The sequence below is a fragment of the Biomphalaria glabrata genome, chromosome 5 (genome assembly GCF_947242115.1).
Source record: "Biomphalaria glabrata chromosome 5, xgBioGlab47.1, whole genome shotgun sequence".
Taxonomy (NCBI): Eukaryota; Metazoa; Mollusca; class Gastropoda; family Planorbidae; genus Biomphalaria; species Biomphalaria glabrata.
Window position 1 is genome coordinate 36,131,929 of NC_074715.1, and position 288,358 is coordinate 36,420,286.

General features: G+C 35.8%; 3 protein-coding genes and 1 long non-coding RNA gene across 42 annotated transcripts in view; 2 read left to right on the plus strand and 2 right to left on the minus strand.

Annotated features, from left to right (window-relative positions):
- The first annotated feature begins 1,599 nt into the window (after nt 1-1,599).
- Nucleotides 1,600-186,430, plus strand: LOC106064970 (microtubule-actin cross-linking factor 1, isoforms 1/2/3/4-like). Of its 20 annotated transcripts, XM_056030218.1 has the most exons (99): nt 1,600-1,826; nt 4,416-4,512; nt 22,532-22,779; nt 40,042-40,103; nt 51,823-51,870; nt 54,775-54,864; nt 56,562-56,639; nt 61,893-61,985; nt 62,870-62,893; nt 97,800-97,963; nt 98,679-98,794; nt 99,460-99,566; nt 100,254-100,373; nt 100,485-100,580; nt 100,676-100,806; nt 101,051-101,308; nt 101,456-101,657; nt 101,899-102,027; nt 102,140-102,217; nt 103,155-103,316; nt 103,889-103,993; nt 104,453-104,671; nt 105,179-105,388; nt 105,639-105,730; nt 105,834-105,948; nt 106,084-106,258; nt 106,547-106,704; nt 106,864-107,024; nt 107,122-107,260; nt 107,698-107,888; nt 108,683-108,842; nt 109,080-109,163; nt 112,738-112,953; nt 113,228-123,730; nt 124,353-135,392; nt 136,724-136,870; nt 136,960-137,115; nt 137,317-137,462; nt 139,537-139,657; nt 140,291-140,436; nt 141,223-141,508; nt 142,284-142,540; nt 150,999-151,620; nt 151,752-151,875; nt 152,434-152,586; nt 153,672-153,913; nt 154,068-154,197; nt 154,285-154,484; nt 154,874-155,030; nt 155,117-155,292; nt 155,744-155,906; nt 156,190-156,356; nt 156,641-156,970; nt 157,097-157,247; nt 157,561-157,730; nt 157,882-158,091; nt 158,234-158,347; nt 158,463-158,576; nt 158,687-158,899; nt 159,933-160,094; nt 160,221-160,391; nt 160,498-160,824; nt 161,277-161,361; nt 161,711-161,931; nt 162,065-162,271; nt 163,248-163,367; nt 163,518-163,844; nt 164,062-164,268; nt 164,378-164,497; nt 164,662-164,770; nt 164,985-165,211; nt 165,378-165,533; nt 167,172-167,342; nt 167,567-167,737; nt 167,924-168,079; nt 168,259-168,456; nt 168,547-168,675; nt 168,836-169,006; nt 169,356-169,511; nt 169,705-169,911; nt 170,071-170,190; nt 170,315-170,481; nt 170,577-170,736; nt 170,992-171,186; nt 171,337-171,465; nt 171,886-172,029; nt 172,146-172,334; nt 172,439-172,593; nt 172,704-173,016; nt 173,313-173,333; nt 174,685-174,847; nt 175,305-175,417; nt 175,533-175,646; nt 175,826-175,943; nt 177,473-177,508; nt 180,510-180,575; nt 182,774-182,940; nt 183,538-183,703; nt 183,943-186,430. In XM_056030218.1, the coding sequence occupies exons 3-99, from the start codon at nt 22,662-22,664 to the stop codon at nt 184,188-184,190; spliced, it is 36,921 nt and encodes a 12,306-aa protein (XP_055886193.1). In that variant the 5' UTR covers nt 1,600-1,826; nt 4,416-4,512; nt 22,532-22,661; the 3' UTR covers nt 184,191-186,430. The 20 variants fall into 20 exon arrangements, with proteins under 20 accessions (XP_055886193.1, XP_055886194.1, XP_055886195.1 ...); XM_056030219.1 differs by lacking the exon at nt 62,870-62,893; XM_056030220.1 differs by lacking the exon at nt 62,870-62,893 and having other exon boundaries at nt 51,853-51,870.
- On the minus strand, nt 22,730-25,393 carry LOC106065061 (uncharacterized). Its single transcript, XR_008778076.1, has 4 exons — nt 25,048-25,393; nt 24,328-24,538; nt 23,193-23,257; nt 22,730-22,862 (listed from the first exon to the last, which is right to left on the minus strand). It is a non-coding gene; the product is annotated as an uncharacterized LOC106065061 (long non-coding RNA).
- Nucleotides 186,431-198,583: 12,153 nt separating the features above from the next.
- LOC106062794 (DNA-binding protein RFX2-like) lies at nt 198,584-227,369 on the plus strand. 16 transcript variants are annotated; one of them, XM_013221115.2, is made up of 20 exons: nt 198,592-198,704; nt 199,058-199,182; nt 203,154-203,241; nt 204,053-204,082; nt 205,255-205,372; nt 208,001-208,142; nt 210,053-210,079; nt 210,997-211,078; nt 211,874-212,026; nt 213,538-213,582; nt 215,005-215,186; nt 216,511-216,627; nt 216,751-216,988; nt 219,415-219,503; nt 222,610-222,773; nt 222,868-222,965; nt 223,046-223,195; nt 223,293-223,501; nt 223,740-223,902; nt 224,002-227,369. In XM_013221115.2, exons 3-20 carry the CDS (start codon nt 203,185-203,187, stop codon nt 224,497-224,499), a joined length of 2,562 nt encoding a protein of 853 aa, XP_013076569.1. In that variant the 5' UTR covers nt 198,592-198,704; nt 199,058-199,182; nt 203,154-203,184; the 3' UTR covers nt 224,500-227,369. The 16 variants fall into 16 exon arrangements, with proteins under 16 accessions (XP_013076574.1, XP_055884991.1, XP_055884992.1 ...); XM_013221126.2 differs by having other exon boundaries at nt 198,602-198,704; nt 199,002-199,182; nt 222,613-222,773; XM_013221109.2 differs by having other exon boundaries at nt 198,603-198,704; nt 199,002-199,182.
- Nucleotides 227,370-227,604: 235 nt separating this feature from the next.
- The window catches only part of LOC106059450 (uncharacterized), a 63,566-nt gene continuing 2,812 nt past the window's right edge, over nt 227,605-288,358 (minus strand). The window contains exons 1-6 of one of the 5 annotated variants that reach the window (XM_056029024.1): nt 267,412-267,725; nt 251,771-252,315; nt 245,407-245,635; nt 242,205-242,562; nt 235,225-235,420; nt 227,605-228,803 (exon numbers count right to left, since the gene is read on the minus strand). In XM_056029024.1, the coding sequence (XP_055884999.1) occupies nt 228,563-228,803; nt 235,225-235,420; nt 242,205-242,562; nt 245,407-245,635; nt 251,771-251,787 (1,041 nt within the window). In that variant the 5' untranslated portion in view covers nt 251,788-252,315; nt 267,412-267,725 and the 3' untranslated portion in view covers nt 227,605-228,562. Of the gene's footprint in view, nt 228,804-235,224; nt 235,421-242,204; nt 242,563-245,406; nt 245,636-251,770; nt 252,431-267,088; nt 267,726-276,039; nt 276,343-288,358 lie in introns of those variants that run through there. The other 4 variants (XM_056029022.1, XM_056029023.1, XM_056029021.1 and 1 more) reach the window with 4 other exon arrangements.

The following is a 288,358-nucleotide window of genomic DNA, read 5'->3' on the forward strand; positions in this document are numbered from 1 at the left end:
AATTCACCATGACTCTGAAAGGCCAGGTGTGAGACACACAAAAATCGGCTTGAATCATTTTAAATAATAGACCAGGTATGTGTCAGACAGTGCTGCCAAATGAGAATCGTCAAACGATAAGGCACAGATTAAAAAAAAAAGATATAACAGCTGTAATCAAAGTAGCAGCTCCAATCTGGCAACAAAAAATTTCAATGTTATAGGCAGGTTCTTAAGAATCTAAGTGACACTGTAATATTCTTCATAAGTGAAACATTTACACAAAATCTAAAACATTAAACTTTTGATTTTTACAAAGCTTATATCAACTCACGCTGTCTGGTAAAAAGCTTGTACACGTTATTTCTCCTACATCAAACCTCGAATCAAGCTGAAATTGTTCACAATTATTTCTTTTACCTGACAACAAAATAATCACTTTAAAAAAATAAAAATTTAGTTACTCAACCATGACTCAACTAATGGTAATTTACTATTTTGTTTGGTATCTCGAACAAGGGAAAGAAATTGTACTTGATTGATAGAGTTGCATAAGTTGAATTAGTCCCCTGTATACATTGTAGAGATAAATAGTTTGAGACTAAAATAGATAATTATAAAACCTATTTTCATAAGCGATTCGCGGGCAGAGTGATTAGAGCATTGGCTTATTGGCTTGAGGGGGCCTTAGCCCTCGAATCGAATTCCATTTGTTTACCTTATTTTTTTTTATAAATACATTTTAAAAGCCATCACCCAAATATTCCATTCTTTCTCCCACCACCCTTTCCAACTGGTCCAGATAAGTGATAGGATAACAGCGTATGAGAAGGACAAAGGCATGAAATTGCGCTAAACAAAAACAATTGGTAAAATTATTTGTAATCGCTTATATTTATTATTTAATATAATTAATTGAAAGTGTTAAATGTTTGAGACAGTATGATTTGTCGTTTCCTTTTAAACTCAGTTAAACTCAAGTTTAGTACTAAGCGGAAGAAAGAGAACTTTAAACAAGCAAATAAATAAAAGATCGAATCACATGAGATGACCCAATAACATGTTACGTTTGACCTTCACTTTTTGTTCATCAATTCTTTCTTCTTCAAGTGGTGGCGTTTTTTCTGCATTGATTGGTGGGTTCTGTGCCTCGGGTTGAATTCGAACCCTGTCCGCGTCCATTCCCTGCTGTCCGTAAAGAGGTTTGGTCTAGGACGTAACAATCTTCAGTTCAGAAGTAATGTCCTAGACTTGTACAACAAAAAACAACAAATACAAGAATATTTTAACATTTCAATTTGCGAGTAAACATTTTATCTTATCAAATCTTCTCTGTTTCATCCTATGTGTTAACTGATAACTCATTTAAATACATGTTCCTGTTAAGTCTTGGACTGTCCATATTGGTACATTTAAAAACTTAGGGGTGTGCAGTCTTCACGCATGAGTAACACATGAAATACTTTGTAAAAATTGTATATATTTAAGTGTGTGTGACCCAGACAGAATGTCAATGCTCCTAATCTGTGCACCATGTATTGATCGTCTTGAGTAAATCTTGAGTGTGTAATATATATTTGGAGTATGTCGCAGATTGACTGGCTACTTACTAGTGACTCATTCCTAACACATCGGTCATGGGAAACAGATTTCTTAAAGGTGAAGATATAGAAGGGAAAAAAAACGTTATCTGAACTACGTAAGCAAACGTTAAGATATGTTGTTCTTCATTTTATCTTGAGTTTCACACGATTGAAGGTGTTCAACTCGGAGAGGAGGAAAAGAAGAAAAAGTTATCAAACATTTAGTAGGTGATACTGAAAGTGGAGAGATTTGGATTGCGACAGGTAAAGTACAACTTCATCTTTCCTTCCTTCACTCAGAACATTCTTCTCTGATGAACTCCGATGTGATAGTTTGAGCAGTAAACGTTTTCCCTGGTGAACTGAAATATTAACGTTACAAATGTGGAAAACTAGTGGAGCGAAGTTGTAAAAAACACGACAAAATGAAATATTTAAATTAAAAAATAGACTCCATGGGTATTACAGGAAATAACTATAATACTGTTCCTGTGGATCTATAAGTTAGTATAAGCATCTGTTACTGTTTTTTTTTTAAAAAGGTCTTGAATGAAGTTAGGTTCTCATACTACGAAATAACATCTGTTCATTAATTATTTAGGGACATAGTGAAGCAAGGAAACATCCTTTTGGTATTAGAAATCTCATAAACTATGTCAAGGTCAAATTTTGTGTGCCTGCAATATTAACAAGAAATGAATAAAGTCTAGTTTTTGCAGGCATAGAGTTAAATTTATTTTATAATCAACAAATTATAGATTATGTGTTTTTAGTCACCTGGTTCTTGTATAACCTATATATCATCATAGCTGATGTGGCATGGACCGCACATGCTACGTTTTACACAGTAATTTTAATATGTTGCATGTCAATAGAAGACTCCACAAAATAGCGGCGTGTATTGTAGTAAAGTTCCCCTTTCAGACCTTGCAATCTCTAGGGCAGATGGTGTAAGGTCACCTGTGGCCCACGGTTAACGAGCAGGGTGTCATGAGGCCAGCACACGACCAACTACCTTTACTTTTCCACCACTAATGTCATGTACACATAAGAGTTAGGTGGACTCATAGGCGCCTTAATGATCCCAAAATTAAACATCCCAGTCTTCACCAGGACTAGAACCTTGGACCCCCTGTTTGGAAGCTAAAGACTTAACCGTTCAATTGAGCAAAGTAGAATGGAGTTCTTTACCAATTTTTTTTTTTTGTCGTTATATTTAAAGTAAAAAAAAAACTAATTGATATTTGTCTAAGAGCAAACAATTACAAATAGCAGTTATTCGTTGATTTTCTTACGCATTATGTCATTTGTTGGAGAGTGGTGGATTTGTTAAACTGCCACTCCTCCGTGACCTTTACCTTCTGCCTACAACACGTGCCAAAGCTTGAGTACCAAACGAATGTACTGAATACTACAAACACTATCCAACCAATCCAAGCAGTCCTATGTACCCACCCAGCACTCTCGTCATAGCTTTTTTACTTACTAATACAACTCTAGATAATTTCCAAATGTGACCCAATTCCTGCCCTTTACAGACAAATTGGGTTTAAGGTGCATCCAAATGGTTAGATTACTTCCCTTAGATTTTCATTTCCACGTTAGCGTATTCTTTGTTTGTCTCCCGTGAAACAATAACAACTGCACCCAGTACATGCAGCCATTGATAAAACAATGAAGTGTGGCGGTCACAGATATATGCAGACCTCCCTTTTGTTTATATGGATCTATGACAAGCAGAGTTGCCCCAAGGATGTCTGCAATTGAAATATGGCACGTGCTTGGGCTGTGATGCACATTTGAGTTCATGTCTTCAGTTAGAGACTAAAAAGATATTCGCATTAAAATAGGTTTGTTAAACTATGCTGGCTCTGAGACTATAGAAATCTTATCACTTATCTATTGACTAGAACTAGTTAAATGGCCTAAACAAAGGCTAAATCGTTGCAATATGAATGTGTGTTTGAGAGAAATAACCATATTTAAGCTGAGATGTATTTGCTGAGCGCCTAAAGGCAGGACGGAAACCTTCTCTCTGATACCTCCTTACCCCATAGGTCGACAAAAGAGATTATACCATAGCTCCCTATGCATGCTATAAGCATGAAAGTTGCACTGTAAAAAACAATAACATTTTTACAAAAACTGGAAATGTGTTTAACTCAGAGCTATACCAGCCCGAAATTTCAAACCTTCATTTATTAACATTGACTTCAGCTAAGCAAATAATCAACCGCGGTGATTACACACCCAGTTTGAAACTTCAGCGTTTCTAAATCAGTCCCAGGTACACTGTCTCTACATTCTTCTTACAAGAAAAACATAAAAATACTTTTTAAAAAAATGGATCAGTCATGTAATTAAATTTGTAATAGATCTAGACTAACAATAATAAATCTGTGCGATTAGAAATATTTTTACCAATTGTTTTTGTTTAGCGCAATTTTATTCTTTTAGCTTTCTCATTACGCTATTATCCTATCACTTGTCTGGACCATTTGGAAAGGGGTGGGGGTGAAAAAGAATGGGGTATCTGGGTGATCGCTTTTAAAATGCATTTATTTAAAAAAATAGATGAACGACCTGGATTCGAACTCATGGACTAAAGCCTCCTCAGCCTTTTCAAAACAATACAAAACCACAATGCCAGCGAAGCGCTGATGAAAATAGAAGTTTTATAGTTCTCTATTGTTAACTTATTACTTTAAAATGACAACCTACAAAGTATAAAGGGAGCTAATTCAATTTTTACCAGCTTACCAGTCAAGTTCGAGCTACCAAACACAATAATTAATTACGAATAGTTAATTAACAAATTGTTGTTGTTTTTTTTAATTGATTAATGTTTTTCAGGTAAAAGAATTAATTCTGCAAAACGTCAACATGATCCGAGAATGGTTGTGGTAGAAATAGCGTGTTCAAACGTTTACTAGATACACAGACAGAACAAGTGAGTTGATAGAAGCTTTGCAAAAATAAAAAAATAACTGTTAATGAAATTGGATCGCTTCGTGCTTTTGTAAAGTTCACACTCAAACTACTTATCTATAATTGTGCTAATGAACCAGCCCGTCTTTTGTAGACCTAAATGTATCTACATCTTCTGGCACTAGACTGTGGTGCATGTCCTGAGCAATCAAGTTTATTTTATGGAAACTTGGCACAAAGTCTGTGGCTTAAAACAAACCTGACTAACACATCTTCTTAGGGTGCCAAAGTTTTTAGACGAGTGCCATGGTGTACCAGTGGTTGAAAAGACACTAAAGTGGAAAGCCAAAAAGCATGGATAAGCGTAACACCATATCCACACCAATTGAGGGAATATAAACAATAGATCGATTGATAAGCAACAATAGATCGATTGATAAGCAACAATAGATCGATTGATAAGCAACAATAGATCGATTGATAAGCAACAATAGATATCAATTTTTGAAACCTTAAAAAAAAACATTTAATCTTAAAACATGTCGAGCTTTATTCATTTGCATTAGAAAATTTGAGATTTTGTTTCTTGTGCTTCTATTGGTAAGATTTTGTTTAATTTATGGTTCATAGTCAAGCAAATACAAATATTGTTTTTCAAACTTAGCTAATAAATGAATCAAAACTTCACACTCTGCGTGTAATGTTCTTTCAGGAAACAGCATTTGCAAAATAAATAAAGTTTAAGGACCTTCAGAATATTTACAATATGAAAATAATTTTTTAAAAACATGGTTACAAAGACAGTTTGTGTGGAAACACAAACTCAAAATCGGCTCCCGAAGTGGTCCATCGAGAGTCTTCACCAAGACTCAAACACGGGACTTCCGGTTCCAAGTGCTTTACCCCTCAGCCACAGCATCTCCATATATTCATTTAGCGTACACTTATATTTTTTAAATAATTATTATTTACCTTATTCATACATTCAAAATTAATAACATGTAACTGTAATATCGTGCGGTTTGCGCGCTGGACTGTCGTTTGGATTTATCGATGGTCCCGGGTTCAAACCCTGCCCGCTTACATCCCCCGTCATCCTGCGGGAGGTTTGGACTAGGAAGTAAACTATCTTTAACTCTGAAGGAACATCAGAAACATGTCAAACATTTTACAAATAAACATACAAAACAACTAAAAAAGATTTATTCTTCTAACAAAATTAGATAAATTGGCAAAACGAAAAAAAAAATTTAAGCTACAATTGTGTACAAATGACAAGAAGACTTTCCCCTCGAAAATAAAAATTAATATATCCATTGTCATTTGTCATACAAACTAGACATAGATCTAGCTAGATCTAGTTTTAGATCTTAATCTAGATTCAAGATCTAAGTCTAGGTCTAGAACTAGATCTAAGCCTAGATTTAGAACTAGATATAGAATCTTGATATAGAATCTACTATATCTAGACTAGAAATCATATTATAATCTACTATATCTAGACTAGAAATCCTATTATAATTATGTAGATCTGGGCTCTATTTAGTCTTTTTTAGACTGTCACTGTCAAGTGTAGGTCCCTTTAATGAGGATATGTCAAAACTGCGCGCTATAAATAAAAGTAGTTCGTTATATTGTAAACTTAAAACTAAAACGAAGTTCGCATCAAAATCCTTTTTTAAAAACAACATTTGAATCAGTATTCTATTCCATGAGTTAGCTTTTGATACTTTTTTCCATTGTGACCTAGCTTAGATTCAAATTTTTTTTGTACCATTGCGCGAATCTATGAATGAAGTTTGATTTATTAATGAGTTTGAGTTTGAGTTTTGAGTTGTTGTTTTTTTTTGGCACATCGGCACACTTTAGGCACGACTCTTTTTAAAAGAAGTTTTTCATTGAAAAATGGTGTATTTAAAAAAAAAATCTGCTTGCATAGATAATTTAAAAAATGAGATGGTTTACTTTTGGAAAAGAAAAAAAGTAGCCGTTGCATCAGAACTTTGAATAATCTAAAATACCATGATGTCCGATTTTCATTTTCTCTTCTAGTTTCTGAGATCTAAACGGGACGGACAGATGGACAGACAGGCCTCACAAAACTAATAGCGTCTTTTCCCCTTTCGCGGGGCCGCTAAAAAGCTGTAGCGAAGATATTTTAGCAAAGTTTGGAAGGAGGAAAAATGTTTAACTTTTATAAAGAAAGAAATAGCTGGACTCGACCGTGAGTCATAGATTTGTCTAAAGCTTTTACCTAGAAATATGGCAAATAAGAAATACTCGTGTAAGGAAAAAAGAAGGTAAGAGAGATAGACCTAATACAAAAAACTGGTAAGCAGGGGAAGGGAAGGTGTCGGTATGTTGGCCTACAGGTAAATCTTCTCTGTCCGCAATATTTTCTCGATCTACTCCCACAAAGATTGTGTAGGTAGCCTAGAGTGAAAAACACATAGAGCTATTCATCTATACTTTAGGCTTTCTGTTCTTTCGGACGTCCGTCTGTCCAAGTCTTTGATTCCACTAGTCTATAAGGTGCACTGACAGTGTCAGGTTTCGATGACCCGTGAGGATACATTCTTGGGCCACTTCGTACATTCTGGGACTTAGGCTGTAGTGAGTTTTAATTCTATTCAGGTGAGGCCTTTAGATAGCTGACATTACTAAGTAAATAGTGTCTTTAATTCATTAGACTTCGTAACGGAAGAGACTCCAAGAGGTGGGAGAGAAAATGATACACAATCTGACGCTTTTAAGGACAGCTTTTAACAAATATACAGATCCTATGAGATGTGCTCACCGTAGAGAGTGACACGCCAAAAACAAAAGAATGACTGGATGTGCACAGACTTGTGGATGAGGTGTTAGGGGGTATTCTATTGGATTGTCTTAACGTAAACATGGCTTTCAAATGGGATTTTTTAGAGTAAATAGACAGAAAAGACAAAGGAACTTTGTTGCGCAGCTATGCAAATAAAAACACCGCGTTTGTATGTTGAGGCGTTTCCAGGGGGTGCAGGGCGTTGGCCCAGATAACAAGATCTGAGGGAAGGTTTAGCGTCAATAGTAGGAAGATTGGAAGGATGTGTAAACGTTCATCGGTTTTGTTTAGGGTTGGCTCAATCTTTAATGTTCACCATTTCTACTTTATGCATCTATATGTTCACCATATCTACTTTATACATCTATATGTTCACCATATCTACTTTATGCGTCTATATGTTCACCATTTCTACTTTATACATCTATATGTTCACCATATCTACTTTATACATCTATATGTTCACCATATCTACTTTATACATCTATATGTTCTCTATATCTACTTTATGCGTCTATATGTTCACCATATCTACTTTATGCGTCTATATGTTCACCATATCTACTTTATGCGTCTATATGTTCACTATATCTACTTTATGCATCTATATGTTCACCATATCTACTTTATACATCTATATGTTCTCTATATATACTTTATGCGTCTATATGTTCACCATATCTACTTTATACATCTATATGTTCACCATGTGTACTTTATACATCTATATGTTTACCATATGTACTTTATACATCTATATGTTCACCATATCTATTCCATATGTCTATATGTTCACCATTTCTACTTTATACATCTATATGTTCACCATATGTACTTTATACATCTATATGTTCACCATTTGTACTTTATACATCTATATGTTCACCATTTGTACTTTATACATCTATATGTTCACCATCTCTATTCCATATGTCTATATGTTCACCATATGTACTTTATACATCTATATGTTCACCATATGTACTTTATACATCTATATGTTCACCATTTGTACTTTATACATCTATATGTTCACCATCTCTACTTTATACGTCTACATGCTCACCATTTCTACGTTTTCAACGCTCGATTCATTTAACGGAAAATGTTTGAATCAAACAATTCGAGGTCCATGTGGAATATATGAAACAAAAATACGTATACAACCTTTTCACGTGCTTGCCTTGATGTCTATGTCAGAATAGGGACAATGTTGATTGAAGGTTCACTTCATTAGTGTTGTTATATTGCAGCGCGCCATATTGCGGGGATAATTTGAATCTACTGTTAGTATCGGCCTTTTTGGTGACAAAACACTATACACCTAAGTGTGAGTTTAACTGTTCAGCCATTTGTAGGTAAGCGTTTTAAATGTTCACATTTCTAAGTTGTGTGCATAAGTACTGCCCTGAGTGAAAAGTTGACCAAGGCTACGTTTCTACCCTGAAATCTAATCTAACTACTGGTGTCACTTCAAAGTCGGACTATCTCACTTACATGTCTGCTAGTTTCCTGTGCGCGAGTTCTCAAGTCGCCGCTGTTTTTCTGTTCAACTACTAGAGCTAGACTTCGTGACAACTCATCCAGTGTTTCCCAAACATTCACTGGAACGGAACACTTCCCCCTTTTTCGAAGAATTGAGCGGAACATCGCTTGTTGTTTGTTTTTTTCGGTCCGATTATTTTCCATTTAAAAATAATGTAAATAATAATCTAAATAGAAGTTATATAAGTTTTACAAATTTCAAGTAGAAATAAAATATACGGACTTAAGCATCAGAAAAAAATGAAGTTTTTTAATGACTTTGATGATATTGTGTTCTTGATATCGGGCACATTTTTTGATAAGCTCAATTCTACTATCTGGTGGGGCATCAAGCCGCCTGTTTCTAGTGTATACTTTGACTTTGTGGCAACAAAATAAACACAAATTCAACTTGTCACAAATAGGTTGTAGGAGACAGAAGTAAAATAACACAAGCTTGTTTTGAAATTGTTAAGTTCTTTTCAAGTTCTTTTCAAACTTAACCAGAAATAATTGATTGGTTGATCTTTGTATGCTTGTTTCAATATCGAGTCAGAAACTAGGCTAGTATAAAGTTTATACTGATGTTGTTATGATCTAGTGCTGTACTTGTTTTTTTCGTTACTAATAAGAGCTGATAAAATCATTTTTTCTTTTCTATATACTTGGGAAAAATTCATGTGTAGGCCTACTAGTTAATGGTTTCATCAGTTCTTAGAACACCCATTCAATCCTCGTGGAACCCTTGTGTTCCACGGAATACAGTTTGGAATCTAATAAATGTACTTTCTGATGTAGACCTGCCAACGTTGGATATTTAGATGGCGTGCTTCTTAGACTAAATTATTACAACGTATAAACAGTATTACACGTAGGTCTACATGTATGAAATGATAATGTATATTTCTAACAAATTCATCATTTAGAATACTAGATACTTAAAAATTGTCGGTATATTTATGTGTCTTTGGCTGGCCTCTGAAAAAATGAAGCCTAATACGCCTAGGAGATGTATTAAACAACAAATTCTAATTCGTAACAGTGAACTAGTGGTAAATATGTCTATTAGTATATCAGTAAGCTAATAATATATCAGATGACTTGCATGCCCGATTTACTGTGAGAGAAATTGGAAAAAAAAAGTTTCATAGCAGATTTCGAAAAGGTGCTTAAACTATGAATCAAAGGGTTTTGAAGAGCAAACCAGATACTATGAAAATCTTCAAATCGTGAGACAAACCTTAGTTTAAACTTGGTCAATGGTCAGAAATAGACAAACCTTAGTTTAAACGTGGTCAATGATCAGAAATAGAAAGCGAAAAAATAAAATGTCCACTTCTGTTAAGTTATGTGAGAAAACTGAGCCAACACATCATATGCTAATAGCGTTGGTCAGAATAAATATTGATATTGTCATCCAACTTATTGAGGTAACAAAGTAGGATTTAATTTTCTATCCAGAGCTACAAAGTAGCTTTGGTAGTCTATCCAGTGCTAGGAAGTTAGCTTTGATAGTCTATCCAGTGCTAGGAAGTTAGCTTAGATAGTCTATCCAGTGCTAGGAAGTTAGCTTAGATAGTCTATCCAGTGCTAGGAAGTTAGCTTTGATAGTCTATCCAGTGCTAGGAAGTTAGCTTTGATAGTCTATCCAGTGCTAGGAAGTTAGCTTAGATAGTCTATCCAGTGCTAGGAAGTTAGCTTAGATAGTCTATCCAGTGCTAGGAAGTTAGCTTAGACAGTCTACCCAGTGCTAGGAAGTTAGCTTAGATAGTCTATCCAGTGCTAGAAAGTGAAGATTAATAGTTTATCCAGTGCTAGAAAGTTAGTTTTGATAGTCTATCCAGTGCTAGAAAGTGGAGATTAATAGTTTATCCAGTGCTAGAAAGTTAGTTTTGATAGTCAATCCAGTGCTAGAAAGTTAGCTTTTATAGTATATCCAGTGCTAGAAAGTTAGCTTTGATATTTTATCCAGTGTTAGAAATTTAGCTTTGATAGTCTATCCAGTGCTAGAAAGTGAAGATTAATAGTCTATCCAATGCTAGAAAGGATTAATAGTCTATTCAGTGCTAGAAGGTTAGCTTTGATAGTTTATCCATAGCTAGAAAATTAGGTTTGATTATAGTTTGATAGAACATCGGACTCATATCTAGTGCTACAAAGTAAGCTTCGATAGTCTATCCAAGTAAGTTTTGAGATTAGTTAAATGTTAATAGTTTCACAGCTATTATAAAAACAAACACAAATTTCACAGCTATTATCAAAAACAAACAAATGAACAGCTGTGACCTTTAACCCCCAACTTTCCAGGCCTCATGACAACACTATGACTTAAGTCTGTTGGAGAACGTGTGGCGGCCCTACTGTGTACAACATTTAGACCTGGTTGCTGTTGATCAAGTAGGTCAGTGTGACAAACATGTGCGCGAGGAGGCGCGTGAGAATGTGGGTTGTGCGTGTGTGTGTTTTCTGAGAACTTTTGATGGTATGAAGTTATGTAGCAGTCGGCTCCCTTGTCTGTCGACCTGGTTAAAGCACGTGCTGCTACTTTATCACGTGACCTTTCATAGTTACTATTCGTTTCAATGTAGACCTATTAAATTTTTATAGTTTCAAATATTTAAATTGTGTTAGAAAAGTAAAGGAATATGCACGCTATGTGGCTCAGGTCATTGAGGAAAGTGTATTGTTCTGAAACAATAAAAACATGAACTAAAATTGTACTTTTAGCGACCCCCGAAAGATGGAAAACCGCCATTAGCTATTCGTTGTTTTTGTAACAGCAGCACAGAAACGTTCTCCCAGATAGCCCCTCCCTCCACTGGTTCACAAATGATATAAGCATGAAAGTTGCGCTATGCAAAAGCAATTTTTTTTTAAATCCAAACACATCAAATACGACTATTGTACTAGATCTAATAAATGTGGAGACATTCCTTTTTTTAAGGTCCAAAATTTATTGCACAGCAACTGATGCAGTGGCGTTCCTTCCGTGTACATATTTTAAGAGGATATGTTAGTCCCCAAAAAGTCTCAAATAATCTGTATTTTTCTATTTAGTTTTGTGTCGTATGCATTTTGATCTGTCACGTTTAGATGGTAAAAAATACAAAAAGCTATTGAAAACCTAATCTCTCCTTAAGGCTAAAAAAAATTAAATGTTATACAAGTCAAATAGGTGGTTTAGTTTGATTTCAAGTTTTAAAAAAATGCCAAAGGATTCTTTGAAATCGCTCTTTTGACTTTTATTATATATATATATATATATATATATATATATATATATATATATATATATATATATATATATTATATTATTTATTTTTATTTTTTTTGCCTGAAGGACCAGATGTCTCAAATCGTTTGTTCAGTTTGTTTTCAGGTGACAAATGATTATCTGAAGTAGCACTTTTGACTTATTATTACTTCTAGTGTTTTGTCGTTGTTGTTGTTTATGCCAAAAGGTTGTTCATTTTGTTTTCAAGCAAAAAACATCGCTAAATGATTCTTTAAAATTGTATTACTCTAGTCTAGACAATAAAAACAAGTCCATTGCTTGAATATGCCTTGTCCATCAAAGAATCTGAGGGGGGGGGGGGGGCGCATCTGAATTTGCGTAATAACACAAACTCTCTTTGTAATCTTGTTTTTCATAAAACGAAGACAATTTATATGTGTGTAGTTGTTCCTTATACCGACATCAACTCGTAGTAGGAATTTAAATTTACGAAGTAAACAAAAATGTATTCGTGATATTGATGGTAGAAAATAAAGACTGGCATATCCAACCAGAAGTTCCGAAATAGAACATTTTGAAAGGTACAACTTTGATAAGAGAGGAGCAAAGGTTAAAAAAAAAAACGGTTAAAAAAAAAGTTTTTTTTTTTTTAAATGAAGACGTATTCCTGAAAGCACCCAATTGAATGTAGAAGTTTGCTTGCTATCAATGGATTGGATGTTTTTATTATCATCTTTTAGGCTTGTGAAAGTGAAAGTGAAATCGCCAGATTGTCATATCTAACTTAGGTACAAATAATGTATGGATATATTTATGTGTGAACTAGGAACGGTATGAGCATGTATTACTATTTACGTATCTATGAATGTATGTACCTATGTTTGGTGTACGCGTTTTTGAAATTTCAATTAGATCCACAAAGATAACATTCTTCCCACTGTGGCTAAACATTTCCAAACAGGTTAGAGGCAAGTCTTGAAAAGTAAATGGGGCAATGGGAAAGGGGGAAGCTATTTGATTTCTTTAAGAAATACAAAGATAAACCAGAACGAAGGCGGCTTCCTGGTCGTTGAGTTAGCAGTGTAGTGGTGTCTCATTATGGTCCGCTGTTCAAGCCCCGTTCTGGTCGTTGAGTTAGCGGTGTAGTGGTGTCTCATTATGGTCCGCTGTTCAAGCCCCGTCCTGGTCGTGGAGGTAGCGGTGTCTCATTATGGTCCGCTGTTCAAGCCCCGTCCTGGTCGTGGAGGTAGCGGTGTCTCATTATGGTCCGCTGTTCAAGCCCCGTCCTGGTCGTGGAGGTAGCGGTGTCTCATTATGGTCCGCTGTTCAAGCCCCGTCCTTGTCGTGGAGGTAGCGGTGTCTCATTATGGTCCGCTGTTCAAGCCCCGTTCTGGTCGTGGAGGTAGCGGTGTCTCATTATGGTCCGCTGTTCAAGCCCCGTCCTGGTCGTGGAGGTAGCGGTGTCTCATTATGGTCCGCTGTTCAAGCCCCGTTCTGGTCGTGGAGGTAGCGGTGTCTCATTATGGTCCGCTGTTCAAGCCCCGTCCTGGTCGTGGAGGTAGCGGTGTCTCATTATGGTCCGCTGTTCAAGCCCCGTTCTGGTCGTGGAGGTAGCGGTGTCTCATTATGGTCCGCTGTTCAAGCCCCGTTCTGGTCGTTGAGTTAGCGGTGTCTCATTATGGTCCGCTGTTCAAGTCCCGTTCTGGTCGTGGAGTTAGCGGTGTCTCATTATGGTCCGCTGTTCAAGCCCCGTTCTGGTCGTGGAGTTAGCGGTGTAGTGGTGTCTCATTATGGTCCGCTGTTCAAGCCCCGTTCTGGTCGTTGAGTTAGCGGTGTCTCATTATGGTCCGCTGTTCAAGCCCCGTTCTGGTCGTGGAGTTAGCGGTGTCTCATTATGGTCCGCTGTTCAAGCCCCGTTCTGGTCGTGGAGTTAGCGGTGTAGTGGTGTCTCATTATGGTCCGCTGTTCAAGCCCCGTCCTGGTCGTGGAGGTAGCGGTGTCTCATTATGGTCCGCTGTTCAAGCCCCGTCCTGGTCGTGGAGGTAGCGGTGTCTCATTATGGTCCGCTGTTCAAGCCCCGTCCTGGTCGTGGAGGTAGCGGTGTCTCATTATGGTCCGCTGTTCAAGCCCCGTCCTTGTCGTGGAGGTAGCGGTGTCTCATTATGGTCCGCTGTTCAAGCCCCGTTCTGGTCGTGGAGGTAGCGGTGTCTCATTATGGTCCGCTGTTCAAGCCCCGTCCTGGTCGTGGAGGTAGCGGTGTCTCATTATGGTCCGCTGTTCAAGCCCCGTTCTGGTCGTGGAGGTAGCGGTGTCTCATTATGGTCCGCTGTTCAAGCCCCGTCCTGGTCGTGGAGGTAGCGGTGTCTCATTATGGTCCGCTGTTCAAGCCCCGTTCTGGTCGTGGAGGTAGCGGTGTCTCATTATGGTCCGCTGTTCAAGCCCCGTTCTGGTCGTTGAGTTAGCGGTGTCTCATTATGGTCCGCTGTTCAAGCCCCGTTCTGGTCGTGGAGTTAGCGGTGTCTCATTATGGTCCGCTGTTCAAGCCCCGTTCTGGTCGTGGAGTTAGCGGTGTAGTGGTGTCTCATTATGGTCCGCTGTTCAAGCCCCGTTCTGGTCGTTGAGTTAGCGGTGTCTCATTATGGTCCGCTGTTCAAGCCCCGTTCTGGTCGTGGAGTTAGCGGTGTCTCATTATGGTCCGCTGTTCAAGCCCCGTTCTGGTCGTGGAGTTAGCGGTGTAGTGGTGTCTCATTATGGTCCGCTGTTCAAGCCCCGTCCTGGTCGTGGAGGTAGCGGTGTCTCATTATGGTCCGCTGTTCAAGCCCCGTCCTGGTCGTGGAGTTAGCAGTGTAGTGGTGTCTCATTATTGTCCGCTGTTCAAGCCCCGTCCTAGTCGTGGAGTTAGCAGTGTAGCGGTGTCTCATTATGGTCCGCTGTTCAAGCCCCGTTCTGGTCGTTGAGTTAGCGGTGTAGCGGTGTCTCATTATGATCCGCTGTTCAAGCCCCGTCCTGGTCGTGGAGTTAGCGGTGTAGTGGTGTCTCATTATTGTCCGCTGTTCAAGCCCCGTCCTGGTCGTGGAGTTAGCAGTGTAGCGGTGTCTCATTATGGTCCGCTGTTCAAGCCCCGTCCTGGTCGTGGAGGTAGCGGTGTCTCATTATGGTCCGCTGTTCAAGCCCCGTCCTGGTCGTGGAGGTAGCGGTGTCTCATTATGGTCCGCTGTTCAAGTCCCGGCAGCCGTCATCCCCTGTCGTTCTGCAGGGTGTTTGGGGCTAGGCCTAGGGGGTAATAAAATCAACACTGCTGTTACTAATAAATTCAAAGATTTCATAGTATCTCTTGAGCTAGGATACAAACTAAACACTTTCATAACTTTGTCTACTTTCTTTTGTTCCCATTCGCCTCTCCCCATGAGCATCGCACCATATGCAGGAGGCGTTCTAGTAGCTCCATACATTGTGGGGGTACAAATGACTCCCTCTTGGGCCTCGAAACGGCTATGGTGTACAGGGCAATGGTTAAATGATCTCTTAAAACGATATGATTGAATTTATATATTCCTGTCCTTGGAAGAACTCCTATTCTGTGGTCAAGGGTTTCAATGGCAGTAACGCCGATTATATATATATATATATATATATATAAATGGTATAAATGCTAAGTAAGTATCATTTTCCCTTCTTAATATAATCTCATAACTTTTATGGATTAAAAAATATTTTAATGAAAAAAAAAGGACACGCATATTTATTTATCTTCTCTTATCTTATATAATACAGCCGTTACTTCAAAAAAGAAGATGATTACGTCCTACGCGTCATGCATTCAATCATGCATATTAACCAATGACTTAAATTCTGCCAAGTCACTGTTTTTTTTTTTTTTTGGCTAGCTCAGGCAACCAATTCCATGCTCTAATAGCACTAGGGAAGAAGGAGAATTAGTACAAATTTGTCCTAGCATGGACAGATCCGTATTTCTATAATTGTCTATAAATAACCATGTTCTAAATGTTTAATAACAGTATGATATTAGATGTGTTTTTTTTTCTTTTCGTTTTTTTTTTTTAATAAATGATCTATTTATTCAGAAAATTTTAATAAAGTGATTTTAGACAAATCCTTTTCTTTACTGCAATACAAAAAGTCCCAAGATTGTTGTAACAAAATCTTATCAATGAATACACAGGCGCCAACTTTCTAAATAATCGTCTTCTCGAGCAGGATAGAATTTGTTCTGGTGATTTAATCTGCTAACTTTGATATTTCTGTCTTATTCATTTCGATTTACGACATAATTCAATGGAATTAAAACATTTTTTGTCTTTTTACTGATTAGTCGCATGCGTAATGTTTTGTTTTAATTCACGTTAACATCAAATAGATTTTATTTCCATCTGCGCTGTAAGGCTGAAATCTACACATCGAAATTCACTCAAAATTCGCAGGGCTTTTATTGTTGCATTTCCTCACCTAGGTGCACCGAGGACTGCAGATATTTAGATCTATATCGTGTTTCCCAAAAGGCTGTCTTGTTGAAATAAATCGTGGCAGTAATGAGCTGAAAGGGTAGACTCGGAGATAACTAAACGAACTGTGTTTTGTTCTAAGATGAAAGAAGAGATACAGAGTAGATCCAAAGCCACGATGTAGGAATAAATAAAATGTAAACTTTATTTTTAACTTATGCAAATGAGGACATTTATTAACATTGACACCAAATGTGAAATTCTTTCTGTCTGTCACTACATCCCCCGTTTCTCCTGAACCATAGTTTACAAATACAAAAAAACAAAATAAAAAAAAATATTCAGAAAGACACAAAGATAAAGTCACATTTCTTACTACATGTTCTAGGACAAATTTGTACAAATGTTCCTGGTGCTATTAGAGTATGGAATGGGTTGCTTGAATCAGCTAGGAAAACCAACGTCTTCGCAGAATTTAAGTCACTAATTAACAAAGGGACACGCGTAGGACGTAATCATCTTGTTTTTAGAAGTAACGTCTGTAGCCTAATTTATAAGATAAGATAAGATCTGTAAAAAAAATGTGGGTAGTGAGCAAAAAATGAAAATTTTAAACATTTTTTAAAACCCTTACATTATATTACTCTTATCTTTAAAAATTTGGATTACTTCATTATAACAAAAATACAACTTTCGAAACTTCCCTAGGGTTTTCTACGCTCCTGTCTGCAGCAAGACACTCGACAAGCAACTCTTCATATTGTTTTTTTTTTTTTTTTTTGGCTGTTTATCATTTATTTTCCCCAACTGTCATCAAAATCAAATCTTTAATCCATTATAACTCTTTTAATCATAACTCTTTAATCCAAAAGTAACTGACTTACATGTTTCATTGAAGCCACACTTTGAAAAGATATTTGTTAAAGCTGTGAGAACGCCAGGCTTAGGCTACATATAACCACCCACAAGGTACGCAAGTTTGTCTGCGGGTGATCAGTCAAGACACTTCCCGCCCCAGTGTGCCGTATTGACTAAGTTAAGTGCTAGCTTTAACGATAAGTTCAATCTGTTCAGTTGAACGAGTGTCATTACTATTGCCAATTTCAAAGATTGAATCCGTTAGTTTACCTAAAGCGTCTTGACGTGGCTGCCATGTGTGACATTGTTTTAATTTCTTAACAAATTGAGGATTCGGGTAGGCCTTTTTTCAGTTAGATCTAGAGAGTTTGAACATTACATAAGTTGTGTCTACTTCATACGGGTAGCATATTTTGCTTTAAATCCTTTTTTAAATTTTTGTATTTTGTATGCCAGCAAGTTTACCTTAGGCCCTATAATGTAAAAGAATGCTGTTTGATATAATGTATAATATATAGGTAATGTGATGACACCTTTATGCTACATATAATTTTCTATATGTTTATTGAGTATGTATGTGTATTGTGTAGCCTACATTTTTATTAAATTATATTTCTGACATTTTAATAGAGAAGGTTACCTTTTACTTCTTGTACATCTATTATTTTGATTAGGTCTAAAGCATATAGAATAATTAATGATATTTTTTTTGGTCTTTATAAATTTAAAGTTATAAATTTTTCATTGCATTTTCTTTATTTTCTTATCTACTCACTATTTCTTTGTCCGTCTCTCTCTCTATCTCTCTCAATCTCTTACTCTCTCTCCCTCCAATTCTTTCCACTCTCTCTTTGCCCCCATCTCCATCCCTCATATTTGTACATGAACAAAACAATGTAGGTCTATTGTAGTGATATTTACACAACTCTTTGATTGTTAAATCATATAAAACAACAAGTTAACATACTAGTATTGTGCAACTTCAAGTATATATAGGCCTATATATATATATATATATATATATATATATATATATATATATATATATATATATATATATATATATATATATATATATATATATATATATATGATTAAAGTTAAATATATATTTGTTGTGAAAGCGACCCACACTATACTACTTTGCACTCACTTATCAATAGACATCATTGAAGTCCACTCATCTCTTTCAAACTGTTCTAGAAACATTAAGTTACAAGTTAATATCAACAATTGGAAATGATCCTGATTCTTATGTTATTTGTTTCAGTTACCGTCCTTGTTATCTAATCTTCACGTTTTAGAGACAAGAACAACATTTGTAATTTTTAGTTTAGTTAGTAAAAAAACAAACAAACAACATCTTGCTAGAGACTAGATTCAGCTCAAACTTAACGTGGTCCATCACGTCCTCACTGTGGTCCATCACGTCCTCACTGTGGTCCATCACGTCCTCAATGATTGCGAAATGAAGAAAAGCTGAGGTTATGATTCATTCATAATCAGCGCCATAATGTTTCGTTAGTCTTCAATGCAGTTGACATGAAAAGTCTTCAAGAAAAATGAAATCATAGGGAAAAAAAGGGAATCGCCGATTCGTAGCCTGGCCTCACCCATCATAAATGTCGCTACCATTAATTTCCCTTAAGACATATAGGGCCTAGGCCTATTTTGCGCCTATAGGCCTATAACTCTAAGTATTACTCCATGTAACGGGATTGGTTGCGTGTAGGTGTATAGAACCTTGCTTAAATATGCATATTCCATTATATTGCCACTACCGGTATCACTCCAGTTGTGACCTTGGTTCGTTTTGTCACTGTAACCTAGGAAGACCAGGTTGTGGTGAAAGGCTTATCTGTGAAATCTCTTAAAGATTGAGTGTAGCATGAACTGTATAGCATAGCATCGGGTTCACTGTACACCGTGCAATACATTTAGCACTAGGCCTAGACAGACGCGTTGGGGACAACTAATGGTTCCAAGTTAAATGTTGACACGAATGCAGTAAATGAAATTTTAATTGAGTCTTTGAAATCATATTCTAAACATGTCGTACGTCGTAGTCTTGGTGCATATGTATGTGTCACACGTAGACTTTAAATAGTTGTATCAGTCAAACGTAGACATAAATTGCGACTCAATGTGTGTGTGTGTACATGTTAAGACTGTTGCAAATGGATAGATACATTTACGATTGATTGGTGACTTTCACATAGGCCTACTTGTAGCTTAGTGGAAAAGATAGAGGGCTCGTCATTTTGTGAACAGGGGCGTTTTCTTTCCTTTAAGAGATAGGCTATAATACCGATAAATCTGACCCAATGAACTGCTTTTGATTGTTGATTTCAACGCGAAAGATACGGATAGAGAAGACTAGAGTGGTTAACTAAATTAGGAGTGTTATTTACGTTAACTAAGTTCAAGAAATTATAACTTTAGACGACCTAGTGACTCAAGCCTTCGGGAGCGGCCGCCCCATTAATTCACCGAACACAGACGACTCTTATGAAAACAATGTGCTCGTATGAATTCGGTATTTGACACAATTAATATTAGTGGGTAATAACAGTAGGCCTATAATCAAGTAGGCTTATTATCTTTTAAAATGTGAGGGTTAGGGGCACATTGAGAAGTAAGGCCAAATTTAACTCTACTGGCTGAAGTCCTGGTTATATTATTTACAAAGATCTATTTCAGAAGTTGTTAATAAACTTCAATAATGAAAGAAAGTTAGCTTTCGCTTTTGTTTCGTGTAGATATCTAAAGACTAAATGACATTAAAAAGCCTTAAGGCCTTATTTATAGTTATTATATGCCCCTATTAACCATTAACCACGTGTTGCATTTATAATATATAGCTATGACTAGCATGAGTAAAATGCCACCAGTGTCATCCAATAGAATTTCTATCAGTTAACATATTCAGTAACGCAGACCAATCAGACAGGATTTTACAAGCTCACGCTTTTCCTTTTATTGATTTCGTATTGATTACTTTTTGTTTTTTGCTGCGAGTGACTCATTAGTCATTTAAAAGAAATACGTCGTAATATAAAATAATTGAGTTAAAATAAAACCATTAAAAATATACTCCTTTTTTTTAAATAGTAAATGTTAATTAATATACAATTAGAGCTGTATAGATCAAACTCAAGATTCGTGTTCAAATCATGATCTATTCATAGTAGGCTATTTATTTCATGCTGACTGAATCTGTTTACTTGTAGAAATCCAGAAAATAAAGGGAAGCTACTCTAAAAACGAATCGGCAGCCATTTCTAGCATAAATTGTAAATAAAATACGTTGATGAAAATATTATTATGTACCGATATTTATTTCTATTTCACTGGATTTCTGGGAGTTTAGCTCTTTAACGTGATCTATTTCTAATTGTCTTAAACTGATTTTTTAGACTAGATCTATCTAGATCATCACTTTTGTTTTACAAAATCATCAAACTATTTAAGAACTAGTCTATTTCTATCGATTTTTTAGACAATTTTTTATTATGATTAATGATTATCAAATCAGCCGGTCATGATCATGATGATTGGGATATCTCATTTTTTATCTGACATATCATAAAAAATCATAATTATTATCAATTATGATTATTATTTATTATTATTAGTAATAATAGATCTATCATTTTCATTTAATTTATTATTATTCATACTTTTGGTCATCTGTTGCGTCATATGATTATTATGACTACGGTTTACTTTGTCTTTATACTTTATTTTTTTTTTTTCTGGATCTAGAATAATCTAGTAATCTAGTCTAGAATCTAGGTCTAGATCTAGATAGATCTAGTAGATTCTAGATTTATTATAATTCCATATTGGACCATATTGACAATATTAAAAAAAATTATCTAGATTCTAGAATTCTAGAATCCTATTATATAATATATTATATAATCATTAATCTATATTACTGAACTGAGCTATCCAGGCTATAATAATAATATAGATCTAGATTCTAATTCTAAAGAATTAGAGCTAGTATGAAAACTAGAAAATCTATATCGACCACCTGCGGACAATGGTTATGCTTGCCCTGGATGTGGCAAAATATGTAGCCTAGGTCACAGCTGGGGCTGTGCAGCCACAGGAAATTTATATAATGTATTCCTCACTAATCTTCGGACTCAAAGACAAGTTCTTATATATATATATAAATATATATTATATGAATCTATCTTGATCTGTATACTAAAGTTGTCTAAAGCTACTTAAATATATAATATTATAATATAATATAGATCTAGACTAATCTAGAGTCATCTAGAGAGATTATTCTAGAACTAGAGACTAGACTCGAGTTCTAGTAACTAGTATTTAATAACTAGATCTAGAATAGATCTTATTAAATAGATTTTTATAAAATTATTATAAAATGACTATCTTATTTATTATATATAGATCTAGTCACAATCTAGTCTAGAGATATAATATAGAAAATGATATTTAAATCTAGACTCTATAATTCTATTTAATAATATATTTTTTTATATACTTAAGAGATGATTATGATACTAATGATAATAGATCTATCTACTCTAGATAGATAGTAGATCTAGTTATTCTAGACCTACAGTTAGTCTTTTAGTGTAGATTCAAAATTAAATCTTGACAATATTGTGGCAGTCATTCGAACATTTTTAGATACATAGATCTTTTAATAATATTCTATTCTATAGATGTACTATAGATCTAGATTCTAAATCTAAATATTCATGGTATCTTAAAATATTATCTAAATATTAGATCTAAATTTAGAATCTCTAGAGACAATCTAGAATCTAGATCATGGTATCTTAAAATATTACTTAAATATTATATATCTAGATTTAGATTATATAAAAATCTGTTTATCTAGAATCTAAGTAGGATTTGATCTAGCTAGATATTTTAGAAGTAGTCTAGTAGATCTGTACTCATTAAAATTATTTGAAGTTATGAAGTTATAAATTATTTTGAAGTAACGTCTGTATTATATAAGATAAGAAGATAAGAAGAAAATTGGAAATAGAACAGCTATAGTCATATTTTTTTTTTTAGACTTTAGACTCTTATGTATGATCTTATCATCCAGACTTGTTTCTAAAAGATTTTTACTTCACTTTCTACTTTGCAGGTGCTAAGACTCATTATCAATGGATTCATAACTTAAAATTCATACACAGAGAAGACAATGAAGTTAGGGCAATTTAAAAATAAAAAAAAAGGAACTAAGATAATTTCAGGAGTGTTTTAAAGTCAGAAAAATGTCTATAGAAAGTCCCTGGAGTGATAAAGACTGGCAATATCTTACGGATTATAGTGAATTACCTCTGTGCATTCTTCAGCTTGACCCAGCTGATAGGGCAGTAATTAGGATAGCAGGTAAGTTGTTTTTTTTCTACCTGTTGCTTCCCTTGAGCTAACTGTGACACATTTGTGTAGTCACCCAATCAATGGTTAAGATACTGAACAAACAGAAAAGCTTAGTCATTTCTAGTGAACACAATATTATTTAAATGACTCACTAAATAGACATCAACTGTTCTAAGCCTGTGTGCTTACTAGATATACAGTTTAGTTGTGCTTAAAAACAATTTTTTAAAATTCTAGTTTTATTTACATTTTAGTTAATTTACATATTTATAAAAAAAACAAAAAAAAACAACATATATATATGTTGTTTAGATAATTTGGATATTAATTATAAATAGAATTATAATAAATATGAACAAAAAATATATATTTTTAAATTAATTTTTTTTTCATTCAACAAAAACCAATGTAAGCTACATTACCTTTAGAAAGTTGGTCAATGACCCAATGTTGTTGCTACTAGAGCTAGTGATGAACTGCTATACTTCTAAACAGTTAAAGAAACAAATGAAAATAAATGTTCTATTAGACACCAACAGACTTTTCTACTTTCTGCTTCTAATGACAGTTTTTGTTGGGAGATAATATTGAGATAGTTTGAGGCCTGAGTGTGAATACTTCTCTCTTTAGAATTACTTCAAGCTCTCCAGCATTTTCACTTTGTATACATCTGGTGGTGTAGACATTGTCTTGGATAGTAGCATTTTTATTTGGTGGCAAACCTTTTTTTTTTTGTTGGAACATACATTTTTTTATCTATCCTAATTGATGTGATTATTTCTTATTTGATCTGTTCAACATTAGTATGATATTCTTGTTAATCCTCCTAATTGTATTACACATGTAATCTTTCCTTTTCTGGGCACATTTTACACACAAACATTTGTTTCTCTGTCTACCATTAATTTAGTCTTACTTCACTTTCTAAAAATAAATCCTTTATTTTCCTATTGGAATTTGTATATACTTGATAGAATGCCATCTAATCATATTACTAAAGGTTTTTGATGATACAGCTCATTTCTGTTAGAATTACTTCAAGTTTCATTGATTATTAATGTATTAAAGTAAAAATCTCCTTTTAGAACTTTTGGTCTATGGGACAGAAGATGTTAAGGTCATCAATTTCTATGGCCAATGGTTAACGACGGTGTCATGTGGCCAGCACAATGACCAACTGCCTAAACTTTACTTTTCACCAACTAATGTCAGGTATGCATTAGAGATGGGTGGACTCAGAGGCACACTAAAGATCCTGAAAATAAAAATCAAAGTCTTCACAAGTATTCGAACCCAGGACCCCTGGTTCAGAAGCCAAGCGCTTTACCACTCAGCCACTGTGCCACCATATATTAATGCACAAATGTATATATTTTAAAGGGAAAAAACTTAAGGCCTTTACATTTTATTATTAACAATTGAAAAGAAATGAAAGCTGGAATGTAATTAAATTAAATCATATTAAATAAAAGTTGGATTTTAATATAACACAATTCATAAATAGTGTCACAACGTTCATTTCATGCTTCATATTTTGTTTATTATTACATGACTTACCTAATTCCATGATATAGCCCTATGAAGGTCTTAATGACCAGAGTTTCAACCACACTGGTCCAAAGGTTTCCAACCACACTGGTCCAAAAGTCTCTATCCACACTGGTCCAAAGGTCTCCATTCTTTTTTATATAATGGCCTTGTGATACCTACAACCTACAATCAGAGGGTGATCATTTGAAGCTCTGTGTTTGCCTACCAGCCCAGTACACTGCAGATAAAGAAATAACATGTCCATCAAATAAACAGACACCTCTATGTCATACAAAATTTTAAAAAATTATTTAGCCACAAGGTGGAGTGTTAAAGTTTGAACACAATATATGCCATTCAGTGTGAATACAGTGCTTCAATTTGAGGAATGCGCACACTATGTACATAATAATAGACCAAGAACTGGCTGTACTGGTTGGAACAATCTTCTAAGAGAGCAGTTGTGTCTGTGTGAAGATCTAAACTAGCTTTATAGGGTAGACGTAGACTCAACGTGAAAAAATGCTGTATAATTGTCACTCTCAAAATGCATTATTTACTCGTGTATATAAATATAACTTTGGTAAAACATACACAAATATGACTGTGGTTCTGTTTGTCTGCTTGTATGTTACTAACTGACTTGAAATGTTATTACATTATTTACAACGGCAGGCTGCTTAGGTACGATAGTAAATTATCTTTCAAACAAAATATTTAAAATGAATCTACCAATAAAACACTTACAAAGTTATTGTGACAGATGACTTGACACAATATTTGTTTTTTTCCTTCTTTTAATCACCAACTTATGGAAATTTTATTTATTTTCGATTTCTGTGATCTGTTACAGCATACAAGAAGCTCCTTTGAAAGGCAAACACATTTTCGACAAAAAACTGACTCTAATACATTTAAGCACTATTAAATGTTAATTATTCAGACTTAAAATATTATTCACATAACCTGATGGGCTTCTTACACCCTGCATTGTTCGCCCCTACCCACATCTTTCATTTCTATCAATTTATCTCTTGGCAGCCGGGACAGCATCGTGTTTTTCCGCCAGTCTTCGTGTAAGCCCGTTGTTGTTGACCTCTGCGCTCGTCTGAGTTCAAGATTTGGCTTAGAGCCTATAAGCCTTCCCCCCCCCCTTCCCCCCCCCTTTTTTTTTTTTTTAGTCTCCAAACCGCCCCCTTATAAATACGTTTTCATTCAAGCGCGTTTTTTTTTAAAATCCGCCCCCTCTTTCTTCTCTTTCCCTGCAATCTCACAACTCACGTGTTATGAAATGTATTCCCCCTCCTCTACCCCCCACCCCCTTTCATTTACTGTTCCTGTGACGGCAGTAGCGCAGAATGCTCGGCAGGATATTCGGGGTGGTAGTTGGCAGTGGTTAAATAAATGGGAGAGAGAGGGAGAAATCTGTTACCTGTGGATGGTTTGAAAGGAGGAGGCCTCTAGTGTGTGACTTGTGTGAATAACTCGATGTATCGGTTGTCCCCTTTCCCACTGAAGGTGAATTGAATCCCTCAAATTTCATTACGATAAATGTAAGGACGATTCATTTGTGAGCTGCTTCTCTTCATTCTGATTCAGTGTGGGACATGCTCTAATGGTGTCACGGGCCTTGTTCGAGACATAGAGTCGAGTTTGTTTGTTTTCTCTTCCAATGTTACACGTAGAGGACGTTCGGTAACAATGTCTTTTAGTGGCCTCATTTTCACGTAAGCCGAGAAGCCTGTGTATGTGTTTCTGTGTGAGGAGGGTGACAGACTGCGTTTGTTTACGTTGTGGCGGTAGAGTACCGGCGTTGGTCTACTTCCAGCCAATGCGGATTACTGGATTGTCTCAGAGAGTAACAGTTTAGCTGTGCTTTAGATTTACCTTATTCCTGCTGGGATTTCTAGATATTGGCTGAAAGGATCGGAATTTAAGTCGTTTTGGGATTTCAAGTGTTTAAAGATCGTGTGTAATTGTTAAGATCTTGTAGATTGCTTTTTTTGTTTTTTGACAACCACGATATTGTCACATGAAAAGAACTGATGTTTTCACTGCTTTTGACTTGGTTTTTACGCTTATTCACTCATTGTTCACCCCATAAATCTTTTTATCTTTTCATTCTTTTGAATATAGAGGAGTCTACTTAGCTATTTGTTTTGTTTAGATGTGTGATTGTTGTGTGTTAAGAGTAGCTATGGCGTCACACACTCATCAGATATAGATTCTACATCAATGAACGAGTCTCTTGTTAGAAACAGTCTTTATCGTTTCGGTGCGCAGTTGGAAGCTTGTTTTCTGTTTATTGTAAAATAATGATTTATATACGAGATCCATAATGGTGCCTTTGTTAAGTACTTAGTATCTAGACTCCCTGTGGAATGAAGACTCACTGTGGTATCTAGACTCATTGTGGTATCCAAATGTCTTTGTTTTCTATTAAGAATGATATTTTGTTCATAAGTTGTAAGTCTGTAAAAAAAAAGTGTAAGAAATCCAATGCCATGCTACGTGTGTATATTTCACTCTGTTGACATAAAACTGCTTGTAATCTTCTAAATTAGAAGTGACATAGATTGTCAACAGCTTAAGCATTTCCTTTCCTATCAACTGTTGAGTTACGCTGAAATAATAATAAGATCAATTGTTTGCCTTTCTTGACCGTAAACAATGTCTCTAAAATTTGGATATGTATTGGAGTCTTTTTTTTTTTTTGACACATTTGTCGTAAAATGTTCGGAAATTTCTCTCTCTCTCTCTCTGTCTTTCTCTCTCTCTCTCTCTCTCTGTCTTTCTCTCTCACGCACTCTCATTGATATTATTTGAGATTTTGGTGATTTTGTATTGGTAAGACTGAAAGATCATTTCATCAGGTCACACACTTCCATCATTCTTGCTTATAACTCTAGTGATACTTTGTTAGAGAAGAAAATAGTATGGCCTAAAGGACGTAGTACAATAACCATATTGATGTTTTATTTGTCCTTTTCTAAACCTTTGGACATGAGTCTGCTTAATCTGACCTCTAGGACACGACAAGCATAAATTAGGGACATCATTTTCGTTCTGGTTTCAACATTGGTTTATTACTTGGAACTTTCTGGAGCGTAGCCCAGCTGTGCGTGCGCATATTTGAGTAAAGACCTATTGATTGAAGTACTTATTGGCGTAAATCCACTAGGTCAGGCTGTTAGGTTTGAGTTGTCAGAGTCTGGCTTTGTACTGTGAAAGCAAGATTTGTGCACAGAATTGTGTGCATTCCCTGACACACACACCTCGGTCTATGTTTACATCTGGTTTGTTCACACATTCATTGTTTTCACTATTTATGTTCTAATGATTCTACAGCGCTAGGTCGTCAACATGTTTTCTTAACCTCCAGGAAGTCTTCGTGTAGAGATAGATCTCTACTAGAGCAATCTCGACCACACGTTTCACTGTATCACTGAAGGTGTTCACTTCTGTAGAGCCATATATCGATCGGGGTACAGTTTGACGCGTTGATATAGAACTAATAAAAATTGTATTTTATACAGATCTATTTAGTAGCTGTAAACTTGTGTACGCTTGGCATGTAATGATTTCCATGATTGCTGTTACAAAGTGTGTTTCCAATAGTTTATGAAATGCATTTTATACTTCAGTTCTTTTCTTACATTTTGTTGGCATCAAGAATAAGAAGAACAGGAAGATGGCAGTACATTGGTCATAAAAAACAAAACAGATCTTACCTATGAAAACATGAACATTGTGTCCATTTCGTAGTCTGTTATCATTGAACCTATTGATAGGGTGCTAGTGTTTTATATGCAGTGCACAGTGTGTTTTATTATTGGCCCTTATTAATGTGTTTCTTTCATTCTTCAAAGTGAGTGCCATGACGACTAATTGGTATATCAATAACCCAACAGGGATCTGGAATATTGGTCTGGAAACGAAAGCGTTTACTTAGCCTCTGCTTAACGTTCATGTGTTTGCATGTGATTTGTGTATGTGTGTTTGTACGTCTCGGTATAAGGGTAGGTCTCGAGTGGTTTCCCAGGTTAAGCTTGCATTTGTTTTGTTATTTCTCAGGTATGTGGTTTTGTGTTTGGTAAAAGAAGCAGTGCGAATATTTTGGCCACACAATCCCTTGGTGAACTTCTAAGTATGAGCATATTAAAATAAACAACCCTTAGATCTACCATGCAGTTAATTAGAATAGAAAGCTTTGATCAGTTCAACGTGGTGTAAAACAGCACAAACTGGCCGAGGACCTTTATCTTCAATCTTGTCATCACTCAACAATCTATTTCTAACCATTTAGTCTTTGGATGTCTGTGTTTAGGGCGGGGAAGGCTTTAAAGACAAGATAAATGTTGGCCAGGGTGATGTTAACACTTTTAATGGCTGTCATGTTAGCCAGGCTGATGTCAACACATTTCATGGCTGTTCTGTTTGACACACAATAAATTAGCTACGAAGTCAACTCGCTAGGCCAGTTTCTACTGTGTGCAGGGGATACAATTAGTTTGGAAAGTGACTATTAGATTTTATATTTAAAAAATGTTGATTTTTGGGTCCCCTGCCCCTCTCTTTGTATGCCATAAAGCATGACGCTGTCAACTAAGACCTAGATCGTGTTAGCTCTTGATCCGATGGAACTTTCTGTCTCAATAAACCCTTCGGCTACCGAAAGGAGTAGGTCTAGAATATAAATCGGTCGAAAAGAAAAAAAAATCTCCCAATGCTAGTACAACTAAACCATGTCGTGATTACATCATCTTGTATTGACCTATCATAGTTGTACTGAAAGTTATATAGTAGAACTAAACCATGTCGTGATTACATCATCTTGTATTGACCTATCATAGTTGTAGTGAAAGTTATATAGTACAACTAAGCCATGTCGTGATTACATCATCTTGTATTAACCTATCATAGTTGTACTGAAAGTTATATAGTACAACTAAACCATGTCGTGATTACATCATCTTGTATTGACTTATCATAGTTGTACTGAAAGTTATATAGTAGAACTAAACCATGTCGTGATTACATCATCTTGTATTGACCTATCATAGTTGTACTGAAAGTTATATAGTAGAACTAAACCATGTCGTGATTACATCATCTTGTATTGACCTATCATAGTTGTAGTGAAAGTTATATAGTACAACTAAGCCATGTCGTGATTACATCATCTTGTATTAACCTATCATAGTTGTACTGAAAGTTATATAGTACAACTAAACCATGTCGTGATTACATCATCTTGTATTGACTTATCATAGTTGTAGTGAAAGTTATATAGTAGAACTAAACCATGTCGTGATTACATCATCTTGTATTGACCTATCATAGTTGTAGTGAAAGTTATATAGTAGAACTAAACCATGTCGTGATTACATCATCTTGTATTGACCTATCATAGTTGTAGTGAAAGTTATATAGTACAACTAAGCCATGTCGTGATTACATCATCTTGTATTGACCTATCATAGTTGTAGTGAAAGTTATATAGTACAACTAAGCCATGTCGTGATTACATCATCTTGTATTGACCTATCATAGTTGTTGTGAAAGTTATATAGTAGAACTAAACCATGTCGTGATTACATCATCTTGTATTAACCTATCATAGTTGTAGTGAAAGTTATATAGTAGAACTAAACCATGTCGTGATTACATCATCTTGTATTGACCTATCATAGTTGTAGTGAAAGTTATATAGTAGAACTAAACCATGTCGTGATTACATCATCTTGTACTGACCTATCATAGTTGTAGTGAAAGTTATATAGTACATTAAGCCATGTCGTGATTACATCATCTTGTATTGATCTATCATAGTTGTAGTGAAAGTTATTGTAACTCTTCCTGATTACTTTTTTTTTTCTTTCTGCACTTAAACTTCTGTATTTTTTATTTATTATTTTCTTCAAGTGCCAAAAGTCATTGGTATTGAACTGATCCCAGTGATGTGTTTGTTATGAGATTCAACAGATGCATCAAACTACATCTGTATAAACAAATCGTACTTTTTAATTCATTTCTTTTCAAGATGTTGGCTAAAAATCTATAGTCTTCTCTCGTACACACCTGTCTACACAGTCAGCGCATTTTTTGTTGTGTGTTGCTTCGTGGTAGGTTCTGTGTGTGCTTAGATCTAAAGTGTGATTAAATACCGGCCGCTTAGTGAAAATATGTCTACCTGTTGGACAAGTGTGTCAGAGAGCTTACTAGAATCTATGTTCGATATGTCACGCAGGGCGACGAACAACAAACAAGACATTCTAATTAAGCGGTTGAGATGCTATCGTATGTGAGTTGTTCAGTTCAGAGTCGTTTTTGAGTTGTTTAGTCCAGTCTTTGCTTATAGAACTGTGTGACAACTAGATTTTGTGAAAATTGTGTAGAAATTTGAAGGTGTTGGAGCATCAAATAATGTTCACATTAGCTATGCTATTATGGAATTAGTTATACCATTTTCAAAGTATAAAAAGGTGTTTATGCTATCCTAAAATAAAAAGAAATGTAGCCTTTAAATATGGAGTCTTTGTGATAATAGCATGTTCTGATATTTTCACAGTGTTGTTGAATTCGTCCCATTTAGTCTGGTTATATTGATTAGTAGGCTAAGTTGTTTCTTTATACTAAATAGACTCTATCAAATCCATCGCGTAACGCATTCTCCGATTAATTAATGGAGTTATTTTTTAGGAGTTCTCTCAACATGATTTTCTGTTTTGAAGCGCCATTGGGATCTTGTATATGTTGTGTAATCTGTGATTCTGCTGCAGTTTATTTCTAGCTTTGTCCTGAAACGTAACAATGTGAAGTCTTCTTCTCCCATCACGGACTATCAACATAATGAACATTTCGAAATATGTAGAGGTGAAACATTTCTGTTCTTAGGATTTTATTCTCCACATTCCTAAAGCTTAAACTCCAGTATGGATCCAAGAGCCATCAATGGATTTGAATATCTCGAAGAGGAGTATCCAAAGAGTCCCATGGTGCAGTATGAGCAGAACAGACGAAGGGACACAGGTAATGTGTGTGTTTGTAACACGAGAGTCTTTAGTGAGTGCCTGATTGCACTGTTTAGGTTTCATAGTTTAGAGCTTCATATCAAATCCTAGTTATAAATAATATTGTAATAATGAAATACTTTTAAGGACAGACATATCACCGAGTACAAGAATATGTTTATAGTATTGACGACATGACGGTGTCTAGCTCTAGGCCATTCTGAGACAGTCACAACGAGACAGTGTTTATCTCCACGTGGTTTCGTGCACATCCGTCTGTAAATCCTTAATGATACCTTCATTTTTCTTTGTTATCGTAAAAAATCAATAAGGCCTGTACCAAATTATCTGGAATCGTGCATTCTGTCAACTGAATAATTGATGTTCCTTTTTGGCCACTAGAGCTCATTGTACAAGCGGAACTGTGCCCGAGTGCCTTGATTGTATGTCAGTAGTAGTTCAGTAATGAGAGTCTCATTAGACATTTCTTTTTTTTTTTTTTATCTTGATCACACAGTTGCCTCTAATTTATCATCCAAACCTGTGAGAGACAAGGGCAATCACTCAAGTCATTCATACCTGCACCCTATCGAAACCAACGTAAAGTGCATATTTAAACAAATAATTTCATGAACTTTCCGGTGAATGAAGTCTAAAATGAGCCCATTAAATACACTTTTCCCGTTTGTTCTTTTGAGCTGACATTTCCGTTGAATGTTATAATATGGTAAAATAACAACAAGGCATGAGGGTAGTTTGAAATACGTAATATTTGGACCATAGTTCACGAATCTAATCTTTTAGCAACATATAGACATACATTTTGAATTCGGAGAGTAGCCTATACGTTTTAATTTGTTTTAACGCTAATAAAAAGTCTGTTGAAATGTTATTGCAAGGAATTTCTAAAGGTTTGTTGTTAATAAAATCTACTAGAGATCGATTATTCATTTAATTATTCTTTTTCAATTGCGAATATCGCATCAACTGAAGTTTAGTGAGACTTTGACAGTACAATTAGCCTTCTTATTGTCAGAATTGTGTTTCCATGATTATCTTACGCGAAATTTTGGGTTGTATATGGATTGGATGTATCTTACAGAAATGTTAATTCTGATAGTCAAAGTGGTACTCTATGTTGCTTTGATAACAAGCTTTACTGGCAAGTTTGCAATGCTGAGTCTAAAGAATTCACAGACATGCGCGCATCGTTCTTTTTGAAGCACAAGCTACATTAGTGTACATGTATTTCAAAAAATAGAACACTTCATCTATTTTCGGCTTTTGCTCGACTGCCAATTTTATTACCTGGCAAACTGCCCCCTTTTTTTCTTTTGTTATAGGATTTGTGATTAACACTGTGTCATTTGGACTGGCCAGGGCAGACAAATCTTGTTGAGCTCTAGAAACAGTCAGACATTGCCGCTGTTATTGCTAATGGACTTTCAAATCTATTCATCATCGCTGAGAAAGTTGCAATGCATTTCATTGGACATTTTTAGATACATTTTATTTCCCCTTTGTTACTTCTTGACTTACTACCACTGTCACTAAATAAGCCTTTGTTGTAATCACCAGACGCTGTAGTGCATTTTTCTGCTTCTATAAACTTCTTTGAATTGTATCTATTACTAAATTAATTGACTAACTTTTTTTTTTGGTCCTTAATAGATCCATAATAGCAGAGACTTTTTTTTATCCTCTTGTAGTCAGAGACTAATGGGAAAGATGTCAAATCAACCCAACTTAATGAGTCCCTGCACAGTTTCAGTTCCAGGCGTTGAACCTGCTTTTTTTAAAAAATTTATTTTAACTGAATTTGTATAGCGTACCTTCCATGATAAGGCATGCACAATGCAGTCTGTAGTCAATTTCTGTAGTGGATACTTGGAGCGAGGGGTGTTAGTGGAGTTGGGCATCGGGTTGTAGCTCCAGACTACTAGTCTGACTTACCTTTGTAGGCATCGGGTTGTAGCTCCAGACAACTTACCTTTGTAGGCATCGGGTTGTAGCTCCAGACAACTTACCTTTGTAGGCATCGGGTTAAAGCTCCAGACAACTTACCTTTGTAGGCATCGGGTTATAGCTCCAGACAACTTACCTTTGTAGGCATCGGGTTATAGCTCCAGACAACTTACCTTTGTAGGCATCGGGTTATAGCTCCAGACAACTTACCTTTGTAGGCATCGGGTTGTAGCTCCAGACAACTTACCTTTGTAGGCATCGGGTTATAGCTCCAGACAACTTACCTTTGTAGGCATCGGGTTATAGCTCCAGACAACTTACCTTTGTAGGCATCGGGTTATAGCTCCAGACAACTTACCTTTGTAGGCATCGGGTTGTAGCTCCAGACAACTTCCCTTTGTAGGCATCGGGTTATAGCTCCAGACAACTTACCTTTGTAGGCATCGGGTTGTAGCTCCAGACAACTTACCTTTGTAGGCATCGGGTTGTAGCTCCAGAAAACTTACCTTTGTAGGCATCGGGTTATAGCTCCAGACAACTTACCTTTGTAGGCATCGGGTTATAGCTCCAGAGAACTTACCTTTGTAGGCATCGGGTTGTAGCTCCAGACAACTTACCTTTGTAGGCATCGGGTTATAGCTCCAGACAACTTACCTTTGTAGGCATCGGGTTAGAGCTCCAGACAACTTACCTTTGTAGGCATCGGGTTATAGCTCCAGACAACTTACCTTTGTAGGCATCGGGTTGTAGCTCCAGACAACTTACCTTTGTAGGCATCGGGTTGTAGCTCCAGAGAACTTACCTTTGTAGGCATCGGGTTGTAGCTCCAGACAACTAGTCTGACTTACCTTTGTAGGCATCGGGTTGTAGCTCCAGACAACTTACCTTTGTAGGCATCGGGTTGTAGCTCCAGACAACTTACCTTTGTAGGCATCGGGTTATAGCTCCAGACAACTTACCTTTGTAGGCATCGGGTTGTAGCTCCAGACAACTTACCTTTGTAGGCATCGGGTTGTAGCTCCAGACAACTTACCTTTGTAGGCATCGGGTTATAGATCCAGACAACTTACCTTTGTAGGCATCGGGTTATAGCTCCAGACAACTTACCTTTGTAGGCATCGGGTTGTAGCTCCAGACAACTTACCTTTGTAGGCATCAGGTTGTAGCTCCAGACAACTTACCTTTGTAGGCATCGGGTTATAGCTCCAGACAACTTACCTTTGTAGGCATCGGGTTATAGCTCCAGACAACTTACCTTTGTAGGCATCGGGTTATAGCTCCAGACAACTTACCTTTGTAGGCATCGGGTTATAGCTCCAGACAACTTACCTTTGTAGGCATCGGGTTATAGCTCCAGAGAACTTACCTTTGTAGGCATCGGGTTGTAGCTCCAGACAACTTACCTTTGTAGGCATCGGGTTATAGCTCCAGACAACTTACCTTTGTAGGCATCGGGTTATAGCTCCAGAGAACTTACCTTTGTAGGCATCGGGTTATAGCTCCAGAGAACTTACCTTTGTAGGCATCGGGTTGTAGCTCCAGACAACTTACCTTTGTAGGCATCGGGTTGTAGCTCCAGACAACTTACCTTTGTAGGCATCGGGTTATAGCTCCAGACAACTTACCTTTGTAGGCATCGGGTTGTAGCTCCAGACAACTTACCTTTGTAGGCATCGGGTTGTAGCTCCAGACAACTTACCTTTGTAGGCATCTGGTTGTAGCTTCAGACAACTAGTCTTACTTACCTTTGTAGGCATCGGGTTGTAGCTCCAGACAACTTACATTTGTAGGCATCGGGTTATAGCTCCAGACAACTTACCTTTGTAGGCATCGGGTTGTAGCTCCAGACAACTAGTCTGACTTACCTTTGTAGGCATCGGTTGTAGCTCCAGACAACTTACCTTTGTAGGCATCGGGTTGTAGCTCCAGACAACTTACCTTTGTAGGCATCGGGTTGTAGCTCCAGACAACTTACCTTTGTAGGCATCGGGTTATAGCTCCAGACAACTTACCTTTGTAGGCATCGGGTTGTAGCTCCAGACAACTTACCTTTGTAGGCATCGGGTTGTAGCTCCAGACAACTTACCTTTGTAGGCATCGGGTTATAGCTCCAGACAACTTACCTTTGTAGGCATCGGGTTATGGCTCCAGACAACTTACCTTTGTAGGCATCGGGTTATAGCTCCAGACAACTTACCTTTGTAGGCATCGGGTTGTAGCTCCAGACAACTTACCTTTGTAGGCATCGGGTTGTAGCTCCAGACAACTTACCTTTGTAGGCATCGGGTTATAGCTCCAGACAACTTACCTTTGTAGGCATCGGGTTGTAGCTCCAGACAACTTACCTTTGTAGGCATCGGGTTGTAGCTCCAGACAACTTACCTTTGTAGGCATCGGGTTATAGCTCCAGACAACTTACCTTTGTAGGCATCGGGTTATAGCTCCAGACAACTTACCTTTGTAGGCATCGGGTTGTAGCTCCAGACAACTTACCTTTGTAGGCATCGGGTTGTAGCTCCAGACAACTTACCTTTGTAGGCATCGGGTTGTAGCTCCAGACAACTTACCTTTGTAGGCATCGGGTTATAGCTCCAGACAACTTACCTTTGTAGGCATCGGGTTATAGCTCCAGACAACTTACCTTTGTAGGCATCAGGTTGTAGCTCCAGACAACTTACCTTTGTAGGCATCGGGTTGTAGCTTTAGACAACTTACCTTTGTAGGCATCGGGTTGTAGCTCCAGACAACTTACCTTTGTAGGCATCGGGTTATAGCTCCAGACAACTTACCTTTGTAGGCATCGGGTTGTAGCTCCAGACAACTTACCTTTGTAGGCATCGGGTTGTAGCTCCAGACAACTTACCTTTGTAGGCATCGGGTTATAGCTCCAGACAACTTACCTTTGTAGGCATCAGGTTGTAGCTCCAGACAACTTACCTTTGTAGGCATCGGGTTGTAGCTCCAGACAACTTACCTTTGTAGGCATCGGGTTATAGCTCCAGACAACTTACCTTTGTAGGCATCGGGTTGTAGCTCCAGACAACTAGTCTGACTTACCTTTGTAGACATCGGGTTGTAGCTCCAGACAACTTACCTTTGTAGGTATCGGGTTATAGCTCCAGACAACTTACCTTTGTAGGCATCGGGTTATAGCTCCAGACAACTAGTCTGAATTACCTTTGTAGGCATCGGGTTATAGCTCCAGACAACTTACCTTTGTAGGCATCGGGTTGTAGCTCCAGACAACTTACCTTTGTAGGCATCAGGTTGTAGCTCCAGACAACTTACCTTTGTAGGCATCGGGTTATAGCTCCAGACAACTTACCTTTGTAGGCATCGGGTTATAGCTCCAGACAACTTACCTTTGTAGGCATCGGGTTGTAGCTCCAGACAACTTACCTTTGTAGGCATCGGGTTATAGCTCCAGACAACTTACCTTTGTAGGCATCGGGTTGTAGCTCCAGACAACTTACCTTTGTAGGCATCGGGTTGTAGCTCCAGACAACTTACCTTTGTAGGCATCGGGTTATAGCTCCAGACAACTTACCTTTGTAGGCATCGGGTTGTAGCTCCAGACAACTTACCTTTGTAGGCATCGGGTTGTAGTTCCAGACAACTTACCTTTGTAGGCATCGGGTTATAGCTCCAGACAACTTACCTTTGTAGGCATCGGGTTATAGCTCCAGACAACTTACCTTTGTAGGCATCGGGTTATAGCTCCAGACAACTTACCTTTGTAGGCATCGGGCTTGTTATTGAAACGAACTAAAGATGATTTTATTTGATAGATATTCACAGCATTCTATCTCAATTAAAACACACGTGAAATGACAAGGTGTGGAATGCTTTAAAGAACTTCGATCAAAACGACTCATTTCAGCCGGCATTAATCACATTAATCTTCTATCTCCTTCTCTCGGCTTTTCGCTATTTTTAATCCATTCATCTACGTTAATCCACATCAGATACTAAACACTCACACATACTTCATTTTAAGGGAGAAGGTTTCCGTGTTGCCGCTTAGCAAACTCGCGTGGTTTATGTCACTCAGTCACGTGTTTGATATTGAATGTCATCGTTATAATACATTGTTTTTAAGCAATCATACAAACACTTTCTGGTGCAGATCTTTCTGCTCTTTGATTTTCTGGTAGTTTATTGAGGCGATTTGAGCTTGGACTAGCATCTGGTTCCTGATTTTGGCTTTGCCAGAATGACAAAAGCATGCTATCAGCTGGTTACCAAGATATTTTTACATTCAACTTGTCTTATGCACCTCTTATTATCTTTTTTTTTTTGTTGACATTTACTCATTTGTTTATTCATTTCATATTTCTATTAAAATTCATGCATCTAAACTTGAAATCCCTCTAACAAAGACAAAAGCTTTCAACTCATGTAAAATAAAATCTCAATACCGATAACCGGGCCGTAGTGAAGGTCTGATTGTAAGGCTAGATCTGCATGTAAAAAATAATATTTCAAAAGAAGTTTTTTTGGTAGACCTAATTTTAAGTCAAATGATTAGTTGGCCAATTAAAATGTGAGCACACTTTTGAATGTATTCATTCTCAAGGACAGTGACGTATGGAAGAACGACTGTTCTATCGATTTGTTGTATGTCATGTTTTCTTTTGAACCATGTTTAAGTGTATTTGATGCAGCCATGAAAGCTGATCACTGGGTAAACACAATTCTGTTTTGATATCTTCCCGAGACGTTTATCTAGCACAGGCTCGTGACAACTTGCCTCACAGTCACTCCAATGTTCAGCCGTAGCACCTTCATCGATTTGTACTCCTGAACCCAGTGTATTTAGTAGACGCCTGAGACAGATCGAAACTTTCTGTGGTCCCAATCCCTCTTACTTAGCCAAACTGTTTTCAATTCTTTGTGGTTATCATGTGTATAATTTTGTTCTCAATATCAAAGCAAACTTAGAAACTTACATACAAATAGCCTTTAATCTAATTAGTTGCTTTTTGTTAGAAGTGCAACCACTTTGTAGCACTAAGGTCTGGGCTACATGAACGTATTTCTAAGTACTATTTGCATTGTTATACAAGGGCATTGAACGTCTTCTAATAGTCCTTTCGCTCATGAAGGTATCACTCGAGTTAGTTGAATAAGAGTTGAAGTAGAGTTTATCTTGACTAATCTTATCAAACGTCGCTTGCGCTGTGGCTGAAAAGAAAAGCCTTGATCAATCAAACTAATGAGATGCAATGAGTCATGAGCTAACGAGATGCAATTGACGCCACACCTTTCATCTCCTCTGATAAGCTTATCTATGGCTCGCTCCTTCGATATAAACAATAGCCAGGTAGAGGTCACTTGGATATCGGAAAGAAATGTTTGTGGCAGCATTGGACGAACTGGTGCGGCTATTGAACGACTAATAGCGAGGACTATCTGGTCGCAACAAATGACATGAGACACATTGCTCTGATCAGGGCTGTTGACTTGTACTTGCGATAATATAAAGGTGTAAAATATCAGCTGTAATCCAGATTGCTTGCTTGTACTAGCGGTACTATTGAAATGTGAACCTTTTTTTTGTTATCTTTTTTTTTTTTCTCTGTATAAATTTAAAAACAAACAAAAAACCTTGCTTTAATGTATCTGACATTCTTGTTTCTAAATCAATTTCAATTTTATTTGCAATCTAAAAAAAAGGATCAATTCATATGTATTTATTTAATTTTTGTAGCTCTTATTATATGTCAATATGATATCTAGATTTCGATTTCGAACTGAACTCATATATGAGCGTTGTAAAAAGTCATTGGTCTCCAAAGTAAAGTGACAAGAGCTACTGTTGAAGTATTGAACTTTTGTTGATGGCTGTCTAGTTCTCTGAATGAAATGGTAAGATCAATGACAGGACAAGAATGACAGTCAAAGTCTCTAAACAAACCGGTTTGTCGCGAAAATCTTTCCTATGTCAGTGGTTTGAAGGCTGTAATTATTTGAACGGCAGTGAACAATGAACTGTGTAGCTGGGGCTTAGGTGTGTTGTAAATCTTTCGTCTTGTGTTTTGCATTGCATATTACGTTCAGTGTGTATATATACTAGGTAACACAAACAGTACAGTCGATGTTGTTTTTTCCCCTATGATCGGACAGCACTTTTAATTAAAATAGTAAAGATAAAAATTCTGTTCGATACCTGAGGTATACAAAACTACTTATGACTTCATACTAAACAGCTGATTCTTATCCATTTCAAACTTAAATATTGTATGTTATTTACATTAACAGCCCGTAACACAAAACAAAGGTAGACACGATACGTATCATAGTTTTCATTACCACTCTATTTTATGACTAGCGAGTCACTGGATTTAGTACATACATCATAATACAAGTACATACATCATAATACAAGTACATACATCATAATACACATACTCGATTCTTTTGATGTAAATTTCTGCTAGTTATAAAACCATTGATTGGGTTGGTCATTTCAATATCCACTTGCCCATTACCCATTAAAATATAACTTTCCCGTGTTGATTTGTATGCATCAGTTTTACCCGACACTGTCTTGCTAAGAGTTAAATGTATATGAATTTACTGAGACAGGTCTAGCAAGTCTAATCATTTGTGTTCAGTCTAGACTCTAGTCTTTTTAAACGACATTAATATATTCCTAACATAAGGAACTATTTATCAGAAGACTGCTAGATAACTCTAAAATCTTGTTTTTCATCCTATACAAATGTTATGCATTCATGTCAGCGTTTTTTTTTTGTTTCAGATGAAAGAGACGCCGTTCAGAAAAAGACATTCACTAAATGGGTCAACAAACATCTTTTGAAGGTAGGTGACCTGGATAGGCCCTGAATACAGACAGATACTTAGATTATCTACATAGAGCTAGACATTAGTACTCTTGATGTGGCAAGGATACAACTTTGTGTCTATGATGCCTCTTAAATCTGTTACATACTATTACATTAAGTACATTCACGTAGACAGTACTTTATGGTACCGTACTGGTACCGAGATTAAAAAAATAAATAAATAAGTGACTGAAATAATGAACATGGAAATTAAGTCCTGACATGTTATTTCAACCAGCCAATGAAGTACATATCAGTTTTGACTGCTTTATAGAAGTGTTTAGATTGAAACCAGTGTTACAATAGTTCATATTATAACAGGGAATAGGTAGGTATGTAAGCAGTTTGAATGACATTGTGGCGTTGTTTTTATATGAGAGTGATGTCTTGAAATATTTCTACTTATCTCTCTTAATACACCAACACAAGTGGATGCATTAAGTGACACAAAGTTTACTTGATTCATTGTAACTCCTTTTCAATGTAGGGTACAGACTACAAAATATCAATAGAAATCTAAATGTTGAATGAAATTAGAAACCACAGTAATAAATTCAGTATATTCTATATGAATATTAGTACAATTAGCTGACAATAATGGAGCTGCTTGACTACCAATTGATTTGAACTGACCACGATATGCACCTTGGTCTTCTTTTTATTTTCATATAGCACTTTAAAAAACAAAGAACCATCTGAAACTAAACCAACTTTCTTTCATGCCTGCCCCTTGTTGTTAGGATATCGAACGTCCAAGGTCTCAAGTTAAAGATTTGATTAGCATCAATAACTTATTTTCTTCTCTGAGCTACTTTGTTTAAATCTGTCTTTATCAAATGTGTTTTCGAGTGTGACAGACTTGCTTTCTATTTGTTTTTTAGAAGTCGAAAGAAATGTATACCCCGTACCATGACAGTTATATATTGATCTGTCCATTAAACGCTAAGCTGGTGTACTTTCAGCAAAAGGTTGCGTGTCTTTTTTTTTTTATTGATTTAGAAGTGAATTGACTATTTGTTAACATGTCAGTCTTTTAATCATTTTAAAACTATTAATAGTTGATTCAGTCCGTTTTATTTGTATAGTTTTCATGTCCTGTAGCCTGTCATTGTCCTCTGTGTGCACTATTTGCGTCAGTCTAGATTGTAAAGCATTACTTTTCTGAGTAAACAGCACTAGTCAGAGTGCAGATGTTTGAAGGACACTATCTGCAGTGACAATGTGCAAGTAACGCAGCACGTAACTGAAGAGAAACGGGTCAAAGAATGTTCACTTCCCTGTGTCAGATTGATTCTAGGATTCACTGTGTAACAAGACACCCAGGCAAACTTTGAAGAAGATGGCTTGGAAGATGAGCGAAGCATGAATTGGTGGCTAGACTAGAAATGTATATTGGTGGAAAGGGGGTGTCGAGGGAATGGCGCTGTGGGGTGGAAGCGCCATGTGCTATATCCAAAACCTACAAGCCGCTTGTATGATGTCGCTTTAAGTTGAAAACCATTTTATCAATTTGTTTACTCAGGGAGTATCCTTGCCTCCCCCCCTCCCCCCAACTCGATACACGATCCAATAGTATTGAGTCAATATAGAGAGAGTTCTTTTAATATATACTGTGCTGAATAGCACTATACAGCCACTAGCATTGTTATACAAATCCTTTAGTCTTGGATGGTAAAGGTCTGTCTTACCAAGCGTATTCGTCTGGGTACCAGAGGCTGCCAAACATTTTCCAGACGTTTAAAGATTTAAAATGCCACACCAGGGCCCAGGCTTAGGGATAAGAAAAATCCCAAATCCCCACCAGAGTTATGATTACACTTTCATTTCTTATTGATTTTGAACTTGTGCAAAATTTATAAATACACTAAGTTAGCTAGCCAAAAATATTTGATTACACTCTCACTCTGTTGCATTTTTTTAAAATTAGCATTATTCAAATTTCCTCACTAGCCAGATTTGATTTTCAGTTTTAGTTAAACTAAAGCATTGTACAAATTAACAGCCTTTTAAAAAAAAAAAAAAAAAAAGACAAACTACCATTCCAGATAAAGCAGCTTTCTAAAAAATGTGTTACTGACAAAGATTTCAACCAATAAGCAAAAGTTGAAATCTGATGTACTACAATCAGATGATCACACCGCACAACTGAAGAAGTATGAAGGACAACTAACACTTATTGGCTATGAAATTGTTGGCCATGATGCGTGACTTTAACCAAAATTCTTTATTCTTGTTGTTCCTACCATTTCCTGTCTCTATGTTCACTTCTTTCTTGTTCACCAGTCACTAAATGATGTCAATTCCATGAGTTGTGTAGCTGGTAACGTTGAGCCCTTACAGACAAGAACACGTAAAGTTCACTTACAATAGTATCGAACTCAGGACATACATGCCGTTATAGACTAAGACATGTTGAGCTGTTGATTGGTTCGATACCTGTCACTTGATAGGGGATCTAAGCTGATAGTCGTGATTGATACCCGTGATTGATACGATAGGACTCCAGAGGTGGTCAGATTGAGTGCAATATTTAGAACTTCTGGCATTTCTTGCGTTCTTTAAACTTGAACTAGATCTAGTGGAAGTTTGCTAGCAAACCCTTGTACAGGATAAGGTGAGAGGTGAGCTCAGTTTTCTCTTGAGACAACTTTCATCTTACTGTGTGAATGTTTGGCCTTTAAACAGAGTTTCGGAGACCTTGAATTGAACCAGAGTCAGGGCTTCAAATTGAATCTTGAATTGGTTAGGCTGTGACAAATAGTAGCCAGTAATTTAGAACTTTTTGAATTCCCTACTTTCGCCTCTTCCTCGATGTTCTCTGTTTTATTGGTTTATTCAGCTATTAAGTCTTGTTAAGTAAGTGTTGTCACAGTTCTTTAAATAGAGTGAAGAAAGTTATACAGAAAACTTACGGAGAGCTTTTGTGTGAAAAGCCTTAATCAGATAGTACGGAACAAAGAGACAAAACATAATCACTAAGTCCTAAAGTAATGTTACAAGATTAGTCAGAGCTGGAACACCAATATATGTTTAGTTCCTAAATACTCTCACGGCACACACACACACACACGGTCAATTCAAGTAGAACTGTTAACCAGCTGCATATATTTTGTCATCTCCAAACAAACAAAACAAAACGTTTTAGAAACCTATGAGCTTGCTAGTCTTGACTGAATGGCCAGGTTCTGGTGGTCTGTTAGATCCACATAAGAAGTCGTCTAACAAGTCCGCTGACATGTCTGCCATGTTTGTATGTGGGGAGACTCCTTGATGTTCACTTCAAGTCTTAAAATGCCTGCATTACTTGCTTTTTTCTTTTTTTAAGAAGACATTGGCTACGTGTCTTTTGAGACTTCTTTTTTTTTTCAGTACATTTTTTAGAAAAAATAAATTGTTGTTATATAGACAGTAGCTAACATTCAAAGGCAATATAAAAATAACTTAATGGCCTTGTTAGGAACTTAACTGCAATCAAAAGAAACAGTCAAGCGTGTTGAACTGAACATTGCGGGCCCAGAGATAAGGGAAGGGCACATCACGTCAGTCATGTACAATCTTTTCTAAAAAAAAAGTAATATGTCTTTAGACTAAATTAAAGTCTTTTTCCATTTGATAGGCTTTTTTTGAGTCTTTTGGTATGGCCAGTTGAAAATAAATTATCACATCACTTCTGACGATCTTGTAAAATATCGAGTGAGTTAAAGGAATCTGACGGTTCACTCATTGTGCATATTTCCTATGAATAAAAAAAAATGAAGGTCTCCTGTTCTAGATTTAACTCTTTCGGTAATTTCAAAGCCCCATTCTCTTCATAGTGCCGATGATTGAGTTCAGCAGTCTGGCCATGAAGTACTTCCATAGTTACGGCATATCATTGGGCTGTTTGAAGAGGAAAGCAATGACATTCTTATTGTTTGGGTTAGTCTTGTATTGACTATAGTATCACCAAGAGACTTCCATCGCAGTACACTGTCATTGCAAGCTGTGTGTGTTTATGTATGTGTCTGTGTGTACGTGATCTAAACTAAAATACATTAGGATCTCGCTTGGACAGCAGAAGAAATGTTGGCTACAGTGACCTACAGTTGACCAGGACGTTGTATGGCAAGCAGTCAAACTGTACTCTCCTCTCAATGCATGTTAGAGACAGAGTTTTGAAGGGCTTAAAATGCTGTGGAATGTTTCAAATAGTCACATTGTTTGTGTTTGGTGGATCATTGGAAAAGATCACTCGAAGATTCTCTGGACTTAGTACCAATAGTTGGATATGTTAGTAAACAAAACATTTGCGACGTTTACAACAGTTGTGTGTTTGTATCTGTGTGAATATATATGGCGACAGAAAAAAAATTGCATTTTGTTCCCCTTGAAGTCTTGACTATGAATGCCTAATAAATAGAACGGTACACTTAGGTGCAATGTAGTATTTTAGTTTGTCGCTTGTCAGATGTGAACTGACTAATAGCTTCACTGGTGTCGAGTCTCAGTGACAGTCTCAATGTGTTGACGAGACTGTGTTCTCCAGAAGTCAACCAAGTGACTTTCAGTCTAACCAAACATGACCAAATAGAAATAAGAAGCCCGCTCATACCTTGCCATTTACTACAAATACGTCGCATTCAGTGGGGGGGGGGGGGGGGGAATCTTGTCGCGTGGACTCATTTTTCTTGAAAGCGAGTGTTGGAAATCTCAGTTGCCAGTATTACAGTGAATCTTTGAAACAGATTGAACTATTGGAAAGGGTTGCCACGTACTAGAGTATTGGGAGACAACAAAACAACAACAAACGCCGTACATTTCAATTCATTGGGACAACGCGAGTTTCCTATTTTATATATGAACCAAAACACGGGTTTGAATATTTCTGCAGCACATGTACAGCTTAGGGGGCGTGGTGGCTGAACGATAAAGCGCTTGGCTTCCTCACCGGGTTCCCGGGTTCGAATCTTTGTGAAGACTGGGATTTTGGGCGCCTAATGGGTACCTGACATTTGTTGGCGAAAATAAAGGGCCGGAATAAAGGCGTTGGTCGTTGTGCTGGCCACATGACACCCTCATTAACGGTGGACCACAGAAACAAATGACCAGCATGAACCCATTCATTCATCAGAATGTCTGGTAGTAAATTTGTTTTTTTGGGTACCAGACACGATTTAAAAAAATGTTAATTTTTAAATATATCATCTGCATGTTGATCATTTAAAAATCTTTTTTAATACAAAAGTAGTACTTTAGTTAAGACTACCGCGATCTCTCTCTCTCTCTCTCTCTAACACACACACATTGTCGAGCTTCTGTTCTCTCTAGTGCAGCTTGTGAGAAAATGTAATATGGAACTGTTTGAACACGTCAAGCAACTTGGAACACGATTTCTAGGGTTTTAGTGTGATAGATCTAGTTAGAATCTATTCATACCCACAAACTCAAACAACAGAATGCAATCAATCTACCATGTCAACATTACTCTCCAGACATGGGCTTGTCAACGCCGCGTAACCGCATTATAAGTGTCCAATCCTCTACACAGAATCCATTATTTTAACCTGCTTTCATTTTTTTCTTCTTCTTGTTTTTGTACATCTCAAGAAATTGTTTTATTTTATTGTAGAATTTGTCCTCTTCGTCTCCCCCCTTTTTGTACACGATTCCATCTGTGTGTGTGTGTGTGTCTGCGCGCGCTAAGTGTTTTATTGTACATGTATTACATGTCATGGACCACAGGCAGAGATGAGATGAGAGTTGAGATTTTAAAATATTAAAAATCTTCGGTCTTTAACATTGTGTTTGTGTGTGGTACCTTGAGACTCAGACCCAATTAATTCCTATCACAATTGAGACTCAGACCCATTTAATTCCTATCACATTGACCATAGCGTACAAGGTAATGTACCGGTACTACCAGTGGTCGGTGGCCAAACAAGTTGTCTAAACTCAAATATTCTAGTTGCAATCAAGGAATCTGATTTGACAGCCACTGGGTGTTCTCTATACGTTGTAGTATTGAACCAAGACGTTTTAACTCTCGTCTCTCCACACTTTCCATTCGATGAAATGTCCTACTATATTAGTACTGGCAAGGTTTGAGAATAGCCTTTAAAAAACACTAGACTCGACACAATGTCCCTAGGTTAATGAGTGCACGTCAAGTTGGGAACAGAAAGGACAAGAGGCTTCAGTTAGATTGCTGTTGTGAGATTGTAATGTGAGGCAAGACTGTGACTCGTCCTTAGTTCCCCTCAGTTATGTAACCTTCAACAAGATGTCGTGACCCAGGTCTGGATGCAATGTATTGACTAGACAGGCGTACTTTGAGTCGTTGAAATCAAGAGATTTATTGGCCATTTGTTTCAATTTTGACATGAAATATAAAATATAACTCAGTGGAAAGATAGGTACAATTATTAGTTGAGACTGAACTATAAAGTTATTAGTTGAGACTGAACTATAGATACAATTATTAGTTGAGACTGAACTATAAATACAATTATTAGTTGAGACTGGACTATAGATACAATTATTAGTTGTGACTGAACTATAGATACAATTATTAGTTGAGACTGGACTATAAATACAATTATTAGTTGAGACTGGACTATAGATACAATTATTAGTTGAGACTGAACTATAGATACAATTATTAGTTGACACTGAACTATAGATACAATTATTAGTTAAGACTGGACTATAGATACAATTATTAGTTAAGACTGAACTATAGATACAATTATTAGTTGAGACTGAACTATAGATACAATTATTAGTTAAGACTGAACTATAGATACAATTATTAGTTGAGACTGGACTATAGATACAACTATTAGTTGAGACTGAACTATAGATACAATTATTAGTTGAGACTGAACTATAGATACAATTGTTAGTTGAGACTGAACCATAGATACAATTGTTAGTTGAGACAGAACTATAGATACAATTATTAGTTGAGACTGAACGTTTGTTTAGATGACGTACACGAAGGTCTAGGTAGTCATGGTAAGTTATGATTATCAACTATCTAAAAACATAATTGACATCAATATTTGAGAAACTTCTTTTGCACTAGGTATCGGATAGATTCTTAAAAGAAAATGTCAGTCGAGGGTCTTACAAAACTCAAAACCAAATTAATGTTATCTATGCAAATGTCTTTCCCCCTCCCCCCCCCCCATTCCCATAGCTCGGTTTGAAATTGTCTCAAGATACTTTGACCCTTATAAGTAAAGAAACAAATGATTAACCAAGTGTAAACTATATCTTGTATTGGTGTGATCAACTTTTCCTCTTGTCAGTATAACTCTTTATGACCTTTAACCTATTGCCTTCTTCTTTGGCACTCGACATCTCTATTTATCTACTGCTTGTGTGTTGTAGGCGTGTCCTGCAGTTTTGTTTGTAGAAATGCTCTCTTGAATGTGTGTTACGTGTGTGTGTGTGTGTGTTTGCTCACCCCGCGTTTATTACACACACAAAATGCTCCATTGTTCCTTTAGTTCATTGCCATTTAGACACATGCGTTTGGCACAAATCTGTTGTAACTTTCTCTGAGCCGCTCTTCCGTTGTTGTTAGGTAGGACTTGAAAGTAGATAAACCCCAGGCATAGTTAACTAGCATACATTGTAGTACACGCGTATAGATCTTACTGCACACACGGACATTTGATAATAGTCATAAAACAACAGGAAACATTGAATCTCCCATAAAAACAAACCAATGGCAGATCAAGTTCACATTTATCATATTTTTGTGTTTGAACAAAGCCGACCATTTAGATCTAGATATTAGTATTAAAAATGACAATTGTAATGATCACGATGCTAAAAGATGTCCATTTGTATTGAAAACGTCTACACCTAATTCAACAAACATGTTAGAGGGAAATTTGGTTTGTAAAGCATTCATAGAATGGGAAATGTTTATGTATAACAAATGCTCTGACTGGTCTATCATGTGGAAACAAGTCCCATCAATGTTCACTCTATTTTCTTCAGTTCTAGATGAATAGTGTTGTTGCTAATTCTGCTCAAAGAGAAGATTACTGTCAGTTTAACCTTAACCTCGAAGTATTTATTGATACATACATGTAGTTTCACACACAAACGTCACGTCTCAACATCGGTTTGATACAACTGTGGAAACTAAATTTGCGGATACTTTTAAGCGACAGTTTAGACTATAAAGACCACCTCATGTCGAACTGAACAAAATATAAAGGATCTAACTCGAGGCTTTATTTTGATATATTTTGTTGTAGGCTGACATGTTGGTCATCACGTTGTACTAACACGTGCTGGCCTACTCGTTTCTTTTGTCCAAACATAATCCAAGATGTGGCATAGGCCTAGAGACACATTTGTATACAATAGAAATGGCTATTAGGTTACGTCATTTGAGGCTGTCCGTTGACTTTGAAAACAAAAACTCAACCAGCCTGACTTGCCAGTTTCTCTTTGCGCTTCTTTGTGGGTCACGTGACGTTCACTATTTAACTTGTTCTCTTTCACCACCTAGACAAGGTCAAAGATAAGGTCACACTGAAATCGAAATGCAAGGATTAAAGTTTGTACAATTTAGTGACATTGTAAACAGAACCTTTTTTTTAAAAAAAAAATATTTACTTTTTATGAACAGCGTATTTTACCTGACATTCCAATCAATTTTAAATCAAATATTCTAAAAGACACAGATAAAAGCACATTTAGTATTCCATGTGCTAGGCCAATTCGTATAGTGCTATTTCTTTTCTAGTGCCATTAGAGCATGGAACGGGTTGCCTGAATGAGCCAGGAAAACCATTGACCTATTAGACCGTGACTCTAATGAATAGACACAATTAGATGTAACACGTAGACACGCATGGATTGGAATGATCTTCTTTTTGAAGGAACTTTTGTAACGAATTAGAAAATTGAAATTTGAGGCATTCAATGATTTTAATAGAAGTCTAGAAAGATGTGAACATGACAATGTCTCCGTACAAGATAAATACTTTCAGGAGATCCTCATTGTAATTGTTTTTACATTTATAAAATGGGAACAGTCTCCCACCACCATCTTTATTTTAATTTAAAAAAAGACTAAATAGAAATAAAAACTGTCAATGTCCCAGTTAGACGTCGTGGATTTCTTTCTCTCTTGTCTTGGATCTACTTGGAACACGGCTGTTTCTAACGGTTCATTGATTGGCTACCATCTCCAAATATTCTCATGACTCTAACCAGCGAGTCTGGTGCAATGTATTTCCCATGTGTGCAAACGTTACACTCAGAGTAGAGGTTATTTAAGTTCATTGCCACGGCTAATCATATCAGTTACCATCTTAGCAACGCTTGCGATCGTAAAACTTATGGTGTAAAAAGTCTACGACTATGTTGGTATCGTACTATTCGATGAAAACTAAATACAAAATCCAGTCTTTCTATAATAAGACATCACGTAATCCTTTGATACTTTCGTAGGCATTTGAGTTCAACTTTTCTTGGCATTGTCTACGTCATTGCGTTAATGTGGTTACATGACTATTGGATTCTTTTTTTTTTTGCTCACCGCTGTATAGACCTTCAACCTGTACAATTTTAATTTTACATGAGGCCTTTGTCTTATATTGTTTGACCACTAGCAGACACAAGAGCTTGTAGACATTTTAATTCCTTTTATTGGGCGACGTCTTGAGATAAAAAGTAATGACTTAAAAAAAATCAATAAGAAACATTTAGCAATATTTCTTCAGCCAACTGGTTTTTATGACACTGACGTAAGGGGCTTGCATGAAGAGCCGCTGGAGAACTGTTTTCTTTACATCGTTGAACTTGAGATTCTTGGGTAGAAGTCTTGTGTCAAGTCGCTCAAGTCTTATCTCATCTAGTGCTACTGTACAAACTTTGACCTATAAACTTTCACCTTCAGCATCGCACATACTTGGCACATCGGATGGTCTGTACACAAATTCCAGACAGATTGTTATTTCTAAGAATTCTTAGGCTGACTCGACCTCTAACGAAATTATGACACCTTTATAAACACGGTTACATACTTTTTGACTTGGTGAACAAACTTCTTTAAAGATTCATTTGGCCATAGAACTATCTTATTAAAAACAAAAGTTTCCTTTGATAATGTCCACTCAGTGATTTTGTTTTCTAATTCTAAAGGAATAAATCAAAATAGAACTTAAGTAAATAAAAAAAATAAAACAGGCTCTATCAAGAAATGCCCCCTCCCCCCCCCCAAAAAAAAAAATCTAATAAAAAAAGGTAACCCCACCACGTGTACTGATAATACATAAAGGAGATAGTGGTCAGTGAGGCTGACGTTTCATGCAGCCTATGAGCATGATAGCCAGTATCTGTGTCAATCTTCAATTCTTATCTTTAGAGGCTCGGGTTGGTTCAAGGTGTATGCGTTTTTTTATTTATTGATGCTAGATTCTCTTGATGCTTAGCGGAAACTATTTATTGAAAGACGCAGTGCTTGAGGAGTGCTCAGAATCAAAAGGAAAGGTGGGGGAGGGGGAGAGACAATATGTTTGGCATGTGTAGCTCCCATTGCGTGTGTCGCTATTTTTAGATTGTTCTTTGACTTAGCGGCTGTGAGTCATCAATATTCGTTTCTATGTATTCATTCCTTTCGGTTCTTTTGTTATGTCTCTCGTGGCATTACACCAACATCCATGCACTTGCTAAGTTTATTCCTTTCTTGTAGTAATGGTACATCTTTAGCAGGAAATCAGTGACGAACAGGAACATGAGTATTACGTCACATGCTTTTTAGACGCTATAAAGAAGACTTTAATAAAAGCAGTGAAGTAAGTTCCCCTTTCAGACCTTGTGTTCTGTAGGGCAGATGATGTAAAGTAAAGGAAATCGGTTTCTGTTGCCTACGGTTAACGAGGGTCTCATGTGGCCAGCTCAGCGACCAACCATCTTTACTTTCCCCAGCTAATGTCAAGTACCCAATAGAGCTGGGTGGACTCAGGGGCGCCCAAAGATCCCGAAATTAAAAATCCCAGTCTTCACCAGGATTCAAACCCGGGAACTCCTGTTCGGAAGCTAAGCCTTTACCGCTCAGCCGCCGCGCCTCCTAGTGAAGTAAATAGGTGTATAAAGTCTGCGTTATTATAGATTCAATCTCTTTGAGTTTATTTACAATTGAGTTTGACCTAAGGAGATGCCTTTCAATACCTTTAAAGTTTTGTAAAATTATGCTTACCTTTGACAAGACAAGAACTTACTTATTTAGTGGAATTTTGCACATCATTCAAGTCCACACCTTTTGTTGACATATATGAATGTATAGATATAGGTATCAATTAATTGGCATAATAAGAATGCTCTCCATTTGGACTTGTATGTATATGTTATTTGACGTGTATGAATGTATAAAATTAGATTTTTAAATATATGTATTGTTGTAATATTTATTTATTAAATTATGCTGATTACTATGATGTAACAAAAGCATAAAGCATGCAGTGCATTATAAAAAATCATTGAATACGCCACAGGACCAGCTCGTTTTCATGTTTACTGGTAGTACATTGGACGAATGCTAAATGTTTCAATGTATAAGTTTTATATATACAACTCAAAGCATAGAGGTGCTGAGAGCCTGGAAGCACTGTATTACAGTTAACAATAGCTCCAATCAGTAATGTGAACACATTTTCTTTGACTTACGTTGGATGTGTATTTATTTCTAGTGGTGTCCTTTTCCAATTGATTACACGCAGCATTGGAGATTCACACAGGTTTGAGAGAAATGTTTGCTTTTGTTTTTTCAGTTGTTGATGCATGTTGTTTTGATGCATCCTTTGTTGCATGAGACGCACCTCTCCTCTATGTTGATGTGGATTCATTGTCATGTTAGAAGAGAAACAGAAAAGTTGATTTTAAAACAGTTTATATTTGATCTTTTTCGTGGCTTCACTTATTATTGCATTTTTAAACCTCAGAACAGATTTTTTTTTTTTTTTTTTTTAGTTTTCGTGTTTGGTTAAAAAAAAAGGGGAGGGGGAGAGAAGTAAAAGAAGTTTTTTAAAATACTGAAACTCAAAGTAAAACTTTACTTTATGTTTAATTTTGTGCAGTGCAGCTCTCATATGCTGTAGATATTCTTTACAATTTAAGCTTTACACTATCTAGGTGTTTTAATGTCCAGTAATTTTATGATCTAGAAATTATGTTCAAAGTTGATATTTACAAACGTGATATGTCATTTTGATTTCAATATTTCCATGCACACACATGCAGAACACTGAAGGAACTGCATCGATCAAATCTAAACAGAACATCTTAGTGATCATTTCACTGCTTGCATTAGCATTAAGACTTTCATGCAGTGTTTCCCAATTTTTTTTTTACTTAGCGGAACTCTTTGCACATTTTGAGTATTTAGCGGAACACTTTTTTTTTATCGAGATTAATTCAGTGGTGGCCTCCCAATTAATTATTCCAATAGTTCGTGGAGCATCTATTCAGGCCTCGCGGAACTCTAGGGTACCGCGGTATACAGTTTGGGAAACACTGCTTTAATGCATAGTCTCTTCTGCATACAGTTAATTGTTGTGTCGTGTTATACATTTTCCTTCCTTGATGTCTATTTTGGTTTGTTGAATTTGATGACTTGCACTTGTGTACACCTAAATGTGTTTTCAGTTTTAAAATATATGTTTATACAACTTAGCATTATAGTTGTTACACCCAAACTTACAATTGATAGATTTAGTACTATGTTTAGAATCCAACTGTATGGGTACTACTATATTGTCAATTTTGAATGTTTATAGCTTTGACCTGGCTACAATTAATAAGAAATGCTCAGATATGACTTCCTAGTAGATCATAGCTCTCAACATGACAGACTCAAGGTTGAAACCTGTGTACAGATGTATATGCACTGTGTATCCAATTCTAAATTCAATGTCATGGCGACAAATGCAAAGTTATAATTCTAAGAAAACATTTATAGTCTAGCAAAGTCAATTGTATGTTTATCAGACTTTCGGTTTCATTTCCGAGACTTGATGGATTAGAAAATACATATCGTTAGAGTTTTCAGACCTAAAGGTTTAACTCTGATCCTTTAGCCATTTCTTCTAACTAGATCTACACGAGCCTTGTGCAGTGCTATCTCAGAGTCGTTAAAACTTTGATATTACTGGAGTCTGACTTTTACAAAGCTTATATTAACTTACTCTGTCTTTCTGTCTGTCTGGGTGGAATATTTTAAACGTTATTTCTCTCACAATCCGCTATCGGATCAAGTTGAAACGTTGTCGATGACAACACATGAATCTACTTCAAAAATTAATCAATTAGTTCATTAATTAGTCGTAATTGATTAATTTTGTTGTATATGGAAAATACACTACGCTTTGGGGAGATAAGCCTTGTATAGAGAATTAGGTCGTTTGCTTAAAAATCTAACAATATTCTATTTTGGTTAGTTCTTGAATAGCTCAGTGGCTAGCACGTCAGCCTTCCATCGTGGCGGTTTGATTTCTATAGTTCGAATTCAGACACAAGCTTTTTTTTATTATTCATTTTATTTTATTATTTTTATTTTTTTTAAATTTTCTTTTGAAAAGCAGACGGAAACCCCCTCCCAGACAACCCCCTCTCCCCTCAAATTGGTCCACAAAAGGGCTTTGGACCATAGCGCATTGAGCATGCTATAAGCTTGAAAAATACACTAAACAAAATCCATTAATACAAACATTTCCAGCCGCACAAATGGTATAAAAATGAACTGCACGATTGATTCCAAATAATTGATGTAGTTTCACTCAATATAAGCTTTTTTTTTTTCTATTTGTCTTGCTGGTCGTAGATCGATCAACAATTTGAATTCAAAAAGAGAGTAGTTTATTAGAGAAGAACTCCTCTAGTTAAACTCACTCTGCACGACTGGTTACAATAGTAACACTTCTATGGTTACAATATCTATACAAGTTTCGTTTTGGTCAAAACCTAGTGTCTTACCATGTATCTCCAGTTTTGTAGCACATGGTAATTTCAATACTATTAATAGATAAGATAATTCCTAATTATACAGCTTAGGCTTCAGGTTCAAATCATAGTCCTGGATTGTTTTGTGTTATACCATTCTACTAATCACTCCATGTGTCCGAAGTAAACTTTTAATGATGATTATCTCTCCTAGTTTGTATAGTTTTGTGTTTTCCATTATTCGTGCAACCCTTTCGTAATTTCAATGTTTTAATTGGAATGTAACCTTATAATATATTTTTTTTAACTTCTCGAGCCTACATGTGTAACCTTGACCTGCAATAGATTTGTTGTCAAAATCTGCTTATATGAGTTACTGCTATTGGAATGTGTTTGATGTTTGTGCGATATTTTGATGGCAACATCTGTTGACTTTCTAATTTGCATTTGATACATTTGAAATATTTATGTTACAATTCTCAGCTTGTATTTTTTAGCTCTCTCTCTCTTCAAGTAATCAATGATTTATAACACGCTATTAAAAATTGTATTAATTGTTGTACTATGGTACTTCGTATTCCAAAATGTCTTTGTAGATCAAATAAAAGAAATCACATATTTAGTACCCACTAGATTTCTAGATTTAAGTTGTATGTTTGTATCAACCTTGCTTTCAACTCTTAATTTGATTGATCCTTCATCAGGCCGGACGTCGCATTCTTGATCTCTATGAAGACCTTCGTGATGGGCACAACCTCATCTCTCTGCTGGAAGTCCTGGCACATGACATATTGGTAAGTGAGGCTCTCTCTGAAGACCTTCGTGATGGGCACAACCTCATCTCTCTGCTGGAAGTCCTGGCACATGATATATTGGTAAGTGAGGCTCTCTCTGAAGACCTTCGTGATGGGCACAACCTCATCTCTCTGCTGGAAGTCCTGGCACATGACATATTGGTAAGTGAGGCTCTCTCTGAAGACCTTCGTGATGGGCACAACCTCATCTCTCTGCTGGAAGTCATGGCACATGACATATTGGTAAGTGAGGCTCTCTCTGAAGACCTTCGTGATGGGCACAACCTCATCTCTCTGCTGGAAGTCATGGCACATGACATATTGGTAAGTGAGGCTCTCTTTGAAGACCTTCGTGATGGGCACAACCTCATCTCTCTGCTGGAAGTCCTGGCACATGACATATTGGTAACTGAGGCTCTCTTTGAAGACCTTCGTGATGGGCACAACCTCATCTCTCTGCTGGAAGTCATGGCACATGACATATTGGTAAGTCAGGTTCTCTATGAAGACCTTCGTGATGGGCACAACCTCATCTCTCTGCTGGAAGTCCTGGCACATGACATATTGGTAAGTCAGGTTCTCTTTGAAGACCTTCGTGATGGGCACAACCTCAACTCTCTGCTGGAAGTCCTGGCGCATGACATATTGGTAAGTGAGGCTCTCTTTGAAGACCTTCGTGATGGGCACAAGCTCATCTCTCTGCTGGAAATCCTGGCACATGACATATTGGTAAGTCAGGTTCTCTTTGAAGACCTTCGTGATGGGCACAACCTCATCTCTCTGCTGGAAATCCTGGCACATGACATATTGGTAAGTCAGGTTCTCTTTGAAGACCTTCGTGATGGGCACAACCTCATCTCTCTGCTGGAAATCCTGGCACATGACATATTGGTAAGTGAGGTTCTCTATGAAGACCTTCGTGATGGGCACAACCTCATCTCTCTGCTGGAAATCCTGGCACATGACATATTGGTAAGTGAGGTTCTCTTTGAAGCCATATGTTCTCGTTGGAACTCAAAGCTAATTAGTTGAGTCAACTACAAGAAACATCAAAATCTAAGAAGGTGAAACGATCAAGAATGCCTACCCTTTATACCCTATCTACTTGATAAGAATGTATATTCAATATATTGCTAGGAATAGAGATGCTCTAGAAAGATCCTAGGTATCACAAATGAAGAGATTAGAAACAGGAACACTACGGTTATTGGGCCCCACAGTGACTTGCTAACCACTGCTAAACGCTAACTAAAACTCAATGGCCATATAACTGAAACTTAATGGCCATATCACACAAAGTCCACGGGGCTCTCAAAGACCTTGCTTCAAGGAACAGTACCAGAAAAAAGAAGAGGCCAACAGAGAACGCGATGAGAAGACAAAATAAAAGAATGGACGGGCATGGTATTGATAGATATTCTAAGGCAAAAGACAGAGAGGAATGAAGAAAACGGTGGTCAGATCATGTGTGGTGCCCCAACGGCTGACCATACTAGGTGGTGAAGGGTGATAGGTTAGACTAAGTTGTTTAACTACAAAAAATAATTATATTTTCTGAACACTTTGTGCCATTTAAAATTTTATTTTACTTTTCATCTAAGACTTGGCCGTAAGTTCATTATAGTAGATATGTTTAGTTTAGCTCTTCTGTTTGTCTTGCTTTACATGTTGACCATTTGTTTGTGTGTCTCTTTTAGCCTCGTGAACGGGGACACATGAGGTTTCATAAAATACAGAATGTCCAGATAGCACTCGACTACCTACGTTTGAAAGGGGTAAGTAGCTCATTTAGTCCTATATGCACTATCTAGTATGTATTGGTAATCAGACAATATGATGTAACTTCTGAATGGATTTCCCTTTTTGTTTGACAAAGCTTATATCAACTCACTCTTGTCTGTCTGTCTGGTCAAATGTTTGAACATGTTTTTTTCTCCCATTTCCCATTCTCAGATCAAGTTGAAGCTTTGCACAATTATTCATTTGTACCTGACAAGACACGAATCAATAAAAAAATTAAACCAATTATTTAATTAATTATTGGTGATTAATTATTTTGTTTGATATTGAAATAAAGAAACTAAATGGTACTAGACATGGATTTAATTCCCCTTACCGGTATTACATTTGGACATGTCTTTTCTCCCACTTTCCATACTCGGATCAAGTTGAATCAAGTTGTATTTTTCAGAGTCAGTGAATCTATCCAAAAATGAACCAACAAATTAATCGTTTAGTGCTCATTAATTAATTTTGTTTTATGTAGCAGAAAGGCAGCTAAACCCTGCCATTTTCAGATCATTGGCAGTAATTAGCGGTTCCCTTAGGTCATCTTTGTTTTTCAAAAAGAATCTTTTATTTTTCCTTGTGCTTGTTGGTTATCAATCCCCAACGTGTTTGAAATCAAATGTTTCTCTGTGTGCCTATAAAGTTCTTCATATTCATGTTTGAAGACTTCACTTGTTTTCTTGAACTTATTCAGGCAACCCTTTCTTTCCTGTCATCATGGCACTTAAAAGTGGCTTTTTAAAAAATAGCTTTTTATTCCATTTCTTTTGTGTACTTATTTCTCTTCTTTAATACTATTGTTGCTACTGAAAATAGCTGTACGTGTATTATGACCTCTGACCTTTACCTTTGCAATGTCGTACACACGTGGAGGTGATTTGCTGTCTTCCCAAATGTAGACTATAAGATTTCTTTTAGGCATGACTTTTGAACTATCTCCGCTACTTGTATCTATTTTTGTTACATCAGCTTATCTTTATTGAATGCACTCATCCTTGTAACAGTTACCTATATATGCATACTTGATTTCAAGTAAAAGTAAGGGTACCTATTCAATGTTATTTGCAACACTTTGTTCCCCATAGAGAACAAAAATAAAAGGACAGTTTCAAATGACACATTAAAGTCACTAGATCTATTAGTCTAGAAAAAGTTTTTGTCCAACTAACATGTTACTCTGTGGCCCTTGTTCACTTTGTATATGCATATTTCTTGGACAGGCGTTGAATGTTAATATTGTTTCATCCCCTGCAATGTCCGATTGAGATAAGCAGTGCTTTTTTTGTGACGGTACGCACCGGTACGGCGTACCTGCACCCTTTTCAATGTGTGGAATTTTTTTTATAACTTTTCTTGTAATTTAACGTTTATTATTAATTTATTAGTAGTTAAAAAGTTGGGCAATCCATCACTGAGTACCAGCACCCTATTATATTTACAAAAAAAAAAAGCATTGGAAATAAGTAATGTTCTAACAGAAATGTGTATGGAAACTCTGGAGTCATTTTGTTCTAGGAGAGGATTCTGTCAACTGTACTCTGGAAGCATTTAAAGTGTGAAATATTACACGGTGGACTAACTATGTATAAGGAAAATAATTAACTAAGGGTTTCAACAACAGGGAATAAGTATTTGATAATGTTTCTTACTTTTTCTAATCGCAACGTAGCTATCTATCTATCTAAAGATAGATGCAACATCTGCAAAAAAGTATGCACCATGAAACAGAAAGCCATTCAATGTGACACCTGCGATGAATGGTACCATGCATCATGTCTCCATATGAATACACCTGTGTATTATGCCTTAGGCAACAAAGATGCATCATGGCACTGTGTACCGTGTGGGTTACCTCAGTTTACATCAGGACTGTTTGATTCCTTTGATGCAGACACTTCTAACCCATACAACATCCTAAACACCATCCCAAACCAAACTTACCAACCACTAGCCAGATCCACTCCTGTTAAACCTAAATCTACTAAAATTAATACAACAGCCTCATTAAACAAACCTACTAAAGAAGTAACACCAAAATACCTTAAAACCTTGGTAATAAATTTTCAAAGCATTAGGAACAAAACAGCAGACTTAGAAATTTTATTAGAATGTGAGAAACCAGACATAATTGCAGGCACAGAAACTTGGCTACATCCTGAAATTTATAACGCAGAAATTTTCAATAGTAATTATGAAATTTTTAGAAAAGATAGGGCTGATAATCATGGAGGAGTTCTTTTAGCAATAAAAAACACTCTTTTAGCAGAAGAAATTACCTTACCTAACTCAAAAAATATAGAATCAACATTTTGTAAAATTAATACCACCTCAACATCCCTAATAATAGGCAGCATTTACAGACCACCAAATTCTAGTTTAGAATACATGCAGGAACTATGTAATCAGATTACGACACTTAAAGAGACAAATAAAAATGCAGTTTTTTGGATTATGGGTGATTTCAACCTACCTGATATAAATTGGAAAACACTAACCATAGATAAACACCAAAACCTTAAGGACATAAATGAGCTTTTCATAGAAACTTTACACAACCTAAGTTTAGATCAAATCATTAAAAAGCCAACTAGATTAAACAACACATTAGATCTCTTCTTAACCAACAGACCTGGATTAGTAGTTGATTATGATATTATCCCTGGTCTATCAGACCATGAGATCATAAAAATACACAGTCAGATAAAAGCAGTAGCCAATACAAAACCCCAAAGAAAAATCTTACTCTGGAATAAATGTAACCTAACACAACTACACCAAGCTGCATTAAACTTTCAACAAACATTCTTATTAGAAAAAGACATTAACCAACCAGTCGATGACCTCTGGAATTTCATTAAAAACCATCTTAAAAGCATTATAGAAAATCAAATACCAACTAAATATACATCAAACAAAATAAATAAATGCTGGTTTGATAATAGACTAAAGAAGCTTTGTAAACAGAAGGAAAACCTATATAGAAAATTTAAAGAAACTAATGCAGAAAGAGTTTACAAAAAGTATATAAAAATTAAACACTTAACCCAAAAAGTAAGCAGACAGCTGCAGAGTGAATACATAAACAATGTAATATCTAAAGACAACAACAAAAACCTATGGTCATACATTAAGTCTAAGAAAATGGAAACAACAGGCGTAGCGCCATTAAAAGATGAACATAACATAATACATAATGATAATGAAACTAAAGCAAACATTCTAAACAAATACTTTGCATCAGCATTCTCAGCCCCAGGAGACAAAGACATATTACTGAATTTGAACCAAGTAGACAACATAGAAGATATAGTAGTACAAGAAAATGGAATTCAAAAACTATTAGCCAACACCAAACCAAATAAAGCTTCTGGACCTGATGGTATTCCAGCTAGATTACTCAAAGAACTAAGTAATGAGCTAGCCCCAGTGTTCAAAATACTCTTTCAGGCTTCACTTAACCAGGGCAGAGTACCAAAGGACTGGAAAGAAGCTAATGTCACCCCCCTATTTAAAAAAGGAGAAAAATCTGACCCAGGAAACTACAGACCAGTATCACTTACCAGCATCACATGTAAAATCCTAGAACACATAATATGTAGCAACATCATAAACCACTTAGACAAACATAATGTCCTCACACCATACCAACATGGCTTTAGGAAATATAGATCATGTGAAACACAACTAATAGGACTAATTGATGATTTTTCAAAAGGTTTAGATAATAGTGAACAAATAGATGCTATCTTACTAGATTTTTCTAAGGCTTTTGACAAAGTTCACCACCATAGTTTGCTTAAAAAATTAAAATATTTCGGCATTAATGGTCCACTGCATCAGTGGATTAAAGACTTTCTGATAGGGAGAGAACAAACTGTAATAATAAATGGCTCTAAATCAACACCGATAACAGTAAACTCAGGTGTACCTCAAGGAACAGTCTTGGGTCCACTACTATTTTTAATTTACATAAATGATTTACCAAATTGCATTAGTTCAGGAACAAAAGTCAGATTATTTGCAGACGATTGCATAATATATAGAACAATAAAAACAACACAAGACACAGATATTTTACAAAGAGAATTAGATGAATTACAGAAATGGGAATCAAATTGGAGCATGTCTTTCCACCCAGAAAAATGTCAGTTGTTAAGAGTAACAAAAAAACTAAAACAAATTAATTCCACTTATCTTATTCATGGCAAACCAGTAACACAGACTAAAAACGCAAAATACCTAGGTGTTATAATAAATGAAAAACTGTCATGGAATCCACATATTGATGAAACTACAAAAAAATCAAACAAAGCATTAGGATTTATTAAAAGAAATTTCTATAAATCAAATAAGAACATAAAACTAAAATGTTATTTAACCTTGGTTAGGCCAATAATAGAATATGCATCCTCTGTTTGGGACCCCTCAACTCAAGAAAACATTAAGAAACTAGAACAGACACAAAATAGAGCAGTGCGATTCATAACAAACGAATATTCACATTTGACTAGAGTAACACCTTTAGTAAAATCACTAAATTTAGAAAGCCTTCAGGACAGAAGGCTCAAAAGTAAAGTAGCAATAATACATAAAACACTGAACCATAATCTTCAAATACAAAAACAAAATTTAATAAAATACTCTGAAAGACACAAAGATAAAGGCACATTCCTCGTCCCATATGCTAGGACAAATTTGTACAAATACTCCTTCTTCCCTAGTGCTATTAGAGCATGGAATGGGTTGCCTGAGCTAGCCAGGAAAACCAGTGACTTGGCAGAATTTAAGTCATTGGTTAATATGCATGACTAAATGCATGACGCGTAGGACGTAATCATCTTCTTTTTTGAAGTAACGTCTGTATTATATAAGATAAGATATAAGATAAGATAAATGAACAATTATTGTATACAGATCGAACACGTGATTGTTAATATCTATTGTATTATAGATCACTGGATGTTTATGACAAAGTAGGAACTCTAAGCATTTCATAGAAAACACTAGACACAAAATGCCTGCGGGAAAAAAAATTGGGAAACACAAGGAAAGATAATTTACTTCAAGACCTGGTCATTTTTATTTTCTACAGTTGTCTTCCTTTGTAAGCCTTTGGTATTGCTAATAACTTGGCGAAGCTAACTGGTTTTATGTTCTTAATTTTCCATATTCTTAGATAAAGTGTTGAGCTTTCGCTACAAATTACTAGCACGTTTTTCACCCCTTATTTATTTAAACAGATCAGAATTGTAAATATTCGTTCAGATGAGATTGTGGATGGCAACCCGAAACTTACATTGGGTCTAATATGGACTATCATTCTCCACTTCCAGGTAAGTCAATGCCTTAACTCTATAAGGTAGTGCTTCACTTGTGTGTACAGCGCCAGGGCACAGCATTTTGCCAGATAGACAATCTAAACAAATGTACTTGGAATTTGAAATGTATTCAGTACGCACTTTACCTTCACCTCTGTTTGTTAAACCATTTGGCAATGTCATGTATCAGTCATAACTGCTCTGCCTTGGCTTGCAGTGTAGATGTTTGTCATATTTAAACAGACATGTCATCCATACAATGCTATTGTCCAATACCTTTGATGTAACTATAAATAACACAACACAAGAACATCAAATACACACCACTGAAAGTGCATTCAAGTGAACAAACATGTACAAACACTAATACACACACACACACACCCAGGTGTGCATACACACACACACTTATTAACAAGCGGACTGGTACTTTTTGCTTGTTTTATTATTGACTGTTTCTTAACATAACACTTCATGCCTACCTAAATCCATATCACCATTGGGCATTTAGTATCACACTTTGTCCCTCTGTTAAATATGAGCTCTATATCTCTAGGCTTGAGCTAGTCCTTTACTTAGTTCATAGTTTTTCTTCATTGTGTGTGTGTTTGTGTGTATCTACTAAACATTTTATTATCTCTATGTGTTTAACACACTTTTTAAAATGTGTCAACAATATTAATCTTATTCATTTAGTTTCTCTGTGATGTGTTCTTGAATCAATTGTTTTAGTTTATGCCCATGTGATATGAACACATTGAGACTGGTTTATTTACCTCTAGTCACACATTTAAGTGGACTTACTCTCATTCATATGATCATACTTCATTTCCCTCACATCAACCCTTGATGTCTGACTGCGCCAATTAACCTCTCACTCTATCTCTCCCTTATTTCAGTCTCCTCCTGTAAGGAAGCGCAAGGTACTAACTCTATTTCTTGTCCCAGATTTTTGTTTTTAATTTCCTTTCTACACATCTAACTTCTTTTTTTAAATTTTGTTTCATTTACTGCTTCTCTCTGTATATTTAGTGCAAACATCAGCAATCACTGAAAATATGTCACATCAACATCCATTCGTTATTTAACATATGAGCATGTCTGTTCATCGGTCACTTGGCTTTTTTTTTTAACCGTAAGACTTATTTGCTATACATTTATATAACAGTTGTAGAGAAATATTTTGTGCTCATCACAGTCTTATATACATGCCATAACGTGTTACGATCATTTAGTTGCACAACAGCCAATAAACAAGGGCCACAAATCCGCGGTGCTCTAAGGAAGTGAGGCCACATTGTGTCTTAAACCTTGATTATGGTCTCATGAAACTAGCTAACATTTTTTTTCTGTTAGATTGGCGAATGTAATAGAAAAGATATTACCTTTTTTTTTCTAATAGCATAGTATGTAAAACTTTAGTGTCCAGGATGTAGTTGAAAATATTTAGCAATAGAAGCACTGAATCTGCTTTGTTTTAACCCTTTTAATCACACATGGGCATTCTTTGTAACGCCCGAATTCAACAATTCCACTCCATGTCATTCATCATCATTCAGACGTGAACCTTGGAACCCCCCCCCCCCCTTAATGTAAACATGAGTCAGTCATCAAAACTTTCACGTCAGCCTGAATCATCCATTCATTCTCCTCCTGTAGCTCCATCATCGCTGCCAGTCTCGTAATAATCAAACAATGGCTATGTCAAGAGTTTTACCTTTGTCTCCCCCCTGCCCAGCCTAATTCAATGTCTTTCTTTGTGTCTGCTCAACTCTTCATTGTAAACCATCAACAACAAATTCAATGTTCAATGTAGCGTTGTGGCGTCATCCTCACCTTCCGGATTATCACCCATCGTTAAATACTTCTTTGTGTCCACTTTTTTTTTAGCGGCCACCCGAAAGGGGAAAAGACGCTATTAGTTTTGTGTGGCCTGTCAGTCCCGTTTATATCTCAGAAACTATAAGAAAAAATGAAAATCGGACATCATGATATTTTAGAATTTAGATCATTCAAAGTTCTGATGCATCGACTACTTTTTTCTTTTCCGAAAGTGAACCATCTAATTTTTTAAATTATATATGCAAGCAGATTTTTCAAAAACGTACTTACACCACTTTTACAACTATTCACTATTAATTGTAACAAACACTGGAGTCTCTTTCGAAAGGGACACCTATGCACTCATTGACTTTTTCATTAATAACTCAAGCTTCATTCATAGATTCACGCATTGGTACAAATAAATTTGCATCTAAGGTCACAATGGTAAAAGTGTCAATGGTTCATTATAAAATATATTTTCCATTTATTAACTAACTCTAGATCTAGACTTAGATCTTATTCTAGACTAGACTTAGATCTATTTCAAGATCAAGACTTAGATCTAGTTCTAGACCTAGACTTAGATTTAGTTCTAGACCTAGACATAGATCTTGAATCTAGATTTAGATCTAAAACTAGGTCTAGATCTAGCTAGATCTATGTCTAGTTTGTATGACAAATGACAATGGAGATATCAATTTTATTTTGCGAGGGTAATGTCTGGTCCAAGTAGACCTACTCCAAGTTTTTCAAGTCATTTCTAACTAGCTCACGACCTAACTAAAATAGGTCAAGAATTTTTTTTTTTTTTTCGTGTTGCCAATTTATCTAATTTTGTAAGAAGAAGAACTCTTTTTTAGATTCTCTTTATGACATGTAACATGTTATTAATTTTGAATGTATGGATAAGGTTAATAATTATTTTAAAAATAAATACAAGTGTACGCTAAATGAATATATGGAGATGCTGTGGCTGAGTGGTAAAGCACTTGGAACCAGAAATCCGGTGTTTGAATCCTGGTGAAGACTCTAGGTAGACCACTTCGGGGGCCGATTTTGAGTTTGTGTTTTCACAAAAAACTGTCTTTGTAACCTTGTTTTGCTTGTAATAGGCGCAATGTGATTTTGCAAGTTTATAGGTTTTTGTTTTCAGACTGTTTGACCCCTAGAACTCACTTTGTTGGTATTCTGACTGAGGCTTCATAAACTTTCTTGTAAAACAAACGTGTATCTTTACTGCTTTCAGAGATGCGCTTATCTCACTGCTGTGGGAATTTCATTTTTATGAGTGTGTCCCTTATTCAATGATTCAATTCTACTGGAAATTTTACGTTTTGCGGGTTTTTTAAAAATTAGAGTGTGAGTCACTGACAGGTCAGATTTTGTTTCTCAATGAAGTGTGGTGCAGCGGGCATCAGCTGTAGTTAGATCTTATACCTTCGTCATCAGGTGTTAAGTGATATACCTTGGTTACCTGGTGGATAAGCCTTGAGTTATTGATAGAGTAAGCTGCATGGCACAATCAGGCACACACAAAAAGACAAAAAAAAAAACCTTTCAGACTTGCTTGCTTTGAATAGCATGAGAGCCGTGAAACATTGAGAGAGTGGGTGTGCATGCGGTTGAGAAGATCATTGAAAGGAGACAACGCGTTAGATTAACTAAAGAACAGACAAACATCTTGATTCTTGTGAACAGGGTGGGAGGGGTGGGCTGGATGAGATGTTTGTAATGGTCGGGATATGTCTGGAGAGTAGACGCCTCACACCTTTTCACTGCCGTCTAGAAGCTCAAGTCAAGATGACTTCAAGATGGTCTTATTTCTTTTCTCCTAACTGCTGAAGGCTGGGTGCTGTGACGTTGATCCAGTGATGCCTGGCCACTACAATAAATGTCCTTCAAACTGAAACGGTTTGGTTGCTTTAACACTGTTTTCTTAGCCTAATGACGTTGTTCTGAAATAATATTAGGGAAACACAACATTCTATCTCTAGACACGTATGTTGGTGCAAGAGTCAATGGATTGTTTAATTTTTTGGTCTCGTTGTAACAGTATATAAGTTTCATTTTATTTCATTCGATTTAGCCAGAGCTCGACAAAACCGTATCGATTACATGTTTAGGAGAATATTTTGACTTGATAATGGAGTTGGCTTATTAAGACCATCCTTGCATCATAATGTCACCTAAATATTCCAATATTATGAGTGCTAGATCTAGTTTAAGAAAACATTACAAAGCCAATGCCATGACTCTGTGGCACATACACAGTGCCATGGTAAATAAACATTTGTTGACTTAGCTGGGAATGATACCGTGATAGGCAGGGAGTAATCTTTCTTAATGGGAAGAGCATCCAGACTTAAGATAGGTCAGAGAAAAAGGTGAGAAAGATGATATATCTCTATTACCTTGTGCAGCCATCTTTGTTCTGCTGTTAGGTATGAACTTGAGACTGAGCTGAACACTTGGTTGTGTTTAATGCCTTTGTATATTAGTTTAATACATGTTTTGAGTTAATGATATGATATTTGTTTTGAAACATTTCTCTGTACTTGTAGTAGTTCGATAAAGTATTTGGGATGTACCTCAGTAACTTGTGGACACTAGGCAAGTCTCAAGAGCGTCAAGTACATCATGACAGACAAGTGAACTATCGAGTCAGACACACTCATGTAGTGCTGTAAATGAGAGGAATGCAACGAGTCCTGTTTAAGACAGAATGAGATGTGAGGGTATGTGAAAGTCAGCGACTCTTTAATCCATGATGGAATCATTTTCTGATTTTATGACGCACAGAAATAGTCAATGAAAGCTAACTACTAGAAAATGAATTAGTCAGGGTCTGCTGGTTGGCAGTGACCCGTGTAATACATTATTAAGTACAAAGGTAAGCCATGGCAGCTCATAGTTACATGTCTTGTGGTGAACTATGGGAACGCTGTATTGATAAACAAGGCAGCAGTATACAGGTGTAGGAGCTATTTTTGTGATCCAGCTCTGCAAGATGGCGACTCTGGTTTACATTGTTACACTTTTTGTAAACAGTCCGTAGAGGAAGTCCGTCGTCAAGTCGTTAGGCATTTTACAGTATATTAATAGAAATAAGGTTGGGGGCAGTTGGTCGCATGTATTTGGGGATACCGAGGGTAAGGCCATAGTTTGAAACAAATGCAGAGGAACGCTCTCACGTTATGTTTCTAGCCTTCTACAAATAAACATTGTTCAATGTATGCAATGAACAGTGGCACTAGAAATAGGTCCATATAAAGTGGGATGTTTTTTTTTTACCTTGTTTCTTTGATCTGTATCAACACTTGAAAGTAATCTTTGTTTCTGTGTTGGAAGTGGAGTTGTGTTTGTCATTGGGACGGAAGCAAGGTGCACATCTCCAAAGTAGTTCACATTCATGATTAGGTTGATATGATTGTTAGAAAGTGAATCACTCTCTCTCTCTCTTTCATTATTTTGTTTTCTTTGTTTATTGTTATTTTGTACAGTTTCTTGTTTGGTGTTTCTCATGAGTTATCATGGTTAAGCTGATAACATGTTGATACTGTCACACTGCTGATGCACCTGCACGGACGTCGGGGAAGCCCCGGTATCATAATGACCGTATGCCCGAGTCGTCAGGGCTTCTCTATCTTCAGGCAATCTTCAGTTATCTCCCTCTTTAGTGAAGGTGAAAAATGTTCAATTTCAGGAGCAGCATGACATTCGTGCCAGACGCATTTGTCTGTTTGCCCCTTCCCAAACGTTGTTCACTGTTACTTCCAAGTATCTGCCCCTGCTCTTCATGTGTCTTCTCTCTCCACATCAACTGTAACGCTCACAATGAGAGATTCCTGCTAGACTTTTAGTACTTCTGACGGTATGTCTTCTGTTTGCCATGCAGCAGAGTTCTTTTGTTTGTTATATGGCATACGACTTCTTTGACTTTTTCTTTTAGCTGGCTATGAATTACAGATACGTTAGCCCTGGTGGGGGGGGGGGGGGGGAGAGTCACTTAAAGAATTGGGCCAGAGAAATGCATCCAGTGTTTAATGTTTGCCCCTTTCCTAGTTTCCTCCCCCCCCCCTTTTTTTTTCCACCGAAAAAAAAATTATTCATTTTTTACTTAGTTTCCCCTCTTTCCATGTCTATCTCTATAAATACCACACCTCTGTCATTACCAACAGTTTTTTATATAGTTGAATCCCTTCTATCGTGTTTATGTTTTCTCTATAATGTTTTTTTTTATTATTTCATTTCCTTTTCTCTGCAATCACCTTGGAGATGTTTTCAAATAGAAAATAATTGAGAAATAAAAGGCGAGGGGGAAAAAAACGTTTACCTTAGCTCCCAGTGCACGCGTACAGCCAGTTTTCCCATTCTAGCCAGCCGTGAGTGCTGACTTGTAGGGCTGATAGTATTAAGAGCATAGTGGATATCATGGGAGGCAGGCACTATCAACAGGGAGAGCAGACTGGAACCTGGTCTTAGTACATTCCTCTGGTGGCAGTCATAGTGTTTGGTACTTTGTTTCATTAGGACTAACACTGTTCACATGTTTATAAACACTGGCTGCTTCTGTTTTATATTATGAAATGGTACATGTAGTTTTATAGATGTGATTTGTTTAGTACACTTTAAGTCCGTCATTTCTCTAGGCTTGTGTATGTACTGTTTTTTTTTTCTTCTTTTCACTATATTGAGTTAACTGTATTTTATTATTGACTTAAATGTAAGGAGTGCTTTGAAATAAAGTTATACCTTCGGTTGTTTTTCTTACCTGTGACTTCTTTATTTTACGTGAGAGCTAACTCCATGGGGAGTTATCTTCCTTGACTTTAGTTTTGATACATTCCCTGCTGACGAACTCATAACGGAAAGTAAATCACTTATTGTTTTTGTTTCAGCTGCCTAATGTTCATAGAGTTTTTAATTTAATATTTTTGGTGACGTTTCTGGAAATATTTCTGTTAACTTCGTTGTGGTGTGTGTCTTCCTTTACCATTTTCAATTTAGGTACCGGGAAGCTTTAGTTCAATGTAGCTATTTTTTTTTATTACAGTCATGCGGCATCCATAAGTATTTTTAACTTTTTCAGCTTTGTAGAGCAAAACTAGCGCTCATTATTACATCATTTCAAAAGCTATTATTGCACAAAAGAGTCAGTACTCTAGAAGACCAATGTTTCACTTCAATAAGAAACGGTTTTCAGGTCATGAGGCGATGATAGGCTTTCCAACGTGTTGACCTTTCCCTCCATTGTGTTGGTCATGTGATGCTAGCGCTGGGAATAGTCTCTGGACCATGTTTATAAGACTTACTTGAAAGTGAGAAGTTCATGCTGTGGACAGATCTAGAAATAACTGGGCGGTCGGTCAGGACGCCATGTTGCTGTGAGTTTCTCCAGCTTAAGGGAGCAGCCTCTTGACATTTACGCGGTGCTAAAGGTGTAAGCTACCTTTAAGTTGGATCATATAGCTGCCAGACAATACCTGGCCGAGTAGGAGTTGTTTATTGACTGGATTAGTTTCATGTCTTATTCAGGAGCGTTCTAGGGGAGGATCTCGAATATCACCCCAGCCATTAAAAGTTCGCGAAAGATCATTGTTTTAATGGTATTCATTGTGTACTAGAATTGTTCTTTTATTCCATTTGATCATTTATTCAAAAGGGAACTTATGACGTCTTTGGTCTGTCTTTGAGTTTCTGACCTTTGTACCATCAAGATAATGAGCTAGTTGAACAATAACCATGATGAGGTCTTTTCTACTACTAATAATAGAAAGGCTTGTCTTTGAGTTTCCAGATGAATGAGGAATGCAGTATGTCCCGTGATGGGATTGAACATTTTGTTTGGTCTTCCATTAACTTTTGTTTTCAACACAGAAATACATGAATGGTTATACAAACACATATATACCTATCAAACATATTTGATCCACATTTCCCATAGCATTTTGAGATGAAGTCTCTGTTTACCTGACAGTAACCCCCCCCCCCCCCCCCCATCTTCTGGATACCTATCGGTAGCTTGAATGAACTTCTCTAGATCTCTTCAACCCTTATCCATGTGACATAGACACGTGTTATGTACTCAGTGCTGCAGCAGCTAGTTAGCCCTTCATTTATCGTTCACCTGCAGTGAAGTTTCCACAGATATAGATCAACGATAAAAACTAAAGATTTTGGCCGTGATGACACTTGCTGATGCTGGTGCCGTCAAGCCTTGGTTAGACATAGTGCATTGGTGGCATCAGTTTCACTTCACTGTCTGATCAAATCTCGAGTGGAGTCTACTGGAGGTCTGATTGTGTAGACATATGTTTCTAGTGTAGACTGTAACACTCTGAGTCGACTAAAATATCATTTCTAAGCCTTACTGTCTATTTCGATAATGTAGTTCCATTTGACCATATATCCTTTCTCTTCATCTCCTTAGCTGGTTTGGCTTCATGTTGTCTAATGTCTTGTGTGCGTTTATTTAAGTGGAATACCTTTTTTTTTTATTTAGAGTTTTAGTTTTGGTAATTCTAAAGTGCCGCTTTAGTTTTAAAAAGTGGCTGAAATAACATTGAATCTTACATCCTTCGTCTAGGAGGAGGATTTTGATGATTAAAAAAAAAACATTTTTTTTAAAACTAAAACTAACGAAACCAAAACTTAAAAGTACACTTTAGGTAAATGTTTCGGGCTTGCACTTTACCTTCATAAATGACAATTTCACCTTACAAATAGAGTTGTTTAGAGGTAAATAATAGTAATAATTACTTCATATCAGCCTAAAAATCCGCTATACCAATGCCAGCGATAAGCACAAAATTGCTTTTAGCTGAGGCTAATTTCAACATGGTGCCCCAACGGTCCAATAGACTAAGGGATAGGTAAAGGTAAAAAATGTCAACATTAAGGTACTCATTTTTATGGAGCGTAATGTCTGTAACTACTGCAATTGCAACGCTTTGTTTGATATGGGATATGGATTCATATTATCTTCCAATTCTCTAAGCTGTTTCTCTACTGCTTTTATTTTATTTTTTTTTTTTTTTTGCTACTATCAAGGAATTAATTTCTTGTGTTGAAGAACAGCATCTGTCAAGTTAACGAGAGTAAGAATTGAGTTCGAGCCACCATGTTGAAAGTTGAGTCAGATATCAGTCTAACTCTACAATCCCAGTCATGTGTATTAACTCCTGGCGTTTCTATGTTGTTTGTTGTTTGTTTTTTTCCGTCTCTTTGCCCTGCTCAGCGTTCTTCTGGCACGACTCTTCGCTGTTTATGTTCGGCACTGAAAGGTTGGGAGAACTAGTACGATATATGTAGATGTCTAGAACAGACACGGCGCTCATTTGGTTGGATTTGGGGTTTAGTATTTGTTTACTTTCTAGGCACTATTTATACTAATAGGGATTGGCAATGGCGCTGAAACCTTATAGGTATTCTCATTAAATACTCTAATAAACAGAATTTTTTTTTTCGAACGCTTCTCACTCAGTTAACAGGCCCATGTAAGTAAAAGAAAAAGTGTTTTCACTCGACTCGAGATGTGATTTTTTATGTCTAAAATTTGCTGTGAAACTGATGGGGTAATACTGTGATGAGACATACCGAAACTAATGGTCTGGTAAATAGTAGCATTCCTTTCTAGCTTTGTCTGCCGCATGGCACCACACTTCTGTCATTAGGTTTTCTTGTGCTTGCTATTTGGATCTACCAGGAGGGTCGTCTAGGTGTATTTCTCAAGCTCGGGATTACATTTTTACGCAATGAGTTTGTTTCTTCTAATGGATTTGGTTATTGAAATGAATACGAGACATGAACAAAATGTATTTGATTTCTGATTCAAATAAATGTGCCAAAAATCTTGATGTAATTCCTCATGCAGCTGATCATCTAAGACGTTAGGTTTGAACTCAACTATTTGGTTACATTTTGGCAACGTTTTTTCTCTGCTGACCTACGTTGTTTGGCGCCTGTACGTTGTTTGGCGCCTGTACGTTGTTTGGCTCCTGTACGTAGTTTGGCTCCTGTACGGTGTTTGGCTCCTGTACGTTGTTTGGCGCCTGTACGTTGTTTGGCTCCTGTACGGTGTTTGGCTCCTGTACGTTGTTTGGCGCCTGTACGGTGTTTGGCGCCTGTCTCTTTGTGTTTGTAGTAAGACTATGGCAATCTGCCCTAATGTTGAGTACAAGAATCTACAGCCAAGAGCCAGCACGGGAAATCACTTTAGAAACCTATTTTCTTTACATTGGGATTAGAACGTTTAACAGAATGCTGATAAATCTTTTTTTTTTTCTGTTAGGACAGGGGTGTCCAACCCAAGGGTCGTGCTATATGCTAAAGGGATAGTACTGATACTCAGTAATTTAAAAAAATACAATATTAGTTCCCCTGAGTTCCAGGGCTTTAACGGTAAATTTGAAAAAAAAATAATTAATGAATTGATCTTTCTAACTTTTAAATAAAATGTGTTGTCATGCAGCACGAATTTATGTGCGAAATTCAGCTTGATGGGATAAAGAAAAGTGGGTCAAAATAAATGAATTATAATTTTTAGTTTTGTCTATGTCGACAATGTGAGCTAAATTGGGGGGGGGGGGAGAAACACTAACGATGAAATAATTATGATATTGCAAAAAGACAAAATGCTTAGAATTAAAGCTGTAATCAACATTATAATAGAACGATCAATTTTAGTGTCTCATTATATTCTTCCCGCGCCATAAGCCAGTTAAGAGTGTTGCTACAATAATAATGAATGCAGAATTTCTGATTTCTAATTCCCCATTTGTTATGGCCTTCACCCTTCACATACCATCGCCCCACGCTATGCAGTCAGTGCACTTATCTCTGTAAAACAATATCTTGCCGTCTGCGTCTTTGACGGGCTGCAGTTGTTTTTTGTTGAACTCCATACGTGAACTGTACAGGCGCTCTCCCTTGCAATCTTCCAAAAATTGGATGTAATCTCCTTTTGTTGGCTTACCTGCACATGCTGAGAGGTACCGATGTCTTTGTTACAGATTCTGTTCAGCAATTCGCTCTGCACCAAGTGCTCACTTAGAGTCACTTGGTTAGAATGTCAGTAAATTAGCACGGACTTGGCTGACACCGTAACCTTTGATTCTTCTCGTTTCGCATGTCAGAACTCTCAAGGATACATTTTTTGGTGTGTTTTTATTGCTGCGGCATCCGAGTTTGATCGCAGTTTATTTAAAGTGTTCATTAAATATGTTCAAATCAAAACGTTGATAAATAAATGTATTTGCTTTGGTTCACTGGATGAGTGATATTATGACTTGTGTCATGAAGTACTGCTGCATAGAGCTCCAGTTCTCCGCAAGGTGTTCAATTAATTGCCTAATTGTGCAGGCTTTGGTTATTGGAAATGGACGCCACTTAATTCACCGTATGCTATTCTAACATTGTTACTTCCCAAGCCCATCAATATTGGTTATTTTGAATCACCCGGTACATGGAAGAGTTTTCTGTGATCTTGAAAGCGAGTTCATTGTTCTAGCACACTAGAAATAGAAACGCTTCCTTACCAGAAGAGGCTAGATAAAAGTAATACAGATCACTGTTGTGGGGCAGGCTGAGTGTTAGGTTTCTAAATGTCGAGAACTGCTCATGCCAGCCCAAAGACGTTGCCACTCATGACTGAATGTCATCTCGTCCCAATGACACATTGAGTTCTCCGAGGCCACTCAGTCACTGTGTTTAGTGCTCATGTTCTGTACAGCATTCTGAATGATAAGTGTTGGTTTTCATTCTGCTAGCTTAATGATGAACATAAGAGAGGGGGGGGGGGGGGCGCTTACTTTTGCTTTCAGTTTTCCAATTAGTTGTGCCTTATCTTGTTCTCTCCCTTTCATCATTTTCTTCACATGCTTATTTCTCTCGAGTTATTGTCCCTGCCTGTGCTTATTCACAGTTTGTTTTTTTTCCTTAGTTTTTCGAACTATTTTGTTCCAGTGTGAGTGTTCCATTCTGGTTCTTCTTGTCTTTCTGACTTGAAATCTAGTGATGACATTCAACGGAGTATCTTGTGAATTATATTTGCTGTTGTTGTTTTTTTCCAAATGTTGTAAGGAATAATGTACTCTGACCAAAATTACAAATGTGCTTGCAGTTTGTAAAATGGTTCCAACTCTATAATGCTCTATAAAATTAGAGATGAATTCTGTTTGCGTCCATGGGAGATGAAGGATACTTAACTGTGCAACTAAAGACCAACAAATGACTGTACCCTGATAAACTCCAAAAGTTATTTGGTACCAGCTTGTAGATCTTTAACACGAGATAGTTTCTTTGTTCTGATTGAAATATTCGAAAACATCTTTAAATCTGAACAATGTTTGGGAAATTTTGGTTCGGAAAAGGCAAAAAAACTGAGGATAAATCTGAGGATAAATCGGTGTTAAGTTCCTTAAAACAGACGGCGGGATTTTTAACAGGTGTTGCAGGCAAGGTAAGTAGTGCATAATTTCATTTGGATTAGATGTTAGCAATATTTTGTTTACAAAAAGAAAACAGGCAAAAAAAAAAAAAAAGTATGTTTTGTTTTATCGTAGAGTGTAAATAGTCATCTGATTGCTCTTTTTAAATTTTTCTTTATTTACTAATTATCGATCTTCATAAATTGAAAAAAAAAGAATTCTTGTTTCCTCAGAATAAGCTGCTAATATTTTTTTTTAATTAAGTAGTTGGCTTTTTATTTGATATAATAATTCTTTAAACTGATATTGCTTTTTGTCAAAACTAATATTACCACCTGATAGATACTTAGTCAATAGTTTCGAACCACACCATTATGATCATTTTCTTTTTGTTATTGATCTGTCATTTCACTTGAAAGCACTCAGTGAATGAAGCTCTATAAGCCGATAAACTCACCCAACATGTATTCCAGTGCATTTCAGCAACTAAAAAGAACAGCCACTAAAAATCTACGTTATCTAAAGTTCAGTCATGTCCAAACTTTCTCAGCCAGGAGATAGAAACATTTAGGACCTAAGCGTTTTATAGCAGAAACTTGGCGTCTGTAGCTTTATTCTACACTTTGGACAGAAATTTAGGAGGGCCGGATAGCACTGCATCACGGGCCGAATGTGTCCCGCGGACCTTAGTTTGGGCATTAAAGGTTTAAAATACATGCCTGCTATTTGACTTCAAAGCTATATCAAACCATTGGCACCAGTTTACGTCTTTTGATCTCGGTTGGTACTACCAACATAATCCAATTTAGTAAGAACTTATGGACTATTCTGATTGTTTATTGTGGTTTTTAGTCTGATGCTAATTCCTGGAGAGCTCACTTTACATTTTGTAGTATCCTCTAGTTAACCTTGTAGTCAGCGTCAGATACAAATTTGCAATACATGTTGAGAATCTGAAGCCCGTGTTCATATGAGGATTTCACTTTTGTGTATCCTCTGTTAGGAAAAGATGTTTGCGCTTAAAACACTGAGACTTTTGATTTCATCACATTGTTGACATTGGTTTGTGGGGTCTAGTGTTCGTCTTTTAAGTAGATTGTTCTTCTTAGTAGTAGTTTAAAAAAAACAACGTTTTATTTGGTGTAGATGGTCTATTGGAACACCTAGTTATAGATGGTCTATTGGAACACCTAGTTAGACGTTGTTCGTTCACTTTGTTCAACACCGCGAACACTCGTTCCCCTGTCCACATCACGGCAAACAAACGTTGTATTTGCAGAACCTTGCTATTTTGAGAAAATTACTTTGGACCACTTTTGGGGAGTCTCATTTCTTAAAATAAAGTCTTTTACGTCATAGGATTCTTTGGACACATTTGTACAAATGTTCACGCATTATGATACGTTTTGGTTTCCTAAAAAAGTATCTATAGAAGTAGTTTTAAGGATTAGCGCAGCACCCCCACGCTATTTTCAGCGTACGTGTTGTAATGTCTGTTAATTTCATACCAGTCCAAGTTCCCATGGGCTTTTATTTTGAGAAGAGGTTTGTATTTTGTGTTAGTGCTCGCGCTGCTGGTGTGTTTGTACATAAGCCCCTGCACATTCGTCCCTGGCCTGTTACTAACCTTCCTGTCAGATGTTGAGTTCGTATTGACGATTAGACCAGTTAGAAGGTAGATTCTTTCGATGAGCGAGGGGGAAAAAAACATGACTCTTCTTTCTGGAATCTTAGTAAATGTTGTGCCTGGTCCAGACTTCCGCTCACAGATTTGAGCCTCATCTAGAAGCGTGTTAGTTGAAAGCCATTACTTAACGTTGTGTGTGCGAAGTGGTGCTGTGTTTCCTTTAGTTTGATATGTTGGACCTTATTTTTCTGAATGTTTTCAACAACTAATATGCTATGAGTTATGTGATTGATTTATAGCACGTGTGCCAGATGCTTCGGGGATTATTAAAGCCCAGGGTGGATGTTTAGTAGTAATATTTCTTTTTAAAGTAAAGACCAAAAATATATATATTTTGGGTTTGTGCGTCTGTGCGTTGGTTTTACCTGTGGACTTGGGAAAGACATAGCTACACATGTGTATTTCTCAGTGACATTGTATAGAATAAATTTGAGGTCCGGCTATAGTGTTTTCTTTTCTATGTTTATGTTGATGAAGTGGTCACAATAAGTCAACATGAAATGGTCTTATGTTGTCAACGGTCGCACCAACCTCTGTCTCTCCCCCCCCCCTCTCCTTGTTGCCCTGCAACAGTACTGAAGCTCTGAAGGGTGTGACTTAACAGCAACACTTGGCTAACGTGTGTTACGTCATCGATGCACATGTGAAGTTATTTCCGCCAAACGTTTCTTTCTAATTCTCTGGCCTCTGTTGTCTTGTTTCCCACTAGATCCCTGGCCTTGCTGTTGGGAGACACTGACTTGGTCTGAACATTAGCTAATGAGTGCTGTGCTTGACTTTCGTTGTTTCACACATGGATTTGTTCTTTGGTTTAGTCTCAGTTGACTTCAAAGCTGACCAGTTTGTATCTATCTAGGCTTAGTGCTTCAAGTCACGTGATGTGCATTCGGATCGACTATGTTTATGTCTAAGTCTTGCCTAAGTTAAGTGTAGTCAGTCCGTGTGTTTGTCCGTGTAGGTAATACCACCGAGTGCGCTGTAGGAAATCTTTGATGTCTACTTGAAGTTTAACAAAAAAATAAAATAATTAAAAACGTCTACAATATTGTTTATTGACGTACGATCAATGTCTCCATTCATGTCCAGTTGTCCACTCATGTGGAATGGAAAAGTACATCTACATGCATCTGGACTAAGTGCGTCTTGCCTTCGACCTTGACTCTTTTGGAGGGTCGACAACTCTGCTAGATTGCGTGTGCGCTATGAGTCATTCACTTCACAGAAGTGCCATTTAATTGTGTGTGAAGGAGATCTAAGAATAACATCATTCTATTTTTGTCACATACTAGGTGGACACTGATATGACATTGGGGACAATAGTGTCACTTATGTGGAAGCCAGAACGCGTTATATCATACATTAAAAAACGACAACTTAATATAGGCCTATACATATTGAAACAATCACTAAAAATAGTTTTTCCGTTTAGCCTACATTAATTGTATCATCAAAGCAACTATGTATCTGTACTAACTAATATTACCTCTTTATTTTTCTTTGGCGACATTATCAAGAGCGGTTTATCAGTGATGGTGTGTGTGTGGAGGGGCTGTAATGGAGTTTGCCAGTGTATGGGGAAATGTTTTCAAATTCCATAAATATAAAGTAAAGCGGTATATAGACTTGAGAATTACAGACGTGCCTCTGGCACCCGGGAGCTCAGTTGCCAATCTAATCGGGCACAGCAGGTATTTCAGATTTGGGAGGGCGGAGGGGGGTTGCGAGATTGTGGCATGGTCCCATATCCTCGCTGGTCAGCATTCCTGCTGGTAGGCAGTTACCTGTAGATATCGCTCTCTCTCTCTCTTACACACTCACACACAAACACATACAATGTATTTTGTGTGTTAGCAACGTCTATATAATGAATACCTGTACTAAAACACATCACATTCAATTATGCCTAAAAGTTCCGACGAGTTTAAATCTATTGATAAACGGAAACGTCAAAACTCGGAAATTCTTTTTTTTTTCCTAGAAATTTTCATAACCATTTTTTTAATTACTATGCAATATGCTCATTGTTGCTACAATTTGGTGACATTATCAGCTGATGTGATTACAATGTGAGATAACACCATTTCGTTAACTTATTCAATGTGTACAAACAACGATAAGCACATTGTTCGCGGACAATGAATCAAAATAGGTGCCAGAAGTGTGGTCAGTGGCTGTTCTGTCCATGCTCTGTGACGTCTTCACTGGCCAAGACCGACTGGTACAGAGTCTGGAGAAGAGTGAACATCCTCCTAAACACTAGAAGGAGCGGCGATCCACACCCGGTAAGCAGAAGGCTCCGGGTTCACCTCTGGCAGCACAAGGTCTCCGTGATGGTCCGTGATCCGACGTGGAGGCTCGCGTTGAGTCAGCTCCAAGTAATCGACATAAGTTGTGCTCCTTGCCAAGAGCCTGGGGCATACTCCTGCTACATGTGTCAGCTGCACGCGTATCTCAGACTTGAGACTCTGGTCTCTGTTGGCTTCACTGTGTTGACTTCCTGCAGGTCATGCGGAACATCGTCTTTGTGTCTCTGTCGAGACCGTAGAAACGATCTCAGCGTCACGATTCCAACGCGCTTGAGGTATTGGATTCGTGATACTCTGACTGGAACACAGTGCCCTCTGTTTTCTCCTGGAGTGTCCAGCAATAACTATCGAAAGAGGTGGAAATATTTGTTACAAAACCTTGTTTTGATATATGGTAACACATATTTACCGGACTTAATCGCTCATGTCCAGGAACATAAAACTCCACAACGGAATACTTCTCGGCTTTTCGATTCAAGTGGTCATTTATATTTATCCACATATCAGGAGAGTAACACTGTTGGTCATTCTACTGGACGTCCACTTAAGACCTGTCGCACTGACGATGTGACCAGGAACAGTGTATGCCCGTGTTTACTTCATTTACTCCGATTAGGACGACGTCCTGTTCAAGTTGAAAGGTGCCATATTGAAGATGGGGCTCTAGAGACAACAAAAGCGCAAGCATTAACACTCACCCGTTTGAGCAATCCAAACCAAGAATCTGTTACATCTTCAGAGCAAGCTAGGGATGCTAGAAGTAAAACTCTTGCCCTTCAGGTGAGTTGTTGAGTACAGTCTAGCCAGTGGTAAACACTTAGATCTACCACCAGCATGTTTAGGTCAAGTTAGAATTTTAAACTTTGCATCATCATTTGATCAATGATTTGGTTTCGTCCTGTGAATATATGCCATACGGTTGTAGTATTTATAGTAGATACTATCTTGCAATTTGATTGAAAGATTCAGATAGTGGGTGCGGAAAAAAACAAACACACGCTAATGGGTAAAGAACTACAAGACAGCCAACTATTATTATTGAATCGAATGACTCTTTATATCTAGTCTTTTAGTTTCAGTTCTTCATGGCAACTTTTGTTTGTCGAGACCGTCACTTTCTTGTTTTTTAATTTATTTTAAGATCTTCCACTAAGCCGCTGACCTTCTATAAAAATATCAGATTGACTTAACCCTGTTAGCCGTACTTTGTATATGAATGAGATCCACTTGATCTGAATTCATTTCCTTTTCAATGCATGCTAGCTCTAGACCAGGGGTCGGCAACCTTTTGAGTCGGAAGAGCCAAAAATTAGAATTTACAAATTTTAAAGTTTTTAAAGAGCCACAACATTTTTTCTTGCCAACAATAAATAGTACTCACACACTCTTTTTAAACGTGTTATTCCTATATATATATATATATATATATATATATATATATATATATATATATATATATATATATATATATATATATATATATATATATATATATAGTGTTTTTCACTATAAATTAGATAATATATATGGCGTTATTAGATAATTATCTTTAATTCGGTAACAACCAAAGCTATTAAACATTTAGGCCTACTTACACTACTAACTTGTACTTCACTAACAAACAATTAAGCAAACAAAGTCAGTGGGAGCGATGCCTTTGCATAGTATTAGAAAGTTTGGATACATTTGGCTCATAACTTATTTTTAGTTTCAAACACAACTCTCAATTTTCATTTGTAAGTTGGCTTCTTACTTTACTTTTCATTCTATTTATAGAAGAGAACGTTTTTTTGCACGAATATGTCGATCCAAAGATGTAGCAATCTGGAAGACTATTCAATTCATCAACTCGCGGCATTTCTTTGAAATATTTTCACTTTTGTTGCGTTACGTACACACAATTCTGGACCTCCAACACTTTCAACTTGATTTCAACTCTGTAAATTTTCTACCCAACAAAACCTTACTTTTTAAATCGAGCAATTGCACTTCTAGAGATCAAGTATCATTTTCAAATGGATCAATGTGGATTTCGTTACTATTTGTGTTGAAATGGTGTACCAGGAATGCTAGAATAGTTTTGTTGGTTTTGAACTGCTTAAATTTATCAAGAAATTCATCTTAGATTTTTTGTATAACTGTGCTGAAGTAATTCGTGTCAAAAGTTGCTCTGATTTTATCACGGTACTGCTTTAGACATTGAAAATGAAGTTATTTGCCGCTCTGAATATCTTCTGCAAAAAAAAAAATGTTTTCTTCAAAACAAAACAATTCGGCTGGGTTTTACTTTCCTTGCAGCTTTAGATTCAGCTCATTTAATTTCGATGTTATATCCAACATAAAGAAAAATGCTTGCAACCATTGTCGTCTCTAATTCAGGTTAATTAATGCCTTTATCATTTAGGAATGTATTTATTTCATTCAAGCACAAAAAAAAAAACGTTCAACCTTTGGAAAGTCATCGCACTAGGTTGGCAATAAGGAGGTCGGAATACTGAGTCTCCATTTCCTTTAAGAAGTCTTTAAACTGACGACGGTAGAGTGCTTTTGACAACATGCTGTTAACAATCTTAATTACCAAATTTATGACCTCAACTATTTCGGCCGGAAATGTTTGGGCACAAAGCGCTTCTTGGTGTATTTTGCAGTAAAACGTAAGAATTTCGAGGTTTATTTTGTCGTTGTTGCCCTTTTATTTTTTCCTGTCATACATCTGGCTCCATCAGGTTTGTAAAATGTTTTACATGTTTCGGATGTTCCTTCAGAGTTGAAGATAATTACTTCCTAGTCCAAACCTCCCGCAGGACGACGGGGGATGGGAGCGGGCAGGGTTTGAACCCTCGACCATCGATAAATCTGAACGACAGTCCAGCGCGCAAACCGCACGACCAGGCAGCCATCCTGTTATTGAAACGATTTTAATAAAAACGATCTTAATGTCTTCAAGGTATTTGTGCACGGCCTGCGCTCTATCTTCTCTTCTTGTTTGTCACGACAGTGGTAGCAATCCAAGAGTTTCTTCTTTTGGACCTTTGGGAAGACATATAGCTGACAAAATGGAAATCTTGTGCCGTGTCTTTATGTCGCAAGACTCATCTATATCAAGTGATAAGACAGAAGAAAGTTGGATATCTTCGCCTACAAATATGTTACATTTGAAGACAATTAAGCTATATTATCTTGTTCTGTTTAAGCGAATAATGGCAAATCTTTGATTTTTTTTTTTAATTTCTGGTTTGTTTTTGAAATCATGAATCAGTTCTTCAGATGCATGTATGAAGCAGTTTTTCTATAAATGGTTTGCCTTTTCCCGCAAATTTCTAGTGGTACTGTAAAGTGTGCCAGATTGGCATTACTTGTAGATTGCTTCTAACCTGGAGAAGATAATCGCTTCTAACTCATTGACTTGTAACAACAAACTATTCGTAACAGCCAAAGCACGTGGTGAAGATGCTAATTCGTCTTGCGTCGAAAGCGATTTAAAACCTACATAGAAACATCCGACGACGGCCGAGAGCTTCCAACGACTGACAACAGTGACGAAGCATGTCATAGGGGAGGGGTGGGGTGAAAAAAGAGTACAAGTTGCTGAGAAATAGAATCGGTGGCTAATTCTCGTTAAAATATTCAGAACTATTTGAAAAAATGTTTCGATAAAATAAATAATATTTGCGTTTGGAACTAAAGAGCCGCAGCTTCACACCCAAAGAGCCGCATGTGGCTCGCGAGCCGCAGGTTGCCGACCCCGGCTCTAGACTCTAGATCTAAATGTTGCTCTCCTTGCTCCATTATGATGACAGATGTATTGGTTGCAGTGAAAGAAATCTCTCAGCTGAAAGTCAATAGCCCAAACGCGCCACTAGTCAGGCCGCATACTCCGGTGTGTGGCCGTCCTCGGTTACTTGTTTGCATTGACACAGCGCTAATGTGTCGTTGTTGGACTGTCAAATGAGCGCCAAACTGTCAGTCAGACTGTCATTCCTTTTACGCCAAGAATCTCCATTTCAAGCTATGACTTAGTCAGCAGGTTTTAATGGCACTCATGGTTCAAATAAATCATGCATATAAAGAATCAATACATTGAAACCTAGGTATCAAATAATTTGTCCAGTCCCGACTATTTTACTTTGCTACGTTTCATTGTATCGATACTGAGTTTGATCTCTTTCTTGCGGCACATCTGGTTGGATAGATCTTTCGAAATCTGATACTTTTTTTTTTGTATACATGATAGATTGGGTTCCGACTATTTCATTGTTCAATGTTACTTTTATGCTAATCATAGTACGTACGTAAGATGTGCTATCTACTGTAACCCTTTGAGGTCGCTCTTTTAGAAATTCCTTGATGTTCATTGTTCTGGTAAATGTGTTTCAATAGTTGCTATATTACCAGGGTAAAGTACAATAGTTTCAATTAAGAAACTCATTCGATTGGATTGATTAAACCGAATAAATGTTTTTGAGCGAGCAAACTAAGGCTTTTGATTTTGAATTGTAACTAAAAATGTCAAAATTTCCGAATGATTGATTAGAAATCTCGTTCTGATGCCTAGAACCTATCAATGTTCTTTCCTTAACTAATGAAAGTTAGAACATGTATCGACCTCCTTGTTAAGCTGGAAAACAGAATGGCATTGATCCTCTCTTGAATAGCTATTGATTAATGGCATGCAGTTGATTTGTGACTTAAAGCACACATTCTCCTAGGGAGGCGGATGTCACGATTCAGTTACTCCAGTTTCGATCTCGAGCATCGGTCCTGGACCAATCAGAACAAGGGCGCTGCCAACAGGCTGTTGACTCCCCTCTGGCTACAGTCAGCTGTCATTCATTTCAGTATTTTCCCTACGAGACAAGACTGTTGGTGTTGATGACTAATGCGAGGCACTGTAAAACTTATCTCCTGGGTACATTAATTGTGCGTGGTGTACTCACTTTACGAATAGGGGTGTTGGTCAGCGTTCTGTGTTATTGTATGCTGGTGTTCCAATGGTGTCTGTGTCAGCTGTGTGGGAATGTTCATGAAGGATGTATAAATATACTATGAGCTGTCATGACATATTACCAACTTCGGTGTCATTTTCCACATTCACGTGATAAATACAAGTGTACTTGAAGCTCGTTCAAATATATTCTGGATTTACTCAGTATTATCAGTGATTCTCATTAAAAGATGGCTCCTAGCTCAACATGTCTATTGTGTTTAGTACTGGGATGTAGGTTATCATCGCATCGGTTATTTTAGATCCACTTTTGAGATTCCATTTTTTTTTTATGCTTATTGTCTTAAAATTAGCATTTCTTTTCCTGCATAGTGTAGAAATATATTTACATTTCGTACTAGCAAGATGGCAAGATTGATGCGACTATTATCTATTCATTCCAACAGTAACGACTTCAACGAGTAAATATTTTACCGAGCCTTATATGTAAGTGTTAATGGTGAAACGCTCCAAGTTATCTGATAGCGTGTCCACTTTTCCTCTTCATCACTTAGCTTCTACGAAGCCGATCATGCACAAGTAATTATTTTGTGGTCAGTTGTTACATGAGAGTAGTAGGTTGTCAATCACTAATAAGTTTGACTTTGGCCTTCATACGTCATGGCTAGTGATGGAAAGGACCTATACCTCGTCCCCCATTGCCTGGATAATTACAGATGTTAAGTCGTAGCCTCAGTTTCCTTGAGGTTTGCTGTGTTTTTTTGTATCTGTACTCCAAAGTGTCCCATTGGTTTAGAGTCGCCGAGTTCTAACAGCTCTCTATTGTATTTTCTCTTCCCTACTACTTCCTATTACACTGACCTCCTAAAGGTAAACAGTTTATGTGCTCCCAGCTGCGGCCTGCAGATTGACGGCATTGTTATTTAAGTTATTACTATTATTAAACTCTTATTATTTTGGTAGCTCCCTTCAATCAATAGCAGTATTATAAATAGAGAACAGTGCGGTCTGCTACGACCTCTTATTGCCCTGTCCCCTCTATTTACTGACCTGACCGTGAAAAAAAAAAAAGCGCTCAGGTAACGAAGTAAAAGCGGGTTAGAATGGGACTAAGCGCGCCATGTGTCAAGTCACCAGGCCAGGGCTCAGGGCCTAGTCGGGTTTCTTGTACAACTAGCGTGTGTGCATGGTTCGAGTCGGATTACTGTCACTATTCCTGGGACTACATAGTGTGGTGTAAATACGCAAATGTCTTAACAAAAGAACATCTGATCTCTTTGCGGTAGTCCTTCTATTGTGTTTTGTGTTATATCTTCTAGTCTATTACCTTATTGTAGAACTTGCTGAATGTAATCTCCAGTGTAACGTAGGGCGACAGTAAACATTGCTAGCATTCTTATTACACTGACCACTTTATTTGGTTTCGTCTTGGATTTTTGCTTTGAGTTTTGGATTGGAATATAAGGAAAAATGTTTCAATATCAGTTTTTATGCGAGAAGATATTTTATGTCTTGAATACTTCACCAATATATCATCCTTAGGATTATTATATACTTGAAAAATTTTTTTTAATACATACACAATATAAATTTGAAGTATTTTCTAAAATGCTAATTGTTTTAAAAATGTGTTTTTAATGCCAATTAATCACTTTTTTGTTCAAGTACTAGATCTATATACATTTCTTCTATATATGCAATTTTTTCTCTCTCTACTGTTAGGCTACACATGTTGTGGAAATCTCAGTAGAACTTGATCTAGATCTATTATCTATTAAAGTGTTGTTACATGTCTGTTTAGTGAATCATCGAACAGAAATACTTTTGCCTATTTATTCTAACGCCACGAGATAACCTCATGTACTCTGACACCGGTGTCCTTGCTAGTCTCTCGGACTGAATCGTCTGTTCTAGATGCGTACGCCGTAGACATTTTACTTATAGAAATGTCCTTTGAAGTTTTACCTTTCTTCGTTCAATATAGTGTTTGAAATCTCATTGTCCGCATTCCGTCCCTTCCGGATTGTTGTGTTTGACCAACGCCCACATTACATCTCTCCGTGACACCCAGTCTCCAGGACTCACTTGCTTGTCCTTGTTTAACTTGAATATAGTTTTGTCATTTTAGTTAGGTCTGTAGTACGTTGATTCGTCAGCCCTGTCTGGAGTAGGAGTCACCGAGCTGAGTAAACAGTGTAACAAAATCATTGTGTTTCTAAATTAGAATCATGCCATTATTCTATGTTGTTGAGGATTTTGTGTACAGTGATCTTGCTGGCACTTGCTGCCTGCATGTTGAAATGTGGATCTCGTTCCTTGTACAAGTATTAATAGTTTGTAACTGTCCCTCGTCTGTTCTGCCTCTAATGACAAAGAATCTGTTGTATGGATATGTCTTTGGGTTGTTTTTTTTTTTTTGTTCTTTCAAATTGTTTATACAAATACACCAAATTCCTTTAAACCACATGGAAGGTAGCCTTAGCGCCTATACAAACACCTGAAGTAAACGAGGCGCTTAAGTATGTGGGATGAAGTAGCAGGAGGCTACAACACTGAATACGCCTCAATTTATGTTCAGGGTGCCAAATCCTCCACCCAACCTTTTTTTTTCTTCCTCTTTCCAGTATTACCTTTGATGGTCCATTCCAGAAATGCACGGTTCTCCACGAGAGCTAGAGTTACTTTGGACAAACATTCTCGCCATGTCTGCCCCTTTCCCCGTACCTTCCGTTCACAAGCCTCTTCTACCAGTCGTCTTCAAGACAAATATATGCCACGGTGGTCCTCCTACTTGACCATGTTTGGTCAAGACTTTTACTTTGAAATTGGTTTTTATTTATGAAGACTATCTCTAGAAAATGTATGTAAATATAAAGGAACTAATACAACTCAAAGAAATGTTTTGTTTCTTATTGAAAGCACTCTCCTGACTTTAGAAACAGTCTCTCCTCCTAGTCCTAGTTAGTCCCCTCTTTGTGTCAATGAGCGTGGTTAATTCATGAGCATACATTCACATAGATCGTCATGGTTTACTATAGTGTCTTTTTGTTTGAGCTCTCGAGTTTTCAGAGTTATGAACGTTTCTGGTTTTATTCAGTAGATCTAATGGCATTTCTTGTAGTGCTGATGCAACATTTTATTATTTTTTTTTTTTTACAAACAACTACACTAGTTCTTGTCTGCGGCAAAAATGTCTTTCTGAGTGTGTAGCCATGTAGCCAACACGCACATCTACACACAACCTAACTCCACACATTGCTTTTATCAGCTGTTAGCTTAACGTTGATTAGCGGATTGAAAGGAAAAAAAAAACCTGCCACCGTTGTCTCATTAAGCACGTCAGTCACAGTGACTCAGTGATCAAAGGTTTGCAGTCCACTTTAGTTACACTCAATCCTTGCCACACGTATGTTAATTAATGTTATTATCCTTGGGATGAGTACATTGAATAGAGTTATTCACCATGGCGAGTGTATAGTTTGTATTGATGCAAAATAAGTTGTTGGTAGGGTTGACCTTTTGTTAGCGCTAGTAGAAACACACTGTCACTTGTGTAGTTACATTACGTTGGTATTTATTTTTATTTGAGATTTGGTCAACTTGCTACATGGTGCTGATAGCCCATTAGCGCCTAGATGATTGGAGATCATTGTGTCTTCACCATATAAGTGTAATGTGTCCAGTCAGCCCATTTTAATAGGCACACGCCGTGATGGCTATATGGTCAGTGGCCAGGTGTAAATGCATACCTTACTGTGTACACGTGCAATCGTGCATAGAGATGTATTGCTGTCTCGTGACTGCTTTCTACAAGCCACATGTTGCGATATCAACATAGACTACACATGTGGCCAGAGAAACTAACATTCCATTTCTTGTGACACATTATGTAGTATTCAAACATTCTCCTATATACAAATGATATATATATATATATATTTTAACCATTATGATGACGCCAGTGGTATAGTGTCATTTCCATGTTCAGCTGGTTGGATCGGTGCCATGAGTGTCAAGGCAATCAGCCTGGGTTGTGTGTGTGTGTGTGTGTGTATGTGCGTGTGTGTGATAGTGAGTGTCGGAAAGGCTATGCGTGCTCTCACATGTCCGGACATCCATCTTATTTCCCATAGCTTGGCAATTTGATGTTTTAGGTGACATTTTCATTTGACAGCGACTGAAATTGTCACCTCAGAATTTGCATACTAAGTTAAATCAAAGCCGTGTCATTAATCTCTGAGAAGGATTAGACTAACAGGAAGAGGTGAACTCTGTGACAGCACTTTATATCTTAGAGTCACTGGTCTAGTGGAATGGGGGACAACTCTTCAACAAAACATAAACACAGTAGAGTTACGTAACAATCAAGTCTTGTCTAATCCGCTTCATTGGATTACACACACAAAAACATTTTAAAAAATATTTATAAAAAAAAAGACAATAACTCCATTATTAAACTTAAAATATAATTTAAAAAACAAATTAAAATAATATTTGGTTTAAACCGGGTATTGACCAAGTGACACCGTCAGCTGCTTGAACGACTGTGTGAGTGTATTGATGCGCTCATGAAAGCAAGTTCATCTACTGATCTTTCATCTGTCGGGTACCTTAAAGTTCGGTCCTCCAAAAAAACAACAACAAAAAACAAAATAACCCATACGCTTTCGTCGAACTTTTCCTTGCTGTTATAATGAGGAGTTCAGATTTGATGAATACATGTGTAGTGTATCCTTCTGTAATTAGGTGCACCTTTTTTTCCCCCTCCAGTGTTCAGCTTACAAAGGGAACAAAATGTCTGAACTTTCAATGTGCTTAGTGTTATGTGCCCTTTTGTTGGGAATCATATTATTTTTGTTTTTGGTCAGAATTGAGTCTAAAGCTAGCAATCTTAAAAAAAAAAAAAAAAAAGGTTCTTATCATATTCTATCACATTCTATTTACTAAAGTGTTCCATTGGTTGATTTAGGTTCTGGTTTAGTCGGCTTCAATTTGATACATACAGATCTAGCTTGAGATAATCTGCTCTAGTTTACAGAGGCCTGCGTCACGCATCATAGAAGTTGGGGATAGTAAATTCTATCCAGACAGTAGTGGCGTGCTTATACCTTGACATTTGTAAAAAGATTCATGGGCTTTCTCATTGGTTAGGAAGAATACCCACAATTCAATCTGGAATGGACCGGAGCATTGACGGAGAATACACGAAGAAAGAAGCGGCACACTCGAAGTCTTTTATTTTCAAAGATCGTGTAGAGAACATTAAGACGTCTTTTTGTCATCGTTTGGTTCCGATTCACCGGGTGTGTCTGGGTGTTCGCTGTGCACTAACTCAGGTCACGTCAAGGGAATCTCATTCAAGGTTCCTGAAGAGAGAAGGGAGCACTATCAGGTTGGTTTTCCTCCTTGGGGATAAGTTAGTAGATTTGATCCATGTTTAGGTATCAAATGTGTCTAATGTCAACAAGAAGGATGTATACCTGAGGGTAGTTAAGGAATGAACTTAAGATGGCTCCATTAAATGTCTTTAGCAGTGTACGACTAAATTCTTCAATACCAACATTGCTGATACCCCGTCGAAATTTTATAAAGAATGTATTGATTTAGAGTCTAGACTTACACATGTGCCATATGTCTGCGTTGTAAATGTTCCATGTCCTATTAAGTTTTTTTTTTTTTTAATCATTTGCTTCCTTCTAGATTGTTTCCCTTAAGTCTAATAACGACTGAAAGTTTCCAGCGGAAATAGCAGTCATAAATGTCTGACTTAACCCTTAAAACGCGTGAGGCAGTTTAGACTCTAAACATCAGAATTGTAATTCCATTTTGCTCAGCACTTTAAGGGTTAAGGATTAAACAGCTCTGGACCTAGCGAGAATGTGGACAGTGAAACATGCTCATGTTAGGATGCTGTTTTATTCTCTCACATGTGTTGTCTGCCCTTTGTGAAGCCTTGAGAAGACTGAAATATTCGTGCGCGTGACTGTGTTTGTGTTGTTTACCTGAGTGTGAGCATGTTGAGCACGCTTGGAAATATAGTGCAAGCGGTCATTGTATGCATTAGGTTTACTTCAATAACATGACGTACTTCCTGTGTCTGGTCGTAACGTTCTATAACTCATGTAGGCCACAGTGATCAGAGAAGTAAGGGTTGACGTGCTTGTCTCTACTGCTTGTTTGTTGTGCAGTCTTCACAGAACATGCCTGTAGATCTCCACCCATGCTGTCCTGACAGGCGGGTTAAGGCCAAGTCGTAAATGGTATTTACAACCCATTTGGCCTTGAAGCGTGACATAAGGGATCCCCGGGTAGTGAGTGAATCTACTAGACCTTATTGACAGGGAAAGAAATGAAGGGGCGGGGCATCTTAATGAAAAAAAGGTTGCTATAATACTTCAACGAGTTAGTGTCTGCAGCGACAGAAGTCAATGAAGTATGTATTATTGTATGTTTATCATGGTGTGTAACCATTGAGTTAGTGTCTGCAGCGACAGAAGTCAATGAAGTATGTATTATTGTAGGTTTATCATGGTGTGTAGCCATTGAGTTAGTGTCTGCAGCGACAGAAGTCAATGAAGTATGTATTATTGTAGGTTTATCATGGTGTGTAGCCATTGAGTTAGTGTCTGCAGCGACAGAAGTCAATGAAGTATGTATTATTGTAGGTTTATCATGGTGTGTAACCATTGAGTTAGTGTCTGCAGCGACAGAAGTCAATGAAGTATGTATTATTGTAGGTTTATCATGGTGTGTAGCCATTGAGTTTGTGTCTGCAGCGACAGAAGTCAATGAAGTATGTATTATTGTAGGTTTATCATGTTGGGTAGCCATAGATTTGGCTTTTTTTTTTAAATAAAAAGTTTCTGCTTATTGCGCAAAGAAGGCGCGATGGTTAGCTTCCGAACCAGGGGCCCCGGTCCAAAGAAGGCGCGGTGGTTAGCTTCCGAACCAGGGGCCCCGGGTTCGAATCCAGGTGAATACTGGGGTTTTTAATTTCGGTATCTTTGGGTGCCTCTGAGTCCATCCAGCTCTGATGGGTACCTGACATTAGCTGGGAAAAGTAAAGGCGTTTGGTCTTTGTGCTGGCCACATGACACCCTCGTTAACCGTAGGCCACAGAAACAGATGACCTCTATATCATCTGCCGTATAGACCACAAGGTCTGAGAGATGAACGTTACTTTTTTGTTTACGTTTACATTGTTACATAAAATGCCTGAAATGAGCCCCACTGACAAAGTATTTGTATCACAGCTATGTACCACGACATTTAGTACAGAATCTCATAGTAATATAAGTCCTGATGGAAGTGTCTCTGTGACCTACTGACTGGTATTGTCAATGCAGATGTTTGTTTAGCAAGCTAATATGTGTCTAGATCTACTTCAGTTAAACCAATTTGGTTACATGGCCTAAAGTGGGGAAACTCAAATTCGCTTGGAATAATTATTTTCAGTTTTAAAACATTTTACTGTTGTGTCTGTATTCAATAAGGAGCTCATAGACTAAGTTTTATTACATTAGTCTAAAATAACTTCTGAAAAGTCCTCGATTTATTTTTGTCTCTTGGTGTTCTAAGCCTAATAGCATCGGCATTGAATGCTTGACTCATTCTTAACATTAACATAGCTTGCAGAAACTGGGACATTGTTGGATGATTTGTGAGCTAGTGACCTACATTTCCCAACTGTTGGTTTGAGCCTATTTGTTCAAGGTTTCTTGCTCTTACTAACGCCTTAAGAAAACAAGTCTTAAGTTACATTACGTAATCGGATGGTATTTTGGGGAGGCACTTTTTTTGTCAAGTTATTGGGAACATGATTTTTTAAAAACGTTTCTAGACTGCTCAAACGCTATCTCTTGATGTTTAGTGCAGTTCTAGTTTTCTTTCCCAGGATGGATACATTAGCAATGATAAAATCAGTAGTTTGCGATTCGCTGACGGCAAGCCACAGCCACGTCTTGATTACGTCGAATGGTGGAATCCAAATTTTAATTATACTTTTAGATTTTATTGTGACAGACAAAGAACTAAACAGTATATGCATTATATCTAACTTTCTATACAATTGTTTTTCTTTACATACAATGGGAATGATTTTAAAGTCATTTAGTTGAATAGTTGCTTCTTACGCTCTGGTATCATGTGTGTTAGGAATGGGTCTTCTCGTGAAATATGACATAAAAGTAATTTTAACAATGGTACAGATGTGTTATGTAGAAACTACTCATGACACTGTTATCTTGGCGTCAAATCGTATGACCAGCCTGAATATCCGTGACGGTCAGTTATTTATTGGCCATGGCCTAGCATACATTTTGTCCAGGTACAACAAACACGACTATCACCAAAGTCTCTCTGTTTCAGGATCTTGTTTCACTTACCTGCTGCGTTTGCAATATTCTGAACTAAATACTTGTCATGTCTTAGACTGACTATTTGAGTCATGAGTTGATCCGTAAAGTACATTTTCACTTTGCCTTCTTTAATTGACTTTGTAATGGCATGGTGTAATTTGTAATTACAGTCACGTGTTTGTGTTTAAAAGACACGGAGGTGTTCAGCGTTCTTTTCTTTGAGACTTGCTTGACTTTCTTTCCAGATTTTTAGTTTGGCTTTTCATAAAAACACAAGGAGATGCATCAACGCTACCTCGAGGCAATTCTGTCGTATACAAGCTTATCATTTGGATCAAAAGTCACTTCTTTGTGACGAGTTTGACCTTTCAGTTGTGTAGGTTGTGTTGCTTGGTTCATAAGTAGGCAAGCCACAGTTTAAAAGACCTAGAGATGAGGTCATAACACAGACAGGGTAGTAACAACTCGGTAAAATTTCACCTTTTGCCTTTCAATTTCCGCTTAGCTCCACCTTGGTTTGAAGTTGCCAATGCAGCGCTCATGTGGCGTGCATCTTAGAGCTAACTCAAGCCAGTTGCTTCTTTAACAAACAGCTCCACTAGGGGGAGGGGACTAGAATGGATGGAGTTTATTGGCTAAAGCTTGAGGATTTCCTAGCTATGCCTTGTATGCGACCTGCTTGAGCTTTGCCCTTTTCTTCGCACTCCAGCCCACTGTTGTAGTAGAACAAGATGGAAGGTAACTGTGTGTTGGAGGAGGCAAGGGTGAGCCCTTGGTTGAGACATTGTTTATTATTTGGACGGTTTAAGTCTACGACACTTAGAGACAGGAAAAACAAAACCACAGAGACAACTTGAATGAATTGTAAATGTTTCGATGGGTTTTCCCCTATCACACACAATTCATTGACTAGTCTTTCCTTCAGGAGGAGTGACATTGTTCTCATTCTGAAACCAAACAACTTAGGAGGCGCGTGTTAAGGAAATACATTTCAGATATTGAGATTTTCCCATCTTGGACTTTGTGTTTGAATTTTCACTAATAAAAATCATCGTAGTGCATTTTTATCATCTTTAATGCCGCCACATATAGGTCAAGGTCTACAAATGTTCAGCATTTTTTTTAAAACGATTCTCTTCTTTAAAGCAAGTCCACTGGAGTAGATCTAAATGTTTCGCTAAAATGACTCAATCATGACTTAAATGAACAGTGTTTGACAGTACGCTGTAAATAAATGCATAGTTTATTTTTGAGCAAAGCTACGTGCAAGTACGTCACCCCACGGCCTAGCCCTGGAAGAGATTAGATCTAATTGTTGTTGGTGAATGACTTGAAATGTTTGCCTCTGTCCTTGTCAACACCTAAGTTTTGATGACCGATTTCAGAGCACTATAGAACCATTCACTGCTAGCTCTTCACTTTCGTTTAGTCCTGAAAGTAAAGATACGCTCTTCGAAACATGTTTTTATCTAGGTCTCTCACCTCAGCTATCCCCTTAGTCTGTTGGGACACCACGCAAGATTTGTCGACCGTCTTTCTCCATTTCTCTCTATTTATGTCTCCATTTCTTGATCCGATGTTGATCGTGTACAATGAACTTGGTAAGATACATAAACAGCTGATTGACACTACACTTGCTCGAACCATGCGCTTTTCATTCAATAGGCTTTCAAATTACTTGCGTGTGCGAGTTATTCACCTTGTTTTTGTTCAATGCTAGTTGAATTGTCGGATCTCAAAAGAACTTTTTTTTTTTTTTTCCTACTAAATGTTACATTCAACATACACAATAGGAGAAAACAATTTAATATGGCGACAAAAAATCAGAAATTTTGAATACGCCGCATTTTTTTTAAAGGCCGAAATACAAAGCCCCCCCCCCTTTCCTCCTGACATTGTGTCTACTCATCTTGTGAATTTATTATAAACTTTCTAATGCGACCATTCATACACCATCTATACTAGGTAACCACTAGCAGTGCTATAGATCTATGCTGCGTGTTTTAATTTTCATTCCTATTCCTAATAGTGCTACATTTTCGGTCATTGTGTTAGCCATAGCCATTTGTTTCGTGCAAGATTTTCGTATCAAAACACTTGGATATCCCACTTGGATAAGTCTCACGGATACATAACAGAAACACTCGGATAGTTAGGCAGCGGAAGTATCTTCTGGATTATGTATTGAAGAATTTAGAAAGTGAGTCTTCATGAGCCGTAAAGGTGTTTTCTTCCTTCATACACCATGTTCAGTTGCTGTTCGCCGCGAAAGAAGAAGAAGAAGAAGTCCAAGACGAGCAAAGAGATTAAAGGTGTGATTGGCGAGAAAGTTCCACTAACTAGGAGTAGGGATGAACTCAGGGCATCACGTGCTCAGGTTGGTACATCATCAGAGGTCTTCTCTTTGGTTTCCTACGATTCAATCAAATGGGTAAAGGTAAACCTGTGATCTTAAAAAGTTTACACCGCTCTCATCTGTGGCTCTAGGTCCCTCACTCCCAATCGTTTAACACCATGTCTCACGTTATAATTATATGTCCATTTCCTAGATAATATAAAGTCATTCTTCACCGCCATCTTTCTTGTAAAGGTAGTATGTGGAAAGAAATGTCAATTATTTTTTTATTATTTTTCAACGAAAGCCTTAGTCTACTACTAATGACTGTGATCAAATAGTGTCCAGTGGAATGTTGAGGTTGTTTAGTGGGAACAAGAAATGTCTATATCACATGTTTGTTGGCAGCACATTTCAGGAAGACTCCTACCTTCTAGTCTAGATCTAGTCGTTGATTTATGTACACTTCTGTTTAAACCAGTTAGATGCGGATTTTAATTAGGTTCATGTTAAAGCACCGCAAGTTTTGATTGTAGCTTATAGGAAATAATGAGATCTCCCTAGCTCGCCCCCCCCCTTTTTATCTAAATAATGTATGAATCCAGTTTTATTCTCCATGTCGTCTTCCTGTCACTCCATCTGCTACAACCACGTGACTGACACTCTTTGATCTTTGGTTGTTTCCCCGACCTTCTTGTGCTCCCACTGTGATGGTCATCCTGGTGGCATTGTTGCTTGGGGATTCGTTCACCCCTTTGACGTGGTCACCTCTTACTTGATAGGTCATATCATTTGGACTTGTTGACTAAACACCAATAAGTAATTATTAAATAGTTGGCTTAGGTCAATACAAGTATGCAAACATTTTAATGTTATGGGCACTGCTTTTAAACTTGATTGATATACTTTTTATATTAGGAAATTTGTTTGAGTTATTTTGAAACGATGCAATCTGGCAATTCAAGCCTACTCGTTTTCCTTAGCGACTCCGCCATGAACATGTGCAAGCTTTAGTTAGCGACTCTGTCATGAACATGTGCAAGCTTTAGTTAGCGACTCTGTCATGAACATGTGCAAGTTTTGGTTAGCGACTCCGTCATGAACACGTGCAAGCTTTAGTTAGCGACTCTGTCATGAACACGTGCAAGCTTTAGTTAGCGACTCTGTCATGAACTTGTGCAAGTTTTGGTTAGCGACTCCGTCATGAACACGTGCAAGCTTTAGTTAGCGACTCTGTCATGAACATGTGCAAGCTTTAGTTAGCGACTCCGTCATGAACATGTGCAAGCTTTAGTTAGCGACTCTGTCATGAACACGTGCAAGCTTTAGTTAGCGACTCTGTCATGAACTTGTGCAAGCTTTAGTTAGCGACTCTGTCATGAACTTGTGCAAGTTTTGGTTAGCGACTCCGTCATGAACACGTGCAAGCTTTAGTTAGCGACTCTGTCATGAACATGTGCAAGCTTTAGTTAGCGACTCCGTCATGAACATGTGCAAGCTTTAGTTAGCGACTCTGTCATGAACATGTGCAAGCTTTAGTTAGCGACTCCGTCATGAACATGTGCAAGCTTTAGTTAGCGACTCTGTCATGAACTTGTGCAAGCTTTAGTTAGCGACTCCGTCATGAACACGTGCAAGCTTTAGTTAGCGACTCTGTCATGAACATGTGCAAGCTTTAGTTAGCGACTCCGTCATGAATATGTGCAAGCTTTAGTTAGCGACTCCGTCATGAACATGTGCAAGCTTTAGTTAGCGACTCTGTCATGAACATGTGCAAGCTTTAGTTAGCGACTCCGTCATGAACATGTGCAAGCTTTGGTTAGCGACTCTGTCATGAACATGTGCAAGCTTTAGTTAGCGACTCTGTCATGAACTTGTGCAAGCTTTAGTTAGCGACTCCGTCATGAACACGTGCAAGCTTTAGTTAGCGACTCTGTCATGAACATGTGCAAGCTTTAGTTAGCGACTCCGTCATGAACATGTGCAAGCTTTAGTTAGCGACTCCGTCATGAACATGTGCAAGCTTTGGTTAGCGACTCCGTCATGAACATGTGCAAGCTTTGGTTAGCGACTCTGTCATGAACATGTGCAAGCTTTAGTTAGCGACTCCGTCATGAACATGTGCAAGTTTTGGTTTGCACTAGGATAAAGAAAAAACAAAGTTGTGATTCATTAGTCTTTAATAAAATATAATTTGTATTAACCCCCCCCCCCCCCCAAATGCTCCGTTTGACTGTTTAATGTTTCTTTGTTTCACTTTAAGTTCTCAAGTAAACACAAGCATTGAAACTAGCGGCTCATAAGATATGAAATAGAGAGATAAAAGGAATTGTTCTTGTGATTATAAAAACTACTATTTTAATCTTGACTGAACTTGTAGTCATTGTTTTCTTGTGATAAAAAAAGAAAAAGTAAAGGCGGTTGGTCATTGTGCTGGCTACATGATACCCTCTTTAACCGTAGGCCACATAAACAGATGACCTTTACAACATCTGCCCTATAGATCACAAAGTCTGAAAGGGGAACTTTACTTTCTTTTTTTTTTACTTTTTAAATAAATAAGCCTGATTTCTTCAACTTGAGTCTTCACATAGTAGACCTTGTTGGTATGGTGGACTAGTTGGGCTGGGTACTACTACCTCTTACTTTTATTCTCTCTCTCTTGATCATAACTTTGTAGTTTTGAGGCATAAGTGACAGTCTTCTATTTTGTTAATTGAAATTATACAATTTGGCATTGGATGGGGGGGGGGGGGGGGGAGTCATAATTGTTTATCTTAAAAGATAAAATGTTTTGTCCATATTTCACAAATTCTTAAAGAAAAAAAGCATGATTTTTCTTCCACATGTAATAGTAAACACATATATTGCTTGAGCAAGTGTGATTAAATGTCAGCCTGTTCACCCAACAGAATAGTAGGGCCCATACCTTCCACTCATCCATTTCTCTCTGATGTGTTGCTTTAGTGGCATGTTTGTCTGTGTGTGGGGTCCCCATCAAGGTGTTGCATGCATCTTGAATGTTGTTATTTCCTTATGACTTGTGCTAACTGTAGTCATTTGGACCAGTTACTTTTTTCATATACATGAATTATTCAGTGACTTTCAGATCAAAATATTTTTTACATTTTCAATATGATGGTAAACTCTCTTAGAAACATAAAATATAAATATGAATTGTTACATATGCATATGTTTCAATATATAGCAAATCTATATAAAAAGAAAAGATCTTAAGTTGATTTATGTGAGATATAACAAATCAAATATACATGTATGTTTATGGACACCTAAATTTTTTTTTAGTAAAGAAAGATTTCAGAAAATTTAGTTACCTTTTAATAAAAAAAAACTATTAATATTTTCTCTGCTATCCATTTTTTTAAAACTAAAATTTGAAAATGGAAAATTTACAATGTAATAAAAAAAAAAAAGTTAAAACCAATAAAAGCCTAGTCTGTTGAATAGTTAGGTCAGAAAAGGTAGTCACTACATTGGCCATCATCAGCTCTGTTCAACAATCATCCCATAAACTTTTCTTTATATAGCCACCTCTCCCACTTATTTGTCTGTTTGCCAGATTTGTGTTCACCTAGCTTTTATATTTAATTAGTTTTAAAATAAAGATGCTTTCAAAATCTATTTTATGTAACTTTAATGTAACTACATTTTTATGTCTTTCTTTTACAAATTGGTTACAACAACAACAACAAAATACAAATCAATTTTTTTTCTTCAGCTGTTGATCCAAACACGCACTCACACACAAATAATAAAGTTAATACCTTGAATAAAAATGTTTGCTTTTGTTTATCCACAAAGTTTGCTTTCCATTTTTTTTTGGTAAACTCTACTTGTCTCTTTTTAAAGAGTGCCACTTGGATATGATTTAAAAAAATTATGAGTAATTGAGACAATATATTTAGGATTTTCTTTGTCTCATTTCAGATTTCGGATGTTGTTGTCCCAGGACAGGAAGACATCACAGCCAAAGAAGCTCTCCTGCTGTGGAGTAGGAGGACCACAGAGGGCTACCCGGGGGTAAAGATAAGAGATTTCTCCTCTTCCTGGAGAGATGGAAAAGCTTTTCTCTCCATCTTACACAGAAATAGGTAAATTTGGCGAAAGGGAGTTTCATCACACAAACATTATTACTCCATCAGCTCCTAGGCAATGTGGTCATTTCCTCACTGACTTAATTTGGTTTGAGAAAATGTCTCATTCCTTTCCCTCACTTTTGAAAATATAATTTTGACATACTTTACATACATATTAAATCATTTCCTCAAATCTTATCTGTTTGTAAAATGTTTTCCATGTTTTGGATGTTCCTTCAGAGTTGAAGATTATTTACTTCCTAGTCCAAACCTTCTGCAGGATGACAGGATTTGGGAGCGGGCAGGGTTTGAACATGGGACCATCGATAAGTCCGAACAACAGTCCAGCGCACAAACTGCTTGACCAGGCAGCCAGCCATATTTCTATTACTATGAAAGGTTTAATAATTTCCATTTTGAAAAATTGACCCCAAAACACAGATTTACACACTTAACCCTTTCTTTTGTACTTAAAGACATAATCTAGGTTGTTGGTGACTGGCTGGTGGTAGGGTTAGGTTTTGATAGGACTTGGCGGAGAAAAGATTTGGGCAACATATTTTATAATACTTTTCCATAAGAAACTTGTTTATCTATATAATGAAACAAAAAAAATGTATGAGGATGTTTATATTAGATAGTTGCCACTATAACCTAAAGGATTCATAATCATTAGTTATAGAATGAATAGTAATTATTAGTAATTATATTATAATGTGCTTGTTAACAGGCCAGATTTGGTAGATATCAGGCAGGTCAAACACAATAGCAACAAACAAAATTTGGAAATAGCTTTCAGCATTGCTGAGAGAGAATTTGGTGTCACTAGGCTGTTGGATACTGATGGTGAGACACTTTTTTTTGTTGATAAACTGAATGGTTAACTATCAAATGTAGTTCAAAACTATTGAAAATCAGTTATGGTCTAATTAAGGGCTCATATAACAGACGGATACAAATTGTTAAGAGTAGAGTGAGCTGTCTTAGAGCAGAATGAGGTCATAGAACTTACAAGAGAGGGAGGAAGTTCTTTTTTTTTAGTGGTCTACATAGGAAAAAAGGTGTTATTGTTTTGTGCTGTCTGTTTGTTCATCTCCAAAGCCTAATGTTCAATTAGTAATTTCTCAATGGAGGTAGACCATGAGGCAACATTCATCAATGCTAATAGGTTTCAAAGACATTATCAATTTTTCAGTCTTTTGACATTATGTTTTAATATTTGTCAAGATAAATGTACTAAATTAATATTCTGTCTTCTAAAGTTTCAAAGGCTAATAGTGATACTCTAAAATTGTTTTTTTTTTTTTTAAACTACATGTTTTATGCTGATAGTTATGAACCATTTTTATAATTTTATATTTTCTTTTATTCACACATTAAAAAAAAAACAACCTTACATCCCACTCCTCTATTATATTGTGATCTTTTTTCTAATTCATTCTTTGTTGTTTTTTTTTGCCATTTGATGGATGTGTAAATATGTTAATTAGTGTTAATGTTTTGCTCCACAGATGTCGATGTACCTCACCCAGATGAGAAATCTATCATCACCTATGTTTCCTCATTATATGATGTCTTCCCTGTTGTCCCCAGTGTGGAACAAACTCTCAGAGATAATGTAATTTTTTTTTCCAGGCCTTTACAATAAAGACAGCTGACTAGTACTGACATTTATGAATAGATCTTAACATGAAGAATCACCCAACATCCTTTAGTTTGATTAGAATTTTCTAGTATATTGGAAATGAAAAATGTTTGTATATTTTTGGTTAGACTGACTATAGGCATCCTAAAGTTGAAATTGTGTATATGAGAAGAAAATGTTGTTTTTCACTAAGACTAAGACTGCTTTATTAATCCTTATGGAATTTTGTTGTGATTATAAGGACTCTTTTTTTCTCATATAAAAACAATACATTCCATATGTGTTGAAAAAGAATATGGGAGATTTTACCACAGCTGTTTGTACTAAACAATGTTCACCATATGGTAGTGCCTTACAAAATATAACGGGGAGATGTTTTTATTGGCGAAATGCAGAGATGCTCTTTGATAAAAATCTGTATTATTATTAACCCTAACCCTACCCTTTCTTTTTAAAGTTTTGAAAGGAAAAAAAAAAGTATTCAAAGTAGTTTATAGTTTTTAAGGCTGTAACTATAATATTCTAAAAGTAAAATATTTTTACTATGCCTTTACATGAAATTTCAGAAAAATTATAAACTAAAACAAAGAATTATATGCCTTAAATTATGGAATATAGAAAACTGGGGGAAATTTACGTTTGATTATTCTTCCTTTATAGGAAAGACAACTCAAGATTGAGGAGTACAAAGAATTATCAATGTCCCTCCTTACCTGGCTGAGAGATGCCATTAAACTAATGCTCTCCAGAAACTATCCCACAACACTACTTGAAATCAAGGTGAGAAATATGGACTCATCACATATTTATTATATTATTGATAAAAAGTAAATACTTTGAAACATTTTGAAGTTTTCACATAAGTCATAGCAGTTTTATACATATTTTTAGGCCCTACATTCTGATTTCAATCGTTTCCGTTCTGAAGATGTTCCTCCACGGTTAGAATTGAAGAACAGAGCACTGAGATTATTTGATGAAATTCAGGTCAGTAAGCTCACACAGTTCTAAAAAATATAAAACTTTTTATGCTTGTAAACTTTCAAATATAATAAGCATTTTTGTTTGTATGAATATTTCAGAGTTTAACAACTGAGCCCTCCCATATGACTATAGAAGATGAACTCCTGCCTCATAATGTGTCCCGTATGTGGAGCAGATTTGAAGCAGCCATGCAGGAGAGAGACATGACCCTACAAGCTGAAGTCATCAGGTACATGCAAGGTTTTTTTCTTTCCTTACACTGCTGTTGTGTTTTGTTCTCCATTACTTTCATGTTCTTGCTTGAACCTTGTTGTTTTGTTTCCTTGCTAGTTTTGGAAATAAATCAAAAGCATTAGTGCATTAGCCCTTTTTTTTTTACTTCCCCAAAGGTTATTATTTATGAAGATAATAATGCGGCGAATATTAAATTTCTTATAAAATTCTAATTTTCAAACTTTTTTTTTTGTTACTAGGCTAGAAAGGCTTCATAGGCTCGCTGACAAAGCCCAAAGAGACATCCGGTTTAATGAGGAGACATTGGCAGATCTGTCCCGAAGAATAGAGGACACAGCACGTGGCCTTGACGTTATGCATCCCTTTGAAGCTAAACGTAACTGTGATACATTGGACAGAGGTCTGAAGGGTGTGGAGGAAGCACTCAGGGGGCTCTTTCGTGACTGCCAGACATTGCAAGATGGCAGTCATCCTTATGCTGAACAGCTTTATAAAAGGTGATAAGATTTTCTTTACAACAAACATGCTGTCAATCTTAAGCAAACATTTCTTCTCAAGTCCATTTAGAAAAATTGTTGATTGACCTTCTTGTGATAATTTTACTGAACAATATTTTTTGAGAGTAATATGCTTTTGTTGCCCAGGGTTTCTGACCTGCAAGCTAGAGTGTCCAGCCTAAAAAACAAATTGTATGCTCAAGTGGTTCATCCATTGCTTGGCAGATCTACAGAAGAAAAACATTTTACCAAATCCCGTGCAGAGGTAACATCTGAAAGCAGGCTCTTAGAGACAAATCCTGCTTTTAGGCATGTCCAGGACTGTCTCAATTGGGTGGATGCCAAGCAGGTAAGAAACATGTCTGAGTCATGTTTATTTGTTTGTTTGTAAAACATCAGCTAGAAATGTACTTGACTATACCATTGAATGGGTTACCAAAATCAGCTAGAAGAAAAATAAAACACTCACTCAGAATTTAAATCTATAATTAACATAAACAACTCTTTTATAGCTTCAACAATTTGTCAACTATTTTTAATCTATTATATTAGAGCTTAATTGTTAACAAGACATTTGAACATATTTTCAGAGACAGTTAGAGGAAGCAGTGTATGATAGTGACATGTCTAGAGTACACGAATTATTGGCTGCACACAGAAGAGAGCATGAGGAAGTGATAGCATTCCGCTCTCAGATAGACAAGTGTATCAGTGATAGAGTAAGTTGTTTGCTGTGATTCATGTGTTAGAGGCAGCATAGGTAGTTGTTTCCCAATAATTGTATAATCTTAGAATACATTAATAAAGAATTGCATTTTTGTTTTTCTTCAGGCAACACTTTCGTTAGAAGAACAAAAGTTGTACACACAAAACCTTTCTAAAGTAGAGGTGGCTTACTCCCTTCTTTCGGTATGTTGATAGCTTGCTGATTTAAAAACATAATAAATAAAAAGTTATTTTTTTTAAAAGACAATCCCCCTTTTTGAACCTGATGACTGTTTCATAAGAGCAAATATTTTACTCTTAATAGCTAATGAATTATAGATTTTTAAAAAAAAATCAACATTTTCTACCCCCGTCCTTCTTCCCTCTCCCCACACAACAAATTCTGATTAAGTGTATATATAAATCTACTCAGAGTCAGAGTATATAAAATTCTAATGATGGGCCTACAGATCTAGGCTTAGAAGACATGTGCAAAATGTTGCTGAATGTCTATTAGTTTATTAAACTCTTTAATGAAAAGGCTTACATGAGGAAATACATGAAAGCTTAGTCTGTTAAAGATAGAGATTTTCTAGTCCTCTAACCAAATTTAAATTGATTTATATTAGAAAAATTATAACGGTCAAACTAGAGTTTTCTCTGTGTGGCCAAATAGCTAGTAATTCTTTTCCCAAAAATATACATCAACTGTGAAATTTCTAGGAAAATTGTAAGAGCCATTTTTGAGAACTGCATCAACCCACCCACCCAGTGCCTATGAATGTATATCCTGAATGGATGAATTGTAAAAACCTTGAATTTGTTAAATTATGCTAGATAATGTTAGATTAACAGGTCCAGTACCATTACATTATCCTTTTGATGTAAACTAACTTGGCTTTTTTTTTTTTTTTTTTTTTTTTTGATTAGTTGACTGTTAATGTGTTTTATAGCCAACAAAATGACCATCCACCTACAGTTAATTTCAGACTACATAGGAGTAGTGTAGTTATAGGAACATCCTTAAAATATCACAAAATATAAATCTTCACACTTCAGAAACCAAGCCACCATGTCTTCAAAATATTTAGAGATATTTTTGTTTGAAAAATAATTTTTGTATTTTTTTTTTCCAATACAGAAAACTTCCAGTCGTCGTTTACGGTGTTTAGAATCTCTGCAGGATTTCCTGCAAGCTGCTACAGCAGAACTGTTGTGGTTGGGTCAGCATGAAGAAACAGAGCTAGCTAGAGACTGGGGATCCAAGGAGCTCAATTTAGTGGAACTAGATGAACACCACAAGGTTAGTTAGTGGGCGGGATCAGTTTTGTTTGTTTGTTTGGTAACTTAGTGGAGTCAATATTCTTTTGTTAATGGTTTTTGTTGTTGTTGTTTTTTATTATGATGAGGTGTATTACTGTAATATTTATAATTAAATCTTATTGCTGAGAAAAAAAACTCTCACTTTATAAATCCTTATGGTACAACAATATTATCAGTGTTAAAACTTAGTAAGGCTGAAGGGATCCATGAAAAGCATCATTTTCCAAGTAAAATTCATTTCATCATACTCAGTCTGTCATTTTGGTTTCTCTGAAAACTATTTGTTTCAGACACCCCTTCCATCCTACTTTTAAAGGACTTTAAATGAAGTCCATTAGTAAATCAGTGTACTTCCAAGAATCGCCATTATCCAGGTGATTGTTGGAATTGATTTTATCCAGGCATGAATCTGGAGCTCTTTGCCCAAGTCATGTCTGAAGGTTCTGCAATGGCAGCAATCATTACTACTATTGGGTCATGCTATATATGTAAAGGCCCTGATAGACATGCACAAAAATACTTAGAAATTTTTTTTGACCATTTGTGTTTCAGTCTCTAGTTCGCCAAATGGAGTCCAGAGAAAGACAGTTTAATGCTGTTCAAGAAAAAGGTGGGGCAATGATATTAGACAGACATCCATGTGCTCGTACAATAGAGGTTTGTGTTTGGAATTCAATTGATTATTGTTTATTTAGTTCAACTGAATATACCATCAAATGTAGTTTTATGTTAATTTTGAAATATCAGTTATTTTAATACATTTTTGCTTGATTAGACAAATAAAAATAATATAAAGATTTAGTTATTTATATACACCTATTATAATATTTAATGCACTAATTTGTTCTTTTTTAGTCAAATATAATTTTATATTGATTTTTTAAAATTAAAATTATTAAAGCCAATTATAGATTATATATGTACTTAAAATAAACTGATAAAAGTTTCTCTTGAGGATAGTAGAAATTGTATACAAAGATTGTTTCATTTCCATGGACAGAGTCATTAACAAGATTGACCACAGAAAAATGTTTATTTTTCTTAAGAACTTGAATTTAATAGTGAAATTCCTTGTCCAAAGCCAACTTCTTATCAGTTTCTTCTATCATCTTACAGGCCTACATGTCAACCTTACAGTCCCAGTGGTCATGGCTTATCCACCTGACCTGGTGCCTGGAGGCCCAGCTCAAGTACTGTGTAGATCACAACACCTTCTTTGAGGAAGCCCATCACTGTGAGCAGTGGATGTCTAGACATGCAGAGCTCCTGATGAATAGGTTCTCCTCAGACAACATTCCCATTGATCAAGCACAGATTCTGCTGGCAGACTTAAATGTAAGAACATAAGGATGTGATTTGTTATTTTTTTACTCTTAATAATCTTTGTATTATTACTTTACAATTCAAAATAGACTAAGGTTCTTGTTGTTGTCTAAAATCAATTTATAGGATTACCAACACTAAGTTTCAACTAGTAATGAAATTGGGGAAGAAATCAAAAGTACCATTTCAAGAAACACTTTATTTCTTATTTTTATTGTAAGCTCACACAAGCAGATGATTAAATATTCTAAGTTAATATACCTATTATTGATAGTATCATTCATATTCTAACAATATTTAAAAAAAAAAAAAAAAATATTTTTAATGTATAATGTATTTTGAAAAAGTGTTTATATTTTAGCTCAAATATAAGTTTACAATTAGTTGAGGACTTTGATCTCTTAATACCTATGAATTTATTATTATTATTATTGCTACACCATAAATATAAATTGAATTGGGAATGATAGAATATTTTAGGTAGTTACATAAATGTCTTTTGTAATACTTTATGACCAGGGTATACAAGACCAAATCAGAGAATATGACCGAAGAGTATCTTCTCTGGTGGTAAAGAGCAGTGACATCATTCCTTTGAAGTTGAGATCACAAAAGACAAATGCCCCCATTCGGATCCGAACTCTCTGCCCTTGTCACCAACAAGACATTTACTTGCAGAGAGGAGAGGAGTGTTTCTTGATGAGCAATTCCCAGAGAACCAAATGGAAGGTCAGCACGGAAGTTCTGTGATCAATGTCAACAAGTCTGGACATCTAGTTCAGATTAATATTTATACTTATGAAAAATGACAATTAACAATTCTTAGCTTGAGACAAAACTGATATAGAGATTTATCCACTGTCATCTGGCTTCTTTTATCTGACATTGATTTGTTTCTCATTGATATAAATGATGTTGAAAAAAATGTTTTGTGATCCCTTATTTAAAGCTATTTATTTTTTGCTCTTAAATCAATCAGATCAAAACCATGACAGGCCTTGAAGCTGATGTTCCATCTGTGTGCCTCCTGATTCCTCCCCCCAATCAAGAGGCTATAGACATAGCCAGCAGGTAGGCTGATTAAAAACAACCTTAAACATTTATTTCAAAGTTTTCATTTATGATATTTAAAAAAAAAATATTTCTAATTTTTTTTTTTTTTTAATTTTTCCAGATTGAAACTTCAGCATGAGAGACTTGCAACCCAGTGGAAAACACAGCAGAGAAAAGTTCGCATGGCTGCCATATTTGCTGCTGTTAAACTGGTCAAAAGCTGGGATATCAAGCGAGTAAGAGTTTTTCCTGTTTCACTTAGCTTTTTTTTTTTTTTAAATCTAAATTCTGTTCATGAAGATCTGTAAAAAAAGTTTGCATAATGTTTTATCAAGTTTTCTTTCATTAGCTCCATTGACTATTTTTCCCAGTTTCTGGCCATGGATCCTGCACAGAGAGAGGCTGTATGGCGTGCACTGAAAGAAGATGGTGAGAAGTTAATACTTGAATGCGGCACATCCGATAGAGACATGCGTAAATTGGCAGAGGAGTTAAAGCAATGTGGAGAAATCTACCAAGATCTGTGTGACAAAGCGGCTGCCAAGGGTAATGATCAATAGATGATTAGATAGTTTTCTCTTATGTTTTGTTTAGTTATCTACTGGGTATGTTGTGACATCTCATTTTGTAGGCTTATGTTCTTGGTAATATAAATATATATATATATATATATATATATATATATAAATGGAGTGAAAGATTAAATGGTAAATTTAATCATTACATTTTTTTACTTTAAAAAGTGCTGTTTGGTATGCTTGTTAACAAGTTTGAGAAACACTGCTTTAGTTTATTTATTAAGACATCCATAAGTCTCTGCTTGTAACATTACAGAGGGTCAGCGTAGTGTAAGTACTGCCCAAATAGTACTTCAACGAGTTGAAGCAGTTAGTAGAGAGCTGGGTGCTACTGACCAACAGCTGTCTACTTTGTTACACAGACCATTGCCTCAGAACAACTTGTCAGTACAAGAATCATTCCGTTCCTACAGAGTAAGTTGAAAAACAAAAAAATGGACATTCAGAATAACATCAGATTAGGTAGTGTACAGTTTTAAAGTCATGCAACTCTGACGGACATTTTAAAATGTTATGAGAAAATGTTAAAGACTGAACTTGATGAATGAAATTTTAAATTTTTTTTTTTTAAAGGAATTCCAATTAAAGTTCGACAAGCATGAGAATGAGATCCGTGTCCTTCAAAAGGAGGTGAAGGAAATCACCCCCAGCAACTCAAATATAGAGTCTAAACTGAATCTTGTGGTACAGAAAGCTGAACAAATGAAAGTTATTTCTCATATCTACATTGACAGGTAAGGTATTCTATTGGGGAAACTCATTCTAGAAATGTTTCCAAAATGACAAGTTTGATAAAGTTTAACATTTGTGTTTGATTGTTGTGTATCTCAGGCTGAAGGGCACTGAAGTTGTCATACAAGGCATGAATGAGGTCAAACAACTCATCTCAGATTTTGAAGGTTCTTTAGCCTCACATGATAATATGACCTCTGACCTCTCTCAGTTGAAAACTGTCAAAAATGACCTTGTGGTAAGAAACCTATGTATTAAGTCTGGTAAAAAGTAGTCAAACTAAAAGTAATAATACTTTTGTGCAATTGCGGACTGGTTGAAATGCATTACAATCAACTAATATGTACATTTTCTCTGTCCTTGTATAACTACTAGGTTTTTTTTTTGTTTTTTTTTTTATTTACTTATAGTACATAGTTTTGTTTTTAATTTCATAATTGTTTCATGTATATTTTTTTGTATCATTAAATAAACAAGTTAGTAGATATTATATTTTTGTTTTAACCTTCATCTCTTTCCCTTCTAAGCTTTATCTTTAACTCTTTACCCTAACTCTCCATTCCCCTCTTTCTAACAATTTGAGTTAAACAGTTGTTTAAGAAACATGTTATAGATTTTGATTTTAAAAAATGGTCAGTAATGATGGAGTTAAGAGTTTACTATTTCCTTATCTAGAGCCTTCAAGAGTCCCTGCAACACCAGCATCCTAAATTGCAGCACCTGAAGGAGGATGTGGAGAATTTGCGCTCCCTCGTGGAACAAAGTAGACCTGGTACTGCTAAACACCATGACGTGGAAAGGGTGGAAAAAGAAGTGAGTGACCTGGCCAACAGGTGGGACCAGATCTGCATACAAACTGTGGAACGGTGAGTGGACATTTTGCCATAAGCCTTCTGGGCAACTACATGGGTCAGAAGTTATTTCATAATATTTATAACAATCAGATGGATCCATAGAAAATTTTGTATAACAATTCATTAACAATTTTTAAAGAAAGATTTTAACTATTCAAATATTGTCAACTTGAGCCAAATTAGGGTATCAATTAGTTAATTATTATATGTAAAGAAAATGTATGTATATATACATACACATATATATATAATATTACTATATATATATATATATATTACTGGCAAAAATGGCATTTTGCAGGCAAAGTGAGAAATTATTTCTTTATTTCCTACTTTGCCCAGACAATGCATAGTCGTTCTATAGAATGACTAAAACTGCTTTAGGCAATGTGTGAAATGTTGATTTAAAGTATTTTATTAATAATATAAATTCCTCTAAATAGTATTTCTTTTTGTAAGTAGTATAAATAATTTAGCCCTGTTCATCATTGATTGAAAGAATTATTTAATACTTTGAAAATTGAAATTGCACATGGTATAGGGTGTAAAGACATGGGCCTACAAAGGTATTTTTAGTCTTAAGAAATCCTGTTGTTCATTTTGTGTATTTTTTTCCACTCATTTATGTGTAAATATCTTTCTAATTAAGACATGTTCTACTTTACCTGACACAAAACTAGTCAATCTATAGAATTAATTGTCATTTTATAGAATGGCTAGGTAAAGTAGAATTATTCTGTAATTTGCCCAAAAATTTTGAAATTAATCCTAATGAAAAATTATTTTTTTCCCTCTGGGTTTCCAAGACTACGTAGTGTTGGGTCCTGCCAGGATCTTCTATCTCTTTATCACAATGGTCTCCACACAGAGCAGCAGTGGGCATCTCAAATGGAGAAGAGGATCTCCTCTCAGCCTTCTCTTAATGGTGATGTAGTGGATGCTAAGTCACACCTGGAACCAACCATGGTAATAAAGTCTAGAAACAGCTAGAATTATGTCATTTGCTCTTTTTCTTTTTTCAATGGTAGGGGAATAAAACAAATTTAAGAAAACATAGATGTACTGTCTAGTAGTCCAGAAATAGGACGGTTCATATTATAAAATTTTTTCCTGGAGAAAACTAGAACATTGCTTATATTCTTGTTCTTCTAGTATATTTCTTATGAGTTTTACTAGTGATTTATTATTTTCATACTTTTGTAGGCCATCTATAATGCCCTTGGTGACCACAGGTACCAGATAGAATCAGTGAACAGATATGGTGGTCAATTCATTCGTGAAGCCAAGGTAAGTTTCTTATTGATGACTATACTTTTAATAGACATCCTCCTCCCCCCATTTCAAATAGTTGCATTAATTTTTTTTATTTCTACACATTTTAAAAACTTGCACTCCTCTTGAACCTAAAATATGAAAAAAATTAAACATACCCACCTTTCAAACACTTTTTGCTCTCAAATTCTTTACATCAGTCAACAGAATTATTATTAAATTAGGAAACACATTACATTAAACAAGCTAATGCTTCTTTTTTTCTCGATGATTAAACAAAAAAACAGCAAGTAGTTGAATGATTTGTTCCAATTTAAAATACTTTTTTCACACTATTTAAATTATCATTAAAAGTCAAATCAGATCTGTAAGCCAATTTTGTATTTCGTCTGACATTTGCTTTTTTTTTTTTTTGCTCAATATTAGGCATGATAATCTTGATGTTTAAGCATGACTATTTTGAAAGTTCAGCTTTATTTGTGTTCTTAGTTAATGTTGTGCTAGCTATGAGAATTGAACTAACAAGACTAATTTTGTTGTGCACATTTTTTGGTTCTAGACATGCTTCTTGATTGTTTTTATTTATATTTTCTTGACATGTATGTAAAAAGAGGACATCAATAAAAACAAATTTTTTTTTTGGCTGTTATAATGCATAGTTCAAACTTTTATTATCTTAATATTAGCATTATGTATGTCATTTTTATCAGGTTTTTTTAATTCAATTATTTTATCAGTTTAATGTATAAATAATGTGTGGGAAAAACTGCTTTTGGTGTATTCATTCATGAACTAACTTAGAAATAACAGCCAGTCAGTTATTTGTATTTACCGTTTTGCTGCTTTGTAAACAAATATTTTTAATACACTGTTTCAAAAGGTTCTTTAATCTAAAAAGTTTTATTTTCAGTTTTCTAGAAGCTAGGGCAATGTTTAGAAGCTGCATTTGTGTGCAGTAATGCTTCCTACCATTTGTACTAGGTTTTGTCAGCTCTTTATTTTTTGTGGTCAATTTTGGTAGGGCTAACAAAATGATGGTTCTCAAGGGAAAAAAATAGACTTTCAAACAGAACAGAACTTTAAATCTGGACCTTTCAACATTTTCTTTATTTTGGGTTTCAAATTAATATTTAATAGTTGAAACTTATGTTCATGGTGAGTTCAAGTGGCGCAAAAATTAAAATATTTGTAACACCAAAAAGAAATACAAAATTACTACTTTAGCCAACTGAAGTTGTCAATTTTTAGTTGCTTTATCATCATACCCAATTTTTTTTTAATGATTTTATTTTTAAAATTTTTATTGCTTCTGGTACTGAGTTTTTTTTCTCCCTTAATCATCCCTGCGACACATTTCAATCTGCACAGCTAATGTATTGTGTGCACCGCTTCAGCATCCACCCCCTTTTTTGTTCTTCCATTGCAATGTTTTCGATTTTTTTGCTTGGTCAACAAATGATTGCTGATTGAACTATCATTTTTGGTAAGTACAATCTCTTTTCTTGATAGTAGTCAGCCTTTCAATATTCTGATTTCATAAATAAATTTTCAGTTAGTAATTAACTGAATTTGTTTAAAGTTGGTCTTTTTGAAGAATAAGATTAAAAATCTTTTTCAGTTTTTCAAATAAAACATTTCATTTTGAAATTTACTTCTAATTTATTTATTTTTTCTTTACCTTTTATACATTTAGACCTTAAAGACATTCAATTTAATTACATCCCAGCTCGTCTTATTTTCATTTCTAGCTTATGGACATTAGTAACTAGATATTCCCCTACATTGTCAGCGCCTTATTTTTTCATGTTGTTTCTTGTAGCAAAAGTACATTGCAAATGTTTTAAGCATGGTGCATGTCATTTAGAGGCATGAACATTCTTGTGTAAATTTCTTTTTTTTTTTTTGAACTCTTGTTTTTCTTAAAACTTAAAAACAGTCCAAACAGCAAATCTATACTTACTCTAATCTAATTGTAAATGTACAGTTTTTTGTTGTATTTTTCATTATTTATATATTTCTCACTAATAGTCTTTTCTGTTTTTTAAACTAGTTTGCAACAAACTCACACCTGCCAGTTTTCTAATACATTTTTACCTATTTTTAAATAAATAAATTTGCTTGTAATTAGTTGGCTAACATTCAAAACTGCAATTTACAAATATTCAAACTAAAATTGATAACATCGTAACATTTTTTCAAACAATTTTTGCTGTTGATGTTAAAATTAAATTGGAACAAATTTATCTCTCTTATCGCTGACACATTGATGTTGAATAGAAATTAATCTTAGAGGAGCTTAACAAACAAATGATAGATATTAGTAGTAAATAAAAAAAAACATTAAAATGTAAATACATATTTTGTTAGTGATAACTGTCACAACAAATCAATACTGTGACCAAATTTAACTTCTTTCCAATAATTGGGTCAGGTCAAAGAAGCTGCAGAACAAACTAGTTTTAATTATAATCATCCAATCAGGGAAAGAGTTCAGAAAAAAAATTGCATCCAGTTTCTAGAGGGTCATAGTTAATAAATTTTAAGAAGTTTCTAGGATTTTGTAAAATACAGTTTTCAAAAGTATAAATTGCTGGAAAACAAGTTAGTCAGGGTCCTTGCATTGTAACTGGTTCTGGCGTTGTAATGAGTTCTTAAACAGTTGGGAGTTCACTAGTTGAAGTGTAAGTTGTATCATTAAGTTGTTTAAGTTATATCAATTTAAGTTGTATTAGTAGATTCTTCAGTGTGTTTTCAAGTTTTGTATAAATATCTCCTGTAAAATGAGTCTGTTTGTGTCATTATTAATATAAAAAAGTAAAGATATGAAATGTATTGAAAGAATAATAATAATACATCATCACTAAATATTTGGCAATAAAGAAACAGAAATCATCACAATAACAAGGATTTGGTAATTCAATGAACCACAACTTAGGAAAACATAAGGAATGATAACCCAATATCAAACTTGATCTTTTGTTTTAAAGGAATTAAATTATGTTAAACTTATCTTAACACTGAGCACCTAATCTTTTTATTGAACAAAAAAAAAAAAAATTCCAGTAAATTTAGCTTTTTATAATCATTAAATTACCAGTACTTTACAAAAATAAAAATAATAATAATAATTACAACAAAACACTAGAATTTGATTTCCATAAAATTTTGTTAAAAGGATTGACTTGTAAGTTTCAAAATATACACGTATGGTATAGGTAATATTATAAAGGGTATTACTATGACCGATTGGTACTCAGAACCCTCATTAGGAAAGTTCAAAGCGCAGACAGACATTCTTCTTTTACAAATATATTGAAAGATTAGGATTTGTTTTTGGCAGGTGGATGGAAAAGAAAAAAAAAAGGCTGGGCTGGAACATTATAGTATTTTCTCTTGATTTATTTCATGTTGTTAATATAGGCAATAAGCAGATGAAACAGTGCAAGACAATATCTAAGTAACAATGGGGGGAAAGCTTTTATGTTTACTTTGCACTCCCTAAGTGCAATGTTTTCTTTGTTCAACAACCCACAAGAAATATTGACAAGCTCGCAATCGTTTCCTTATGCATCTTTTATCTTAATTTCAGATTTCAGACAAAAGATTAAAGCAGTTTAAAGAAAGTATTGGAGACTTCAGCTCTGCCAAGGTTCCAGAGTTTAAAAAATTTAAAAGCCAGGATGGCGCTGATGTGGTCAGAGATGAGCTTGACCGCACCAACAGGTTATATATGGAAATGGTGGATTGGGCCAACACCAGGCTCAAACAGATCACTGATATTTTGTCCACTCATGGTGACATGCAGGTTTGTGCATTAGGACTGACTCTTATATATGATCTTGAGTTAAACACAAAAATCTAAAATCATTTATATATCTGTAATAGAAGTTTATTCCCACAAATACATGTAATGGAAAGCATGTATTCTGACAACATTATTTTTTAAAGATTTATTTATAAAAATGCATTTAACATTTGCAAGCAAGATATATAAAAACAAAAGAATATTCTTAATATTTCTTTTATCAATTTCAAATTTATCTCAAAGCTTAATTTGAACTTGTTTTTTTTTAATTTAGTTCCAGATTGTTATGGATGAAGATGTTCCTCTTTTGCGTACATTCCGTGCTGAACTAGCCAAGAGATCCTCTATGCTAGTGGATGATGATATGAAAGAGTATTTTACTCAACAGTTTGATGGTCCAACTCCATCCCAGGCCAGCTATGGCACTCCACCAGCAGACCAGACTTTCAGGAGTTCATTGGTCATAAGGCCAGAACCTACAGCTTCACCTTTTGCTGAGTATTCACAGGTCATTAAGGTGCAGCAAAGGTTAAAGAACATGGATAATGAGTCAGCACCTGTGAGTGGACCAAGTATCTCTACCTTCTCTGCCACAATGAAGGCTATGGAAAATGCCTCCACCAAAGTTCAGCCCCAGAACATAAAGACTTTTGCCTTGATCTCAGAGCCTGGTCTTCAGAAAACACTACAAGAACAAAGTGTGGTTACAATTGAGAGAGGAGAGATTGCCACCAGGGGTCAGATATTACATGTGACAGCCATTATGAACCCATTCACTTCTCAGAAAGTGACTCTTCTAGAGGCATTACAGAGTGGGCTTATTGACCCCAAAACAAAGACCTTTATCAATCCTTCAACTCGACTCAAAATGTCTCTTGCTGATGCCACAAAAAAAGGCTATATCGATGAGGTCTTACTGAAACAGCTTACCTCACCTTGTGGTCTAACTGATCCTCAAAGTGGTAAAGAGATGTCCCTTTTAGAGGGTATTCAGAAAAAACTTTTTGACCCAAGCAATAACTCTTTTGTAGACTCTACCAACGGAGAGCAAGTGTCTGTTACTGAAGCAGTATCAAGAGGTCTTATATCAGAATCCTGCTCCAGACTACTAGCTGGAGAAACACTTGATCTGTCAGCTGTAACACATACTCAGGCAGTCTTTGCATCAACTGTGCCTGTCAAGTTGCAGTCCGGTTTGAGTTTGGGTAAACTAATTGAGAAAGGTCTTTACAGTGAAATTACAGGGAAAGTGACAGATCCACTCTCCAAGACAACTGACTTAACTGTCTTGGAGGCTGTGGAGAAAGGATACATCAACCCAGATTATCAAGAAATTGAAGATCCTTCTTCAGGGAACTACATAACTTTAACTGATGCTGTTACTGATGGAATAATCGACCCATTTAAAGGCACTTTCAATCATGCATCTACAAAGCAGAAGCTATCTTTGACATCAGCTGCAAGCAAAGGTCTAATAAGAACTGCCACATCTTTGTCTGACCACATCTCTCAGGGACACCTCACTGATGATGGCAGAGTATATGACCCCACTACTGGAAGAATACTAACCATTGCAGAAGGTATTGATAGTGGAGTTATCAGCAAGGACAAGAAATGCATTCTTGATCCAAACACTGAAAAGGTTTTATCAGTGGAAGAGGCAATTTCATCTGGACTTATGATGCAATCTGGGCTTTTTGTCAACATTTCTGATAATTCCAAGCACTCAGTTCTGGATGCATTGAAGCAAGGCATTATAAAGTTTGTCCATGAAGATGTTGAATTTTCCAGAACTGGTGTTAAAGATCCCAAGAGTTCAGAGGTTGTAACTCTTGCAGAAGCTATTAAGAGAAAAATAGTGACTCCTCATGGTACTTATTTGGATAGCAGGACTGGTCGAGAAATGAGCCTACAACAGGCAGCAACATCTGGCTTAATGGACAGAGGCCTGGTGAAGGACCTCAGCAAGCCAACTAGCATTAAGGATACCCATGGAAGAAATATTTCAATAGCTGAGGCCATGCAGAAAGGACTACTTGATGTTGAGACTGGCACCATACTAAACACTAAAACAAATGAAAGGTTGAAAATGCAGGAAGCATCTTCAGCAGGCATGATAACTGCATTGGAAGCAACAAATATTTTAAGTATGATTTGTCCAATGATAGTTTCTTCCACTGTATACACTCACATTGAGACACACAAATCAGTTGAAACACTTACATTCTCTCAAGCAGTTTCTCATGGCTACCTTGATCAAAACACAGGAAACTTCAGGGATCCCCAGACTGGTGAGATCATGGGCATAGAAGAAGCAATTAGCAGAGGCCTCTTAAGACTGTCATCAAATTGGCCTACGCCACCATCATTGTCAAAGCAGCTCCATGAAGATGTCAAGTCATCAGATGTCATGTCAGAATCATTCATGACAGTCACCTCTGGGGACCATACCAGAAGTATCCCAATCCAACCTGGTTCCCGAAAGTTGGAATCCAGCTTTATTACAAAGACTGACTCTCAGTACTCATTGACAACAACTACCTTAGCTAAACCACTTTTTAGACAGTCAGTTATCTCTGAAACCAGAGAAATTAACCTTCTATCTGTGATTGACAAAAGGACTGGTAGAGAACTGAATGTTGAAGATGCTATTAAAAGAAAGCTAATTAACTTGGAGACAGGACAGTACACTGATCCTATCTCTGGAGAAGTTATGTCTTTGAACAAAGCAATAGAAAAAGGATTTATAAAGGCAGAGGAAATGTCTGGGACTCAGAAGAATGGAGCTGCTGTCAGGGAGACAAGAGCTTTTTCAATTGTTGGTGTCATTCATCCCAAAACCAAACAACGTCTTACAGTTGGGCAAGCAATAGCTGATGGCATTCTGGACCAGTCAAAGGGGCTTTATAATGGCCTGGATGAATATGGAAATCCAAAGTCAATAAAAATCAGTGAAGCCATAGAGAAGGCATTGGTGGTTGTTGAAGACATTAATGAGACGTCAGTGGGGGCTGAATCACTGCTGAGGGAAACTAAATCTTATATTCTAAAAACAGTTTTGCATCCAATTACAAGAAAGCATATGAGTGTAGCAGATGCTGTCACTGAAGGCATCATCAATGAATCAGAAGGTGTCTACCTCAACTTTGCAACTGGGGAGAAGATACCCATTCATGAGGCAATAGAAAGAGGTTATATATTTGCCCAACTTTCATCAGTCACTGCAGACATTGAAGCCAGTGTTAATAAATTAACCACAACAAAACTGGCCACTCTTTCTGTAACAGCAGTTGTAGATCCACGTAATGGGCAGCTTGTAACGGTCTCCAAAGCTGTAAGTGATGGCATACTAGACCAGGTGAAAGGTATCTATGTGAACCCCCAAACTGGAGAGTCCATGACCCTTGGAGATGCTATAGATAAACGATTGGTCTTTGCAGAGTCACCTGAAACCCAGTCTAATGACCCACTTGAAAAGGCAGAGATCTCAAGTATCCACATCACAGATGATCATGAAGCATCCGATGCTACTTTAATGGAAGCTGTTCATTCTGAAACTGTCACCATGAGCATCACTAGTGTCATAAACCCTAAAACCATGGAGATCATCTCTTATGACAAAGCTGTTAGCTTGGGGGTTTTGAATGTGAAGAGGGGTACATACAATAATACACTGACTGGCGAGTCTCTCAGCATCACTGCTGCTATGGAGAAAGGACTTATTCATGGTGAGGTCACTTCCAAAAGAAGAGATGTTGACAGCATGAGAAGTATGGTGTCTGCCTCTGCTCCTTTATTTCTCAAAGATATTACTTCAGTCATTGATCCTAGGACCAAAAAAGAAATCTCCAGAGACAAAGCCTTGAAAGATGGCATTATCAATGCAGATAAAGGCACTTATTACAACCCTGTAACACAAAAAGAAATTGATATTAGTCAAGCCAAAGATTTGGGATATCTGGTATTATCTAAAGCTTCTGATGCTGCTGAAATAGAACAGTCTCTTGAAGAAATAGGCAAACGTGAGGCTCAACTTGCATCTCCAAGGATTCCCAAAGACTCCAAAAAGCCTTGGTCAAAAGTAGACATTGAGTTAGAAAAAACAATTTCTACTGGAGAAACTCTGAAAACAAGATTCCCTGCTTCAGAAACACTTCAGTACACAACAGATGTTGAACAGGATTCTTTTGATGGGTCTCAAAAACTCCCCTCATCAGCTCCAGAAGATCAATCATTAACTGTAGATGTAAAATTAAGAACTGCTGATGGAATGTCATATGCAACTGCTGCCAAACTTGGATTGGTGAACCATGAAACAGGAAGAATTAGAGACCCAAGAACAGGGGAATGGTTGACTCTGCAGGAGTCTATTGATAGAAAAGTAATTGATGCCAAAATGCCCTGCTTAGTTGATTCTGAAGCTGGAAACTCCATGTCATTGGAAGAATGTATCAAAAAGAATATTATTAGCATCCAAACTGGTAAGATTAATACCAACTTAGCCAAACAGTTAGGATTCAAAGAGGATGTTTTACCTATCTCAGAGAGTGCCAAGGATAGTAGAAATCTGATTGATAGTGTTTCTGCTGGACTTTTCAATGTAATTACAGGAAAAATACTAGAACCAGTTTCTGGACAACGCAATACCTTACAAGAAGCATTGGATAAAGGGGTCATTGAGGGAGAATTGGTTACTGTCAAGGACACATTGACAGGGGAAAGAATCCCACTTAGCTTGGCTGTAAAGAAAGGACTCGTTAATGGTAACAGGGCAGAAGTCTATGATACAGCACAAAGAACAACCATGCCTTTACCAATAGCCATAGAGAACAAATTAGTGGAAAACAAGTTCAATATACAGGATTTATCTGTTACAGACAACAGGACTGGTGAGCACATTCCATTGCGGAAAGCTATAGCAGAAGGTGACTTGAAGGCTGATTCAGTGGTCATCAAAGATACACTAACTGGTCAGCAGGTCACTATGGATGTTGCTATTTCACGAGGTCTAGTGGACAGAGCTGGCAATGTAGTTGATAAGCAAACTGGCAAAAAGATGTCACCTCAGGATGCTCTGAAACTAGGATTCATGGCCATAGCAGGAGCTCCCATTGTTGCTGGAAAGATGGTGGTTGATGCAATTAAAGATAAAAGCAGCAGTCCATCCAAATCTGATTCTAATATTTCAGAAGTATTTAAAACAGAAAAGACAATGGTCACAAAATCTATTGTACAATCAAATAAAGCAACTGATCTTAAGGATTCAGAAATAAAAACAATCTCTATCAAACGAAATGGTCCTGATTCTCCAGTGGTCGGTGTTCTTGGACAGAAAGTTACAATCACATTAGACCCAGGCACTCCAGAGGCAACATCTACTGCCAAAGTTGGGGAACCTATTTCTATTACATTCCAAAGGAAAGGACAAGAACAAAAGCTGATCTCACCTTCAGTTGAGTCAGATAAAGTCACATCGTCTTCTAAAGAGTTTACATCAAAAATAGAATTTACAACTAAATCTACTGAGTCCTCAAGAACCATAGAACTTTCCCCATCATCGCCATACATCATTCCATCTCCAGTTCAGAAGTCTCCTCAAATTGCAGAAGTACAGAAATTACCAATGACTCACACTGTCATCACAAGTACTCGTATTATTAGCAAAGACACTGCAGACTCTAGGACTCTAAATAAAGGGGATGCCCAGGATAAAACATTTAGAGAGGCATCCCTGGTCAATCTGGAAATAAACTGGGAAAATGGAACTGTGATGGACCAGGTGTCTGGGAATAAAATGACTGTCACAGAAGCTGTTCAGAAAGGATTGATTGATTCAGACAAGGTGGAGCATCTAGCCATAAAGAGCACACAGAAATTCCAGGTAATGCCTCAGATAGAAATAAACTGGGAGCAAGGTACAATCTCAGACCAATCCACAGGAGAGTCATACACCATTGAAAAAGCACTGCAGAAGGGACTAATTGATGCTCCAACAGCATCAGCATTGGCTGTGGTTACAGAGAGCAATGCTTTCATCTCACCCATAAAGAGCAGGAAAGCAGAAACTTCAGAAGAGCCATACACACTAAACAGAGCTATCAAAGATGGAAGCTATAGTCCATCTTCAGGAAAACTCATTGACCCAGCAACAGGAATCCCAATGTCAGTTTTAGAAGCTATTGAAAAGAATGTTATTGATGGAAAAACATCAAGCATTATTGATCCTCAGACTGGAAAGAAAACAAGTTTAAAAGAAGCAATAGACTCTAAAATGTTTGATCCTGTGAAAGGAGAAACCATTCACAAAGGTACAAAGGAAAGAATTACTTTGCAAGAAGCTGATATTCAGGGACTTATACCAGGTCAGGAATATCAAAGAACTACATCCATTAATGATATACCTCCTAAAGTGCTTCCAAAATCAATGCATAAGAGTGTCAGGGAAGAGCCAAAAAGAACAGAAACATTCATTACTGATGATACAAAAAGGTTATCATTTGCTGAAGCACTTGATCAGGGGTTCATAAATTTAGAAAGTCAACAATATACTGACCCCAACTCTGGTCAGAGATTGGCATTGCTTGATGCTATTAGAGAACAGCTTATTGACACTGAGGTTTTATCTGGAGCTATTCCTAGCAAGGGTATTAATTTAATTCAAGCCATAGATGACAATGTTCTTAATGAAAGAACAGGAGTGTTCCATGATCCTGTAACTAAAGAAAACCTCACCTTCCAAGATGCTGTGCTCAAAGATAAACTTGACGGAAACTTGACATTCTATGATGTGAAGTCTGGGGAAATATTTTCACTGAATGAAGGTTTACAAGAAGGAAGAATAGATCCTAAGTCTGGGAAACTTTTGGATGAGTCTAGTGGTAAGCAAATGACTCTGAGAGAAGCAGCAAGGATGGGTGTAATAGCTATTATTGGTGCCCCAGTAGCTCTAGCTATGGCTGCTAAAGACGCTTTAGATTCTTCTAGTGATAGAAAAAAGAAAGATTTCTCTCATTCTGATGGTGCTGGCCTTTCATTCCAAACATCTACTGTGCATCAATTATCTTCTGATGTAATTGAAGTGACTCAACTTGAACAAAGTGTCCCAGAGACCAGCTTTTCTGACTCCATGACTCTCTATGAGTCTGTCTCTAGTGGCTATCTGAATCCAAAAACTGGTGCTTTCAAAGATCCCAGTACCAACAAAACCATGGACGTTAGTGATGCTATAATGACTGGACTAATCAAAAAAGATTCTGCCACCATTAAAGATCCTCACACTGGAAGGCAAATGAATCTTGAGGAAGCACTGAGGCATGGTGTGATAGATGACAATGGTCACATGGTTGACCCCATTTCAGGGCATGCAAAAAACTTAGACCAGTGCATCAAAGATGGTAGTGTTCTGGAGACTCAAACAAAAGACAATGTGGTAATTTTTTCTAAGACTACAGAGAAGATACAGGTAGAAGGGGTGTATGACCCAACTTTAAAACATGATATTGATCTTGGAGAAGCTATGCACAAAGGTATTATCAGTCTGAAAGATGGCACCTATAACAACCCAGACACAGGAGAGAGCATTCTAATATCAGATGCAACCAGTGAAGGGTTGATCAGAGGCATTGTTTTGGATAAATTGACCACCAAAGAAGAAACAATATCAGGCCACACAGCTGATGTTGCTTTCTCCAAAAAGAGACTATTTCATGTTGATTCTGTCACGGACACAGAAACTGGGCAAAGCCTTTCATTACCAGAAGCTGTACGCCAGGGTATCATTGACAGAGACGGCAGATACTTCAAAGATATGGAGACAGGCTCTGTCATTCCTTTGGAAGATGCTATTTACAATGGACTGGTAGAAGGTAAAGCCATTGATTCATTGATGCAGAATGATACCAACCTAGTACAAAGTGACACCATTGCCCAGACAATATCTTTCAACATCCATTCAGTCATTGACCCAAGTTCTGGAGTTGAGATGGCAGTTTCTGAAGCTGTTGATAAAGGGGTTCTCAATGTAACTAAAGGAATGTTCATAAACAACAAAACAGGCCAATCTATTCCAGTAGAGGAGGCTGTGAAACAAGGTTACCTAAAAGGAAAAGAGATAAACTCATCAGATGTTGAATCACTACATAGGGTATCAGAAGAAAGTGGAAGAAAAGTGTTTGATCCTGAAACTGAAGATTATCTCACTTGGAATGAAGCTGTGAGAAAAGGCATCATAGACCCAGCAGAAGGAGCTTACTTTGTCACTCCAGATCAAAGCATTTCCATTTTGCAAGGGGAAAGAGAAGGATTAATCACTAAACAAACATTGACCAAACCCAAGTCAATTCAAGAAAGTGCTTGTGATATCATATCTGTTTTTGACCCTGTTAAAGATGACCATGTCAGCATTAGTGAGGCTGTATCCACTGGTCTCTTAGACTTGAAATCTGGAACTTATAATGACCCAGCCAGTCTTGACCCCATCCCAGTACAAAAGGCTTTTGAACAAGGATTAATTAAAGGAAAAGTGAAACCCAAGCTAGCCATGGGAACTGTAAACATAGGAGATTACAAGATCAAATCTGCTATGGACACTAGGAAAAATCAATCGGTTTCTGGAAAGGACGCCATGCTCATGGGATTACTAAATAAAAAAACTGGTCAATACATCAACAAGCAAACTGGACAGAAACTATCCATTCCTGAAGCTGTGAAAAAAGGTCTGGTCATTTTAGAGTCTGATGTACCTGAGCCTGTAGTGACATCTGTTACTCACAAATCTATGACAATTGAAGCAATAGTAGATCCTGCAACTGGAAACATGTTAACCATGTCTGAAGCTATTGGTCAAGGTATTTTCAATCCAGATCAGGGTGAGGTCATCAATGTGCGAACTGGTGAACACATACCACTGGACAAGGCAATAGATAAAGGACTAATTAGTGCAGAGGTTGAAGAAAATGAGAAGAAACAGGAAGTAATTGTGATAAATGGGGTACTTATCACTGAAATCTCTGATCCTGAAACTAGGAAACCTATCCCCATCACTGAAGCTTTAAGAAAAGGCATTGTTGATAAAGAAAAAGGACTTTACAATGATCCTTCAGGTCCTCTGCCTCTTAGAGAAGCTTTGAGGCATGGATTAATTGATGGGAAAGATACAACTGAGGCAGGCTTATCTGAGCAGAAGAAAGAAGATGCCAAGCAAATCAGTGTCACTAAAGTGATGGATCCACTTACAGGTTTAAAAATAGGCCTGGCTGAAGCTGTGGAAAGAGGTCTCGTTGATGAAAATTGTACAGTGTTTAATAACCCAGTAACTGGGGAGCAGCTAATGATTGAGGAGGCCATGAAAGATGGTCTAGTAGCTGGTACTGTTCAGACAGTCTCTAAGTCACAGACAACTGTCACTTCAAAGAAATCCATGGGCACCTACAATATAACAGGAGTTATAGATACTGAATCTGGCCAGGAGCTGAGTGTTGAAGACGCCATGTTGAAAGGTGTCTTAGATCCATCTGGTAAATTTACAGACACTTTAACTGGGGATGTAATTTCTCTGGCTGAAGCATTAAAACTTGGTCTGGTGCTGTCAGAAAAGCTTGACAAATCTCAAAGGTCAATTATCCTTGCTGATGAGCATGTGGACAATGAACGAATTCCTTTTTTTGATGCCATGCAGAAAGGACTTATTGATCCCAATGCAGGTACTTTTTTAGATGAAGCCTCCCAGAAGGTGTATTCCATAGATGAAGCTGTAAGGACAGGAATGGTCCTAGCATCTGATGGGAGGCCTTTTAGCTACAAAGGGGTCAGTGACTCTGCTGGTTTGACATACAGCTTCAAAACTGCTCTTCAGACTGGAATTATAGATGCTGAAACGTGCCTCTTCTATGATAGCATTTCAGGAGAAAATATCTCCCTTGAGGAAGCCTTGGAACTAGGTTATCTTTCTCCCATAGCTGGAGCTTATGGTGTCAGAGCTGTGGGGGATTCAGTTGTCATTTTGAAAGATGGCGTGGCACCCAGCTCTGCTTCAAATCTAGAAGAAATACTAGATTCTAAAACTGGGGAGAAGCTCAGCTTGCCTGAAGCTGAAAGAAGAGGACTCATTTCCGTATTGGGCAAAGATAACCAGATACCTTTGAATGAAGCATTACAAGCAGGACTTGTAGACAGTGATACTGGACTATTTCATGATCCTGTTTCAGGTGAAACAATGTCAGTCGACCAGGCTGTGCTTCTAGGATTTATATCATGTGAAGAAAACACTGAAAGCAATAATGGAGACAATAATGATGACCATCCACTTGTAAATGGCACAGAAGCTATGAACTTGGCAGCAGCAGTCAGCCAAGGACATGTCAACACCACTACAGGCTATTTTACCGATCCTTACACCCAGGAATCCCTGACAGTCACGCAGGCACTTAAAAAAGGATTAATTAAGCCAACTTTGACTGTTCAAGAACCCATTGAAACCCAACAGTCATCACAGGTGTCTACCAAACGCAGTGTTGTTGACCTTAAAAAGCAACCAAAAGAAATAGCTTTTACAGAAGATAAACAAAAAATTACGGTTAAAGATGACCTGAAAAAAGGTAGTTCTTATAAGGAAACAATTAAAGAAGAAAAATCATTGCTATCACAATCTTCTTATAGTGATCAAACTGTTGACAGCAAAGCACCCTCTAATGGCAATGTAAATGAAACAGTAAACACTGACATCCTGAAAGCTTCTAGACTACCAGTTAAGAAAGTGAAGTCCCCAGATTCTCCACCAGTAAGTATTACTAGTAATAAGACAAAACTGCTCTCAATGTTTTCTTCTCTACATTATTTCCAGCCTTGCATTGCTGCTATCCATGTTGCCTACATGAGTTTGTTTCTTTCTCAATGGCAGACTGTTATATGTCTATATTTTGTTTTTAATTACATTAGATTCTTTTTTGTTTTCCAATAAATATGCCAAACAGCCTGAATTTGTGTTTTTTTTTTTTTTTCATTTTATTTTTATTGTTAGTGTTTGAAAAATCATAAAGATTATAAAAATTATGTACCATTTGCTCTATATTTCTTCTGTTTATCAACTTGTATTAATAACAATCATACATGTATGTGTTTGACTTCTTGTATCTCTACAGTGTCCAATCATTTTTATTGGGAAAAGAATAACTAGCACATACTATTGTGTAGTTAGTTTTTAGAAATGTATCTATGTAATTTCCTTTTTTTTTTTAACAAACTATCATAGCATCATTGTTATTATTTATTTAACCATTTGAGTTGACACATCTTGATACCATCATATTTACCATTCCACTGATTGTTATACTTGTCATTGTGATACTAAGTGCTTTCTTTTCTTCTTCTTGTCTCCCACTTTCCATCCATTCTGCAAACAGGTGAGAGATAATCATGTTGTCTCTATCAACTCTGTCCAAATGCTTGGGGACAATGTGGGCTGCACTAGTGAGGTTGGGGGAGAAAGAATTAGCTTGTATTTAAATAGGAGTCATTTCTTTAGTGATCCCTTGCCAGATTTGCAATGCCAGACTCTCATAGACAGAAGAACTGACGAGGATAAGCTGAAGGAGATATTGCTGGCCAGTGAAAGACAAAGCCAGTTCAATTATCAGTCTCAGCAAAGCTCAAATAGCAATCAGATATTACAAATGAAAGGCAAAGACAATCAATGCACTATTTCAAATAGGTACAGTGATTGTTTACAAGACTCTATATCTGCCCTTGTGAAACCAACACAAGATTCCATTTCAGATTCTGAGAAAAACTTCAATAGTGTAAGTTTAGATGTGAGTTCACTGAAAATAAATAGTAACAATGGAGTTGAAAATATACAATCTGAAGACAGAATAACAAAATGGAACACTATTTTCTCTACAACTGATGAGGATTATTCACAAGAAGAGGATTACCATTCCATTCTTTTGTCCTTCACAACTAACTTACTGAAGAATTTCTGGCTCCCTGACATGGAAAAGATTGTTCACCCTAAGAAAGGAAGTCATTTGGGTTTGCAGGAAGCTTTGGGCTGTTCTGTGTTACCCAGAATTCTTCAGGTGAGACAGTTTGTAGAGGAGGATCCAGTTGGTGTCACAGATGCTTTGGCTTCTGGTCAGATTGATAGCAAGACTGGACGAGTGGTGGACATGAACTCAGGTAGTGTTTTAAACCTGCAAGAAGCAATGATGCATGGCCTAGTGGTTGTACAGTCATCATGTGAGAGGGTTTATGAGGAGCATATGGTAAGGTGTCTGAGGAGAGAGCTTGGCAGTGGTTTGTTGGATGCAGTGACCAGAGGAGACGCTACTTATACTATTCACATCATTGACCATAAAAGTGGTAAGAGATTCAACATCCCTGATGCAATCACAGCTCAAGTGTTTAACACTGAGACTGCAGAAATAAAGGACACAGTTTCTAACATATGGCTGAGCTGGGATGAAGCTTGTCTCAAGGGACTGTTGTATGACTCTCGTCCTCTGTCTCTTCACCAGACAATTTTGTCCCCCAAGTTCAACATCAAAGAGGATAGCTTTGTTGATTCAGCTAAAGACAGTAACAATGGCATGTCACTGTCAGCCATGGTTGGTGAAAGGTTGATTGATGTCACTAAAAAGGAAATATATGATGCCAAAAATGATGCATGGCTTAATGTTGAGGAAGCTATATTTGAGGGCATATTGGATCCTGCACAGAACCTGTACTACCATAATATTCTGGCTTCTTCAATGCCCTTATATGATGCCATTGAAGCAGGTCTCATAAATGACCACTGTGAAAGCACACATTTTGTGTACGAACACCAGTCAGATAATGATGGTGAGATGGATAAGTTTCCAATGACAGTGTATGAAGCAATCATCAATGATTTACTGGATGAGGAGACAAGTGAACTTCTTGTAGGTGATGACAAAATACCATTTGCAACTGCTTTTGAAAGAAGTCTTATAACACCTGATCGAACATTCATAGTTGAACAGAGTACAGGACTAACTTATGATTTTAAGGAATCAGTAGATATGGGCCTTGTTGAGATGTCTACAGGTTCAATGATTGACACATCCTCAGGGGAAAAGTATACACTCGTTAGGGCTAAAGAAAAAGGCTTAGTTCGAAACACACCAAGACCATTTTTAGATATTTCTGTTGCAGCAGAGTATGGAATTTTAGACTTTGATGAAAAAAGAATCATTGACCCACAGACTAAGAAGTCCATGACTATCACTCAGGCCATAGCTGATGGGATAATTGATCCTGGGTCCACTCTGACCCAGCATGATGACCGAGTCATCACACTTCAAGAAGCAATAACTGATGGCATATTGAACATTGATACTCTTGATCTGCTATTGCCAGGTGGGAGACTCCAGTCAATATCTGATTGTTTGGGTGTCCCAAAATCTTACAGTTCTAGGAGAAGGAGCTCAATCATTGGTAGAAAAAGCAGCTTAACTCTGGATGAAGCAATTAACAGTGGCATCTATGACCCAGTTTCAAACTCAGTTATGTCGAGAGAAGGATTCCTTTCCCTTTCCAAAGCACTAAATGCTGGGCTTATTCATAGTGATTCTCTTGTCAGAGATCCTTACAGTGGAGACATACTTTCTTTGAAAGAAGCTCTGGAGAAAAGATTGTTGGACCCTGAATCAGGGAAAATGATTGATTCCTCTGGGATACCTATAGCCTTAAATTTTGCTTTAGAAAAGGGCCTTATTTTAAAATCAAAGGCACCTCTACATTTGTCATTGTCAGAGACATTAGATGAAGGTTTGTTTAATGTGACATCAAATCATTTTGTCAACCCTGATACAAATGAGGAGATAGATTTCATGACAGCATTGGACCAGGGCATAGTAGATGTTGATCTGATTAAAGTCAGAGACACTCGAACAGGTAGTATTATATCCCTGGAGGCTGCAGTTGACCTGGGGCTTGTTGACTTAGATGCTGGTGTTTGTCTTAATACCTTGGATGGAGAGAGATACAACATTGTAGATGGCCTTGATAAAGGTATCATTATAGACACAACCAGCCAGCCTGCTATGTCATTGATGGAAGCTATTGATGAAAACCTTGTTGATATTTCCACCTGTCTGTTCAGAGACCCAGTGGGACAGTACAGCATGACTTTGAGAAATGCTCTGGAATCTAACTTTGTGGACCGTATGTCAGTATCAGTAAGAGACATCAACAATAGAACTTTATTAACAATTGATGGTGCCATTAGCCTCGGTTTGATCAACCCATGCACAGGAACCTTCAGGCATCAAAAATATGAAGATGGCATAAGCTTTCAGGAAGCCTTTGAAAATTGCCTCATATTTTCGGATGCTTTCGTTCCAGAGAAAAGTTTATTTGAGGCTGTGAGGCAGGGCTTGTATAATTGGAAAACTGGAAAATTCATTGATCCATCTTCAGGCAGAGTTCGAACTGTAAGAGATATGGTGTCAGAGGGAATAGCAGATCCAGACACATTGATGATACTTGATAGAAGAAACAAAAAAGTCATAACATATCATGAAGCAACTGCAAACAAGATACTGGATACTAAAGTAGGAATGGTATTGGATACAGAGACAAATGAACTACTCAATTTGCGAGAGGCAATGGATAGAGGGCTGCTGCAAGAAAGTATTAAGGCCATTGCACTCTCATTACAACAAGCTGTTGATACAGGACTTTTGCAGAAGAATCATGGTAAAGTAATGGATCCTCTCTCTAGGAAATCTCTATCTGTGGAAAAAGCTATTGACATTGGTTTGGTGGATGTTTCCCAACTCTTGGTCAGTGTCAATGACAATAAAAAATACATGTTTTTGGATGATGCTGTTCATGAAGGAATAGTTTTCATTGATGATGACAAGTTGGTATATTCAAGGACAGCAGTTTCTCATGACATTGTCTCTGCTTTCAATAAGAACATTCTGATTGAGATTCCTAAAGGTGGCCTTCTTCTTGGTGACATTTTGTCATCAGGCCTGTATGATGAGTTACATCAGCGATTTATTGATCCTTTCAGTGGGAAAAAATTGACCCTTGCTGAAGCTATTACCAGTGGTGTCATTAATGAAGAAAAGCCACAGGTAGCAGTTCCTGAAGTTGGAATATTCTCACTTCAACAAGCTATTGATAAAGGCTTGATTGATCCCAATACTGGTAGTTATATTGCTTCCAATACACCTCTCACTCTGATTGAAGCTGTTGGAACAAAACGTCTGCTTGTTGCTCAGAACAAACAAACAGAGGAAGAATTCAGGAGAAGCATGTCTTCCCTAGATAGTTTTGAACAGTCACCTTCCCCTATGTCTGAGAGGTATTCTTCCCCAGTTTCATCCAAGTCATCCTTAACAACCTGCTCAAAAGATACTGAAAGCTCAATGGATGTAGATTCCTCTAACTCTAGTCAGAGAGCAGTTAGTGTGGTTTTGAGAGACTCACAGGCAGTAGATGATGCTGTATGTGAAGAGGAAGATAACAGCATTAGTTGTTCCAGTATTGAAATAATAAGGTCGAATTTCTTAGTGAATGATCTGAAGGATAGTCATGTTCTCAACAACAGCAATGATATGGGGATACAGAGTGAACACTTTCCCAGCCCTTTTTCCAAACACACTGAGCCGATTAACATCCTCAATCATATCAATGAATCTGTATCATTGCCAGACCAAAGTATGACAGATGTAGACATGCTTAATAAAAACATAGAAATAATAACAGGCCTGTGCTGTAATAGTTCTCAAATATTTCCAAAGGCCCCAGTAACCCCATTGTCAAATTTGCCAGATGATTTAAATGTGAGTTTTACTGAAAGTGAGGCATCCATCCCTGTCAACTTTGAGCAAGAGGACACTATTAATCCAAGAGTCTATTATGAACGCAGCCACAGTGCATGTAGTGATACAATTTGTAAAAGTTCGAAGGAGAAAGTGGAGGCTTACCTTAAAGCTGAGAGATGTCACAGCACAAATGATCTAGATGATCACAGTGACAGCCAATCTGCATCAAGAAAGGAAGAACTGTTAAGAGACTTGCAGTCCAGGTGGAGCCCTCCTGCTGATGAGTTATCCGCTTCATTGGATTCATTACTTCAGGATGCTATTAGAAAACAGTTAATTGAAGAGAAACCAATGTCTCTGTTCAACTCAGTGGAGAAGGGTGTTTATGATGATGCAAGCTCATATTTCTGTGATCCTGAAACTGGAAGAATTTTAAACTTGTCAGAAGCTGTTGATTGTGGCCTTATTAATGACACAGTAAAAGAAATCATTTCCTCTATATCTGAGCAGCCTTTAACCTTAAGAGAGGCCATCCAAGCAGGTGTCATAGATGCTGAAGGAGGAAAATTTCTAGATCAGAGCACAGGAACTGTACTCACTTTGAAACAAGCTAGGGATGTTGGCTTAATTTTTAAAGAAAAATACAGCCCCAGAAACACAGTTGAAATTCATGTTGAAGATATGTCTGAGCAAGGGAGGCGTCAATTTGAAGATGCTTTTTCCAGTGGAATTCTTCATCGTTCTAATTCTCAAGTTATAGATCCTGATTCTGTTCAAGGGATTACACTCCGCAGAGCTGCCAGTATGGGCTTGATTGATTTGAAATCTGGGGACTTTAAAAATCCGCAAACAGGTGAGACTATGTCTTTGGCAACTGCAGTTGAAAGAGGCTTTATACTGAGTCCACAAGGTCTCTCACTTTACAGTGCAGTTGACCAGGGTCTTTACTTTGAACTGACTGGTCAGTTTGTACATCCAGATACAGGTGCCGTTGGATGTCTTCAGGATCTGATTGTGGATAACATTGTGACTGTGCAGCATCCAGAAGTCAGGGATATGACGCAGGAGTGTATAGTCACGCTGGGTGAAGCCATTAAAAAGACTATTATTGACCCACAAAAAGGTGTCTTTGTGCATCCAATGTCCAAAAAAGGCATCAATTTTAAAGATGCTATCTCTGCTGGCCTGATTATTAGTACAAGTACAAGGGAGGGTTTGCAGGATCCTACAAGACCAAGGCCCTTTAGCCCACAGCCTGACCTTCGTAGACATATGTCACCATCACCTGGACCCAATGGCCGAAGCATGTCATTGCCTTTTGTTCCAATAATTCATCATTCCTGCTCTGATGTTACAACTAAGCTCTTACAACCCATGCTACCACATGGGAAAAGAGAGAATGAGAGTGTATTAGTCAGTGCTGTTGACCATGTCAACAATGATTTAGCCATTAAGGGAGAACCATCTGTTTCTGTATCTAATGTACATCCTATTCAAGAAATTGGGTTTCAGACCAACAGCCTTGATGAGCCTCAAGAGAATAGATTAATCGAAGATCTTTGTGTTGTGAGTGGTGGGTATTCAGATGACCACACACCTATTATGTCAGATAATGAACTGGAGGATGATGTTAGTGACACTGACTCACAGTCATCTACCACCACTACAGTCTTCCCACAGCATACAGAGAAGAGCACATCAGATGTATTGAACACACCATCTGAGCTAGATGATAATCTGGCTGAAGTAAAGGGCAGCTTCATGGTCTGTCAAAAGAGCTTTGATCAGGATTCTGACATAAAAAGTACAAGTTCTAGGCTAGAAGAAGATATTGTAATAAAGATAGATCTGCTTAAAAATTCTGATAAACAAAGCACACAAAAAGTTGAAGATCTTGAAATGACTGATGAATCAGTACATAACAAACAACAGTTAGTAAAGCATACATTTAGACCCATGGATGTAAAACATGAAGAGGTTGATCATTTTAAACCTCTGCAAGATAATGTAGGTTTACATCAAACTATTATAACCAACACACATCAAATCAAAGTGGATGTTTTGACTAACACAGATCAACCACATGTAAATAATTTTCAGGAATTGAATACCAATAATTGTGAGGAAGTAAAAAATCATTCTAATACACCACATTTAGTTGTAACTGAAGGCCAACAGAACAAAGATAGAAATCAATACAAATTATCAGTAAGTCCAATAGATGAAAACCAAACTGGAATAACTCAACAGACAAGAATAAATCTACAGATTCAGGCTTTTCAAAGTCAGGAAACTAAAGGCCAAAGTACTTGTAAGGATAAGTTTGAGAAGTCAGATGCAGATGAGTCTATGGTACTAGAAACATTGATTGATCAAAGCAAGGGTAAAAAACAAATTGAAGAATTGGAAAAAACAACTTCTAACAAAGAACAGAAAAAAGAATTGAGGAAGTCAACACAGAACATACTGAATGTAGAAACAAAGGAATCAATATCAATCAAAGAACAAAAGGTAGAAACAGAATTAACATCTGAGAAGGAGCAACAAAATAAACAAACAAAAGAATCAAACAAAGAACATAAGCTAGAAACAGATAAAAAACACCAGATGGTAAAATTAAAGGACTCAGCACAAAAGAAACAACCAAATGGTGAATCAAAGAAACCATCATCTAGTAAAGAACAAAATGTAGAAACAAAAGAAACAATGCACTTAAAAGAAAAGGATGATATAAAGGAATTAAAGCCTAAGAAAGAACTAAAGGAAGAATCAAATAAGTCATCACCCATAAAAGAACAAAAGGTAGAAACCAAAGAACCAACAAATGTAAGAGATCAACAAGAAGGAGAAATACAAACATCATTTCATGTAAAAGTAGACAAGATTGAAGCAAAGGAATCAACGTCATTGAAGGATCATAAGGACAAAACAGATGAATCAACCTCAAATAAAAAACATCTAATTGTAGAAGCAAAGAAATCTACAGCAGAGAAAGAAGAAAAGTTAGAAACAAAAGAACCAAGACAAAAGAAAGAAGAAAAGTTAGAAACAAAAGAACCAACACCAAAGAAAGAAGAAAAGATACAAACAAAAGAACCAAGTCGAAAGAAAGAAGAAAAGATAGAAACCAAAGAACCAACACCAAAGAAAGAAGAAAAGTTAGAAACAAAAGAACCAACACCAAAGAAAGAAGAAAAGTTAGAAACAAAAGAACAAACACTAAAGCAAGAAGAAAAGTTAGAAACAAAAGAACCAAGACAAAAGAAAGAAGAAAAGATACAAACAAAAGAACTAAGTCAAAAGATAGAAACAAAAGAACTAAGTCAAAAGAAAGAAGAAAAGATAGAAACAAATGAACCAACACTAAAGCAAGAAGAAAAGTTAGAAACAAAAGAACTAAGTCAAAAGAAAGAAGAAAAGATAGAAACCAAAGAACCAACACTAAAGCAAGAAGAAAAGTTAGAAACAAAAGAACTAAGTCAAAAGAAAGAAGAAAAGTTAGAAACAAAAGAACCAACACCAAAGAAAGAAGAAAAGTTAGAAACAAAAGAACAAACACTAAAGCAAGAAGAAAAGTTAGAAACAAAAGAACCAAGACAAAAGAAAGAAGAAAAGATACAAACAAAAGAACTAAGTCAAAAGATAGAAACAAAAGAACTAAGTCAAAAGAAAGAAGAAAAGATAGAAACAAATGAACCAACACTAAAGCAAGAAGAAAAGTTAGAAACAAAAGAACTAAGTCAAAAGAAAGAAGAAAAGATAGAAACCAAAGAACCAACACTAAAGCAAGAAGAAAAGTTAGAAACAAAAGAACTAAGTCAAAAGAAAGAAGAAAAGATAGAAACCAAAGAACCAACACTAAAGCAAGAAGAAAAGTTAGAAACAAAAGAACTAAGTCAAAAGAAAGAAGAAAAGATAGAAACCAAAGAACCAACACCAAAGAAAGAAGAAAAGTTAGAAACAAAAGAACAAACACTAAAGCAAGAAGAAAAGTTAGAAACAAAAGAACCAACACAAAAGAAAGAAGAAAAGGTAGAAACAAAAGAACCAACACAAAAGAAAGAAGAAAAGATAGAAACCAAAGAACCAACACTAAAGCAAGAAGAAAAGTTAGAAACAAAAGAACTAACTCAAAAGAAAGAAAAAAAGATAGAAACAAAAGAACCAACACAAAAGAAAGAAGAAAAGGTAAAAACAAAAGAACCAACACAAAAGAAAGAAGAAAAGATACAAGCAAAAGAATCAACACCAAAGAAGGAAGAAAAGATAGAAACAAAAGAACCAACACCAAAAAAAGAAGAAAAGATACAAATAAAAGAACCAACACTCAAGAAAGAAGTAAAGGTAGAAACAAAAGAATCAACACAAAAGAAAAAAGAAATGATAGAACTAACAACAAAGAAAGAAGAAAAGATAGAAACTAAAGAACCAACATCAAAGATGGAACAACAAAAGGAAGAAACAAAAGAATCAACACAAAAGAAAGAAGAAAAGATAGAAACAAAAGAACCAAGTCAAAAGAGAGAAGCAAAAGTAGAACTAAATGATCCAATAACTAAAAAAGAAATTTTGACAAAAGATATTAAAGAGCAAATTGTCCTAGGTTGTAAAGATGACAGTATTACTGAACACCTAAAGGAAAATATTTTAATTGATTATGCTCAAAAGCAACTTCTTATTGAAAAAGGAAAAAATAAAATTTGTGATCAGGATAATGTCCTAAGTGAGCCAGTTACATTTTCACAAAACATGAGTCTGTCTTCAAATCAAACTTCAGAAAATATTCTGCTCAATTCTGAAACGTCTGCTGAAGCAAGTGGTTTAATCAGACCTAAGCCTGTTATTCCTAAAAAACCCTTAGTGAGACTAAATTCAGACGGTAGACATGTTAATGTGTCTAGCAGTGGAGCTGCTAGCATGCTGGTCAGTCAGAAAGAAAAGTCAGGAGATATGCTTGATATTGAGCCAATTAACCAAGCAGGACCATCAATGAATGAAGAGAATAGTGCAAGTATAAGAAACACCCAACCAAATAATGATAATAAAGTATCCTCAAAACCTCATGAAGTTAGTAATAGAAGCTGCAGTGACTCAAAACCTGCTCTGGCCCCAAAACCTTTACTTATAAAACTGAAAGCTCCTAGCCCTAGTGTTAATGCTAAAATTACACTTAGCGAGACAGAAATTTCTAAAGATTCAGAGCTTGGAAAACCTTTTCAAAAGTCAGAAACTGATAAAGATTCTAGAACTGGAGATGATTTCAACATGCTAGAAGCTAAAGCATCTGATGTTAAATTTAAAGATGTTAATGTTGACATTGATTTGGGCTCTTCTGTTGATGGTGAGCACACAAAACCTGATCTATCTCAGCATAATGAAAACTTACATGCAACTGATTTAAGTAATGTGAGAGAGAAATTCAAAATTAAAGACTTACAATCAGATGGGGGGAAAATATTCAAACTTTCAGATGACCTTAACACAACAGAAATCAACATCAATCTTCGTGTTAATAATATACAAAAGAAAATTTCATCTTCAGATATTTCTCAAAACATTCCATTGTTGTCTGACATTTCAAGTCTTCTAGATGAGCCCTTTCAAACCCAACAGAGTCTAATAGTGGAGGATATTTCAACTTTGAAAGACAGAAATGTGCTAACAACGAGCTCAGCAGTCTGTGAGGAAGTTCAAACTGGACACAGTTCAAACAGAAAAACTTCAACCACAGACATCATAGAAAAGATTGGCACAAATGGTTCAGTTCATGAAGCAGTCCTACATGAACAAAAGAAGTCAATACATTCCAAGAATATCAGCACTCTGTCAGACAATGTTAAAAGTATTGAAGAAGTTATTCAGAGTGTCAGTGATACGTTTAGTAATGCACCAACTTTACAGCCTATAGAGGTCAACAGTACAACAAACTTACAGCCTGTAGAGGTCAATAGTACACCAACATTACAGTCTGTAGAGGTCTATAGTACACCAACCTTACAGCCTTTAGAGGTCAATAGTACACCAACATTACAGTCTGTAGAGGTCTATAGTACACCAACCTTACAGCCTGTAGAGAACATTAATTCAGAACCATTACATAATTTGAAACATGAAAAAAATAAGATAGACACTGAACAATTGTCAGACAAAGAAAATGAATTTTTCAATCAGAAAGATTCAAACAGTTCAGGAGATGACAGTGTTCAAGAAAAAACAGATTCTATCATGAAAGAGAGATCTGGCAAGTGCAAATCAGGGCATAGGGTTAGGTTTAAGGATATTTCTCCAGATACTGAATTTAGTTCGTCTAGTGAAAGTTCATTAGTTGGGGTAGAGGTAATCCACTCTGGACAAGTAGTTTCGAAAGAAAACATAAGTCAGGATGTTAGTGCCAGCTCTGCAGATGGACAAAATACACAATCTGTCAGCTTTGCACCAGAATCACCGGTGATGCCTCAAAGGGAACATATAAAGCGTTTGGCCTTTACTACTGATCAGCATCTACCATCAGGTTTTTCATCTTCCCCTTCATCATCTCATGATGAACATGAAGCCAGTACACCAGAACTGGAAGCCCTCAGGCTGACAGACAAGCTTTTTAAGCTGAACCTAAAAGCTGGTACCACAGCCAGGGACAGACGCAAGGTATCTTGCATGGCCTGGCCCAGATTTCTCATTGGATGTGGCCTGCTGACATTTTTATTTGCATGGAACTAAGTCTTCAGTTTTTAAAATGCATAACAATTGACTTGCAGACAAGTGGAGTTTAATACAGCTGTTGAAAACAGTTTCTCCTTAATTTCTTTGTTGGTTTTGCATGCTTTTCCCAATACTTGAAGTATTTGAAAGAAAATATCCTTTTATATTTCATTCAGTCTAGTACTGTTAATGTAGAGAACTACTGTCTGCATGGTGTGACATTAATCTTTAGCTAATGACAAATATTAGAATCGAAGTGTACAGTTCCCATAAGATGCCCTTTTATTCACTAGATGTTTGTATGGTGAGCTAGTACCTTTCAATGTTGTCATAACAATACTATTAGCTTTGTTTAATGCACCAAATGCAGAAAAAGAATATATCTAACAACTGAGGCACTAATTAATTACATAAAATTTAGTTTCTTTTGCTACCAGCATTTTGTTTTGTTTTTACATATTTTTTTTTTTGATTTCATTGAAACAATTAGAGAAAAATATGTTCTCATGGCATGAACTATGGCATTGTTTTGTATCTAAAAATATTTTTAGCAAATTTATTATATTTTTTTATGTTGATTGTCATTTACCACAAACTTTTTTTTTTTTAACTATTTGAATACAATTTCATTTCAATGTTGTTTTTATTATTTTTATTTTTAACTTTGAACCAAATGTTTCTGCAAGCTGTTGGCTTTATTTCAGCACACAACGAAATCAGCAACTTTTTTGTTTTTTTTACTTACACCATCAATCATCACATTGCTTTTTTTACATTTTAAAATCTATTTAATTTGATCTTTTAAATACTTATTTCAATAGCTTTTTATGTTTTAGCATGCATCTCTTGAAGCAGAAAAGCTGTTCTTTATTTGTTGTGCTCATTTTTAACATGTATAACCAAAGGGCATGCAAATTTGTGAATTTTTTATGAACCATACAACTATGTGGTGTAAATGCTTTTTTAAAATTGGGCTTCAAACCAATTTGCACTTTTTCAGCACAACAAAACTTGTTGCTATAGTAAATGCGATTATATCTAGTTTACTTTTTGTGAAAATTTTAATTAATTAAACATTCACTCAGATCTATTTCAAATTAAAATCCCTCCAAACTTAACAAAAATAAAGATATATGTTCATTAACTGTTTTATGATATTATTGCGTATAGTGCAAGATACATTTAGACTTAAGTTTTCAACTTTGTTTTTAGCTAGAAATATTTGTGTGTCCTTCTTTGTTATGTTCTTTTCTTAATTCCTTATTAACTTTTAATAGGGTCGCATGGGGGATTCTTATGAGAAACTTGTACAAGACATCCAGTTTGACCTGCAAAAGTTACACAACTTTGAACAAGTTTTGAAAGAGGAAGAACAAATGGGTGACGAAGCTTACAAAGTCTTGAGCTTGCTTCAGACTCACAGAGTAAGACCTAAACATCCATTTATCATCTGTCATAGTTGAGGACTTCATTTTCTGTGAACTTAGTGTTTTTATATTATTTCATCATGTAGGCTTTGCATGAGGAGATAATGGCTCATCAACAAGGGGTCCTCTCACTGGTGTACCAAGCTGAACAACTAACAGAACTCTATCAAGAGGAACTTACACCAGAGCAAGTCACTGATTTAGCCTCGGAGGCTGCAGGACTCAAAAAAGCACTAGAGAAGGTAAATGACACAGAGCTTGACAATAAACAATAAGATTTTATTGATAAAGGTATAAATAAAAGATTGTGTACTTTATTTTATGCCTGAAAAAATCTTATAATTAGTGGGGAGAAAAGTCATATACTTTAATTCCTGAAAAAAACTTAATACTGTGTACTTATCTAGTTTTTAGAACTAATAAAAAGATTCTGAAATGTTTAGATTGCCAAGAGTTCTGATAGAAGGTTGAAACATCTAAAGACAGCTCATGATGAGCTCTCCAAACTAGAAAATGAAATGGATAAGTTCAATGCTTGGAAGTCTACAGCAAATACTGAACTGTTGAGACAAGAGGAATGTCTTCAAAGGTAACAAACTTTTTAGAATGTCTTTGAGCTTGTAATTCAATTTCACTTCATATTAACAGTAAGACCAAAATTGTATGTAGGCGAAGTATATTTTGCAAGGCCCTCTTATATACCATAAAATAATGGACACAAAATTGTGAAATTAATATTGTTATAAACTTGGTGGTGGCACAGAGAGGGGTAGTGGTGTGTGTGTAGTCAGCCGACGCAAATCACCCCAGGCCAGCGCTAGACGAGCGGTCAACCGTGACGAGCTACGACGGTCAGCCGAGTCAAGTGTCAACAAGACCGTTCGGGAAAGATCGCCGTCGTGAACAAGAGCTCAGGAGCGTCACGAGAGTTGTAGTCATCTGACCACCTAGAAACGTCGAGCGGCGTTCTGTCCGGTTCGAGAAGGCCAGTAGGGACTCTATATAAGAGCGGAGGCGGCGCAGTCAAGACGGTTCAGAAAGGAGGTTCACGACAAGAGTTCAGAACACGGTCGACTACAGCACAGTTCAGCGGTGTGGTTCTGTACGGAGCATTACGACGGTTCAGTGCGGAGTACTATCAAGTACAGTTGAGACGAACGGCGTCTTGATCTTGGTCTGTGATCGAGTCCGACACAACGAGCCTAGTGTGTGAAGTCAGTCCTGAACTGTTGAACCCAGTGCAAGCCGGAATGAGATGGAGAGGCCAGTGCAAGAGTTGATACGGCGGTACGGTGTTATCGAAGAGATATTTGTACAGTCTTGTGTTACGTGCTGCCAATTGTACAGTATTGGCTGTTATTTATTCAACTATTAAAGTGTTACATTACTTTGGAGCCCTGAGTTGTCAAGTTCTTTAAGTTGGTGGTGTTTGGTGCAGTTTGCAGAGAGCCTGGATAGTGAGATTCGTAACAATATTTTTAAAAATGCCATAAAAAAGAATTTATTTTTTTAAAGTTTTCCTTTTTGAGTCTTCCAGAAATCCTATGTTAAAGAACTGAAATTCCTCATAGAGGGCTATACTCTATCTGCTTTCACAATGAAACTGCCAAGTCTTTAAAGTCTTTCCTGGCCTATTGTATTTCTTAAATAATTTTTTCGTTTTGTATTTGAAAAGCTTCATTTAGCAAAGGCTGTAATTATCAGTTCTATTAACAAAATGTGTACATAATTGTAATAAATTTTTGGGTAAATTTTCTTCAAATTAGTTTTTCTGTTATGTATTAGATTAGCTACTTGACATTTAATGACATTGGGTAAATAAGAGGTCAGGTTTTGTATTTCTTTGTCTAATTGGAAAGGTCATAGGACTATTTCCTCTTTTGGAATACTTTTTAACTTAGAATTAATCCACTTAATACAAGCTTTAACTCTACTATTAATGCCATTACCATATCCTTGGATGCAACAATTTTGAATATTTAATCCATTTTTAAAGATCTCTCATTATTGTTTTATTTAAATATTCTCCATTTAAGCTTTCTATTATTGTGCCACTTGATGCATGACAAAATCTTAAAGAGAACTGGTATTTGTTGAACTTTACTACAGCTTCTCATGTATTGGAGCAAAAAAGAACAACATTTTGCCTCTTTTACCCTATGAATCACTTCATCAGTAACAGTCTTTGACATCTGTGTGGTCAATTGTTTTTAAATAAAAGTTGAAGTATGGATTTATATGATTATGTACTACTAGATCCATGTCTTTTATGTAATGGATAAACCTTAGGGGCAAGTCCCCTTGAGCCCACATGGCCATGGGTGATCACCTACACCTTGTGCCACCTCGCATATTAAAATTTCATTATTATCATTTTATTTTATAAGGGGACTAAATATTAGAAATAAATAATTTTGAGTTCTTAATAAGGAAAAATTATTTTGATCATTAACTAGCAGGGTTAGGCCTAGACTCCATTTGCACTAAATTTTAGAAATTAAAAAAGGACTTTACAAATTTGACTAGAACTGTTAATAGACATGATTTAAATCATGAAGATTATAATTGGTGTTTTAGTATATTTTGCTCTAGTGATATAATATTCAACTACTTTTCTTGTGTTTTTGTTTTTGTTGATAAAAAATTTTCAAATTGATTTCCAGATTTGAGGACATCAAACCCTTACAAGAAAAACAGAGAGAGTTACATAGTGATATTGTGACTCATCAAGCTGACATCAGATTTATGTCCATGGCAGTGCAGAAGTACATGGAGGAAGCAAAGGTAGGTTCTTGAGTAGCTTAGCTTTGAGTTAGAGTAGCTATTGATTGGTAGTGAATCTTATCTTTGAGTTAGAGTAGCTATTGATTGGTAGTGAAGCTTAGCTTTGAGTTAGAGTAGCTATTGATTGGTAGTGAATCTTAGCTTTGAGTTAGAGTAGCTATTGATTGGTAGTGAAGCTTAGCTTTGAGTTAGAGTAGCTATTGATTGGTAGTGAATCTTAGCTTTGAGTTAGAGTAGCTATTGATTGGTTGCGAATCTTAGCTTTGAGTTAGAGTAGCTATTGATTGGTAGTGAATCTTAGCTTTGAGTTAGAGTAGCTATTGATTGGTAGTGAAGCTTAGCTTTGAGTTAGAGTAGCTATTGATTGGTAGTGAATCTTAGCTTTGAGTTAGAGTAGCTATTGATTGGTAGTGAATCTTAGCTTTTAGTTAGAGTAGCTATTGATTGGTAGTGAAGCTTAGCTTTAGTTAGTGTATCTATTGATTGGTAGTGAATCTTAGCTTTGAGTTAGAGTAGCTATTGATTGGTAGTGAATCTTAGCTTTGAGTTAGAGTAGCTAATGATTGGTAGTGAATAATATTTGTAGAAGTATATCTATTTAAACTAAAAACTTTCTCTTATTTTTTTGTGCAGCTTCACAAGCTGGAAGTGGATTCATTTCGCGCTGACCGCCAACGCCCCACTCGCAGTAGCTTGATAAGCATGGATCACATAGCTGCTGATAATGTCAAGGAAAAGTTGAAAGATGTGACAGAAGATTACAATGATCTTAAAAACAGGTAACTTAATCATACTGCTGCACACACACACACACACATATATATATATACACAGTGCTTTTTTTGTATTTAAAAAATTGGTGCCAGTACTCAGTGATGGGTCGCCTAACTTTTAACTAGTAATAAATTAATAATAAACGTTAAAATACAAGAAAAGTTATAATTATTTTCCCACATTGAAAATGGTGCTGGTATGCCGTACCAGTGCATACAGTCATAAAAAAGCACTGCATATATAAAAACGTTTCTTATTCTGTTTGGCTTGCTTTCCTTTGTTAGCTGAGATCATTGAAACTTTACTGTCCAATGATGTTCTCGCTACTACTTCTTTCCAGAGAATGCAATCTAAAGCTATATCTTTCCAAGCACTATATGTACTGCTGTAATATCCCTTTTGATCACTAACACATAGTATAGACCAGTTACTTTGTGTCAATCACATGAGACCATTACTTATGACTTAAAATTGTACAAACTTGATGCTGTAACAAATACAACTTGATGTTGTCAATGGGGTATGAAATGCCAGTAAGAGACAAATATAAAAGTATTTCTTTTCTTTACTAACATTGATACTGTATATACCTAAACCCTATCCCAACATTTAACTAAGCACATTGACATCTTTGAAAATTATAATTACAATTGAGCCATTAACTAAAAATCAAAGTGCATGTTAATGTTAAGTAATTTTTTATAAAAATTTCTACAAAAACATCTTAGATTAGAAGTTTTCAATCCTACAGTAGAAGTGTATTACTGACTTTTGATTAATTTACTTTGCAGGTGCAACTCACTTGGTGAGTCGTTGAATGACATAAGCACCAAGCAGAGGAGTCTCAATGATGCTGCATTCAAGATGCTTTCCTGGCTGGCAGACACTGAAAACCAGTTGGCTTCAATCAAGCAGGAGAGTGGCACACCTGACCCAGACAAGCTGCATGGGCAGCTGGAGCGCATCAGATCTCTTAGCAGTGAAGTTTTGAGTCAAAGTAACCTGATGGATGAGGTCCGTAAAAAAGGTCATGAATTGACCAATGCACTGAGTGGATTGGCTGCTGATAGAGAGCAGGTAGAAAAGTACTAGAAATGAATAACACCTAAATACTTCAGCTTTGGATTCACCATCTGTAGCCATCCTAATTATTATCATTTGTAGATCACATAGGAGTAATTAATAATTCAGATGGTTATGATTGTAGCAAGAACTAGATTAAATAATTACTTGCTATAAAGTTAATCAGTCTGTTTATAAATCATATATTTTCTTCTAGTTCAATAGTTTTATTAAAACACATTTAAAGTTCTACGTTCATTTAGACAAGGAACATACATAAACTGTTTGGCTACCTATCTAAGGGCTCAGGTTTGAAACCAGATTCAAGCTGACTTGTGTTTGCTGAGTTCATAAAGGCAGTACAGAAACCTTCTCCCAGATCCCCCCCCCCTCCCCATTGGTCCACAAAAGAGATTTGAGTATAGTGCACTAAGCTGACTAAAGCATGAAAGATGGGCTGTACAAAATTATTTTCAAAAATATGTTTTATACAATGTTTCATTTGCAATATTGTATAGGATAAGATTGCTACATAATTTTACCTTGGTTGAAAAAGAAAAGCAACAATCATTATGAAAAAATGTAAATTTCTGTGGGAAACATAGAAATGTTTTAATAGGAAATAAATTGACCAAAAAGGATCTGAAGTTTAATCTGGACCCCATTAAGATAAGTCTAAAAGTTTCTATAATAAAATGACAATCTCAAAAAATTGCATTGTAAGTTTATTTGTTATTTGTAAGTTTGTATGAAACTATCAACACTTAATTTAATCTCCATTTCTGTCAAGGTGGAGAAACTTGAACTGAATGTGCAAGAAATTGATGCTCGTTATGTTAATGTTAATGAGGCAGTAAGTGCCCAAGCTAAGCTCCTGCAGGCCACAATAGCACGCTCTCAAGATGTGCATGGAGCTATCTCTGACTTAAAATCTTGGCTGGACTCTACTCAGGTTGCATTGACATCACAACAGCTGATCAGCCTGGAGCTTCCTCTAATAGCTGAACAGCAGCAACAGTTCAACATGGTGGCAGCAGATGTAGACACGTGAGTAGTTGGTGTCGCTACCTGGTCTTGGCTGTAGGCGTAGCGGCGTGGGTACGTCCGTGTGTTGTAGGTACCCCTTCTGGTACGGCTATAATGCTCCTCTTAGCGATGTATTATATTAGACGCACTAGATTTGCAAGTGCGCAACATTACTAACATACTAAAGTCTCCAATGACAACATTTTGAATTACTGATGAACACACTGGTAGCAGACTCAACGTTTATTATATATAGGATAAATTACAGAAAATACTGGCGACTTCAGCCGTCACAAAATATACACCAATAAATACTGGCTGTCCATGCCATGTGGAATAAGTAATCACATCAATGAAATGTTCAAAATATAAATCCAAAGAAAACTCTCAAGTTAACATTAAATCAAATTCATTAATATTCATTCATATTACAGACAGAGAAAATCGTACATCCGCTCTCTGCTGGAGTTCTTCACTAACTAACTTTTGACCCTTATTTCAGAGTCCTTTAATTTATTCACATAACCTCGTGCTTGCTCGCACGGAATGATACAATAGGTGACTGCGTGTCACTTCATGTCACAGAGGTTCTAAAACTGGACTGTGACATACGCCCCACACTCCAAAAAGATTTTTGACCAAAAATCTTTGACAAATATATTTTACATTAATATCACTGTACAAATATATATGAGCTTAGTCCATTATTCTATCAAGTGCTGTAAGTTCACTCCAATTGCTCATGTCATCTTATATAATCTTAGTAATTATGTATAACATCATATACATTACTGAGTCCAAAAAAAATCATTTATATACTTAATTCACTGAGAGCAAAATCACTGAAATGTAACATTAATTGTAATGAAAAGTACCTCCATCAAGTGTTAACAAACTTTATGCATGCATTTGTACTGAAAAAAAATTTGTACAAACAATCACATGTTAATGAATATAAAAAAGAGAAAAAATATACAAGTTATTCCACATCCAATGTCATACTATAATTGTAGATGCACAACATTATTAATGTGTATCATTTGACACACTGAGTAAATTTACTCAAAATGATTACAGAAAAAAAATTTCATATTTATTTACAACTGTGATGTGCTGTGTCAAAATATTATTCTAAGTTTTGCCATCATCAAGAAAAATGAAAAAAGTTTTCAGATACATGTCAATCCAGTTCAAGGTTGACCTTGTATAAGACTACTATAAATAGTCTGAGTGTAGTATTGAAGTACAATAGTAAACAAATTTCCATGTTTACAAACATTCATTGTAGTATTCAGGTGTGTAAAAAATTTTAGACAATATTTACATCTGTGAGTTGTTATGAAAAAAAAAGATTCAGGTCAACAGTTCAAGTAGTTCACTGTTGTTTACATCTCATTGTTTACATTGCTGTGCACAATCAGTAATGAAATACAATATATACACACAAAATAAACACATCTGGCATTTGTCATATTGCAAGTTGACAATAAAATACAATGAGTAGAAAATAGATGATCTGTTATTGATCATAAGCATAAATGTCATCATGACCCAAAAGAAAAGTGTAACAATAAAGTGTCATGACCTATTTGCAAAATGTGTAGAATGTTAATTTGACTAAGTTGACTACTACTGCTTGTTTCTAAGTGCTTTGTACTGGTTATTTATTCTATCAGAATGTCCTGGCTGATGTGTTTAATGTCATTATTTTCACTTGCTTCATTTTCATGTATTATGTATCTGGATAAAAAGTCAGCTATTACATTTTCATGTCCTGGAATGCTTTCTAAATCAAATTTGTAATCTGAGAGAATGAGTGTCCATCTGTTTATCCTGTCATTTTTTAGATCTTTTCTTTTTAGTGCCAGTAATGGTTTGTGATCACACTTAATGCTAAAAAATCTACCTAACAAGTAATTCTTGAGTTTTACAACTGACCATACAATGGCTAATAATTCTTTCTCAATCACTGAGTATTTTTTTTCTGTTTCAGACAGTGTTCTACTGATGTGTACTATTGGCTTAAAAAATGACTCCCTTTGCTGTAGTAGGCATGCCCCAATACCAGTGTTGGAGGCATCAGTGTATAGTGATAGTGTTGATGTTGGGTCAATACTGGCTAATTCTAGTTTCTCATTAAATTTATCTTTTAAGTTGCTTAATGCTAGTTTACTTTTTTCATCTATACAGATTGTGTTTCCATGCTTCTTTTTAGTAAATTCAACAAGGGGCTCAATTATCTGTGCATAATTTGGAATAAACTTTCTATAAAAGTTGCAAAGTCCTAATAATGATCTCATGTCTTTCTTAGTCCTAGGTTCTTTTATGTTTTTAATCTTTGTTAGGTTTGTTTCAGTGGGTGTAATTTTGTCATTGGTAATGCAATATCCTAAGAATTGGATTTCAGGCTTGGCTAGGTTTAATTTCTTGGGGGATAATGTCATGTTGTGTGTTCTTAGTCTTGAAAATATTTTCTCTAGTACATGAATGTGTTCCTGTTGTGAGTTGGTGAAAACACAAATGTCATCTACATAAGACAATACATTATTTATGCCTTCTAATAATTTTGACATGCATTTCTGAAATGTGGCTGTACTATTTATTAAGCCGAATGGCATGACATTCCAGACATAGATACCTTCTAGGCCTGGCATAGTGCATTTGAATGCTGTATATTCCTTAGAGTCAGGGTCCATTTTAATCTGCCAGAAGCCTCTGTTTAAGTCCATTGTTGTAAATAGGGATGATTTACTTAAAGTTGTAATTATGCTGTCAGTGTCTGGTAGGGGTTCTGGGTCTATGACTGTGCATTTATTTATTTCTCTAAAGTCACAGCAGATTCTTACTCCACTGTCTTTCTTTTTTACAATGACCATGGGTGATGCATATTTACATGTTTCTGATCTCTCTATCTTCCCATCTTTAATTAAGTTGGTCATTTCTGTTCTAACTAAGTCCTCGTATGCTTTAGGAATACTATAGGCTTTTGTCTTAGTTGGTAGTGCTTTGTTGAGTTTTATTGTGTGTTCTATCAGATTGGTACATCCTAGCTTTTGTGTAATTACATCACTATATTTAACTGTCAAATTCTGTAACATATCATTTTCAATGTTTGGACTACTGTTGTGTGTGGTGTTTATGGTGCTTACTATATGTTCTTGTATATTGTGTTTGGTTTCTACATCAAGTTCAATTATGTCTGTGTCAGTTATTTGTCTCTTATCCAATTTAACAAGTTTGTCAATATTGAGTTTGCATTCTCTACCATCTTTATCAATGATGTACACTTTGTTATTAATTCTCTCTATAACTTTAAATGGTCCCTCATTCTTATCTTTACAGTGTTTGTTTTCTATCTTAACAAAAACTTGGTCACCTACATTTAGTGTTCTTAGTTTTCTATTTCTGTTTTTTATTTTCCTATGCCTTTCTAAATTTTTGTCCATGTTTATCTCTGCTAGTTTTATTCCTTGTCTAAGCTGTTGTTTGGTCTGAATTATCCAAGGATGGTACTGTTCTATGTTTTCTAAGTCTAACATGTTGTCAGCCCATAACTCTAACGGTCCTTTAGGTTTTCTGTTAAATACAAGCTCATAGGGGCTGAATTTGGTGGTTTCATGGATGCTAGTGTTGTAGGCAAATATAGCATAGCTAAGAGTCTGGTCCCAGGTACTCATTGAGTCTCTTTCTAGCTTATATATCATCTGTTTTACAGTTCTATTCCATTTTTCTATGACTCCATTTCCCTGTGGTGAGTAGATAGTGCTATGGACTAGGCGGATGTTAGTCATTTCTGCAAACGCTTGGTTAAGGTGGGACTTAAAGTTTGATGCATTATCTGATAGTAACTTATTAGGGAATCCAAATTTAAGAAAAAGTGCTTTCAAGCAATTACATATGTCAATAGCCTTTATATCTTTTAGAGGAAATGCCTCTGCCCATCTAGTGGACATGTCAATGATACCCAGAATATATTTATTCCCTTTACTGCTGGTTGTTAGGGGTCCCATTATGTCCATGGCAATTTTGTCCCAAAAATAGTGAGATTTATCTGATTTCTCTAATGGGGCTCTAGTTACTGTTTTTTGTTTGGCACATTCTGTGCAACTGTTTACATAGTTCTTAATGTCCTTTCCCATCTTTGGCCAGAAGAATTTGTTGGCTATTTTAGCATATACTTTCTTTTTTCCTAAGTGTCCTGCTGTGGGGTCATCATGTGCCATATTTAATATTTTAGCTCTTAAAGTTTTAGGGATCAGGATTTGAAGTCTAGTACAGTTTTCTTTCCTGTTATATCTAATGGCTAAGTTGTTTATTTCTATATGGTGGTTATTTAAATTTATCTTGTTATAATCTTTGCTTAAGAGGTCTTGTATTGTGGTGTCATTTTTCTGCATATCTATTAGTTCCTCCCTAGTTATACCTATTTCATTGAGTAATACAGTGGGGCATTCTATTTCTGGTGTTATTTTTTTATGTGATCTGGTTTGAGCTAATAGTGCCTCATGTTTAAATAGGGAATATTTTTGTCTATCTTCCGCCCATTGCATAACTTCTTCTAGTGTTGGATCTTTTACACCATCTACATTGCCTATTATTAGATCTTGTGCTGGGGTGTCCATGACTATGGCTTCTAGTTCTCCTGTAATCCAGGGTGATTCTATTAGGACTTTAGCGGTCTTGCAAATATCGAATTTTTGTATATTTGCATAGGTCACTTTTACTGTATCTTCTAGATACTGTCCTGGTTCGACTAAAGAGGCTTTAACTATTATTGCCGTGGCTCCACTGTCGCGAATTGATCCTACTTCTTTAGAATTAACATAGGATGGAAAGACTTTTATTTTGGACTTATTTGCTTGCATGTAGGCTACATTTTCCTCTCTATGGGTGTTGGTGTTATTGCCACTGTTGTTTCTATTGTTTCCTCTATTGTAGTTGTTTGGGTGGTTGTTGGTGTGGTAGTTATATTGGTCCCTTCTAGATTGCCTGTTTCTGTTATAGCTATTGTGTTGGTAACTGTTTGCAAAACTTCTTCTTTCATTGGGACTTGCACTCTGGTGTAGTCTATGTGGTCTATTATTGTAATTATTGTTGTTTTGTTTGTAGCTGTTTGGGTTGTAGAAACTAGTGTAACTTCTGTATCTGTAATTGTTATTGTAGTTTATAGGAGCTTTGCATTGGTTTTTTACGTGACCTTTTCTCCCACAATTGAAACAAGTCTTGGTGTTGGACCATTTGAATTTGTCATTGTTGTTGTTGTTGAATGTTGTTGCTGTGGCTACTAGTTGGTGTAGGTCTCTTTTGTCAATCGTGTGTCCAGGGTGACTGTCTTTAAATAGATTTAGATTCGTTATCAGTTCAGTCTCTGTCTTGATCTTTTTTTCCTTAAGGAAAGTAAATACTAAGTCTGTCACGTTGTTGAGGACATTGTCTATAAGTAACATGTCTAGGATTTGTGTCGGGTCTTTGATGTCACATTTTGCTAGCTCTAGCCATTTTATCATGTTAGTCCTCATGTCGAATATTATCCTGTTGAAGTCCCCATCTTTTTTCAATTTAGTGTCCCTGAATAGCTTACGATAGAAATCTGAGTTTTTTCCAAAGTGTTCTAGTAATCTAGTCTTTACTGCTGCATAGTCTTTCTTTTGGTCTACAGTTAAAGTGGAAATAATGTTGAGGGGTTCTCCTGACAAATTTGCTAGTAGGTGTTTGGCCATGTCCTCATTGTCAAGACTATAGGTTGAGGCTATATGCTCAAATTGGACTAAATAGTTTTCAAGTGTTTCATCTTTAGAGTTGTATTTGTGGAATTTGGAGATGAATGGCTTTGTTGTAGACTGTTGGGTATTAATGTTGGAATTTGTTTTGGCAGCTTCTAGTTTAGCTAACTCTACTTTGTCTTGGCTTTCTCTTTGTTTAGTTTCTAGTTCTTTTAATGTTTTCTGATGAGCTCTTTCAGCAGCTCTTTCTTCCCTGTCTTTATCCTTTTCAGCCCTATCACTAATTTGTTTCTTTTCTTCCCTTTCTTCCCTTTCTTTCCTTTCTATTCTATCTTTTTCTTCCCTTTCTTTCTTTTCAGCCTTTTCTAATTCTTTTTTGATAAACTCCTTTTTCTCATCCCCTTCTAGTTCCATGACTTTCACTAGCTCTAAAATTTTGTCATAGGAAGACATGTTTAATGCTTTGTGTAGTTAATTAAGTGAGAAAAGAAAAAATGTACTGTGTTATACTTGTCAATACAGTGTGTGTCAATTATTTAACATGTGTATATTACACAATAATATAAAAAATTCAATCAATGGTTACAATGTAATAAAAGAATATAGTGATAATTGTCCAATGTATAGATCTAGATCAAAATTTACTCAGTTGCTCAATTATAAACTATTCAAATTCAATATTCACAAATATCAATATATGTTATACATGTGTGCTGTTGTGCCAGAGTAAAATAGTAAAAAAAATGTAAATTAGTAAAAGAAAGAAAATATATGTACAGTATAAGTAAAAAGGACAAACACAGAAACAATATAGAGAACAACACAGTCTGCTTTTAAAGAAATTAATAAAAAGTAGAAATTTGACAGGAGAAATACAGATATATGGATACAGGACTTTTAAACAAACAACAATATAGATACAGATTAAGTACACTGACAGAAATACAAACAAGACTCAACAGCTAAATAAATATTTTCCCACTATATTCTATGACCTCCGTACCAACAAGGAGAGCCTCAAACGCATTGGGCCTTATAGAGGTTAAAGAACAAATAGGATAGACCCTAGAAGAACTTATCAAACAAGAAAGTTAACATAAAGAAAAAAATGTGAGTAATTCTGTTGAATAATATCTCCTGACTATATCTAATAGTCACCAATACTTATACTTATATATCAATCAATATATTTATACAATAATATCTCCTGACTATATCTAATAGTCACCAATACTTATACTTATATATCACTCAATATATTTATACAAAACTCATTTCAACTTACAAGGGCTTCTTATTGTAGATCTTCCATCTTCAAATAGTCAATAGTAATCCAATTGTTGAGTAATCCAGCGAAATAGTAACACTAATAATCCGTTGAAATAATAAGGTAGTATCCAATAGTCCAGCCATAAAATAAACCAATGAAATGAGGTAATATATCCAATGAGTTCAATAATCCAGTTCTATGCCATAAGATGGCTCAAATGCTCAAATGCTCTGTCAAGTAATCCAAAATAATAATCCACGATGATTGGGAAGATCACAAGTAGGTACGACCATATCAAGGTGCGAGTGTGCCAATGATGAATAGTGGCGAGCACTAGTGATGAAGCGGTGTATCTGTGATTAGTGTCATCAAGCGATGTCTTGACTGGTATGGCTCTTTCTTTCAGACGACATTTGTAGCTCTAGATAGGAATCGAGTCGACTTCTGTTTCACACCGGACAGGTGTCAGAGGTAGATCTAGGAACAGGGTTGGCGTTGAATGGATCTCAGGATGCAGGTGTTACTTGGATGGATCTTGTGGGCAGGCTGGATTTCGTACTTGTTTAGTTAGCCGCCATCTTGAGAAAAAAGTACCGGTCTAATGTATAGCCTTGCGCTGTTTACTATAGAGGCGATTGAGATCCTTTTAAGACTCCTCTACTGGTCACCAAAGGCCAAATGTCACCTATGTTGTAGGCCCATACTGTTAGTTAACAGCCATACTGGCCACCAAATGTCGCTACCTGGTCTTGGCTGTAGGCGTAGCGGCGTGGGTACGTCCGTGTGTTGTAGGTACCCCTTCTGGTACGGCTATAATGCTCCTCTTAGCGATGTATTATATTAGACGCACTAGATTTGCAAGTGCGCAACATTACTAACATACTAAAGTCTCCAATGACAACATTTTGAATTACTGATGAACACACTGGTAGCAGACTCAACGTTTATTATATATAGGATAAATTACAGAAAATACTGGCGACTTCAGCTGTCACAAAATATACACCAATAAATACTGGCTGTCCATGCCATGTGGAATAAGTAATCACATCAATGAAATGTTCAAAATATAAATCCAAAGAAAACTCTCAAGTTAACATTAAATCAAATTCATTAATATTCATTCATATTACAGACAGAGAAAATCGTACATCCGCTCTCTGCTGGAGTTCTTCACTAACTAACTTTTGACCCTTATTTCAGAGTCCTTTAATTTATTCACATAACCTCGTGCTTGCTCGCACGGAATGATACAATAGGTGACTGCGTGTCACTTCATGTCACAGAGGTTCTAAAACTGGACTGTGACAGTTGGGTTTAATTATTTGAAAAAGAAATAATTAAGTTAGATTAAAAAGTACTATTTCTGAAAAAAAGATATTCTTTTTTAATTAATTATTTTTTAAGTTTTAGGAATTTCTATTTCTAATGTAAAATATGTTATATATTTTTAATGTTCACTTTCTCATTAATATTGTTTTTACAGACATGGCAGTCTTGTAGAGTCTGTTAGGCAAGCTACCCGTGAACTTATTAAGTCAGGTGACCTACACATGGCCAAAGCCCTAGAGCAGCAGCTTGCAGACATAGAAGATCAGTTTAACAGAGTCAGTCATTCCTGCCAGGAACACTCAGAGGCTTTAGGAGAAGTAAATAACAAGCTGAAGGTGTTCCATGACAAGCTGGACACCACCAACACCTGGCTTCAGTCAAAGATTGATGAGCTTCACTCCAGTGACCTCAACGGGATGACAATCAATGAGGCCTCACAACATCTGGATGTCATTTCCACTGAAAAACAAAGGAAAGAAGAGGAAATTGCCAAACTGTTAGCTCTGGCAAAAGAGCTAAAGGAAGATGACAGGACAGGGAGTCCTGCTGCAATCAATTCTGCCGTGGCCAACCTACAGAGAATGTCTGCAGAGCTGGAAGCTGCCCTGGGGGAGAAACATGCAGACATAGCTGAAAGAGAGCAGCAACAAAATGAATTTGAATCTGCCAAGACTCTGATGCAGCTGTGGCTTGCCCAGATGGAAGCAAGGCTGGATGAGTTTGAGCCAGTGGCTATTGAAGTTGACATTGTTGAAAAACAAATAGCTGATATTCAGGTAAAGAATCTAGAGTATATTATCCTTAGGTGCTGTGATAAATAAAAGCACTTGAACTGATAAGATTTCATTATGTCTTCTTTGTTAGAAATAATCATGTTGTCTAGAGTTTATTCTTTCTTCTTTATTAGCCTATGATATTGGAATATGAAGATCAAGGAGTCAAAGTGGATGAAGTGAATGATCTTGGCAATTCATTTGATGCTATGACTAGCTCAGGGGACAGGCCACTTAGCCCAATCAGACGCCTTGGACGTAAGAAATTGTATTTGTATATATAAATAATGAAAACTAACAATATGTTTTAATAATTTAATTAATTCTTTACATTCACCTTATACAGAATAAACAAAGATTAAATTGTTAGAACTAAGCTTAGAAGTTGTTTTTGTAATCTTCTTAATGAATATTAGATTATTTTTAAAAAATACACATTTTTACAGCTCTAGAATAGTGCCAAAATCTTTAATTGAAAGTAACCTAGTGTAGATAATGGCTAATTAACTTGACAATGCTTCTATTTTGTATTTGCTTATCAGAATTTTGACTAACCTTGTGTTTAGTATTTAGTAAATTAGTGTGTCAGTATCAAATCACATTGTTGTTATGAACATGTTTAGTATTAAATCTCTTAAAAAGATTTCTATCTTCTCATTGTTGCTATGACCATCTTTATGTAGAGACACTCTGACATGACTATATTATTTCTTCCCTTGTTTGAATTTCTTTCTGTTCTCATTTCTTCTTTTTGATTTTTTGTTCTTTCTATTTCAACCTTTTCTCCTTGGTGTGCTCCCAACATTTTTGTTCTAGGTTCTCGTCGCATCCCTGGACTGATGTCCCCTCGTTTACGCACCCCCTCCCCTACTTTTCCAATGTCTCCTTCTGGCCTGAAGACCTCCATGTCCAGTGAGTCCAGTGGGGTGAGCAGTAGGAAGAGCTCCACAGAGAACATTTTGTTGGATGGTAAGACAGCAGATATTTGCACCTTAATCGTGATGTTTGTCTCTTGCTTACAACTTGTATGGATGCCTTCCCCTTCTCAGCTCATCTATTTATAGCCTTTTTGTGTGTTGATGGCCATTATTTGTTGGGTCCAACAATTGATTGCATTTAAAGTGTTCAGTAATATTTTAGCAAATCAACTTTATAAAATTGTTTTACAACTGATTGAAACATGTCATTCATCACTAATTAAAAAAAAAGTGTTTATAATTTTTAAAAAAATTTTTAAAAATACCAAGCTAATAACCTTCATTTTAGCATCACTATTTATCATAATACACATATTCCATAAAGATTACTATGGAACATGCCATTAGATTTGATAATATATCCTGAAGATTCACTTTAATTTTTGGTTATTAAAATATTTATATCATGTCAATTTTATATTACATATATTCAATTAAAGAAATCAAAAATGTATTTTTGCATTCAGTATGTCAGTAGATCTCATAAAATTATAAAAAAAAAGAAAATTTTTTGTAAAAATTTTATTACAATTTTTATCAAAGTAAAAGTAATAAAAGTACCATAATGGATGAAACAGTTTATCTTTTTTCTTTCTTATTTTTGACATGGTGTAATCTACCAGTAAAAGTCTTGGAGTAAAATACTTTATAATGCTTAACAGTTATAAACTCAATAACACTTTTTATGTGTAACTTTTTTCCATTTTGATATTTTGTTCCTTATCTAAAAAACAACAACTTTGAATTATTTAATATATTGTGCATTTAACATTGCTTCTAATTAACTTTATTGTCTGGCATTACCTGTTTAGATCATTTTATATTGTTTTATTAGCTTTTGTAATCCAGTGAGGTTAACTTAGATGAAAACTTTTTATAAGTAAACTGCAATTAATATATAAACCCAATTTATAATTAGTAAGTGTGTAGTTGTTTATTTTGAGTTATTTATTTTACACTTTTATCTCTATTATTAATACCTAATTATTGAATTAAAAATGTAATAGTTATTACCAAATACTTTTACTTTCTATGATAAAACATTTCAGTTATTAATGCATAGTACCTTCCTAATAGATTTGTCAGAGACCCAACAACAACTACTAGACATTAACCAGCGCTATGAGATTATTGGAGAAAGATTAATGGAGCGCCAACAGGAGTTACAACAAGTCCTTGCCAACATTAAAACTTTCCTGCAGGACATGCAGGATGTCCTCACCTGGCTGGATGACAAAGACAACCAAATGAATGAATATGGCTCTGCTGGAATACCTGCCAATGAAAAAGCCACCAAAAAGAAGTTGAAAGAACATGAGGTACAAAAGCCAAAAGATAAACTTTTTTTTTAAAGATTTCTAAACAGTTTCAATTATTTCTTGCCAACTACATATAATTTTTTTTTAATATTCATATTCCAAAGATTTTTATTTGCTTAAATGTTGACAATATGACAAACTATTCTTGCCTCAGGAATTTCACCGTGAGCTTCTTGCCAAGGAAGGTTTGGTTGAAGACATCCGCAAGAAAGCTCAAGAGCTATTGAAATCTCGACCTGGTGTACAGGGACTAGAGACCCTTCAGTCTCAGTTAACAGATCTGGGTAAGTTAATATCCTGACATTAAGCAGGGTCTTACAATAACAATATTTTTTTAACTGCTATCTGTCATTGTTTTATTTTCTTATTAGATGACAAGTGGCATGGTCTCAGGGCTATGTCTGAAGAGCGTCGCAAGAGCCTGGAGGATGCTGTCAGTGACTTGAGAGACTTCAGGGAACATGAAGAGCAGCTAACCAAATGGTTTGGTCAGAAAGAGAAACTCATGGATGTATTAGGGCCCGTGGCCATGGAGCCATCATTACTAAAGAGCCAAATGGAGCAAGTCAAAGTAAGTATTTGTTGTTGTTGTTTTTTCTTATGATATTTTTAGCGGCCCCGAAAGGGGAACAGATGCTATTAGTTTTGTATGGTCTATCTGACCGTCAGTCCCATTTAGATCTCAGAAACTAGAAGAGAAAATGAAAATCAGACATCATGATATTTTAGATCATTCAAAGTTTTGATGCAACAGTTACTTTTTTCTTTTTCGAAAGTGAACCATTCAACACAAACTCTCTTTGTAATTTTGTTGTTTAATTTGTAATAAAAATTGTAATAAAACATTCACTGAAAATTGTAATATTTTTTTTACAAATATTTCCTTAGAAGTTTGTTTCCATGGCAACTTTTAAAAATTCCTATGCTAATTGATACTATAAACTTAAACCTGTCCATTAGGTACTGAAAGAAGAATTTGCAACTCAGGAACCAATCTATGAGCAGTTTGTTAACTCTGGGCACTCCATAATGGACTGGTGTGATGCTAACTCAACGGATGGATCTTCTATCTCAAAACGAATAGACACCATCAGCAAGTCTTGGAAAAAGTTACAAAGTTAGTATCGAGCTCAAACTTTTTTCTTCTATAATGTATTTTCTAGACCTATTTTTTTACTAACATAATATGCTTTAATGTTTTAGCTCGTTTACAAGAAAGAGAAAAAAGTATTGACTCAGTTCAAGGATTGAGTGGTGAGTTCTCCACAGTAACAAGAGACTTGGCTAATTGGCTCTGTGACTTTAGTGACAAGATAGATCACTTACCTAAGGTCAGCTCACAGCCAGACAAACAAATTGCTCAAAGGCAAGAGTTAAAGGTCAGTGAAATAATTTGATGATCTTTTTTTTTTAAATTGAGATTCAGAGTTCAATTTAATAAGTGTCAGTTGATAATATTTTTCGACAGTATATTTTCTTTGGGGAATTAGGCATTATCAACCCTTCTGGCCAATCTACACCTATTACTTGCCCTTCTGTACTTTATGATATCCAGAAAAGCCACAAAAAATAATTATAAACCTTAAAAATGAGATGCATGCCCAAGTGTTGGCTGTCGTTAGACTTGCAACTTATTTTGAATGCTAATATATTAGTTTTTCTATTTGTTTATTATTTTTTAAGAAGCAGTGGTGTTATCTATATTTTTCTTTACTACTATTTTTATTAACATACAATAATATCCTTTGTGTCAAATTTTGTTCCATTGATTTTTTTTTTTAAGCTGTATCCAACGTTCTCATTGCAAATTTCAAAATTTTCATTTTGTAGAAATTCGAAGAAGAGATGAGCAGCAAATTAACTCAGATAAACAAAGCTAAAGACTTGTGCCGTCAACTTTGTGATAATGCCAAGGACCCAGCCACTAAATCAGACCTTAGAGCAAAACTTACTGCATTAGACAAAGATATCAATGACACAGTGAAGAAATTAGGTCAGATCAGAATGCAGTTAAACACAATTGTTTAGTTTCTATCCACTATTAGATTTTATCATTTTACTGACTAATACTAATAGTTTTCTTAATTCATTTAGTTTTTATGTAAACTATTTGCAGTAACTAACAAAAAAGGTTTTGTTTTTTTTTAATGTTTCAGATAAATACAAAAATAGTGATATAACAATGATATCTTTATTTTGTTAGTTTTGTATTCCACTTGTCATAGAACCTGTAATACTTCTTTTTTTATAATTTTGGCTTTGATGTGTTCTAACAGAGGCCAGAGCAAATGCCATAGATGAAGCTTCAAAGGCTGGTCAAGAATTCACTGCCAGTTGCCAGCAGATGTTGTCATGGATTCAGTCTACGTCTGGCACTGTCATGGATTCACCAGCATTGACCAGTGATCCTGACTTGATACAAAAGCAAGCCATGGAAACAAAAGTGAGATTCTTTTTGTTTCATTTTGTTTATTCCAATATGTACTTGAGTTCATCACAAACCTAGATTGTTACAATTGGACAGCTGTTAGCTGTTTTGTTATTCCAATATGTACTTTAGTTCATCACAAACCTAGATTGTTACAATTGGACATTGCTGTTAGCTGTGTTTTTAAGTAGCACTTTTCTTTTTTAATAAAAAATATTTTTCATTTTCTTAAGTTAATTTTTCAGTTATATTTGATTTTCAAATCCTAACTTGCTGTTCCTAATTTCCTTTTAAACCAGACTTTGAAACATGAACTAAATGTTAAGGAAAAAGAGATCCGCAATCTACTTGACAAAGGCCACAAGTTTATTCATGAGGCTTCACCCACTGCAGAGACTATCGCTATCAAAGAAACTTTGGGAAAGCTGGAGGCTGAACTGGTGGAACTGAAGGATGTGGTCAGCGAGCGTGAAGATAAGATCACCTCAGCTGCTACACATGCCCAAGCCTTCCAACAAAGTCTAGAGAGACTGACTTGGTGGCTAGGTACAGCAGAGGAGAAATTGAAGAATATGGGGCCAGAGACTTTTGAAAAGGCCAGCGTGGTAGCTAAAATGAAGGAGCTACAGGTAAACAATGGACAGTTAGGAATAACTCAAACTATTTGTAAATACTTATTTGTAGCTTGGAATGTATTGGTGGTTGGGTTCAAAACTCTGTTTTACAATGTATTTATGCTGTTTTTTTGTCCTCAGTCTTTGCAGAATGAGTTTTTGAAGAAATCCCATGACTATGAGAACTTTAACAAGGAAGCTGATGCTCTTTTAGAAACTGTAGAAGATCCTCATTCTGATCTGAAGGCTCAAAGAAATGATGTGAACAAGAGATGGGATGCTGTCAGTAAAGGTGGCAAAATAGTTTTAGGATGAAAACATTTCAAAAAATAATTATGTGTTGATTGCTACAATATGTCACAACTGACTTAAATTACTTTAATGTGTCTTCCTTCTCAAAAATGACCCCACTATGTGTCATTGCTTTAAAATGACCACCAATAAATATTTTTACAATAAACCTTTATGTGTGGTCTTCTTCATTGACCCAATCAGTAGTTGGTGTTTTTTTTTTTAAATTGACTTAAGTAGTTGGTGTTTATTCATATAAAACTGACTTGCATGTGTTCTTCCTTGAAACAGACTTCCTTTTGTTTTTCTTTTAGGTATCAGTGAGAAGACCCAGAACTTGGAAGATCTCCAAGGATGTTTGGCAGAGATAGAAGACAACTTGTCTGATACTAGGCACTCATTAACCAGATGGGAAGACAAGCTGGCTGCACACATGGACATGGGCACACCGGCTAGAGACCCTAAACACATTGATAAAATCAAGGTTTATTATTAATTACCATATTTGGACATCTTGTTTTTATTTTTTGGAATGTGGAGGAAGAGATAATTCTGTATTAAAATTAATCACACCAGTCTTCCTTTTGTTTACTCATTGGTAATACTGAAATAAAATCAATACATTTATTATACAGGCTCTTCGTGATGACATTGCTAGTCTCCAAACTAACCTGGACTATCTGGACAAGGCAGTAAGTGATTTGAATCAGAATGAAGAAGCAGACTCTTCCAAGCTGAAGGAAGCTGTCAGTCTGCTGAGGAACAGACAAGAACAACTGGAGCTTGAAGTGGGAGAACTTCTCTCCAACATGGAGACAGGCTCAGCCATAGTAGGTCAATTCCAGGTGAGTGTCTTCTCCCATCTCTTTCATTGAATTAGAAGTGAAGGATAATATTGTCACAACTATTTTGAGCTGTGTCATAACATGTCACAGATGAAGCTGTGACAAATATCACATTTCTTTATCAACATTTCATCATTTGCAGGAAATGATGAAGAAAGCAGGCAGCCTGTTGTCTGAACTAGATAGTGATTTTCTGAAGTTCTCTCCAGTATCCAGAGATGAAGATGAGCTTGATGGCCAATTATCTGAAATGAAGGTTTGCGTCTGATTCATTTTTCTTAGCAAAAGGGAGTTTGAAATGACATATATCAAGTTGTATTCTCATACCTTTACTGGTTACCAGTTCAACGTGTTTGCTTCTCTTTCCTCAGAAATTCCAAACTAATTTATCCAATAGTATTGAACCTTTGACTGACCTAAAAGAACAAGCTCAAGACCTTCAACTGGCTGGCTTTGTTGCTGACCCTGAGTTACTGAACGCCCAGGTAAAATGTACAAGACTGAAATAAGACCAAGATCCTGTTATCTATCTACTGGTGTACATGTAGGTATGTGATAGGCTGAAGTTAAGCAATAAAATTTGTCCCATTCACAGGTGGAAGCTGTCTTAGCACAGAAAGATCGTCTGAAGGACAAAGCTGATCAGAGACAAGCTGAGATAGAGGAGAATCTGGACAAAGTGAAGAAGGTAAATGAAAGACTCAAGGCCTTGCGACGCAATGTAGACAATGCTGTAGTGAACATTGACTCCATGAAACCTGTGGGAAGTGATTCAAATCAGATCAAGGATCAGATAGAAGAACTCAAGGTAAGCATGTTATGTAGATTAAGAGTGCACCAAATAAGTACTTTTACAAAGCTTATATCAATTCTCTGTCTGTCTGGAAAAAAGTTTATACACACTATTTCTCGTAAACCTAATTTTGGATTAAGCTGAAATTTTGCACAATTATTTCTTTTACCTGACAACACAAGAATCAATTTAAATTGAAATGAGTTAATTGGCTATTGGTAATTAATTATTTTTTTACGTATCTCAAACAAGGAAAGAAATTGTATTTTACTGAAGTGGTGGTATAAGCTGAATTAGTTTCCTTTATAGTTTGCCACACTAAATTGAAACATTGTATAACTAAACAATCTTCTCTAGACATAAGTACCTCATTGAAGAATTAAAGCTGATCTTTACTTATTAACAGATACCACAGAATAATCTGTGTAACATAGGACAGTGTTTATTTGTGCCCCCAACTTTTAAGTGGGTCGATCGATTTAGAATATATAACTCCAAACTTTCACACAACTCTAAGCACCTTATACCACCACTGCTAACAATCTGAAACTCAATGTGATTAACTAATCAGATACAGTTCAGCTATGGAGGTAGCTCTGCACTGCTAGGTCAGTGTCATTTAGTTAAGGTCAAGACACAAACTAAAAAGAAATGTAGGTAAATGTACTTTTAACAATCTAGCCAACTATCCTGCAATGATATCCAGCAGAGCCAAATGTGGCTGGATAGTGAAAAAGTCTGGATATCTGGCCAGAGCTCAGCTCAAGTGCTACCCTAGTGTATGTAAATGAGAAACCTTTGTTTAAGGTTTTAACACCATTCTCAATAACCCAGCATTTTTACCAACCTGGACACCCTTCATTGGGTTTTCTGGACTCTACTGAATTGCTAAATAAAATCACCTTTTTTTTTCTTCTATGTCTACTCCTATAAAGTAAAGACTGGTGATTTCAAAAACTTCTTGAATTTGCTATCAAGCTTTTGTTTTCTTTTTTATTGCATCAATTTTAAATTTTTCACTTGTTTTTTTTTTCATTTATTTGAATAGAATTTCAACAAAAGTAAAGTTGATCCACTACAAAAAGACCTTGAGGTTCTCAATGCTGACATCCAGAGCCTCATACAGTCTGTACCATCAGGGATCAGTGCTGGTGGACTGGATGAAGATTTAGAAGCCTTGCAGGACAGGTGGTCAGATCTGAGTGAAAAGGTACAAAATTTTTTTATCAATGCTTATCAGAAAATATTTAATGTCTATGCCATGCAGTTTGTTTTAAATATGTGTCAATTGATTAATATTTTGTCTCTATTTTTTTTTTATGTTCGATGTTTATAGGTTTCAGAGAGAGAGAGAAATCTAGACCAAGCACTATTACAATCTGGCAAGTTCAAAGAAGCACTAGCATCTTTGATTGGCTGGTTATCTGAAACTGAAGAAACAATAGCCACTCAGAAGCCAGCTTCCCCAGAATATAGAGTTGTGAAGGCTCAGCTGCAAGAACAGAAGGTATGTGTTAATTCAGTCTTCTGTTGTTTTTGTCATGATGTATCCTTTTAATTAGCTATTGTTTATGAGTGTATCACTATTCTCATGTTATTTCCTGTGCCAACAGCTTCTTCACAAAATGATAGATGACAGAGTTCCAAGTGTAGCTTCTGTCCAAGACACAGGGAAACAAATGATGTCTGGAATGGACACTCCTGACCGCAAGAAGATGAAAGATGAGCTGAAGTCTCTGGAAAAGAGGTGGTCAGCCATGACCAGCAATGCCATGGAGAGGATGAAGATACTTGATGACATGAGCAACTTATCGAAACATTTCCAAGAACTCCATGAACCCCTAGCAGTTTGGCTTGATCTGAGCAACAAAAAGTTTGCCTCTCTAGAGCCAAAGTCTCCAGATGCAGGAGGAATTGAAAAATTGATCCAGGACTTAAAGGTTTGCAGCTTTGTGTTACTGAACATTTACTAACATTTTTTTAATGCTGCAAAGAAAAGAGTTATTTCATTTCTTGTCATTCATCTTATTATTGTGTTTGCACTGATGTCCCAATAGATTCCAGAAAATAGAACTATTAAAGTCTTATCACAGCTTGCTTCATTAAACTGTAATAATACAGCAAGATTGTTAGCTGTGATCAAAACCTTTACTAGTTTTTTGTTTGTTGTTCTTTGTTTGTTCCTCTTTTTATATATATGTTCACTGTTTGTTCCTCTGTTTATGTATATGTTCACTGTTTGTTCCTCTATTTATTAATATGTTCACTGTTTGTTCCTCTATTTATTAATATGTTCACTGTTTGTTCCTCTGTAGATGATTTTAAAAAATTTAATGTTGCAAACTAAATGGTCTTAAGAAAAAAAAGTTTGATCAAAACAATATTATTTTAGCACCTACAAGAGGAAATAACCAAACGTGAAAGTTCTGTGAAGGAATTGGCTGCACTTGGCAAACAACTTCAGGAATTCTGTAAAGGTTAGCTTGATGGTTATAATTGTATTAAACTAATAAACTAGGTGAAGATGTGGTGATTGTTTTTATTTGACCAACCAATAATCCAGGTGAAGATGTTGTGATTGTTTTTATTTGACCAACAATAATCTAGGTGAAGATGTTGCAATTGTTTTTATTTGATCAACAATAATCTAGGTGAAGATGTTGTGATTGTTTTTGTTTGACCAATCAATAATCTAGGTGAAGATGTTGTGATTGTTTTTATTTGACCAACAGTAATCTAGGTGAAGATGTTGCAATTGTTTTTATTTGATCAACAATAATCTAGGTGAAGATGTGATTGTTTTTATTTGACCCATCAATAATCTAGGTGAAGATGTTGTGATTGTTCAAGTCAAGATTGATGAGGTCCAGAAACAGTTCAGTGATTTGAAGAACAAGGTTGATGACTCTCTGGAACAGATGGAAGAAGCCCTGCCCCTTGCCCAGAACTTCCAGCAAGCTCACCAGAAGTTTATTGAGTGGGTGGCCAATGTAGAACCTGGCCTGAGTGGACGTGACTTGGGAACAGACACAGATGAGGGCATCCAGGTCATTGCCTTTTCCTCCATAATTTACAACCTATTAATTTGTATTAATTCTCGTAATGTAGTCACTTTTTTTTTCTAACATTCGTGAAAATATTTTAAATTTCTATTTATATAATTTCTTGTTTTCCTTTCAGAATCTTCTTGAACAGCTTGAGGCTGTACGACCTTACATGGAGGTACTGAACACTGAGGGTATTGAGCTGGCAGAGGTAGCTCCAGGAGATGCAGGTCTCCATGTAGAGGACATCATCAACAAGGACAACAAGAGATATGAGGCTGTCAAACAGATGATAGAGAAGAGAGCAGACAAAGTGAAGAAGTCTCGAGAGAAATCCTTGGAGGTGTGTGAGACGAGTCTAACTTTAAAATGGTTCATCTGTTCATGTAGTTGAGATGTAATCTTGACTAAGTCATTTCACATACAAATTTTATTAGCAGCCCCTAAAGGGGAAAAGACGCTTTTAGTTTTGTGTTGAATGTCTGTCCATCCCGTTTAGATCTCGTAAACTAGAAAAGATATTGAAAATCTGACATCATAATATTTTAGACCATTCAAAGTTCTTATGCAACATCTATTATTTTCTTTTCTGAAAGTGAAAAATCTAATTTTTTAAATCACTTATGCCAGCAGTTTTTTCATAAAAATACACCACTTTTATTAGTATTCACTATTAATAGTAACAAACACTGAAGGCTCTTTAGTAGGGGAGATAAATTTTTGTCAAAATATTTTGTTTTTACATTTGTATTGCTAAATTAAGTAAGTTCTGTCATTCTAACTACTATATTTAGACAAAAAAAATGTTTACTTTTTTTTAAAGAGAAAAAAAACTATTTAGTATGCATATAAGTTGGACATAATTTAAAACAACAATTAATAAGTAGTTTTTCATATTATTGTGTGAACTGCAGCTGTGCACCATGATATTAGAATACTTGACTAAAGGAATTTTTTTTTCTAAAGGATTCGAATAAGACATTGACCCTTTACAAAACAATTAGATCAATTAGATAATCATTATAAGACATCTGTTAGGCCAAGTTCACATCTCACTTCACATTCACTTTCACCTATCCCTTGGTCTACTGGACTGTTGTGGCACCACACAAGATCTGTCAACCTTCTTTCTCCATTCTTCTCTTTCGTTTGTCTTTGATAGAATTTCATTCGGATGTTCTTTCTGAAAATATTGAAACCTGCCGTTTACCTGCCTGGGTGGCCAATTCAGGGGCTGATTTTGAGTTTGTGTTTCCTCACAAACTGTCTTTGTAACCTTGTAATTGAAAAATTAAGGTATATTGTTTTTGTTTTTTCAGTGCATTGATGATCTAGATGAACTAATAGAGTGGTTTGACAAGGGAGAAGAAACTGTCCAAAACATGCCTTTAATATCTGCCAGCCCTAAGGAGCTACAAAAAGAATTAATTGAAACCAAGGTATTTAATATTATGCCCTAACAAGTTTTCTAAATACTAAATTCTGTCAATGAAAATACTTTGCTTTTATGTGATATAAAGATGTAGGCCATTTAAATTGTCTCAGTCTGTTTTGTTTTCTGAATATATTTGAAATTCCATTCCCTCCAGGCATTCAATGAGGAGATAGCCAACCAGAAGGTTAAGGCCAGGGATGCCATAACTGCAGGCAAGAAACTCCTAAGAGAATCAAGTCTGGAAGATGAGAATACCATCAGAGAAAAGATTGATCTGTTAAAGAGCAAGTCTGATGTCCTGGGGTCTATGATAGCTGAACGGCTAAGTGAGTTGGAGCAGGCTGTGCCCCTGGCCAAGTCATTCCAAGAAACCCATGAGGACCTGGTCACATGGCTAGCAGAAGTTGAGCCAGTCTTAGCAGAGCTAGAGGTGATGACTGTTGATGCCAATCAAGTGAAGAAACAACAAGAGTCAATCAAGGTAAGAACTCAACTATTTATATTTAGCTGCTCACTAATAATAGAAAATGAATACCTTGTTTAATATTTTAAAATATAGATTTTAGACTAATTGTTTACATTAAGTGCTATTGGACTAAGCTGGTTCATTAACTCTTATAATATAGTGCACATGAAAAAAGTAAGATTAATAAACATAGACCACATATATAATGTTATACTTACTGTCCTGGCTCTAGGCTCTGAAACAAGAAGTTGCTGATCATAAACCTGTGATTGATAGACTGAATAAAACAGGCTCTGCCCTTGTTCAGCTGGTGTGTCCAGAAGCTGCCACTGAGGTGCAGAACAAACTGGATGAAGACAACAAGAGAGTGGAGGTAGTCAGGAATGGTGTTAGAGAGAGATCCAACTCCATAGACGCAGCTATGCAACAGTCTGCTGATGTGAGTCTCTTTTTCTTTCCAATGCATTACTTCTATTTCTGCTAATTACAAGTCCAATGGTCTGTGGATGCACTTCTATGGTTAACATTACTGGCTGTTGTATTTTTAGTTCACTGACAAGTTGGAGGACATGTTGGAGAACCTAACCACGACCTCCGAGTCTGTTCTGAACACAGAACCAATATCTGCTCACCCAGAGAAGATCAAAGAACAGATTGAAGAAAATAAGGTGTGTATAAGGACAGAGGGAGAATAGTATAGCAAGTTCCTAGCTAGTTATTTAGTTTCTCACAGTCTAGTATACATGAAAATTATTAATTTGATATCTACTTTATTTTCCATGATTTGAATAGAATATATTTGTTTCTTAATGAATGTGTTTTTGTTCTCCAGATGATGGATGATGACTTACAAACCAGATTAAATGCTTTGGAGTCTGTGAAAGAAGCAGCTGATGAACTGCTCAAACAGGCTGGAGATATTTCAGATCCTGCAGTCAGAGGTAGAGTTTTATATATTTCTGGTTTTAACCTATTGGGCCCAATTTCCATTTGTTTGAAAATCCTTTAACATACCTTAAGCAAAGAGGGGTAACTCTGAATTTAAAAATTCTTTAAAAAAATAGAAATAAGAAAAATATGTACAGCTGTTGGGTTAAAAGAAGAAAGAAATTCATTGCTTGAATAGATTTCATTAAGTGACCTGTCCACTTGCAGATGTCCACCAGAAATTGGAAGAACTGACCAGATTGTTCAATGACATCCAAAACAATTGCCATGAACGGGGAAGAGCACTGGATGACACTCTGGGTGTGGCTGAGAAGTTTTGGGAAGACTTGAACACCTTGTCTGGCAGCATCAGAGAACTTCAAGAGAATCTGAACAATCAGGAGAAACCAGCCCTGGTACCTGAAGCCATCAGAGAACAGCAGGAAGAATTAGAGGTACATCACCAGCTCATTTCAGCTTTATGTTTTTCTCTATTCCTTAGTTCATTTGTTTCTGTTCATTTTTTCAGTACAATACCAGCCCATTTCAGATTTCTGTGACACTTTATTGCTTGTTTCTGTCCATGTTTTCTCCAGAGTTGCAAACTTATTCTATCCTCAGGCCTTTAGAGAAGATCTCATTGCTTCCCAGGCAGATCTTGAAGACCTCCAGCACACAGGTGACCAACTTATCTCACTTGTTGGAGAACCAGAGAGGCCAGAGGTTAAGAAGAATCTAGATGAGACAGAGGTCACCTTGAACACTATCAGTGAACAGGTACCTGCTAATGTCTGAACTATTTTATTTGTTTGGTGCTGATATATATTTATCTGGACTTTGAGAGGAACATTGCTATGGCTATGTTGTTTTTTCTGAATGTTTTTTATATTATACTAGTCGACTGGCGGCGTAGCATACGCCGCTATTTTCCAGGGCCGGCCATAGGCCACAGCAACCTATCCGACCGCAGTGGGCCCCACACTTTCATAGGACCCGCATTTATTCTATGTGTAAATTATTAAATTAAACCATTTTATAACTTATAACAGATTTCTCGCGGCCGCCTGATTTACCAGGAGCTCCTGGAAATCTTCTGAAATTGCAAAATATTTGAAAAAGTCATGGAAATCTCCAGAAATTATTAAAAATCTTTTGAAAACTCATACAAATCTCATGAAATATATAGACAAAAATTGTCATTTTGGGTTGTCATTCAATATGGAAAACGCCAATCCTACGGGCGATAAATAAAAACGGCAATATGCATTAGCCGTAATTGTGTAATCTGGTGAAAGAAGCTTCTCGCACCTCAAACTAATGAAGAATTACTTTAGTTCAACAATTCTTGTAGATAGATTGAAACATTTATTAATTGTTGCTATTGAGCGTTATCTATGTAGGAAATAAAATTTTCATGATACACTGTAAGACTTCGCTACACGCAAGGCTTGTAAAGTAATTCTGTATGTAGTAAAGAATGAATAAAATGCATAGACGAATTTATTTTCTAATACAAACTCTTAAATTTCACTTATTATCCTCTTCATTCAATATGGAAAATGCCAACCTTACGCGCGGCTTTATGCATCAACCGTAATTGTGTCACCTGGTGAAAGAAGCTTTTCGCGCCTCAAACTAATGAAAAATTACTTGATGTCAACAATTCTGAAAGATAGATTGAAATATTTGAGCGTGATCTATGTAGGAAACAGAATTATTATGATATATTGTATGATTTTGCTACACGCAAGGTTCGTAAAGTAATTCTGTAAGAATGGATAAAATGCATAGACAAATTTATTTTCTAATACAAACTCTTTTAAATTTCACTTATTGTTCGCTTCCCTACCCAAACTTGCCCCACAAAATCTGTTTTGCATAGGGCCCCACAATGGTTAAGTATGGCCCTGCTATTTACATATATATACATAGTAGATTACTTAATCTCTTTCCATGACTTCTAAGTCACAATGGTTAAGTCTGGCACTGCTGTTTTATGTTTGTAAAATGTTTGTTTGTAAAATGTTTTACAATGTTTCGAATGTTCCGTCAGAGTCAAAGATAATTTACTTCCTAGTCAAAACCTTCTGCAGGACAAATGGGGATGGGAGCGCGCAGCCAGTCATCCGTAGTGTGAACACTATTCTTGTGTTTTCTCGTGGACTATCCGCAGAAATAAGAGAGTGATCTTTCCTTTACTTCCTGTTTAAACTTTTGAGTGAAATATATATATAGAGAGAGATATTTACAAAATGACCCTTAAAACAAGATTGTTACATCCATTCTAGCTATTCTTGTAAAGTAGAGATATATATTATGTTACTGACTAATTTTAATGAATTCATCTCACATACATTATATTTTGTTGTATTTATTGGACTGTTTTGAGTTTATAACATAAATGAATTTGCTCAGGTGGAGAAAAGGTCTAAAGATTTGGACGAGGCGTTGGACAAGGCTGTGACATTCCAGGATGGACTCCAGAAGATGATGGTCTGGCTCCAGACACAAGAAGATACACTGAAAGACATGGAGCCTGTTGCCAGTGAATATGAAGCTATCAAGTCGCAGTGGAATGATATAAAAGTAAGATACAATTTATTGAGGGATTCATTGAGGTATAAAATAAGAACTTTAGCTTCATTTTTTGTACAAGCTTCATTTGAAATGACACATTTGTAATTGAAGAATGATTTAAACAGACAAATTTCCTTTAATTAAACATCTCTTACTCTTTAATTGGTCCAGATTTCACTAGCATGTTTTTTAACCTCATAGAGTTAACAGTTATGTTCATTTGATGTCTTTAGGTTTTCAAAGGAATCATAGATCCTCAACATGTAGCAGTAGAAGCTCTTAACCAACAAGCTGAAGAGTTGTCCAGAGACTGTACTGCTGAACAAGCTGCAGTGGTCAAAGAACCAGTGGCTGAAGTGAACATGAGATGGGATGGACTACAGTCTGATGTAGGAGACAGGCAGGTCTGTATTTTATTTTTCATGAGTCTTTTTGAACAACATAGTAACAACTACAACACTAAGAAATATATTTTTATTAATTTTCTTTTTATTTCAATATTATTTTTTTTTAGCATTAATATTAAAAGTAGAACATTTTGTTTCCAATTGTTCCATTGTTGAACACTGTTGTTATTCTGTTTCCTACAGAGAGAGATTCAGAAAGCTTTGCTTAGCCTAGGCTATTTTGACCAAGCCTATAAAGACTTCAAATCTTGGCTGGAGACTACAGACTTTACACTGGAAGAACTAGAAATAATTTATGGGGATCCTAAATATCTTGAAATAGAACTAGCCAAACTTAGAGTAAGCGAAACACTCTTTTCTCCTACTTGTATGCAGCCATTTTGATTTGAATGTTAGCTTTTTGTTTTTTAATGTGTTTATTATAAAAACCTTCTTGTTGTTTTTTTTTTTTTTTTCATGATCCTTGTGATGGGAAAGAAACATTCTTCTATAAATAATTGATGCTGTTGTATCCCTAGGTATTAAACAATGATATTCTGGCTCATGAAAGTAGTCTGAGCTCTCTCATTGAAGAAAGTAGAAAAATAATGGCCAAAGAGAAAGGAGCAGAAGCTGCTAAAATGAAATCCAAAATGGATGAGTTGTCCAATGAATGGGATAAGGTCAAGGAGAAAGCAGCTGAAAAGCAGTCCTTGTTGGAAGATGCAAGGCGAGAGGTCAGTTCATTGTGAACATAGTCACCTTTCTAATAGGAATAGTCAGGTTAACTTTTTTGTTTTAATATTGGTGTTGCTTTTGTTAATTAGGCTCGAGGCTTCACTGAGGAGCTTCAAGACATTCTTGTTAAAATCAGTGACCTTGATAACCAAATGATTGCATCCAGACCAGTGGGAGGCTTACCTGAGACAGCCAGAGACCAGCTTGAAAAGTTTATGGTATGCCCTTAAATAGATATGTCACAGAAATATATCTGCTGTTTTAGTATTTGTTTTAAATGTATTAATTGCTCAGTATATAAATGAAAATATTAACATAAAACCTATCATAGTGAAATGAAAATTGATTGATTGAATCATTATATTCTTATGCCAACAGGATGTCTATGCCAACCTAGAAGGGGTGGAGGCTGCTGTTCAAAGCCTTCAGCTCATGTCTGAAAAACTGGCTGCTAAGAGTGAGGGTGGCCCAGCATCTAGTATCAAACACAGCATGGCAACTTTACATCAGAGATGGGATCACTTGCGCAACAGGGCAGCTGATAGAAAGGTGAGGGATGGATCTGTTTTATTTTGATAACTTGTACCAGTTAGTTATCAATTGCATAACAATATGATAGGAAAAGAAAATTTAGTTTCATTATAAAATTTAATTTCTAAGTATCCTGCAATTTATTTTTAAACATTCAATTGGTTATGGTTATTGTACCACATCAGCATTGAGTTATGGTTTGAAATAGTGGCTGGTCTGATTAAACTTTGACCTGAATGTGTACATGCATTTACATAAAAAGGGCTTATATCATTTTAATTTCAAAGTATAGGATAATTTATTGTTTATATATCAAACTAAATATATTTCTGTTATGTTTGTTTATTGTCCATGGTTTGGCTTTCAGAAAAAATTGGAAGATGCTGTAGGTTTGGCTGGAAATTTCCACTCTGAGCTTAACAACTTCATCAACTGGTTAACAGACACAGAGAAAACCTTGAACAACTTGCAGCCTGTCAGTAGACTGGTGGATAGGGTCACTAGGCAAATAGAGGACCACAGGGTTGGTATTATGTAAACATTGTTCAATTTCTGATATATCAACCTTATTGTTAACTCAAAAAATCAAATATTCACTGATTCTGGTAAAACATATAGTTATTGTATGTATCAGACTGTCTTGGCCAGTGAGGATGTTGAAAAGGAAACTTGTTCATTAGAAGTCAATGCAAAGTACATTTCTTGTATGCTCCTAGGTATTACAAAAAGACGTGAGTGGACACAGAGAGATTATGTTTGCACTGGACAAGATGGGCACACATCTCAAGTACTTTAGTCAGAAGCAGGATGTCATACTCATCAAAAATCTCCTGTCTAGTGTCCAGCATAGGTGGGAGAAGATAGTGTCTAGGAGTGCTGAGAGAACTAGACATTTGGAAAGAGGTTATAAGGAAGCCAAACAGGTATGTTTATATAGTCAGTCTAAAGGAGGTGAAATGTCTTTATGTACACCTTTATTTAAAATGTTTTTGACAAAGATTTATGCAGTGATGTTTAACAGGCTGGGGTTGTTGTTTTTTATGACTTTATAGGCTGCTGGCTAACAAAATATTATTTTTCAGTTCTATGACTCCTGGAGAGACTTGATCCAGTGGCTGACAGAAGCTGAAGTGGCACTTAACTCAGATACAACCATAAGTAATGAACCAGACAAGATTAAAGTACAGATGGCCAGGCATAAAGTACACATTTTTTTCACTCATTTATTTTGTCAGTGAACTCTTTCTTTATCAGATGATTATACATTCTTTGTACTTATTTTTTGCAATGTGATTGTCAGTGGGCTTTTTTTTTTTACTTACACAGGAGTTCCAGCGTCGTCTGGGTGCCAAACAACCTGTGTATGATGGCATCAACAGGACAGGTAGCACCCTTCAGACCAAGTGTCCTGGTGATGACAAGCCAGCCATACAGTCCCTACTCAGTGACCTCAAGAACAAATGGAATGCTGTGTGTGGCAAATCAGTGGACAGGTTAGAGAGCAGACGTCACATTTTTTTACTCATTTCTACCACACATTTGTATGTGCTGAACAATGGGTTAAATACTTTTGCTATGTCTTTTCTAGGCAGAGGAAGCTTGAAGAAGGACTGCTGGTCACTGGTCAGTTTAATGAAGCTCTCCAAGCATTGCTGGACTGGCTAGGCAAGATGGAACCCACGCTAGCAGAAGACACACCAGTACATGGTGATGTGGATACAGTCAATGGCTTCATTGATAGTCACAAGGTAAGTTTGTACATTTTGTTTTGTTAACTTAAGAATTTTTTTTTAAAGTACTTAAAACATTCTGAAAGAAAGCCTTTATCATATGAGACCTTATACATTTATCTAGTAAATTCTAATATATGTTGTCTACCATCAAATACTTACTAGTAAATATTTCTTTGGGCATATATTTATTCAGTTTTTCAAAATATAATCATAGTTTACAAATTCTTTTGAAATGTTTAGTTTTTTATGTTACCACTTCTATGAAACTAGGCCTTCCAACAAGAACTTGGTGCCAGAGCTACCACTGTCCAGTTTGTGAAAAGGTCAGCCAAGGAATTAATTGACAAGTCAACAGAAGATATGTCACATGTCCAGTCTCAGCTGATTGAACTTTCTGCATTGTGGGACCGTACCTGTCGGTTGAGTGTCAGCAAGCAGGAGAGACTAGAACAGGCTCAAAGACTGGTGAGTGACATCAGCTGTCCATACATTAAGAGATAACAATGTAACTATATAATGCCTCTACCAAAGTTTTTATTAGGTAGATTTATTTTAATCTACTTAATATTACTGATCATAACTATCAGAATGACTAGCTAGTGTTGTGTGTTTCAGGCTGAAGAGTTCAATACTAAAGCTCATGGTTTGTTAGACTGGCTGGCAGACTCAGAGAGACAATTGAAATTTAAGGCTGCTCCGCCTGATGATGAATCTCAAATTATGCAACAGATAGAAGAGCACAAGGTCAGTGATTGTCTCTTTCGAAGTTCTAGATATACATTGAATTTTATAAACTTTATTGTGTTTAGAGCTTTTATCCAAAGCAAGTCTTCTTCTACTTTGCTTCTCCCCATAGCAAGTGAAAGCCAGGAAAGTTTTTCTTTCTACTTGTTTATTTCAATCATGTTTTTATAGACATCTAGATAAAAAAAAGTCAGACAGTAAAAGTTGTTCATTTTTGGTCTTGCATACTGGACAACCTATTAAAAAGAAATGGTTGAACTAAACATTACTTGTCATTTAAATCCTTACGTTCACAAATGGAATGGATATCAATGTAAAAGCATAAACAATCTTCTAAAAATTAATAAGTTTGTTATAATGTTATTACTTATAAAAACTTAAGTCTTGCTTTTAAAAAAACATGTTTGTCTGTTTGTTCAGAAATTTGAAGAGTCCATGTTAAGACAAGAAACTACATTAAGGGAAACTTTGAACATAGGACAAGACATTATGAAACGTTGTCATCCTGATGCTGTGTCTACCATGAAGCATTGGCTGGGAGTCCTCAGGACCCGATGGGAAGATGTAAGTTTTCTGCATCCTCACTGCATGGATTGATGACTCTTTCTGAGCATTTTTGCTTCTCATAACTCCCAGTTCTATTGTTAAAAAATAAATCTCATTTTGTGTACATTTCACAGCTGATGGGCTTGAGCAGACAGAGGCAGAAGAGACTCACCATTGCTTTGGCCACAGCCAGAGAGAACAATACATTGCTGGATGATTTGATAGCTTGGTTGAATTCAGCAGAGCTTAAACTCACTGACCAGGCCCGGGAACTCATACCACAAGATCTACAGATCATACAGGATTTGATTGTCCAGCATCAGGCAAGGCTTTTTTTTATAAATTTTTACACTTTTTAATAATTTTTTTAAGATTTAGTTTCAAATTACTTAAAGACATCTTTGTCAATAATTTTGGTGTTCCACAGGACTTTCAAAATGATATGTCATCCAAACAACCTGAAGTTGACCGCTTGACAAAGGCTGACAAGCGAAAGTTTGGTTCATTGTCTGACTCTGTTGGAGGAACATCTCAAATACCAGTGTTTAGAGGGACAAGAGGATCCAAGATTCCCACCATAAGGTAGGAGATTTTCATTGATAATTTTATTTCTTTTAGGTTTATTATATATAGTAATATATTATTTTTATTTATTACTATACTTCCTTATCATTTTATTTTATCATTTTCAGAGTTGATGGTGCTCGTACACCTGATCATTTTGGACGCAGGACACCAGAGCATTTCTCAGGTCGTAGAACGCCAGATGTTTCTGGACGCAAAACTCCAGATGTTTCAGGTCGTCGCACTCCTGATGTGTCTGGTCGCCAGACACCTGACTACTCTGGAAGGAGGACCCCTGACCACCACTCTGGTCGTCGTACTCCAGAACTTGGCTTCCACAACCCACGTGTTGGGGCTTTGTTTAACAAATGGAGGCAGGTCTGGCTTATGGCCATGGAGAGACAAAGAAAGCTGCAGGATGCCTTGGACTATCTCAATGAAGTGAGTTTTTCTCTTGCATTTTTATCTTGGAAACTTAAAAGCATGAACAACTATGAAGTAACTGTGTTAAGTTTATAGTTTGTTGTAGGACTTTGTTGTGTTCTCTCTTTGTCACTTATGTAGGCCAAACACTAAACATGTTTTTTGTTATTGCTGCTAATATCTTAAACACAAAGGGATATAATTTCCCTACCTTGAAATTGTCAAAAAACTTATCCTATGAAATAATTTGCACATACAGCCATTAGTGCCATTGTTTCCTAACGGTAGAATTTCTTTTAACTTGCATGACTCAGCTTGGAGAAGATAAGGTCAAGGTTTGTTAAGTCTTATATTTCTCAGTAATACTTCACATCTGAAATCTGTTTTATTTTGTATTGTGTGTGTACAAAAATCAATTATTTTTACTAACACCTGTGCAATTATCTTTATCCATTGTGTGCAAAAAAGGGTATTCAATGATTTTTTCACTAAAGAGCAATTTTGTATGCAGGATTCTAGTATAATTTTTAGATTTTAACATACTTGTATTATTAATTGGAGGTGCTGTGGCTTAGCGGTAAAGCACTTGGCTTCCGAACCAGGGGTCCCGTGTTCAAATTCTGGTGAAGACTGGGATTTTTAATTTCGGGATCTTTGGGTGTCTCTAAGTCCATCCAGCTCTAATGGGTACCTGACATTAGCTGGGGAAAAGTAAATGCAGTTGATCATTGTGCTGGCCACATGACACCCTCGTTAACAGAAACAGATGACCTTTACATCATCTGCCCCATAGATCGAAAGGTCTTAAAGGAGAAACTATTATTAATTGGTAATTTTTTCTTTGCTTTAGAAATTAAATAACATATAACCATTATAAATTAAAATTAATTTTAAGTACTTTGATTGTATTAACTGACTAGATCTCTGTTAGAATTAATTTAAAGTACTTTGATTGTAATAAATGACTAGATATCTGTTAGTATCATTTAATAGTGTGGCTTCTCATCTCCACCTCTGTCTGTTAAATCCTTGGGGCACCACTAGTGATCTGCTAACCAGTTTATTCCATTCCTTTCTGTTTCTTGCCATTCTCAGCATCTAATTCAGCATACAGCTTGTTCATTCTTTGATGTTGTCTTCCCATCTTTTGTCTTTTTCTTTTCCTTTCCAATGGTTCTATTTCTTGCAGATGTGACCTTACAGATTGATTTTATATCACAGTGTTTTTACTAATATGTGTTATTAGATAACATAGATTAGCAATGTGTGATTTGTCATGATTTGTGTATAGTATTAGTTGGAACTCTATTTATGTCAAAACAACCTGATCATAACTAACATAACACAAAATAACATTAGAAGAACCTAGTATTACTATAAGCTTTTTACAATTTTACCTTGAAAAAAGTCTAATTGGTAAAAGATATTCAAAGTTTTAAAAGATTATGTTTGCTCATTAGGTCTTGATTAAATGTATTTTTCTTAATAATATTTTTCTATTCCAAACATTTTAAAACTAAATCAATAGTTTTCTTTATAGTATCTAAGTTCACTGGTTCATAAGTATTTTAAATCTATTTGATAGCTTTTGTTGACTGAACATGCATGCATCCTATCCTTTAAATAAAAACAAAACTTTTAGAATATATTTTGTGTTTTATGAAATGTGTCATTTATTTGAATTAGTTGGAGAGATTAAAGAACTTTGAGTTTGAAGATTGGAGGAAACGCTACCTACGATGGATGCACCACAACAAAGCTCGTATCATGGACTTTTTCCGTCGACAAGATCGAGATAGAGATGGGCGTGTGACCAGAAAAGAATTTATAGATGGCATCCTTATGTCTAGTATGTTTTATTTCTTCCCTTTTTCACTATCAATACTATTAACCATGAAACAATGTTAATCTAAACAAAAAATAAATGAGGTTATCTAAGAGTTTTCTAGTTGTCCCTTATGGGTCAGTCATACTCAGATTTTACGTTACAAACTCACGGCTGAATAGAATTCACAACATGAGCCAGCAGTTAACTGACACGAGAGATCATCACTATCATTAAAAGACTTTGTATACGAAAAATGTGATCTTCTTTTGACTTTTTAGTAATCTTATTTGGAATATGTATAATCTAGATCCATAAAGTTATTGAATAACTTAAACTACTTTTGCATTGTGTACTGTATATAATTTATTTATAAAAATACTTATGGACAGTGCCATATAATTATTAGTTAATTTATGAAAAAACTTATAGATAATTGAGCCTGTTTTTAAATCTACATTTTGTGAACTCCCTATATTAGAATTTCCAACATCCCGCCTGGAGATGGAAGCAGTGGCAGACATTTTTGATAAAGATGGAGATGGTTTCATTAATTACAAGGAGTTTGTTGCAGCCTTGAGACCAGACAGAGATGTAAGCTAATTATTCACTCAATGCTGTTTCAAATATTTCTTTTTTATCTTATATCTTTTTATTAAAACAAACTTTTTTTAGTTATTAAAATGTTTGTCATTATTTGACTGTTTAGCCTAAGCCAGAAACAGAATCTGAAAAGATTCAAGATGAAGTGAAACGTCAAGTCTCTAAATGTACATGTGTCAAACAATTTAAAATTCACAAGATTGGGGAAGGCAAGTACAGGGTAAGTGGTGCTTTCATTTTTTTAATTTTTTAACTTCACCACAGAATCAAAATTTCACCTACACACACCTACACACACCTACACAGTAACATCAATATCTTATGGCATTTCGTTAATTCACTGAATAAACTGACCAAGAGTAGGTCTCTATATAATGACTAATTAAATCTCTTCTCTAGTTTGGTGACTCACAGAAACTTCGATTAGTTAGAATCTTACGCAGCACTGTCATGGTCAGAGTTGGTGGTGGATGGATTGCGTTGGATGAATTTCTGGTTAAAAATGACCCTTGTCGAGGTAAGTCTATCATCACTTTTGTAAAGTTTTGTGTACCAACTGCTGTAATCCAGAGGTGTTAAAACTGTTTGCCTTTCTTGATACATTTCTATGTGTTTGTACATTTTGTGTATTGTTAACTAGTGTGTAGTTTGGTCTACTGATTTTAAGTCTCATCACTGTATTTACTTTAAACCATTGTGAAAGATACAGCTTAATAAACAATTTTAGCTTAGAAAAACTGGCTGGCCTATATTAAATTTTACTAGTTAACCTAATAGATGACCTTTTGAATAATCTTTAATGGGAAAGCTAAACTTGACTTGGCTTTACAAAGAATGACAATGTAAAAGTAGCTGGGCTTCATGATTTACTTCTAAAGTCTGGAACATGATCTCTTCATGGATTTACAATACATTGTACAAGTGCTATTTATGCAGCTTAATGTAATGACACCTTTTTTTCATCTTATGTCCAGAGTTTGTTGAAATCGCTGGTAAAACAGAATCTTTTTTTTTTACCAAATTTTTTTTTTTTTTATTGGTTCAGGTTATCTAGACTTTTAAGTCTAACTTCCCCAAACTTGTATTTATGGTTAAAAAATATGCTCCTTTTTATTTTGTAAATAACATTTGCTTATAAGTGTAGGCCATGGTTTTGAGTTAATTACTATTTTCTTGAAGTAGTTTTAGTCTATTTGAGGCTGTTTGGTGGTGAAGTCAATATCTTAGATTTGTATAGGCTACACTACCACAATTTCATTATCTTCAATATTTAGCTCCATTTTTGATGATATTTTAATTCTAAAATGTGTATTTTCTTGTTCAGTGATCATTGACCTAATCTTTAGTGTCTCTTTAGAGTATTGGGAGAAATACAATAGTTTCCCACATAAATGAGTCATTTTTAACAATCCTTTTTTTTTCTTTGGAGGTTAAGAGTCAAAGAAATATATCTTAGCACACAAGAAATGATTGTTGGTAATATTTAGTAAAAAAAAATTTTAATGAATAGAGGAAATAAACAAGAGTCATAATTAATTATTTGTTTAATGTAGAAATAGCTAATTATACACTCAATTGAAGAGAAATCAACATTAAAATTGTATGAAATAACTATTGTCAAAGTGGGTCCCAAATAGCATCTCAAGAAAATTTAATAGAGAAAGATAAGCCTATTGGTCATTGCAAGAATGCATTTAATAAGAAAATTTAATAGAGAAAGATAAGCCAATAGGTCATTGCAAGAATGCATTTCTTAAGAAAACTAAATAGAGAAAGTTAAGCCTATAGATATCATCAGGGAGCATCTCTCAAGAAAATTTAGTAAAGAAAGATAAGATTCTAGTGCATGATTTTCAGTACCGATAAGACAATGATTGAACCCTTTCATTTCAAAAGTAAGTTTCCTTCAATTCTGTTATTATTGTTGTCCTTTAATGTACTCTTATTATTATTATTCCACCCTTGCATTGATTTCATTTTGTATTTAGTCTCAAACACATTGATCTTGTATTTAAATATGCATGTTTATTTTTGTAATAAATGCAGAGTTCCAAAATCTCTTGAATACTACCCCACGAAGCAGTAAGTATGGGAGCAAACTATGTATACATCCATGGACATTTTTACATGTATACATCCATGGACATGTCACTATTTTTAGAATGATGTACCACATATATCTTACCACCATGTATTAACATACTCTAGCTATGGTGTACTCTCATTGGAGTCCCAGTCATTCATATTTCGGCTGCGCAGTGACATCAGGTTGCAGGAAATATCATAATCTCTAATACTGGAATTACAACTATAAAATAAGTTATGTATGAATGCCCCTACCCCTATTTTTATATATTTGGAAACTCTTCCACTACTAATGCACACAATATAGTCCTATACACCTACATATACTGTCTCATTAACTTCATGAGTCCAATGATTTTGTTCTAATACACTTTATAAAAACCATTCATTCTTTCTCTTCTCTTGATCATTAGATTGTCTTATAGGTGAGGATTTATGTTCACTCTATGTTCTAACATTGTTTTTTTTTTTGTTATGTTTTTTTTTTTATAAAGACAAGATTTATTTCTCCCAGCTTTCAATGTGCAAACATTTGTAGAGATAATGGAAACTAAATGTCTGTTGTTTCTTTTTAAATTTTAATTTTGCAGCTATTAATCTGATTTTTTAAAGAAATGTATGAACATAATGAATATTCCTTTCTGTAGCTACATATTAAAGAAGAATCTATTTTAATATGTTCTAAAACAGTGATGCTCAAAGTACGGCCCTCGGGCCAGATCCGGCCCGCGACGTGAGTCCATCTGGCCCGCCGAAATGTCGGCACAAGGTGTAGAAAATCCCCCCTTTTTCCAAAAAAAAATTGTAAAAATGTATCTTTACTTACGTTAGGGGCTTAGGGCCCTCAATTTTTTGTCCTGAAGATAAGTTCCATGACATTTAACATTTGTGCGTTTATGAAATAGGTATCTGAGTGTAGAATGTACGTTTTCTACAAGGAAAAGTGAACGGTTCTTTACTTTTTTGTGGAACATGAATATAAGCCAACATATTTGTTTCATAAAGAAAGTGTGGCTATTTAAAAAAAACAACAACATATAAACGACATTATGAAACAAATATGACGGCATTCTTGGTTTTAGCCGCGAATAAAAGATTGTTAAACTAAGCCTAGAAATTGGAGGATTGATGGGAATATTTACCAAAAAGAGACAGGAAAATGACTCGGATGTAAAGCTAGCTACAATGTTGCTCATATTCTAAGTATAGGAATGAAGCCCAATCTTGCTGATATTTTAAGTAGAGAAATAAAGCCATCTTCTGACGCGGGGAAAAAAAGATACATTTCAAATATCCCATTAATTAATGAAGCACAGGATCTACGGGTTTCAAGTTAATAACGTTTTTTTAGGCCTACTTTTTTTTTTTCATGTGGCCCGCGACACGAGTGTCGGAAATAAAAATGGCCCGCGGGTCGAATTAGGTTGGGCATCACTGTTCTAAAACAAAACAAAGCAATAAGCTCAAAATTCAAGTCTAGGATTTAGGAAAGAAACAAGTTAAGAAATGTAAACCAGGAGCACAAGTTTTTAGCATTAAAACTCCTGCAAGTGGAAACTCCCTCCCAGCACTTTTTCAACTCAGTTGTACACACTTTGAAATGTGACTCACTCTTTCTAGCATTGAAAACAAAATGGAAGACATTTGTTGGTTAAGAATGTGTTTAAATTGGGGATTGACAAATAAAACAAACTCATCAAAATAAACACTGGTGCATAACTGTTTCACTGTTTCTCAAGTAATGATGACTCTATATCTGACTGCTCTGACACTGAGCTTTAGTGCATGTGCTCATTGCTGTCCAATCATTTACTAATTGTAGTGCTTACAATATTTAAAGAAACAAAATGATTCATTCTGTTCTGTCAAATGTTTTTAAGGATTTAAATAAAATGTAAAAGTGTCTCTCCTCTCTCTCTCTAAGTGTTTGTTTTGTTTTGCTTTGTTGTTTACATTTCTATGGTTGCTGTCTGCCCAGTCAGATCTTTTCTGAGTTCAAAAACCAAAATTTAGGTTTATTGTTCCAATGAAGTACCTGTATTTAATTCTTAAGCAATCCATTGCAATCATTTGTGCATTAAAATATAGATTGTCCACTTTCCAAACTTATTTTTCTAACTTCTTCTGTCTTTCAAAGTTATAAAAAACTAACTTGATCATCTGTTGTATTAGGTCTGACTTAGTATATGTCTTAAAGATGATCTTTGATACACCTCTCTCTTTAAATTGTCTGACATTAAATTGAATGTACTAATTTGTTAAGTGTGCCATCAAAATGTGTTAATTTTATGTCTTCAATGATATTCAGCACTTTGTGTAACTTTAGTATTTGGAAACACATTTTATGAAGACTACAGCAGTATCAAGTTTTTTGCTTCAGTAGTTTGTATTGTTCTTCCCGCCCCTTTTTATTTATTTTTGTATATGGTTTTTTGATTTTTTTAAATTAAAATTAAATTAAAAATTGTTGTTTTTTTTCTTTATTTGTTGTTGTTTTTTTTGTTTTTTTGTGTTTTAGAAAAATAACAGATCTACTAAATCATGTTTAATTTTTTTAAATATTTTTTTAAACAAAATAATTTTCATTTCTCTTTGAATTACATTTCTTGATTATACCAGTTTTCCATTTTAGTTCGTTTTTAAGCCATGTTATAATATTCCTATCATTTTAGATATAAAATGTATTGCCATTGAGCTTAATTTAAGACCATGAAATCTATGTTTTATTATCAGGAGCCACACTTTCTTTAAAGTGGTATACATATCAATTCTTATTTATTCATATAACTGTTTTACACATGCACGTAGTATAGAGTTGAACCTTAAAGGTTTGTGTGATTATAAACTTCTTTTTTTTTTTTAAACAAAGGGGGTGGGGGCATAAATGTGAGGTATAACAATTTTTTAAATAGACCTTTATTGTTGATCAAATTTAGAAAAAAAAATTACAATTATTTTCCCCTTCATTAATTATACTACCTTTTTTTTCCTTCTAAAGTTGGCCTATGGCGCCGCAAACAGTTTCGCCTAAAGAGACGCTATCTTCACCAGAACACAGAGGAGTGTATGTTACTGGCATGATTCTATTATTTGCCCGTTTCCAGTTTTATCTCTTGGTGTCTTTCCCTCTTTTGTTTATTCTTTTTTTGTTGTACTTTTGTTTTGATTCAGTGGTTCACTACCCTTAATGTATATCATGGCTTTTTGTTACTCACAGTTTGAAGTATTGTGTTTCAGAAACTTACTACGGATATGTGTTGGCATTTTTTTCCCCTCATAGTTTCATTGTATTCTTTTTCATTTGGACAAAAATATGCATCGAGTTGTCAACTTTCTTTAGTTTTGTTTTTTTGTTGTTTTTTTTCATCTTTTGAGTTTGATTGTAATAATATAAGTGTTGTGATTGAATCTGTTGGTTGCAACTATTTTGTTTTTACTAACTTTTTATTTCTAATATCATCCCTTTACAATAAGTTTGACTGAGTAAATAGCATATCAAATAGAGGCTGTTATCTTGAAATCACTTTTTTTTACTATGACTTTATAATCCATAAGTTTCAGATTTCTTTTTTTTTTACTTTTTCCAAACTGACTACCTTTGACAATTGATGTAGCTCATGTTGACATATTTTTGTTTAGATATAATATATTAGTTTTTGTTTTAAATGTGCTTCATTCTAAAATAAATTGTACGTTTCGATTGAAATAATAAATTGTGGGAAGCGTTGTCAAGAGGCCAAGTGCGCTTGAACTTGGCTTGGCTTGGCTACCTAGAAGGGGGCTCGAGGTTCGACACCCGACTCGGGCAGAGTTGTGTTTACTGAGCGCCTAAAGGCAGCACGGAAAACCAACTCCTAGATACCCCCTCCCCCCCACTGGTCCACAAATGAGATTGGACCAAAAGCGCTCTGAGCATGCTATAAGCATGAAAGTAGCGCTATATAAAAGCTATAACAATAATAATAAATTTCACTGAAAAAATAAAAACCATTACATTTAGGTTCTACACATTGATTGACTGTACTAGAGACTATTCAAATGAAATCAATTCACTTAAGGCTTTTCTAGACATATATGTCAGCTTGAAGCTTTAAAGTTTAATCAGTTTTTAAGTATAAATCTTTTAATGTTATAGAGTTTGATTTCATGTGTCCCAATTGAACACTGCATGTAGTCTCTTACACCATGGTACCAGCTGAAAATATCAGCTACACATAACAAAACAAGAAAAATTCTGAGCAATAAAAGGAGAATAATTGAAACAAGTTAGTAAAGTAAATCTATGAGTTAAATAGCCACCTGCTCTAAAAAACTAGTAGACACTCCTTCAATGTGCTTGAGATGGCACCAAAGATGTACAGGGTGCTGTACCCTCCTATTTAACCTGTTGCACAGAAATGAAACAGTACTATAGAAATAAAAATAAAGGTTTAATTGAACAAGAACAGTAAACACTTTATAATAATAATAGTTTAATCTATGTATCACTGTTAAAAAACATTCTGTATGTTCAAGGTACGGTATTCTTAATGATCGTCCTATGGAGTGAGGGTTTCAACACTGTCAGACGTACTTCTTATCATTCTTCTTTTTATGTAGCTCTCATCTTCTGGTTACGTTACTATACCTACACTTCAGTTCTTGTCATCTTTCAGAAATACAACTATGTTAGAATGCAAGAACAAAAAAATGTTTCAAAACTAGATGTCAAAACACTCTCGAGAATGTCACTTAAAATTCTAGCTCTATCCCTCCACTGGAATCTGTTTTAATTTTTAATTTTTTTTTTGTGATGGCATTTGGTTACTAATATTTTTATGATTTACCTGACAGTTATTTTTAAGTCATTTTTATATATATATATATATATATATAGTTTTTTCCCTCAAGATTAATATCCCTGGCAATGCACCTTGTCTAATCAGGGAATGGTATTCTGTTGTCCTTGTGCAAATGTTGTTTGTCATTGATTTTAGCTATATTTAGTTTTTAACACTCTAAAAACAGAATCTTTTGTTACAAAAATGTATATAATAATAATTTTAAATGTATTGCTTTTATTTTGTCTTTATGTAAATAAACATATATTGTAGGCTTATTTTATTCTCTTTCATTGAAAATTTAGTAACAATTTTCTATGAAACCTGTTTTTTTTTATCAATTCTTACAATGATTTGAGCATTTTGTCTTGCAGATAGATACATGTGGATTCTTGAATTCAAACATGTTCTCTAGTTAATAGTATATCTTATTTTGTTCCAGCCAAGGGCCGCACCAATGTAGAGCTGAGAGAGAACTTTATTCTAGCCCAAGGTGTCAGTCAGTCTATGGCAGGCTTTGTATCCAAGTCTCCCGCAGGGAGCTCACATTCCAGTGGTTCCTCTTACTCAGGCCGCTCTAACAGTACAGCCAGTGGCCCCATAACAAAGGTACATTTGTGGCATGGTGAATGTCATTTAGTTTTTTAAACCATTCATATTACTCCATAATGATTCAGAACAATGCTGCAATATTCTTACAACAAAAAGACGCTATTCTGCTATTGCTCTCTTGGGTATACTCCATTGGCTTCCTGAAAATGCAAAAATTAATTACACAATAGCCAGATTTTGTCATTAGTTCATCTATAACAGAGAAATGCCCTTGTACCTTAGTGAACTGGTTGATCCATATGTCCCTCAAAGAGCCATGAGCTTCATGCTTCTAATCATTTCACATTTCTCCCTGACAAGTTATGGTGCATGGAACCAAGGTTTGGAACTCGCTCCCCATTGATCTCAAGACAAATGATCAACATGCTCCACTACATTCAAGAAGAACATTAAGACCTATCTGTTTCAAACCTTTTTTGAAATTAGTTTTGTCCTTTGAACTCTTTATGTTTTTTATGTTATCATAGCATCTTGAGCCTTCATTATTTTATTAATAGCACTTTATAAATTACGTTATTATTTCATTTGCTAATTCTAGATTATATCTTGTTTTAGTAGTAACTTATTTATATTACTTGTTTTTGGTAAACACAGATTCGAGAGAAAACAGTTCACCAGTCACCATGGAAACAGACTTCCAAAACTATGCCAGATGGTGAAGTGCACCAGATAATGGAACATTTGGAGCCTGATGGAGCAAAAATTACAAAACTTAAGGTGACACAAGAACTTAGAAGTCCAAGAACATTACAAAGTCCAGGTAACTTAGACAAATTTCTCAAAAAATCTTATTAAAATTCCTTAAATGTTTATTTTAGATTTTAGGCATTTATATTTAGATAAAAGTATTTTATCAAATTAAATCCTTATAACTCTTTAAATTTTACCAATTAGTTGGTGAGGGTTTTTCATTTGTTAATTTTTTTCTGACACAGAAAAGAATGGATTTAACAATGTAAACACAACTTAAATATTAATATTTAATTGGATTTATTGCAGTGAGTGGTAGGTCAAGTCGAGCCAGTAACAGTAGTCGACCAACAAGCCGAGCAGGTAGCGAAGCATCCGATGACCAGCCAGAGGTGTACACTACTGTGCAGTCAGAAAAACGAAATGTAGGAGGTCGCACTGACACTACTGTCACATACCAAACACATATGTTACAAACCAGAAACGTTACACTCCCGACTGTGTCAACAACCAAAATTTCCAGGATACCAAAGGTCTCACCCACAAAGAAGAAATGAAAAAGAAATGTTTCTAGGTAATAGACCCAAATCACACTTTTTTTTTTACCCCTTGTAATTGTACTGCCTCCAGAACGTCTTTCATAGCTTATTTATGTGGGTAGAATACTTGGAAGGATTCAAATGACCATAAAGGTGTACATATTCTTAACTGACATTTGTCATTGATTCAATCTTTTTTTTTTTTTAGTAAATTTGAAGTTGTTTTATTTTATGTCTTTATTTTATTGTTTACTTTAAAGACAGATGGAGTTGTTGTTTTTTTCAAAACATGCTACCTGAATATGTTGTGACTCCTGATTGCCACATTGGCTATTCGATGGACCAATTATGTTTCATGCTTTCCTGTATTGTGAGTTGGCATGCTTGTTTTGTTTTAGACATCAAATGAGTTTAAACGACAACTAAATTATTGTAAACTATTTATTAGTAAAGTCCCCATTTTTTGTTCCGTTTGTCAGTTCTTGTAATTTGTAAATATTTGACAATTTTATCCTTTTTTTTTTAACTCTGTAAAACTGTGAATGAAAAACAAGAAATTGTTAATGTTTTTATTGTTTGAATTACAAGGTCAATGTATTTAGTTGTATGCAAGTAATTTTGAGATATTTGTACACATGGAAAAAATAGTTGCTTAGACTGGCTTGCATGTCTTTAATACAAATGCTATTTTTATCTGCAATCTATTCATTTTAAATGAATACATTTTTATTTTTTATATTCTGGAGCTGATTTGAGAATGAGAATGTATTCTTTCTATTTTGATTGCCATAGTCCCTAAGTATTTGTCTTGATGTAGACTGTAGAGCTTGAAGATATTTAATTCAATGAATGTAACAGGTTATATATGTTTATACAATTATGTGGGGAGACTTAATAACAGTTCAACTAGATTTACTTGAAAGTCCTGTAAGCACAAGTTATTATCTTGTTACACTCATGATACTGCACTATTCTAACCCAACTTTGTTACACTATAACAAATGATGACTTGATGCACTAGCCACAAGAGACTCACCCCAGCAAACAGTAATTGGGAAATTCTAAATGGAAGTGCCATAACTCATGCTGTCTGCTCTCAGCTTTTGGGGGAAAAAACTGAGAGCTAGAATGGTTTGATGAACTGGTACATTAATCTTGTTCGATAAGGCTGTGTGCATATTGTATTCATTTTTGTATTTATAACTTTTATTGATCAGTAAAAAAAAAATATATGCTTTGTTAGTGTAGAAAGGGAGAAGGAATTATTTGATTTTTATTGTATTCAATGCTTTCGTATAAGAACTATTTACTGATTGTGTGTAATCTATTATTTAACTTTTAGTATTCAACTGGTGCTGAGTTTTAATCACATACCTTTTGAGTTCAATGCAGAAAACATTCTCTCTGCACTAGCTTTTATTTATACACATAGCCATTGTTTTTAAACACAGATTTACAAGAAATAGATATATTATTAGATCAGGAAATATTTAAACATCCATTTTAAATACATTTTCTTGTAGAGTTTTAAAAATCTCTTATTAATTAGCTTTTAGTGGAAGTACTTTGAAATTCAGACTGCTCATAATCATGATAGTCTAGAGTTTCAAGTTTCTGTCAGATGTTATATCAATGTCATGTCATGTTCATAGAAACACATTTGATCTAATCAGTACCACTTATATATCTACATTGGAATGGCTTTTAGACAGTTTGTTAAAGTTGTACCTTTTAACAAATCAAACAATAAATGATTATGATGTTTAGAAACTGTATAGAATAAGTGCAAGGACTATATCTCAATGTTATATTATCCCATTATTTTTATTATTAAAAAATACATTACTTGTTATAAAAAGCAGTAAAAGAATGTTAATACTACAATTTCTATAGTAAATTTATACCAGGTGAGGAAAGAAAAGGGAAGGGGGGTGAGTAAAGTTGAGCCTGACTATCAGTTAGCTTCTGTGCTTTATAGTTTTGTTTTAACTAGCTGTGCAGGCATAATTGTTCAATGATGAGGCCAGTGTATTTGATTGTGAAGAGAGAGAAAGTGATAGTGGATTGTAGACAAAGAGAAAGGTGATATTTAAAACTTGATTATCTCTTAAAGCAAAAGATTACAGGCTTTGTCTGCTTGTGGCACTGACCTATATTTTAAAACTCAATGTATTGTATGTTTTAACTGCAGGGCTACTGCGTAGGGGAAATGTCTGTCAAAAATTCAATGTCAATAAATAAATATATTGAGAATCTCATGTATAAGACTTGTTTGTTTTGTTTTTGTAAAATGTTTTGCATGTTTCGGATGTTCATTCAGAGTAGAAGATAATCTACATCCTAGATGGCCACAGGTAAACCAGGCAGCCAAACTTGTTTACTAGGCCTATAGTTGAACTTTAATCCTGCTATTCTGTAAGCCATACTTATTGTTTACCCGTAGTTAATAGCTAGAATTCAATCCAGTTGTCATTCCTGATCATATTCTAATTGTAGGAAATAAAACACGCTTATGCCTATATGTACCTAAGGTTTAATCTAAACATCAGCTGAACTCAATCTGCGTTGAAAAGAAACGTCTAAGCAATGTTGACCAGCAATGTGATGGCAGACGTTGGGTGTGTGGCCAACCGCTTTCCTAGAGGGCTCGAGTTTGAATCGAGCTGAGAATACATGTTTGGTTGTCAAATGTTTGACATGTTCCAGTCGAAACCTCCCATTTGGCAGCGAGCAGGATTTGAGCCTGGCACCATCGAGACACCGAACGACTGTTCAGCGCGCATACCGCACGACCACGGAAACCTTAAGATTTACACCCCACCCACCCCCTGTCCAGAATAGAGATTGGACTATATATCGCACTTGTTAAGCGTAACAATAGCTTGAAAAATACACCCCGTTTCTATGCAAGAGTAATATTTTTTTTAATAAGCAATCTATAGCAGGTCACAACTGGACCAACCATTGACCTTGTACCTGTCGTTAACATATTTCTGCCGAAAAGCTAAAGAAATTAATCCATTTGCTAAACATAGATCTAACTGCCCATTGTGGTTTATCCATAGACATGGGTTTATCACATGCAGGAGATAACCTTGTGTAAGCTACTTTCGAGACTCGGGAGTTTTCAACTACAGAATGCTTGATCTTTTTTTCGAATGCTAGAAACGAGATAGTAATCTGATTTGCATATAAATCATCAAAGTAGATGTTTCGTTAATCCCCTAAGACTATAGTCTCTAGAGATCTAGTCGGGTCACTATATAGTTGACCACTGACGAATGTTTTATGTTACTAAATTTGAGGAATGTGAGTCTATGCCCGGGGCACCTATTTAGACGTGGTCTAGACGTCGTGTTTGTACGCAACATTATTCTAGATAGAATTTTATAATATTCCTCTAAAGTTCACCACCACATCTTTTTGGCGTTAGTCCACTACATCAATGGATTCAGAATGTCCTAATAAGAAGAGAAGAAACTGTAATAAGAAATGGCTTCAATCATCGAAATCAACACCAATTGTTCTGTTACGATAGAGAAATAAATTATTTTAGACAATTAAACATAAGAATTAACAAGGTTACAAAAGACAGTTTGTGTGGAAACACAAACTCAAAATCGGCCCCCGAAGTGGTCCACCCAGGCAGGCTTCAATATTTTCAGAAAGAACATCCGAATGAAATTATATCTAAGACAAATGAGAGATAAGAATGGAGAAAGAAGGTTAACAGATCTTGTGTAGTGCCCCAACGGTCCACCACATCAATGGATAGGTGAAAGTGAATGTAAAGTTATATGTGAACCTGGCCTAACTAGTTACCCTTTCAGACCTTGTGGTCTATAGGGCAGATGATGTAAAGTTCATCTGTTTTTGTGGCCTACGGTTAACGAGGATGTCATGTAGCCAGCACAACGACCAACCGCCTTTACTTTTCCCCAACTAATGTCAGGTACCCATTAGAGCTGAGTGGACTCAGAGGCGCCCAAAGATTCCAAAGGTTAAAAATCCCAGTCTTCATCAGGATTCGAACCCGGGACCCCAGGTTCGGAAGCCAAGCGCTTTACCGCTCAACCACCGCGCCTCCCCTGGCCTAACTCCGGGGTCGGCAACCTGCGGCTCGCGAGCCACATGCGGCTCTTTGGACGTGAAGCTGCGGCTCTTTAATTCCATACGCAAATATTATTTATTTTATCGAAACATTTTTCAAATAGTTCTGAATCTTTTAACGAAGAGTAGGCTCCGATTCTATCTCTCAGCCTTATACCACCCCCCATTACACGTGTCGTCAGTCGTCGGAAGCTCTCAAATGACGCCATGGTCGGATGTTTCTATGTAGGTTTTAATTCTCTTTCGACGCAAGACGAAACGGTATCTTCACAGCGTGCTTTGGCTGTGACGTATAGTTTGTTGTTTTAAGTAAATGAGTTAGAAGCGAATGATCTTCTCAAAGTTAGAAACATCTACAAGTTATGCTAATCTGGCAAGCTTTGCGGTACCAATAGAAATTGCACAAAAAGGCAAACCATTTTCAGATGGTGAGTATGTCAAATACTGCTTCCTACGTGTGTCTGAAGAACAGTTTCGTGATTTCAACAAAACAACAAAAACAGAAACCTTGAAAAAAAGTCAAAGCTATGCCACTATCCGCTAAAACAGTACAAGATAGAATAGCTAAAATATCTTCAAATGTAACATATTTCCAGGTGGAAGATATTCAATTTTCTTCTGCCTTATCACTTGCTAGCCTAGCGACATAAAAAGGCACGGTACAAGTTGTCCATTTGGTCTGGTATATGCCTTCGTAAGGTCCAAAAGAAGATCTTCCAGGATTGCTACTCTCATGACGAACTAGAGGAGATGATAGAGCGAATGCGTGCAGACATACCTTAAAGACAATAAGATCGAGTTAAATAAAATCGTTTAAGCAGCAACTGATGGAGCCAGAAGTATGACAGGAAAAGTTAAGGAGCAACAACGATTCTTCGAGCCAAATAAACCACCGAATTCTTACATTTCATATACAGGAAGAAGCGCTTTGTGCCCAAACATTTATGGCCGAAATAGTTGAAGTCATACATTTGATAATCAAGATAGTAAACATCATCTTATCAAAAGCACTCTACGATCTTTATTTAAAAGAACTCTTTAACGAGATGGAGACACAGTATTCCGACATCCTTCTTTACAATGAAGTGCGATGGCTTGAAACTTTTGCTTTGTGCTTGAATGAAATAAATACATTCCTAAATGAAACAAGCATTAATCACCCTAAATAAGAGAACGACAAATGGTTGAAAAAATTGTACTATATGGTGGAAGTAAGAGCGAAAGGAAATGAGCTGAATCTAAAACTACAAGGAAAGTAAACCACCGTTTTGGTAGAAGAATTACTTTATTTTGAAGAAAAAAATATATTTTTTTTTGGCATAATATATGCACTTACTTCAATTTCAATGTCTGAAGCAGTCTCGCAATAAAACCAGTGCAAATATTGACACAAATTACTTCAGCACAGTTATAAAAAAAAAATCAAAGATGACTTTCTTGACAGATTTGAGTAGTTCAACAAAACTATTCTAGCATTCCTAATAAATCCTCTCAACACAAATCGTAACGAAATCCACATTGAGCCATTTGAAATTGATACTGGATCTCTAGAAATTCAATTGATCGATTTAAAAAGTAAAGCTTTGTGGAGTGGCAAATGTACAGAGTCAAAAAGCAAGTTGAAAAAGTTGGAGGTCCAGAAATGTATGTACATTACGCAACAAATGTGACAACTTTAAAAGAAATGTCTCGAGTTGAGGCACTTAGTCTATATTCTACGCATGGAATAGTCTTCCAGAATGCTAGAGGGAGGTGAAGTTGGCATTTGAAGTACTCGACATATTCGTGCGAGCAAGTGTTATATTCATATATAAATAAAAGTACAGTAAGAAGCCAACTAACAAATGAAAATTTAGAGTAGTGTTGGAACCTAAACAATTTATGAACCAAATGTATCGTATCCAAACTTTCTAAAACCATGAAAAGCCAACCTCCCATTGAATTTTCTCAATTGTTTGTTATTGAAGTACAAGTTAGTGTTGTAAGTAAACGTTTAACTGCTTTAGTTGTTACCGAAAAAAAATAATTATCAAATAAAACCATATATATATTATCTTATTTGGTGTGGAAAAAACGTATATATGAATTAATATATTCGTTTTTTTTAATTAAAAATTAATTGTGTGAATACTATTTTTTTACTATTTATAGTTGGCGAGAAAAAATTTGTGGCGGCTCTTTAAAAACTTTAAAATTGGTAAATTGTCGTTTTTGGCTCTTTCGACTCAAAAGGTTGCCGACCCCTGGCCTAACTGATGTCTTATAATTGATCTAATTTTTTGAAAATTATTCAAATCCTCAAAAAAAAACAAAAAAAAAAAAACCCGCAGTGGGTGAGGTGAACAGGTTTAGGAAAATAAAGTTTAGGCTATAAGATTAGGCCCCTACTATTCGTTTTAAATTAGGTCTAACTTATAATGCATACTAATTAGCTTTTTCTCTTTAAAAAAATACTTGCATAACTGATTTTAAAAATTAGATTTTTCGCTTTCAGGAAAAAAAAAGTAGCCGTTGCATCAGAACTTTGAATGGTCTAAAATATTGTGATGTCCGATTTTCAATATCTTTTCCAGTTTACGAGATCTAAACGGGACGGACGGACAGACGGTTAGACGGACAGACATTTCACATAAAACTAATAGCGTCTTTTCCCCTTTCGGGGGCCGCTAAAAAAGAGTTCATGCTGATAGGAGATGCTAGGAGTAAACATTGAAAGCCTTCATTTGATTACGTCACATCCATGCAGGTACTTTTCACAGCACACCCACAGCAATAATAATGATGCAATCTATAAACATATTAGCACATCCTTCCTTGTAAAGTTCATGTCACACCAACTTATTCCATATGTCATAACTAATTTGCACAAGTGCTCTTTCTTTCTTAGTGGCATTAATGGCATTAAAGCACCAAACACCTTGCCAGAAAAAGCAATGAATTAGCGGTTTCAGTCTCTGCTTAACCCAGTGCTGAATTTACCATAGGCAAACTATAAGCTATAACTTAAATTATAGGGCCCACGACTGATTGGACCCCCCACCCCCCAAAAATAAATATGTAGCAATGATCAGTTATAAGTTATAACCTACACTTAAATATATTATTGATGTTTTTTTTAAAAATCAAATGCCCTTAATTTTAGAATTTTTAAAAATGTTATTGTTATTTGCTTCTCTTGAGTCATAAAAATCGCTGCAGGCATCCTTAATCTTTGGAATCGAAGAAATTGCCATCATATTTTTAAATTGAGAGCATGAAATATCTAATTTCTTTTATTCTAAACACGGGGATTCCCAATGTATTCCCCTGTGTTTCTCTGCTAACCCAGGCATGCGCAGGACCTTTGTTAGTGAGCCAGCAGACAAGACAATATTTCCGATCTTTCGTTTAGTATTTACAGTCACAGTGTGTTTGCTTTATAATTTGATTATTGAAATTATTGAGAGTTGTATTTGTATCATTATTGTTTATTCATCATTATAAATATATCCGCCTACAAGACAAAATATGATGTAGAGCAGTAAATTGTTTCAACGATGTTTTGATTTTTAAAAAATTGTGTTGTGTGTTGTGCATAAGTGCATGGTTGTTAGGCCTACATGGCATGCAGTAACTTGTCAAGATTGTATTTTAATTGAAAAAATAGATAGAATAGAAAACAATTTTCTAAATCTTTAAGTCAATATAACAGTACACTTTACATCATAACGATTTGTTATGTAAAATAAAACTTGACAAAGCGTATTGAAATTAACGAGATTTAATTGACAAAATATGAAATAAAATATTTGAAATCAAAGTACCACGTAATCCAATATCTCTTACGCAGACACATGTAGCTGTATTTACAACACTTAATTAGATGTCACTTTACTTTTTCACTAATAACAAATTTTAATTTATATTGTGAGTTGCATTGAATCTACTTCAACGAATAAAGTAACAAATATTACGGTTTATTAACCAGATAGTAGTATAAACATATAAGATTCTACACACAAAAAAAACAAACAAATAGGATATGATGTTAGTAATGATTGAAATATAAGAGATTATGAGATTTTATACTGACTAGAAAAATGTCCGTCAGCACTCAACTGGCTCATTTGAAAAATCGAAGAATTTGTTATTATTATTTTTTTGTTTAAACTGAGACTTAGGTTGCTCAAAAAGATTGCACTATCCCGAGCCAATAATAAAAAAAAAATATTGCTTTGAATGGATTAAGTTTATTACTCGCCAGAAAATGGCCGTATTTCATATGTAGCTCTACTAACTCTTTTCATATTCTATTTATACACAAACACGGCCGGTTTTAAAAGGGGGGGGGGCAGGTGGGAATAATGCATAGGTATCCCCACAAGAGAAATTCAAAAATATCCGAATTTCGACGCTATTTTATTTTCTTTGCATTTTCATTGACATTACTTTAAATCTTACGGTTGGCAACACTGTCCTGGTTGTTAAGCGAACGTCCATTTTATGTATCGTGCTCATAATATATAAATGTAGCTCCTGTTTTTTTTTTTACAGTGCGTCAGTCTAGGACCTTACCCTCCGCAGCTCAAAAATAAACATATTTTTAGTAAAAAATCCATATTAAAAAAAGGAAAATGATATTAAATTTACAAGTATATATTCTATTTCTATAAATGTAGGTATTTGCTCTCTATTTACGATTTATTTAGGTAGGTGCTGTTTTACTATTACAAACCAAGTATCAGATTTTAGAAAACCCAGGTTCGTTTTTAGTGTAACGCAATTCGCTAACACCGTATAGATAGATCTAAATTACATCTCTTTATTAGTATAATTAAATCTATATATTAAAATCTGTATGAATGCGTTGGTAAAATAGTAGATCTAGAGCTACATATTATAAATGAGATTAGTAGATTATGTTAATAAATTAAGTGGAATTATTGTTCTAGAATTTTAGAATCTAGCCTACAATAATTACCTACATATTTAATTTTTTTTTTGGCATCTCTTACAGCACAGCAGACAAAATTACAAAAGCCGTCAAGTCGGAATAGGTTCTGCGTATAGATATAGCCTACAGTTCACGCCATTCACGGTTCTGAGTATATATAGGCCTACCGTAGGTGTAGTCATATATTATGTCATCACATGTGATTCGTGAAACATTCAAATAAATATTAAACACTGCACTCATCATTAATCTTCGGAATCACTGACATTGTCGTTAAGTAGACTCTAGATCTACATTTCAGATCGAACCTAGTTTAGAAATCTAGATTCTATCTTGAGACTAGATTGTCACTAGTCTAGATCTAGCTATACCTGACTAAAGCTTATTAATCAGGATAGGCCGGCCTACATTTACTATCTAGATTATTCTATATACAGTCTAGATCTAGACAAATTGTAGGCCTATAGCTAGTCTAGATCAGACTCAGTAGATCTACTATCTATACAATCTTGAATATAATATACTTCTACTAATAGATCTACTTTTCAACGCCAAGACCTAATTTACAAATATAATAAAATAATATTTTAAGGCTTGTCATCGAGTCCGAAGATTCATGAGGAATGCAATATTTCCCGTCGATACGCAGCCCCAGCTGTGACCTACATATTTTCCCACAACCATTGCAAGCATAACCATTGTCCGCATATGGTCGATTAAGATTTTCTTTTCGCCGTCTGCGTCTGTCCTCTGCAGCGGATTTCCTTTTGGTCTCAAATGTGCATTCCGCGGCCTTTGTGGGTGACCTCCAGCTGTCTGTCTCATTCTGAGACCGCATGCAACCAGGTGTTCTCTTCTATGTCTGCTATGGCAAGTAGCGCCTGATCTGGTCTTTAAAGCGTTTCCGTGGGGCACCTCTTGTTTCGTCGACCACCTTTTAGCCCTGCCCAGCGTAACTGTCGGACCATAAGAAGTCCCTCTAAACTAGTATATACTGTCCATACCGGCGTTCACAAGGACATCGCTGTCTGGCCAACGTATGTTTATGACAGGGGCCTAGCTAGGAGTTTTCCATCGTTTGAGGGCCAGGGGGGGCTTGACCTGTCTGGGGGCCCCAGCATTTTGCATAATATTTAATGTAAAAACACTCATTTGGGGGTCTCCTCTTAGTTGTTTTCGCTATAATACCCATGTCTCAGATCCATATAGAAGGGTTGAGAGAACCACTGCTTGGTAAACACTTTTTTTTTTTGTAGGCAGGCGGAGCGATCTATTCCGCCAACTCACTCCTGGAGGCGTCCAAAAGCACGACTGGTCATTGAAAGCGAGGTGTCATTCGATACAATGCTTCCTAGATATGTGAAGTGGTCTACCACGTTAAATGGACGCGCGTCCATTTACAAAAATCTTTAGGGCTAAGTAGGTTTTATTGGGTCACTTCTGGAACATTACTTCTGCTTTCTCAAGGCTTATAGATAAACAGAAAGAGGCGGAAGCGTATGCGAATTCGTTGACCACGTTCTGGAGATAATGTTCATTGTAGGCAGCAGGGCGCAATTATCGGCATATAGAAGCTCTGTTATGACCATTTCTTTTGTTGTTGTTTTTTTTTTGTATGGGATAGCAGACGTCGAAGATTGCCGTCCGAACGAGATGTGATGTCGATGCCTTCGTGCACCTGCCTCTCATTTGACCCAGCATTATGCCAAATATGATAGCGAATAGAGTAGGAGCAAGTACACAGCCCTGCTTCACGCCATTTTCTTTTAGGAAACGATCGACAGGTAACCATTGTGCTTATCGGCCTATTTGTCCACACATGAAACTGCTTGAGACTGGATAGGAGCGTAGATGGGCATCCGAGCCTGACCAAAAACCTCCATAAACCATCGACAGCGTCGAAAGCCTTGGTGAGGTCCACGAAGGTAGCGTATATATAGGTTTATATAGTATACTAAACTTAAATCTAGTCTAAAATCAATACTAAGTCTAAGACTCTAGGTCTAGACTGCCTAGAGTACCAGTAAATTCTGATTACCTTAGATTCTATTTCTTCTATATTTATAACCTAGATATATATTGTAGAAGTAGATCTATACTGATTCTATAGTTACAATTCGAATTCAACGTGAATATTTACGATTATATAGATTATAGATTATAACTAGATTTTATAGATCTATATGACAAGGCCCGTGGCATGTGTGAGATCAATTTTTCAAAGCAACTATAATTAACGGACTTCATCTTAAACAATTTAAGTTCATTCATATATTCACATGCGATTTTTTTTATACTTATAAGTTTAGCCTATTATTTTCGACCAATGTCTCCAACGACTGATAAGTGAAATCAGGTATAAACATCAAGAAAAAACACTACCCCTTAACGCAAGAAAACATAAGAAATTAAAACAGAAACAAAATAGACAGCGAGATTAATAACAAACAAATATTCACAATCTATTACAGTAGGCCTAACACCTTTTTAAAAACACCTTTTAAAAAATCATTAAAAGTTTTAAAATCACAATTTTTATTTCTACAGTTATTTTTGTATGTGAAATTGTGTATCGGAAAATGCCGGGTACTTGAAGTAAGTTAGTCCTAAAAAAAACTACACAGATCTTGGGTAAAAGACTCATCAAATAAAGTACTGTAAATGTGTAATTTTACGCGCTTGTTTCAGGTCTTTTCTTTTTATAGCATCTATTTTTGTGCAGAATTTTTTTTTCTATCAGGTACACTTAAATTTACAGCCTAATAATGTCAGTTTAATTTAAAATAAGAATTGAAAAATGCAAAAGTTATTTTAATTGTACTAGTCGACCGGCGGCGTAGCATACGCCTCTATTTTGCAGGGCCATTACCTTAGGCCACTGCAACCTACGCGACTGCAGTGGGCCCCGCACGTTTATAGGACCTGTGCTACTTTTAGTTTAGGTTTATAAATTATAAAAAGAAAAAGGTACTTTCGGCTCAATTTCTAATCCTAGTTTTAAACCAAAAGAAACGAAACGCATAAGTGCAACAAAGCCCATTGGTTAATTAACTATTGGTAATTCATTATTTTGTTTGGTATATTGAGCAAGGGAAAGACATAGTACTTGAGAGATGTGGTGGTATAAGTTGAAATATTATTTCTTTTACCTGACAACACAAGTGCTATTAGAGCATGGAATGGATTGCCTGAGCTAGCCAGGAAAACCAGTGACTTGGCAGAATTTAAGTCATTGGTTAATATGCATGACTAAATGCATGACGCGTAGGACGTAATCATCTTCTTTTTTGAAGTAACGTCTGTATTATATAAGAAGAGAAGAAGAATCAATAAAAAAAAATAATCGATTTGTTAAATAACTATTGGTAATTCATTATTTTGTTTGGTATTTTGAGCAAGGGAAAGAAATCGTACTTAAGAGTTGTGGTGGTATAAGTTGAAATAGTCCCATTGAGCTTTCAGTGAACATTTTCTTTTTGCAAATAAAAAAACGATCATGTAAACATTCACAAAGATGCTTCTTTCTTCCCTCCCCTTTCACAACTGGTCCAGACAAGTGATATGATCATAGAAAGCTGAAAGCTAAACAAAAACAATTGGTAAAAATATTTCTAATCGCACAGATTTATTATTCCCTAGAGATATAAACTTATAACCACATGACTGATCCAAACTAATTAATGTTTTTCTTGTTTACTATACAAACTTAACAGCTTAAAAATACAAAAGGTCTTGGCAATTTTTTTTGTGCGACAATGCAAAATCTGATAACACATCCAACAACTTGTTGGCAAGGCAACGTCTTGTCAGATTTTTATTTTGCGCCTCGATTGGATGGGCTTATAAAAAGAGTATAAAACAACAACAAAAACAAACATAGGCAACGCACAACACTTACTATATTTGAATGGAATTTTAAAACAAAAACGTCTCAGCCAATTCGGACAAATCTTGGAAGACAACCGCCATCCATTCCAATATCTACGTCAGATCGTCAGTCGGAAACTTGAAAACAACCCTATAGCCCTTGTCTGATTGGCGCGTGATAAAGCTGGGACATTGAAAGAACGAGGATGATTGGTTTGTACAAGTACATTGGATATTTTGGAGGCCAAATACAATGCTATCACCTAACTGTTAACAATCATTGTGTTTTGACACGTAGCGTCAACAATGACATCGTCGTAGAATAGTAGCCTACATAATAGACATATTAAACAGTAGTGAGGGTACTGAGTTGGTAATTACTCAAAATATCCGATTGGATAAGCTGGCTTTTAACAAAGAAGTTATTTGAATTGTATAGGCCTACAGTTTTCTTCTTTCTGCGGACCACAAAGATCGGGTACCCCTTAGGATAGGCTACTATGTAAGACTGTCACAGAACTTGTTGACTATAGGGAACGTGAACAGGATCAAGACGTACGTCTGATCAAGACTCAAAGAACTCCTCGTAGCCTATCTTGTGTGTCTGTTATATTTATGTGAATATTTATTTATTTTGAGAAAACGAATCATTGTAATCACAACAAATTTCCAATAAGGACCAATAAAGAAGTCTTAGAAAGTTAGAATACAGGAAGAAGAAAATGCCCCACTAAAAATGCATTGTCATGAATGCGCGTAGTCAAACTATTGGAGATTTCCACGATAAACTAAACAATGTCAAGGACAATAAACCGAACTTCCTAAATGCCAACTAAATAAAAGTCACACACAAGAAAAAAAAAGAACTTTTAAGAAAAAAAAAACAGATTATCAACGCTTCGTCTATTTTTTTTTCATACACCGGATACACCAAAAAGCTTTTGCTATTTTTAGAATTACTACAGGACTTCTTAAAAACGTAGTCCAATTTAAAAAAAAAAACATCTAAAAAACTCAAAACATAATACTATAACTCAGATTATTCGTGTTGCCCACTAGGAATGATTTGAAGGAAAAAAAACAAAAACTATCATACAAGGCGTACGTATTACAAGGACAAATATCACCATTCTCAAAGTCATAAAATTCGACGGAGTTAACAAAGAAATTGCGTAACTTTAATGACTACCCAGGGCGATTTTAAATTATTTTAGCAGATTCAAGCAGTCTGATAACAGCAGATGACAAAGCCATTTGGCATTTGGAGTCGGCAATATTAATCCAATGATGACACTTATAAAGTAATGTGGAATTAGACTTGCTGTGCAAAATGCGCAATATTGCTTTGTTTCTTGTTGCATTAATTACGCATATATTTTTATTCTTCGAGTCCGTATCTGGCTATAATTAGAAACGACAAATATCGCCGAATATATTTATTATGGTATTCAAACTTGGCACTATGCCACGTCAAGTGGCCTTCACCTCCTCTGCGGAAAGGCTTAGTGGCAACTAGAGTCGTTGCTCGGTGACCGCATTTTGTCTTGAAAAGCAAAGATTTTGATACGTATTATTTATAATGCAGATTCTGTTCATGTAAATCTATAATAAATATATATATCGTAAGTTTGAATAAATAACATTTCTTTTAATTTGCATCATTTAATAATGGCATCATTTATCTTTATTTGTTAAGAAAAACGCAAATTATTTTATCAGTTGTCAAGCACGCAGCCCAGATGAGTTTACCGCCATCTTGATAGCAACTATTTACCGTTTCATGTCAACGCGCAATCCGCCCATTAATCCTTTATCGTTAAACATTAAAAACAAACAATAGTTTCTTTTAGATAATAATATTTATAAAATAGAGATATAAATTTATTTATTCTCTATATTTATTTCATTTTTTTTTAAAGATTAACAGTTTCTAGTTTAAATGTAATTCGTTACAAGCTTTATTTACAAACATTAGTTGCCCGGATGATAGCGTAAGGATACTGCTTATGCTGACGCGAAGCGACTCTGGCAACTGTTGCCGTAGGAATAAACGCCATAGACACGGTATCTGTGACGACTGTTTCCCATCAACAATCTAAGGTGAATTTAACGTTCATTTGTTGATTGATGAATGTTAGTGATAATGTCGTTGTTTGTCTTTGTTTGATTTAGTGTTTGTTTTTATGGATTGGGCAATGATTGTTTTTATTTAATCAAAAAGTCGGTGGAATGTCGAAAGGTCGGTTTGAAAATGGCCGATCGGAACGCATTTTTTTCTAGATTTAGATTCTAGTCTTGTAGACTCAGAATCAGCCCTTATTCAATTCCTTTATTTTCCAATTATTCCTTACACATTCTTTTTATGTTGTTTTGTTGCTCTATCATTTAGACTATCTTTCATTTCATACCATACAATTTTCTTTATGTAACGAGAATGATTATATTGTAAAAATATTTTCTGGCCTCGTGGTTTTATTAGTCAAAATATGGGTCAGATTTGAATATATTTTATAGATCTAGATGCCAAGATGGTCTAGATCTAGATTATAAATTTTCATGATTATATTCTAGATCTAGATCTACTATACTACTAGACTAGATCTCTATTTAAGAATCTAGATTATTCTAGATATACTGTTAGTGTTAATACAGTCCAGGCCCTAGTCGCCCTAGAATGCCCTAGATCTAGAATATAATATATCTATGGCTATGGGATGGCTATTGTCTATTGCCTGGCCTATTAGATATTAGACTATCTAAACTCTTAGATCTAGACTAGTAACTCTATAGATTTAGTTCTATAGGGATAGTAGATCTATAAAGATAGATGAAATCTAATTCTAGATCTTTATTTCTTTACTGACTCTAGAAATGCTTCACTGTTGATAACAATGCTGCTTTATCAACTCTTGTACCACTAGATCTATATCATACATACTCTACTGGCCTCTCCACCTCATCCCAAGCATGCATTGGGTTCAACTGTTCAGCGCTGACTTCACACTGCACTGAACCACTCTGACTGTGACACCTTCACTTTTATATTTAGGTCCCACAAGGCTTTATAACTAGAACTAGACAGAACATTGATCACCCTTCTCGATGATCACATAACTATATCTGACTTGACTGGCCTGAGTACTGTTTACAACACAGTTCTTTCTTGAAACGTAGCTCTGTGTTGTCACTTATCACAGTTGACCACTGCCACTCGTCACAATTGATTGCCCATCTAGTGCTGGCATAATGTCAATGTGTAATTTGTGTCAGCTGTCTACACACATTCAATATTCATATATATATATATATATAATTCTATTCTACAATAGAAAAAAAGATTGAACTCTTAACATTCTACTTTTAGGGCTATTTAATTTTCATCAATTTCAAATTTGCTTAAATTATTGACATATCATTTTTATTGTTCAAGAATAAAAGAATTTTTAAAAAAATCAGAATTACCAGACAATTATTTAACATTTAATAATGTCAAATACACTTGAACCACTGAAAATGAAAAATCCATTACTCACAGAAGATATGTCCAATAATCCAGTGGATGCATTTCACAAATTCACAATATTATTAACAGAAAAAATTGTCACAAAGTAAAGAATATGAACATACATTTTTGAAAAAAATCAAAAACATTTTTTTTTTTAAAAACATTTTAATGTCTATTAATTAAGTCCCCCAGGACCCACCCTCTTTGTTTTAAAAAAAAAAATCACAAATTATACCTTATCATCATGCTTAATAACAAAACAATAACAGTTTTGACATATATTTAACTAAATTTATATAAATCAACCTATAAATATCATTGAAGACATCTAACCTATGTGGTATGTATGGCTGAGAGTCAAAAACCAGTTGGCTACTTCTTGGCTAACTTTTACTGGAAATTTTGCTTAAAGTTCTTAAGTAAAGTTGGTCTAAATATTATCCTTGAACTCATATATTTTAATTGCTAGGCAATTAATCATCTGTAGATGAATTCCTGTGATTTTTATAGATCTGTTTTCTCTAATTCTTAATCAGTAGGTCATTTTAATGTAAAACCTTGTTCTTGATTAGACATAATTTAAGAAAAAAAAAACTAAAATGGTATTAACCTTGGTTAGACCAATAATAGAACATGCATCCACTGTTTGGATTCTTCAATTCTAGAAAACATTAAGAAACTAAAAAACGGACACAAAATAGTGCAGAGAGATTCATAACAAATAAATATTCACATTTGGTTAGAGTTCACCTTTATTTTAGTGAAATCATTAAATTTAAAGACCCTTCAGGATAGAAGACTAAAAAGTAAAGTAGCAATTATACTTAAAACACTAAACCAAAAGCTTCAAATAGAAAAACAAAACCTAATAAAATACTCAGACACAAAGATAAAGGCACATTTCTTGTTCTATATTATTTTTATATAGAATATATGCTAGGTCAAGTTATTACAAAATCCTTTTCTCCATAATGCTATTAGAGCATGAAATGGGTTGTACAAGTCTGAATTGGCAAGGAAAACCAATGTATTGGCAGAGTTAAAGGCATTGATTAACATACATGACTAGATCGACCTAGGGACACACGTAGGACGTAATCATCTTTTTTTTTTTTTTCTAAAGAAGAAGAATTATTTTTAGGATCACTGACTAAATGTTAGGTTGAGCGAATTAAGAATTATTAAATCATTCTCTTTCCCAGCAGCCAATCTTTCTGATTCTTTTAATAATTTCTTTAATGGCAAGATTGAGCAGCTTAAATAGGACATGCAATCTCCTTCATCATAGCTGGATCATTCTTTCAGAATTCTTCTTTTTGCTAGTTTGAAGAACCTTAAATTGTAAAGATGCAAAAAAAAAGTCACATATGTACATGTGGTCTTGATCCGATTCTTTCTTACTCCTTAAGTGAATCAACTAAACTTATCCCATCCATCACACAGACCATAAACACCTTTAAACACCTAGCTGATTACGTGTATAGTACCACAGCTATTTAAATATATTCACTTTTCAAACCGCTACCAAAAAAGTCTAATATTGACCCCAGATTTTCTAAAAATTACAGCCCATTGTCTAGTTTACCCTTCCATTCAAAGTCTCAGGAGCATAATTTGTTCTTTTTAAGTAGCTTCTTAGATCCTATCTGTAGCGGTACTGTCTCATGGAAAATTTTCAATCCCCATATAAAAGTGCAGTAGAACATTGACAGCGTTGGTAAAGGTACTTAAATACCTACTCCACATGTCCTATTTCAAGTCTTTCTATGCTGGACTTATCAGCTAGTCCATGAGATTATGATAATAAGATTTTCAGTATTTCAGGAACTGTTCTAAAGTGGCTTAGTTTCTAAAAAACCAAAAACTCTTAGTGTTATGGTAAATGGGACAGTATCATCAAGCTTAATATTACCCCAAGGTTTAGTTCTAGATCCAGTGCTGTTCCTTATGTACACATATCCATTCTCTTGGCCAACTGATATTTCACACCTGATGAATCAGTCAGGTTTCCTTTGTTATATATATAGTTTGTAATCATGGAATTGTTGTTTTTTTTTTTTACTCAATTTACTTTGAAGCACACATAGGTCAACTCTGCAAGGGTCTTATCTGCAGCTGCAAAGACTAGGCCAAATCTATTTTTTTAGTCAACAAAGAAGCTTGCTGTGGCTACTGCAATGCTGTGTTGGTGGATATTCATGATAACAAATTTGCAATGAATTCAGAAAGGCTGTCACTGCTTTGTGAGTCGTGCAAAAATTGATTACAAGTTGGCCACATTATCATCATTTATTATGATCACTCCACATGTCCTTCAATGAGCCCTGCACACTCCATGGACTCAACTTTTCTAGTGGTTCTGTGTATTTTCCTTAAAAGTTACAATGTGTGGACATTTTCAGTATAGTGAAGTTTGGCATTAGCTCTTCATTGAGCACAGACAAAACATAGACTTTACTCTAGTGTTAGCCTTTTTATTACTCAAGGTTTCTTTTATGTTTTGTTATTATATTGCCATTGTCAACATTATAAATTATAAATTGAATTATTATTATTTTTCTCTTAGATATAACTTTAAAAACCTGCTTAAATGAAAAATGGCAACACAGACCTATGTAACAGATATACAAGTCATGAATCCTACTGCTGTTCAGGTAAAATATTTTATCTCAATAATATTGAGTTATTTAAACAATCATTTGTTGACTTTCTTGTCCAACAGTTTCTTAAAGGCACATGAAAAAAAAACAACAACAAATTTTGGTAGTAGATTTTTGTTTGATGCATCATTGGTGATATCTGGTACATTTTGAAAGTATGGACCATTTGAATTTAGATTACACTTAAACAATTTAGATGTTTTTAGTTATTTGTTTAAAAAATTGTTGGATTGTTTTTATGTTAATGTTTTAAAATCCACCACCTCAGTCAAGTACAATTTCTTTCCCTTGTATATTTATACTTTTCTTTTTAAAACTAAAAATAATAATTTCAAGAGTATAGCACATTATCCAGTATCTTTCACCATTGTCACTTTTTAGATGAAGAGCTACAGATCTTAAAATTTCTTAGATAAGTAGAAAGATCTGTGCAAAATCTAAAAAATATTGTTTTAAATTATTATTTATTGTATACTACAACGGCAGAAAAATCTTGATTGGAAGCAAAAATATTTAAAATAATTTTTATAATTATTTTATTATACAAATGTTTAGATTCTACTTTTAAAATACTTGTGAATTTGCGTTTAGTCACTATATTTTTAATTTTTTTAATGCATCTTTCTACTGAAATTCATTTCAGCAATCCAATTACTTCTTTAGTTGGCCTACTTAAAAATATGTCAATACTATTTTTAATTGGTTTGTTTTATTAAACTACAACACATCAAATGAATTTAATAAATAATTCTAAAATGTTAATAAATTGTACCGGTACTTAAACAAATTTGTTAAATAACTTCAGGCTTTTGGGTTAGATCTAACTTCTGATGTGGTAAGTGGGTTACTTGAAACACTGAACTTATTTTTCTATTTCTTAACTGACACATTCACAAATGATATATAAATTTCTGTTCACTCTTTCTTGATTTTCGTATAAAAACTTAACATATTTTTAAAAAGACATTTTGCTTAACACAGCAAAAAAAAAAAAATTAAGTTCACTTTGCTATGGTTTTGTTTATTTGTATAAAGCTTTTTTAAATGTACCTATAAGCAATGGCTCAGTGTCAAACTTATCTTACCATCTCCTTTCACTAGTTCTAAGATTGCTAACAGTTTTGTAGTTCTAATAAGCACCTTTGTCAAGCACTATTCAATTATAGAACCATTTTTCATATATTATTAGACTTTTAAAAAAATTAATAATATGATGGCACTGATCTTTTTTTAGTAGCACTAGTAGTATTATAGGTAGTCCTGTGGTAGTATTCTATTTTCATCACTTTTTAATGTGTTTACATAAATATTAACATGACATACATTTTTTTAGCTCATTCAAATAAATCAATATTAATTGTTTTGCAAGAATTTCTAGTTTGTTTACATAAATAAACATGACATAATGTATATATAATATATAGTTAATTTATATATAATAAACATAGTTAATGTAACAAAACACTGACTAATTGGTAAGTCAAGTGGTTAAGCTCTAGGTTGTCTTTTGTATCTGGTTTTGAAGGTTTTGCGATTTTAGGAATTAAGGCAGTTTGTAAATTGTGTGAATTAAACATAAATGCTCTTCCTTCAGGGTCCTCTTGGTTTCGACAAAAAAAAAATGAGTAAACAACTTTAAAAAAAAACACCTTTATATTTATTGTCAAATGCAGAACTTTTAGGTTTTCAAACAAAGGTGAACTTGATAAATCTTGTGTCAATTAAAAAAAAAAAAATAATAATTTTGAAAAATTCTAAAGATTGGTAAATAACTTCTATATATATATATATATTTTCTTTTTCATTGTCTTTCGTAATTTAAAATAAAAATAGTTTGTATTAAAACATTGTAATATTTCACTGACTTCTATATTAATTAAATTCAATTTGATTTCATCAGTAAGATTACTTAAAGAATAAAGCTGCCATTACAAGTCAATAAATATAAATTTAAAAGATATTTAAAAAATGCATTTTAGTAATGCTAGTGTATAATTGACCTTTCAGAATGGGGCTGTGGTTAAAACTTCTGCTGCTAATTCTCAGGGTGGTATCCAACAAGGTCAGAAGGCAACAATAATACAGCCAGCTCAAGCACACTCTGGTCAACAGTTTATTGTTACAAGTAGGTGATAGAAAATGATATAATGTACAAAATTATAGTTATCCATTGTGGAATCAGGCAGTTGGTTAAAGGATAATACTAAGCCTTCATGAAAAAATAGATAACACTCTCCCAGTGGCTTCCTATACTACCTCTAAAAACTAAATATTTTTTTCATAATACTTTCCTTTCAGTTCAAGTTTTTTTTTTATCATCATCATCATTATTGATTTCTTTCTGTACCTAGTTCCCTGAAATTATATCCACTTGTATCTTAAAACATGATTTAGTTATTGCCATCTAATATATACTGGGTATTGAAGTCTTTTTTTTTTTTTCTTTTTTTTTTTTTTTTTTTATGAGTCTCCAGAAATCCATGAGATGCATAAAGAAATCAATCATAGGTGTTTGTGGATTTTGCAAACATTGTACAGTGTTTTTAGTTTTATTTTTAGCATTTTGTTATAATAATAATAATAATAATAATTTTATTTATAAAGCGCTGTTAACAAACAAAATGTAGGCTCAAGGCACTGTAACAACATTACAAACAAAAACACGAGAGCTAAAATGACAGTTAATCTAAAAAAGTTTTAAACAGATAGGTCTTAATGTTCTTCTTAAAAGTGGTGTAGCATGTTGTCTGTCTGAGATCAATGGGGAGTGAGTTCCAAACCTTTGGTCCATGAACTGAAAAAGCACGCAGACCGTAGCTTTTAAGGGAGAAACGTGGCACTACTAAAAGCGTTGAGTCCATTGGGCGCAGGGCTCTCTGGGGGACATATGGAGCAATCAGTTCGCTAAGGTACAAGGGCATCTCATTGTTATATATACACTGATGACAAAGTGTGGCGACCTTGTAATCGATCCTCGCTTTCACGGGAAGCCAATGGAGCGTGCGCAAGAGCGTAGTAGCAGAATCTTGTCTAGTTTTTTTAAGGACTATTCGAGCGGCGTTGTTCTGTATACGTTGCAGCTTGGCTATTTTGTCATCAGGTATACCTGCTAGCACGGCGTTGCAGTAGTCAAGGCGGGAGAGTATGAATGCCACAGCTAGCGTTTTTGTTGACTCTGTTGTTAAATATGGTAGGATCTGGCCTAATCTGCGCAGCTGCAGATAAAGACCTTTGCAGAGCTGACTTATGTGTGGGTCGAAAGATAGTGTTGAGTCGAAGAAAACTACAAGATTCCGCACAACATGGACAAAAGGAACATGGCAGTTCGTGATAAAGAGAGAATCTGTGCTTTCAACTTTTGAGACATTGTTCCTAGTGCCAATCTTAATTTTTTCTGTCTTGTCTTCGTTCATCTTGAGTTTATTTTCAACCATCCAATCGCTCACCCTTGCAACGGTACTAATGATTTTCTCTGCCAGATGCGACACCTCTGAGGGTACTGATGAATCGTATAACTGTGAGTCATCGGCAAAGAAATGGTATAAGATGCCGGTTGGCCGTATGACACCGCTGAGTGGATATGTGTACATAGTGAACAGTACTGGGCCTAGAACGGATCCTTGGGGTACTCCGTACTTCAAAAGTAAGCTTGTTGATTCCATCCCGCTAACAACGACACTTTGGGTGCGTTCCGTCAGGTAGGATCCAAGCCACTTTAGGACGACTCCTGCTAAACCAAAAGTTGCAGAGAATCTGACATCATAATTTCATGGTCTAGCGTATCAAAGGCTGCGGACAAGTCCACCATGGAAAGAATTGATATGTGGCCTTTGTCGGAATTGTGAAGTAGTCGTTTAGTACCCTGACCACTGCTGTCTCTGTGCTACGGCACTTCCTATATGCAGATTGAAATTCTTCCAAGAGACAGTACTGTTCAAGATGAGAAAGAATTTGCACTAACACGATGCGCTCCAGAAGCTTTGACAGGAAGGGAAGATTTATCCAATAGTATTTAATTTGTAATAGTCAAAGCAAAGTATATTGTGGATGGATAGCTGATATTGAATTTATTTCTGCATTGATTGAGAAATGTGTCAACTCAAGCAATCACATTCATTTTCTGGACACTCGTTGTTGGTACAAATTATTGAGAACCAAACAATAAGATGCATATATTTTGGCATTATATAAATAAAGTAGAATATCAATAGCCTATATAAGGTTTATATAAGGTTTATCATTTCAGTTCTTTCTTTTTATTTTTTTTCTTTAAGTCCATTTGATGCAGTGATTGAGTGGTTAAATGCTTGGCTTACGAACCCTGGGTCCTGTTTTGAATCTCTGAAGACTGAGATTTTGAATTTTTAGAGTGCACCCAACCCAACTCTAATTGGTAACTGACTTGAGTTAGGGAAAGTGAAGGTGATTGGGCTGGCCACATGACACCCTGCTCGTTAACTGTTGGCTAAAGAAACAGCTAACCTTAACATCATCTGCTGGGTCTGAAAAAGGAGTGGGGAGTCCATTTAGGGGTCATTCATTTACATGAATAGATACAAACTTTCGTACTTCAACTTTGTTCACCCTACTTGCAAGAGATACACTGAACTAGTTTATTTTGATCTAGATATGATTGATGGAAATATTATGATTTAGTGTATATTAAAAGTATATATCTTTTTAAGAAAAACTCTTGTAAATTTGTGTATTGTGTATTAGTACAATTTTTAATATTGATTATGCATTTTTTCAGCTTCTGCAGTAGATCATCAACAACTGGCTGAGCAAGCCCAGCAGGAAACCATTTCCATTCAACAAGGGGGAACAACTGTTTACCCTACACACCTACAGTACGTAGAGGGCTCAGACCCTGGCATCTACACTAATGGCCAAATGTACGGACCACAGTAGGAGTAGAATTAAGAGAGGAGCAATATCACCAATAGTGATGTGTTCTAACTCTTAAAACCACTTGGCGTTGCTCTTTTTTTTCTATTTTTAACGTGTGAATTGTTTTCACATTTTTACTTTTGATTAAATAGTTATATTTATGAAGTTTTCAATCACATTTTCTAAAATATTACAGAAACAAAATCTTTTTTTGGAAATAATCAAAATTTTGTCTAGTAGTTTTGTAAAGTAACTTTCAGTTGAAATTTGGACACATAATTTTAAGACACCATTAAGCAAAATTATAAAATTTAATTTAAAGATTATAAATCTCAATTATAAACATTTTTTTAAATTTATTACAAAAGTGTCTGTTTCTAAAAAGTCTTATAGAAGTGAATTAAAAAAAAAAATTCTTTGAAGCTATTTTTTAAATGTTTATCTTTTATTTCCATATCTTTACTCTCTCTCTGCCATTGCAAATAATTTTTTCATTATTTGTAGGGGCAAAGCCAATGTTGGATGTTGTTTTATATAAATCATTTTGTTTTAAAAGAAGTGGTTCTCAGTACATTCATATTTATAAACAGATTAGTTATTAAATAAGAAATTGATGAATGTTGCTCTTAAATAAAAAAAAAAGACACCACACAAATTATTTTATCTGGATAAGGTCATCTTTAGCTCTGTGCATTGTTCGAAACTATGGTTTCCTACAACTGTCTTGTCAATTAGCAGCAATTAATCTATCTTATGGACAAATTAAAAATTTTCATTTTTGGTTTCAAGCTATAAAATGATGAAGTGCTGCTCCCACTGTAAAGCTGGGTTCAAGTGATATTCCACATGACTTGGAGTTAATGATTTGACTATTCTGAGATGAGCTGTTTAAAAAAAAAATGCCACAAGTCTCATTGACTAGCAGAGGAACTAAATGTAAGGCAGATGATGTGTGCCTTTGGGACCAATGATGAAGGTTACATTTATTTCACTCAGCTAGCATGTGACTACAGAGTTAGGACTACCATTCAACAAGGAAACAAAATTGTATTCACTAGTAATCTTTCGTTATAGTTCATTCAGCCCTACTAATAACTATGAATGCTATACTCTTTCTTGTGATCAAAGATTTATTTCAACAAAGTCTTTGCATTTAAAAAAAAAAAAGTTCTATTCTAGATATGCAGTAGTTTTCCCAAAACCTTTTCTCTCAGTAATCTGGATGCTAAATAGAAAGCATACTAAACATCTTGTCAAACAATTGACCAATGATGTCTGCTTGTCAATGTAGATGGAAAAAGCACACAAGCTCAGATGTTATGGTCAATGTGAATATATAGAAAGTACAAAAGCAATGCTTTGTTTTAAGTAGGATATCTGAAATAGTTTAATTTCAAAAACATTTGTTTTCTATGATAAGAAATAATTTCCAAGAGAGTTGTACCACAGAACTTCATTGGTTTTAAGCAAGTAACATTCTAAAGAGAAGGCTGAGGGTTTTTAATAGGCGAACATGCACATAGCTAACATCAAATTGAGAACTAAGCTTATAAAAACATATACTCACTCTATTTCATAGCAGTGTAAAACTTTGTATCTTCCTTAATCTTCTTATTAAAATTTATGATTTTAGGAATATAAAAACCTGTATTGTAAACCTGTTTATAGTGGAACTTTTTAAAAATTACATTTATTTATCAAAACATTCATCAATTTTAAATATTACTTACAAGGATAGTATTTTACATTTCTTGCCAGTTTTCTTTCAAATTGTGTTGTGTATTAAGCATGCTTTTTTAACATCACCTAAAATGTTGTATTGTTTAAAAAGAGTTTTTAAAAATCACAAATAATAATACAAGTTCAGAAAAATCTATTGCTGTACTGAATATATAATGATATATTTTTATTATAGGCCTAAGGACCTGGTGCTGAAGGCTAGGTACTTTTTTTTTTTATAAATAAAACTGCCAGTATTATACTTAGTGCTGATAGACATTTTTATTTTTCAACTATTTCTATATATTTCTTTACTCTAAAATCAAAGAAAAGCAATCCTTCAGCATGACTTATTATTTTTTTTTTAGACATTTTTAGATTTATATACTAAAGAAAGAAGGGCATGATTGTCATCTTTGCTTTTATATATTGTTCCTCAAAATGTTCTTTTACTTGTAGTAATTCTAACATTTTTTTTTTTTTTGGTTTACAACTATCTAAAATAACAAAATTGACTTTTTTTTTTTTTTAGAATTCAATTAACTAATAATGGATTGTGGTTAATTAGGTTTATTACTTTATTTGTATAATAAAGCTTATTTCTAAAGGAACGTAGAAAGTTAAAAATGCTATTTTAGTTTATAAAATGATATTTTTGAAGCAAATGTTTGTACTTTTGTTCTGTAACTATAAGTTTTTAAATAAACAAAGTCCTAGTACAATAAAAGAATTTAATGAAAGAGTTAATTATATTACAAAATTTTGTTTTAAATGAACACAATTTTTTATGTCGACCTTCAGTTCTCCTGAAAACTATCACTATCATCTAGCTTGGGGGATCTTGAAGTGAGAAATTTTGTATTTGTTCAGCCATTGTACATTTTAGGCTCCTTAGAACAACCAATCCCAACCATGCTGCATTGATGTGTATAGTCTGTTTTCAGTTTCACACTTTTTTTATTTTGAAGTTTAGTTTCTCTTGAATCTTACATTCATATCACATTTATTTTGATAGGATAAGCTGGTTAATGAAGAAAGATTGCACATGCAAAATCTTTCAAAATCTTTTTTTTTTTTTTTTTTTTTAATATTTACTACAGATTTGTTTTTTAACACAATTTTTTTAAATGAATTTTATAGGCACAGTTATGGTGATTATACACAAGGAACAATGTATACCAATGTTTCTGGAACATATTATCAAACTGCTCAAGGAGGACAGGTAAGAATTGTTTGTCAATATCTTGACTAGTCAGATTTTAGTAACCATGCTTCTGTTCTCACTCTGAATAAGCCATGATAAGCCTTTCTGTGAAAGTTTTTTTAAAAATAATGCATCCTAATGCATCAGGAGTGTAGCGTGAACATTGCATACATATCTGTCCTGTAAAGCTATCTGGCTTCAATCCAAACTACATATCTGTCCTGTAAAGCTATCTGACTTCAATCCAAACTACATATCTGTCCTGTAAAGCTATCTGACGTCTATCCAAACTACATATCTGTCCTGTAAAGCTTTCTGACTTCTATGCACAGTAAACAATGAAGCCACAGAGGCTCTGTTGGATTATTATTTAGCAGTTATATTACTAATGACCTACATTCTGTAACTTTATTTGACCCCTAGTCCCCCACTGATAGTTGTGTGAACATGTTAATGATGAGTGCACAAAATGTTTCAGTTAAAAAAATAAGCAATTTCTTTTCAACATAAATTTACTAGCACTTACAGATATGAAATTGGCTTGTTTGCATAGTGATGCATTCTTAGTCAAATTGTACAAAAAAAAACAAAACAACAACAGTACAAATGTCAGTATGATGAAGTTAGAATATTGAATCAGGTGGTACTGGCAGTTTATTGAATATAAATTACATTTGAATTTAGGTTTTTGACTATTTTGCTAATAAAGAATTTCTTTTTGTGCAATGAGGAGCTCTCATTTAGTTCACATTTTCTTTCCTGATGTCTGTCATTGACTCCACCTTATTATTTCAATACTTGTGTGTTGCATAGGTAGCACAAAGTCTAATGCCTGTTGGTACATCAGTGCAAGCTCTTCAAGGACAAATTATACCTGGTGGTGGTGGAACCTACATCATCCAAAGTGGCACAGTTGACAGTGATGGGGCACCCCTAACTCATACTACCAGGGCCTCACCTGTAACAGTAAGTTATTAATGGTCATAACATTTTTTTTTGTGTGTGTGGATTAATTCTTTTTCAAGTGTGACATATATGTGTATATAGTGTTTTGTTGAAAAAAATTAGGGTCTATTTATGTATATCTAAAAAGCCTAATATTTATTTTACCAAAATTAGCTTTATTAAATTTCATTTTATCAATAGATATGTGTTTCACTAATTATGGCTAACCTAAGTAAATAAAGATTTTTTTTTTAAACTAACACTATCATTTTTTTTAACTTTTTTTTTTTTTAAATAAGATCTCATAAAATATATGTTCTATTAGATTTTGTTGTTGTTTTGTATTGATTCTTAAGAAAGAATTAAAAACAAATATATTATATTTTAGGTTTTTGCTGCAATAAGTTTTTTACCATTTTGAACATTAAATCTCAATTATTGTGTTAACTTTCAAAGTGATTGGCAAGGACACAATTGTTATAAACATTGAGGCATTACAGTACGGTACACTGTTCTGGGCTGAGAATTATGTTTCATATGAAATACTTCTAATAAATGTTACACATTTTTTGTTAGCCCTCCTTGGGTGTTTTCATAATTTAAAACAATAGTCAATGTCAGAGTGCCGCTAATTTTAATATCTGTCATTTTTTATAATTCACTTCATCATCAATAGCCTTATGCGATTTTAGATGATTAAAGAATCCCAAAGAACAAGTAAATTCACTATTTCATTTGAAATAATGTCACAGTACAATAAGAAGTAAATTGAAGAGAAAAATGTGCCTTTTACAAAAGTATAATTAGGAGTACATTCAAGAGAATAATGTTGAAAATAAGCCAAAAGAAAGTGAATTTTTTTAAAGATAGATTTTTTGGCAGCAGCATTATCAATATTTGTTAAAGTAATCAGTAGTAAGAAAAAACATTTTATGACAGACATATGAGCCAGAATGTTATTTCATCAATCATTTAATCAACAAATATTTATTTGATGCAATTTAAAGGTTGAATTTTTATTTTATTGTCAAATCTTGTGTTTTCCAGATTTTAGCTACATTTAGATACATTCTTTAGTAGTGTGAAACTTGAGTTAACAAAATTTCTTTCTTCCATATTTTTTTTGCCAGACCTCTTGGCATTTTAGTATTCTTCAAATATATGAGAGTTTTTCTTAATGTGTAACCTATTAAATTATGCTTTGACTTTTTGATTCCCTCCATTGGGAGTCTTCCTTTCAAAGGTTTTTTATTCTATTTTTTTATTTATTGATGCTAGTTTCTAAAATAAAACAATGAAATGAATAAGGTTATCAGCAACTTTAAAATTCCCGGCTTTGTGATGTTATTGAGCAGATATTCTTAGTCAACTAGCATAGAACACCATATTGTTGTCCCAACTATTGTAGAAACATTTCAAATGAACAAACCTATTATTAAAATTGTCAAGTTTAGGGAGTTGTTAGAACTGTTTAACAAATGACACATGGTTATTATTTCCCTATTTTCGGTTTTCTCTTCCTTTTTTTAAAGAACCACACTCCTCTGGCAGAGCTGAGCAATTTGCATACAAAAGAGGTAAGGCTCCTTCACGCCCGCCAAAGTGTGGTTGGTTAGCAAGCTGTATCATGCTGTAGCCCTAATCCTCTGGAGGTCAAGCATTTTCTTTCTTTTTTTTTTTTTGTTGCTATGCGTGTTTGTTCATACTTTGAATTTTTATTGACCTCCATTGAATTAGGTCAGCTGCAAATGCCCCTTTTCTAAAAATTAAATTGAAGTCTATTGCTATAATTAATTAATTTTAATAACCGATTGTTAATATTGAAAATGTTTTTTTTTTCATTTGTTTAATTGAATATTTAATTGCTTTTGTTGACTGGTTTAGTTCCTAGGCAAGATGTGCTTGAAATTCAAAGTATTTTATTAGTCAGCTCTAAAGTTTGTATTTGCATGAAACAGTTTCCATTCATTTCTAATTGACAAATGCAGTGTACATAAAGCTGATTTGTCTATGTGTGGTCTGCTTGATCTTCACTTGTATTTGTGTAGCACCAGAAGAATCAGTTTGTTGGCATGGCAGATCTTTTATAGTAGTAGTTTTAAAAAAAGACATTCTTGAGAATAAGCTTTGGTATAAATGTTGTTCATGTTTTATTTTGACCCCTTATTATTAATGCATGCTTTATTTCTAATTAAAATAGTTTAAGGACAAACATCTGAAATGTATTTAGACAACCATGCTTTGAACGGTGTGAACGAGCCTATCAACAAAGGAAATATTTTGTCTTTATTGCTTTGAATTTCAATCACCTAGTATTTATCTTTTTAAAACAAACTTCAATGACAAACTTACTATACCAACTCCACTTTATGGTGAGCTTAAACAACATATTTGGTTTGGTTGAAAAGCCAAAAAAAGTTGTTTCAATCTAGTGTTGTTGTTTTTTTTTCTTCCATTTATTAATTGATAATGCTGTTCTATTAAAACTTTTAACCTGTGGTGTTTGTAAGAACCTTTCTTGTTCTCATATTTTATAATGTTTATATTACCATTATAAAAATGTTTCTTGAAACAAAAGTCTAATGATTACCATGTTAAGCCTTATTTTGTTCAGGCATTCCACAACTTCTATGTCTTCTTGGGTAGTTTACAAAACATGAGGACAAAAAAAAACTAATCTTTATGAATTATTACAAATTTTATACTCTTAAAAGTATTTAGATGGATAGAGTTAGCAACATTCAATTAAAAGAATCTGATACAAATTATATTTTAAACAAATATTGTTGCTATTGACATGTTAAGTAAAATATATAATAGTCTAAATTGTGTGGTTATGGTTTACCTGTAGCTTATTAGGATTCTACTCAAGTGTTAAAAAAACAAAATACATAGTTTTTAAAATTGTCAAACATCCGTTGTCATTTTGCTGGATAAAATTTGTAAAAATTTAGATTTTTGCTTTTAAATTGTTGCAATTAATTATCATATCTTCCTAGGTTCAGTGGTTAATTGACAATTATGAAACAGCTGAAGGGGTTAGCTTACCTCGTAGTACCCTCTACTATCACTATTTAAGACATTGTCAAGAACAGGGCTTAGATCCAATGAATCCTGCATCCTTTGGAAAACTTATCCGATCAGTTTTCTTAGGACTTCGTACCAGACGTTTGGGAACAAGGTAAGGCCTATTTATTTTTTTACATAAATTCCATTATTGGTTTCTGTTGAAATGTGTACAAAAAGCAATTATTGATGAAAAAAAACACCTTCTTATTCTTTATACCTAATTATTAAAAAAAAAATATATAGTATTCTTAGTTTACTTGATAGCATAGGCATATTTTAAAGGAATAATTTGGCTTAAGAAATGGATGATACATACAAATTACATACATAAACGCAGCACTAGTGACCAAAATTTTAAAGAAAGAAAATGCTGAATTACTTATAATATAGCAAAATAATGGATCAGGGCATGAACCATGGATGTTCCAATTCAACAACTCCGGCTAGCAAGAACACAGGACCAAGCGAAAAAACTATTAGACCCCCCATATCTAAAGATCTTTCAGTTGCATTTGCCACCCAGAGGTGAACAGTCAAATGCCCCACCCACCCAGCCCAAAATACTCACCTTTACTAACAATGCAAACAGAACTGACACATAAATAGCCATCAAATAAATTATAGCTTTTATATAGCGCTACTTTCATGCTTATACTATGCTCAGAGCGCTATGATCCAATCTCATTTGTGGACTCGTGGGGGGGGAGGGGGGTATCTGTGAGAAGGTTTTTCCATGCTGCCTTAAGGCGCTCAGTAAATACAACTCTGCTTGAGTCGGGTGTTGAACCTCGAGCCCCCTTCATAAGTAGCCAGGCCAAGTCAATTTCAAGCATACTTAGCCTCTTGACCACTCCTCCTTTAGGCATATAATTGACAAACAATGGCTCTATATTAACTGTATATCTCTAAATATAACAAAACAAACAACATAAATACTTTTTTTATAGGAGCTTCATTGAGTATGTAGCAATTCAGCTGAAATATTAATACAAATGTGAAGCAAAATGTTAAAACCATACATACATAAAGACAGCACTAGGGACTAACTTTTTTGATGAGAGGAAATGGTGAATTAAATATTACGAAAAAAGGGATAACATGAACCAGCGGACCCTTTGATTTAACAACTAGTTATTTTAAAAATTACAGACTTTACTTGAAAATAGAAGATAATTACGTCCTTTGCCTTTCATGTGTCCATCATGCATGTTATAGTTGCTGGAAAGCATTAACACAAATTTTAAATATTAAATGTACTTATTACATTGCAAGTTTACAAAAGCTAGATTAGTAGTTTGGGTAATAGAAGGACATTGCATTACCTTTTTTTTCTTCTTTTTTGCCAAATTATGTAAAAAGATCAATTCTAAATTGAATAGTTTGTAAACAAGACTTAATTACGAAAAAAAATCTTTACTTCATTTTTCTTTTTTCAGAGGTAATTCTAAATATCACTACTATGGGATTCGAATTAGGGCTAATTCATCCCTAAACCAATTTACAGATGATCAGACAATGGCATTAAGGCAGCAACCGATGTATACAAGCAAAAAGTGGGTAGAAGAATAAACCTTTTAAAAAAACAAATTAAATTTACTGATTGGTTAGAGATAGAAAAATATTTGTAACTACTATATTTATGTTTAGACATGTGTTAATTTTTGTTTCTGTTTCAGACTGACTAGCCAAAAGCAAGAAGGTTCAGATGGTGATGGGGGACCAGCTGGTACACAAGGTGGTGGACAGTCGGATGGTGCCCATTCTCAACAGCAACAACACACTCAATTTTTGGGGGATGCATCTCATGCTCTTCCTTCTTTTGGAAGTGTGGATATTAGCCTTGTGCAATTCCCAGATGGTATAGCTCTTGATGATATTAGAGCCTTTGAGAAGATGTACAGAGAGCATGCTGAGGTAATCAACACACTTGTTAAATAGATTACATTGGATTATTTTAAAAAATAATTAGTATTCAACATAACTTTTATAAGTCTGAAGCAGTTTAAATAAAAATATTGACAAAATACAAGCCTGTTAATAATTAAAAGTTAATTAATGGATATAGAAACAAATAAATAAAACAGTTGGTAAAATTTTGATAAAAGCTTTAACAACAAATTATGTTCTTAACCCTAGCCTTCTCACACGCATCGGTGCAAGAGTGCTACAAAATCTAATTTACAAATTTTGGTTTTGTCAACAAGAAAGAGTCAAGCATTGTAATCCTTGACCAAAGGAAAAGATTTTGACCTTTGGTCAGGATTTATGAAATTGGCTTTTCACTGATCATTTAGTTAGATTCCTTTTGCAAGGTTATGACTTCTTGAGCCAAGCCTGGTTCTCCCTACCAGAGGTTAAGTTCCATGATGGATATCTTAATAGTCCTTCACTGTACCACACCATAATTGTTAAAGGGCTGTCACTACAGCCTTTGACCTATGTGAGGAGGAATGTCCTGGTGGATGGGACTGTTTCATTTTTCCTGACCAAATCTAAAGTACTCAGTACTGTGGAACTCCACTGTAGGTTACCCTATTTTCCCCTATAACCTGCAGGATATGCAAGTTTTACAAACCACTGGCAGCTATTTGAGGTATACAAAGGTGGGGGTCTGACATATTTTTTTAAAACTCATAAACATAGCGTAACATAAATTTTGGACATATTGGTAGATCTTTATACCTCCTACAGTTCTTGTGTGCTTGTACATTGGGAAGCTCTATTCTATGAAAAATAAAAATTCAAAGATCTACATTTAGAACAAATATTTGTCTTGCATCTAGATGTAAATTATATTTTTAAAAAAGCATCAATATTGGTATAATAATCAGAAATCAAAAGATAGAAACTACTACCTAGAAACTAATTTCTATTAGTACACAGTGAAAATGATAATAGTCTGATAATTAAGAGATCACATCTTGATTATGATACTTTTAGATTTGTTTTAAGTAGGCCTACATATATAGATTCACTACTTTTAGATTAACCAGGTCTAGATCTATATCTAGACTCCTTATGTAGTTTAAACAATTAATTCAATTTAAAAAAATACACTTCATTAATAACAAACTTTGAATCCATTTGACTTAGAAAAAATCTAACTAAACCACTTTTAGCCTTAAAATTCAAATTCAGCACTTAAACTCCTATTCTAGAGATGATTGAAATAGATGCTATAAAATAAAAAAAAAACTAAATTGATTTAAAATCAAAACACCAAATAGGTTGAAACCTAAAATCTATTCTGGGTTAAGGACTTGCAAGCCTTTTTCTATCTATTTAACTACGCGCTGCATAAGACCGGCCCTATCTGACTTAGTGCATTCTTCTTCGTCCTAATTGTCCTAAGAGTTGACTCTATGACTCTAGCTCTATGGAAGCTTGCTTGCATCTGCCCGTCAGAACAAACTTCTGTCTGGAAAAGATCCAAAGACTCTCGGGTCAGAAGCGAGGCCAAAGACCCAGCACACCATGGAAATTCCCCCATATTCCTACTCTGTACCTCATCAGCCATGCAGGTGACCATCATAAAAACATGCCTTTGAGGAACAGTGTGTGGATAGTGACATTTTTTAATTTTTTTTTTGTGCTTTTTTTCATCCCTGCCAGTGCAAAGTATTTGATCTTTAGTGTTTAAAGCAGGAGTGTTTTGCTATCCTATTGGTCAAAATTATTTTCTCTAATGATCATTTCCACCTGAGTTCCACAGTGAAACTGTGCATAATAAAACTGCCTAGGCTCACTTCTATTTGAATTTGATTCTTTGCTGTGATGTGGTCAATTTATGCTCATTAAGTATTTTTATTCAAAGTTTCAAACTACTATTAATAAGCCTAATTTTGTATTAGCTAGTGTAGTAATAATAGAGTATTTCAATTTTCATGCAATTAATAGACTTCAAAGTAAATGGATACTTTTTTTGTTTTAAAAATGCTAAATGTATTTTTTGTCAATGAAAACATTTCTAAACTTAAAAACACTGTTCAATAATGTCGACCCTGGGAAGGTACTGGGCTTTGTCCAGGAGGTGGGATTGTCTGCGAAGGTTTGATTTGTGGTAGGGCAGGGAGGTTGCGAACATATAATATTTACAGCAGATGTTTATTGAATTCATAAATTTTTACTATTTTAACTGTGAATAGTCCTTGCTTTTAATGATTTAACTGTCTGGAATTTAGCTCTTGTGATATAAAGGGAGAGTAATCTTTGAAGGATTATGGGCATGACATGGCCTAAATTGTGCTGATGTGCCAAAAACTCAAACTCAAAACTATTTATTTTCACAGCCATTGCATATTTATATTACAATCTCTCTTTATTGTTTTGTTTATTTACAGGCTGTTGTAGATGTTGTTGTTAATTTACATTTCAACTTGATTGAAAATCTTTGGCAAACATTTTGGAGAAATCCATCTCCAGATTCACCGTAAGTATATTTTAAAAAATTGATTTGGAATAGTTATAATATTTTCCATATTATTAGTCACTACATCATAGTAATAAACAAATGAATTTAAAATATGACCTTAACAAATTACAGTGATGGGAATTTTACAAATATTTTTTTAATTCTGAAAATGTACCCAGATTTATTTTTTCCTTACAAAAATAATCTTAAAAATTTTTTCAATGTTTCTGAGATGAAAAACTTATGATTTTTAAATTTAAAAAGTCTAAAATAATTACTTTTTGGAAAAGCGTAAACTAATACTTGATTTTTTTTCACACAAGCTCAGAAAATTGTAACAGTATATATATATTAAAAGGTCCTACCTTGTTAATAATTTTTTTTACTTGCTTAATATTCTAACATAGATTTTAAACTCCAATGAAAATATTTCTTCTTTTGAAACATAAATTTACCAGATTCGCGCACCACTCCTTTCTTGTCAGGATATCATGCCCCACTTGACAGGATTTAAGGGGTGCAAATCACAATTTGAGAAATGCTGCTCAACTGTGTTGATCTAGATCAGGGGCGGGCAAATTACGGCGGCCACATGCGGCCCGCTGGAGTGTTTTATGCGGCCCGCCGACACCTACATAAATCAGGTGTGCCCACAGTATATACTTATAAAATGCAAATATATTAAAAATAATATCTATATAAATTAATGAAACTTTCTTATAATAAAAAGTTTCAAGCAAACGAAGAGTATGCTTATTGGCTCTACATCAATACAGTCAATTGAAGTCACAATCTCTAATCAGTATTTAGTCAATGCTATGAAGAACTGTGTTGAGTGTTGGGTAGGCTTGGAATAAGATGACAGATGCGGCAGCCGACTGAGAAAAATAGTTGTTTTTTTTTATATATAGAACCATAAACTCTAAACACGAAATTTTGCAAAAAGCTGCATTAAATTTCATTTTATTTTTATTTCTTATATTTTAGAAAAGAAACCTAAGAGAGTATCGAATGTTGTATACGGGTAGTTCCGAATAAGGAACTAAATAACCCAATGTATTCGCTAATTAGTATGGGCAAGGCAATTGAGAAAATTACACTATTCGCTAATTAGTATGGGCAAGGCAATTGAGAAAATTACACTATCTCAAAGAAGAAAACATTATGTTCCTTGAAGGAAATTGACTGTGACTTTGTTACTAATATTTCTAATGAAGAGTGAAAGACAGACTTCATGTTTTTCATACGACTTATTGCAATGGGTTGTTTGCCTATGAAATGTAAATGCATGTTAAATCTTTTCAAACGAGGCTTTCCCCATTTCTACAACCACGCTGAAGAAAACAGGTTTTGTCATTTTCCTTTGCTGAAAGGTGAAACTATTACTAGTGAAACGATTCAAAGTACAACACTTATTTAGATTCCTTAATTATGCAATTTATAAAAGCAAATTTTAAGACGTCAAGATCCAGTTTTCAATACCATCAGCTCACTAGTGGCTTCCAGACCAGGCAGTTCTCCATACAGTTTATGTTTTATAGGAGGGCTTTGTGGCCAGAGTCTTGTTCGGGTCTCTTGATTTAGTATGTCCTTCAATATGGTTAAAAATCGTAATTGTTTTCAAAAATTGCTAACTCTTCTTGTAATTTCTCAAGGTGGAGTGTGGAAAAGAAAAAGAAACGTAAAATAATACAGCGTAAATATGAAAAATATGAATTAAAAGGCATTGTACAGAGTTAGCTAGCGCATCTTTCTAAGTTATATATATATATATATATATGCGGCCCGCCATTCCCAATTTTTTTTTAATGCGGCCCTCGATACAAAAAAGTTGCCCACCCCTGATCCAGATCATTTAATTTTAGATTAAATACCACACTTTTCAATCTCATACCGTTTTATTGATTTATGCATTCAAAACTTTTGTTTTCTTTCTTAATCTAAATTTATTTACTGGATTATATATATATATAACATATATATATATATAACATTGAATAAATGTAAAAAATGGAAACATTTTAAAGGCAATACTAAATTTACACTAGCATGAAAGTGTGTCATACAAAAAAAATTAATTTAATAAATTTCAGATAAAAAAACAAAACAATTTTATTGCTGAACATTCTTTGTCACATTGCACCTCTTCTGACTGGGCTTGCTTTAGAACTTTAAAAGCTTTATCACATTTTAAGCATTTTATGAGGACAAGAGTACTGTACCTTTTCATCCATGGATATTTTAATAACAATAAAAAAAAAAAAAAAAGGATTGTAGTTCATACTTATAAAGCATTTCAAAAATTCAAGCATTTTTTGCTTTCAAAACACTTTGCATCCTTATAGATCTAGTTTGTTTGAGACAGATGTTGCCAGTTAAAGCATTAATGTATCATATTCAGACTGCCTGCACTAACTGTTAGATGCCAAGTGAAAAAAAAAGTTCTTTCATCTAAATGTACAAACAATTGTATCTTGCATGCTTTTTATGCATGTTTGTGCAGTAAAGCACATTTAGTATTTTTTTTTTGCTTTTTCATGCAGAGTTGAAGATTATTACATCCTTACCTAAACCTCCCACAGGAGAGCTGGGGATGGCAGTGGGTAGAATTTGAACTCTGGACCATTGAGACAACTGCCCACACAACCTTGCAGCCATCCAGTGTAATTTGCAACTGTCAAATTAAATATCAATGTGGAGTTAATATTTTTATTGATTGAGTATATATCAGTTGTAATAATAATTTCAAATGCTTGCGTGTCCTCATCTGATCTAACTAGACTTGAAGGGGAATAAAGCTCAAACAAATCTAGGAAAATCAATTCACTCAAAGGCATGTTTTGTGCATGTGTAGTAAAACACTGAGTATCATTTCAAACGTTATGTAAAGAAAATACTGAAAGTAATTAAATACTACTTTTTGTTAAAGAAAGTTGTGAGTCATTACAGCACACCGAGCACACTGGTTCACAAATGTGGGTGTAGAAACATTTCCTAATATTTTTTCAAACTTTGTTTCCATTACTGCTAGTAGGATGATATCTGAGTTTCACATCAATAAAAATGTTTACCTTATTTTATGATAGCATAATTGAACTTTTTCACTTTATTTCTCCTTATTCAGCAGTCTAGATCCTTTTGAGAAGATGGAAAAAAGAGTCCCTAAAGATAAGCTGTATATTTTGTGTCGATATGAACCACTAATTACTTGGGTGAGAAGATCTGACTATGCATTCTATCAAGCACTTGTGGAAGTTTTGATTCCAGATGTTTTGAGACCAATTCCAAGTATGACATTAGATTTGGTTAATTAGTGGTATACACTTGTTAACATTCAAACCCATGATTTGGTTCAAAATAAGAGTATTTGTATCTACTGCAGGTTCATTAACTCAGGCTATCAGAAACTTTGCCAAAAGTTTAGAGGGATGGTTGAAAAATGCTATGCAAAATGTTCCTGAGGAAATGGTGAAAACTAAAGTAAGCAATCATTTGAATTTGAATTTAAGAGAGTCTTTGTGTAAAATTGTCTAATTAATCATGTGCTGTTGCATTTACAGCTTGGAGCAGTTAGTGCCTTTGCTCAGACATTACGTCGCTACACCTCTCTGAATCACTTGGCTCAGGCAGCTCGAGCAGTCTTACAGAACACATCTCAGATAAACCAAATGTTGACTGATCTTAACAGAGTTGATTTCACTAATGTTCAGGTTAGTTGAGAAAATAGTTTTTATCATTGTGATAATGGTAAAGAGAAGAATGGTTTAGCAATATTAAAAATAATCCACAAACTTTTTGACGTTGCAGGAACAAGCCTCATGGGTTTGTCAATGTGAAGACTTGCTTGTGCAACAGTTGGAGCAGGACTTCAAGGCAACACTTAAGCAGGGTAACTCGCTAGAGCAGTGGGCTCAGTGGTTGGAGGGAGTAGTTAATCAAGTGCTCAAACCACATGAAGGAAATGAAAATTTCCCCAAGGCAGCTAGGCAATTTCTGCTTAAATGGTCATTTTATAGGTCAGTTAAAATTTTTTTCATGTGTGCTTCATTAAAAGGAGGGGACATTTTTGCTATGTGAACCTTGACATTATCTCTCTTAATAAAAAATTAATTCTTTCTTTTCTTTCTCTCTCTCTCTCCCCCTCCCACCAAAAAAATACCATTTAAATATTAAAGGAAACATTGCTATATGAAATTTTTATTTTGATATTTATGTAGTATATTGATACTATTATACCTTATTTCTGCTCTGCAGCTCAATGGTGATTAGAGACCTCACTTTAAGAAGTGCAGCAAGTTTTGGTTCTTTTCACTTGATTCGTCTACTCTATGACGAATTTATGTTCTATTTAGTGGAGCATAAAGTGGCCAATGCAACGGGTCAGACACCAATAGCAGTCATGGGAGAGGTTAGACAAGTAAGTGTAAATCCTGTAGCTTTCCTGCTTTATGTATAGCAATTAATTTTTTTTTCTCATCAACATTGTGGTAATAAAAATATTTGATCCTTCTTCTAGTTTCATGATTTGAGCAGTGCTGTTAATCTTGGTCATATGGATATGGATGATGATGATGAATCATCCAATTCTTCTCAGCCTTCAATGCTGTCATCACAGCCTCAAATGGTCCAGCGAGTTACTATGGTCTCAGGTACGCCAACTCCAACAACACTCATGCTGGTCACTTCCAATTCTCCAGGATCTGTTGTGGGGCAAACTGGTGTTGCAGTTCGACCAACCATTGGTCAGGTTGGAACACCTACCATTACTGTGAGACCTGCCAGTAATGGACTGACTGCCACTGGTGGATTGGTTGTACTCTCAGGCAGCTCTGTCACTGGCGCTGCACCATCTCATACAGTCAGCACCACACAAGGAGGATTGCCAACTACATTGGCTGTTCGCACAACAGCTACCAACCCTAATTCCAGCAAAACTCATACAATTTTAGTAATGCCAGTGTCATCCACAGGAACAGCAGATGTTACAACAGCTAAAAGAGTTAAAACAGAATAGCAATGACTTAAATGTTTAACTCAAAAGAAATTAGTAAAGTTAAAAAATTGTTGTTCTTCTGTGTATCATTTATCCAGTTGTTTGACTTCTATTCAAATGTTCTCAAAAGCTCAACTGTGTGTGAATGTCTTAGAAATAGATATTTGATGCCTATTTTAATGAGCCTTACAGTCAATCAGAATTATGCAAATCTAATGTCAAAAGAATGTTCTAGAGTCATACTGATTTGTGATATGATAATTTGCCAGCACAGAAATAATTCCTGTACACTCTTAATGACATTAAGATGGATGTTGAAACAAGTCTTTCTTGGTTTCTTGAACTGAAGGACTGGTACTATCAGTGTTTACCAGAACGCACAGTGTGACATGTTAAGTATACCATATTTATCTGTTTACATGATGTGAAAGTGCTCTTGTGTTTATTAAATGATCTGTTTGCCACTAAAGTATTGTAATTGATGGTAAATCAGCAGTAATTAAAATGTATTCCGTCCACATTGTTCATGTCGGTGACTGAGTTAGACCATTTTCTATAGTTCCACTTCAGTTGTACTAGAACAAAAATGTAGTGTGGATTAGAATATTTTTTTTTTATATATATTTGATCTATTTAAGATTCTTGGTAATTTTGGAATTATAAAAATGTGTTCTAGCATCAAACAGATTTATTGTATTAGAAACAATTGCTGCTGTTAACCATTTTCTTGACTGATAGTAGTTATGTTACTTTAGGGTTAGTCTGTTTTCTGTCAGGCTAGTTATTTATATTTAAATATATAATGTATGTTATTGTGTGGCTATAAATACCTCAAGAAAGATTTGCTAGATTTATTATTTTACTTAATTATGAAACACAAGATGTAAGGTGTGACCTTTTTGACCCAAAGTGTAAATAGTTGTATTTAAATTCATGTTTAAGAAAAAATACTTTAAAAAGCTATATTTATTTTATACAGTAAATTTCAAAGCCTTTTTTCTTTTTTTTTTTTTTTTTTTAAATAAAATTTTAACTTGACAATGTAGCCATAATGTATTTTGTATATTATTGTATGCAATTCTGTACTAAATGACATACTGGCCTAACCAGTAGTATATATTCTATTCCATGTGTGTTTCAGTCTACTGTTTGAACTGCTGATGTGCAGATGTGATCTTAGTGACTCTACATCTTCATAGCATTCACCTTTTTACCTTCCTTTTTTTTTTTTAAATTTAACTTTGATCTAATTGTTATTATTTAATATTTGTTTGATGAACATTTCTTGTTTGCATCTATGACAGACACAATTGGACAAGTCTAGTCAGCTCACTCATGAGTTCATTACCACAACATTATAAAGCACACTTTTGGCAAGAATTGTTTTCTCTTGTTGCGCCAGCTGTCTCCAGCCAATCAGTTGATTTCATGTCCTCCACTTTTTATTTATCTCATTCCTTGTATATATGTGTGTGTGTGTTTCTAGCCAGCTCTCTTCATTATCTCATTCCTTGTATATATGTGTGTGTGTGTGTCTAGCCAACTCTATTCATTCCATTGTTCTTGTCAAGACCATGCTTGCTGAAGATATACAGATGTGGATTATTGCCTTGACTGTATGATGTATGGTCTTAGAGTTCTCATTATTTATATAAGTCAGAAACTAAAGTGGACTAGAACATGATCTAGTAGTCTATGTGATGTGATGTTATACTTGCAGTGATATATGCTAGTGTGGTTGAGTTCTTCCATACATCTTCAATACAAAATTTGGTTGGTATTAAAATGTATACACATCATCCCATCTTTTGGTTACTTCATGACATACAATTGATCAGAAATGAACACATTCAGTTATTTTTCACTTGAAGTCCAGGACATTCATTTGCCAGACTTGAGTTCAGTTTAAATGATGTGACATTGTTGGAAAATAATAAGCATTTATATTTCGATAATACAATTTGTTGTGTTCTTATCACAGGATTAAAATGAATGTTTTTAAATTTTTTTTTGTAGATATTGGATCAAGTGAATTGTTTTATCATAATTTTTGTTTTCTTAATGAAATATATTGATCTATGTTCTTTAGTTCTATACCTCTAGAAAGTAAGACTTAAACTGTTCTAATAGCATTGTTTAGAATACAAAGTAACACACAATTTATACAAAATCATTTCCCTCAAAAAAGGAGTAAGACCTCTTTTTCAATTATTCTTTTGAATTGTTAATTTAAGGGATTTGAAACAAATGTAAGTATGTTGGCTAGCCATAACATGTTATTGCATTTATAGTTGTTTATAGGCTTAATACCTAGATTAGTTATTTATTTAACAGATTGAACAGTTATATTTTTTAAAAGTTCAAATGACTATTTTAAAAATTCTTTTTTTTGGATTTTATTTTTTACAACATACAAACACTGATAATATGCTGTACATTAGTCATAAATTCATTCCCAAAGAACATTTCTACGTATTGAGCCAACATGTGTGGAAATAAAAGTGAAAGTTGGTACTAGTATGTTTTTTGCCAATCATATTTTAAACATTTCAATTTAACTTTGAGATTTCAAACAAAAATATCTAATTTAGTGTTTTTCAAACATGTCCATTGTGCTCTTTGCATATATTATAGTTGGCATTTATTAGTGCATGTTTTACACTGCACAGTTAGTGCATGGAACACAGGTTGCAAACTGGTTTGAGAGATAGGTATCTAAGAATTAAATTCCATATAATCAGTGACAACCTTAATGAGAATCACTTCATTTGATGATGTTTGTTAGTTAATGACATTGTGTTGGTCAGTTTGTTCAGTTTCTAATATATATACATTTAGTGAAATTCTCCATCTGCTGAATACTAAATACATTCTTCTTCTAAACTACTGGAGCAGAGTGTTGGTCTCATTGTGTGTGTGTGTGTGTCCATGTTCAATGTTTTAAAGAACTAGGTCAAAATAGATTTCGCCTTATCCGTTGAAAACAAATTTAAACTGTATTTATTTCTTAGTCAGTTTCATTTGCTTACCAGTGAGTTGCACTCCAGAAGATCATGTTGAATTCAATGTTAGTATTCATCTAAAATTATAGACTAAATTCATTTGTAGAATTAATTCTGTGCCAAGAATTCTGTGTTACTTGTACTTGAATCCTACTTTAGTTCACTCTAAAATTAATTGTCAAAACAAAATTAACCCAATTGGTTAAAAGCAGATTTAGGAAATATATGTTGCATTAATGTTTGCAGAATTTCAACAGAATAGGTATAGGTGAGGTTGATATTGGGCAATTGTTATAATTATGAAGGCATCATGTTCTCTTGCCTTGAATACAGTTTGGGAGTTCCGCCAATGATAAATTGAATAAAGAAGCAACTAGCTTTTTCTTTTTTAATTGAAACAGTTGACATTAATGCTTTTCAAACTATGCTGCCTAGTTATATATTTGTCTTTAACATTAAGTTTTAGGTTCTTGAAGTAATTTATGGTAGGAAGAAATTCTATTATTTTCCTTGAGAAATAAGTCCCATTTTTGTTCATTTGAGTTTAATCATCTGTTTAATTGTAGTATCAGACAGTACAGAAAGAGGAGAATGTCATAAAGATGTTGTATGCTAGATTGTGTACAGGTTTGGATTTTAAAGGCTCATTTTTATTATGTTGAAAATAAAATTTAAACTACAGTACTAAACCGTCAAAGAAATTTAATATAGATTCCATTCAGATGGAATAGTGAAAATATATATACATAAGACATTCCAAATACCGTATTTACATTATTTATAGTGGTTATTGAATACAAGTCAACACATTCAATAGCTTGCCATTATGTGACATCCCATGAATGACGAATAGTTGAAGTCATGACATCTATAAAACATTTGCAATTTATGATTGTTTTTCCTGGAATTGCCATTTGTTAATGGAGAACAAGTGAAAGTCAAGTCAAGTACACTGTCAGTCATTTTCAGTAGTGAATTATGTATTCAGTCTACTTGACTGTAGCCCTGAAGTCGTCCTGACCATGCTTGTGCTACACCCATACACTAAAGTGTGCATTGACAATGGCTGCATTTGGTTCGGGTCATAAGGAAGCGTCCTCGTCTACAACCTGAAAACTGGCTGGGATGGTGTGCTTGATTTCAAGGACTTTGAAAGCCTGTTTCATATCAGTGCTGGGATGAAATTTGACATTGTTTGGCGTGAAGGAGTTTGGGGCGCCTCTTTTGTAAGTTGGAGGTTGATGAATAGCCAAGGATCGATCTTGATCTGACTGTAGAGAGACACGGAACTCAGTGAAACTGTCTGTGGGGGATAGGGCTGACCTGAAGAGAAACGCCATACAAGAACAAGAAAAACATTAAAAAATACATATTAAAAAAAAGACGATACCTCCTATATACTAAATATTATAAATAAAACAAGATTACAAAGAGATTTTGTGTCATCACACAAACTCAGAGGTGGCCCCCGTCGGATCCGCGTATTCGCAAGGAATATTCAAGACATGATTTTATTTTGATTGTCAAAAGTAATAATGTTTCAAAGATTTATTTGCCGTTGTAAAAAAAAAAATCTGTCTTACATGTTTCGGATGTTCTTTCAAAATTAAGGATAATTAACTTCCTTGTCCAAACCTCCCGCTGGACGACGGGGGATGGCAGCGAGCTGGGTATGAACCCGGGACAGGCGAGATAATCAGTCCAGCACGCTAACCGCACGACCAGGCATTGCTGTTAACTTAATAACAAACTGGTTACAAACTAATAGCCTATTATTGATAAAGAGATATATTACACATTACGGCATGACATCTATCGGATATGTACAATATGTCAGACGAGCGATTTGAGATCATCTTTCAGCATTGATTTGTAATTGAAAAAAAGATGTCTCAGCACAATTAACAACAGAGCTATTAGCATTTTCATTTAAATGGAACTAGAATGAAGATGTAGATCTACCTAAACTAAACTTCTGATTTAGCACTCTTAAGATATATATCTACTAGATCGAGATTTAAAATATAAATTTGGAATAATTTAGATATAATTAGATTTATGAAAATAAAAAGCCTAGATAATCTACCAATAGACTGAATGCAACATTAAATTTAAAAATGGTATAGGCTTATTAGTTTTAGTATCTACATATATAATTCTCTTCATGGCTCAAGAGTTTGGACGAGAAGAAGTAAGAAGGAGTAAAGGAAAGATCACTCTCTTATTTTTGCGGATAGTCACCCCACGAAAAAACAAGAGGGTGGGGGGGGGGGAGAACAAGTATTCACCGTTCTCTATACCGGATGGCTGCCTGGTCGTGCGGTTTGCGCACTGGACTGTCGTTTGGATTTATCGATAGTCCCAGGTTCAAACCCTGCCCGCCCCATCGCCCTTCGTCCTGCGGGAGGTTTGGACTAGGAAGTAAACTATCGTCAACTCTGAAGGAACATCCGAAACATGTAAAACATTTTACAAGCAAACATTTTACAAACACTAAATAGCAGGGCCGGGCTTAACCATTGTGACCAAGAAGTCATGGAAAGAGAACAAGTAATCTGCTATGTATATTTACAGGTCACTAAATAGCAGGGCCGGACTTGTGGGGCCATATGCGAAACGGAATTCGCGTGGCCAAGTTTGGGTAGGGAAGCGGATAATAAGTGAAATTAAAAAGTTTGTATTAGAAAATAAATTCTTCTATGCATTTTATTCATTCTTTACTACGTACAGAATTACTTTACGAGCCTTGCATGTAGCAAAGTCATACAGTATATCATAATAATTCTGTTTCCTACATAGATCACGCTTAATAGCAAGAATTACCAGATGTTTCAATCTATCTTTGAGAATTGTTGACCTCAAGTAATTCTTCATTAGTTTGAGGCGTGAAAAGCTTCTTTCACCAGATTACACAATTACGGCTGGTAAATAGACAGAAGGGCGCGGGAAATATGTTTTAAGCTATAATATGGTTTAATTTAATAATTTATACACCTAGAATTAGCATGGGTCCTGTGAAAGTGCGGGTCCTATGAAAGTGTGGGGCTTACTGCGATCGCATAGTTTGAAGTGGCCTAAGGCCGGTCATACAAAAAAACGCCGCCGGTCTACTAGTATTAATTATTAGGCTATATCATTGCAATATTGATCTAGACGTTTGGAAATCAAAATCTAGAAATTGAAATTCTATATATTGATCTAGTCTATATCATTTTAAACTAGACCTAGAATGATTTTAATTAGAATATAAATATATATCTAGTTTAAAAAATCTAGATATACTGTAAAAAAATCTAGATAGTTTAAAAAAAAGGTAGATAAGATCTTAGTCTAGCTATTATGTCTTTTTAAAATACGAGTCAGATAACGAGGTTTAATAAACACAACTATACCGAGTTGATTTAGCATTTCATTTAAAGAATTAATTCCATATGACGTCAAAGGGAAAAAATCTACTACGCCACACAGACTAGTTAGACTAAAATATGCCCTCATCAATACGAGCCAGTTATCTAGTGTTCATATTAGACATTGGTGCACCGAGTGAGTTCTTTTAGCATTTCATTAAAAAAATTACTTCCATATGACGTCAAAGGAAAAAAACATCCACTACGTCACACGGCCTAGTTAGACTAACAAAATGCCTTCATCAATACGAGCCAGTTATCGAGTGTTCATAGACATTGGTGCACCGAGTGAGTTCTTTTAACATTTCATTTAAAGAATTCATTCCATATGACGTCAAAGGAAAAAAAAATCCACCACGTCACATTGGGCTAGTACCAAAAAATGTCTTTACTAAAACGAGATATTTAACGACATTGGTGCACTGAGTTGTAATAGAATTTATTTAAAGAGGATTAAGCCGCATTTTTTGTGCGTTTTGTCTGTCAGTCTGTCTGTCCGTCATGATAATATAAAAAAACAAACAACTAAAAACTATTGAAAATTTGATTAACCTTTAATTTTCGTTTCGAAACATCGTAATAGTTTTAAGTGTGAACGCAATAGATTTAAGTATATATAATAGATTGTTCCGGATGTTTGTATAAATAGTAAGAGAAAAAGAGAATTCCAGATAAATGTAATACCGTTAATTAAGTTTTTGGAATGGTCTTGTATAAAAATTAGATGTACCACAGCCTTGTGGAGAGATTTTCATACCATACTTTGGTGTTTGGGAGTTAAAATATTTTTCATAAAAAATCCGGAACAAAATTTTTTTCGAAAAAGCGAAGATTATTTGTTTTATTAATTAGAAGGGGGATTTCAAACAGTTATTTGGCGTTAGTAGATTTCTCATATAAAATTCGGAAATTTTTAGCGACGATTTGTAAGAAAATGTAAGTAATGTAGGTTGATTTCTTTTCAAAACAAAATCCGGAAATTCTTTATCGATTAAAATTTTTTTTATGTTTTAGCAAGAAAATTAAATGTAAAATAAGTCTAAAAAGTGATTTTCAATAATCGTTTCAAGTAAATTACTTTCTTTTTTTTAAATCCTGAACAACATATTTCAATATTAAAAAAAAAATTTAAAGATGAAAATATGGAACAATTCGATATCGATAATTAAACTATTGTAACGTATTATCAAACAATATAAGTGTATTATTAGTCAATTATGCGATTTCAAACAAGTATTTGACATAGTTTATTTTTTATAAAACAATATCCGGAACATTTTTACAGTTAATTTTACAGTCAGCATAGAGATATTGATTTAGCATTTATATGCTATTTACATAAAAAACGGAACAACATATTATTGAGAATGTATTTTTGCAACGTTTAAGCATGGAAATTAAATGTAGGCTAATATAGGTTAGAAGGGCAAACAAACATTCGTTGATTAGTTTTGTACAAAAACATCCGGAACAATCAATGATAGATACTTAAAACTATTGAGATGTTACGGGAGGACCATGAAAGAGTAAATCAGATTTTCAATAGCTTATAGAGTCGTTGTTTTTGTTTTATTTAAAAGTGACGGACAGACCGACCGACCGACAAAACTCACAAAAATAAGCCTCCTTTATTCTGATGGGGGCATTAAACAAAAAATAAAATCTGATTATTTTTGAAATTCTAGGAGAGCTGATAGCACCATGTCTTGCAAATGCTTGTCTCGCTACATAAAAAGTCCATTTAAAAAATGTGCGTGATATTTACATACAAAGTGCATTCTTAGCCTTTATAAACAAACATAAATGTTTTCTTTTAATTTTAGCAGCTAGGTGACCAGAAAAACACCCCTAACTAATACTTATATTTGTTGTGAACATTTCTAATACATTTTATAATTACATTTGACTTCGTGATACTAAAAACACAAAGGAACTTTCTTTCTTTGTTAACATTGCCTCCCTTACATTTACGTAATTGTTTTAGAATTGGTGTATTTTTATGAAAAAATCGCTTGCATAATTAATTGTATAAACGAAACGGTTTGCTTTTAGAAAACCAAAAGTAGCCGTTGCACATAAACTTTTCAAGCCGCATCGCATGTTGAAATAATATTTTTCATTTCTCTTCTAGTTTTCGAGATCTGAGTGTGACAGACGGACATTTTGCACAAACCTAATTGCGGCTTTTCCCCTTACGGGGGCCGCTAAAAATATTTGGTTCAAACAGGGTATCGAATACGTGATTTTGACACTGTAAGCTTCGAGAAAGTATACGTCGTTAACAAATCAGCCCAATGCATAGTTAAGCGATTATTTATTGATATTATCATTATATGGACATCTAGATTTAACGCTAGACCTAGATTTCTGATTTAGAACTCTTCAAGATTTAGTCTAGATGTTAAGTTACTTCTAGATCCAGAAACTAGATGTAATCTATATTAGCTAGATTTACGTAATAAATATATTAGTAGCCTAATGGTTAGGTATTCTTTCAATAAATGTGAAGCAACTTTAAATTCAATAGGCTACTCAGTTATCGCATAATCGGTAATAGGCCTACACTCTGGCTAACTACATCTTGTTTGTTTTTTAGTATTATTTTTATGATTGACTATTTCAAATGATAAACCACATGGATAAACTTTTCAATCTAGACTTTGAAGGAGATGTGCCCAAACTTTTCAATCTAGACTTTGAAGGAGATGTGCCCAAACCTTTCAATCTAGATTTTGAAGGAGATGTGCCCAAACCTTTCAATCTAGACTTTGAAGGAGATGTGCCCAAACCTTTCAATCTAGACTTTGAAGGAGATGTGCCCAAACCTTTCAATCTAGACTTTGAAGGAGATGTGCCCAAACCTTTCAATCTAGACTTTGAAGGAGATGTGCCCAAACTTTTCAATCTAGACTTTGAAGGAGATGTGCCCAAACCTTTCAATCTAGACTTTGAAGGAGATGTGCCCAAACCTTTCAATCTAGACTTTGAAGGAGATGTGCCCAAACCTTTCAATCTAGACTTTGAAGGAGATGTGCCCAAACCTTTCAATCTAGACTTTGAAGGAGATGTGCCCAAACCTTTCAATCTAGACTTTGAAGGAGATGTGCCCAAACCTTTCAATCTAGACTTTGAAGGAGATGTGCCCAAACCTTTCAATCTAGACTTTGAAGGAGATGTGCCCAAACCTTTCAATCTAGACTTTGAAGGAGATGTGCCCAAACCTTTCAATCTAGACTTTGAAGGAGATGTGCCCAAACCTTTCAATCTAGACTTTGAAGGAGATGTGCCCAAACCTTTCAATCTAGACTTTGAAGGAGATGTGCCCAAACCTTTCAATCTAGACTTTGAAGGAGATTTGCCCAAACTTTTCAATCTAGACTTTGAAGGAGATGTGCCCAAACCTTTCAATCTAGACTTTGAAGGAGATGTGCCCAAACCTTTCAATCTAGACTTTGAAGGAGATGCCCCAAACTTTTCATGAACATCAATTTATTATAGGCCCTACTCATGAATCAATATAATGCCTTAGGTATGTGATAGTAAGTGTATGTGTTTTACGTGGCTAGTAGTGCTGTGTGTGTGTGTGCCTGTGTATGAAATGGAAGTCGACCTTCATTGTACATGGTTGAGTGAACAGCAAAGAATTAAGGTGTGTAAGTGAGGACTGTGTGAAAAAGAAGGCCAGATTGAGAACAAGTGGCTGGAGTAAAGAAGACTACTAAAATCAATGTATTATTTGAGACACTTGTTGCTTTAGTGTGTCACTATTACATGGTGTCAGATGGAAATCCACCCGCCACAACCTTTTTTTTTCTATTAAAATATTTTAAAATGTTTTTCCTGTATATTAGCTTATTGCATGTTTACTATGCTTAGCAAAACTTTGAAATATATGTTCAGCTCAATATAGTGTGCTACCACTCATTTCTAGAGACAACTGAATGAATCTCTGATAAATGCAAATCAGCACTAGTGCTACAAGATGCGTCAGAAGAGTAACATTCAAACACAGTGATGTTTTTTTTTTTAAGAAACCATATCTATAACAAATGTTTGGTCTAACAAACACGAAGCTGTTCAGACATCTAGTTAGAACAATATTAACCATAACATTCACCAATCAAAATGTGTTGTAGACGCCTATCATCATTCCGGTCAGCTGTGTCTTTAGAAAAAAAAAAGGAAACTGTATGACTCTCAAAATAAGGATTCTTATTTCGAGACATAAACACAATTAAGCAATAGCTGTTTAATGTTGTCACCAAAAGACATTAATGGAAACAAAAAATGTCTTTAAGAAAAAAAAAAAAAAAAAAAAAAAATTCAATTTGAGAAACCTTTTTTCAACAGGACTGGGAGATAATCTCTCTTGTATTCTAACAGTTTTGAAATCTTGGCCACCTATTGAGCGAGTGTTGTCTCCCTTCCTCCAACGGTGATAGTCGTGAAAGTTCGGGGAACGTAATCGATGTGGTTCCGGACGGTCTGACGACGAATCGTATCTTGATTCGGAGAGAGCCGGTGACTGAGTGGCTGTGGTTTGAATAGAGTAAAAGAGGACATAATGTTAGTGACACGCTAGAGAGGTGAATAAATGAACATTATAGAAACTAGACAAAACACATTTTCAAGTTAGATTTAGGTCTTATCTTCTTATCTTATATAATACAGACGTTACTTCAAAAAAGAAGATGATTACGTCCTACGCGTCATGCATTTAGTCATGCATATTAACCAATGACTTAAATTCAGCCAAGTCACTGGTTTTCCTGGCTAGCTCAGGCAACCCATTCCATGCTCTAATAGCACTAGGGAAGAAGGAGTATTTGTACAAATTTGTCCTAGCATATGGGACGAGGAATGTGCCTTTATCTTTGTGTCTTTCAGAGTATTTTATTAAGTTTTGTTTTTGTATTTGAAGATTATGGTTCAGTGTTTTATGTATTATTGCTACTTTACTTTTGAGCCTTCTGTCCTGAAGGCTTTCTAAATTTAGTGATTTTACTAAAGGTGTTACACTAGTCAAATGTGAATATTCGTTTGTTATGAATCGCACTGCTCTATTTTGTGTCTGTTCTAGTTTCTAAATGTTTTCTTGAGTTGAGGGGTCCCAAACAGAGGATGCATATTCTATTATTGGCCTAACCAAGGTTAAATAACATTTTAGTTTTATGTTCTTATTTGATGTAGGTCTAGCGCTGTAGTGTGCTACTCATCATACTACATTACTGTGCTATTTACCTTTCCCTAATTACATACTGTATTGTCATTGTTCTGTATAAAAGACTTCGCCTTTTAATGTTAACAAACGTAACTAATGATTCAGAGACATTTGGCATGAAAAATCAAATAACTGGTGTGATGTTGCTAGTTCAGGCTGTCTTGAAGTCAACCAATTACTCTGCAATCGTTTGGGTGTAATTGTTCGGGTGTATTACGTGCAGTTGAACGACAATCCAACCAAGAACTATACAACACCGATTGTAACTAGTGAAGAGATGTAGTCAACACTGATGAACAATTGTACATGGATTTATTCTGATAAAAGGCCACAGTAGAAGTCTCTGTCACTAAACACGTCGTTACCCTGGAGTGTTCTATCGCTAACTGATTTTCCGGTCTCTAACCCAACATATCCCAAACGTCACTAGTCCCGTTCAATATGCGTCTACTATGGTGCGTCGCTAAATAACTAAAATAACTAACCTATATAAATAAGGTGTCTAACACTGGATAATAATTTCTGCTAAGCACGCTGGAGTCGGAAAGTAACTATTTATAGGAGAACCAGAACACTGACAATGACCAAATAGTTGCTTAGACACTCAGAGACGGATTCAGTCACGAACTTTCCCGGCTAGTTGTTTTGCACTAATAATACTATGATGTATCTTCTCTCCGGATGTGCGGTCCGAATGCTGAAGCCAAATTGATGTTCTTTAAACAAAGTGTCGCAATATAGGAGCTACAGTAATCCCTTGACGTTCGCAGAGCTGACTTTCGCAGAAGAGCTATACCACGAGTTGTCAAAATAAATGATAGCCCTCGGCCTCGTTAACATGGGTTTTCCCACGACCAGCCTATGTATAGATTTCTGGAGTAGGTATAGCACATTTAACTGGCTCAATCGAGTCCAATCGTCATAGTAGGGCTCACCACTGACCTGCCTATGTATATGGAGTAGGTATAGCACATTTAACTGGCTCAATCGAGTCCAATCGTCATAGTAGGGCTCACCATTGACCTGCCTATGTATATGGAGTAGGTATAGCACATTTAACTGGCTCAATCGAGTCCAATCGTCATAGTAGGGCTCACCACTGACCTGCGACCTGCGTAGACCAATAGCTCGTTGCCCCGTCACATGTCGAGATGTCAGAAACAGTTGACATTTAAAAAATATTAAGAGAATGAGAAATCGTTATTTAGGAGATGAAAGTGTTAGGGGATGTCTTGCTATTCTGTTCGTATCCAAAACTTGTGTACGTAGGTGAAATTAAATATCGCGGAAATTCTAATTTCTCGGAACGTATCCCCCTCGAAAGTCAAGAAAACATTTTCTTTCTTTATTAATTTTCATTGTAAATAATCAATTTATCAAAAGTTGCATTTACGTAACAAAAAAAAAAAAAAAACAAGATTACAAAGAGAGTTTGTGTTACACAAACTCAGAGGCGGCCCCCGTCGAAGTCGGATCCCTGTCGGATCTGCATATTCGCAAATAATATTCAAGAGGTGATTTAATTTTGATGTAAAATGTTTTACACGTTTCGGATGTTCCTTCAGAGTTGAAGATAATTACTTCCTAGTCCAAACCTCCCGCAGGACGACGGGGGATGGGAGCGGGCAGGGTTTGAACCCTGGGCCATCCATAAATCTGAACGACAGTCCAGCGCGCAAACCGCACGACCAGGCAGCCATCCGATGGTCAAAAGTAATAATGTTTCAAAGATTCATTTGCCGTAAATTTAAATATAAATTTAATAAAAAAAATAGTAGATTAGTTTTAGTATATTAAAACATTACAATATTGATCAAAACGTTTGGAAATGAAAATCTACACTTTTTTTTTTACACTTTAAGTTTAGAAATTGAAATTCTACATCTTAATCTAGTCTATTTTAGTCTAAACTAGATCTAGAAATTCTAGATCTAGACTCTAAAATAATTTTAATTAGAATATAAATCCAGATCGTAGATATACTGTAATAAAAATCTAGATCTAGTTTAAAAAATCTAGATTAGATCTAAATCAAGATATCATTCCTTTTTTAAACGCGAGTCACATAACGAGGCTTAATAAACATTACTATACCGAGTTCTTTTTTCATTTCATTTGAAGAATTAATTCCATATAACGTCAGAGGGAAAAAAAAAACACTACGTCACACGGCCTAGCTAGACTAAAAATCGCCTTCATCTATAAGAGCCTTTTATCGAGTGTTCATAGACATTGGTGCACCGAGTGCGTTCTTTTAGCATTTCATTTAAAGAATTCATTCCATATGACGTCAAAGGAAAAAAAAACACTACGTCACAAGGCCTAGCTAGACTAAAAATCACCTTTATCAACACGAGCCATTTCTCGAGTGTTCATAGACATTGGTGCACCGAGTGCGTTCTTTTAGCATTTCATTTAAAGAATTCATTCCATGTGACGTCAAAGGAAAAAAAAACACTTCGTCACACGGCTTAGTTAGACTAAAATATGTTTTCATTAATACAAGCAATTTTTTCGAGGGTTAATAGACATTGGTGCACCGAGTGCGTTCTTTTAACATTACATTTAAAGAGTCCATTCATATGACGTCAAAGAAAAAAAATTCCTTTACCTCACAATAGGCTAGTACCGGTACCATAAAAAAAAATGTCTTTATTTACACGAGATATTTAACGAGGGTTCATAGACATTGGTGCACTGAGTTCTAATAGATATTATTTAAAAAGGATCAAAGCCACATTGTTTTTGCGTTTTGTCTGTCAGTCGGTCTGTCCGTTATCTTGATATAAAAAAAACAACTAATAGTTATTAAAAATTGATTAACCTTTATTTTACGTTTCAAAACATCGCAATAATTTTTAGGTATGAACACAATTGAAAAGTTTATATAATAGATTGTTCCGGATGTTTGTATAAATAGTAAAAGAAAAAGAGAATTTCAGATAAATGTAATACCGTTAATTAAATTTTTTGGATGGTCTCGTATAAAAATTAGATGTACTACAGCCACGTGGAGAGATTTTCATACCTTACTTTGGTGTTTGGATTCTGTTTTCCTTAAAAATCGGAACATAATATTAACGATAATTAGATTTTTTAATGTTTTAGGTAGAAAGTTAAATGTACTGTAAGAGAGTAGTGAGTTAAAATATTTTTCATAAAAATCCGTAAAAACATTATTTCGTAAATGAGAAGATTATTTGTTTATTAATTAGAAGAGGGAGTTCAAACAATTATTTGGCGTTAGTAGATTTTTAAATAAATTCGGAAATTTCTGGCGACGATTTGTAAGAAACAAAATCCGGAACTTTCTTTATCGATTACAAAACTTCTATGTTATGTTTTACAAGAAAATTAAATGTCTAAAAAAAGTAATTTTCAGTAATCAATTCTAGTAAATTACTTTTTTTAAAAGCCTTATGCGATTTCAAACAATCATTAGGCATAATTCATGTTTTATAAAACAATATCCGGAACATTTTTACACTTAATGAAATATAAGTAAGTATAGAGATTATGATTTAGTATTAATATGCTATTTACATAAAAAACGGAACAACATATTATTGATAATGTGTTTTTGCAACGTTTAAACATGGAAATTGAATGTAATATAAGTTAGAAGAGCAAACAAATATTTGTTGGCGTTGATTAGTTTTGCACAAAAAAATCCGGAACAATCAATTTTAGATACTTAAAACTATTGATATGTTATGGGAGGAACATTAAAGGGTAAATCAGATTTTCAATAGCTTTTAGAGTTCTAGTTTTTTAAATCTAATCGTGACGGACAGACCGACCAACAGACAAAACGCACAAAAATAAGCTTCTTTTATTTGGATGGGGGCACTAAACAAAAAATAAATAAAATCTGATTTTTAAAAAAAGTTTAAGGAATTGGTTTAGCACCTGATCATGTTGCGACGTTACGCTACTGCACGAAAATCGCTGCATAAAAAGTCCATTTAAAAAAATGTGCGTGATATTTACATACAAAGTGCATTATTAGCCTTTATAAACAAACACAAATGTTTTCTTTTAATTTTAGCAGCTAGTTGACCAGAAAAAACGTCTTTAACTATTATTTGTATTTGTTGTAAACATTTCCTGTACATTTTAAAAATATATTTGACTTAGTGATACTGAAAATACACAAAAATTGTCCATCTTTGTTAGCATATTGTAACATTGCCTCCCTTACATTTACGTAATTGTTTTAGAATAGGTGTATTTTTATGAAAAAATCGCTTGCATAATTAATTTTATAAATTAAACGGTTTGCTTTTAGAAAACCAAAAGTAGCCGTTGCACCTAAACTTTTCAAGCCGGATTTAATGATGAAATAATATTTTTCATATCTCTTCTAGTTTTCGAGATCTGAGTGTGACAGACGGACAGACGGACAGACGGACAGACGGACAGACGGACAGACGGACATTTTGCACAAACCTAATAGCGGCTTTTTTCCCCTTACGGGGGCCGCTAAAAAAGACAGCAAAAATGACCTATGACTCTTTCATGTCTATGGCTCTGTAGCTGGTTCAAACATGATCACTAAGCGTTTTCCGCTATTGTATTAGATATTGGAAAGGGTAGCCTGAATCAGCCAGGAAAACCAACGACTTAGCAGAGTTTAAGTCATTGATTAGGTTGACACGTGAAATGCGTATTTATAGGACGCAATTATCTTCTTTTTTTGAAATAACGTCCTGTGATATATAAGTTAAGGTAATAACAAAAAGGAAAGTATTTTGTTGAAAAAAAAATGCATTTTACAAATGTACAAAAACAATCGCAAGTGTACAAACAACAGTGGACAAATCACACATGTACAAACACAATCATACCTGTACAAACACAATCACACATGTACAAACACAATCATACCTGTACAAACACAATCATACCTGTACAAACACAATCATACATGTACAAACACAATCATGCCTGTACAAACACAATCATGCCTGTACAAACATAGTCATACGTACACAAACACAATCATACGTGTACAAACACAATCATACCTGTACAAACACAATCATACGTGTACAAACACAATCATACGTGTACAAACACAATCATACGTGTGTACAAACACAATCATACGTGTCTACAAACACAATCATACGTGTACAAACACAATCATACGTGTACAAACACAATCATGCCTGTACAAACACAATCATACGTGTAAAAACACAATCATACCTGTACAAACACAATCATACCTGTACAAACACAATCATACGTGTACAAACACAATCATACGTGTACAAACACAATCATATGTGTACAAACACAATCATACGTGTGTACAAACACAATCATACGTGTACAAACACAATCATACGTGTACAAACACAATCATACGTGTGTACAAACACAATCATACGTGTACAAACACAATCATACGTGTACAAACACAAGCTAAAGCTATTCAGATCAAACAACAAAATTAATTTGTTTTGTTTTTCAAAATGGTGGCTGCTGATCTTCTTTTAAAATGAAGAATTCATGTGTCTGATAGCTGGCTAGCATTGAATTCACAACTATCGTTCATATAGACATAAACTAATTTTTTTTATAGATAAGAGGAAGAGTGGACGGCCCAGAAATACATGGCGCCAAGATTTGGATGCAAATGGGCAAGACGTAGGTCCAGTTGGAGAGACTCGACCAGAACCCAGACACCTGGAGGAAGCTGGTTGGTGATCCCAGACTTAGTGGCCTCCCTCAGTCGTAGAACGACTACGGTTCATCTCGAACACTTTAAAATACTAAAAATACTCCACTTAATAAAATACTGTCTAGGACCTTCACTTACTAAAATCCTGTCTAGGACCTTCACTTACTAAAATCTTGTCTAGGACCTTCACTTACTAAAATCCTGTCTAGGACCTTCACTTACTAAAATCCTGTCTAGGACCTTCACTTACTAAAATCCTGTCTAGGACCTTCACTTACTAAAATCCTGTCTAGGACCTTCACTTACTAAAATCCTGTCTAGGACCTTCACTTACTTAAATCCTGTCTAGGACCTTCACTTACTAAAATCCTGCACTTGGTGGATGTAAAAAAGGACACTTAACTTACCGGAAGGCACATTGCTGTTGATGCAAGAACTGGTGCTGTTATTTCTGCCTGAGCCCCTGCTGCTGACACTGGCGTTCCTGTAAGATCCGACATCGCTTAGGCAGTCAAATTTTTTAGATTGTAATGGCGAAATACAAAATTCAGGCGGCAAGAAGACAGAGTCTGTATTATCGTCCTCTTTTTTGGTCAGCAGTTGACAAACTTCTGCCTCCCCGTCGCCTGTAGCATTGTTCACCATGACATGACTCTTTGTCTTCTTCGCTTCCATGGCTTCTTGCTTCTTACGTCGATTGGCCAGGTCGTTCATCTTGCTTAGAACCTTTTCGCGTCGATCTGATTTTCGCAGATTAGCCATTTCCTGATGTTGGGATTGAAACGACAGGGAAAGGTTAAGCCAAGATTAGTTTTATTTTATTTTATTTTTTGGAAATAGCAACGTGCTAATCCTGTTGATATGTCGAGCAACATTTTTAACAGATTTCTCTCCCCTTTCCTAAATATGTTGTGAGCTGCCACAATTTACATTTAATTCCAAGCTTTTTTTTTTTTAACGGCTCCCGTAGGAAGAAGCTGCTATTTAGTCTTGGGTTGTGTGTCAATCCGTCTGTCAAGTTTAGATTATTAAAAAAACAACAACAGAAAATTGCCATCTTATTAAATCTTACGCGAAATAATTGCAACGACTAATTAATCCTTTATTTATTTGTTTATTCACATGCATGGGTATTTTACACATGCCCCTATCCTAACTGTCATACAACTAAAACGCTAATGTAGATTCAAATAAAGGAAAACAAATCCTTAAATAGCAAACTATTTGGTATTTTTAATGGAGACATTATACACTGCTCTCAGTAGAAGGGAAGATCTTGGCACGAGTTTGGCTTGACCCCACTCTTTAGTGGATGAGGCGCTGTCTGAGAGTCAATGAGGCTTCAGAGCTGGTAGAAGTACACCTGACTTGATATTTGTTATACGACAATTACAAGAAAAATCAAGAGAGCAGAACTTAAACCTACACGCTGCCTTTGTGGACCTCACCAAGGCTTTCGACACGTTAGTCGCGATGGTTTATGGAGGATTTTGACCAGGCTCGGATGCCCAACTACGTTTCTGTCCATTCTCAAGCATGTTTCATGTTGGACAAAGAGACTAGATGAACACATTGGTGACCTGCCTGACCACTAGCAAATAAAAAATAGAGTGAAGCAGGGCTGTGTATTTGTCCCTACTCTGTTCGCTTCTTTGACTCTACTAGTTCACTAAGAACACTATGTCCAGCTCGTGGTCAACCAATTTGACTCTACTAGCTCACTATAGACATGATGTCCAGCGTTCGTGATCAACCAATTTGACTCTACTAGCTCACTATGGACATGATGTCCAGCTCGTGATCAACCAAGTTGTATACGCTGCCACCTCTTTTTGGTTTATCTCTAAACCTCGGGAAAACAGAAGTCATGTTCTAGTAGTCATGTTCCAGAAGTCATGTTCTAGTAGTCATGTTCTAGTAGTCATGTTCCAGAAGTCATGTTCCAGAAGTCACCAAATAAAAACTTCTAAGCCCCCCCCCCCATTACGTGGTATACCACTTCACAGATCTAAGAAGCCTCGCTTTCAATGGAAGTTGATAACCGCCTGGCCAGGGCCAGTAGAGCTTTTGGACACCTCCAGACGAGAGTTTGGCGGAATAAATCGCTCCAGCTGCCTAAAAAAATACCTTTTTACCAAGCAGTAGTTCTCTCAACCCTTCTATATGGATCTAAGACTTCTTGAACACTTTCTCTACAGATGCCCCTCATGGACGGTGGCATACGAACTAATACCAAAAGCAAGTCCTTTTTTTTGGGTGAGTTGAAAGGCGGTCGACGTAACAGAGGTGCCCCACTTTAAAGACAAGCTTAGGCGCCAACTTGCTTTTTAACTGACATAGAAGATAGCACCTTTCTGCAGGCGGCTTCAGAACGAGACAGCTTGAGATCAAAGGTCGTGGGATACACATATGAGGCCAAACAAAAAAATCCATTGCTGAGTACAGACGTAGAGGGCGAAAAGAAAATCTAAATCGACCACTGGCGGATAATGGTTATGTCTGAGCTAGATGTGGCGAAATATGTAGTCGCAGCTGTGGCTGAGTATCCACGGGAAATACTGCATTCCTTATTCATCTTCGTACTCCAAGACAAGCCTTATTATTATTATTTGGTGTTTATCCAGTGTTCAGAATAGGAATTTATTGATAAATATTTAAAACAACAACATATTTTTCGCACTTTTCAGCTGTGTAGAATCAAATTTCCAAATTCTTTCCTTTAAACGCCTAACACAAATTAATTTCCATTAGTTAATTGACAACAATATTTCCATGAACATTGATGATGATGTCAAGTTATTTCAAACTAGTTCCCAAACTTCCTCTTTTCAGTTTTGTTTTCCTTTTCTTACGTTTGTCTTTAGGTTCCTGTCACCTCCTCAAAGTTGGTTCCACACAGTGCATACCCCATGTTGATATTAGGAGTGGAATTCACAACTCATGTATCTAAAGTAACACGTTTAACCTTGAGCTAAGTAGTTACTTGAGAGAAGTCAGTAAGAGGCAGTCATTGAAGGTAGTCACTTGAGAAAGTTATTATAAGCAGTCACTATAGTAAAATAAAAACAATATGTATAATTATAAAAATAGTATAAAGCAGTTGAGATTTGTACCAGTCAATAAGTAATTACTATATGGTCAAGTAGTTCTATACAGGATTAATACTGATTATTCTTGGATTGTGTATCATATTTCCTATATGGTGTTATTATTGTATAAATTAACATTATTTGTGTCTGCTACATCAAGAGTTATTTCCTCATCCACGAGAGAGGTATGAACGTACAAGAGTGCATCCTGATAATGCCTGTATATAATATTATAATAAGAATCCAATGTCACCCAACGACCATCTACAATAACCTGGTGGCAGTTCCATTATCTTGTCACCTCATTACTTCATATCGTTTTCTTTTCATTATCTCTCTTACTGTGTTTTATTGCTCCAAAAGTGTGAACGAACTTTAAAATGAAACAAAGAACAGTTTACTGCAATTAACTATGAGTGTGAAAATCCCCAATGGAAAAAAAACAATTTCTTATGGTCTTCACTGTGTTTGACCGCCGTGCAAGGAGACAACCAGAAGCCCTCACTTTAAGCAGACTTACTTTTAGATAGGTCCTCAGCTGACTGTCCTGTTTGTTTTTCCGTATGTGGGAGGCTATCATCATCACGATGGACAGTCCGTAGATGAAGATGACCGCCACCACGTAGTACAGAGCACCTATGTCGTCATCGCTGGTTCGACCTGTGTCCTCAATGACGCCGACCCAAGAGCTGTTGTCCTGGCTTGGCTGAATACGTATTTGCAGTCTGCCGTGAGGGTCAAGGGCATTTCTGAAACGGAAGTTGGTGTAATATTGAATGTTTATTTTTATTTACAAAATGAATTACGGCCAGTCTCTCTCCCCCTCCCCCAAGCCATCTCAAACAAACCGATAGATTGTCATGCTTCCTAAATAGGTTACTCTACCTAAATAAGTTAGTCTCATTGGAAGTGTGACTAACTAGACAGTGGTACAAGATCCTCATTAGATATTCTTTGTCAGTTGCCTAGTAGTGGTAGTCGCGTTTCGGACTACAATCACGATGGTCCATGGTTCGAGCCCGTCATTTTCTGAGTGTGTAAGTCGGTACGCCTCTGTGAACTACCATGTTAATGATGTTATGGTAGCCAGAGAGAGAGAGAGAGAGAGAAAGAGAGAGAGAGAAGGGTATGACAATAGAGAGAAAGTCCTACCACTACTACTACTAATAATACAATATTTTTTTTTGAAAGTTTACTTCCGGACTTCCTCTATTGTCTCCCTTGTTTCCAGTGTGAACATGAAGCTAGCTAGCAGAGAACGTTTTCCATCTTGCCCAAATTGAAATTAAATCAGAAAGTTTGAACGCGTGACAATATCTTCCCCTGGTGGAGACCGCTGATACTAATGAAGAAAGTGTTGTTCTCTCAAATTCTCCTTCAGACTAGACTCCCCCCCCCCCCCCGCCAGGAGCATAACTCTGGTGGTACTAATGGAGTAAGTTTGGTTTTCTTAAATTCATCTACAGATTGCATCCCTCCTGCCAGGAACATAACTCTAATGGTGCTACTAGATTAAATACTTGTGTGATTATTTCGTTCAATTCCTAGACAAAACTATCCTCTCATTCCATATCTGTACCCTTTACGTCTGCTGTAAAATATAAGGCTAGTATAGCATAAGAAAAATTCTCTCTGGGTACTGAATATTTGCATATATTACAGAAAAGAATTTATTTTTCTAAGTATATTCTCAAGCGTAATTTACAATTACAATTTTTTTTTTTATCAAATAAATATTTTGAAATGTCTTAAAGTTTGATCATACATAGTAACTGAAACTTTTAAGGCTATTAATACATTATTTGAAACTTCTTAGAATGTTATAACTCATTTATATAATGTATAATGCAGACATATAGGCATGAGTTGTTTTTTTTTTTAGCGGCGATGTTCGTCCAATATTTATACATCTCAATGCGGTCCTTAGATTTCACATTGTCGAGGCACATTGCTTTTAGAAATACTGATGACCTTGACCTTATTTAGTGACCATTAGCCGTTGAACTGTGTAGCCTATGAGGACATTCTGGAGTTAATTCTTTCTGGATTAAGATTAATTTCAACCTTTCGCAAGTCCACGTCCAAGAGAAAGGGGATTAAAAGAGAGAGAGAAGATTCTTATGGGATTTAGGGAGGGAATAGAAGCGAGAGCTTTTATTGTGGCAAAGAGTGAGCGATTGATAGTGAGTAAGGAAGAGAGAGAGAGAGAGAGACAGATTGAGAGAGAGACAGATTGAGAGAGATACAGAAAGAGAGAGACAGAGAGAGAGACAGATTGAGATAGAGAGACAGAGAGAGAGACAGAGAATAAATGGTGAAATGAAGTCATTGTGAATGCTGTTCTGCTTTTATTTATGTCTAATTAAACATGTTTTGGCTCTACAATAGATTCAGGTCATAATTTTTAGGTTGAGTTATTTCTTCGCGTCCTTGTCGTCAAGTTATCGGTACGTCTTTGATGTATAGAACCACCTTTACTTTCATCCATCCCTTTGCCTGTTGGACTACTGGGGCACCACATAAAATTTGTTGACAGTCTTTCTCCATTCCTCTTTGTTCTTTTGCCTTGGATAGAACCTCTTTCAATGGCAGGACCTCCATTCTTTGATGTTGTCTTCCCATCGCTTTTTTGCCTTTTCTTCTTTTTCTTGCTACTGTTCCCTAAAAGAAGGTCTTTGTAAGCCCAGAAGACCTTGTAGTGGTACAGATCTCAGGGTAATCTCTAAGCATGGGCGCTCGCAGGATTTTTTGCAGTGCCTAGTAAAAAGTTTTTGTTCATATCTTTCTTTAGGACAGTGATCCTAGTGTACAATTGTTCACAGTATTTATTTTGTGTCTAATTCTTCCCAGTGCTTCACTATGGCAAGGCGTCTCTCCAGTAAACTTGTGAAATCGTTCTTCTGTAAGAGACTTTGCGCAATACGCTCATGAGCGTCTATTTGTTTTTATTCATTCAGCACTTAATTAAATACAAAGAAATAGCTGAGTGAAGAGCAGGAAGTTACACAGAAATACTGTTCCAAATAGCCAAATTTAAATTAAAAACGAGTTAACGGTCAAAGCAGAGTTTTCACTATCTGGAAAATTAGTTAGTAATTTTTTCCCCAAAGATACTGTCAAATTTCTTTGAAAATCGTTCGTACCGTTTTTTGAAATCCGTGTCTAGGTTTGATCCCGTGTCCTTAGAGTGTCCAATGCCCAAGAGGAGTTTGCAAGCTAATAAGAGAAATAGTAAAACTAGGTTGAAATCTCTTGTTTCCCCCAATACACTTCTATGACAACTTAAACAGCAATGAAGAAAAGCTTAACAAACATTGACCGTAGTATTGACTCTGTATCCATAAGAGAACAATTGTATCTAGATGTTAAGTCTCTTTCTGACTACAAAGTATACATTGGGCAGCAATACCAAATCTGCAAAGACGAAATAATACCGACAAAAGTTGGAACAAAGGTTCACAAGAAGTAGTAGCTAAGAAAAAGAAAATAGCAATGAAAACACGAGGAGAGAGCAAGAAGGTGCGTCCATATTTCTACTAGATCTAGAACAAAACAAGATCAAAGAGCCTGATGGATTTCTAATTCTACTAGATCTAGAACGAAACAAGATCAAAGAGCCTGATGGATTTCTAATTCTACTAGATCTGTAAAAAGAAGAAATCAAGAGCCTAGATGATTTCAAATTCTACTAGATCTAGAATCTAGAACAAAACAAGATCTCACACACACACACACACACACACACACTCACACACACACACTCACTCACTCACTCTCTCTCTCTCACACACACACACACACAAATATAATCTCCTAGTTCATTCTGTTCAGACTACCACCACCAACTTTTATTTTTTACTGTTGCCATGGAAACAAATGTTTATCTCGGCAAAGTGTTTTTCTAAAATTTAGTTTCTACAAACGACAATGCTACTGTCACAGGCTTGTGGCTACTGACTTGTGCAATTAGAAGCTCCAAGCGCAGGATCAACTATTTTACCCTTTAAATTGACGTCTGTCTCTATCATTGTCATTTAACTCTCATTATAATCCAGTCACCTACAGTGCCAACGTAAACCAGATCTAATGTATTGGCTTTCACGGAATGCAGTCAATTAAAACAAAACAGTTGTAGTCCAATGTCTGACTTTATCTGTGACAGGCTCAATGGGTCATTCCTGGTATGCTTCAGTGCTAATTGACCGTTCAGGAGCTATCGTGGCTCGGGATTTGACATGGAAGATGGCTCTTAGGGTAGGACTATTTGTGATGAGGTTGTCTATATATATTGCTGTGGCACAGAGAGTGAGGACATATTGTTGTGGAACAGATAGTGAGGACATATTGCAGTGTACAGATAGTGAGGACATACTGCAGTGTACAGAGAGTGAGGACATGATGAAGTTGAAATATTGAACACTTAAACCACCGAACGTTTTAATTTTAGTTTAACTTTGAAAAAAAAACATTAGAGACATATAAATATATTTCTTTTTTTTTATGAATGAAAAATAACAATTTTCATCAACATTAGCAACAATGACAACAGCATCCCCAAGAACAAAACAGAAAGACTTTGTGCTAGTGAAGTTCTTTCTTTATTTTGCACCATTTTCAATACGGCAACCTAGTCAATTAGAGTGATTTATCTTAATAAAGTCTTGATTGATAAGAGTTGTTTCGTCCAGTGAAACAATAAGTCTTCATAAGGCCGACATTCCAGTTAACTGTTTTTATAGTTTCTTTACAATCTGTGTAGATTTACATGTGTTATGGTGTGTGAGTGTGTGGTGCGAAGATGTTAGCGATTGGTTGATGGTGTGTGAGTGTGTGGTGCGAAGATGTTAGCGATTGGTTGATGGTGTGTGAGTGTTTGGTGCGAAGATGTTAGCGATTGGTTGATGGTGTGTGAGTGTGTGGAGCGAAGATGTTAGCGATTGGTTGATGGTGTGTGAGTGTGTGGTGCGAAGATGTTAGCGATTGGTTGATGGTGTGTGAGTGTGTGGTGCGAAGATGTTAGCGATTGGTTGATGGTGTGTGAGTGTGTGGAGCGAAGATGTTAGCGATTGGTTGATGGTGTGTGAGTGTGTGTTGCGAAGATTTCAGCGATTGGTTGATGGTGTGTGAGTGTGTGGTGCGAAGATGTTAGCGATTGGTTGATGGTGTGTGAGTGTGTGGAGCGAAGATGTTAGCGATTGGTTGATGGTGTGTGAGTGTGTGTTGCGAAGATTTCAGCGATTGGTTGATGGTGTGTGAGTGTGTGGTGAGAAGATGTTAGCGATTGGTTGATGGTGTGTGAGTGTGTGGTGAGAAGATGTCAGCGATTGGTTGATGGTGTGTGAGTGTGTGGTGAAAAGATGTTAGCGATTGGTTGATGGTGTGTGAGTGTGTGGTGCGAAGATGTTAGCGATTGGTTGATGGTGTGTGAGTGTGTGGAGCGAAGATGTTAGCGATTGGTTGATGGTGTGTGAGTGTGTGGAGCGAAGATGTTAGCGATTGGTTGATGGTGTGTGAGTGTGTGGTGCGAAGATGTGAGCGATTGGTTGATGGTGTGTGAGTGTGTGGTGAGAAGATGTCAGCGATTGGTTGATGGTGTGTGAGTGTGTGGTGAGAAGATGTTAGCGATTGGTTGATGGTGTGTGAGTGTGTGGTGAGAAGATGTCAGCGATTGGTTGATGGTGTGTGAGTGTGTGGTGAGAAGATGTTAGCGATTGGTTGATGGTGTGTGAGTGTGTGGTGAGAAGATGTTAGCGATTGGTTGATGGTGTGTGAGTGTGTGGTGAGAAGATGTTAGCGATTGGTTGATGGTGTGTGAGTGTGTGGTGAGAAGATGTCAGCGATTGGTTGATGGTGTGTGAGTGTGTGGTGAGAAGATGTTAGCGATTGGTTGATGGTGTGTGAGTGTGTGGTGAGAAGATGTTAGCGATTGGTTGATGGTGTGTGAGTGTGTGGTGAGAAGATGTTAGCGATTGGTTGATGGTGTATGCAATGTGAATGATGCAAGATAATCGTTATGGTCATCAGCTGTCTTGGGGAGAGGACAGACGACTCCAGAGGGACGTGTTGTGTAATGAGTTAGATTTTGTTTCAAAAAAACATTATATAATAAATATTGTAACTAAAGTCTACACTATTTATATCAGTTTTATTTGTCTATATGGTAATAAAAGTTATGATAGTATCGTTCATAAAGGAGCTATTCAATTTATTTACAAGTTAAAATATAATAACCCTTAACCTTAAGCGGTTTAGTTGTCTACCAGAAGTTTGGTGCTACAAGTCATCGACTGTCTACAACAACATGTCAATAATTATTTTAAAATATCTCCCTAATGTGATGATGTGGGCCATACATTGACATGTGTTATGCAGTGTGTGTGTGTGGCTCGGACCATAGTTTGACATATGTTAAGCAGTGTGTGTGTGTGTGTGGCTCGGGCCATAGATTGACATATGTTAAGCAGTGTGTGTGTGTGGATCGGGCCATAGATTGACATATGTTATGCAGTGTGTGTGGGGCTCGGGCCATAGATTGACATGTGTTATGCAGTGTATGTGTGTGTGGATCGGGCCATAGATTAACATGTGTTATGCAGTGTGTGTGTGTGTGGATCGGGCCATAGATTGACATGTGTTATGGAGTGTGTGTGTGTGGCTCGGGCCATAGATTGACATGTGTTATGGAGTGTGTGTGTGTGGCTCGGGCCATAGATTGACATGTGTTATGGAGTGTGTGTGTGTGACTCGGGCCATAGAACAAAGATTGTTGTGTGACTACGTTAACAGTTCCAAATATAAATGACATTTGGTCACTCTGCAAGATAGCGCACCAAAGAAACACCAGAAGTGACCCCATGCTGGTGTAAACGGAAGTGGTACATTACCTGAAAACTTTGTCCATCTCTTCAGATGTTCAGATAACCTATCACACACCGGATCTTATGCTCCACAAAAGGTGAAGGTCGCTGCACTTTACAAGTTGAGTAAACTGACGTCCACGAGTGGTGAAAGATTATTAGGTATCTGTTGAAGCAACTGAAGCCATGCTATCGTAAATATATCACACAGAATCTTCATTTAACTTTTGCGTTTCGTATATAAGCTAAAATTGTAATAAATTATCCACATTGAGTGAACACATCCGCGTGCACTACATTCTGAGTGAATAGAAAGTTGTGTTTTAGCGTGCTCACATCCCAATCACACATACTAGTGAACTTTGATTTCCACAGTCGAAAATTAAATTAAAATTCCTATTGAAATTCACTGTTAGCAATCAAGTCAAATGCTATCAATGACTATTAAATATCCAGTGTTTTTTTTTCAGTGGCGCCATTATGTAGATCTAGGTCGTCTTCCGAGATGAAAAGACTTTCAATGCCAGTGCATAGAGAGACATTACTGCTCTGTTATTCCTTTCTTACAAGGTCTGCATGAACAATTATAGACAAAAGCTTCTGTAAGTTCAATATTAAAAGTTCTTTGGAAATTAATTTAAAATAAAGTTCATCAATATTTCCTAACACAGCTCCTTTACTTTTCACCTAGTAAGATTTTCAAATTGTATTCAAAATTACAAAAGATGAAATTAATCGAAGAAAAACATCAAGAACAAAATCTCTTTCCCTTGTCTTTTGTTTCATGAGGCTGGCGTTATATTTTTATTGGAAGAGATATCGATCTTTTGTGTGGCTTATTTATAGAATATAAACATGACTCGAGGGGGAGAGTATCAATCTGGAGAGTGAGTCAGTTGAACAATACACAGGTGATAATAACATGGAGCTGTTTAGTTGACACGCAAATATAAGGACAATGTCTTCTAGAAAAAAGAATGATGGGTCCAATGGAATCAAATCTTACAACGACATACTGGGCCAACTTTATCCCTTATAGATTTGTTGCTGCTTTTAGCTTTCTCAATACGCCATGATCCTATCACATCTGCTCCAGTTGGGAAAACAAAGGGGGGGGGGGCAAACGTGCTAACCACCCTCCGCCTGCTAGTGCGGTTCTTAAGACTAGGAGAAGATTGTATAGTTATATATTGTTCATTACAATTTAGAGCAGCGACTTATAAAGGGGACTTACTCAGTTTATATCACCACTTCACTTAAGTAAAGCTTCTTTCCCTTGTTCGACGTATGCAACAAAATAATTATCAATAGTTAATTAGTAATTGGTAATTTTGTTTTTGTAGTGATTCTTGTGTTGTGAGGTAAAAGAAATAGTTGTGCAAAATTTCAGCTTGATCCGAGATTGGGTGTCGGAGAATGAACGTTTACAAACCTTTTATCAGACAGACAGAGTTGATAGAAGCTTTGTAACACAAAAAAACGACAGCTCTGCAGCAAAACGCAGGATGTAAGAGGAAAAAAATATAACATACGATACGATAAGAAAAAAAAAGGAAAAAAGAGGGCTGGTCCTAGAGCAAAGCGAAAACAAAAATGTAATTAAAAATGAGATTATTTTTACATTTCTAAAGGAAAACGAGACCATCGAGGCAACAGTTTTGTTGTTTTTTTTAGCTGTAAGAAAAGTAGAAACATATTTTAATTTTATGAAATCAATGAAATTCTGATTCATTAATTCAAAAGAATAGTGAAGAATAAGCGAAAAAAAAAAAAAAACTTCTCATGGAACACACAAAAATCACGATATAATGATGTGAAAAAACACACACACAGTCTCTTACAAATGTCATAGATTCTTAATAACTGAGCTGTGTTTATCTATGTGTGTGAGTGAGAGAAAAAAAAAGAAAGTGTGTGTGTGTGTGTGTGAGAGAGAGAGAGAGAGAGAGAGAAAGAGAACAGAGAACAGAACATAAAAGACAGTATCCTCAGCAGTTTAAGTACTATAACACTATCCATAGCCCTTAAAGTAAAATAACACAATCCATAGTCTTAATGTTTTGGCAGTTTATTTTCGTATCGTCGTTTTATTCGAAAAAATACTTTTTTATAATTCAAAACATCTGTTACCATTTGGCATCATACTTTTTGACATACTTTCAACATTTGAGTACTCTGGCATGTCTGCCACATCTACATCTGGCATGTCTACAACATCTACATCTGGCATGTCTACAACATCTACATCTGGCATGTCTACCACATCTACATCTGGCATGTCTACAACATCTACATCTGGCATGTCTACCACATCTACATCTGGCATGTCTACCACATCTACATCTGGCATGTCTACCACGTCTACGTCTGGCATGTCTACAACATCTACATCTGGCATGTCTACCACATCTACATCTGGCATGTCTACAACATCTACATCTGGCATGTCTACCACATCTACATCTGGCATGTCTACCACATCTACATCTGGCATGTCTACCACGTCTACGTCTGGCATGTCTACCACATCTACATCTGGCATGTCTACCACGTCTACATCTGGCATGTCTACCACATCTACATCTGGCATGTCTACCACATCTACATCTGGCATGTCTACCACATCTACATCTGGCATGTCTACCACATCTACATCTGGCATGTCTACCACATCTACATCTGGCATGTCTACCACATCTACATCTGGCATGTCTACCACGTCTACATCTGGCATGTCTACAACATCTACATCTGGCATGTCTACCACATCTACATCTGGCATGTCTGTCACGTCTACATCTGGCATGTCTACCACGTCTACGTCTGGCATGTCTACCACATCTACATCTGGCATGTCTACCACATCTACATCTGGCATGTCTACCACGTCTACATCTGGCATGTCTACAACATCTACATCTGGCATGTCTACCACATCTACATCTGGCATGTCTACCACATCTACATCTGGCATGTCTACCACATCTACATCTGGCATGTCTACCACATCTACATCTGGCATGTCTACCACATCTACATCTGGCATGTCTACCACATCTACATCTGGCATGTCTACCACATCTACGTCTGGCATGTCTACCACATCTACATCTGGCATGTCTACCACATCTACATCTGGCATGTCTACCACGTCTACATCTGGCATGTCTACCACATCTACATCTGGCATGTCTACCACATCTACATCTGGCATGTCTACCACATCTACATCTGGCATGTCTACCACATCTACATCTGGCATGTCTACCACGTCTACGTCTGGCATGTCTACCACATCTACATCTGGCATGTCTACCACATCTACATCTGGCATGTCTACCACATCTACATCTGGCATGTCTACCACATCTACATCTGGCATGTCTACCACATCTACATCTGGCATGTCTACCACGTCTACATCTGGCATGTCTACCACATCTACATCTGGCATGTCTACCACATCTACATCTGGCATGTCTACCACATCTACATCTGGCATGTCTACCACATCTACATCTGGCATGTCTACCACATCTACATCTGGCATGTCTACCACATCTACATCTGGCATGTCTACCACATCTACATCTGGCATGTCTACCACGTCTACATCTGGCATGTCTACAACATCTACATCTGGCATGTCTACCACATCTACATCTGGCATGTCTGTCACGTCTACATCTGGCATGTCTACCACATCTACATCTGGCATGTCTACCACATCTACATCTGGCATGTCTACCACATCTACATCTGGCATGTCTACCACATCTACATCTGGCATGTCTACCACATTTACATCTGGCATGTCTACCACATCTACATCTGGCATGTCTACCACATCTACATCTGGCATGTCTACCACGTCTACATCTGGCATGTCTACAACATCTACATCTGGCATGTCTACCACATCTACATCTGGCATGTCTACCACATCTACATCTGGCATGTCTACCACATCTACATCTGGCATGTCTACCACGTCTACATCTGGCATGTCTACCACATCTACATCTGGCATGTCTACCACATCTACATCTGGCATGTCTACCACATCTACATCTGGCATGTCTACAACATCTACATCTGGCATGTCTACAACATCTACATCTGGCATGTCTACCACATCTACATCTGGCATGTCTACCACATCTACATCTGGCATGTCTACCACATCTACGTCTGACATGTCTACCACATCTACATCTGGCATGTCTACAACATCTACATCTGGCATGTCTACAACATCTACATCTGGCATGTCTGCTACGTCTACATCTGATTTGTCCGCCACGTCTACGTCTGACTTGTCTGTCACGTCTACATCAAACGTGTGTGTCACGTTTACGTCTGGTATGTCTGACACGTCTACGTCTGACTTGTCTGACACGTCTACATCCGACTTGTCCGCCACGTCTACGTCTGACTTGTCTGTCACGTCTACATCAAACGTGTGTGTTTACGTCTGGTATGTCTGTCACGTCTACGTCTGACTTGTCTGCCACGTCTACGTCTGACTTGTCTGTCACGTCTACATCTGGCATGTCTGCAACGTCTACGTCTGGCATGTCTACCACGTCTACGTCTGGCATGTCTGCTACGTCTACATCTGATTTATCCGCCACGTCTACGTCTGACTTGTCTGTCACGTCTACATCAAACGTGTGTGTCACGTTTACGTCTGGTATGTCTGACACGTCTACGTCTGACTTGTCTGACACGTCTACATCCGACTTGTCTGTCACGTCTACGTCTGACTTGTCGGCCACGTCTACGTCTGACTTGTCTGTCACGTCTACATCTGACTTGTCTGCCACGTCTACGTCTGACTTGTCTGACACGTCTACATCCGACTTGTCTGTCACGTCTACGTCTGGCATGTCTACCACGTCTACGTCTGGCATGTCTACCACGTCTACATCTGACTTGTATGTCACGTCTACGTCTGGCATGTCTACCACGTCTACGTCTGGCATGTCTACCACGTCTACGTCTGGCATGTCTACCACGTCTACATCTGACTTGTATGTCACGTCTACGTCTGGCATGTCTACCACGTCTACATCTGACTTGTATGTCACGTCTACGTCTGGCATGTCTACCACGTCTACGTCTGGCATGTCTACCACGTCTACGTCTGGCATGTCTACCACGTCTACGTCTGACTTTCTGCAATGTCTGTGTTTGACACGTTGGATGCTTGTCAGTCATTAACATTATTCAAATGCCTCACAACACGTCTGCTGCCTCTCCCATTGGCGCCTCCAAATACAAAATATTTTAAATAAATGTATACACATTTCATTTATTATAGACACACATTTAACTGGGCACCTGTGTAGCTAGATCGTGTAAAAATGGGCACCTGTGTAGCTAGATCGTGTAAAAATGGGCACCTGTGTAGCTAGATCGTGTAAAAATGGGCACCTGTGTAGCTAAGTCAAGAACAACTCAGCACCAAGTGTAGGTAGATCACACACATAGGTACGCAGTGTAACTAGATCCTATATAATACAGGCGTTGCTTAAAAAAAGAAAATGATTACGTCCTACGCGTCATGCATTACCATTCACCAAGATTCTTAATTCTGCTAGCTCAGGCAATACATTGCAAGCTCTAAAAACACTAGAGAAGAAGGAGCATTTGTACAAATTTGTCCTAATATAGGGAACGAGGAATGTGCCTTTATCTTTGTGTCTTTCAGAGTATTTTATTAGATTATTTATTAGAGCATACATAACCTACAACACAATTTAGCTGAATCATGTACAACTGGGCACCAATTTAGCTGGGTTATGTACAACTAGCCACCAATTTAGCTGAATCATGCACAACTGGGCACCAATTTAGCTGAATCATGCACAACTGGGCACCAATTTAGCTGAATCATGTACAACTGGGCACCAATTTAGCTGAATCATGCACAACTGGGCACCAATTTAGCTGGGTTATGTACAACTAGCCACCAATTTAGCTGAATCATGCACAACTGGGCACCAATTTAGCTGAATCATGTACAACTGGGCACCAATTTAGCTGGGTTATGTACAACTAGCCACCAATTTAGCTGAATCATGCACAACTGGGCACCAATTTAGCTGAATCATGCACAACTGGGCACCAATTTAGCTGGGTTATGTACAACTAGCCACCAATTTAGCTGAATCATGCACAACTGGGCACCAATTTAGCTGAATCATGCAAAACTGGGCACCAATTTAGCTGAATCATGCACAACTGGGCACCAATTTAGCTGAATCATGCACAACTGGGCACCAATTTAGCTGGGTTATGTACAACTAGCCACCAATTTAGCTGAATCATGCACAACTGGGCACCAATTTAGCTGAATCATGTACAACTGGGCACCAATTTAGCTGGGTTATGTACAACTAGCCACCAATTTAGCTGAATCATGCACAACTGGGCACCAATTTAGCTGAATCATGCACAACTGGGCACCAATTTAGCTGAATCATGCACAACTGGGCACCAATTTAGCTGAATCATGCACAACTGGGCACCAATTTAGCTGAATCATGCACAACTGGGCACCAATTTAGCTGAATCATGCACAACTGGGCACCAATTTAGCTGAATCATGTACAACTGGGCACCAATTTAGCTGAATCATGTACAACTGGGCACCAATTTAGCTGAATCATGTACAACTGGGCACCAATTTAGCTGAATCATGTACAACTGGGCACCAATTTTGCTGGGTTATGTACAACTAGCCACCAATTTAGCTGAATCATGCACAACTGGGCACCAATTTAGCTGAATCATGCACAACTGGGCACCAATTTAGCTGAATCATGCACAACTGGGCACCAATTTAGCTGAATCATGCACAACTGGGCACCAATTTAGCTGAATCATGCACAACTGGGCACCAATTTAGCTGAATCATGCACAACTGGGCACCAATTTAGCTGAATCATGCACAACTTGGCACCAATTTAGCTAAATCATGCACAACTGGGCACCAATTTAGCTGAATCATGCACAACTGGGCACCAATTTAGCTGAATCATGCACAACTGGGCACCAATTTAGCTGAATCATGCACAACTGGGAACCAATTTAGCGGAATCATTCACAACTGGGCACCAAATTTAGCAAGATTATGTACAACTGGGCACCAATTTAGCTTAATCATGCACAATTGGTGCATTTTGTATGATGTATGATGGATCAGACACATCTGGGCACCTAGGTAGCTGGATCATAAACAAATGGGCACCTAGTGTAACTAGATCATAAACAGCAGGACATCTAGTGCATTTGAATCATTAACAACTGGGCATCTAGTGTAGTTGAATTATTAACAACTGGGCATCTAGTGTAGTTGAATTATTAACAACTGGGCATCTAGTGTAGTTGAATTATTAACAACTGGGCATCTAGTGTAGTTAAATCATAAACAACTGGGCATCTAGTGTAGTTGAATTATTAACAACTGGGCATCTAGTGTAGTTGAATTATTAACAACTGGGCATCTAGTGTAGTTGAATTTTTAACAACTGGGCATCTAGTGTAGTTAAATCATAAACAACTGGGCATCTAGTGTAGTTGAATTATTAACAACTGGGCATCTAGTGTAGTTGAATTATTAACAACTGGGCATCTATTGTAGTTGAATTTTTAACAACTGGGCATCTAGTGTAGTTAAATCATAAACAACTGGGCATCTAGTGTATTTGAATCATTAACAACTGGGCATCTAGTGTAGTTGAACTATTAACAACTGGGCGTCTAGTGTAGTTGAATCATTAACAACTGGGCATCTAGTGTAGTTGAATTATTAACAACTGGGCATCTAGTGTAGTTGAATCATAAACAACTGGGCATCTAGTTTAGTTGAATCATTAACAACTGGGCATCTAGTGTAGTTGAATTATTAACAACTGGGCATCTAGTGTAGTTGAATCATTAACAACTGGGCATCTAGTGTAGTTGAATTATTAACAACTGGGCGTCTAGTGTAGTTGAATCATAAACAACTGGGCATCTAGTGTAGTTGAATTATTAACAACTGGGCGTCTAGTGTAGTTGAATCATAAACAACTGGGCATCTAGTGTAGTTAAATTATTAACAACTGGGCGTCTAGCGTAGTTGAATCATTAACAACTGGGCGTCTAGTGTAGTTGAATCATAAACAACTGGGCATCTAGTGTAGTTGAATTATTAACAACTGGGCATCTAGTGTAGTTGAATTATTAACAACTGGGCATCTAGTGTAGTTGAATTATTAACAACTGGGCATCTAGTGTAGTTGAATTATTAACAACTGGACATCTAGTATAGTTAAATCATAAACAACTGGGCATCTAGTGTAGTTGAATTATTATCAACTGGGCATCTAGTGTAGTTAAATCATAAACAACTGGGCATCTAGTGTAGTTAAATCATAAACAACTGGGCATCTAGTGTAGTTGAATTATTAACAACTGGGCATCTAGTGTAGTTGAATTATTAACAACTGGGCATCTAGTGTAGTTGAATTATTAACAACTGGGCGTCTAGTGTAGTTGAATCATTAACAACTGGGCATCTAGTGTATTTGAATCATTAACAACTGGGCATCTAGTGTAGTTGAATTATTAACAACTGGGCGTCTAGTGTAGTTGAATCATTAACAACTGGGCATCTAGTGTAGTTGAATTATTAACAACTGGGCGTCTAGTGTAGTTGAATCATTAACAACTGGGCATCTAGTGTAGTTGAATCATTAACAACTGGGCATCTAGTGTAGTTGAATTATTAACAACTGGGCATCTAGTGTAGTTGAATCATAAACAACTGGGCATCTAGTGTAGTTGAATTATTAACAACTGGGCGTCTAGTGTAGTTGAATCATAAACAACTGGGCATCTAGTGTAGTTGAATTATTAACAACTGGGCGTCTAGTGTAGTTGAATCATAAACAACTGGGCATCTAGTGTAGTTGAATTATAAATAACTGGGCGTCTAGTGTAGTTGAATTATTAACAACTGGGCGTCTAGTGTAGTTGAATCATTAACAACTGGGCATCTAGTGTAGTTAAATCATAAACAACTGGGCATCTAGTGTAGTTGAATTATTAACAACTGGGCATCTAGTGTAGTTGAATCATTAACAACTGGGCATCTAGTGTAGTTGAATTATTAACAACTGGGCATCTAGTGTAGTTAAATCATAAACAACTGGGCATCTAGTGTAGTTGAATTATTAACAACTGGGCGTCTAGTGTAGTTGAATCATTAACAACTGGGCATCTAGTGTAGTTGAATTATTAACAACTGGGCGTCTAGTGTAGTTGAATCATTAACAACTGGGCATCTAGTGTAGTTGAATCATTAACAACTGGGCATCTAGTGTAGTTGAATCATTAACAACTGGGCATCTAGTGTAGTTGAATTATTAACAACTGGGCATCTAGTGTAGTTGAATCATAAACAACTGGGCATCTAGTGTAGTTGAATTATTAACAACTGGGCGTCTAGTGTAGTTGAATTATTAACAACTGGGCATCTAGTGTAGTTGAATCATAAACAACTGGGCGTCTAGTGTAGTTAAATCTTTATTAAAATTTACTGCCTTTTCTATTCTCAGTAACCCTATTGCAATTTGTAGTGGTTTTTTTTTCAAGATTATCTTTTTTATTGGAAATACTATAGATCTACTATCAATGTTCACAACGCTACAGGATTTATTATTTTAAGAGTTACAAATGACTATTAATTACAATATCCTAAATTCTAAGGATGAACCATGGCTAGTATAATTTAGTGAGCGGCACTTTGAGTTCTCTGGACCTCACTGTTCTAACCAAATCTGGACATCAAAGTACGCCCACATACTCAGGTAATAATAATGTTGACATATATTTATGTGTAATTTGATCCAGTCTTTGTCTAGTAGCAACGAAGCTCTCCCGGGACTAACGGCCGCTGGAGAAATGAAATGAGGTATTTGATGAACAGTTACGTCTCAGAAATCAATGACAACACACACTGGCTTGTTACATTCTGTATCGAATGAGCTGGACAGATGGACGATGACATTCTCACACGATAAATGAATTTGTCAAATCTATAATTAAAAGTAGCGTCAGACTTTTTTTTATTCCATCATTGTTTTTGTGGAAATAGGGCAATCCCAGTTTTAACAATGGAAAACGAAAAGGAAAGATAACTCTCAAAGCAAAGTAAAAAGCACTGCATAGCGATAAACAGGTAGACTTAATTTGTAGTAGGCCTACTATTGTTATTGCAATAAAATGTTTTGCTATTTGTATCTCGTAATCTGAACATGACCAATAAGTGTGGCTGTCTTTTGTTTGCCACATTTAGTATTCTGGTGACATTGGTCACAAAGAAAATATATTACACAATATAAATATCAATGTTATGTAATGCATAGACCTAATATGGTATGCTCAAATTCTTTTCCTTATTCACAATAAAGTCATAAGAGCTAAACAAAAATATCTACAATATTCTTTTTAAGAAACAAAGCTTATATTAAGTGAAATTGCATCTATTATTTTGATTCAATTATGTAATTAATTTTTAATATATCTAGACTAACAGTAATACATTTGTACCAATTGAAATATTTTTATTACTTTTTTTTTTAGCCCAATTTTCAGGTCCTATTAAGTTTTTTTTGACATGCCTGCTCTAGGGGAAGTTGACCTCTCCCTGCTCACACAGGTACACACGCAACTGACAGTAAGAACAAACTAATAGATTTAATTGAGCAATTAAAAAATAATTTAATTATTATAGATCACAAGAATATCTCGTGAATACAATATAATAAACGAAATAAGTTTTGGGTGGACAAGAGAATATTTGACAAACTAATTGTAAATTATTTTCTCTATCGCTAGGGATTTTTTTTTAGTGCTTTATTTAAATTGCACCGCCAGGAAAATTTTAATAAACTTTTCTGCGCAAGGATGTATCAACAACAAAGGGCTTACCTGGTCTTTAGGACGAACACTAAATGAATGTTCTTTTGATAGGTATGTATGGCTTTGAGTTTTCGAGTAAAAGTTTACTTTCTAACTCTCATTTAGTAAAAGAGAACACTTGTCAAGAATCGATCTGCTAAAAATTCTTGGAAGATAATTGTTTTAAAATGTTCTTCTCACAAATAGATTACAAAGCATTGAATTGTATATTGTGAGAGTGATATGGAGCTACTTTCGATAATTGTAATCTAAATTACTTTTTTTTTTTCAAGCTTAATTGTGTATGACTGAATGCGTCTGTACGTCTGCTAAATGTTGCCAGATAACACTTCATCGACTTTCACTTCCATCACGCTAATTGTTACCTCAACTGTCCCCCCCCCCCAACCCCCAAACAGAACAGAAGCGCCCTCTGTTAATCAGTGTTCATTTCCTGATTGATCAGTGCTGCCCGGCCTTGAATTTTGCATGCGGAGATAATGACACTCAGTCGTAAATGGGGAAGATAATAAAAGGAGTCTGTGCGAACCCGCACCGTAGAGTTTAACTATCACTTGACATCAACAACAATTTAACTCTCACTTGACATCAACAACAATTTAACTGCGTCGCCGTTCACACGTCAATTTCATTACGAGCTTAATTCACTTCTAATATGTAAAGGCATATAGGCGAGTCTTAGAGGCATATAGGCGAGTCTTAGAGGCATATAGGCGAGTCTTAGAGGCATATAGGCGAGTCTTAGAGGCATATAGGCGAGTCTTAGAGGCATATAGGCGAGTCTTAGAGGCATATAGGCGAGTCTTAGAGGCATATATAGGCGAGTCTTAGAGGCAAATAGGCGAGTCTTAGAGGCATATAGGCGAGTCTTAGAGGCATATAGGCGAGTCTTAGAGGCATATAGGCGAGTCTTAGAGGCAAATAGGCGAGTCTTAGAGGCATATAGGCGAGTCTTAGAGGCATATAGGCGAGTCTTAGAGGCATATATAGGCGAGTCTTAGAGGCATATAGGCGAGTCTTAGAGGCATATATAGGCGAGTCTTAGAGGCATATATAGGCGAGTCTTAGAGGCATATAGGCGAGTCTTAGAGGCATATAGGCGAGTCTTAGAGGCATATATAGGCGAGTCTTAGAGGCATATAGGCGAGTCTTAGAGGCATATAGGCGAGTCTTAGAGGCATATATAGGCGAGTCTTAGAGGCATATAGGCGAGTCTTAGAGGCAAATAGGCGAGTCTTAGAGGCATATAGGCGAGTCTTAGAGGCAAATAGGCGAGTCTTAGAGGCATATAGGCGAGTCTTAGAGGCATATAGGCGAGTCTTAGAGGCATATAGGCGAGTCTTAGAGGCATATAGGCGAGTCTTAGAGGCATATAGGCGAGTCTTAGAGGCATATAGGCGAGTCTTAGAGGCATATAGGCGAGTCTTAGAGGCATATAGGCGAGTCTTAGAGGCATATAGGCGAGTCATAGAGGCATATAGGCGAGTCTTAGAGGCATATAGGCGAGTCTTAGAGGCAAATAGGCGAGTCTAAGAGGCATATAGGCGAGTCTTAGAGGCATATAGGCGAGTCTTAGAGGCATATAGGCGAGTCTTAGAGGCATATAGGCGAGTCTTAGAGGCATATAGGCGAGTCTTAGAGGCATATAGGCGAGTCTTAGAGGCGAGTCTTAGAGGCATATAGGCGAGTCTTAGAGGCCTATATATAGGCGAGTCTTAGAGGCATATAGGCGAGTCTTAGAGGCATATATAGGCGAGTCTTAGAGGCATATAGGCGAGTCTTAGAGGCATATATAGGCGAGTCTTAGAGGCATATATAGGCGAGTCTTAGAGGCATATAGGCGAGTCTTAGAGGCATATATAGGCGAGTCTTAGAGGCATATAGGCGAGTCTTAGAGGCATATATAGGCGAGTCTTAGAGGCATATAGGCGAGTCTTAGAGGCATATATAGGCGAGTCTTAGAGGCATATAGGCGAGTCTTAGAGGCATATATAGGCGAGTCTTAGAGGCATATATAGGCGAGTCTTAGAGGCATATATAGGCGAGTCTTAGAGGCATATATAGGCGAGTCTTAGAGGCATATATAGGCGAGTCTTAGAGGCATATAGGCGAGTCTTAGAGGCATATATAGGCGAGTCTTGCATTCCAGAGACATTTGTTCAATACGAAAACTAAATCCATAATTGTTTTACGTTTAATACATTTTTAGATTTCTGTACATATCACATGACGTTACTCTATCAAATTGTAAGTTGTTCAGAAGCGATTTTTTATAAAGCTTATATCAACTCACCCTGTCTGTCTGTCTGTATGGTAAAAAGTTTGTACACTTTATTTCTCCAACACCCTATGTAGGATTAAAATAAAATTTTGCACAATTATTTCTTTTACCCGACAACAGAAGAATCAATAACAAATTAACCAATCAGCTAATTAACTATTGGTATTTAATTATTTTATTTGGTATCTTGAACAAGGAAAGAAAATCGTACTTGACAGATATGGTGGTATAAGTTGAGTTAGTCCCCCTGAGGACTCTTGAGCTCTGAATGAACATTGTTTTAATGCATTTAAAAAACCAAGATACCTTCTTCTTCACTCTCCCTTTCACAACTGGTCCAGACAAGTGATATGATCATAGCGCATTGAGACAAAACTAATAGCATCTATTTCCCCTTCGGGGGCCGCTAAAAAAGTAACATCTAGGCTACAAAGACAACAAACAGTGTGCAATCAAGCCCACACAGACTACAATGTCATCAAATCCAATCCACAGGGACTAGGAACACGATGTCAGCAACCAAACATGGCCAAGAGACGTTTCATTAAAGTACGTGTCATAATGCAAACGTTGTAAAATGTATTCCATAAATATAACCAGTGGGTCGGCAGTAAAAGATCTATATCTATTCTGTTTTCCATTAGCTATTAGAACTAAATCAACATTCAACAACCACAGAGAAGTTTTTAAATTCAAATTAGTTTCTGATTATTATTTTTATATTTTGTTAGAGACGAAGTGTTCAAATCACTTTAGCAGAGGCTAACTCAATCATTCTGTCATGTTGCGTGTATAGGTTCTGCAAGGTTGTCATTACCGGAAGTAGTAATGGATATAAGCACTTCACTACCTACCAAATGTTTCCTAATGGCGTCTCAAATAGCCTCTGACAACAAGTTCAAATCCTGGTCTTCACGTAGGGCTCAGACATTGAGTCCGGCGGAACAGTTTTCACTAACAGGAAAAGGGGCGAAGGTAAGTAACTGGCGCCGAAACGAGTAAGCTTCGGACAGAAGGGTCTCGTTAGCCACTGGCTACCCACCTAGGAGGAGCAAAACTCTGAATTGTGTGGGCGACATCGTTCCAATCACAGCTAATGTCCAGGCATCTCATGAAATGATCCATTGTCGTTTCGCGACTGAAAGAGGTCATATATATGTATACAGGTTCGCTTAAGAATTTTACAGAACTGAAGACCTTTTTTTTTTAAATTCATCTTCAATGTACTAAAGACTAAAATAGAGAGAAATTAAAAAACAAACATTAGTAGATTTATTGTCAAGTCTTTCAACGTCAACGTCCTGTCACTAACAGGAAAAGGGGCGAAGGTAAGTAACTGGCGCCGAAACGAGTAAGCTTCGGACAGAAGGGTCTCGTTAGCCACTGGCTACCCACCTAGGAGGAGCAAAACTCTGAATTGTGTGGGCGACATCGTTCCAATCACAGCTAATGTCCAGGCATCTCATGAAATGATCCATTGTCGTTTCGCGACTGAAAGAGGTCATATATATGTATACAGGTTCGCTTAAGAATTTTACAGAACTGAAGACCTTTTTTTTTTAAATTCATCTTCAATGTACTAAAGACTAAAATAGAGAGAAATTAAAAAACAAACATTAGTAGATTTATTGTCAAGTCTTTCAACGTAATCATATAGTTCAGAATTCAAATGTAAATATTTTTTTTTTTATAAATTTGTCCATTGCCAAAGTGTACTGTGAAAGTTGCCAAAATGTTTGTATCGATTTCTCAAGATCTAATTAAGTGTTTTGCTATTCCCTACTGGAAAGGTAGAAAAGGAACACAGTCTAATCGCTTCAAGAAGACAACTTATTGCCAAACACACAGTCTCAGGTCAGCATCAACATGGAAAGAGAATTGCTTTAAAGATTAGAGTATAGGTGCCAGACACACTAACAGAAATTTATTTTCAACTTGACTGCGCGTAGCTGTACCGCCTTCACATGCGACAGAAAAAAAAAACGTGCCACGTACATAGGTTAATGTCAAGAAAAGAAAGGGAAAAAAAAACAACAAAATGGATCTATTGATGAAAAGAACAGTAAACAAATCCAATATGATTCCAGCACCATTCAAAGTCCTTCTCTACATTGTACATCACATTGTTACAAGTACTCTGGTGTCAGGTCATCACTTGTTTCAAAAGTGTATTTCTTGATCTTTCATTGGCAAACAATTACTATGATTTAATGACATGTCATACTGATACGAATTAAAACCATGCCATAGTGATATGATTGAATGACATGTTTAGGGTTTAGTTGATTAATGACTTATTGTCATACAGCTTAGTTAATAAATGACTTGAAAAAAAATGTCACAGTTTCTATGCACACTAAGAAACAGAAACAACAGAATCCATTAGTTTTCATTTAGAAAAACAAATGGTTACGTCTCTCCATGCTGGTTCAGAGAAATCACGTGATCGTGTCTGAATATCTCCGAGTGCGTTTTTTATCCATTTGGTGGAAACTCTGATTAACACAACAAGTATAAACTAGAAAGCACAGGTTTTTATCTCTAGTAAACACACGTTTTTATCTCTAGTAAACACACATCAGCATTAGGAACAAATCCAGCAATGCAAACATTGCGAAAACTCTTGACATTTAGGAGTCTACCATCCACAATAGATTTGTCGCTCGGTCGTCAGTCCGCCTGGTTTCGCCACACCGCCTGATTGTCACACATTCTGGCGTCTGACCAATCCCTCAGCTGCACATACCCGCCTCCCTTTTCGCTACCCCCTCCTTCCATTCCAAGCTTGACCTAAAAGCAGATCTCTTTGTTGCCCACTCAAGTTGATGAGCGCATCTCCCCCTGTTCAGTACATTACGCAGTCCACTAGAGGAAGTGTCATGACGTTTGCACATATTTTTAATAGATGAGTTCAGCACCGAGACCTGAGACTGTATCATCACAACCTGGGACAATAACATAGAAACAATGGACATGGAGAGGCGTCACTAGTCCCACCCACCAGCCCCACCCCCATCCATAAAACGAACAGCAAATAATGCACACTGTAGATTCTTCGTACACTTAAGAGCCTTGAAAAAACATTTGCTTTCTTCCTCCAGAAGCAGTAGCCTCGGTTTCATCTGACTGATTTTGCCCGGGGTAAAGTGATAAATAGGCATGAGGATCATGACTAGTTTTGTCCGGGGTAGAGTGATAAATAGGCATGAGGATCCTGACTGGTTTTGTCCGGGGTAGAGTGATAAATAGGCATGAGGATCCTGACTGGTTTTGTCCAGGGATAGAGTGATAAATAGGCATGAGGATCATGACTGGTTTTGTCCGGGGTAGAGTGATAAATAGGCATGAGGATCCTGACTGGTTTTGTCCGAGGTAGAGTGATAAATAGGCATGAGGATCCTGACTGGTTTTGTCCAGGGATAGAGTGATAAATAGGCATGAGGATCCTGACTGGTTTTGTCCGGGGTAGAGTGATAAATAGGCATGAGGATTCTGACTGGTTTTGTCCGGGGTAGAGTGATAAATAGGCATGAGGATCCTGACTGGTTTTGTCCGGGGTAGAGTGATAAATAGGCATGAGGATCCTGACTGGTTTTGTCCGGGGTAAAGTGATAAATAGGCATGAGGATCCTGACTGGTTTTGTCCAGGGATAGAGTGATAAATAGACATGAGGATCCTGACTGGTTTTGTCCGGGGTAGAGTGATAAATAGGCATGAGGATCCTGACTGGTTTTGTCCGGGGTAGAGTGATAAATAGGCATGAGGATCCTGACTGGTTTTGTCCGGGATAGAGTGATAAATAGGCATGAAGATCCTGACTGGTTTTGTCCAGGGTAGAGTGATAAATAGGCATGAGGATCCTGACTGGTTTTGTCCGGGGTAGAGTGATAAATAGGCATGAAGATCCTGACTGGTTTTGTCCGGGGTAGAGTGATAAATAGGCATGAAGATCCTGACTGGTTTTGTCCGGGGTAGAGTGATAAATAGGCATGAAGATCCTGACTGGTTTTGTCCGGGGTAGAGTGATAAATAGGCATGAGGATCCTGACTGGTTTTGTCCGGGGTAGAGTGATAAATAGGCATGAGGATCCTGACTGGTTTTGTCCGGGTAGAGTGATAAATAGGCATGAAGATCCTGACTGGTTTAGTCCGGGGTAGAGTGATAAATAGGCATGAGGATCCTGACTGGTTTTGTCCGGGGTAGAGTGATAAATAGGCATGAAGATCCTGACTGGTTTTGTCCGGGGTAGAGTGATAAATAGGCATGAAGATCCTGACTGGTTTGGCAGGGGTAGAGTGATAAATAGGCATGAGGATCCATGCTACGTAAGATCTACTAAAAACATCATAGAGCCAGATTCTTCCTCTCTCTGATCGAATAACAGAAAACTGAAGTGCTAGGACGTAGGCTAAGAATTGTATAAAAACTCATACATAGAAAGACATTGAAATGCACAAAGACTTGCTCTATTGGATCAGAAAATGTCGTTGTACAATTTTTTGTGAGACATTCTTTTCAAGTCATTTAAAATATTTCATTACCAAAAAAAAAACAAACCTTTTTTGTTGAGCTGAAAAGTGGTCGTAATAACACATGCGCCTACCTGGCATACATGCAAAATAAGATAAGGCGCCAGCTTGCTTTGACATAGAAGGGAGCATCTGGCATCAGGCGGCTTCCGAAAGAGACAGCTGAGAATTAATAACAAGGCCGCGGAATACACATTTGAGACCAAAAGGAAATCTACAATCGTGGATAGACGTAGATGGCGAAAAGAGAACCTTGACCGACCACCGGCAGACGTTTATGTCTGCGATGTATGTGGCAAAATATGTAGATCACAAATAGGGCTCTTGGTAGTTAGGTAAAATACTGTACGCCTCTTGAATTTCCAGACTCAAAGACAAACCTTATTTCATATCAAGTGTAGAGTCTTGTCATGCATTCATTGGGAACTAACATTTGTGATTTCACCATTGCAATTTAAATGCTACATAATGATATTTGTATAAGAGCTATTTAGAAATGGAATAATAGTGACAACAAAATGTTGATAAAGTAATTTGTTTTTAATAATGCAAAATACAATTAACAAAGCAAGAAATCAACAAAACGACAAACCAACAGGTATTTACAAAAATGATTTTTTTTCTTGAATGTTTATCTTTTAAAGTTTCACTGGACCCTACATAAGTTTTTTTTTTTAAATACATGAACTCTGTAGTTTATTTTAATTCCAATAGGGTTTGTTGCTGAACATAAAAATTATATATGTGTCAAACGCGAATAGCCCAATTTTCAGTTTAAAAAAAAAAAAAAAAGTCATTTCTCTATAGAAGAAGTTACGAAGGCTATATAAAATACAACTACAGACCTATATATACTACAATAAATATAGGTTTTTGATTGCTATTACGATTTATTTAGGTAGGTGCTGTTTTACTATTACATACCAAGTATTAGAGTTTAGAAAAACCTAGGTTTGTTTCTTGTGCAACGCTATTAGCTAACACCCCATATCATCTCTCCATTAGTATATTAAGATCTATAATCTAATTCTAGTCTAGATATATATATATATAAATCGAATAGATCTAGTAATAGTAGGCCTATAGATTCTATCTTGAGACTAGATTGCCGAGTCTAGCCTATGCTATGCCTATAGTCAGTTTTTATTAGAAAAAAGTCTAGATATTAATAAAGACTAAATTTTTTTAAATTATTAGATATAGACATAAGACATAGATCTAATAATACTGTAATACGTTTACTATACTCTATACTTAATCTACTAAACTAGAGATCTATCCATAGATTTATCTATAATCTTGTCAATCTAGATCTATACAATATTCATTATAATACTTCTACTTATAATGACTTATTTAATAAGTTAGTACTTAGACTTAGATCTATTATAGTTTATTAATAGATTTACTTTTCAATGCCTAGACCTAATAATAAAATTGCGAATGATGTCTATAATGACTGATTATTTTTTTTTATAATAATAGGCCTACTAAATCTAGGTCTAGACTCTACTTAAATCTAGTCTAAAATAATGACTGTCTAAGACTCTAGATGATTGAGAAGTTCACATAGAGGTGTTTTTAATAATACAGCATGTCGGCTGAAAGTATATAAAGTGTTGTTTTTGTTTTTTTTTGTAAAAATAAAAAAGAGGCTCCAGTAGGCCCCTACTCATTGATAGATTGCCTAACTTTCAACTAATAATAAATTAACAATTAACGTTGAATTACAAAAAAAAGGTAATCATTTTTCCCGACATTGAAAAAAGGTGCCGGTACCCCGTACCGGTGCGTACCGTCACAAAATATATGTATATCTCAATCTTCTTTCTTTTAATTTTTTTGCGGGGTTATTGCTACTTAATACATTGATACCGGATCGATTTAAATAGGGCCTAAGTATACAAGCAGGATTTCGAGCATTGGATAAATTTATTTTTTAAGTACAAAGTTTTATGGAAGAGGCAATATATTAGTTGTTTGAAGATTGTAACTTCTTAAATTCAGGCTAAAAATATCGAAGCCTACATTTTTACACTCATTTCTAAATAGTCAGAAGAGATGGACTGACTCATATTGTAGCTTGTGTACACAAACACAAACTCAGTTAGACTTTCAAAACTATTAAAAGAAAAACTTAGTGATTATTTTTACTGTATCATTCTATTATAATTCCTTTTTAGAATTAGGATATAAACAAAAATTTGCCATATGACTTTATCTAACAGAAAAAAAATAATTAAACTTACATCTATTTATGCGGTTATTTATAGTTACCTAGTAATATAAAATATATTGAACTAACACGTACATTCATCATAATGCAGCCATGCGATTTTTCGTTTATAAACATAGCATAATTTAGGACCAATATTTTACTACGGCTGCTTGGAGAAATCAGGTATACCCATTAGGAGAAAACACGACCCCTTTACTCAAGAAAAATTTAAGAAACTAGAACAGACACAAAATAAACAGTGACATTCATAACAAAATAATATTTAAATTGATTAGAGTAACACCTTTTTAAGTAATCATTTAAAGTTTAAAATCACTACAATTTTTTTCAACAATTACTTTGTGTATTAAATTGTGTATCGGAAAATGCCGGGTACATGAAATAAGTTAGTCCTAAAAAAACAACACATATCTTGGGTAAAATACTCATAAAATAAATAAATAAAAAAAGCGACTTCCGGCCCAATACTTTTTAATCAAAGAAACGAAACGACTAGTCCAACAAACCCTATTGGATTATGTTATCTATATTATAAAGTAGAATGTGAGGGGTATGTATGTATGTATGTATGTATGTATGTTACTTATAGACATCAAAACCGCTTGACCAATCTTGATAAAACTAGGCAGGAATGTTCCTTGGGTACCAACTTAGACCGTAGTGTATGTATTGTAGCCCTAAAACAAACTTAAGACCCTCAAAAAAAATAAAGTTGTCCGACTCTATTACAGCTATAGTATTTTATGGATCTAGGCCATGTCTACAATGTTGACATAAGAAAAGATAGAAAGGATTTAGACCTAGATCTAATTTTAAGAAATACACTTTGCGCAGATAGTTTTTTTACTTTGACGCATGAAAATACAAAAGAAGATCCATTGATTTCATTATATAATAAAATTAACCTTCAATTTTGTGTTTCAAAAGCATTTTTTACATAAATTAGTTCCTGATATCTGTGACTACAGATTTCCTGACGAACATTTTTTCATTAGACAATACCGTAATGAATCGCGTACTAAAAATTATTTCGTTTAATTGTTTACTTTATAATCCCATCCCTAGATCTAAAACTCTAATCCAACTCTAAGATGATAAAACTTCTCTTCGCACAGATAATTTTATACTTTAACACATAAATATATTAATTTAAGTCCATTCATTTCATATTTTGATCAAATAAACATTCAAATTTGGTTTTCTAAAGCTACATTCGTTTACGAAAGCTGCGAAGCCGAGTTGAGATATGCCTAGATCTATATTCATTCATGAATCGCGTACTAAAAATTATTTCGTTTAATTGTTCACTTTATAATCCCATTTATTTAACTAAGCTATCGCTCTTTTCGTTTTTAATAGATAAGAATGTATCGACTTCGGGTAAACCCATTTTCGCAAACCTAATTTTATTGTCGTAGCGAAAGAGAAATAACGTGAAAGGATCATTAGCTACGTTTAACATACATATAAATCCAATCCACTAGATTATTCAAAAGCATTTTTTTACATAAATTAGTTCCTGATATCTACAGATTTCCTGGCGAACATTCTTTCATTAGACATTACCAAATGAGGTCTGAGTCTATTCCTAGGCCTAGGTCTAAAACTCTTACTGAACTCTAAGAAGATAAAACTTCTTTTCGCAAAGATAGTTTTATGCTTTAACACATAAACATACTAATTATTGTCCATTCATTTGATATTTTAATCAAATTAACATTCAAATTTGTTTTTCTAAAGCATTTTTAATACATTCGTTCGCTGTTCGCTAAAGCTGCGTAGCCGTGTTGAGATAGGCCTATATTCATTCATGAAAAAAAGTTCACACATGCGCAGCACAGAACTCTAGATTAGTGTAGATTTAGATCTACGTCTACCTCAAGATCTACTTTATACTTTATACACATGAACATACAAAATTTAGTCTATTCATCTCAAATTTTAATCAAATATATGTAGGCCTACAAGCAAATGTTTTAATTTGAAAAAAAAAATGGATTTAATTAAGCCTATTAGCTATTTTGATTTAATAGCTTCATTCACACTTTTTTTACATTGACACATTCGCTTTACTTATTACATTATTATTTTGTTTAATTGTTTACAAAACACTCTCAGTGACTATATCGACAGTAATGCGCAAATAAAGACCCGCGGGTCGCGGGTAAACATATGTCTAGTCTTATATATTACAGACGTTACTTCTACAGTGGAAATATTTACATCCTACGCATCTCGTGTCAATCTAGTCATGCATGTTAATTAATGACTTAAACTCTTAACTCTTGGATGGCTGCCTGGTCGTGCGGTTTGCACGCTGGACTGTCGTTCAGATTTATCGATGGTCCCGGGTTCAAACCCTGCCCGCTCCCATCCCCCGTCGTCCTGCGGGAGGTTTGGACTAGGAAGTAATTATCTTCAACGCTGAAGGAACATCCGAAACATGTAAAACAAAAACTCTGCTAAGTCGTTGGTTTTCCTGGCTGATTTCGGCAACCCATTCCATTCTCTAATGGCACTAAGGAAGAAGGAGCACTTGTGGGAAATTGTTCTAGCACATGGAATAAGAACTGCAAGAAAACTATTAACCAATGTCTCTGTTCCTTCTTCCTTTCAGACCCACGACACAGGTATGACCACTACGGACCACTACAGACACAGGTATGACCACTACGGACCACTACAGACACAGGTATGACCACTACGGACCACTACAGACACAGGTATGACCACTACGGACCACTACAGACACAGGTATGACCACTACGGACCTCTACAGACACAGGTATGACCACTACGGACCTCTACAGACACAGGTATGACCACTACGGACCTCTACAGACACAGGTATGACCACTAAGGACCTCTACAGACACAGGTATGACAACTACGGACCTCTACAGACACAGGTATGACCACTTAGCATAGGCTAATTCTTTATTTTATAACATCCTTTGTAATGATTCATGATTTGATTATTGATTAATTTTAATAAATTTTTTGCAATAATAATTGATACAATCTTTCGTTCCTTTTCCCAAGCCACACGTGTATGTGAATGATATTTAGCCAAGACATTGCTCTAACTGCCTCGGGTGAACACAGACTTAGGGTCGTGGCCTCTGAAAATGTCACTAGTTGTCATCATTAAAGCTAAAGAAACAAAAGCAAGTTTTGAAATGGAATCTATCGATCGGCGTCATAATAACATCTTGCTATATACAGCCACAGAATAATTTTTTAAGACAGTAAATTATGGACAAAGTAATAAATAAAAAAAACAACAACATTAGAATGACCAGTTAAATGTCACAATAATTGCTGAGAGAGAGAGAGAGAGAGAGAGAGAGAGAGAGAGAGAGAGAGAGTTACAAAGAAGAAATAGGAAGAGAAAAATTACTTTGTATCTAAGTAGTTAAATTTAATACCTTGAGGGTTGAGGCAACTATCATTATTTTACGTCCAGAAGGGAAGAACGAAAGATCTAATTATATTAGGGCAATGTCTACATTTAGTTCACTGATAGAGTATACTATCGTCAGAGTTCGAGGAATCGTTGTCATGGAAACGTTAAAATAAAACTTCGGTCCGTTCAATACCCTTCCCCCTTGTAACTAGATAGTTTAATTGCAGGCGAAATTAAGCTTTTAGTTATAACTGTTCTATGATGAGGCTTGGAGATTCTCTGAAAATAAAAAAAAAACTCGCCCAAAACACTGAACCAAATGTAGAACAAATCGTATTAGCCATAACTTTAAAAGTCTGTCAAGAAAATTCACCATTTTAACTGCGTGGTGTTGTATGCATAATTCTTTTTGCATATCAGAGCCAGCGAGAATTGAAATGGTTAGAATTTCAGGTTCACTAAAATCAGCAGAGAAACAAAACCGTTGTAAATGAGTCAACAATGGTGACTCCACTATATTGAGGTAACATGATTGACAAAACAATGGCAACTACACTATATTTTGGTAACTTGACAGACTAAACAATGGCAACTACACTATATTTTGGTAACGTGACAGACTAAACAATGGTGACTCCACTATACTGTGGTAACGTGACAGACTAAACAATGGTGACTCCACTATACTGTGGTAACGTGACAGACTAAACAATGGTGACTCCACTATGCTGTGGTAACGTGACAGACTAAACAATGGTGACTCCACTATACTGTGGTCACGTGACAGACGAAACAATGGTGACTCTACAATATTGTGGTCACGTGACAGACGCAACGACATTCTCACAACCTTACGTTTTCTTACTTGATATTCCTTCTGGCGTCCATCATAAAGCCTCCATTAAACACTGTACTGGGATCACGTACACCAAACGGTATTGCTTGGGTCGCAACGTCGTCTCTAACTACAAGGGCGGAGATCATGAACAGTCCAGATTGAGATCCCCAAAGCCTCATGATGGATGTATTCTTTGGACTCCCAGTGGATCTCACATCTCCTTACAATAAAAGTACTCCATGGTTTAGACAAGCAATAGACGAGTCAACAATTTTCTAAAAGCGAAGTTTTCTTTCTTGGTCACACTTGAAGATCATCGACGTCGACTCTCTGAAAACAAAAAAGTTCAATGACTTTTGAAACAAGTGCTAACCAACAAGGGGGAGTGGGGAGGGAGATGAAAGGGCCGTAGCCAAAGGACCGCCGATTCCAGAATGTCCCTAAAGGCAATCATTTATTCTGCACAGGATTTGTTGTATTTTTTAAAGCCCAAAACATTTTTTCTTAAAAATAATGCATGAAAAAAAGTTACATTTTCCAATAATTAAGCCAATTTTGAAACCGATTTTTAATATGTTTAAAATTTCAGCTTATCTCGTTTAGCAAGACTTTCTTAGTTTCATAGACTAGAATCAGTAATATTAGTAAATTACCAAGGGTACCTCAAACTTTATTAATATAATTTCCAAATTGCTAACATGCAGAGTTATTTCCCCTTTAGTCATCAAATGTTTTTTTCCCGGAGTGGAACAGAATTAATAGAGGGATGTTTGAGCAATATATATAACCTTTGACCTTTCGTGGCGCTCTGATCTAGAGGAGATTATACATGTGTGACATTATAGTCCGACTGAGTTCATGGACATACCACTTGATTGACATTATGATAAACGAGATACAAGTCGCAGTATTTACATAGGATACTTCATAATAATTGAATATTTACTTACAACTAGGTCAACTTTTTATAGGCACTTCATTAAAAAAAAATATACTACGACTTACACTAGTATTCACCAACCCAGGGGACTAATACAAATTCAATTGTAACTGTAACTGTTCAAGACAGATGTCTTATAGGACCCTGTAATTGGTCCTCACGCTCACAACAATTTATAACAAGTAGGCCTATAACAATTTATAACAAGTATAACAATTTCCGGAAGGCGTGATAGTTAAGTAGTAAAGCACTTGGCTTCTGAATCAGGGGTCCCGGGTTTGAATCCTAGTGAAGCCTGAGATCCACCCAGCTCTAATGGGCGCCTGACATTAATTGTCAGGCCACATGGCCTCCTTCAGTCGTAACGACTATGGTTCATCTCGTACAACACTTTCACGTGACTGTGGAGGCCCTACTTTGCAGAGACACTCCCGTCCACTTAGTAGGTAGAGGAGCCAGCTATTTTTCGTATGGAACGCTTTTCCTCAAGAGCTGAGGCCCATCATTTTTACGCTGTCCATAGCTTTCTTGGTCACCATCTCCACGTAATGCAGTCTAGGGCTATGTCTTTCCAATGGCCAGTATCAATGTTCACTTGGCCACATGACACCCTCGTTAACCGTGAACCACAGAAACAGATGACATTTACATCATTTGCCTTATAGACCACATGGTCGATTTGTCGATTAGGTTTGCATTCCTCTGACCAATCTTTTCTAACTAACCTAGTCACTTCCTCTAACGGCACTCTGGAAGGTACTCGATCTACCGAGACTATATTATAGATCTACAGAGACTTTATCATAGATCTACAGAGACTATATCATAGATCTACAGAGACTGATTATAGATCTACAGAGACTATATCATAGATCTACAGAGACTAGATTATAGATCTACAGAGACTAGATCATAGATCTACAGAGACTATATCATAGATCTACAGAGACTATATCATAGATCTACAGAGACTAGATTATAGATCTACAGAGACTATATCATAGATCTACAGAGACTAGATTATAGATCTACAGAGACTAGATTATAGATCTACAAAGACTATATTATAGATCTACAGAGACTATATTATAGATCTAGAGACTATATCATAGATCTACAGAGACTATATTATAGATCTACAGAGACTATATCATAGATCTACAGAGACTATATTATAGATCTACAGAGACTATATGATAGACTATCTCTAATCTGTTCTGTTTCCCTGCTGGTCTTCCCGTGACGAAAGTAAAGTCCTTGATTTTCCCTTGTCGTCACATTAACTGTCATGAATTTCGCCGGGACACAAATAGCATCAGATAAACAAGTTAGACGCAGCACTCTGGGCGGGAACAAATGTTATTCATTTTCTTGACCGAGTTTTGGCCCTTCGCACTTAATACTGTCATCTATTTCGTCATCCACACCAAGTTGTGTCCCTTGTTTTAAATCAATACAGGCTGTCTCTATTATCTCCCCTGTCTGATGGAACATGTCTTCTTAGACTAAGACTGCTTTATTGATCCTTACGGAAATTTGTTGTGATTACAAGGACTCGTTTCTCATATAAAGACAACACAACAGAAAAATACACATAAATACAACAGACAACATAAAGAGTTCATTCAGCGACTACACACAGGTATCTTGGTGCATTTCATGTTCCCTGATCAATGAGTGGCGGTGATAGAGTCTGACCGAGTGAGGTACGAACGAGTTTTTGTACCGCTCCGTTCTTGTTTTGATTGACAGCAGTCGCCCACTTCGCGACGACCTGGCGTAGTTCTGATGGAGCGGGTGGCCGTTGTCTTCCAAGATTTTTTCGATTTTTCTTAGGCACGTTTTTTCAAAAAGTTCCTTTAAATGTGGTAATGTTGTGAGTGTAATTTTTGATGCTTTTTTAATGATGTTTTCTAGACGTTGCAACAGTTTAGATGAGGCGTTGCCTTGCCAACAACTTATTCCGTATGTTAGCAGATTTTGTACTGTCGCGCCGTAAAATGTCTCAAGGATCTTCTTGTTTAATTTAAAACTGTTGAGTTTGTATAGAAAAAAGAGTCGCTGGGCTGTTTTCTTTGTCAGAGTTCCAAGGTGGTCTTCCCATGAAAGCTTGTTGTTGATGATAATGCCTAGATATTTATATGCCTTTACTTGTTCTATAGATGTAGTGTTTATTTGCAGTTCACGTATAGTTTGTTTTTTCTTTCTAAAATCTATTATAAGTTCTTTAGTTTTTGTTACATTCAGTTCTAGAAAGTTGTCGGTGCACCAGTTTGTAAACTCTTCTATCGAGCTTCGATACTGAGTTTCGTCTCCTGAAATAAGACCGACTATGGCAGTATCATCAGCGAATTTAATGAGTTTAACTGAGTCATAGATGCTTCTTATGTCATTAGTGTAAAGAGTGTATAGCACAGGAGAAAGTACACAACCTTGTGGAGCACCCGTACATAGTACTCGAGTTGACGATTTGGTGTTGTTGACTTTAACATACTGGGGCCGTTGGGTTAAAAAGTTTAGAACCCATGCTTGCAAGTAAGGGCTTACATTTAAGTTACTCAGTTTGTTTATCATTAGATGTGGCTGTATGGTATTGAAAGCCGAGGAGAAATCTACGAAGAGGACTCGTGCATATGTTTTGGGTATATCGAGATGCTTATAAAGCTGGTCCAAAAGCAATAGAATGGCATCCTCAGTTCCTCTAGCTGCTTTGTATGCAAATTGGTGAGGGTCTAGGCTGTTATTGACTTTTGCTACAAGTTGTTTAAGAATATATTTTTCAAAACATTTCATAACAATAGGTGTTAGTGCTACTGGGCGGAAATCATTTAAGCAATCTATTTTTGGTTTCTTAGGCACTGGTATGATTTCTGAAGTTTTCCAGATGTTTGGAATTACGCACGTTTGCAATGACTGGTTAAAGATATGACAGAAGATAGAAGAAATTTGCTCCGCACATAGCTTGATCAGCTTGCCACTAATTTTGTCCGGTCCACAAGCTTTTGTTACGTCTACTCTCTTAAATAACAATGTCACTTCATCCTCCGTTACAAAATTGACGTAGGGCTCTTGTTTTCCTTTGGACAGAGTGTTGAAAAGTTCTTTGTGTAGTTCAACAAAATCTTCTTTGTCAAAACGAGAATAGAAATAATTTAGTTCGTTGGCGAATTTCTCAACATCAGCCACTAAAATTTGTTTTCGTTTTGAGGCGCAGCCTGTTATTTTCTTTAATCCCTCCCAGCATTGTTTTGAGTTGTTCTTTGCAAAGAAATTCTCAATTTTTTCTTTGTATGTTTTTTTCCCTTCAATTATTGCTTTTCTCAGTTTATTTTTAGCATTTATAAACTCTTCGTTGCTAGCCTTATACTTTGTTTTCTTTTCAGTAATAAGGTGTTTGATTTTTTTGGTCATCCAGGGCTTATTGTTTCCATAGACTTGTATTGTTTTGGTTGGAATTGTTAACTCCTCGCAGAATGATAGATATGAGGTAACAGTTTCTGTTAGTTCGTTTATGTCTGGACAGTTCTCAATAAAGATTTCCCAGTTAGTTTTCTCAACGCATCCTCGTAGTTTTTCTACAGCCTCTTCAGACCACATCTTGACCGTTTTTATAACTCTCTTTGTAGTTTTAAGAGTAGGTTTGTAATTTGGTATAAGATGGAGTAATACATGGTCAGATTCTCCAAGTGGGAACAAACTTTTACATTTGTAAGCCTGCTTAATGTTTACGTAGCATTTGTCGAGCGTTCTGCCCTGCCTTGTGGGGAGGGAGACATACTGGCAATAGTTTGACAGTGTGTTGTCAATATTTAGGTTGTTGAAATCTCCAGTTACGATACAAACAGAGTCCGGGTGTTTTGATTGTACATTGTGTAACACATCAAAAATTATTTCCGACGCAGTCGCTGTGTCAGCCGTCGGTGGTATGTACACAACAACAACACACACCTGGGTGAATTCTCTAGGCAAGTAGTAGGGCCTAAGTGTGACACACATAAGTTCAATGTTAGGGTCACAAATTTTATTCCTGATGTTCACATTATTGGCGTTGCAGTATTCCTTGTTTATATAGATTGCGAGTCCTCCTCCTTTTGACTTTCCACTATTAAGTGTTCTGTCTGCTCTATAAACGTAAAATTTATCGAGATCAACAGAGGAGTCGGGTATCGTATCATTGAGCCAGGTTTCAGTGAAACACATTAAGGAACACTCTCTAAATTGATACAAATGTTCACAGCAACCTGTTAATTCTTCCATCTTATTTTGTAAAGACCTAACATTGCCTGTTACGATGGGTGGTAGGAAGCCTCTTTGTCCTCTTCTTCTACACTTAACTCGTATTCCTCCTCTACGTCCTCTCTTCTTACGTTTTGCGCTAGGGATTTGTTCGGTAAAAGCCTTGGGCTTAGGCTCGTTATTAGGTTCCAAGATGGCGGGTGTGTTGTCCATACTGTCAAGCGTCTTACCACAAAACTCCACTGAAATACACGTTTCCACACAAATTAAAATCCATACCAACATTAGAATCCAAAAGACACAGTGCACATCCATTGAAACATTGAGTAGTAACAAATTACATGAAATATTAACAGAAAAAAAAAATTAGAAAAAAGAGTCCAGTATAATCAGGTCGCCTGCTGTGCAGCGCCCCTATATACGTATATCCTGCGATGACAACAGTTGTTTCATGCCGAGCCAATGTCTTGTTTACATCTGAATCTCGCATGACATCATTCAATTTGGTTGTTGTTGCCCTTACCTCGGGATCTGAACGTCTTTAAACCACTACCAACAGCATGCTTAGAGAGGTGGAAGCTGCAAATTCTAGATGTGCTCAGTACGCTAAAGATAAGGATAAGATAGGTGTAGGACATTGTAGGACATACTTAATATTAATTATCTTCTGTTTTGAAGGAACGCCTGCAATTTATTTGCTCGAAACTGTGCAGGGAGCTATTATAACTATGAGAAAAAAAAATCATAAGAAAATTTAAAAACAAAACATTTTTTTTTAACCAAATCTTATATTATGCTTACTTGAATCAATTAGTTTGAATCAGTCATGTCATTAAATTTGTAATAGGTCTAGACTAACAATAAAATAGCATTTTAAAACATTAACAAAAAAAGGGGAACGACCCTAATTCGAACTCATGGCTCAGGCCTTCTCAGAGAGAGAGAAAGAAAGATAGAGAAAGATGAAAAAAAATGAGATGGAGATATTTTTATAACAACTCGAAATTTTCTGTATAAAATTCTCTTTCATTTTGTCAGTTGTATTCTTTGAGCATTCCACAAACAGATTGGACAGACATATCAACATGGAAATAGACTGAAAATGTGAAAGTCAAGCCATTGTCGAGAGCATAAATAATTGATAGGCTAACCCGCAAGAAAACGTTCATCTTGAAAGCTTGTTCCCCCATAATAAAACACCCATGTATCCTAACATAATTAAACACCAATGTATCCTAACACCCATAAACCGTTTTTTTTTAAATCTATGTGCGTGATCGTCTCCTGGGTGACAAAGAGAGCTAACTAGAGATAGCAGCCATACGGTACGAAAAGAGAGAATTGTTGACAATGCAGTTTATGAATTTGTTGGTGCTACGTTATAGATCTACTTTGCCCAAACCAAACTTGGTGTAATTTAGTGTGCATTTTTTGTTAGTGGGTTTCAAAAGATATTTGAAACACTTGCGTGTAAAGAAATAGAGATAAAACTCCTGACACTGTGCCCACTCATTACAACCTGGAGTCTATTTTGTAATCTGGTTAGTTCAATGAGTGACGTTGTAGTTATGGAAGCAGAAGACTTTTTGTGTTGTCTACAAGTTGGCGGAGGGATATTGAAACAGACACATGTAACCATGGCGTCAGCTGTAAGGGAATACCTAGCAGTGGCAGTACTCGATAGAACTGTCAGGCAATGATGACACCCAGTACTAGTACCTAGCATTGGCAGTACGCGATAGAACTGTGAGGCAATGATGACACCCAGTACTAGTACCTAGCAGTGGCAGTACTCGATAGAACTGTGAGGCAATGATGACACCCAGTACTAGTACCTAGCAGTGGCAGTACTCGATAGAACTGTATTACGTGAGAAGTGTACACTGTGACACAGAAGTCGAGAATTTGCTACTGCTGAGTTTTGAAATACACTTCTGTCCTTGAATTTGTTGTTGACATACATCTCATTATTTGAATCGCTGTCCTTGAATCCGACAGTTTTAGAATTACACCATGTGGTGAAATAGTTACTATTTGTTTATGTTTGTGTAACGTCTTAAGAATGTGTACATAACATTGATTTAGTGTGCTACTGTCCAAGTCTCTTTCGTCAGTTCAGGTTTCGTTCTAGTTTAATAAAGCCTTGTTTTAGGTTACCCTTCAGTGTTCCTTTATTTCTTATTGCACACCAGAATATTGTTTTTTTTCTGAATGGTCACGTGATGATCAATGGATTACTTTTTTAACAAACTTATTCAAGATTCGCTTCGCCTTCCATGGAAATTGATTTTCTTTCTAAAAAACTGTTGCGTAGGTAGGAAAGCAATGACCACATACACATATATAACACGTATACCGAACATACATACACTGAACATGTACAATATATACACAGCACAAACACAGAATTTAAGAGGTATATATATATATATATATATGACCATCAATAAAAACGTATCGTGGATACTTCATAAATATTCATTAGATCAAGTGACGTGACATTCATCTTCGTAGAGTGACCATTTGACTGCCACTCAGTACAAACAGAAAAGTGACCAGCCCGTGTTGCAGCCAACTAAATGTTTCTGAAGTGTCGCGTGTTAAAACTATGGAACAGCATGAGATGCACTACAATGACCCCAGGCCCGTACATCTTACTTTACCTATTACACACATTTTCTATTTAAGCTCAAATACTATCGAAGTTTGAAACAATTTGGAAGGAATGGTATTTTTTCAATCCTTCACATATATTGATTGTCATGATAATTAGTTTCTTTCTAAAAACAAGAAACAAATATAACAAGGTTACGAAGACAGTTAGTGTGGAAACAAAAAATCGAATTCGGCCCCCGAAGTGGTCCGCCTAGGCAAGTAAAAAGGCAGGTTTCAGAATATCAGAAACTATGAACTACAAACTATCAACAACTACAATCCTATCTCCGTCGATACAAAAAGAAGGGACTCGTGTTAAAACTGTTGCCGCTACTGTTGTAGTGTTAGGCCGACTAACGACATAATACCCCAGGATACGGAGATTTGTTAATGTTTATTATTATATTGTTAATATTCATATGTATTCAATGAACAGATTGTTAAGAAGATATAGTTAAATGTGAATCTGATCTAAGATATTTTTTAAAAATTCATTCATGTTTGTCTATAGCATAACAGTCTAAAGTTGATCCGAGAATAGGTGTGGGAGAAATAAGGTGTACACACTTTTTACCAGACAGACAGACAGAGTTGATAGAAGCTTTGTAACAAAAACTACAACAATTACAACAACTGTTACAACACTGCCCCCTTCCTTTTTTAATATCATCATTTTTATTTTCAAATGAACTTCTTTTGTCATTAAGACTCATGATAGAATCAATACTTTTTTTTTTTAATTTGTAGAGATTTACAAAAAAAAATATCCACGAGACGATGCTAAGAATGAGAACTCCAGAAAATAATTAGAGAAAGTTCCGACCCTGGCCTCCGCCTTCTGTTCGTGAGCACTGCCTCACGTCATGAGCTCAACTAGGAATGCGTCATTGAGAAATAGCAACTCATCCAGACGTTTGATTACGTTGACATTAGGGAACTTCAAGGTTTTTAAATTATAGTTCTTTTTGCATGTTGGGAAATAGGAAATAGTTCGTTAAGTTTCACTTTCAGACCAGAGTGTGATAGAAATGAATAAAATAGACAAAAATATCATCCTACGAGTGGGTGTGTTTATGTGTTTGTGTGTGTCTGTGCTTAAATAGTAATTTATCAAATTATTTCATATTGAAGTTTCATATTGACTTTTATTTAGTTCTTTAATATGTATTGTAAAAAAAAAAAAGAAAAATATCTCTATCTATCTATCTATCTATCTATCTATCTATCTATCTATCTATCTATCTATCTATCTATCATTGCACACATACACACAAACACAAACTCCAGTATCTTATAGTATTTTTACTACTTGTCTTTAAATCCCCAATTTCAATGTCTTCTCTATTCAAACATTTAACTTTCTTCTTGAGTTTGTCTGTGGTCGTGATTGAGAAATGGTAGGTGTGGCTGTGTGTAGAGTTTTTCACCTCCTAGTACTGGAGAAGTGGTAGGTGTGACTGTGTGTAGAGTTTTTCACCTCCTAGTACTGGAGAAGTGGTAGGTGTGACTGTGTGTAGAGTTTTTCACCTCCTAGTACTGGAGAAGTGGTAGGTGTGACTGTGTGTAGAGTTTTTCACCTCCTAGTACTGGAGAAGTGGTAGGTGTTACTGTGTGTAGAGTTTTTCACCTCCTAGTACTGGAGAAGTGGTAGGTGTGACTGTGTGTAGAGTTTTTCACCTCCTAGTACTGGAGAAGTGGTAGGTGTGACTGTGTGTAGAGTTTTTCACCTCCTAGTACTGGAGAAGTGGTAGGTGTGACTGTGTGTAGAGTCTTTCACCTCCTAGTACTGGAGAAGTGGTAGGTGTGACTGTGTGTAGAGTTTTTCACCTCCTAGTACTGGAGAAGTGGTAGGTGTGGCTGTGTGTAGAGTTGTTCACCTCCTAGTACTGGAGAATTGGTAGGTGTGGCTGTGTGTAGAGTCTTTCACCTCCTAGTACTGGAGAAGTGGTAGGTGTGGCTGTGTGTAGAGTCTTTCACCTCCTAGTGCTGGAGAAGTGGTAGGTGTGGCTGTGTGTAGAGTCTTTCACCTCCTAGTACAGGAGAAGTGGTAGGTGTGGCTGTGTGTAGAGTCTTTCACCTCCTAGTGCTGGAGAAGTGGTAGGTGTGGCTGTGTGTAGAGTCTTTCACCTCCTAGTACAGGAGAAGTGGTAGGTGTGACTGTGTGTAGAGTTTTTCACCTCCTAGTACTGGAGAAGTGGTAGGTGTGACTGTGTGTAGAGTTTTTCCCCTCCTAGTACTGGAGAAGTGGTAGGTGTGGCTGTGTGTAGAGTTTTTCACCTCCTAGTACTGGAGAAGTGGTAGGTGTGGCTGTGTGTAGAGTCTTTCACCTCCTAGTACTGGAGAAGCGGTAGGTGTGACTGTGTGTAGAGTTTTTCACCTCCTAGTACAGAAGTGGTAGGTGTGACTGTGTAGAGTTTTTCACCTCCTAGTACAGGAGAAGTGGTAGGTTTGACTGTGTGTAGAGTTTTTCACCTCCTAGTACTGGAGAAGTGGTAGGTGTGACTGTGTGTAGAGTTTTTCACCTCCTAGTACAGGAGAAGTGGTAGGTGTGACTGTGTAGAGTTTTTCACCTCCTAGTAGGCTACTGGAGAAGTGGTAGGTGTGAATGTGTGTAGAGTCTTTCACCTCCTAATACAGGAGAAGTGATAGATTATTATCCACATCTTTTTTGAAGGGTGTGTGAGCAGGACACGCAATACCTTCCTTCAGGGAACTGTACCAGGTAAAAGAAAAAGAGGCAGACAGAGAAAGCGATGAGAAGGTAACATGAAAGAATGGTGGGGCCTGCCATTGTAAGAGGTTTTAACTGAGACAAAAGACAGAGAGGAATGAAGAAAGATCAATTATAAATCTTGCATGGTGCCCCAACGGTTCAACATTCTAGGGGATAATTCGTTTAAGCACATTTTATTGGTTTAAAATGTGCAATCAAAAAAAAAATTTAAACACTAAATAAATAAGTTCGTTAAGAGTTCTGAATTCACTAGCCTCGACTTACGTACGATCAGAACAGAGTAATGTACAGTTATCTTTCCCTTTTTTTTTCTACCAATATTGTAGCCGTATAAACATTCGAGATTTTCACACAGTTGACCACAGTAGTCTCCTCTTGGATTACATCTGATGCCGCATTTAGGGTCACAATGTGGGAAGTATCAATTGATCATTATAAAATAGATTTAGTATAGTTCCATGTATTAACTAACTTATGGAACAGAATTCTGATTCAAATGTTGTTTTCAAAAAGAATTTTAATACGAACTTCGTTTTCGTTGAAAGTTAAAAAAAAAAAGTTCTACTTTTACATCGCGTAGTTTTGACATATCTTCATGATACACTTGACAACAATCTAAATTAGACTCAATAGAGGCCAGATGTAGATCTAGATTTAGATTTAAACGTATTAAACAATTTGAACAAAATTTACATCTATAAATTATTAAGGAAATAGTTTATCTTCTTACAGTTTAGGGGTGCAGATTTATTTATTATGTAAACAGTAGTATTACATAAGGAAGTGAATGTGATGCAAACAGTATAGTGCATTATTATCCACTAGTAGGCCTTCTAGATCTAATCCTGATCATAATATTGGCCTAACTCTAGGTCTAGTAATTTTAAGATTAAACATGTTATGTCATACGAATTCTATTCTAGATCTAGATTCTAGGTCTGGTCTAGTTTCTAGATTTAGTTCTAGATCTTGATCTAGACCAAGTCTAAATTCTAGATCTGACCTAGTCTAAATTCTAGATCTAGACCTAGTCTTTATTCTAGATCTAGACCTAGTCTAGATTCTAGGTCTAGACCTAGTCTAAATTCTAGATCTGGACCTAGTCTTGATTCTAGGTCTAGATCTAGATATCTAGACTACATCTAGAACTAGTCTAGATATCTACATCTACTTATTCTAGAAGAGTTAGAATAGTCTTAACAAAGACGAAGTGTTGTCATGTTTGCTTTTTTGTGGAAAAAAAAAACGCCAAATAGTCTTTAATATTGTTATTAATCTCAACAATCAAAACAAGACTACGGCTTAAATATTCCTGGTTCATTGGTGACTTCGATGGGGGCCGCCTCTGAGTTTCTGTGATAACACAAACTCTCTTTGTAATCTTGTTTTAAATAATTTTTTTTTTACAATACTTGACTTATCAATACTTAAGTATTCTGTACTCCGGATACATAAAAGGCTATTTCTGGATTTTTGTCTCCATATATGAAAACCTCCTTTATAATGGTGCTTATCTTTAGGAAATCAATACTTCAGTTACTTCCCCTTGAACGATCTTTAAGAGCATCTCTAAGGATAGTAAAATTATAAAGGCCTCTATTGGAAGATTGGAGTATCCATGGTGAACAGCGATCCTCACAGATCTCTCATTAAGTTAGTGGATGGCGTTCGAGAAGTTTCCTTTTAATCCAATGTCACTGTCAAAGACCCTCTCGAAATTGTTTCAGAAAACCTAATTTTTAATACTATTTTCTCAAAATGGTCTAAGAATTTTGTTTAAA

Bases quoted from the DNA above. Each gene is read 5' to 3' on its own strand.
- LOC106064970 (XM_056030207.1), top strand. From the start codon at position 78,044: ATGAATCAAAATAGGTGCCAGAAGTGTGGTCAGTGGCTGTTCTGTCCA. The intron at 100,581-100,675 runs GTCAGTAAGCTC...TGAATATTTCAG, and splicing joins GATTATTTGATGAAATTCAG to AGTTTAACAACTGAGCCCTC. The intron at 102,218-103,154 runs GTATGTTGATAG...TTTCCAATACAG, and splicing joins TGGCTTACTCCCTTCTTTCG to AAAACTTCCAGTCGTCGTTT.
- LOC106062794 (XM_013221120.2), top strand. From the start codon at position 203,185: ATGGCAACACAGACCTATGTAACAGATATACAAGTCATGAATCCTACT. The intron at 212,027-213,537 runs GTAAGTTATTAA...CTTTTTTTAAAG, and splicing joins CCAGGGCCTCACCTGTAACA to AACCACACTCCTCTGGCAGA. The intron at 219,504-222,609 runs GTAAGTATATTT...CTCCTTATTCAG, and splicing joins AATCCATCTCCAGATTCACC to CAGTCTAGATCCTTTTGAGA.